Raw genomic sequence first — 243517 nt, 5'->3', positions numbered from 1 at the left:
TTGGTTCGGATATCAGCTGATCTAGCTCAATTTTTGCACTCTGTCGAGGGTACCTCACCACTAAAAATGTCTGGCGGTGCCTGTTTATAAGTCCTGATGGTATAAGGTACATTGAAGCACCATTTTTAAGAAGTTCATTTTTGAGCTGACCTAGCTCAATAATTTGAATTCATTTCCACACCCCTCACAGCCACACCCACCACCACGGATCCGGCAGACATCCATTCTGATGGACTGTCATATGCCCCCAGCAAGATTACACTAAGGGAAACTGGTTCGCTTTTCAGCTAGCCTGACCCCTCTGGGCTCCCGGTCTATTTGAAAGACTAACCCCAAAGCACAGTGACGCAGACGGACTGGCAAGACAGGCGGTTTCTTTTCATAGGCAGTTATCCAATGTGACCAATAGATGGCGGTGTGTATTTATAACTGTGTCAGTCATGTTTACGGGTGAAACCTGTCTATGCTTGCTTCAGAGAAAACAACGCCATTACGACATACTTAACATACTTAATCTTTTTCTTTGTCAAAACAGACAAGGGAGAGTGCTGAATCACCCTCAGTACCCCTACTTCCAGCGCTTATCTGTACCGCAAGTATGGTCAGAGAGCGCAATGACAGGTCAAGCAGGGCAGGTAATGACCTGGGATCTCGAGCCGGGAGGGGGCTCCCGAGGGCGGCTGATTACTGAGCAAATTCTTTTTCTTGATATTATAAATTTACACTTCACAGCAAAAAGGGTAATAAATATTAGCATGCTGGGGTAGAGGGACTTGAAGACCCCCCACAGAGTTTTTTTTTTTTTGTCTAGAGCCCCCAGAGTCCCTTGCCTCTGAGTATGATTAATTTACCGAATGGGTCTTGAATAGATGCTATCTTGATTTTGGATCCTGCATTTTACAAACATTTTGCATTAGCTAATGACTTAATTTAGCTTTGCTGAATTCTATTCCATTATAGATGGATAGATGGAACTATCCTGTTCTATGCATTCAGTATGCAGTGAGAGTAATTCCAAACAAGCATCATCTGAAATAACACAGTATTTTTACATGCTAAGCATTAACAGTGTGTGGCTCTGTAGGTTAGAACTTGAGGTCTGTGGCCAGAAGGTTGTTGGTTCGAATCCTGTGATTTTGGTGCTCTACACTTTAGCGCAGCCTTTAACCCCAGTGTCTTCAGGGACTGGCCGACCCAGCTTTTTCTGACGTGCGTTGCTTTAAAAAAAAAAAGCATCTTCTAAGTACATAATGTAAATGTGTTACTACTGCTGCAGCCGGCATGTTAGCTTAGAGTTTACACTTAACCAGCTTGTGTGGGTTTCCTCCTACAGACCAAAGATATGTGGTGCTTCCTGGGATTCCCATGCTAAATAAGTCATTATTGAAAATGGACTATGTATTGTCGATGTTCCTTTTAAGGCACTTTCTTTTAATAATCGCAGAGCCATTCAGTGCCTTCTATCCAGCAAACTCATTTCCATCTTTCGGTCTTTTGCATCTAACCAAATAGGCGTCAGCCATGTTGCTCTATTGTTTGTCTTTGAGCTACGGCAGCCATTAACCTGTAGAAAGCATAATCCGCCGTGAGGTTTTGCTGATGGTTATCACGTAGTGCTGATGGGCTCGCACATGCTCTTTGAGGGAGGGTGCATCAGAGGGTCGAGATGCTGTGCCTGAGATTAGAAGGTTACCAATTCAGCTCCCTGAGCAGTTGCACAGTTGGGTCCTTGACCAAGACCTGTATCCTCCTAGATGCTTCCAGATGATTTCCCTGCCTTCTCAATTGTTTAAAACTGTCCACTAAAGAAATGAAGTATACAGCTCCCACAACACGCTAGGAGGCTTCACAGATTAGTATAAATACTTTAGAATTATCCGTCTGAGGCATTGTTAGTGTGTATTGCTCACAACTGAGGAACATTAATCTGTTACACATAATTAAAATTTTTGGAGCCAACATTCCAATCCATGATGAGCACTAATTAAACAGACAAATAATGTGGCCGTCTGTGGGAAAGAGGACCCATGGGGACACAGAGTCCTTGCCGTCCTGGTCCCTCCGCCCCCCCCAGCTGGGCTGCTGGGACAACAAGCTTATATAACTGTACTGTAGTGTTTTATTACACCCCCCGCCCCCCATGGGGACCCGTGAGCATACTAGGAATTATCACACTAAGCAATTAAACAATACAGTACACAGAGAAATTACACAAGTGGTATCTTGAAACATAAACTTAATTCGTTTCAGGGGCTGGTCAAGTTGCGATCTGGTCGAAATTCAAGTCGACTTTCCCCATAAGAAATAATATAAATGAATGAATCTGTTCCAGACCCCCCCCCCCCCCCCCCCAAATGATTGCCTATCTACCTAATAATAAAAAGCATTAACAATCAATATAAAAGTAATACACACATGAAAAACCACACATACAATAGCAATTAACGTGAAATTAATTACAATCCCATGTATTCTCCTTGGTGAGAGCAGACACATGTGTACCACTTTCAAGTTTTGCTATAATTTCCTTTTTTAATTCTAAGGCTGGTCTCCTGTATTCCTCTTAGTTTGCAGTGATAGCAGCAAACCAATCTTAGGGGCTATGATTACTGTATCACTAAATGTACAGCACAAAAAATTCACACCGAGCACAGGAACACAGCTATCGCACATCGAATTCGGTCGAGAGTGAGACTGAGAGCGATTCATAGGCATCAGTATCCAAGTAGGTCCGTCTGCCAACCCATTTCGAGATCCGAATTGGCAGAGTTGAACGCATCTGGACCAATATTAGTTTCAGCAGAAATGGTCGAGTTCCAAGATTTCGGTCCAGGTATAAGTCGAAAAAAAGTTCAATTGACTCATTCAGCGTCCAAGTTGGTCAACTTAAGAGGCATTCGAGTTCCAAAGTTCCACTGTATATATACAGTTCAATCACTACAGTTTTAACTATTACAACATTGATGTAGTACATTTAATTGTGGTAAATATATAAAATGCACTGTATAAAACATATACCCAGAAATGTGTTTGTTTTCTGTAAAAGAGGATGATTATTAAAGTTTAAGTTAAAATGACATTTTAAGGTGAAGCATTATTTCCTTTTGGTGCTTCTCAACTCACAAGAGGCATGACTGAGTGTATGAACTGAAAGATATGTCCCCAGAAGGTGCTTCACTCAGAGAAGTGAACAGATGGAGTTCCTGTACAGTATGCCTGAAGTTTGATTTGTATAAACCACATGCCAAGTAGATGCACATTAAATGTGCTGCTTGGATTAATATGCATTAATAAAACGCTTGTACGTGGGGCTCCATCTTCAATTTAAGTGCTGCAATAGTAAGACTGACCCCACGATACATTTTGAAGGTCCATAAGCCCATTGTCAGTCCAGCATATTTGGGGAACCGATAAGTACCTGGAATTAAATATGGGAAATTGTAGGTTAATTTTGAAGTCCGTATATTCACTTTTGGCGTCTCTAATTATCTATCACAAAACATCCTCTGGAATTAATTTGTTTACATAGTTTACATCATCTCTGCTCTGCCCTTGCTGCATGCCCCCCTTTAAAGCGCAATCGCGCGGGTCGTTGCTATGGTATGGTCCTCGCGTTCTCGTTCTCCGACGGTGCGCGCCCTAGTTGGAGAAAGCTTCAGCTGCGGTCCGTGCGCGAGCCAGAGCGCGACCCCGAGTTCAGTGGCCGCGCGAGCCAGAGCGCGACCCCGAGTCCGGCGGCCGCGCATGCCGTGTTGACATCGTAGGTAAAGAAACGGAGGAAAAAAAGAAAGAAAAAAATCAAATCGGAAGTAAAACCCCAGTTTAACCCCATCAGATAAATCGACGTATAAAGGACAGAAGCAGGAGTGAATGCACTGCAAAATATTCAACAAAGGGCACAAAATAAAACCGGTCACTCGAGGTAAGAGGCTGGACCAGGGTTTGTTCCGCGTCGATTTTCGATCATGGGAAAGGAGCAGCCGTTCGGCTTTGTGTTCGCAGGCTAGCATGCTAACACGCTAACAACGGACGCGTCCGTGTAACTAACCCACTTGTTATTTAGTTGGACAGTCAATGTAACAACCTCGGCAGACTCGTTAAAGAGGAATAAAACAGCCGTTGGAGGTTTCGTGATAATCCACGTCCCAGAGACGCTCCGAGCAGGTGGGATGCGGCGTTAGGTGCACGGGGACCGTGACGTGTGGGTCCCTCTGCGACTAGCGAGCCGTTGATTATGGTTGTCAAACACCGCTGTATGGCCTGTTTTTTTGGGATTGGCAGCTTGAAAATGGAGCCCCTGGCGCAGCTGCCGGGCTGCGGCCTAGCTACACCTCGTGCCTTGCGAAGCCACGGTGTTTGCCTGCTTTATGGGCCGGTTGGTGTTTCACCCAACCCGCCTGCCGAGGTAAGGAATGGGCTGCACGGCGTATGAGCCATCTGCAAACAGCCCCAGTACCGGCACTTATCTACCCACTTAAGCTGCTCAATTAACCAAAACTCTTAGCGGTCCTCAGAGGGAAGGGAAGCCGTTACGAGTGACGGCTGAGCGGTGGCTGTCAATGTTTACCTCATGTCTCTGTTGTTACCCCCGCACCCAAAGCGAGCGGGAGCTGATTCACTGTTTTATGTTGATATACTTGCTGCCAGCGTAGCGGATGAGGTGTCACACATTTCGCTTCTCCGTTTTCCGTTTTTTTCCCCTTTTCCCGTTAACGAAAACGGACCAGCTACAGCCTACACCCTGCAGCCACGACTTATGTCTCATAGACAATCAGTTCTATTGCCTCTGTGTACGAACCGTTAAGTGAACGCAGTCTAACAATTAATAACTGCCCATTGAATTAACAGGAAGTCTTCCTACGGTGTCAATTTTATTAAACCGTGAAAGCAGTCGAATATCTAAATTACTCTGGATTAATGCAATTTGATATAACTGCGGGCCTCAATTAAGGAGAGACGACGTGTCGTGGTCAAGAAGTCGATCTCAGTACCATGGACAGTGCTATAAAACGCTGTATCAAATCAGATGCTGAAATAAATATATAATTTCTGCAGGAAATAATACGACATAATTCCTGTAGAGTATGGGAAAATGCTGCCAAACTTCTGAAAGAGTTTTCACTATCTACACTGCCAGATTAAGAATGACGTAAAAGCAGTTTGCTGTATATGTTTATTGTTCCTGTATGCATGTCTTCCAAAAAAAAACTAGATTGAATATAACGTTGAAATGATGTTCATTTGTAATACTGTTAATAATGGCATGATCTCTGAGGACAAAGTTGCTGGTTTTCCAGAGAGGCTTGCAAAATAAATATAACATCCTAACGTCATTTAAGAACATCCATTTAAACCGTTTCATAAATTGAGGTTGGGAATTCCATTTACATCAGATTTACCTGATATTTGAGGCATTTGACTCCTTACATTATTTTTTTTCTAGCTTTTCATATATATTTTGAATTTTTGGTGTCACTGGTTGTAACATTTTGTGTGACGTTCACTGAGGCTTGAGCCAGGTTGGTTTTGACTTTCCACTATTTTGTGGTTTAATAACACTGAGAACAGAGAGAAGGAAAAGAAATGAGTAACTAATTTAGACAGGCACCATGGGAGCATTTCTACACACCTTTTGCTGGTGGGAAAGTGTTGTTGCATAATTATTTTGCTGTTTAGAAAACACATCTGTATATACTTCTGGTGAAGTTCTTATCAATACAACCTTAAGGTCCATTTTAACAATGATTTGCTGAGTCACTTGTGAATAAAAGCTGAATGTAACTGCTCTGCCTAGGCAAATGTGTTTAAACTGCTTGCCTAGTTCAATGGTATTCAAAATACCATGTTTATTCCTGTGCAGTACTCACATTTGTTTGGTTTGGGGTAAGGGTGAGTAATTGTGCCTTGATGACTGACAAATACGAGCATAATACAATGTATACCGGACTTGTCTCTCTTTGTTACGGTCTGTATTAACACAGAGTTTCTCATTTTATGTCATAACAGTATCTTGTTGTGTTTCAGAAGTGTAGATAAAATGTATGATGGTTCCATTAAAAGGTTTTCACCATTGATAAATATAAGCTGTAATATCACAACCTCATTTTCCACACACTCCAAAGCACAAGATACCTTTCTTTTATTGATGTAGGATAAGTAGGTTTTAGTGACTCACATCTGTGTTGTTTTTTTTACCTAGTAATGTGAAGGTCATTTCACTACAGTTGTTAAGAGCTAGTTGGTATAGTTACATAGTGCAAAATGATTAAAAGAAATTTCACTATAAATGTGTATTACTGTTTTTACAAGATTAATTAATGCAAATGATAAGCAGCTAAATTTAGTTACATGATGTAAGATTCATTTTAATTTCTGGGCTGTTCATATCCTAAAATGGCACTTTCATGCTTTCAATATATGAAAAAGAAATTAAAGCCAAATGACAATAATTAAAACAATGCAAGGTTTAGCAAGTAGCTGGGGTTCTGATTTACCCTATAGTAAGGGCAGGGCATGTTTTACTGTTATATCTAACAACGAGGAACACTCCTGTAGACAGTTGCTCTTAAAACTGGTCGATTTCTTGTAATTTCTATTTTCCATGTAATTATGGTGTGTGTCCGAATTGGTGGTTGCATTAGTGGATGAGTATGAGCAAATAAGTGTATGAGTGATTGATTGTATTTGTGTGAGTGCATGTGGGCGTGCTTCTCTACACACCAGCCTTAACTGTGTGTACTGCACTGTGCAGCCTTTATCTAAGAGCAGACTGACAGTGGGTCACAGTGAGACATGGGTTCTCATTGGAAAGTAGCAGAATTGAGCATAGACATCAGATTCAAATATGGATAGAGTGTTATGTTGGCCTGTAAAAGGTGGTGGCCAGGTTGGCAGTTTTCAGGCTCAGAAATCATCTTTCAAATTCTCTCTTTGTACTTTGTGTTTTAATTATTCTTCATATTTGTTGCACTTTTTATTGGAGACCCTTTCCCATTTTCTAACTACTCCTGGTCAGGGTTGCAGGATGTACAGTATGGGATATATTGTTACCTGGTACCTTGGGCGGAGCTTAATTCTCCGCTTCTTATGTCATAAGAGGAAGAGGCGTGTCCTTTATTCTGGTTGGACGAGGGTTTATGCCCATATATGGTATCAATACATGCTTATGCCACGTGCTGCCGATAGGGGGCGATATGGTTTTGGGAGATTGCCGTTATGTCCACATATGGTATCAATACATGCTTATGCCACGTGTTGCCGATGGGGTGGTTTGGGAGATTAAACTTTAATAGAATAAAAATACATTACATGTATTTTATTATGGGTTCAACATAAGCGATGGCCCAGGGTCAGTAAAAAAGTATGTTCGTCAAGTTGATTGGCCGCTAGTCACAGTGTAGCATATTGAAGATAAGTTATTAGTCAGCTGAGTAACTTATTTCCCATGAATGACGTTAGGCACAAAATGTGACCATGTCACATCATGTCAATCGGCCAGTCAGCTAGCGACCAAACCTCATTACGTAGCCACGCTGCGCTACAGTAACCATCTACCTTAAGCACAGCTACACTGGCTAGCTAATTTGTGAGACTGTAATGTTTAGTGTCCGTTGCGAATACAAAAATATAGAAGTACTTACAAGACCATACTCCCCATATCCATTAGTGCTTTATGGCCCTTGGCTGCTTTTGTTATTATCCATAATGACATATGTTACCCAATATCCAAGCCTCACATTCAAACTGCAGAAGCTGGGAGCAATTTGAGCTGTTGCGGACATGTTTGGTACTCGGAATTACTGCTGCATTGTGAATATATTGCATTGCCCTGACGATGATAGCCGTTTATTGCAAATCTCCTATGCCACTTGAAATTGCTGTTTGCCTGTGTGGTATATTCACATGCACAGAATAACCAGATGAAGGTAATCATTCATTTGAATTAGTTTACATGTGTTTGAATGAACTGGTTCCTTCATTAATCTGAATTTACATGACATGTTTTATAGTCAGATTAAGGAAATCATTTTCGTGAGTGTAACGGGTCCTTTTTCACTAGCATGTAACTGGTGTCGGTCCAATCGAAGAAAACATTTCATTAAAACTTTACTTGAGGGGGCACAAGTATCTTAGTAACTCGGTTACTCCTCAAGTACAAATTATGAACAAGTATACACTATATAGGTAAAAGTATTGGGACACACCTCAGTCATTGAATTCAGGCATTTCATTCAGACCCATTGCTGAAGGTTTGTAAAGTCAGGTTTACAAACAATATGTGAAAGAATGGCTCATTCGGTGAATTCAAGCGTGATACTGTCATAGGATGCCACCTTTGCAATAAGTCAGTCTGTGTATTTTCTTCCCTGCTGGGTACTTCATAGTCAACTGTATCATTGCAAAGTGGTAGCATTTAAGATCAACGGAAACTAAGGCATGAAGTGGCAGAGCATATAAAGCAGCAGAGTGTGGTTGCTGAATGCTGAGTGCCAGTGCACTGTTGATTTAGTAACTGCAGAGTTTCCAACTTCCTCTGGCATTAACCCCAGCACTAAAACTGCGTGCCAGGAGTTTCATGGAATGGGCTTCCATGGCTGAGCAGCTGCATGCAAACCTCACATCACCAAGTGTGATGCCAAGCATCGGATGGAGCGATGTAAAGCAGGCCACCACTGGACTCTGGGTGCAGTGGAAACAACATGTTTTGTGGAGTAACAGATTTTCTGTTTGGCAGTCTGATCGACGAGTCTGGGTTTGGTGGATGCCAAGAGAACATTACCTGCCTAACTGCATTGTGCCAGCTGTGAAGTTGGTGGAGGAGGGATAATAGTATGGGGTTGTTTTTCAGGGGTTGGCCTAGGTCCCTCACAGATGTGGTTCATTAGAGACCAGGTAGGATGGAAAACCTGCTCGACACCGGCAGTCCAGGATCTGAGTTGCCTACCCCGTTCTAAGAAGAAAATGGTTTGGTTCTTTGTTGTTTAGATGAATCATTATATACAAGATACGTGCATGATTATTAAATTAATAACAGTTTTATGGAAAAGTGTCTCTCTTTTCCTGGGTCAGTAAAAATATTCCAAGGGCCAGGGGGCTAGTGGTGGAAAACGTTATATTGGATACCAAGTAGGTCCTTCATAACTGTGAGGGTTACGTTCCGAAGATTCCCACGAATGTGAAAATTCTTGTACAACATTTGGGCACCTCTAAAATCAACCCATAATAGTCTGCTAGCCTGAACAAAATAAAAATAAAGTCTTTTACCAATTTCTAAACAAACAGTACTGCACTATACACTTTGCAAGTTAAATTGCCATGTCTTTTCTTATCTAGACCTTTTTGTATAATGAACAGACCATCTAAGCTATGCCCCTGTATGTACAAAGTCACTACTCTATGCATTGGGAGCAGTACGTTTTGGACTCATTATTAAAAATCTAAATTTCCAGCACTGAGAAGCTAAAAAGTTGCTGCGAGAAACTGAAGATACTATGCTCAGAAAGACAGTGAGTCACACAGAGTGAGACTGATTGCCGAGACAAAGACGCACGGCATACCCAAGCAAAGATGCAGTATGCAAGATACAGTATGCATTTACACTAACAAATATTATGTATCAGTATTTATATATTGTATGTGATTTTTTTTATGATCCAAGTTATTTTCTGTATTGTTTTTGGCTTACGTGCCTTGCTCGAGGTTCTGTGATTTTTCAGCTCCATCTCCAAAAACGTTCCCATGTAATTGTTCTTGGCCAACTTGTAATAACCAAAAATGGGAATGTCAAGTCTGCGGTTCCTCTGTTTCCTTGACTGCATTCACATTCACTCAACTCTACTTCTACTCTCATACATTGTTCTCTGTACACATATATATATAAGTTTTTATAAAATATATATTTTTGCCATCCATTGTAACATCCAAAAAGGGAACGGGGATTATAAGAGAGCAGCTAGCTTTATTTCACTTAAACCTGGCTTTTATTATATATGTATGTATTTTATTTATGTTTAAAGACTATTAAACGGTATTATGTGTATATTGTTATGATACTAATACACAATAGTTGCCACTTCCCAAACTGCCATTTCTGGCAGACTTCTGCATATATAGTATTGTACATACCCACATTTTGTAGGATCTACCCACCAACTTCCATGTAGGAGTATTATACTTTCATAACCCACATCTGAACAGTTTAAAAGTAAAGGTCAAGGGTCATCTAATGTTTCTACATGTCTGTCTGTATGTGTGTGTACCTACAGCTGTTTGTTAATATGCTCGTCTCCTCCCGTCTTTGTCTCCATACGTGCCTCGAGCAGCATGTCAGCTATGTCTGTTCTGCTTTGCATTTCAGAAACACCTCCCCGAATTTCCCGAAAGAGATCAACACAGCCATAACTGGAAATCATATGGACGAAGGCAAGCGACCTGTCTTTTTACCGTCATTTCAGTTAGGGTTTTGTTTGAGATGGGGGTGTGTTCATGCAGGTACAGACAAAGTTAGCACCAGGGAGACTGCGTTAAGTGGTTCAGGATGCCGCCTTCTGGAAAAGCCAAATTTAGTTTCGTGGGCTGTGGGGGAGGGACGTGACTGGGATGCAGCCCCTGTTTTCAGTGTGTCAGTCCATGGGAGGGGCCTTGTCAGGGAGGCCTGCTGATTCTTGTATTGAGGCTGATGTTTGTTAAACCATGGAAATGCATCGATGTACAGCACTGTGCAAAAGTCTTTAGCAATCAAAAGAAATGCTTAAAGCTAGTTATCTGGGTAGTAAGTGCACCTTTGTTTGAACAAAAAAAACACAATTTGGCATTAGAACACATACAAATAACAAGAACTAGAATAACACAATAAGAACTAGTAAGAAATTCTTCTGTTCTCCAAAAAATTGCCCATACCTAGTTGGATGGTGCCCATAGCTTCCAGGATAGGCTCTGGATCCCCCCTGACCCAAAAGGATAAGCGGTTTGGAAAATAGAGGATGGATAGTTGGGTGGCAAGATACACACTGCTTCAGTTCTTCAAGGCCACCTCAGCCTTTCCATGTATTTAAATTTCACCACCAGCTCAATTAACTAATTTAATTAGATAATAAGAGAGTGAGGTATTGATTAGCTGTACGAGGTGTGCTAGTGGCCAAGTCAAATAATGTGTATATTGGATGCAGTTGCTGCAAATGCTGGCGTGATTTTAGACGTTTTGAAATTGCCAAGCTGACACACTTTAACAGGCATAATAGCACAGTTTTAGCCCAACATGAAGATCATTTAAACATTTTCTTTAGTTCCCAAGGACTTTTGCATAGTACCGTACATCTCTCTGTCTTGCCTTTATAATCTCAGTTTTTCTAGTCCTAAATGTGTAGAGCTGGTAATGTACATGTTCCTGTGATTTACGCTCTTTTAAATATGCAGACATTTCCTCGTGTCTCGAATCCGTCATCCCCCTACCCCCCTCTGATCACTTGCTCCTCCCGTGATGCAGAAATGAGTCGCCAGACTGCCACAGCGCTGCCCGCCGGAACATCGAAGTGCACTCCCTCCCAGCGAGTGCCAGCACTGCCGGGCACCACTGCCTCCAACAGCGACCTGGCCAGCCTGTTCGAGTGCCCCGTCTGCTTCGACTACGTGTTGCCACCCATCCTGCAGTGCCAGAGCGGCCACCTGGTCTGCAGCAATTGCCGGCCCAAGCTTACGTGCTGCCCCACCTGCCGTGGACCTCTGGGGTCCATCCGCAACTTGGCCATGGAGAAGGTAGCCAACTCTGTGCTGTTCCCCTGCAAGTACGCCTCTTCCGGTTGTGAGGTCACACTGCCACACACGGAGAAGCCGGAGCATGAGGAGCTGTGTGAGTTCCGGCCGTATTCCTGCCCCTGCCCCGGGGCATCCTGTAAGTGGCAGGGCTCACTGGACGCCGTCATGCCCCACCTGATGCACCAGCACAAGTCCATCACCACGCTGCAGGGCGAGGACATCGTCTTCCTGGCCACGGACATCAACCTGCCGGGCGCCGTGGACTGGGTCATGATGCAGTCCTGCTTCGGCTTCCACTTCATGCTGGTGCTGGAGAAGCAGGAGAAGTACGATGGCCACCAGCAGTTCTTTGCCATCGTGCAGCTCATTGGAACGCGCAAACAGGCCGAGAACTTTGCTTACCGCCTGGAGCTCAACGGACACCGCCGCCGGCTCACCTGGGAGGCCACGCCCCGCTCCATCCACGAGGGCATCGCCACGGCTATCATGAACAGCGACTGCCTGGTGTTTGACACGTCTATTGCTCAGCTGTTTGCCGAGAACGGTAATTTGGGCATCAATGTGACCATCTCCATGTGTTGAATAGCATACACACAGAGCACCTCTTCAAGGACACCTAGGAGTTCTGTTCTTTGAGAGAACTTTCCTCTTGAACCTACCCATGGTAGTGCTTAGCAGCTATGTGTTGGGCCCACATGTGAGTTGCATGGGTAGTTGTGTCTCAGTGCAGGCCCTGCACTGAGACACAGATCTTTGTCACCTTGAAGGGACATTGGTGGGCCCAGGAAATAGGAGACACCCATGTGGAGAACCTGCAGATCAGCAGATCTTCATCGCAGAAACTCTAATTCCCTTGAATACGACCCAGATTGTGTGCTCTTTATATAAACTACACATTTGCACCAACTGTAATTCTCAATAATATTTGGACTTTTTCCAAGCTTCAATTAGTTGTGTGTTAGCTAGCATTGATAAGCTATGACGGGGAGGCTGGGCATTAATTCCTCTGCAAAACAGCCCGAGGTGCTTCTGTGCGAACGTAACGGGACACACGCACATCATTGGTGGGTCAGTGGGAAGGAGGGGGGTGTTTTTAAAGCTGTGGGATATTTGAAGCATCAGAGGGCTGGTCTTAATTTTCTAAGTTGGTCTAAATTCCATAATTTCAGTTCCATTCAAGGTGAAATAGCAGCTTGTATCAGTTTTGTTTAATTTGTGTCCCTGCTGTTTTCTTGATTTCCATCAAGGAAAACAGCTGCACAGATTTCGCTCTGTGGACAGATCCGCTGGCTTAGACAAAACGCATCCTGACACTGCAGGTGTGGTTTCCGCCTTTAAGGGCCCACCTGCCACTGGGACCTTTAATGCCATTCTGTTAATAATATTATTGTAATTATCATTTTTGTAAGGAATTTTAAGAAAAGATGTTGTAAAGTTGTGGATAATTCCGTGTTTGTAGGCTGATCGTTCTTTTAAATATACAGCTTTTTTTATTTTTTTTTTTATTGTCCTGTCCTTGCAGAGCAGAAGGCTGACGGATCCCTCCTCAACATATAGGTCTGTTCAAGCTATATTCAGTCTCTGTGCATCACTACAATTTACTTTCTTTGTGTCATTAAAATAAATCTATCTTTTTCATACCCCTGTGATGCTCATGTTTGATAAAGGCTGCCTTTGTTGGGCGGGGCAGGTTTGTTGTTTCTCTGTCCCCATTCAAAAAGTCCCCCCCCCCCCCCCCATATGATGATTCCATACCAAAGTGACAGGCATCCTTCCAGAAGTTCAGTTCTGCAAATACTAACTTATTAAAATAGTGCAGAAAAAGTTCCACCTCTTTACAGAGATGCTAAAGCACCCGATGCACTGCTGCTCTTTGAGCTCAGGTGCAGACACCCAAAACAGATGTGAACGGTACCTATGACATGGGAGCCCTTCCTCTCATTCAGGCCGATATGCCCTGGCTGCGAGGATAGCGATCACTATCCACAAAAACAATGCTACAGCAGTACTATATGTGACTAACAAAGCTGCAGATGAGGAAGTCGGAGGAGAGAGCCTGTGTGTGCCGGAGATACTGCCTATCTCACCTGTAAGCCTGATGTAAAGAGGTCTCATCTTTGACATGAATGACATCTTCAACTCATACTGCATGTGTTGGCTGAAGGATCTGTCTGTTCTCTAGGTGAGATGGACACACGCTCACTCTATGGGCAATTATTAGACACGTACTTAACCAAATGTTTTTGAGCTTTTGGAAGAGACCATTATGAACTTCAAGTAAACAAGGGCACTCCAAAGAGCAAAGCTTAGGGTAGGAGTCAAACCTCCAGTCTGAAGGTATGAGGCTACAGTAGTAATTCATATGTGACCTTGTAAGTTCAAGATTAAAGTAATGAAGTATTAAATGCATGAAAACTCAATGAGTATTCATCCCTTTTATTGTTAAGAATGGTCTCGGCATCAGGCCCAGTTCAATAGGGGCAGTCTGAAAGTCTGGCCCATCTCAATAACAGATTTGTTTCATCCAAAGATTGGGCGAATTACAACTTTTTTTTTGTGATTAATGTAAATAGGAAGGAACAACTGACACAGGAGGTCTGGGGTGACTTTCCAGAAAGCGATCAATCATAACGAATAACAAACAAGATAACAAGCGATGTTAAGTAAAGAGCGTGGTCTGTGCGTGTCTCCAGAAACCCTTCGTTATTCCGGAATTAACAATCAGTGTTAAGTTGTGCTCTTTTGGCTCCTCCCCAGCCTCAGCGTGGCAAACGCACAGACTGTCGATGACAGGAACATCGATTCCCTGTATTTCAATAGCGAAACATATTACAGTATTGTCCTACCAGACCAACGCAAATAAAAATATAAACTAGGAAATCAATAAAACACACCAAAGCAACCAAAATTAAGACCAAAAATAAATTAACCGATTGGTTGAAAATATAAAAATGTGCTCAAAATGTAATGTTGCGTCCTTTCAAAAAAAAAAAACAAAACAAAAGATAATGGTCAGCAGCAATAGGAAAAGGAAGCAACACTTCACAGAAGAAGCCTTCGAACAACTGGAGGAGGTGGTCAAAATATATATTTTAATAATATAATTATTGCGGTGTTGTACTACGCATAACAAGAACAGTACAGCGGCATTCTGGCGGGAATCTTAGAGCTCCCAAGGACTTGTGTAGGCACCAGAATCGCACCTTCCACATGTACACAGCATCCTCTATACAGCAGTGTGTCTTTGGTGTGTCTTGTTATATCTCTTTTCAGTCACAGCTTGGCGATTCAACACTGGAATCAGCAGGTATTTGCTAAGAGGATGCCTGATGTCTCCTAGTGACCAGCAAACACACCATCCTTTGCCATCTGACACACTCCAAAGCTGGACCAGATATAAGCACCGTGTCTAACCCCCAGGCCACTTGGCGACAATGTCTATAAAATGTCCTTGATGGTTGCATATCACCTGGACTTTTAGGCCTAATGCCAAGAGCCCTTTTTGACAGGTGCAGGTGGGATTCAAGGGTTGATGGGAGTTCCATCCACTACACCTACAATGCCAGGTATGCCTGCAATGGCATGAAAGCCAATTTTAGCATCACTAAACTTGCTGGACATTATATGTAGCTGTGCACACGGTGCGATGTGATCAATGCATGCACAGATGCAGGAGACCGCAGCCTTGCTGAGGCCATGTGCATCTGTAGGTCTGCAGGAATCAGACGCACCAGTGGCGTAGAAGCAGATGTCGCGAGCTGTACGGCGCACCGAGGGCAAAATTCCAATGTGTTCGTCTTTTCAATTTATCCTGCACCAGACCAAGGAAGCTCATTATATCACCCCAGACCGGCCTGTATTTCTCTATGAATTGTTCATTACTGAGATAGACCAAGGGGTTCATGGCCACCTGCGAAAGCAATTTGACTTCCAGTGGCTTGGATGGTGCTATCTCAAACACTGTCTTCTGTTGACTTGCACAATTCTCTGCCTTTGCTGGTCGTGAGGGGTGATTCATGAATTTATGAAGTGGATTTTGAATTGACTTTGCCACACCCTGTAAGATGCTGAATTGAAAACGATAATAAGAAGAATTTAATTCATTTCAATTCAACGCAGTCATACAATACAAGAATGTCATTTAACCTAGCAAAACATAAATAATTACATAACAGATTTACCTCCAACGTGGTAGATTTAGCCCAATCTACCAATAAGCATTTGGTTTATGTCGGCCCTGTAAGTGCCTCTCCATGTGCACATATTTATTGATTTTGCATATTTAACTGTCTATGTGTGTTTCCATTTGGGATGAGTCTGCATGCAGTAGCTTTTCCTGTTGCCTGTCAGATGGATATGGTTCTGATAGCGATACATTTTTGAGTGTATGAAGTGCTCTTTCACCGCGGTGCACAAAATCACAGTTAAACTATTTATTCAATAACTGAAACTTTACGTGTGGCATTCATTATGAACAACAGTGACATACACAGACATTTCAGGCAGCTGCTCAAATATGGGACATGGCCAACAGGTACTTTTTGCTGCCATAAATATTCACGATCATGTGGTGGGGGGTGGGGGCGGGATTCAGTGTATGCTGTGTATGTTAACATGGTGGGTAATTTATATTGAAATATTAAGCTGTGTTGTTAAAGCTGTTTACAATCCTTACACTATATATGAATTAATGTGAAATCAGTTCCATTGTAATTTTGTTTCCTTAAATTCAAAGCCAAATTGCGATTCTGCACCATGTTTTCAGCTGATTTATGAATTTAATTAGATTATGAAGGTCAATCTCAAGTCAATTCTAAATGGTGCACAACCCTGTTTTGTACGCAAATGGCATGCAGGTGGTACTACGACGAGTCCCATTTGAGCAAATTTATAGTCAGCACTGTAGATTTATATTTTGCTATGTCCAAAAAAGAGCATCAATGTGTTTTATCATCTATTTTGGCCGATCTCTGTGTCTCTGTGACAGGACAGCAGGAAAAAGTTCAAATACAGAATGACATAGAAAATAAGGGGCGGGCTGGAGCACTCATAAGTCTACGGACGAGAGTTTGTCCAGTTCTGCTGTCTTGAAGGCAGAAGAACTGCTCCTGGAACTTCCTTGCACTTGTGTAAATGGCGAAAGGAATGGCCAAAATTAAAAATCATGCCTAAAGCTCGCCAACAGACACGGAGGCCTTCCGGAACATTCTTTTATAGGGTAAAGAAAATAATGGTGAGCTTTTTTTGGTCTAACGCGTTCCATTACCCAAATAGAACTATCGCTACCATTTAACTATTGGGGGGTAGGATCATAATATCGGGGTGTTTTTAAGCTGGAGGGAATCAGAAGCTGTTCATCAAGGACAAGAAGAGTGAAGCCAAATACAGATATATCCCGGAGGAGAACCAATTTCGATAAAAACAAAGATATCCTACAGAACAAAACATAGCTAGCATTTCACAGGAATGACTTGAAGAGAAAATCTGGAATGGTTTGGCGTAACCTGGACATAAATCCCGCTGACGATCAAAAAAATCACTGACCACTGGAGCGATATGTACGAAGGAATGGGGAAAAACCCCTAAATCTATTGGCTGTGCATTTTTCCCACGTGAATGTGAAATTGCTGATCAAAATGCCAGGAGTGAATCAGCCTTATGCATATAAATATTTAATTACAATAATATTTTGGCTAAAGAGTTTTCTTGTTCGCTGCTACTGGAGAAAACTATGTCATGATTTTTGCATCCTTTTTTTGCAGAAGGTCATTTCATTTACATAACATTATCGGTAGGCATTCCAGCCTCGGCTTGGATCGGGAAAGGCTACATTCATGCTACATTGCTAAGGAACAGGTGCTGAGATGCTTACATATGGACACTAGTCCAGGGCTCGATTTCACCACACACAATGAGGACGAATTCATAAGCAGCAAGACAAAGCAAGAGAATTATCGTGGCATTGATATTTCAGTTCATCATCATAACAAATATTAATAAATACGGAGTACAAACATGGTTAATGTTTTGCAACAAATCTTATACCAAAACCAGATCCTCATCATAAAATATATGCATCTTTTAACTAGATCATTTTGCCTCTTAATAAACTTTTTCAAAACGTACCAGCAGGACTTTTTCCTGTAAGTTACAGCAAAGCCCTGAAGACCCACGCTGAAGAACGTAACCAGCTTGCCAGCAGCTGACTGAAGTCCTGTATGCAAGTCTGCACAAACAATATTGCCTTAAAAGATTACAGTTGCTAACTGCAACGCACAGTGCAGCTTTTTCAGCATGTCTGCAGGAGCTCAGGTGTGCACAGAGCCGCTGAAACACTCATGGGCGTCTTTAGTCGCAGCCAGATATGCCATCATGGTGCAGCCGTTCTGGCATAGCAGTAGTTTCAGCCGAAAATCCTTTTTAGAAAAATCCTTAGAAAAATCCAGAGAGCAGGCTGGATGCACATGGCAAGTCTCTGTCAGTGGATATGCACTGCCATCTCACACCCTGCAGGGGCCAGGGAGGTTTATGGCAATCGAACATGAAGTTTCCATGGAAGAAAGCGCGCTTCCTTCAGGCTTGCAAAGTCGGCTTTCGGTCTTTCCTCCAACTCGCGAAGTTACAATCTGGCAGAAAGAAACCAGCCTTCAGTGAATTAGGTTACACCATGATACAAACGAACAGTCATTGAACTGAAGTGAAGGAGGCTGCAAACAGACGAATTAACCATCCCAGTAATTTTTTAAATATCTCTTGGTTCAGAAAGGTTTCTGCTGGTGGTACCAAATGCATTAGCCTTTCTGAGATCATTCCATCTTAATGCGATCAGTACAAATTAACAGGAGACCTTTGCTAATAAATATACAAAGTAAATAAGAAATACATATATATTTGTAATTAGAAGTGGAAAGATGAAAATGAAATGAAAAATGATGAGTAACTATTTTATATTGTTATTGTATGAATGTACAGCAGGTGGAGCCAGAGAGCAGCGTGTAGCTATATTAAGGAACGAGCAGCGCGAGACAGGCGTATCAGATATCACTGGTCAGCTTCTTTCTGGTCTCATTAAATTAGTCATGATAAGCTCTTGGCTGACAGAATTTTTAAAATAAGCTAACCAAGCGTGTTGTGATTTTGTATTGTTCTTCAGTCATGCTGTAGCCAATTTGCATTAGAAATAACTGGAAAATAAACTGCCAGAGTTGCATTTGTTTTAAAATAAGTGTTTCCGTTTCAATTCAGCAAATGTTTTTCCATCACAGTTTTTTTAGTTAAGAGCTTCGTAACTCCTACACCCCTTCGAATGACAACATTCAACATTTTCTTCCCAATTTAGTGAAAAAATGTACCCCTCCCCCACATACCTATTTCGAGGCTGAAAAACAGCATTTTCTTTAGTTTTTTTTTTTTTTTTAAAGAAAACTTGTACCCTTTTTGGGGAGTTTTCTTATAAAGAGCACCAAATAACAGGTCAATGTGGCATATAGAAGTTGTACACAAACATAAGTATTTCATTATTTTAAAAAATTCAATTACTCAAAGCACTTCACATTGCTGAGGTTCTAAATTATCTTTTCCTTTTTTGCTACCTGGAGTGTGGAAAAGGCCCTACATCTCGAAAGGAAAACAATATTTATAAACAAGAATATTTCTGAGCTCAGGGAGATGTGTGTAATTCACATGCCAAACTTTATCATAATCAAATGGTGCAAATTTGCAAATGATGCAAAGGCCAGTTGTTCGATTAAAATGGAATGACGCAAAAATATTACTGTTATATGAGTTTAAATCTAAACAACCCAATACTGGAGGGTTAACACAGTGTACTCTCAGGACAGACCGCCTACAAAATGTGTCGAGGTTTTCTACAGAAAGGGAATTCACTCACAGTCCGCATTGCTGTTGAGGAAGCAGTCGTCAAATAGACAGTGCATGGTACGGAAACAGTTGTCCACCAAAGATTTGGGAGTCACCCACTTCCAGGTCCTGACATCAGAATCCCTTAGCTTGGCCATGATATCCTTTATTTCCTCTGGAGGCTCCTTTAAGTACAAACACACACAGGATCAGGCTTGGGAAGATGGTCTACAGCTACAAGTGTGTGGACATACAGAGACCGGAATGACGGAGCAGTGCAAGGATTGCCAAGGCGATGAAGTATATAGTATATCACTGGTGCTATGTGTGGAGGAATGCCGCCTTCTCCTGCTGCTCACCTCTTCCTCTGCCTCTTCCTCTACCTCATGTTGGACCTGCTGCACCATTTTCAGGAGCCGCTCGAGGTCCGAGATGTGTCGGCGGGATGGGTGTCTCTCAGGAAGTATACGAAGGGTTTTCTTTAACACCTCTTGGTTCACCATCACCCAAAGATGCTGCAAGTGTCTAAGCTTCAAGTCCGGTACCTTGGCCTTCTGTTTGAGGAAGAAGGGACTAGTGTTCTTATGAGTTATGCATGCTGTCTGTTGATGTGCTTTGGTATCTGTATGAGTCACGAGTCCCTGTATGAATCACAAGTCAGGTAGATAATCGTTTAAAATATATTAAGCACTTACCAGCTTATTGATGTTATGCAGCCTGAAAACCTCCTGGGGACGTACTCTGATGGTGTAATTCAAGGGGAAATTGTGCTTCTGTAAATTAACAACAGGTTAGAGTGCCAGTCTTAACTAGAACCTCGCAATTTGCACATGCCGATATTGCCACCTACCAATAATTGCCTCCGGTGGGGGGATTGAAGGCCGGACTTCAGAGTGGTGAGGGATGTGCAGAGTGTCGAAGGAGTGGAGGATGTCATCAGAGGAGGCAACACCCAAAGCAGGACTAAAACGAGATAATATATGTGTCATTATCGGTCAGCTGACCCCCAAAATGGCTCCTGCTCTCTGTTTTCTGATTGTCTTAACCTCGATCAGTATGCATCTCTAGTTCCATCAGGACTTTTTCTGCTTTACTCTTTCCGACTGATGGTCACGCATCATGTTGTCCCAGTCACCCAAATTTCCATATTTCTTAATGCATAGCAGATGACAAGCAGTTATGACCTTTAAAGCCTCCAAATAAAGCATCACTTGACAATGACTTTGACTTTCTAGGTTTCAAGGCCAGTCCTCAATAAAGTAAGGAATAAAGTAATTCTAGAGATGGCAAAAGCCAATGGTTTCGTACCTTCACTTCAATAAACTCGAGAACCACATATGGTTTCCATAGACCATAAAAACCAACTAGCTAAAGACAGAACAGAGCCCAAAGAACAGAGTGATGATTGTACTTATGCCGCTACGACCTCGAACCTAGAGCCCTGAAGCTTCTACAGTCAGAACAGCCCAGGCTCTGTCTCGCAGAGTCAGTACTCCCCCGTTTGATACACTCACACACCCCACAGCTCGGCATGAAAGCATGTGTGAAGGGGGAACAGGAACGACACAGAGGTCTGTCTTTCTGAGCTGTCACTCACTCCCTTGACCAAGAGTCCAACGCAACAGCTGGATCCTCTTTTGATAAAAACATATTATTCAACACATCCGGGGATCACATCTAAGCGCTTCCATCCTCAAGGACTGGGAGTACCATGATTGCCAGTCGGGATTTATAGCCTTAGCCATCTGTTAAGTACAGACTGTTTCATTGTGACAGAAAGTCTCAAACGCAGAAAAACACTAATTCACAGAAAGACGCAAACTAACACAGATGATAATAACTCCCATGTGCCATAAACGTTTGAACACAAACACTACCGGCGGCTCTTACCCAACAGCGTTCCGAGGCGTGAGACACACGGGCACGGCATACTGCAGAATGATGAAACCCAGGAATGTCCTTGGAAACAGCAGTCACTCTGGGCACAATTCCCTCCTTCAGTCTTCTCGGCCCCTCGCAGCGCTACACTGCAACAGGCTGAACATGCACAACATGATCTAGAGGAGCAGCTAACACATCAGGGCAGGCCTTACCACACTTTCAGTTTCATTGGTATTTATATGACGCTATTTCCAATGCTGCTGTCCCAAAGTGTTAAAGCACAACCCCCCACCTACCCTGCAGCTGTTTATCGATCATGATACCTTACAGACATTTCTGTCACATACCTCCACACTCCATATACAGTAAACTACCTCTAATTTGCAACTGCACTTTACTTACTGTCCACTGTTACACATACATTTCAACTTTCTATCACTGTGAACTTAGTGCTACAACTGTCCTGTGCATTATAATAATCATGTGCGATACCAGCCATTATGGTTTACATCCCTCCACTGTTACAAATTGAAATTGTGTGCTGTCTATTTATTGTCTTGTCTATCATTGTTTGTAATGTATTGTTTTTTGATTCTGTTACTGCACTTTGCAGTGTCTTATGTTGGAGTAAATCCTACCGACTGCCTTGAGCAACTGCACAGATCATGCGAAGTTTATATCTCTGCACTATTTATTCTCTCCGCACTTTTTGTTTACTGCTTGTTTGCACCTTGCACGCCCTGTCACTATGATGTTACTATATGTTGCACCGGAGCCATGGAGAAACCTTGTTTAATCACTCTTTGTACATGTATGAAACTGCTGATGACAATAAAGTAACCCTGAACCTTGAGTATTAAACCCAACCAGAATGTGGTTCAGATTTTTCACAAATAGCAGGAATGTGCCCTCTTAATGACACCTTAATGCACATAGTGTAGGAGGAGATTCACTGGACCACATCCTGGTTAGGATTAATACTGAGTGGGTCACTGCAATTATAGACCACATCTCCGGCTAATACACAGCAGGGTATTTAACGACAGTTACACCTCCACATCTCATATGACACGGAGGATGATTAGTCTTTGTGGGAATGAACTGAGCACGGTGACTTCATCACCAAAAGGCCTGTGTGTTCGTGATGACTCACCGCTGGTTGAGTGATCGGCGTCCGGTGTGGGACCTCTGCCAGAAGTCACGGGTTTATGAACAACAGGCTCTTGCTTCTACACCTCCTCAGCACACTTAGGTCAGCCTGTTCGGAGGTGGCGGTCAGATTGCTAAGAAGAGAAACACAAATGAATTAGAGTTTGGTGATACCACTGGACCAACCACAGAAGATTAAACAGTGGCAAAGTACGTAGTTAATTCTAACATTGTCTATAAGTGGAAGGTTGTACGAATGCACAGGGGGCAAATAAATGTACAAGCAGCGCCTGCCTGCCCTATAGGCGAGACAGGCGATCGCCTAGGGCGCTGTTTGGTACCAAAGAGCACGATCTGTGACATTAGTTATTTACACTAGTTTTAATATTTCACTCTGTCTTGTGAAACAGAGAAAAGCCAGCTCGTTAGCAGCCAGGACACCCAGTGCTATTTAATTTTACAATATAAATCAATTAAAAAAATAGTTTTCTGCTGCTATGGGGGACAGCGTCTCGCATATATTATAGGACCGGCCCCCGCAGAATACCAGGGCCGGTCTTATAATATAAGTATTTGCGCCTTAACGATTAAAGTCGGAAATACAGCAGTGATACCCAATTATTTTTCCCCGAGGACCAAATTCCATCGGCAACTCAAACCAAGGTCCAGCGGAAAAGAATGAAGAATGTGAAATGGGGGGGGGGGGGGGGGGGGGGGTTCCCGGATGATAAGCCTTGCTGACCGGGGGTTCCCGAAAACTAAATTTGCCGACCGGAGTGGGAAGTAGGTGGGCGTGCGGGGGTCGTTCACGATAAACTTACTAGAGAGAATCACAGGGTCCAGACATTACTCAGCTGGTGAAAACTGACATACTCCAGCAAAACGTTGTGTAACGTCTTCGTTTGTTATATAACTTAAGTATTAGTGAAACGTCCTGCAAATCAGAAAGCAGTATCTATTTTTAAAGACTATAATTTTCTTAGTTTTACTATTCGTCTCCACTTTCCAGGAATACTATACGTAGTCTATGACTCCCCTAAACCAAGAATATTTCATCCGACAAAACATTACCTGCCTCATTCTTCTGACTAGTCCCATCTACGATACTGTCCAGCTGCAGCACGAACAGCTGTAGAAACTTTTATCCGGCTTTTATTACCAATATTTCGCTGCAAACTGGAGTCATAGGCGTCGTTAAAAACGAGCCGCTAAGTTACTGTAAACTGAAAGTCTAGTTTAAGTCAGATATAGAAAGTAAAAGACGGCGAACCCCGTCAATGTAACCCATGCAGTATACGGGTCGCTTTCCCCTTCACTTTCCTGCTGCCAGACCCTTCTAATAGGAAATAGTTCAAATCCTGCTACGCACCTTTTAAATCCAGGCGTTGTGCAGCAGGAGTCGTCCTCAGACCGAAAGATGGCCAAAGCTGTTCGAACTGCAGATTGATACAGGACCGAGCAAAACCGCGACATCCCCGAAGCACCGTGCGCAGCTGAGAATCTGTGCGCCCCTCCGCTTTATATGAAATCGAATCTGGAAATTCCCAAGCTTGCACCTCCTTCTTCTCAGGCCCCTCGCCCCTAATCCAAAAGCACTTAAACCCAGTGGTGTACTTTCGCTTTCTGCTGTGACGACAGTATTTGGCTCCAATCTGACCTATCCTTTGAGCAGGGTGGGCAGTGGCACGAGAAAGGGGCGATGTGTGACCTAGTGAGTCCTGCTGTATTGGGGATTTTGCCACAATTTTATTGCTATTAATTTTTGAGGTTCTAGATTTGTTATGTGACGCATTTAATATTAAACTCTATCCCCTTTGCTATATGCATGAGATACCTGGAACTTTATTCAGCTACCTGCTATTCTCTGGTTGTGGTGTCTCATAACCCCTTAATAAATGCATCGAAGAAACAGCTTGAATCTTGCGGGGGTAACTCTGTGGGTGTGTTTTATCCGTTCTTCTAACTCTCTTATGCTAAAAGTCTTCAGAATTCTGATGCACCACGAATGCAAGTCACACTGATGCATCACAATTAACAAGTAACAGAAGAATCCCAAAAGCCCTGTGATGCAATCCGCCTTTCCTGGGCCCAGCTGCCGCAGCGGCTGCCACTCTTGCATTCTCATGCTGCAAGGTTGCACCCATTAAGCCGCAGACAGCCCTGGTTCATAGACCACTCCTCAGTTTGCCTTCCCGCTGATTCTGGGATGAAGATTTTTTTTTGTGGTGGTGGTGGCTGTGGGGGGGGGGGGGGGTATGTTGAATGGATCAGATGTCTAAGCTTTTGGGAGCAGATTGTTGCAGCAGTAACTGAAGCTACAAACATGTGGTTAAGATAGTGCCATGACGCATGAGTCCCTTTCACACAACATCCTCTCTATGGTACAAGTGTAACATAACAGCAGCTTTTATCTTCCTGCACTTTTCTTTGCTACCTAGCGCTCTGTGAATTTTTAAATATCTATTATTTGTTAGTCCGGTTTTAATCTATATGTATTTCCCAAGGTGCTAAACAAACAAACTATAGTCCCGAACTTCCTGCATTTGGGGGTTACTGTGACTCTCCCCATTTACTGTGACTCTCCCCCATTTACTGTGACTCTCCCCCATTTACTGTGACTCTCCCCATTTACTGTAACTCTCCTCATTTACGGTGACTTTTTCCTTCTTTAATCCCACAGTGGTGCATGGAGTCAGATGCTGCCTCCAAATGACTTCAGACTGGCAGAATCCTTGCCACTGCAAACAGCAGAAAATTATTTATTCATTCATCATTAACCTGTCAGAGCCACACAAATAATTACACATCTGAAAGTTATTATGATGTCCAACGAAATGGGGCATTTTGGTTTGGAAATTCTTGAAAGGGGGTTTCCTTCCACTGCCAAAAAAGAAATGAGCGGTCAAAACAACATATGTCACCAGCCCAAAGAGGGCGACATCACTGTGGAAATCCCAGGGTGGGGTGGGCTAGTGCGGATAAGGTGATGATGGAGAAATTCTTTCCTTTGTCTGGACATTGTGTCCATGTTTGGGGTCCCGGTCATCTCATTTAATTTCCTACTTCCCATTATTTTCATTGCTCTCCATCAAACCACTTAGCCCCTAATTCGTGTAGCTCTGAAAAGAAGCTGAACGTTCTGCAGTAGAACCTTCAAATCCCGTGTTTGATTGTCTCGCTATCAGCGATGTCATTTAAAAATAATTCCCATCCTGCTTATCACCCCAGAAAACGCTTTCTTCATCAGAACATAGCCGAGCATATCACTGTTCATATAATTTCCCCTTGCAATACAATAAAGAAGATCTAATTGAACCAAATAAGGCACTCAAAGAGGAGAGCTACCTCTGATTGGAGGAGCAGGCTGTCACCAATAACCTACAGGTGTTTGACTAGCATGTTCATTTTTTGCATCCCCTGACAAGAAAGTGCATCCAGATTTACATACACTCAGACCATTAGAATGCTTCACTCATCTGCTTACCTCCCACCTGTACCTCTGTCTCTTCTACCTCATTTCCCAAATATCTAACCACTGCTATTCGTTGTCTACCCAGACTAGACTGTGTTCTACCGCACACACACAGGGAGTCATGTACCACAGCCTTTAGTGACCAATATGTGGGTATGTGGTTTATTGCACCATAGTCCTGAAAACACGGAGCAGGAATTCCAGGAGGAAACACAAGGACTAGGAACGTTTAGCAGGCATTAAGGTCCTGAGGCTATGAATAATAGGAAGTCACTTGAGTTCACAGTTGTGCGTTTCATGAAAAAAAATCAACTATTTGCATGGTTTTGTGTATAGCAGGTCCTTGTATAGGTTCATTTGCTTGACAGCTTTGTGTTATATCGGGCTGTTCTGGTAGTTTGACTGTTAGCTTCCATATTCCAGGTAGTGTCAGTGATATTTTTTTCTGGGTTCTTGCATACGATCTGCTTACCTTTCCCAGAGTTCACGTTTTGCTTAAAACCCTGTCTTTTGTTCCTGATCCAGCCCTGACCCATCCCGTTATTAGATGTGCATTGTTCATTATGGCGTTGAGCAGAGGGAGTAAACCTGACACATTCATAAGTATTTGGTTGTGACTCTAGTTAAACAACCACACGTTTTTAAAAGGTTTTGTTGATTCAGTGGCACACATATGCAGTCAGTGAGAGAGGCCGATGTGGCTCAGAGGACGAGGCGCCTTAAGGACCTTTTTGATCGGCTGCTACGTCACTAATGCGCCACACGGCAAAGCACCTTATCACCCTGGCAACATCTGTTTGAAAAATAAATGAACGTCCCCCGGGGTCAGCCAGCCACTCATCTGGCTGCACACAGTGCTTGTTAATAGTGTTAAAGACCACAGATGTTTGACTCGGAATTTTCTTAGAGTCACAAATCATAACAGAGCCAGCTCTGCTGCCTTTTCATTTTTTATTGTATAAGTTTAACCGCTCTGTGCCTCGCCGTCAGAGGCATCTCTTACCAGGTTCCAGCCCCAAAACCAGAAGTCAGCAAAAAAATTCTAAATGCTTTCCAGATTGCAAACAACACATGCAATTCATAAAAAAATAACAAGAATAAGAGTTTTTTTTTTTTGTGCCACCCATTCCTTTAGCACTGGTGGTAACAGAAGTATCCCACATTGTCCAGGCAGAAACAAACTTTGTGTGTTTGATGCTCCATGCCCGTCTCCCTGGAGACCTCTGAAAGTTATACGCACTCTATAATGCAGTCTTTTCAGCATTCCAGTGTACGTTGCAGCTCTGCTCTTCCCCCTTCAGAGGGGTGAAAACCACAGCAGCTGGGTTTGTGTAGTTTCCGTGAGTGAGGAATGTGTATGCATGTTTATGTGCATAAACACAGCCACGAAGATTATGTTTGTTTGTTTTAACGAACATAGCCTCAAGGCATTTTAATGAAAACAGACTTGTGTTTATATTAATGCCACCGAAAGTAACTTTGTATGGTAACAATGTTTCAGTCTAGGGCTGGTGTGTGGTTCAGCAGGTTAGAACACCATCCTTGTAATTGGAAGGATATCAGTTCAAATCACCGTAAAGTGATTTCACTCATGAGCTCTTGAGTAGGGTGCATAACCGCAACTGATCCTGGAACTGATCTTTCTTACAAAAATGTATAATTATGCACCACTTAATGAGAAAAATACATTCCGAGAAAGCAATTTCATCGCTGTGCAAACATCACAGAATGTACTTATACACTATGCATAACACAGTAAACTTTTTTTTATAAATAGAAAGAGTACATTCTAAAACAATGATAAAAAGTACAGTGTAGTAAATTCATAAACTAATATACTTGACTGAAAGCTTGTTATGTGACATGTAACTCTGGGTAAAAGCATCTGCTAAATTAATGTAATGTAACATTGCAATATACACAATGTATCATTTTCTCAGTTTTATAGTGCTGGACCAGTTTGTGTGCTTCATTGATCCATGTAGTTATAAGAAGCTAGGGATGTAGTGCAATTTGTAGCAACATCGTATTATGTATCAACTCAACAAAATGTAACAAATTTATAGATTACATTATCATTTTATATTGCAACATTACCCTATTATTATTATTATCACCGGTATTATTATCATCATTCAATTTGTTACATTCTGTCGAGTTACTACATGATACATTGGTACAAAGCCACCAGTGTAACTTGGCCAGGCTCAAAATGGCTAAATGGAGCCAGCTTGGGGGAGCACCATCCTCTGGATTTGGGAATGTGGAGCATTGTGTGTATGTTAGGGAAGGAGCCGGTGTAATGTGGGAGGTCCTGGATAGATATGATCAGCCATACTTACAAGAATGATGTGGGCTCTGGAAATATTTGTTGAAATTATTATGACTGGAAGCTCCTTATCAATTGCCCCCATCGAAAGTTGGTAATCACAAGCTCACATACTCAAAGTATGTGCAGCTCTGTGGGTCATGGTATCAAAACTCCTCTGACAGTAACAGCTAGTTTACAGTTCATTCAGAACAGCAGCAAAATGAGGAACTGAACCTCTGCCAATGCGTATGTGATTCATGTGACTAACAGACATGAATTGTTACTATGACATACAAGCATGAATTCCTAATTATTTTAATGTTGTGCGACCGTGGTTAACGTATGTATTTGTCTGTTTTTGTCTTTGCACTTTGCGCCAGAGTATTTCCTGTAGCCCTGTGGTTTTTTTTTGTACCCTATTTCCTCTGACGGTTATGCAGTTCAACATAATCACAGTCACTTTTCCTGGAGCTGAGGAAATAACGTAGATTAAGGGCGTCATGCGCCGCTAGTCCGCTCCTCCCATGTGCCACGCCCCCTCATCTACCTCGTGTGGAATCCCTGTGTTTACCGGCTGTTTCTCGTTTTTGTTGATTAGTTCAATGTATTTAAGTCTACGTTAGGTATGTTTTCCCCAGTCCGGTCATTAACGTTGTGACGTTGCTGCCAGTCTTTCCTTGTGTTCAGTGTTGGTCTCCTAATAAATCCCTCATTCCCTGATTCTCCGTCTCCCTGCTCCTGCTTTCCCGGGCCGCGTCGTGACGAGCGGCATATGAAAAATAGTTTTTTTTTTTTTGCACAAGTACATTGGAATGCTATTTTTTACATACTTCATCTTGCTGTCATTTGACACAGACAGTAAAGAGCAGAGCTTGGGGTCTGCGTGCAGAGTCAGACCATTTATTGGGCACCTCTGAAGCATTTTGGGTCAAGGGTCAAGTGGAGATTATACTGCCAAGGCCAGGGCTCAAGCCAGCAAACCTCTCAGGCTTAACCTGCTGAACAACATGCAACCAGCTCCACAGTGGGGGCGGAGTTGAAGATTCAGTGCTCCCAGTGCACAGTAGTAGTTCTCTGGGCAATATGCTTCACTCAGGTTGCTTCACACATAGTTGTCTTAAATACCGATATTCATGCTGGTCAGTTCTGTAATAACTTGTTCAGAACGTGTATACATTCCTATGTGCAGCACCATCCGAAATGCAATTAGGGCAAAGGAGCTGATTCCCGCCTGTTATGTCCAAAGACTTGCGTTTGTTTTCTTTCCTCCTCTCCTCCTTTTCTCTTTCCCTGTATTTGGAGGGCATGTTGATGGGTACCTGACATGATTCTACATGCACCAAGTGGGCAGGCCGCCCGCAGGACACGTGCGCATTTCAAAAACTCATGGGATGATGGCTTCGCAGGAAAACACACCACCACTTTCACCGTCCGAAAACATCGACGAGGCTGCAGTGCTTATCGTGTAATTTGTATGTATTGCTGGACGTGATATTGTCACAGATACATACCCGCTCACACTTTATCTCCACTAAGATATTTCTATTGTGGAGATCTTAGGAAACATAAGGGTGAGCGCAATTTATTTTAATTGTTTTCTTTTCCTTCTATGTTTGGTTTATAAAGGGAGACAGTTTGGGTTTTGTGTTTTTCTTTGGTTTTTGTTTTCCGTTTATTTAATGCCTTTATTCCTTGGTTAGTTAGTGGTACAGTGGTAGACTTTTCACTAACAATATGGTCGGCCTGTGTACAAATTCAAGTCAGTATGCTCCGTGATACCGTTTGCAGAGAGATATATTTTTAGTGACTGGGGAGGGAGTTCCCCAATGCATTTTTTTTTTCTTTCAGCACACATACCTATCTGCCCTCCAGGAAAATTCCCAGTGAGCCAGATGGTTTTCCAGTCCTGAGGTCATATGTTACACATGTAATATTCAGAAATCATACAAACAAGCCAAGGAACTGAGAGACATAATGTCATAAATGAATGAAAATGCGGCCAAATTCCACAGCAGGGTCCCCCAGTAGGACTCAAACGTGTGGTCCTCGAAAAACGTACCATGTGCACCAATGCATTTTAGCTGAGGTAGCACAACCATCGGGCATGATCAGAGAAGAAAATAATTGATCCCAGCCCCCGCTCAGTAAATTTTATTGTCCGCACCCCCACACCACCACTTGGAAAATTTTATTTGTATGTCGAGCAAATTAGAATAGCAGAACAATGTCAGAGGCAGTGGCCCTTGATTTTGTGTTATTCATAAAATTTGGCCCTCAGGGAAAAATCGAGGAACACTGAAGGATTCATGCTTATTTATTTATTTATTTCTTTAATCCCATATCTGTATTATTCCACAAAGAGTGAGGTACCCATAGTTTCGTTGTGTTTTGAAACTAGTGGAATTTAAATAAATGCATAAAATAAGGAGTAACACTAACATTAATGAAACATTTAATAAATGCATGCTGTGTTGTTAAAAAATGAACGTCAAATGCAGGAAGCATGTGTTAAATGTACTTAAGAGTTCATATCTGCATGCAAACATAACGAATATAGAGATAAAGACTATGGCTGTATAGCTTTATATGAAAAACATGTGGGCTTTGAATGCAGCAAAAATAGCTTTGAGAAATGCTCAAGGCCAACAAAGAGCATTAGCAGACAGCAGGGGTGGGAAAAGGTAAGACGGGGGCGTCTGGAACCAGGTAGAGGTCATTCATGCGAAATCCAACAAACTGTGCAGTAGCAGGAAAAATCACCAGAGGGAGCGAATCCATCAATGACAGGCGCGGCTCAAACACAGATCAGGCAATAAAAGGCTATGGAATCCTAAACATCACAATACAGGCAGAGGTGATAACAGAGAACAAGGAAATGGCAGAGAAAAAGGAGGGAAGGAGTGGGAACAATCGAAATACAGTCAGGTGGGGTCGCATAGCGAACTGAGGTCCTAGATACACAGAAGGATAACGAGCAAACAGGCAGGTGAATACAATGAATTAAACAAGGAGGCTGAAAGGTGAATGCAGTCAGGTGATCTCCAAAGCGGGAAGGTCAGGTGTCTGGAGGACACATACCCACAGAACTCCGTACTGCGGGAAAAGCAGCAAGAAAACAAATGGAACTCTTGAAAAATCTTTCTAACAGATATTTGTGTATTAGACAATTCCATCAAAATAAAGCAGAAAATAAATTTATTTTCATACACTTTAAGGCAACGTGTGCAATAGGCTGGAGTTAGCTCCTCTAAATCATTGTTCCCTTGATCATCTGATGCCACTTGCATCTAATTAGCCAACTGCTCTAGCTGCTTTGGAGGGATTCAGAGTGTCAGTTCTCAGATCAGTTGCTTGATTATGCACATAATATTGTAGCACCAATGGGGTGCATATCCCAGCATGCTCTGCGTGCAATTGAAATTAGCCTTTGTCATGTTGTTGATGTTAATGGTTATATTTCCTCATTGTTGCATGTGTGTTTACCTGTGCCTTGTGTGTACCTGGTCGAATTCTAGTGTATTATTAGCTTACGTAAATCTCCCACCATGTAAGCATCTTACAGTTCGGCGTCTGACAACCTTGTCTTTTCTGCGTGCGATTGGTTTGGTGCTCGTTGGGTGGCTGATGTAGTCCTTTTCAGGACTGCTAATAAAGAATGTGTTTTCCTTGGCAAGCATGTCTCTCTCTGCTCTTGCGATGCCTCTGTTTGTCCGATGCAACATTACACATGACAAAAACAAATGTAGATGTAGGCATTGGACTCAGGGAAATGTACAGTAGGCTGTTTAAGCAGAGACGGGGGAGGGCAGGACAGGAGGGGCTATGGCACAGGATCGGATGTGGCGAGAATTCACGTCCTGTGGTCTTCACTTCCAGGTGAAGCTAATGCTTGTAAAGAAACAAGCTAAGGTTCCTTAAAGCATAAAGGCTTTTATGTTTGCAGTCTATATATTCTATATATATATACATATTTACTCTGTATAATTGAAGTTGTTAAACCAAAAAGCCAGCAGTGAGGTATGCCCTCCGACCAGGATAACTTCAGTTAATTATGCCAGAATCTCCACCTGATGATGTTGCGATAATATATACTATCATGTATTTCAGCTAACAGCTACAATTAACAATTGCAATTGTCTTTTGATTATTTTGCAAGTTTAGATGTTAGCATTTATAAATAAGCATTCCTCATATTGCACATTTTCTATTTTTAAACTGCATTTTATTTTTCTTCATGATCCCTCACCTGGGTACAGCAGTATTAACCTTTTTTTAAAAAAATCTGTGCATCATAAACTTTATATAGGAAAATCTGCGGATTTATTAAATGTAATCATTTATCCACTGTTTGTACTTTCCAAAAATGATTCAGTATTTATACGTCATGTTTATCTGATCTTTGATATTTATAAATATAGAAAAAGCTCATCCATCCATCTATCCATTTTCCAAACTGCTTATCCTACTGGGTCACGGGGGGTACGGAGCCTATCCCGGAAGCAATGGGTATGAGGCAGGGAACAACCCAGGATGGGGGGCCAGCCCATCACAGGGCACACACACACACACACACACACACACACACACACACACCATTCACACACATTCACACCTACGGGTAATTTAGCAAGTCCAATTAGCCTCAGCATGTTTTTGAACTGTTGGGGGAAACCGGAGTACCCGGAGGAAACCCCACGACGACATGGGGAGAACATGCAAACTCCGCACACATGTGACCCAGGCGGAGACTCGAACCCGGGTCCCAGAGGTGTGAGGCAGCAGTGCTAACCACTACGCCACCATGCCACCCCTAGAAAAAGCCCAATTTATTTAATTAAATGTCATTTGGAAGAAATGCCGAAAACAATATACAACACATGGCCAAAGGTATTTGGGTACCACTTAATCATTGAATTCAGGTGTTTCATTCAGACCCATTGCCACAGGTATATAAAATGAAACACCTATAGCCACACAGTCTGGTTTACAAACATTTGTGAAAGAATGGGTCATTCTGAAGAGCTCAGTGAATTTAAGTGCTGTACTGTGACAGGATGCCGCCTTTGCAATAAGTCAGTTTGTGAAATGTCTTTCCTGCTAGATACACCATGGTCAACTGTAAGTAGTATTACTGCAAAGAGGAAGCGTTTAAGAATAAAGAAACTCAGCCACAAAGTGGTGGACTTCGTAAAGTAACAGTCCGGGTTCCCCGAGTGCTGAGGTGCAAAATGTAAAAAGAGTCCCGAACTTCCCCTGGCATTAACCCCCCTTCATGGCCTAGAAGTTGCATGCAAGCCTCACATCACCAAGCGCAATGCCAAGCGTTGGATGTAGAGGTGTAAGACACACCGCCACTGGACTCTGGGGCAGTGGAAATCTGTTCTATGGAGTGACAAATCGTGCTTCTTTACCTGGAAATGTGGTAGACGAGTTTGGGTTTGGCAGATGCTAGGAGAATGTTACCTGCCTGACTGCGTTGTGCCAGCTGTAAAGTTTGAGGGAAAAGGAATAATGGCTGACTTGGGTGTGGAAGAACTTGGCTGGCCTGCACAGAGCCCTGACCTCGACCTTCACATCCTACTATCACTACCTGACCTCACAAGTGCTCTTCTGGATGAATGGGCAAAATTTCCGAAATCTAAAATCTTGTGGAAAATCTTCACAGAAGAGTGGCAGCTGTCATAGCTGCAGAGTTGGAACTAACTCCATATTGCTCTCTCTGGATTTAGAATAGGATGTCATAAAAGGTTTCTGTAGGTGTAATGGCCAGGTCCATATAGTGTATTTCAGTTGCATCTGGCAGTTGTAATTTTGGGTTATGTGACAAACATTCAGCACCTTAATATATATATATATATATATATTGAAACATTGTAATGCAATTTTGTTGGTCTGATATCATGGGGTTGCACTGTTTAGAATTATGTTCAGTATATTAATTTTTATAGAGAAACTGTGATGGAAATCAGCATAGACTCAACTATTCAAAAAGATTATTTATTGGTCTAAAAATACAGTGGATTTAAAATGCACTGGTGATGTACCGGAGCCATCCGGACTGCGAAATTAGAAATTCCTTCTTTTATAGAAGCACGGGTAGTGAGACGTTCACCCAACTAAGATTAACATTTCAGCAGAACATTTTGGAGGACTCCAAAAATATGTCAATCCTATATGAATACATTGATGTTTGAGATGCCCCAGAAAAGATATTTAAATGCAAGATTAAAGTACTGAATCTAAATTATATTATTGACAGTCAGAGGAAACCTGATGCTCTCAGTCGAAAGTGCAGGCTAACTGCAAAGTTGCAGTTGATGAGGTAAGGAGAGTACGTGCGTCGTGTGTTACAGCTCGCATTAGGATAGACAAATTTATTCAAATCTACAAGCCTTCCATTGTCAAAGTATTTCACACGGTGATATAAAATACAGGAAATTAAAAATAGTTTTGGTATTACCAACGCACCACTTCCTAAGGCAGTAATAATAATAATGAAACAGACTCATATGAGACTCTTCTCTACCTGAAAATGGTTGCGCAATTTCATAATAACCTTTTTAGACTGACAACATTCTTACCTGGTGACTTTAAACAATAAGGTGATGGTTTGCGGAAAATCCCCAGATCAGTTCCACTGGGGCTGAAAACAGCAGGTTCTGATTGGGGAGAGAGAAGGACAACCTCAAACTGCCAGCTTTGCACAAAAATGGGAAAGCTAAAGTGGGAAGGGAAATTCTCCTTCAACCACACTTCCAGTGCACTACCACTGGTAGGTCAGAACTAGATGCAGAAGAGGGGCCCAGCTCTACGAGTGATGCAGGGAGCACTGGCTGAAATGCAGCTGCATGACTGTAACAATAACAGACAATAAAAATGATGGTCAGGAACACAATGATGAACACTGGATGGACACAGTGATGTACAAAGGATGGACACAATGATGAACACTGGATGGACACAGTGATGTACAAAGGATGGACACAATGATGTACACTGGATGGACACAGTGATATACAAAGGATGGACACAATGATGCACACTGGATGGACACAGTGATGTACAAAGGATGGACACAATGATGTACACTGGATGGACACAGTGATGTACAAAGGATGGACACAGTGATGTACAAAGGATGGACACGATGATGCACACTGGATGGACACAGTGATGTACACTGGATGAACACAGTGATGTATACAGGATGGACTCACTGATGTACACTGGATGGACACAGTGATGTATACAGGATGGACTCACTGATGTACACTGGATGGACACAGTGATGTACACGGGATGGACACAGTGATGTACACAGGATGGACACAATGATGTCTTGGACTAGTCTAGTCAAAGTCCAGACCCGGACGCTATTCACTTGTTGCAAAATCTGAAATACCCACAAATTTTCAGCACAGCCTAAGGGCACTAAAAGATTGCTGGACGGCATGCTTTGTCCCAGTAACATTCCTGCATTTACTATTTTAGAGAGGGAAACTGGGTGTTGCTTAACTGTCTTTGATAATCAAATGATAAAGATATGAAAAAGCATCAAATTGCACTCTTTTTCAGTTCCTCAGTATTTCGCTGTACTGTTGAAACACTCGCTACTAATACTTGACTCACCACTCCAGACACACCTACATAAAGTACCGCTGCTGAAAATTTGACCCTTCCAGACTTGTGGTTTGAATAATGCCGATATCCTGGGTTTTGGACAACCCTTCCCATGCTAAGAGGGCAGGTGAGAATGTGGTGGTTAAGGACACATGTAATCTAAATAAGTGAGTTTTATCACACAGTAAAGCATTTCCCTGTTAACTCTTGATTATTTATTCCACCCATTTTTTACACTGATAAAAAGGATAAACATGCAAAGAATCAAGTATGAAAAAGCAGATTAACACCAATAACCTTGTAATTGTAGTTAATTTTGGAATCATTCATTGGGAGGCTTATGTGGAGGTGGTCCGAAAACAGAAAAACAATGTAAATAAATAGTTATATGCAATTGCAATGTACATTGTAACTGTACAAACGAGTCAGGAGATGATGGGACAGAAAGTGAAAGGCGGTGATGCAAGTGAATAACATAGTTTTAATATAAGCATGACGGTGAATCTGGTGCAGCAATGTGTCAATCGTCAGTCCTTGTCTGACCATCTGACTGCCTGAGGGAAGCCTGCAAGCCGTCACATTGTTTCCCAGATGGCAGGGGGCGAGAACAGGCAGTGGGAGGGGTGAGAGAGGCCCCGGAGGATGCACCCGCTGTTGTCGGTATCCCGGCTTTATTTATAGCGTGCTTTACATACATTTCACTCGCAGTGCTTCCCACAAAATGGAAGAATCAATAAAAATGTGTGGGACAGTCGGCTCAGGACTCATGTAGCCTGGGAAATGGGAACTGGGCTTTTAATTTTTGGGCAATTCCCCTTTTCAGGGAGCAGGAAGATGCGAACCACACAACCAAAACAGAAAAACAAAGAAACCCTCTAAGGTAAACAAAAAGTTGCCATTTCAACAGGGACTGAAAGACCCACTAAAAATGGGTAGACTGGAGAAAAACAGCCGTATCACAGCAGGGCGAACACAGATCAGGCTGGAGAAAAGAAATACTAACCTGCGCAATCACCTGGGTCGGCCTCCTCGTACGGACAGAAGGGCTTTACTGCATTTACGTGCATTACTACAGGAAGCATTAACATACAGAAACTCCAGTAGAGATCATCTGTCACTCTGAGGGGGAGACGTGTTGTACAATCCTGCATGTTCTGGTGCAGGTTATTTGTTTTTATAAATGTAATAGCTGTCAGTATTCTGCCACTTCAGATAAATCAGCAGCTTCAAAACATTATTTCAAACAATGGGATCTGTCTGGCATCCTGTGGTGTATCTTTGCTGCTAGGACCCCCACTGAGACCCTGTACAGGGTAAATGTATCCCAGTCAGCATGGACACAAGGCTGGACCACACCCAAGGTGGGATGCCAGTCCATCACAGGGCACACAAACACACACGCACGCACGCACACACACACACACACACACACACACACGCACGCACACGCATGCACACACACACACACTACCATGTACAGACACTTCTACTCAGAGGTGATTCTAGGGACTCTGGGGGCCCTAGGCAAAAAACTCCCCCTACCCCAGCATGCTAACATTTATTACCTCTATTTTGCTGCGAAGTGTACATTTATAATACCAACAAAGAGAATTAAATAAACACAAGACCTTTATTTTCACTTTTGTGAAAAACAGAATACAAAAATAAAGCAGATTTGTCGTTGCTATGTAATAGAACTTTTTTTTTTTTAAAGTAGATATGTGCTATGTAATCGGCTGCCCTCGGGACCCCCCTCCCGGCTCGCGGCCCCAGGCCATTTCCTGCCCTGCCTCTGATTCTACTTTATGGACAAATAAGGACACCAGTTAGCCTAAATGCAGGAGGAATCTGAGTGGATAGAGGGCACCAATGCAACACAGGGAACAGATGCATACTAAACTCCATTTTGAATATGTTCAATATAATGAATGTTCAAAACAATGAAATCACTGTTTAATTAAAGTTACTGTGGGATTACACCATAAAAATAAATAAATACACAAATAAATAAATAAATAAATCGAATGACCTACATCCAGGATAAAATTAGAATATCAGGTCATTGTGGAGACTGGGGACACAGTGAATTCCGTCACCTCATCAGCCGGAGAAATGTAATTATCGTGTAAGTCTATACATACGTAGATGCATATTTATGTCACACACTGTGCACGTTTAGTTATTAACGTATAGTTTGTCCGCAATCTATATTGCGCTCAGAGTAAATCTGCCTCCCGCTGCAGTCCTGAGGTCTAGTAAATCTGTTATTTTCTTACTTAACTGTCGTGGATGTATTTTACTGAAAACTACAATTCCCCAAAGGCTGTATTTTGGCTCTGTGAGCGGGATGGCCGGTATCTCTTATGCGGCTGCAGTGACCTCGGGAGGGGGATGTGCGAAGAAAAGCGTCTTTTAACCGGGGGGGCTCCATGAAACCAGATGCTCTGCCTAAGATAAGGAAATAGCGAATAGGCAAATGTTAAACTGATATGAATACTAGGAGATGGTGAATGGCACAGCCCGGGTCTTACGCATCTCAATGCACGATCGCCAGCCGCCGGGTTTAATGGTAATAAAACGTCTACCGAAGCATGATAACCCCCCTGGAGTAGCTGCTACCATCGTGCCTCGTTGGAAGACACCCGGGGCGAAGTGGCGAGAGAAAGAGCCGCAAACGTGGGAAGCGGTCAGCCTAGTTTACAGCAGGTATGGGGATGCGCCGTTCGGGGAGCTGCTCGGATGGGCTCTGGGTGTAAAGTATGCGGGGGGTCGCTGGCTCCCGGTGTGTGCGTTTCTGCTAGGCTTAGCTCCTGTTAGGTGATCTGGAGCCCATGGCCGGTTAACGAGCCCGTCTCGATGCTCAAGCGCTGCGTCCTCCAGCATTTGGGTTTAATGCAGCGGTCTGTACCGAACCCGGCAAAGTGATTGAATAGTATTTCATATAATCCGCGCGCTACACAGCGACGTAATACAATCCAGCAGGAGACTAAACCATGCATTTTGTAGAATTGATATTATTTAATTGCAACAAAGCTCTGAATTAGAGTGTCGGATGAGGATACATGATGATGGTGATACGGCTGGATTGGCAAGCTGTCAAAGCGGCTTTTGCATTGCGCTGGCTCTGCGTGCCTTTCGGTTGTTTGCAGCCTATTCGTCTGCAAATAAACTACGGCAAAATGGCCAGAATTGAGCAATTGATTACAGAAACTGTACACGATTAGAGAATCGGCTAGTGTATAATGATGGCTCCCTAAAACTTACCAGTATGGATGGCGGTTTCAAAACCTCCTTTTGGCTATTATGGTCTCAGGCGGATGGGGGAATCGGTTTCTCATGCTGAAAAATATGTGTGTGTACAGATGTAGCTTATATGACAAATCCCAAAAGAAGCTCAACACATCAGCCTTAGCAGTTCCACACCGATCTCAATGACCAAGCTCTTAGTTCCCAGGTAATTAAAGAGGTGAAGTGCGATGGTCAGGCAGAAAACGTGTAACTTGCACACACATTATGACTTATATTTTTCATGCGGAGATCCCCAAAGTGGGGGTCGCGAGAAGGTTGGCAGAATACGTTTGGAACATTTTTAAAACGTGAAAAAATATTCACTTTCAACTGTTATCCAACCCGGCTGAGTTGGAAAGATGGAGCTCGTGAGTCTTCCGCTGTTTTGAGGGTGGAGGCTGAAAAGCCTGGGAACTCATGTTTACATGCATAGCTTTGTACACCCAGGTGAATCGGGGTCATATTGGTGTCTTTAAATTACCCGTAAGGTATGGTTGTGTGTGTAACATTGAGTGTGTGCATGTATGTGTTATGTGATGGACAGACATCCCATCCAGGGTGTATCCCAGCCGTGCTACCTGAAATAGGCTCCAGGCCCCCAGGCCACCCTGACCCGGATTAGAAGATGGATGGAGATGATAACAGAGGGCAGGAAATACAATCTCCAGTATTTCAATACCTTATCACCTTAAACCATCTACAGAGCAGCCTGTGAATGTTGTGTGACCAACATATAGTGCTGGGAAGGTTACCTTTTGAATTGTAATATGTTACCGATTAATAGTTACATTGATAAAAATGGAATAAAAAATGTAACCACTTTGATATCTTAAGCAAAATTAATGTAACTTATTATATTTGATTACGTTTCTAGCAAATGTTTAAATTGGGCAATAAAGCTGAAACGCCCCAACGGCTTTGCTGACCTGCTTTGTCTGGAAAAATGCCGAAGAAGCAACAAAATGCATGTTATATTTTAATATAAGATTTTTAATAAAAAGAATATATTCGAATGTAACCCCTTTCAAACCACCAACAATTTGATTTGTATATTTTTCTCAGCATCTGTAAATAAATAAATTATAATAGCATCTATTTTGTAATTTAAGTATAGAATGCTGTTACGTGAAACTAGTTACTCCCCACCACTGCCAACATAAAGAGCTGTGAGGGCAGTGGCGCCCCCACCTGGCTGACTGTGGGATAACATCAGGGGTCATTCCATTGTTCTGCTTGCTTCTTGACATTTTGATCATTTCTTGATTTCTGTTTTGCCATCAGTGGGAAATGCCCCCAGTCCTACATGGATAGAAGCTGCTGACCCCTACGGCTGAAGTCCCAGCACAGAAGGGGGGGGCAAGCGGGGGCAGCTTGACATCGCCTCCTCCTGGTGACAGCACTTCTGGGAGAGAAGTAATCTAGAAGGAGTTGAAAGGAATTCCACAAGTCAAGAGGTAGATCTATCAGCTTAGATCAGGTGGAACTGAGATACCAGTACATGGATAGACGGGATTTCAGGTAAATCCAGCCCGGACTGGACTTGTCTTGACTAGGGATACTGGGACAGACACGTGTCCCCAGAGTCCACATCTGATATCAGCCCCAAAGGACCTGGAGGGGGCGATATGGAGCAGGGGGCTCGGGCCAGGGCCGCCACAGGAACTGTGCACTGCATCTCCCGCTTCTGGGTTCTGCTGGGATCACTGGTTCTCATCTTCCTCACCTCACTGCTCTTCTCCCTGCGTGGGGGGGGCAGGCTGTACATGGACCCCGCCAGCTGGGAGGAGGTACGCCGAGTCAAACTAGTGCCAAGCTATTCTAGAGGTGTGCAGCCTCGGCATCTAGAGGGAGTCGCTCTGCGGACCTGCTCCTGCCACCTCTGTGTGGGGGACCGGGGGGCGTCCCGCTGGTTCGATGACAATTTTGATCCTGACATCTTGCCTGTATGGACCGAGGACAACATCGAATTGCCAGCTGATGTTTACTATTGGTGGGCGGTAAGTGGATTGGATCGATCTCCAGGCGCGCACATACATACACACACGCACACAGACACACACACACAGTAATTTCTACTAATAAAAACGAAAGACCTGGAAAAGTGTGTGTGTGTATAGTCTCTCTCCAGGTTTGGATGCGGTTACCTTCTGATTAACTTATATAAATACAGTGACCTAACCTAACAAACATCATAGCCTAGCCTATAGCCTACCTTGAACATGCTTAGAACACTTACATTAGCCTACAGTTGGGAAAAATCATTAACACAACGCCTATTTTATAATGAAGTGTTGAATACCTCATGTAATTTATTGAATAATGTGAACCGAAAGTGAAAAACATTTACCCATTGTTTGGGTTGAAATATCTTAAAATGGACTGTCGTATCTGGGGTAGTGTTTGTATATTTGTATATTCAGTATAGTTTTCAGCACAAAATATATCGTTTATGAAGGTGAGCTCTCTTCCGCCCCCTGCAGATGCTCCAGCCACAGTTCAAGCCTCACGGCCTTCGGCATGTGCTGTCGCGGCTCTTCAGGGTGATTCCAGGTCACTCCCCCTTTGGCCCCCGGAGCCCCTCCCGCTGCCTGCGTTGCGCCGTGGTGGGAAACTCAGGCAACCTACTGGGGGCAGGTTACGGCCACACGATCGACGGGCACGACTTCGTCATGAGGTGACTACATTTGGGAGGCTTTGGGGGCAGGGTGGGGTGAGCATATATGCAGGTCACCACACTGCCATGCCCAGAACACTGCCCTTTCCCCCCCAGGATGAATTTGGCTCCCACTGCGGGCTATGAAAATGAGGCAGGCAGTCGCACCACCCACCACTTCATGTACCCCGAGAGTGCCCGCAACCTGGATCCCAACGTCAGCTTCATACTGGTGCCCTTCAAGACCCTGGACCTCCTGTGGATCACCAGTGCCCTGTCGACTGGCCACATCAGCTTGTGTGTACTGGACACCCAGAGATTAATGGAAGAACATATTGACTTGTACATTTGTGCTGAACGCTACCACCCGTCCTACAAAGGCTTTTCTTTTGTTTTTCCTCTATGTTTCATGCAGCACTTATGCTCCAGTGAAGCAGTTCCTGCAGGTGGACAAGGACAAGGTACTCATCCAATAAAACAGATGCTTTCTGATCAGAAACAGTGAAACAAAAAAATTTTGTTAACTGCTTGATCCATCTTTTGACTGCCTGTAGGTGTTCCCTCTCTTGTTTTGTATAGTAAAGCTCTTAGTGTTAAACCCCTAAACTTTTGATCGGTTTGAGTCACATACCCCAACCCACTTCCTGTTCTCCCAGGTCCAGATCTACAACCCCGCCTTCTTTAAGTACATCCACGACCGCTGGACCCGACACCACGGCCGCTACCCCTCCACAGGCATGCTGGTGCTTTTCTACGCTCTACACGTGTGTGACGAGGTGAGAATCAGGATTTTAGCGTGCCGTCTGAGCAAGTGAATGTGCGTCTGTTAGTCACAGAAGGTTCCCATATCCATTTGTACAGGTGAACGTGTTTGGCTTTGGCGCAGATCAAAGAGGGAATTGGCACCACTACTGGGAGGAGAATCGCTACTCCGGAGAGTTCCGCAGAACAGGTGTCCATGATGCTGATTATGAGGCTCAAATAATCCAGTTACTGGCCAAGGCTGGAAAAATCACTGTGTTCCCTGGCAACAGGAAGCCCTAAATGATGGTGACGCTCCTCATTTATCCACAGATGGTCTTATTACAGAGTTTTTTTTAATGTTTAGGTACAAGGGTAATAATAGGTGGACAAACAGAGCAGAACTGCTGATCTTCTGAAAAACGCATCCTACCATTGTTGGGTGAACATGTGCAGAAGTTCCCCCACTGTCCAACTGCAGCCCTATGCTGGTTCATCACAAACATCTACACCATTAGAAGGGCAAAAAGATGTGGACATCAGGGGCAGTACAAGCTTACTGATACCCAGACAAACATGGGAGGACACTGTCTTTTATGCAACTGATAAACTTTGCCTCCTCGGCTAATACAATCACCAGCCATCATCTGTGACTGTGCATCTGAACCCTATTACACCCTTGCAGTGTAGCAAAAACTAACAGCAACAATAACCATGTTGAATTTTACATCTTTTTACATCCTTTTTTAGCATGTATCACATTTCCCGTTTAAAAGATTTCTTTAGGCAGTTAGATGTTATTTCTTCCTTCGCGTTTTGAGTAGCCCTTTGTTTACATGAAAACATTCTTCTTGGATACTGCTCTGATCAGCAGTGAGTACTGTAGTAGTGAGCACTGAGACGTGTCTGGATTTACACACAAGATTTATACCACTGGTTATACCAGGAAACAGCAATAATTACCAAGCATACCTTTGATATCAAACCATGGTTTAAACAATTTGGGTTGTTCCCAGTGAATAACAGGTGTGTGTCTTTTTGTCAGTTTAATGGGAAGTCAAGAAATGATTTTGCCATTAGTGCTGCAAGGCGAGCATAGCACTTGCAGGATGTCCACCACTACTGGCTGTATCAAAATGTGGTTCCATCATGCCCAGAAGTACAAAGAGAAAACCTTAGGAGCCTCAGCTTCTTTATGAGAACGACCATTATTCTGGAGTCTAAAGTCACATGCATGCTGTGGTGCTACTGGGGGCCCCATGAACCGAGAAACACATTTCAACTGCTGCTTTTTGATTGGTGGGTGCTGACACTTCGACGAGGAGGAGTTGATCCAATCAATATTATTGGTTTGCTGCGTCCATGACATGTGGGTTTGAGAGCGACCCTCTCTGAGTGATCATCATAGTACCTGCTAGCAGCACTGAATTCCTCTGGCGGGGATAGGGCGGGCAAGCAGAAGAAATGTTTTATTTAGGATTATTAATACATTTGGCAAATTTGGTGGGGTTTTTTTTTTTTGCTTGTGTTTACTTTTACAGGGAGTCATAAAATTCAGATGAAGCCACAAAAGTGAATGAGCAGCTGCGTTTGCACATTAACACACATGCCAGTGCCTTGATCTAGTTGGTATCATCTCATCCCACCCTGGGGCTCAACCCTGGAAATATACAGGCTTTGCTTTGTGCGTCAAGGACCCCCCTATGGCAGCTGTCATTTCCCAGCTGCAGCTGGTCACATGCTTATTACCACAGTGACCAGTGACTGTGACTCATAAATTCCTTTCTGGTTTCTGAGGGGGCAGGGTATCTGTACAAAATGAATCATCCATGACTCACCCATCATTAAAAAAATAATATATATCTTTCCTTTATTCACTAATATAGTCCCTACCAAAGATTAATATTTTTGCTGCATCACTGCATTGTGAGTGATGTACCCAGCCTGTTGACTAATCAAAAATTGATTCACACAGTAGTGATGCCCTTCCCAATTGCTGAAGGGAGCAGTCACCACCAATACCATCATTTTTATGTTCTATGTTGTGTTTTAAATACATGGTTTCTCTGTGTGACTCCTGTTGAAAATAATAAAAGTTATATCTACATTGACAGTTCTGAGGTTATTACTCTTACATTGCTTAAAGGAGAACGACGAACACATGGAGAGTAGTGACACCAATGACAAACAACAGTTAAATTTCCTATTGCTCCTTTCTGCTGGGAATGAGTCACTCCAGTGTGCCACACGTTTGTGAAAAGTAGGCTTTGTGTATGGGTCTCTTCAAGCTGTTGAGAGCATGTGACTTCTGCAGTCTGTTGTGGGCAGAGTTGCTGACCACTGCCATCTACAGGCAGTATGTGTTCTCACCTGTTTCGACTCGGGTTGTTACTGTCCAACAGTTGGAACCTGTACTCACTGGCCTTCAGACACGTACTTGCCAGGTTCTTGTACAACAGAGCAGAGAGAGAAAGAATAAAGAAGATAGACAGAGTTGGTTTATACATTGATAAATCCTTAGAGGTCTCACATCCACTTCCTAGAGTCAGCAAAATTTCTAGCATATTTTCAGTATTGTATCGTTGTCTGTTAACTAGCCTCAATTTTCTCAATTTTAACACAAAGCCTGAAGACTCACTTTTTAGAAGATTTGTGTAATATTAGAAACATTTATTGTGCCTATATATACAGCCGCAGAAAAAATTAAGAGACCACATCATAATTTTTTGTTTCACTCATTTCTCGATTTATGGGTGTGCGTCTGTGAATAATATATATTTCTTTTATTTTTTTGTAAACTCCAGCCTGGCTCTTCCCTGCTTCTCATTAATGAAGGGCTACTTCCTTGCTTTGTTGGACTTCAATCCAGCTTCTTGGACCCTGATACGAACTGTCCTAGCACTGCACTTCACACCTGCACTTAATGTTTCCCATTCTTTTTGAAGGTCACTTCATGTCATCTTCTGATTCATGAGACACTGTCAGATAAGTTAACAGTCATCTCTGGCATTAGAAACTCACTTCTGCCCTTTACCTGACTGGTTTCTGGTCATTCCCAGTGTCTCCTGCTTCATCTTATTCCTGTGTACTGCTGTCTTAGAAATTTTGAACCTGGAAGCAATCTCCTGCTCAGCGTAGCATTCTGCCAGGAGAACCACGATTAAATCAGAATTAAAAATACAGATCTTTAAAAAAATATAGTGGTCTCAATTTTTTTCCTCGGCTGTATTTATTGTTGCGTCCTACGCGGCAACAGGGGGCGACATACCAGCAGAAAGCTGATTTTGCAAGACCCATTCGACGTCTAAACACATCCGGTTTAAAGAGCAGCTTCCTGTTTCACCTCCCTTTTCCCAATCATGCCGGTAGATACAAAGCGAGTCCGCGGCCCGGAGGAGTCGCAGTCCCCGCTTCTGTTCCTGCCTAGCAGCGCCAAGAAAAGCGTAGATGCGGAGCGTGGCCGGCAGGATGGGCGGCGGCGGGGCCAGGCGGACGTGAGGCCGGTCTTTGCACGCTGCGGCTTGGTCAGCCAGGCAAAAGGCTCGGCCTACATCGAGGCGGGAAACACTAAGCTGATCTGCTCCGTGTTTGGGCCACGTGAGGCCGAGCGCAAGGACGAGGCTGGCGCGTCGTCCGGCCGACTTCTCTGCGACCTCCGCTTTGCCCCATTTTCCTGCCCGAACAGAGGCGCCTGGATCCCGAGCAGTGAAGATAAGGATACGGCGCAAGGCCTGTTGGAGGCACTGCGACCGGGCGTGCGCTTGCACCGGTACCCGCGGGCACAGATCGAAGTCAACGTCCTGGTTTTAGAGAATGACGGCTCAGCCCTGGCCCACGCCATCACATGCGCGTCCATGGCACTGGCTGACGCCGGCATCGAGATGTACGACGTGGTGCTGGGCTGCTCGCTGCGACGGGATGGGAATTCCTTCCTCCTCGATCCCACGCTGCAAGAGGAAACTGCGGGAGAACGCGGCGCCCAGGGCGGCGTGACGGTGGCACTGCTCCCCAGCCTGAACCAGGTGTCCGGTTTGCAGGCTGACGGGGACATGCGGGAGGACACGATGGCGGAGGCGGTGCGGGCCTGCATGGAGGGCTGCCACAAACTGTACCCGGTGATCCAGCAAGCCCTGCTGCGTGCGGTGCGCAAGAGAGCGTCGCCATCGGAGGGCTGAGCCGGGAGGCGCCCAGGCGCGCTGTTTTACAGACTGAAACGGAGCAGGACATTGTGAATATGCTGGTATTTTTTAAGAAAAATGGTCTTGGAATAAGAAAATAAAACTGCTGAATAGGAATGAAATGCGTGTTTTTCTTGTGTGTGACAGGCCTTTTGGAAATGATCACAGCGCGGTGGGAAGGTGAACGCAGGGTTAGCGCCAGACTCGTTGCACTAAATGAGTATTACGGAGCTAAGTACGTTATGCTTTGTGATGTGGTAATATTAAGTCAATATTCTTATGATGAAATGGACAGGTGCAGATTTTTTTATTTACCTTCTTGCTCCAACTATTTCCTTAAACTCCCTTTTCTATTGACGGTAACATTGGAGATATTTTTTTAAAGCTATAGTAGTCTGTATTTACAGATGCATTGTACAAGCAGGACCTGATTCATAAAAGCAGAGCATGACGTGTGTATTGTTTTAACTCTTGAGTTGTACTCTTTGGAATAACTTGTTCCTCATCAGGACAGGTTTCCACCTGTGCGAAGAGCTGAACAAACTTCTGTAAAATGTGAGTTTCCCTGTGCATGCTGGGATTGCTTTGGTGAGTCTCAGATGGCCTGTGAGCAGTTTCTGAAGGAAGTCAAATCAATAAATGTGAATCTTATGCAATCATACTAGCTATGTTTGTAGACTTCATACTGCCTGCCTGCTGACAGTTTAGATCTGGGGTGGGGATTCTGATCCATGAAGGGCCAGTGTGGGTTTTAGGGTTGATCTCGCAAAGCAGTGGTTCTCAGCTCCAGTGGCCTGTACTGCAAAGCGAGGTTACTGGCTTATTTGGGAGTAACTCATCGGATTTAAGGTAGTCTGGGCAAAATGTAAGGGAATGAATATGAAGTCCATTTAAACTGTGGTACCTTAAATCTGACAAATTACCCCAATAAGCCAGTAACCCCGCTTCGTAGTAGAGGCCATAGTTCTGGGGACCCACTGTTATTAGCTGATTGAGAGGTCATGCCAAAAACCCGCACCAGCCCTCCATGGATCAGGTTCCCCACCCGTGGTCCAGACTGACAGTGAAGTCCCTGAGTTGTACATACCACCGATCACCATTCAAAACTCCACAACAGGTAACATACTCGACCGATAAGAGTTTTGCTGCTACTGGAGAACTTTGTAATCCTGTGTGTCTCTCCTTTGTTAGTATGTTTCCATCCAGCATGGCTGCCTGTGACACGTTTTCCTCTGACGTCCCATTTGTGACCTGGGGAACCAAATCACTTGAACTGCATTCTCTGTAATCGGGTGCACACACTTCTGCATGTTTGTAGCCGTTTTCTAAGCGAGTTTGTATAAATCCCTGAGCAGGGTAAGTGGTTGGAAGGTGGGTTGGTTGAAGGATTATTATATCTAAAAATAAAAAGACAAAATTTAGGCAGTGTGTACAGAATGTGTGTGAAAAATCGGTCATGGACTCCATGATTGTATTTGGTAGCTATAACAAATATGTTTTATTTGGAAAAAAAAAAACTTACCTGACCACTGCAGTCCAGGCACCATAGATGATCTTGTATGTAGCTGCTGCTGAGAAATGAGGGAATTATGGTTCGATAGCAAAGCAACTGGCCAGTTGTATTTTAATTGATTGGAGGGGAGGTGAGTTATTCTCCTTTTCTAGTACTATACTGTAGTAAAGCTTTCTCATTACAGCTCCTTCAGCAATAAATGCGACGTCCAGCAGGTAAGAATGCACGCCTTCAGCAGGACCTTCACTCTGTCTGCCATTAGGCTTTATGACACCACGGTCAACTAAAGTTCACAACTTATCTTCACAATTTTTGTAAATACAGATGAAACTCTAAAAATCAGAATATCGTGTAAAAGTTAATTAATTTCAGTAATTCAACTTAAAAGGTGAAACTAATATATGATGTGGATTCATTACATGGAAACTGAGATATTTCAAGCCTTTATTTGTTATAATTTTGATGATTATGGCTGACAGATTATGAAAACCCCAAATTCGAAAGCTCAGAAAATTAGAATATTACGTGAAATCAATAACAAAAAAGAATTTTAAATAGAGAAATGTTGGACCCCTAAAAAGTATAATCGTACAAATGTAAATGAATTACTGCCTCAATGCAGGGTGGCATGGAGGCTATCAGCCCGTGGCACTGCTGAGGTGTTATGGACCCAAAAACCCACAGCAGCCCTTCGTGGATCAGGATTCCCACCCCAGATCTAGCCTGTTTCACCTGTATGTAACTGGTGTATGTAGGTCCACTTGGTGCGATATCTGTTAATGTATCATTCATCTGTGCAGTTGCCCATGTGCAATATGTGTAAAGGTGTGCACAAATGTTTCATAATCTTTCTTATATATTTGTGTTTTGTTTTAGTATCTTTTTTGTTTGTTTGTTTTCTATTGCTGTTTTGTTTTAGGCTTCTGTAACAAGTAAATTTCCCCAGTGGGATCAATAATGAGTCTCTCTCTCTATATATATCTGTCTGTCTCCCTTTTAGAGTGTTGTAAACACTCCTTTGTTATTTAAACCACAAACCAGGTTATTTTGTCATTGGTTATTTATTGCCTTCCTGTTGAGGTGTTTTGGGCAACTTATAAGGCCGCCACTAAATTGACTCCCAAGTGAGGTGTTCCAGGCACATGCCACTGGGTGGGGCCCCCTGGGGGAAAAGGTGCCTAAGGATGAGCCAGAATGTGCAGGATTGACCTGCTCAGCCTGCTGTCTAGCGCGGCTCTCGGCAGCAGGTGAGGTATGAAAATGACGATTTTATTTATTTTGATTCATTGTGGGCTGTGCTTATTGTCTGGTATTTCCTTGTCACTATTGTCTGCAGGAAGTGTGCAAGAAAGAAGTTATTAGTACTACTCATGAAAAAACCATGAGACTTAAATTCACCTGCCAGTTTCAAGCGGGTCAGTGACATGTTTTTTTAAAAGAGTATCATTTATGTTATGTCTTTACAGTTTTGAGTAGCGGCCTTTTCAGAATATACTAATATATAGACTGAATCTTCTAAAATTGTTCTGAAACATGACTGTGAAGTCCTGAATGTTTTTGCCCAAGTATTCATTCAAAGCCACATCACTGCTTTACAGGATTTAATCAAACATCACAAATGGCTCTTTTGCACCCTCTGTTGCCTGCAAGGCTGGTTTATTTGTCTCGCCCTTTTGCCTGCTTTACTTGGGTTTTGTTATTTGATCCACGTGGTAGGGGGCAGATTTCTGCTCGCCCTGACACTGCTTTGGCTTCTGATCGCTCTCCCCAAATACGAACCCAGACTGTGCGTTATGGTCTGAGTCTGTCACTGCCACTTCCTGGAGGACTCTGCGCTCCATTAATTATTCACTCAGGTGAGTGGCTGGTCCCGCCCACCCTTTAGGAGAACCTGCGGGGTGAGCGAGAGAGTGAAAGAGACTGGCGGAACGACAGCGAGAGCAAGAAAAGAAGTAAAAGGGGGAACCAGAGAAATAGCTGGACTCTGGACTAAGACTGGGCTCTTTCGCGATCGTTGCGGCGGAGTTTGCGCATTCCTCCATGTGAGCGGATTTAATCAGAAGGAGCAGCGTGTTTTTTGGTCTTTTTGCGTGAAGTAAAACAGGAACCGTCCCAGGTGAGCAGGAAACCATGGCAGATTTTCCTGGCAAGGTGAACACTGAAACGAGCACCCCCTCTTCCCACGGGGCTGGAGGGGGCAGTGTCCTGGGCTTTGCCTCTCGCTATGTTTCCATGGATATGCTGTTCATCAGGACAATCCCAGCCATCCTGATGCTGGTGGAGATTGTGAGTCAAACTGATGCTTCATATTTTCCCTCTCTTACAATGGGCGGTAGGTCTAGGTCTAACCCCAAACTTTAAGTACCCCCGCCTTAGTAGTGCAAGATCATTTTTCTTTTACTTCCAACACTAAATCCACTAAAAGATTCTACAGTAACACTTTACTTGATGGGGCACAAATAATATAGTATTATGCTGTTACTTATGTATTAATTAACCACAAACTAAGTGTTGGTTACATACTGATCTCATGTTAACTCATCATTAATGACTCATAACGCATATTTTATCTCAAGCAGTTAATGTTTTTTAACATGTTTATTCTGTAAACCTTTGTGAACTACTGAAGTAACAAGTCATGAATTACACAAGTATGGTTCTCATGTTTGTTCATCATTAATAAATCATGGTGCATCTTTCATCCCAAGCAGTTACTACATTCGTTACTATATCTGTTAATTCTCTAAACTTTGTGAACTATTGAAGAAACTACTAAGGAACTACTGAAGGAACAAGTCATGAATAAAACAAATGAAATACTGATCTCATGTTTGTTCATCATTAATTAATCATGACATCTTATTTCAAGTAATGAATTTGTTCATGATTTGTTCATAATTTGTACTTCAGTAGTAACTGAGTTATTACTAAGTATTTATGCTACGTCAAGTAAAGTGTTACCGATTATACTAGTATCTGATGTAGTGGTGGGTTTAACCTGCGTAGACTGTGCTTGTGTGCCATACCTGTAAGACTCATATCTGTAGCCTGTTTGTCATATGTAGCGGTTGGTTTAATTGCTGCACAGTATATATTTGAGCTTCTCATATATCATTTCCACCATGATCTGTTTTTGATGGGTCTTTCTGTTACACTTTCTAAACTCCATTTTATCTAATCCCAGTTAATAATCCCACTGACTCTGGGACTTTTCAAGACTGAGACCAGCCTGCATTTCAGCGATGGGAAGGTCACAGTGGACTTTAGCACTTGTGATGTTTGTCTCGTGGTATTTAGCAAATGACAGCTTCCTGAAACATAGACTAGGAGTGTCTGTCTATGGTCTTGATTTGAGACAGAAACTGACTGGAAAAACAAGGTTTTACATACAAGTGGCCAAAATTAAGTTTATAGAAAGAGTCGTTTGCCTCACCTCCTTGACAGGGTGAGGAGTTTGGTGATCCAGTGGGACCTCAGGATAGCGCTACTGCTCCTTAAGATTGAGAGGGGTCAGCTGAGGTGGATAACGTATCTCATAAGGAAGCCATCTGCTCTGCCTCCCCCATCCCACTGAGGTGAGGCCTCAGGTTGATCCTGGATCCTCCCAGCTGGCTTTGGCATGCCTGATATTAAGAGTGAGAATTTTGCATACTGTAGAGTCACATTAGGATCGGGATGGAAAAGCAAACAGGAAATCATTGAGTTAAATGTAGTTCAGCTTTGGGGAACCTACATTTGCCTCATTTCCACCAAACGGAGCCGGCACTGGAGCTGGTGTGAGCTGGTTCTTGCTTGATCCTTTTTGAGAACCTGCCTGTATTACCACTGGATTCAGTGTTTGTATTCAATTTGCGACATGTTTATAATTTATTGTTAAATCTTGCTTGTCATTTTTGTCACAGTATAAAGAAAAGACTTGTAGATCAAATTTTCCAGGTATGTGGAAAGTATGGACGCAATAGCCCGTCCTGCTGTCACTGAACGAGTTCCAAATTCTGACACCAGCTTTTCTGTTTGTACTGTGCCGGAACTGTTTTTTCTGGCCCAGGGCCAGTTTTTTTGCGGTGGAAATGCACGGAACTAGTTGCAGATAAAGAAAAAATCTGCCACCAGCTCCGGCACTGCATGGGTGGAAACGTGGCAACTGAGAAGGGCATGACAGAAAACAGTATATTGATATTTATGCCACAACAAGCTATAAGTGTCATAATAAGTATCTTACATAATCCTTTGTGAGCTATTTAGAGTACTATTTTTGTCAAATAAAGAATCCTTTGAGAACCCTGTTATAAACCCAAACAGACCCAGCCCAGTTTTCCCTGGGGTCAGAGAGGAGCTACAGGGGAAAACAAAACACCTGCTAGGCATGCGGGTCACACACAGGGCTCCCACCCGCTCGTTTCTGCTACCTGCAAACCGGGATAAAAGGTTGATGATAGCTGTGGTGTTTGGTGTCAGTTCTGTGGTCCGTAGGAGTATAGTGCATAGAAACCTGATCACCTATTAAAGATCATTGTAAAGCAATGTGCTGGAGTATCACTGGTGTGCTACAGTATCACAGGTGAACTGTTTATGTGACCAGCATCTCCAGTCTTAATGAAGACATTTGCTGCTAGCCTTGTGGTTCACTGTTAGACTAGGAATGGGAGGACAGGATAGTAATGAGCTTAACAAAGCCCATTACATTAAAGATGAACGAAAACAAAACACAGTGGATTCGGCGCAAGAAACACACAGGAAACTAAAACAGGGAAAACGGGTTCTGGCGAATGTATTCTGGAGCAGAGAGCTGACTGTCTGTGTTATATTATCGGTACAAAAAACATTGCCTGACTTAACCCCACTCAGCGATATCTCTGACCATTCGACTGCGTTCATTTCTGGGATTCTATAGTCTGTTGAAAACCTCTCTCTGTTTCTTTCTCCTCAGGTTCTGGGACTGCTGGTGTGGGCATTGATCTCCAGCACCCAGCTCACACTGATCTCCGCCTATGGCTGGGTCATGTTCGTCAGTGTGATTCTCTGGATTCTCACCATCGTCCTTTTCTGGATCCTTTTCCTTGGCCTCCAGTACAAATTGAACTTGGTGCCTTGGCAGTTAGTGGTGCGTGTCTCATATACTTAACCTGCACATGACTTACAGGCAGCCGCTACATAATCTACATAGATAGCCAACACATATCTTACACACCTGTGCAGAAAAATGGCGGACAGAAATGGAGACTGCTCAGAATTAACTGCATTCCGTCTTTATTTAAACCTAAAATATAATAATCAATCCATCCATCTTCCAAGCCGCTTATCCTACCGGGTCGCGGGGGGTCCGGAGCCTATCCCGGAAGCTATAGGCACGAGGCAGGGAACAACCCAGGATGGGGGGGCCAGCCCATCACAGGGCACACTCACACACCATTCACTCACACATGCACACCTATGGGCAATTTAGTAACTCCAATTAGCCTCAGCATGTTTTTGGACTGAGTACCCGGAGGAAACCCCACAACGACATAGTAGAGAACATGCAAATTCTACACACATGTGACCCAGGCAGAGACTCGAACCCACCACCATGCCACCCCAAAATATAATAATAATAATAAATAATAATAGAAAATAAAATAAAGCTTGTAAATAACAAAAATACATGAGCTACATATTATGTTACACATAACAGATACCAAAAGCCATACACACACCTAAAACACTGGTGCAACACAGTCATCTCTGTAAAAAAAAAAAGGTCTTAATCCATATTTATGAAAACTGTGGATGTGAAAGTAATATTCCTATTGTCTTAATTAAATGGTTGAATGGTTTTTGTAATGAATAACCTCGTATTGTGCTTCTGAAGGTGCTGGTGTTTAACGGTGTTGCCGCTGTGCTGTACCTCACTGCTTTCATTGCCAACGCCGCATCTGTAACACCCTATTCGGGAACCACGGATTACAGCCGCCTGGCTGCCGCAGCGGTGAGTGTATGCGGTACTCAGCCTGGTCATGTGACTGCCTGCCGGATCATGTGACAGATTTAGGAATGCCAGTCTGTCATATGTCATCTGACTGCACGGTCCTGTTAACTGCTATGAAATGCTAATTAGTTATCCTCAAAAGTTAAGAAATACTTGCCGTTCTTTTTAGTTTGAAGGAACTTCAATTTTTAATTTTCAAAGAGTTAGACTTTTTCAAGATGTTACAGGACGAATCTGCCTTTTAGTTCTGATCAGGTGTCCGTACCACAGAAAAGACTGGATAGTCCGGTACAGCTGGTCTGAAAGTATCCTGTGTGATATTTGCAGGCTAGTAATCAGAAATATATACAAGACACACCTATTGGTGAGTGCTGGAGGTTTTGCCTGAAGGTTCAATAAATTTAAAGCTTCCTGATCCACTATTTCCCAGTGTTTATCAGCTAAAGAAACCAATATCCAGGTGATGGAAATCAGTTAAAAACCTCCATTTGACTGTAATTGGTTTCACAGACCTCTAGGTGCACTCACTTGGGAAAGCTTCACATGCAGTGATGAAAAACTAAAGGAAAATGAGCTCACAGTTATCTAAACAAAGGCGTGTAGGTAGGATGCAGAACTGATCATTCATATAAAAGCAGGTCATTTCTCACAAAACATTACTTGGACACACCTGGAATGTAAACAGCCAGCAAGGTACTGCCTTATCTGAGTCGTCCAATAACAAAGAAGCTTTTTAGCTTCAGAGGGGCCCCACCTCAGGCCTCATTCCAGCCAGTGGAGAGAAAGGCATGCATTGAGAAAAGGCTAGGAATATTGTGGAACTATAAATGAAATCACTGAAAGGTGATCGTAATACTGGACATATTTACCATTTAGGTTCACTGCCTGGATTTTTGCGAACCCCTAAGAGATCTCTACAGGTCAACTGTTAACGGAGTTTTTAATTGTTGAAATGTACTGGAATGAAGTACGATTTAAGTTATTTTAAAATACTGTTCTTAATGTTTATGTTCATATAGAAAAGGGTCATAGTCAAAAACCATGTTCGACGCAAACGCACACAATGAGATATTCAGAGATGTAAATTTGTCTAGCCACATTCAAATGTGGGCATGAACACATGCAAACATCGGATTTTCATAAGTTCACACAATGCGTGAGATGTTAGAGTGAACCCCGCTTTTCCCCAAACAACAGTGCGGACTGAGGTTATTTGTACTGTGTCAGTACATTTTTATTGTTAAAGCTGAATATTTCTTTGTATTTTGAAGTTAGGGACTCTTTTCCTTTGAGGATTTGAGAGAAAAATAATTCATTTAACTTAAATATAATAAAGTTGAAGCTCATTATTGCCCAATTCTGGATATTAATTCCAGTTCTTGTAAGGGTGGATTGCGAAATGGCTACACGTTGATGACAGGTGTATTTTGTGTGTGTGTCTTCTCTCCCCAGTTCTTCGGAATCTTGGTGACACTAACCTATGCAGCCAGCACATTCTTTGCCTATATGGCCTGGAAAGAAGATGGAGGCAATGCAGCCAACAGCACAATCCCAGAGTAGATCCAACAGCAGCATCTCTGGGAAGATCCGACATCATATCTTAGGGCAGACTCACAGCACCATTCTGGTGCAAAACCAACCACCCTTTCCTAGGGTAAACCCAGTGTTACATTCTCAATGAAGACCCAACAGCTGCAGTAGTAGGTAAACCCAACAAAACCATTTCAGATACATGTAATGATCAAAGCCAGGAAATGAAGGTAACTACTGTGTTGTAAATATTGTACAGGTAACTATGATGTCACATGAAGCATACACCATAATTCACTGGTACGTCCCAGTTTAAGAGAGCCACAGTGTGTACATACATAAACATATTATTAAAAATAAAATTCCAGTGCTTTAGGTGGAACTAGAAATGGAAGAACTTAAAATGCACTTATATATATATAAATACTTATATATATATATATATATATATAAATAAAAAAAATCTTCAACACTGTGAGAAATCTGTGTTTCTTGTGTCCAAGAGCACCTTTGCTTGCACAGCACAATGGAAGCTGCAAAAATCTCACACTTATGCAGGTGTGTGTGTGTTTGTAAAAATGTACATTTTTCTGAATACTGGAGTGTATGGGTGACAGAATACACTATTGCACACCTTTTCACCAATGGTCATGAAGTAGCTCCCCGTGACTCCCTGCTCTTAATAGAGGCTGTAGTACCTTTGAACAACACACAACTATCATTGTTCCAATAAAACAACAAGCAGCACAAATGAATATTGGAAGCAATTGTAGTCCAAAAGCTGTCACAATTGTGAACATGTCTTCGATGCACCAGTCCCAAGGTAACATGCTCATGCTATCTCAGACAAAGAAGGCCTGGCGACCAGATAAACCACCATTACAGACACTTCCCCCATACTCACATTTTTTCGGTTTTACGTTTGTTGCACTACCATTGCTACAGGTGTATAAAATCAAGCACCTAGCCATGCAGTCAGGTTTACAAACATTTGTGAAAGAATGGGTTGTTCTTAAGAATTCAGTGAATTCAAGCACGATACTGTCACAGAATGCCACCTTTGCGATAAGTCAGTTTGTGAAATTTATAATGAGATGTCATAAAAGTTCCTGTATGTGAAACAGCCAGGTGTTCCAATACTTTAGTCCATATAGTATGCATCCAGCTCATAATATTAGCCACTTTCTACGCTTCAATGGTGAAACATAAATACAAATAACAGTACTGCCCTACAAAGGCGAAATGCCGTAACTACACTGACACTGACAGTGAGAAAAGGGACTTAGAATCGACAGGACCTTAATAGTGGCCTGTTTCAACATCATAAATCAAATTAGTTAAAAAGACAAAAAAATGGGCAAGGTATTAGCGTAACTGCTTCAGTGATTAGAGTACTCATTTGTTAGTTTGCGCCCGTGATTTTGGTTTGCAAAAAAGAACAACACTGCGTTGGATAAGTATTAGAAAACAGGTGGACCCTATTAAACATGCTAGTAAAAAAAGTCTTTGGTACAAACTATGCGGAACCATGTTGATTTGGGCCATCGGATGGAGGAGGGGAGGGGAAGAAAAGCTGGGAGCACCGTCATGTGGGCCGCTTAGGAGAAGGTGAATATCCTTTTAAACATTTTCTGGAGGCTTCTTTTAATCGCGTTTTCAACGAGGAGTCGTTTTATTAAACCGATTAATTGCTTTGACAATTTAAGTAATAATTTGCGTGCTATTCCTGATTTGTGTAACAACCGAACTAGTGTGTAGCTAACGTTAAGCCTAGCCTGCTGCTGTTATCTTAGGTAACGTTAGCATGCTAGTGATATTATGTTACTTAACATTAGCATGCTTTCGCTATTCTGCTAGGTAACGTTAATATTCTGTTGTTATTTTATCTTACGTCTAATCAGATTCGGATTACCGCTGCAGAAACACGCCTTACTCAGAAGGAGTGTTTCATGTTGTTTATATTGTATTGGTCCTGTACATTTGGGGCTTCCGGACTGTAGCTAAATAACCAGTGCGGCCTGTTTTACTGTTGCCATTTATTTATGCCACCCACCACCCGCTGTGTTCTTAAGCACCTTAAAAACACTTCTGTTGTGCATGACACGAGAACGCCATGTTTATATGAACACATTTAACTCGATTTGGAGAGAGTTGAACATAAGTGTGGGTGGTTCTCCTTGTATATGTGGGTTTCCAGTTACCAGTCCACCTGATACGGAATTGTGGAAAATGTCTTAGAGACATAACAGATAGAGACACCTGGAACTTGTATCACGAAGCTGGATTTCTTGCTTAGCCGGATAATTTGTCGGCTACGGTACCTCAGTCTTTAAATGGACTTTATCTTCATTTACTTACATTTAGCCTAATTACCTTAAATCCGATATGGTGTTCGGCTATGCAAGGGATCCGGCTTCGTGATACAAGCCCCAGATTATCTAGGCATTTTGACAGAAGGAGATCATGCAGAAAACCTGAGAAAAAACACCGAGAGATCCGGCACATATGGAGCCGAGGGCAGATCGCAGTGCCACCCAATTAGCTTATGGGTCACCTTTTGTGTATAAAAAAAAAATCGGTTTCGCATACATTAGTACCTGCCTCTAATTGCATATATACAGTCAGTCAGAAGAGGGAGCCACGGCAATATTTATTTAGCAAGAGAAGACATTTTAGCACGGATATCGCTGTTACAGTTTAACAGTATAGTGGTTGACGTGGCAGACGGTTAAGTGACAAGGTGACCCACCAGCCCACCAGTAGGTAAACGCTGAAAGAACAGATAGCTGACAGATTAAAAATTAATTGACAGTGGTGTGTTTTTGTAAAGTTACCCTCAGCTGTTCGTTTCATGGCCTTTTGCGCAATGTGACACAACAGCTTTGTCAGACATCCCACCTTAAGGATACTGATTTGAGGGAGGGCGGGGGTACTGATCAGTGACTGGATTTTTTTTTTTTTTTTACTGTAATACCATATATATGGTTGGTCGGCAAAATTTGCTGACTGGGGCTAGAGAGTGGTGGTGAATTCGGGGTAAGGTTGCTGCAGTAAAGCTTTTTGCAGGCTGATTTTACTCCTGCTGAATAGCGGAATGACAGATTCCTGGGACATTGCGCATCATTTGGGGGAGTCAGGGAGCTGCTGTCAATTTGTGGGAGACTCCCGGAACGTCCGGGTGTGGTGGAATGTCTGGCTTTGTGCACGTGTGTGACATGTGGAGCTGATTCAGACATTAAGTTCTCTGAATTGTGGGACTGCACTGATTGTTATATTGCAGGATTGTGGATCAGTATAGAGGTGTTTGAGATATGTGGAGCTCCAGATAAACTGCTCCCATGCAGAGAGACCCTTTCTCTTGCATATGAAGCATATTGACCAGGAGATGAAATGGACCTAGCATTATTAATGAGAATAATATGATTTGTGTATGCGCACGTGTACTAGGTACTGACATGGCTGAAGCGGGTGTGGACCTGAGCCGTAAGTTTGTGTCCGAGTCAGAGATCGAAGAGAAGAAGCGGAAAAGGCAGGAGGAATGGGAGAAGGTGCGGAAACCTGACGACCCCCAGGGTGAGTTCCTCTCTTCCCCTTGAGCCGTCCCGGTGGCTTGGCAGCGTGCAGTCTTCCATCAGTTGTTTGAAAGGCTTGATCTCCCCCTGTTCAGAGGTACCGGAGGAAGAGTACGACCCTCGTTCTCTCTTTGAGCGGCTCCAGGAGCAGAAGGAGAAGAAGCAGGAGGAATATGAGGAGCAGTTCAAATTCAGTGAGAAGTTCCTGATGTTCTCTCAAGGCCTTTTTTTTTTAGTAAAACGGAATAAAACGCCGTTTGATGTTCACTCTCCGACAGAAACAAGGCCTCCTCTTGATTTTTCTTCACAGAAAACATGGTTAAAGGTCTGGATGAAGATGAGTCAAACTTCCTGGATGAGGTTTCTAGGCAACAGTCACTGATAGAGAAACAGCGACGAGATGAAGAACTACAGGAGCTAAAGGAGTACAGGATATCCTTTCTTTAATTGGTTAATAAATCCACCCCTTTTGCATCTTTGTCTTCACCACATATAAGTGAGTTTGGGTTTTGCTGTTACCACAGGACCGAAGTCATCAGTGTGTGCTGAATGTGGCTGATTTTTATTTATTTGCCGCACTGAACTAAACGGAAAAAGAATGAATTTCAAAGTGAGGCTACATCATGTAATTTTAAGGTTTTTGATTGCAATTTCCATCCTTTCCATCCTTTCCATCCATGCTTGTTCTATGCTGACAAAATTTCATGTTAAAGAACTGCAAAAATGGTTTATTTTTAAAAACCTCATTGAATTGGTAGTATGTGAACTCTCTGCCTGGGTATTTCTTGGCTAAGGCAAGAGAGATCATGTCACTGGGTTGTCTCAGCAACTCACTTCGGGAGGGAAACTGCTTCTTGCTTTTGGATTTGGCTTCAGTTTTGGTGGTAGAGGTAGAGGTAGGGCCCTTCCTTTGGCCATCTAAGCTGTGTGAAATGGTCAACACCCTGGCACCGCCTTGACTCTGGCCTGCACAGCGCTCGCACAAAGCTGACAGCCAGCAGCGAGGGTAGGAAGGACCCTGAGCGCCGACCTGGACCCAAGGCAGCAGAGCACCGAAGCATGCTTTCCCAGGCACACCTGCTGGCCGGGGCGGTCAAGCGCCGTAGGTGAGACTCATACCGTCGCAGTGCTGCTGTCCAGCTACATTTGAATGGGTATCTGTGAGTGGTGCAGTGGGAAGCTCTGTGAGTTAGCGGGCTAGGTCAGTGAGGTCCCTGGTTGATTGGTTTATTGGTCGGCAGACTGATTATGTGACCTACGAATTGTAACATCGTGGCTGCAGTCTGCCTACACAGATCGGCATGGAGAACAGACTCATTACTGGACTTTCGCTTTGCCCTTGATCACAGCTTATCTTTTGGGGGTGGTAACTCGACAGGCTTTATGACCAAGACACTTTACAAAAAATGAAAATACAAGAAGGCATCCTGTTTATATCAAGAGAGGGTAATCTTTGTCACAGCCAAAGAAAATGCTAAATGCCTCTGTTCTCGCTTACTCTTTCCCTCTGACCGATTCATAGATTCATTTGTATAGTCAAATTTTTGCATACGTAACTGTATGGGTTTGTAATTGAGTAAATTTCTCTGAAAGCACCTGGAAGACACCCTGATGCTCCTTGGCTTTCTTGTGCATGTTGTTGAGTCTGTTGCATCATCACCCACCTTTAGAGGTAGGCAGGTTAGTGGGTTAATGGTGAACTGCGTACTTCCCAGTCCTGCTGCCAGATTCTGCCCTATTCCCCATTCATGCTGCTTTTAATGACATTGATGGAGTCTCATTAATTAAGAACAAACAGAGCAACGGAGCCCCATTAATTAATGATGTACACAGCAGTGGAGTTCCCTTGATAGTTAGATGTACTTTATCTGTCTTATCTATCTCCCTTCTCTCTCACCCACTCAGTTCCTCTCAGTCATCAGACAGCAGTAAGAAGCAGAGGTTTGAGAGCCCAGAAGTGGACAGTACCCAGTCAGGTGAGCAGGGGGTTCTTCTGCGGCTGTGTGGTTGGAAGCTAGCAGTGTGTGTGATGTTCCTCAGCGCCTCAAATCAAAGTGAGTGGCGATTTGGTGTGAACTTCCCTCGCCCGATTCACCCTGCCCGTCCGACAGCAGCCACAGACCACAGCCACCTGCTGAAGCAGAATAAAACACTGGTACTCAGTGTGAGACTGTGCCACCAGGCCTTACACAACACAGCCCCTCCGACCGCTGGCTAGACCCCCGACAAACACCGTGTCTGTTCCCAGAGTCCAAGGGCCATGTGGCGCTGGCGGGAGCAGGCCGCTCCACTGTGGTTCACCTGCCGTCGGCGGCCGTCTGCGTGGGCATCCTGCCCGGGCTTGGGGCGTACTCCAGCAGCAGTGACTCCGAGTCAAGCAGCGACAGTGAAGGTATAGCTTGAGATTCAAGCACACAAACTCCATGCATGGAGCCTAAATGTGTATCATGCAAACACATAACGCAACACGGAGGCATATATGTGTCTGACAGCTACACAAAGGACCTTAACAGCAGTGAGTTTGGCCTACTGATATCCTCTCACTGTGGTTTAGGAGTTTCCCAGTGGGGCTGTGGGTCTGCCCCCGTGGACCTGGCACATAGCTGCTCCTTCAGCACCTCTAATCAAGCTTTTTCACTACCACCAAGAACCGGGTCATACCTTTGCCGTACTGGGAACCGAAGGTTTTCCATTGTAAATGATCTGAGCCGTACTCACGCTGACATGGCCCTGCTTACCAGCAAACCAAGCTAGTTGCGTCACTACTTTCTGATTGGTTGTAATACAAGAATGTGCATGAATTATCTGAAGGAAAATAGCGCATATTCTATACATTATTCGTAATTAGTAGTATTGCACATCGCAATGTATTGATGCATTCCCGATAACTTGGAACCTGAAAATTTCCAACTCCTTAAAAAAAAAAGTACTATAGAACAGCTGAACAGAATGATGCGTAATGCAAATTTACGCAAGCGAATACTAATTCCACTAGTGTTTGATGCTAACATAAGACAGCGAGTCTCACAGACATACTAGCAGGAACTAGCACGTAATTAATCATGTGATCAGTAAATAAGTGTGTCGTCGGTTTTACGTCACTGTCGCTCTCCAAACCTGGCAACACCTTTACCAAGGAAACCCGTCTGGAACTGCGCTGTGACTAGTATCTTTTTGCAGTACGGCTCGGTTCCTGTATCTAGTGGAAAAGCCTCTGATGCAGGTCATGTGATCTAACTCTTGTCATATTTCATTCTGCCCAGTTTAAGCTTTGTTCTCCTGCTGTTTGGGTTTGCTGGGGTCCTCCTGAAGGGAAAGGAAAGCTGAGGTCAACTTGAAGACCAGAGAATGGATCGTGTGGCCACACGGAATCAGACCTGAGACAGTCTGTCGGCATGTGAAAAGCTCATTTTATTTGTGTGTGTGTGTGTGTTTTTACTTGTTAATGGCTGCAGAGAGCTGGGACAGTGTGTTCTGACCGCCCTGCATCAACCCAAATGCGTGGGCTGTGTGAGGCTTTAATGTCCTCACAGCTTGTGGAAAATAAATCTTCTGCTCACTTTGTCTCCGTTGGGTGATCTGCGTATGATGCGGTCTTTAAAAAGCCAGCCCCGTGTGTTTGATCTGGAGCAGTGCTCCGGCCCTGGTCCCAGGAACCTGCAGGCTCTCCCACTTTTTGTATTTAGCTCCCATGGACTAAAATACTGGTGTTAAATTTAGCAAGTTGAAGCTGCTGTGTTTCTAAGATCTGTTACAGCTGCTTGTACTGGAAAAGGGTTGTATCATTTCAGTTTCCCAAACAAATAATTAAAAATGTCAACTGTAAAGAATCTAAAGGGGATTCCTCGTAAAATTAACTATCAATATATAGTGCATTTGCTTTATGGCCACGTAACTTCTCGTTTTGAAACGAGAAGTAAAATTTGCTTCTTTCTGTTTCGTGTCCTTTTTTATGAATGAAGTTGGCGAAGCTCTGCTTGAGAAGATGAAATGAATAAATGTATAATTTAAGGTTTATTTTTATTTAAAATGTGCTCAAGGTTTATGTTTAGCACAAATGTTGAATCATACAGTATCATCAAAAGCCCAGTAGTGATAAATGGTGAATATCTAGACTAAGGGTTGGTGTTGCTTAAAACAGGAGCGTCGGACTCTCTCCTTTGTAGGCTCTGCAATTACAGGCCTTTGGTCCCAACCATCTTAACCTGATTAGTTAAGGATCTTGTTCTACTTGCATGTCCACCTGTTTGTCTACCCCAAATATACAGCAGTACTGAATGACAAATGATTAAAATTAAACACTGCATATAAGTTGCCTGTCAAGAGCTCAGTCTGTCTGCCCCAAGTTAAAGATGATTTTCAAACACGTGTTCCTGTTAAGCGATACAAACTGTTTCTGTCTAGTGGTCCTAGCTGTCCCAGATGAGTGGGGCCTTTTAGGTGCGCTTGGGCTCTTCTGTTCTAGAGTTCTCACTCATGTTCAACCATACGTGGAATGAAAGTCAACGGGCATCCTGCAGTAACAGTGGCAATGTACAAAACAACACAGGATATCTTTGAAGAGATGCCTGGTTTATGTCAGAAGTTAGATGGTTCTCCTCCAACAATGGCCATTAGGACAGCTTCATAAATTTCTCTCGCCAACTTAAATTGCCAGTCTCAGATGTAAACGACAAATTCCATTTCTCTCTAAAACATCCAAGAGGCTCTCTAACCTTGCTCTCCACACATAATACTTATATAAAATATGGCATCCAGTTTATTCACCTGAGAGTAAAAAGAAAAGCCACACTGTATAAAACGATTAACGTAAAACCTCGACAAGGCACACTAATAGATTTCATTACAGTTCACCACGTAAAATACATCGCAATAATACAATAGCAATAAACAGCTTTTATAAACTAAAACAACCTAAACCATATATAGTAGCAGGAGTAATAATAATAATAATAATAATAAAAAAGAAATATTACATATTACAAAGTTACATTCAATACTATTTTGTCATTTGTTTCTGCTGCTCAAGCCAGTGAAAATCAAGTAGGGATTGTGTCCACATCTTCTAAAAATCCTGTTTTTCAGAATGTGAAAGCGGGAAAATCTTCCATATGGTTATCCGATACCTGGAAGGGGTTCTGTAGCCTACCTCAGGAAAATCAGGGCACAAGGCAGGGGTACACCCCGGGCCCTAGTCCAGGAGGGCAAGGAAAAATAAGAAAACCAATTTAAATACAAACATGTTTTGTAAAAGTCTATTGCTGCGTTCATTTTGTTTGTAAACAGTGAAGGAATGTTGGCAGCCAGCAGGCGGCTCAATGCAGCCGCTTCACTCAGCAGCCCAGTTGCTAGGCGACAGATTCCTCTGTTTGAAGTACTCTGTGACCTGCTGGGGCAGCTCTGCCAGCACAGATTTGGCTAACGTTTCCTTCGGAGCCTGTAACAGAAACAGAAGTTTTCCTAGCCATTTTTCCATCTACAACGCTAAGCATCCCTGACATGATAGTGCTGGACAAATATATCGTTATAGTGGAGGGGTTGAGGATCTACGCATTATAGCCATAAGGTGAATCTCATTATGTATATTTGACCGTTCCTGTGTACCCGTTTTACATCATCTTCTATTGCTGAAGACCAGTTCCAACACTAAGGACACAAGTACATGAGGATGGTGGGCAGCGGTGGCTTAATGGTTAGGGAAGTGTGTTTGTAATTGAAAGATTGCAGGTTCCAATCCCTGACCAGCAAGGTGCCACCCCCAAGCACTGCTCCCCAGGTGCTGAATTAGCTGCCCCCTGCTATGTCACAATGTCACGTGTGGGTTAAATGCAGAGGACACATTTTTTTTTTGTGTGCTGTGCTGTGTTAACACTGATCACTAAATTCTAAACATCCCAAGATACTGGTCTTACTCTGCCCCAAATATCAAGGATCGGTTCATCCTTGCCAAACAAGAGCAATCCCATAATTCACTGCACTCCAAGTTCGTTCTTGAAAGGCAAGTTAGCAAGATTGGTCTTGCCAAAATCATAAATATGGTCTTTGTGGTGTTGATATTGAGATTGACCCATAGTCTTCAGGCAAGACCACAGTATCTGCACCATCAGATTATGGGGTATGAATTCAGGAATGTAACAAACCATGACCCGATAGAGAAAGTGCTATCCATTAATTTGTAATAGTATGGAATATAAGATAAGCTGTGCTAGTGAGGAAATAAAAGAAAACTTCTAGTTGGTCTGAGGGAGACACTCACGTTACGGAAGTCCCGAAAGGGCACAAATTGCACAATATCCCTGACAGCAGCCTCGCCTGTGTAGGAGCGTAAGATGCTATTGTCTCCATCCAGGAATTCCATGGCAGTGAAGTCGGCGTTCCCCACGCCCACGATGATGATGGACATGGGAAGCTTGGCTGCCTGCACTATAGCATGGCGTGTCTCATCCATGTCACTGATCACACCATCTGTGATGATGAGGAGGGTGAAGTACTGCTACAGAGGGGAGACACACTCTTTAGAGGGCACTGTACAGATAACCAGGATTTATCATTAGAGCAGACAGACAACAGAACATATCACACGAATTTTTGTATTCTATCCCAAAAGCTGATCTTGAAGCATTTAGCATAAGTAATTAGAATTTCTTGCTTGGGATCAAGAAACAATACCAATCAATCTATACATCTAATTAGATATCCACTTTAGCGGTACGTAGGCTGCCCAATTTTGATCCATGGCTCTTCATCCAATAGTGCTGTACTCAAAACTGTAAAGACAACTTGGCAGCGTGGGTATCTGGCTTGCCAACTCACCCAAGCCAGCAGAGAACAACCTGTTTATTACTGGTGGCTCTCCACTCACAACACAGAAAATGCACTGTGTTCCTGATTAACTAGGATTATACTGCTTCCTATAGTATAGCTTCTAATAGTCTAGTACAGCAACTACCATGCTGTAAAATGGTGACATCAGCCATAACCTTCTCCAAAAACATTCTACAGTCTTAGCTCTAACTACAATAATATGCTTTATTACTTATATCCTTTATAATGATAGTATTTTCCACACCCTCCACACTCACCGCAGCAGTCTTCTGGTTCTGGGCCTGGGCAGCAAATCGAGCCACGTGATTAATGATGGGAGAAAAGTTGGTGGGTCCATAAAACCGGATGTGGGGCAAGCAGGCGGAGTAGGCTTGTGCGATTCCTTCTACTCCTGATACCACAGGAAGTAGGGAAAAATGGCAACTGTTTGTTCAGATATCAGGTGAGTCTAGACTGCTTGGTCATGCTACTTCATTTCACCCTTGCATCTTACCTGTGCAGAAAGGGTTGGAGGGGTTGAAGTTGATGGCAAACTCATGTGACAGCTGTAGGGGGAAAAGGAAAGGCTTTTGATTTCATTAGAAAACTGGTTGCCAATATAAATCTATTCAAGGCGTCCAATTCTACCAGAGAGCTAAATGTTACTTTTTTTTTCTCTTTTGCAAAGTACAGTGCAGGTTACTTTGTTGTTTGCAAATACTGGTGTTATAAAATATGTCATGCTTGTTTTCTTCTGCTGGCAAAACTCTGGCATTCACTTCAGACACGTTCACCTACAGCAATATCTCTATTGGTTGTGTATTTGAGTAACAGCCCAGAAATCTGACTGACCTTCCAGTCGGGTGGCAGTAGGGCTCCAAATCCCAGTGCAGGGAACATCTTGTCCCTGAGGAGAAGAAGGAACATGGGGCGGGGTATGCACTTAGGGGCAATATCAACTTCATCTAACAATGTTTACATATTCTCCTAATTATGCTATTAACAAAACAACAATGCTGTCTAATTAGTGGAAAAGGAGACTCGATATATAAATGTTGTGCATGTAGAGTAGTGTTAGCACAGCTGTTGTGTTTGTGTTGATCATCCAGTCTCTGATGCATGTTTGAGATTTGATGGTGTCTTTTGACTTATTCTGCTGTGTTTGTAACATGTACCCCGTGTGGTCTGTCCATATATAATGATGTTTTAGGCATTTTTTTTGTAAAATCCATGAAGTGTTTAATTGGCATACTTACGAATCATAGTCCTGTATGATCTGGCCCACAGCCCAGATGGCATCCAGGTACTCATTGTTACCCAGGGGGTTGATGTAGTGCAGGGAGTAGGGCTCTCTGGGGTTACCATTAGAGGCTGTGAAGTCTATGCCCACCTGCCAGAGAGGGGGACAGCTACATGAACACATCAAACGCACCATTGAGGTATTCATGACCCTGTATTATAGGGACGATATTATATAAAATAATACAGATATTAGAAGGAGATTTGTGACCAGTGGTGTGGTAGAGGGTTATCAGTATGCTTATCCTACGCCAAAGGTCAATGATTGACTTAGTTGTGTCATCTAAATTAAGAACAAGCATTCTGCATGATCAAGAACAAGCAGTCATGATCTCAGTATGTTCAGTTGGTTTAATTAGACATGAGAAAATTCATGTTATGTTCCCAGAACACAAAGTGAACGCAGCAACTTAAAAAGGATGTTTCCTTTTCAAATACTCATTCATCAGTGTCCATGATTCAATAGAGTTCATTCAAAGGATTTTAATAAAAACTATTACTGACAAAGCATTCATTTAATATGCATTGTACATCAATGTAGAACTTGTTTGTTTGACAAAATATTAATTTAATATGTATTTTATATGAAGACAGGACATATATGACTAATGACATATACATTTAATATGGATTGTACATGAATGTAGGATTGATATGTCTTACAGTACATGTATTTTACATGAATAAAGCACATATATGTCTAATCACATTAAGAGCTTATATGCAATTTAATGGTCTGTGTGTGCCCTGCGATGGGTTGGAGCCCCATCCTAGGTTGTTTCCTTCATTGCACCTATAGGCTCTGGACCCTCCATGACCCTCAACAGGACAAGCGGTTACAGAACATGGATGGATGGATAAAGAACATATGATTTGGGTAAAATCCATACAAGTCATATAAAAAAAACTTTTCCATACAGGTAGGTCGTTCATCTAGACTCACGGTTTACTGGTCAATCTATGTTCCTATAGTCATGAGCTGTGGGTGATGACTTAGGGCCGCAATATATTTCACGTGAGGCGACATGTATGCAACGCAAGCAGTGTACTGACTGTACTTGCAAGCCTAGTTTATGTCTATCTGGAGGATTAAAGGTCATGTCCACCAGGGGGCAGTGCAAGGAAACAATCACTTATTTTGTATGATGTTGTGACCAGAACTGTACACTCACTGCCTCCACAGCGATTGAGTTGGTAATTTTTTAATACTACTGCAGTATTTTCTGTATTCTAACCACTGCTCCACATCACGCAGGTGCACCAATATGGAATGTCACAGTGGTCAAAATGTGTACATTTTTTTCGCCTTAACATTCTCAAAATTGACATGTGAATGTGCACATCTGGTAATGTGTAAACATGTTCAGATTGTGCGTGTTAACACGTAATGACATATTAACACCACGTACAAAATTCAGCCATGTTAACCTGCCGTGGTTGGTAGTGTTATGGCGTCCAGAAATTGCGCTTTAACACGTTTGTATGTTACGTTGTGATTGTGCTCTCCAATATCGGGCTCTGCCGACTTCAAATTCACATGGGGTACTGCAAACTCAGTTCGGTCCTCTTTCATTTGTATTTGCAACTGTATTTTTGCAAAGCATTTCCATAGAACATACGTTCAGAGATATGCGCTAAAATGTAGTCGAATTGCAGTGCCTTTCTCAGGTTTAATCATATTTATCCATTCATATAAGACAAGGAAAACAATAAGTTAAGGCACATTTATTTATACAGCACATTTAAAAACAACAGTTGTACCAAACTGCTTTCCAGTCGATGTGAATCAATTTACAATAAAAATCAATAAGTATAAATAGAGTAAGAAATTAAATGAAAGAATAAAACCACCAAAACAACAGATTAAAATTATAAAATAATCAATCAAATACAGCGTAACCTTGGGCTGAGTGAAAGCGCAAATAAATGCCTAATTTCAGACTGAAATTAGTTCAACTAATGGAATGTTAAAACCCAAGAAAAGCCACTGTATAAAAATCAGTTTTCAATCTAGTGTCCAAGCAGTCAGCATATCTAGCATGTTCACAAGGAGCCTGTAATAGCTAGGTCCCGACGATGTGGGCAGAGCGAAATAGGATGCTCCTGCCTACCTCTCCAAAATAATGTGAAAGCTGTCACTCCTTTATTTTATTATTTCACAGGGTGGATATGATTACAATATCCCAAACTAACCAATTCAAAATAAGTCTAAACAAATCAAAATTAACTGATTAGTGAAGAAGTGTCACACAGGGGCTGGCGCTGCCGCAAGGAAACCCTCTATCTTTTCTTAAGTGTCCTTTTGCATACTCTTATACAGTACGCTTATTCTCACACAATATTAAATAGGGCAACTATTTGTAATAAGTAATTTTTTTTTGCATTTTACATGGGCTATATGTTTAAACCGTTCCTGGATTTGTATGTTTCTATATTTGGAAATATGAGTATTATAAAGTAACAATATGTTGTTGTAAATATGATTAGAAAATACAACTGATAAGAATAAAATAGGAATGAAAAGAAAAAGCCCTGTCACATATACAGAGGTTGAAGTTCACTCTGATAATATAAGCTGGTAGAGTCCAGTGTCCCCAAAATCCAATGAGAACTGCGCACACTAGTAACATCACACAAACATGTTAAGGCAACACTTTTGGACATCTAAAGACGACCACATATGGTGTATTAACGCACTCACAACTGACATATTAATGCGTATATTCTGAACATGTTTACATGTTATTACGCATTACCACATTCAGAATATACACATTTACATGTCAATTTTGAATGTGTTAAGGCGCAATCACCTAACACGTTTTGACCCTTTTAGCCAATCATACACCTACGAGGCGTGGAATGAATGCATAAAACGCATGGCCAAGATTTGTAGGCGTATGCATTGTGAGTGTCAAGAATCAGCCCCAAGAGGACAAATGGCTGAAATGAGGTTGTCAGGCTCGCTTTCTATAATAGGGCCTTGGTTGGCTCCTAAGGAGGTCATTCTAGGCATGTCCCACTTGCTTGATGTGCTACAGACTATGATGATGATCATCAGGAAGTGGTCTGAAGATGGATGGATGGAGGCATGGATGGAAGCATGAATGGATGGATGTGCATGCACCTGAATACTGTCATGTTTTATCCCATCAGATTTATAGACCTTTACTGAAAAAAAGATGGTTACTATAGCAACCCCATCTTTCTGACCATCATTTTGGAAGAAATAGGGGCTATATATAGAACTTGCTCACTGATCTAGGACAATGTCAGAGCTTTAGAGCCATATATATCAAAAAAAAGTAACTATGTGAATGCAAGTAAACAATAAATTACTGTCATGCAAAAATACAGAAATAGGCTTGCATTTTAGGAGCAGCTAGTAAGCAGCTGTCCCTCTTGGTAAGCTGCCATGTCAAGGTATGGTGTACCAAGTACATCAAGGAAGCTAAAGATATGCTGTCTGGGGCCTTTAACTCCTATCAGGGTCACCCATGGAAAACAGGTCATCGCTAAGGACCCAGACCAGGCCTACTGAGGCCAACCGTGCCACAAGACAGTGTGGTGACGATCACAAACATCTCAAACTCTTACATCAGCATTTAGAAAACCAGCGAAGATGACAGACATTGTAAAATAATGAAAAAAGAATATCATTGTCAAAGCGGCTGCAAATGAAGCTTGCCCACTCTTCTGAGGGCGAGTACAAGAACCTGAACACTAGCTCACTGGTAGTGTAAATAAATAAATAGGACAAGGGGGGAAAAAAAATCATTTTGGCACAGGTACGTAGATGCTGCTCGTCTAAAAATTCTCTGGGGTAATGACGTTTCAGACTCGTCCCAGTTAGCCAATCAACTCGAACAGCCTGTTATGTTGGTTTTAGATTCTCCACAGGGATATCAAAGTAAATGCGTTAGCATTCATTTTAAAGTCATAACGTGTTACTTTTTATTTGATTGTCTTACTGCATACATTTATATTAACAGCATAATTGGAGAATAGTACTAGCAAGGATTTTTAATAGAGACCTACAGTATTCCTGCCTGGTTGTAAACAGAATCCCAGAATTCATACCTAAAATCAAAACTTTCAGCCAGCATCTCAAGTGGAAGGGAGGAGATGGAGAGGAAGGGTAAAGGAACATTGTTATTTGGTTCATTTCATTTTTAAAAATTGCCAGATATCTCAGAGGATAAAAATACCATGATTTACAATATTTTATTATATTTTGTTGAAGGCTAATATTTTAATGAGTATATTTCCAGTTACTTTCAGTGATTGTCAGAGTTTTGTTTTTAGAGCAATTTGCCAAATAGGTTTTAGATTTAGATATCTGCAGTTTTTTAGAGCAAGTCATAAAAAGGAGTCTGTCGGTGGATATAATGGAGTGAAACACTTTTATGCCATAATTGCTTTATTTGATCCATGCAATACTGATATAGGTAACATTTATTTTTGTCTTTATTTTGATATTTCTGTTTGGAATAAATAAAATTCTATGCTGAATATACAAATTAGAATTGCAAGAAGATTGTATATGTGATTAATCAGTTAAAAAAATATCATTTGACAGTCATTATTCTCCATAGTGAAGAATTAATAGAGATATTAGCAAGCTAGATCGGAAAGAAAAACTGAAAAAAGTGAAAGATGCACTGTGTTGACCATGAAACACTATGCAGTTTGGTCACAGAACTGGGTTTACCAGAGCATCTCTTTATTCTTACGAAGACCACCATGCAAACTATCACTAAACCCATTCGACTTGTACACAGGTGCTGGGATGGATTGTGGACTCAAAACTAAGGAAGAAACATCAATAACCTTTGATTTGCTGAGTATATTTATATGGAAAATTACATTTATTTGAAAGTATTTATAAGAAAATTTCTAAAACTGATTGAAAAAATGGGAGCACAGCTTTTGTAGAAAACAAAAAATTATGACCCAAGAAACAGCAGCTAAGATTAGTCCTGATCTTTATAACATGTACTTACAGTGAACATGAGCTGGCAGCCACCGAGAATGTAGTCCAGGAAGGAGTAGTTTCTGGAGATCTGCGGATGCACACAGAAACAGGGTCAGAAGATTGCCCAACAGGGAGCGCGTTCTGAAGCAACGCCCTCTCCCAGCACATTAAAAACAAGGGCTGGCATTGCGTATCATCACAAACATGGCTTGTTATCTTGGGATGATGAACTCCGTGACCCATCCATTACTAATGGAGAGAGTCAGTTAAATTCTGACCACCTGAGTGGTTCAGTAAGCAAATGCAGTTAAAGAAACAAAGTAGCACGCCTCATGTCACTAAACTGTAATTCATATATATTTTACAAGGTAGTTATGATTTAAAACTGAATGCCTATAATGAAATTAGCATATCCATGTGCAATAGCTGTGTATGATTACCTTACATGACTTCAAAATGATGACACCTGAGTTTTTATAGTTCTTCTTTCTCTTCTGCTTCTTGGGATTGATGCAATCAAACTCAACCTAAAGGAACCCAGCAATGTTCAGAATGCAGTTAGCAAGGAGTCTGCTAATTCAGTGTTTTTAACCCCTTATAGGAAGGCCCCGTCTTTTCGAGAGACAGCGAGTGTGCATCAGTCTTGGAAATATTATACAACTAAAATAATATGAACCAAATGGTTTTACAAGACCAATGTGTGACAAATAAACATTAAAATATATAAATTAAGAGCAATTCACAAAATAGCTACGTTGTCATTTTAAAATATCACCAATGTTCATAATGAAAAATAAGATCAAATGAAAATTCGCATTCATTGTTGTGTAGACAAGAAGCTTGAAAAAAAAAAAAACTAGAAAAATATTTCTAAAATCTTTTAGTCACAATGAAAGGGCACGTGTTTGGCAAACGTGCCACACTTCCCACCATCAAATTAGTCATCCCAATTATCAGGTATAGTGCTGGTGTCATGATCTGGTGCTTGATTTATTTCTCTAGATCTAGATGACTCAACATCACTAAGGTAGCTATGAATTCTTGAAAGAGAATCGTTGCACAGAATATGATGTTATAAGTCTGTCAACCAAAGCTGGGGCTGAATTGGACTGTTTCCAAAAAATTACAAAAGAATGGCTCTAGAGAATCTAATAAAGCCAAGATCTGACCCACACGATTTCCAGTCAAGATGCTCACTCTGGAACAGGGGGAGATTAACAGCATTAAGTGCTCCAGGGCAGCGGCACATATGATGTCACGTCAGAAACTGAGCTGATGTATGCCATCTAATAAAAATGCATCTAACATAGAGAAAACATTACACTGGCTTTTAGTTAGTGAAATATTAAAAGAATGGTCAACCATATTCAATATGTTAAATTACATTAACTTAAGACATTGGTTGGGGACCATGGGGTAGAGGCTTGGGATGGGCATTCTGCTTGGTGCCACCTGAGGATGTGGTGCCCCTGGGCACATACCCAAATGCTCATATGGTTAATCTGGGCAGCTCAGGTGGTAGTGTGTGGCTAAGTGAATTATGATCAGAAGGACAGCAGTTCAAATGCAGTGGCTGGCAAAGTGATTTTGCCACTGAGATCCTGAACAAGGCCCTCAGTTGCCACATGGATTGGCTGATCCTGCTTTCTCAATTGTACGTCACATCAGATAAAAGCATCTGTTAAAAAACGCAATGTGAAGAGGCTGTGGCTGGATCTGACGCAGGCTGCTCTTGCCAGACAGCCCGAATCTTTTGAGTGGGTGGAGCGTCCCTCAAAGACAATGGCAGCGTGCCAACGGAAGTGCCACATGCGCTGGCACACAAAGATCTTTTTGTACACTTCCTTCACTTGAGATGTTTAAACAATTAAGGTTTTGGAAAATGTAAGACTATGTTTCCATCATGTATGAAAATACTTCTAATTACAAGACAATTTAACGCCAAAGATCTGTAAAGCCTGCAGGTTGAGCCATTCTCAAGCATTGACTCATACCTCACAAGATTCTCCATATTCACTTGTATTCTGCCCACATACAGAGCTTCTGATTCACAACTACTGCTGAAGAAGATAAGGAGTGATAGTGGCTAGCACTCATACAGGTTTACTGCCATCTAACTGGAGGAGACCAGCCTCACTGCAAGTTCCTAGACTGGTCCCAGAGCATAACCATCTCCTTTGAACCTTCACCTCGACAGAGTTCTGGGCTTCAGCCATCCTGGTGACAGTGGTGTAGAACTCCCCGATGAAGTCATGGCCACCATCATTGTCAAAGTCAGAGCAGATAACCTGCAATAAAGGAGAAAATAGTAGCAGGAATAAGTATATAGTACAGTGATGTTGCCATTCTCTCCATCACCTCCCTAAAAAGTGACATATTTGACCCAAAGTGCTCAACAAAAATCTAATAACAGTATTACATTCTAGTGGCACGTGCAATCGCCAAGGTGACATGGTACCCTGTCAATCACATCTACCTTAATACTCTTCTCCATGTCACCATTGCAGAGTGAGATGAAGGGTATCGTGAAGGGCGCCCACACGGGATCCAGGGTGTTCTTGATCACCTGCTCACAGCATATAACACAGCCCTCATCATGTCTGTGCAGAGTGTTGGGAAGGTTACTTTTAAAATGTAATACGTTATACATTACTAGTTAACCTGTTACAAATGTAATAAATAATGTAACTATTTTTATTACTTCAAAGTAATGTAACATTATATTTGTTTACTTTTCTAGAAAAAAAGCCTGAAAGTTCCAATGGTTTTGCTGTCCCCCATTGTCTGCAAATATGCCAGAGGCGGCATTTTGACACAGCGAAAAGATGCAGAGCAACAAAAAGAACATTATATTCTACCAAAGGTTTTTTTTTTTTACCTGAAAGAATATATTCAGATGCAACCTCTTTTTAATCACCAACAATTGATTAGCAATTGAAATTCAGTTAAGCATTTTCCCCTTTGGTAACTGTAATGGATTAGTTACATTTATTTTATAATTTCATTACATAACCCTGTTACATGTAGGTAGTTACTCCTCAGCGTGGTCTATGCATGCATGTGCGTCTGTGCCTGTCTATACATGCATGTGCGTCTGTGCCTGTCTATGCATACATGTGTGTGTCTGTCCATGTATGTGTATGTGTGCCTGTCTGCCTGCTTTGCTGCAAGTTAAATGTCCTACCAGAATGTGCATGAAAGAGTATGTGCGTATGCAAAAAAGAACGGCTCGCACCTCTGTCCGGTGGACCAGCATCCACTTCCCATCCTCCCCCTCCTTGTGGAATTCCAGATAAGGGTCCGACTTCCCAAAGAAATCCTGGAGACACATCCGGACATAAAGCTAAGTTCACAGAGGCAGCAGAGTCACACAGACAGAGTGCTGTCAGCGATCTCACCTTCTTGTCCAGTTTCCTCCCACACAGGCTGAGTGTGATTACTCTGTTGTCTGACAGTTCCTGTGCTGTTATCTGGAGGTACAATTAAAAATAATGCTTCATGTAACCATTCACACTGTGCAAAGATGAAGGCAGTGTAAATAATGCCATGTGTGTAGTTCACCTCAAGTAGGTGAGCAAGTGCAAGCTTCTCACCACTCTTGTGAAACATCAAGATTCCTCTCTCAGTATAATTCATTGTTTTATGCATTTTGGCACTGTTTTCTTCCCAACTGTTAACTTGTACCCATCTCTCTCAATTTTGATTGGCCTACACTGGCAACCGTTAAACCAGTGCCATGGTCTTCACCAATACTTCTGCCTGCAGATCTGAAACTTGGACTATGTACAAAAATCTTTTGACTCGGAAGCCTTTCTCATTCACTGAGCCAGAGTCCCACAATGTCACTCAATAACTATTCACCACTACCTCCCTTAGCACTGACGGCTTCCTTTGCCAAATGTCTTCTCTGCTGGTTTGGACATGTAGCCAGAAAGCCGGACCACCACTTACGGCAAAAGGCTCAATCAAGTATTGTAAAGCCATCTGGAGGACGTTAAAAATGTTTAAGAAATCACAGCAGGGATTAAATGAAAAAATGTTGAGTCAAGCCCTTGAGATGAGCGCCAACTGCCCTAACCGGGGAGGTCTTTATCACTCATGCCAGCTGACAGGAAACCATCCTGGAAAGGAGATTTAGTGACAGTGTGCTGCTGAGAGAAAGCCATGCACCACCCCAGTCACCCGTCCAACTTACGGCACAGCAGGTAGCTTCCACAAGAGCATCCAGTGTCACACCAAGAGGCATTCGGTCAATAGCTCTTACCCCCAAACCAAGTTATGAGAGAATGGCATCATCCGCTTCAATGAACAAGAAAATGATCTCTGTGTGTGCGTATGTGTGCATGTTTATAAACACTTATCTGCTGTGGACTTTTACCATCATGTGAAGACAGATGACTCCTGAAATAGCAACATTTTATGCTTTTAAAATCTACTAGAAAGAACATCTTGTCATCAATTTATTCTGCTAAGACTAAGGACTACGGCTAAATGAAAAATTGCAGTATGCTGAGGTACATGCATATGTGTGCGAGTGTGCTTGTGCATATTTGCAAGCTTGCAGCTTCTTACAGTGATGGCACCCTTTCCTGCTGGTTTTCCATTAGCCAGAGTCAGAGGCCGATGCAATTTCTTACTAGAGACAATCTGTTGGTGAGAGACACCTGATCAGTTGTGAAGAACTCCGTAAGAAAAGGTCAAGAAAAAGTAAAAGATGAGACAGGACAGTGAGGACAGCTGGGGAAATGGGATCGCTTACCACCCCGAGCGTGCAGGTGAAGTCTCCCAGGAAGTCATGCTCATACAATTGGTTGCTGCATTTGTCCTCATCGAACATGGCAAACTTAAGCTTCTGGATCTCCTCAAAGTGATAATCCACCTGGAACTTTACCCCAAACACGGGGTTCAGGTTGTTTAAAACTGTTTCTGTCCGCCCGATCTGCAAAACACACAAATTATTTTACACTGCTGATTTCACCTGTGCCTTACAATGTGCTGTCCTGTTTTTGTAATCCTCAGTTTGTTCAGATAGTTTCCTTTATTGCCCTCAAAGCATCAGTTCCAAGTTTGATTCAACCCCACAGAATTTTGTATGATGTTGACGCCCAACTCTCATCCATCTAGTCTTTATAACAGTTCCTCTAATCCATGCAAAATCCCTCGTCTTGTTTGCTGCTCACATACACAGATGCATACAAACACACATAGAAATACTCACAGGCAAAGGCACATACTGACATTGACATGGCACAGATAAATGTATATAAACAATTAAGAGCTGAATGAGAACACCATAGTAACCCCCAGGCTGAACATGCTACAAGACATAGCAACAGGCCCCTTGGTCTTCACGTCCCACTGTCCACCAGTGCTCCCCCTACAGGCCATCACCATACCCATTTTATACCTATACCCACATTAACCCCCCCTTGCCATTCTCACCTCCACCCATTTGCCATCCACCTCCAAGAAGAGCACACAGAAAGGGTCTGACTTGGAGGTGACATCTCGATCTAAGAGGCTACTGCCGCAGACGGACAGCTCCACTTTGGTAACACAGCACTGAGGGCCCAGTGCAGATCCAAGTGTGTAAGCCATGTGACACTGAGGAAAACACAGGGAACAATCAGACCCTTGGTTACTACCTTTATCACATGTGCGTTTATATGCACAACTACGGTTGTTTCATAACATCATAACAGCTAGTAATTATTGTCGCTGATTACAGGTGATAAGTCTAAACACAATCCGAGGTAGACAAGAATCAGCCAAGCTGATTTTATGAAGTTACTAAATTCAAAATTACTTTTGACAGCAGGAGTATTATACTGTGGCAATGAATCATGCAAGGCAGGAGCATATATTGACGATTTCCTGAACCCACTCTCCATAAAGCAAACAAGTTACATAAAAGACACTCATACCTTAAAGATTAGGAACACTACAGTAGCACGATCAGCCACTCTTCACAAAGGCTTTAATAGCTTACACGAAAACATAGAAACAACTGTGGAAGTATGGGTAGTCATTTGAATACATAGCGTAGAGTATTTTTTTTAAACTGTACACATGGTAACATAGATCAGGGGGTGTTTTTCGTACGTGGATTACTCGTTTAGCCGAATGTAATTATTGACGATTTGGCATGATCCTGGATCTGTCGGTTTTCCCGAACTCTTGCTGGATGTGTTGTCATAGCAGCACATTTGTTCTACGTAAACAAAGATTGGCTCGCACAATAGATCAGTGTCCGTGCTTGGAACTCCGTTCAGTCATGGCCTCGCCATTCATGAATCAGCGACCAATTGATATCGGTGCGCAAATTATAAGAGATGGTCATGTATGACTGAATGTAAGTGCAGAAAACATCATGTTGAAGCTCATTGCTCTTAGTTAATTAGACTTTCGGGATATTACGTACATATACATCTCTCAGAAATCCTGTCAGGTCAGTGCGTGTAATGTTAAAAAATTGTACATGAAATCTTCTCAGAAATCATTTCATATAACACGACAAACATGGTTAGACATTTTATACAACATTTATACATTTTTATACATCACCCGTTGCTTTCCCCGACGACGAGTAACGTCGGCGAGCGCGCGTCGTCTTTTTCAAATATGGCACCCTAGGCGCGCGCGTTCTTTTTCAGGGACCATTCGATTAAGTTCATGTGTCAAGTACTGGTGGAACACCCGGATGGGCTCTCCTTTATTGGATTTAAGAGTACACACTGTAGACGATTTTAATGGGCATTCAAATTTAGAGATCAGTGTTGATAGATAGACCACAGCACACAGTGCACAACGAAATGTTTATGGTTCTATAAAAAATAACCTCAAGGGAACGTTCACAGAACATTCGTAAAAGGATACAAAAACGTAACCTTAGTAGAACCTTAAGGAAACGTTCCATAAAGGTTCTCCCAAGGTTCCACAAAATGTGACCTTTAGAGAACGTTCTAGGAACGTTCGTAAAAGGTCACATTTCGTGGAACCTTCTCTAAAGGTCGGAACCTTCGGAGAACCGTTCTGTATTTGCTGGGAATTTCATATATAGAGGGTTTTGCGCGATCGGCAAGATCCTTTATTGCTCCCAGAGGAAATTCTTTTCGAAAGATACCGTTTTTGTCGAGTGGAAATATTGCACCTCAAAGATGTATTAGCACCTTATATTCCAAGTCAAATTAGGCGAAGTGTGTGTGTGTGTGTGTGTGTGTGTGTGTGTGTGTGTGTGTATGTATGTATGTATGTATATATATATATATATATATATATATATATATATATATATATATATATATATATATATATATATATATATATGTAAGCACAATGAACACTACTTCCGATTTTAATTTGTCGGCCACTTTTTGCCTGCTGTCTATTCTGGTTTGGGCTGTATTTGCCGTGTAACCCCTTGTACATATTAGTTCTTCAAATTCTTCATATCCTTCTAATACGAGGTCCTGCTCCGCTTGCGTGAAAAGCTGAAAAGTGCGCCCTTCCTTTCGTCATTTTGTTGCAGCCTATCAAAGACTTGCTGATCATGTTTTTTAGACTCGATATATACAATGGTACCTCAGAACTCGAACTTAATCCGTTCAGAACTTGCGTTCGAATCCTAAAACGTTCTGATCGAATTTCCCCCATAAAAATAATGAAAACCAATTAATTGGTTCCCGATCCCCAAAAAATTACACCTAAATATGTTTTTTTTAGCACTGAAACATTAAAGCATTAAAAGCATTTAAGCATTAAAATTTTTTCACGAAAATTGGCCCACATTCCAGTGGAAGATTAAACACACACTCAAAGGTAAAAAAAAATCCATCCCAAACACACATTTAAATTTTAATCACAGCTTCCCAAAATTCCAAATTCCACAGATACTGCATGGAAAAGCTGTATTTTGATGAAGGCAATGTGATTCTATTTAAGGCAGTGGCCACAAGGGGGTACTCCAGATAATGCCTAAGGAATAAGTGGTAGGGAGGCTCTCTGGGCTAGGACTCTGTGCCTGTGATTGGAAGGCTGCCAGTTCAAATCCTGTGGTTGGCAAAGAGATTTCACCATTGGGCCCTTGAGTAAGGCCCTTAACCCAAATCGCTCCAGGTATTGGCTGACCCTGAATTCTCAACTGTAAATGAATAAATGTCAAATGCAAATAAGGGAAACTTTAAACTGAATGCAAAAGGACAATCATAAAATATTCCATATAATGATTACATAAAAATAAAATCATAAATTATGCCTACCCCAAAACAAAGGCCTGAACAGAACAGAATAGAATACAATTAAAAAAATGACCAAGAACTTTATAATTTGTCTATATGCAAATATCTACATGAAAAGTGTCCACATTTATGCTGGAGAAGAAATCATATATAGGATTTTAAATAAAAACCTACCCGCACATTTAATACATGAAATGGCAGTGAAAACAAACATATGGTGGCACATGTCATTCTGCATGAACTGCATTCCCTCAAGAAACAAACCAAGAGGACAGAAAAAAAAAATGAGAAAACTGGAAGCTCAAGATGCAGATGCTGTTGGCGGTACTTGGATTTGGTCCAGCGCAGTGCAAAGAACGAAGACATTCACAGAGAATAAAACATTCACGACGGCTGCATGTGTGGATACAGCGAATAGAATTTAGGATGTAGTATAGTATTGTATAGAATACAATAAATACTGTAAAATTCAAAGCAGTGTGCAGCATTTACAATGCAGAAATGCAAAGAGTGCAATATAGAAAGTATACATATGCAGTAATGTTACAATGGTTAGACTTAGTCTCTATCCACAAAAATGTAGACACAGCTGCTGAGTGTGATTTTTGGAGGTCAGTGACATGTTGTGTCTGCTGAAGGGGACAGTGTGAAAAAGGTGGTTAAACTAGATGAAAGACGTCAATGACGAATCCACCGCAAGTAGTGCAATTGTCTCAGTCCAGTGGGAGCACCCTGATGAAACCTTAAATGCTATGATATTTAATGCCTTGGATACAATATGCTCTAGTTTCTTCATTGTTTCTGTGTCTCTGGTCCTTAGCAGACAGATGATTGTATTGAAAGCTGAAACTGAAGTCTATAAATAGGACACAGGCATAGGTGACTCCAGGTGATGTGGTGTGTGATGGAGTGCCAGGTGAACAGCATCTTCAGCAGATGAGTCTGTGGCATAGGTACATATAGATCAGTGTTTCCCAATCCAGTACCTGGGACCCACAGACAGTCAACATTTTTGCTCCATGGACTGTCAGCCGACATCCAGCAACCCTGGAGCAGTTGAGATTAAGGGCCTCACTCAAGGGCCCAACAGGAATGTGATTTCTCTGCTGGGACTCAAACACACAACACAGGCACAGATCCTAACCCAAACCCTCTGGGTTTACTATAAATATTTGAGTGATTTTTTTAGAGATGCACGACATCGGTATTCATTAAAAATAACAATATTGGCATCAGTCCAATATTGCCGGGAAATGTAAAAATTTTATCAACATTCAACAGTTATCCACACCAGCGCTAAAGGCATAAATACTAAGATATTGGAGAAGACTGCATCGGGTGATCAGCCATTTCCTATAGCAGAGGGCGAGGAAATTCGTCTCCATTTGCCACTTAGAAGAGGCCTCAAAGTACAGTATGAAACACTTATATACAGTCTGCAATTTTTAAAAATATTATTAAATCTAGCCCACAGATCGCTCTTTCATTTTCCACAAAATAAAAAGCGGTGTAACCTCATTCCGCTAATCCAGTGTTACTCAACCCAGTCTTTGGAGAACCCCAGACAGTCCACGTTTTTGTTTCAGCTCCCAGCGCACCTGTACCAGGTATTCGGTGTTCCTGATTGGCTGGGAGCTGGGAGGGAGCAAAAATGTGGACTGTCCGGGGTTCCCCAAGGACTGGGTTGGGAAACACCGTGCTAATCTATGCCAGCAAGCTCCTCCCTGCCCGCTCAGGCATGTGGCTCAAAGGTTAGTCAGTTATCTGTGCAGGTGATATTAGACAAAAATATATATCTGTTATCTGTATTGGTCAACACATCGGTGCACCACTACAATCTGTAAAGTATACAGCTAAAAAAATTCAAGCTGTCTCAAACCTTGATAAGTTTTACATGTTCGTAACAGAATAAATTATTCCTCTATTTCTTTCAGACTGGGCTCTGTATCATTGCACTCTAAGAGGAGATTATAGCGAAATGCGCAATGTGTGGGGAGGGTCATTGGCTGTCAGCACCCTCCTCTTGAAGACCTGTAGAAATCAAAGATAAAGGACCAAGACTAAGAAAATGATGTCTGACTGCTTGCACCGTGGTCAATTCCTCTTCCAACATCTCCCTTCTCGGCAAAAGTTAAGAGTAAGAGCATTGAAGACAAGGCCTATCCACCACCTGAAGAGCTTCTTCCCCTGGGCCATTGTCCTCCTAAATAACAACCCAGGAGAACCACTGCTCCATATCCAATCACCCACCCTCAGTATCATACTGCTATTGACCTCATAAGGTTATGTGCTCATACCCCGAGCTCTTTGTATCCTATATTTGGTTGTCCACAAGTTCCTCATTTGCACATCTTTTATTTGGCATTTTTCTACTTCTATTATACTTCTACTGTTAATTGTTTTGTTTTAACTTGTCTTGATTCTACGTTTAATTGTATATTTCATGCCAACACCAGCCCCAGAACAGATCCCTTGTACTTTTTGTACTTTGTGAATAAAAATCTGATTTTAATATGATCTCATTGATGCTAAGAGGAAATTCAAATGCAGACATAAAGTGCAGATAGAATCTTGGATCACTCTGGGATGATAATAGACTATTTTAGCACTTTTATAATAAGGTGTCAAAGATCTCACTAAGCAGAGTGGAGCTGATCCAGACCTGCAACTTTCCTTTTGATATAATTGTTCTTCATATTGTTCTTCTGAATGGTGAATGGTGGAGGAGGTGGCTGTAGAGAGCGGCGGGATAATCCATCACTGTCAAAGCGTGCACAGAACTGACTGAGCTTGTCTGAGAGGGAGGACCAGAATGCATTGATAATTTCCAACAAGCTCTTTGCCTTGTAAACATTCTTCTCTCTGCTAATGCGCCACTCCTTCCTACACAAGTGCTACTATTTCCTTGGAAATCAATGTTCACTGCTGATGTCTGATGACAGTTTTTTGTGGAGACCAAATGTATGACATCACTGTGCCTGTATAGATATCCAGGGAGCCGCAATCAATTTCAAATGCTTCCCAGACAGTACATTTGAAGCAACTGTCATTGGCTTGCATTAGATAATTCCCCTAATAAGAAAATATTCATTCATTCATGTTGTGTCAATCAAATTATCCATGTAATTTATATCTGTTCAGTAGCTACTGACAGTTGTTTTTATGCAAGTAGTTTGATTTTGAAACATAAATTAACCAAAACTCAAACACGAAGCACGTACCACGTTATGCCTCCAGGGCACCATCTTGAAACAGATGGATTGACGGAATAGATTATAAATATCCAAATGGGTTATAGCAAAAAAAAAAAACACAATGTAGGGAAAGGAGATTTACAGAGAACTCATACACTACAGACCACAATCTGCACCCTTTCTCTCACAGGAGACCACGATGTGCAAGAGAATGATGAAGAAACTGTCCACAACCCAACCCTAAGTTTAGTGGTTTATCACTAATCCCAGTACTGCAGGACTGAAGACTGACGGAAGGCAGACACTGTACCAGACCTGCTGGGGGAATGAGAAAGACAGAAAGACCAAGACCGAACCAAATGACGAAGTAAGATGGACCCACCCTTCTCCTGCCAACACCAATACTGAATCTAGTAGATTAACACTAACGGCACATTTCATTTCAAAATGCCTCCTTGAACAGTTATTTGAACCAACTATCAGGTGGAAAAGGAATTTCTCTGAAAGGCATGCATCTTGTTATTTTATGACAGTGATTTTGACAAATAAATACATTTAAAACAGCTGGTTTAAAATAAAAAACTAACAGTCAAATGACAGTCCTTCTATTCCATATCTTCTGGACAGTACATGGGTGGAACCTTTACCAGATCAGAACCCAGCACCTGCACCCTAACAGCCGGAAACTCTGAATGAAGCTGTGTCTGGACTCAGACCTCACGTCTCCCAGAGCCACTCAGCTTGTCAAAGACACAAACAGAAGCACACCTCATACACACACCCCTACAAAGACATACTTATGTCGTTCCTCCTCGAGCCCAACTTTCCCTTTGCTGCCAGACGGCAAGCCACACTGCCCACGTGCCGCTAAACCCTCGCTTCCTCTTTGAGAAAATCCACCCCTAACGCAAAACAGAACCTGCAAGATGGAAACACCCTTACTGAACATCCTTTCCCCACAAAACTGAGCTGAGAGCTCCTGATGGAAGCAGAGTGACTGGTATAGAGAAAGGACATGTGCTGTGTTGGAGATCTCACACCTTCCACTGTATGCCAGATTTATGACATTGACCTGATATGATACATTCCGAGACAGGCCCCATTTATTTGTAGTGTCTAATTAGAAAATCATCCAAAAGACTTCTAAGAGCTTGAATATGCATTTATTCTGCTGAACGTCTGGGATTAAGTACAGTTCTTTAATCACACCAGCCTCTGTCCATTATTCTAACACTCTGTTCTAGTCCCCGAACAGACATTAAAAACAGAAAGAGTCCATCAACTAACCGACCTAAAACACAATGTCCTTAAATACAGTGCAATCACATTACCACAATGTTGTAGCTGTGTTGTGAGAAGGTTAAGCGGTAGCTGGGTTGAGGACTTCGCTTTAAATAGCCACAGAGTGAAACTCCAGTGAGAAATCGGCGTTGGAGTCAGGTACAGAGGAAGGAGAATGCAAATGTGTATGTGTGTGTGCACAAGAATGTACATGCAGGAGTGTGTGTGTGTGTGTGTGTGTCACATACACATGGGAAAACTCTGATATCCATTCTGTATACCTGGGCACCAACTCTCTCATTTGCTGCTATAGTTTGTCAGCCTTCTTAAAAGATGACTGAGAGAACATAACCACTAGGGACGTCCTGCAGAAGCAAACTGTGACCCTACGGGAAGCAGAAGACAGCTTTCGTGCTGAAGGGAAGACTCGCTTCACATCTCCACCCCAGAAAGGCCTCGATTCCAACAAATACACCCTGAAACCCTGAGTGAGAAATCAGACACTTTGAGAGATGTGAGAAAGGAGCTGCCATTAGCCTGAAATAGTCGGGCAAGGAGCATGAAAAACAGGCAACAGAGGTTTTGAAAATTTGGGTTGTCAGACACAAATTCTTTTATTGTTCCCTAATACGGCATTTTTCACTATATTTTTACCAGCCGCATCTGGGTCAGACACAGACTACTCTCCAGAAGGAACAGGTACAGATGGCAAAATACTCACTGGGAATTGTAGGACTGTACAGAACCAGTAGCTCAGCCAATGAGCCACAGAAGCTCTAATGCTGCTGCATTAGGGAGCTGTTTGGACACTCGTTGGGGGCGGCGTGTAGCTCAGTGAATTAGCACGCTGTGCCTGTGATCATAAGATGTCCAGTTCAAACCCTGCGTTTGGCAAAGTAATTTTACTGGTGGGCCCTTGAGCAGAGCCCTTAACCCCCAATGGTCCCAGTGACTGGTTAACCGTGATTTCTCAATTGTTCATTGCTTTGGAGAAATGTATCCTAAATTAAATTTTTAATCACATGGAACACCTAAGAGATTTTTGTGGACACGTCACTTTGCCCTTCAGGTGATACCAAAATTTTTGCCTCAAGAAGCAGGAAGAGCCATAAATTCTTAACAAGTTAAAATAAACACCTACGCTGTGGTGCTAGATAGAGGACAACATTTAACATCAACTGGTCACTGGAACCGCCGAAACTGACGGTATTTGGGTCAGTCACGCGCTAAGCTCCAGTGCAGACACAAGGTACATGCATGCTAGCTGGGAGTACGTCTGCTCACAACCACGCTGACTGCTAACAAACGCCCCAGTCATGTAGCATGAATACCTGCTTTGGCTAAAAGGGTGGTACTGCTGGCAAACAGGATGGAAATTAGTTACACCAGAAAAGCCAGCGGAAAACATCTGTGTATAGTTTCCTAAAGTGTCCTTTGCACACTGCAGTCTCTGAAAAGGAGGAAAAGGGGGAGGACTCAACTGCCTTAAAACTAACTGTATTACTCAGTAAATCGATATTAACTGCATTGCATAACAGTAGCCTAGTTACATTCCCGCTACCCCGTAGAAACAGCAGCAGCATCCGCCTGCGAGTTTAACATGCCGTCAGTAGGTCTTAAGTCCACAAAGTCTTCTGAAGCCACTTCATTTGCTTCATCTTCTCCATTTACTACGGAGACCCATATCTTGATGATTATTGGGTCAACTCCTCTATTATACGTGTGAATAGAGGCTTACCCCGAACTCGTCAAGTATTTTACCATTATTATTATTATTATTATTATTATTACTATTATTGCAATTGCAGCTCTTGTTAATATTGTTATTATAGCTATTATTATCATTATTATTATTATTATTATTATTATTATTATTATTATTATCACGAACAGTACATTTCTGCCAGCCGCATTTAAAAGGAATCACACTTACAAAGCGTTTATGAGATCTGAGCGGCTATACATTAAGACTCCACTGTCAGTTTCACGGATTCTCTTAGAAACGCAGACATTCTTTAAACTCTTAAAAAATGTTCATCATCCATGCGAAAGTCGAACTTGCGACTCTCTTCCCCGCTGGGAATCTACACATATGTACTATTTCAGCTTCTCTGTAAATTGTTGTCTTCTTCTTTTATAAAAAATAACGGCATTTCTTATTGCACAACTAACAGCAAGTAGCCACTTAATACGGAGAATCATGCCGAGAATGTAAATTGGCAGCAAACGCCTCGGTGCCGCGGCTCACCGTCTGCAGCGAGATGAGCGATGCGGAGACTTCTTGCGCTTCTTCCAGTCCTGAAGTCAGGCAGCTTCACATTACCTCCGCTTTCAGACTCACAGCCGACCTGCGAGAGCCTACAGTCCAGCATGTAAATACGCCATATTTGCTGACACGTCTCCAGTTTTTGGCTTTTCCAACACCTCTTGGAAGTTAGAGGGACCAGCCTCCGACTAGGAAATCTCCGCCCATTGAGGGTCCGTCTGACGACGCAGTACCGTTTACCCCGCTTTCCTGCAGTGCGCAAAGACTGCCGTGTCGCACTTAATATAATTTACAAATTGTTTGACAGCTGTAATTGTAATATTAGCGCAACACGTTTTTCTGCAGACGTGGAAAACAGCAAGTTATATGAAAGTAGGTTGTGCGTAAAATTGAACGGTCAGGGTAAATTAAATTAACGTTCCCCGCAGTTGTGTAGTAACGGAGTGGCCCCTAAGCAAAGCTTGGCATATAATAGCTTTCCCCAGCAGAACAGTAGAAGCTGAACTGTAATTTGTACTATCCTTTTAAAGTGCACATGTAACAAAAGCAGTATTACAGGAATGTTAATTCTTACTCATTGCCTGGATGCTTGACACTTTTGGCATCAAGTATGTTTTTGGTTGTGATCTCACTTTGTACTTTGGGGCTGAACAGAGGCCTGTTGTATGATGTGTGATCTCAGGACCTTGGGGCTGAACAGGGGCTTGGTGTGCAGTGTGTGATCTCACCTAGGATTTTAGGGCTGAACAGGGGCTTGGTGTGCAGTGTGTGATCTCACCTAGGATTTTAGGGCTGAACAGGGGCTTGGTGTGCAGTGTGTGATCTCACGTAGGATTTTACGGCTGAACAGGGACTTGGTGTGCAGTGTGTGATCTCACGTAGGATTTTACGGCTGAACAGGGACTTGGTGCGCGGTGTGTGAAATCACTTAGTATTTTAGGGCTGAACAGGGGCTTGGTGTGCAGTGTGTGATCTCACGTAGGATTTTAGAGCTGAACAGGGACTTGGTGTGCAGTGTGTGATCTCACGTAGGATTTTACGGCTGAACAGGGACTTGGTGCGCGGTGTGTGAAATCACTTAGTATTTTAGGGCTGAACAGGGGCTTGGTGCGCGGTGTGTGATCTCACTTAGTATTTTAGGGCTGAACAGGGGCTTGGCGTGTGGTGTGTGACCTCATGTAGGATTTTAGGGCTGAACAAGGACTTGGTGTGCAGTGTGTGATCTCATGTAGGATTTTAGGGCTGAACAGGGGCTTGGCGTGTGGTGTGTGACCTCATGTAGGATTTTAGGGCTGAACAGGGGCTTGGCGTGTGGTGTGTGACCTCATGTAGGATTTTAGGGCTGAACAAGGACTTGGTGTGCGGTGTGTGATCTCATGTAGGATTTTAGGGCTGAACAGGGGCTTGGTGTGCAGTGTGTGATCTCATGTAGGATTTTAGGGCTGAACAGGGACTTGGTGTGCAGTGTGTGATCTCATGTAGGATTTTAGGGCTGAACAGGGACTTGGTGTGCAGTGTGTGATCTCACGTAGGATTTTAGGGCTGAACAAGGACTTGGTATGTGGAGTCTGATCTTGGAAGTGTGGAATTTGCTGAGGTCTGGTGTGTGATGTCGGCAATGTGAAAGTGGACAGAGGCATGACCTTTTATCTTACTTAGGAGAGCGCAGCTGGACAAAATTATACTTCGGGCTACACAGATGGGCAGATATTCAAAACCTACCCGAACCTGGCACCTATAAAATGGGCTCGAGGCGATTCAGTTAGAACACACCAAAATAAAACAGGCTGACACAGTGACAACATTTGTCCTGGCAAAGCTTTCCGGAAACAACGAACTGAAAATATTTTCCAGTATTTATTCAGTAAAGATCTTAAAATAGTCCCCAAAAGCTGTAAAAGCTAATATGAACACCATGGTTTCCATGATGTAAGTGACTGTTAAATTCATTCAAGTTTGCTGTGATAGATGGAGAGACTATTCTGCCTCAAACTGCAGACTCAATTCTGGGAAACTAGCCTCAATTTTATTTTTGAGCATGTCTCCGAATCATGTACCTGAAGATCTCCTGTAGAGTCAGAGATTTTATAAGCCGTTATTTATGTGCATGTAAGTAAATGTACGAAGTTATCTTATCCACAACCACTGGAAGTCATTATCTACTTTTTTAAGGACAGTTACAGAAGTGGACAAATGTTTTTGGCAGCCTTCCACAGAAAACAAACACAACTATAACTCTGAAATAACTCGAAACTGACACAGGTCCCTTATTTATTCCATATTTAACACAAATCAGACTTTGCTTTTGGTTATTGATTCAGTCGAATATTTTATATAATTAAACACATGCAAATGGCACAGACAAAAAAGTCGGTACCCTTAATTTGATATTTCGTGGCACCACCTTTTGCAGCAACCACTGCCAACAAGCGATCTCTGTACTTCACAAGTAAACATAGAGCTGATGCGACTGAAAAGAAGCCCCAGTTTTGTCTCATCAGTCCAAAGCACATTCTCCCAGAAACTTTGGGGCTCGTCAACATGCATTTTGGTGAATTCCACTCTGGCTTTCTGCCAATAGTGGAGCCCTCCTGGGTCTTCTTCCATGGAGCCCATTATTGCTCAAAATGCGACAAATGGTGAGATCAGAAGGTGACGCACCTTGACCGTGGAGCTCAGTTTGAATCGTCTTGGATGGTTTCTTTGGCTCTTTTTCTAGCATCCACACTATCCTTCTGATCAACCCGGGGTTGCATTTCCTCGTCCTGGGAGGTTGACTACAGTCCCATGAACCTTTGAATAATATTGGCAATTGTGGTAACAGGAACATGAAGCTGCTTGCAGATGGTCTTATAATCCAAATATATACTAAAGGCATGCAGGTGTACACTGCAGAATTGCTTTTAATTGCATCACTTTTGAGGAGAAATTGTTTAAATGAGCTGTTAAGGGTACCAACAACTTCTGTCTGCCCCTTTCACATATCTATTAAATACATGAGGGTCATGGTGAATAACAGTTCATTCAATGAAATGCTAGCTGTAATTCCAGCCTATTGCAGGGCATCTTAGCGTCACCAAGGGGGTGTTCCACAAAACAGGATTTTACAGGTGGCTTGCTTAACTTAGAAGTCATGATTCTCCAGTAAGAGTTTAGGTAAGGAGCATTACTATTGGACAATCATGACTTCTATCTTAAATTAACCTGGCTAACTTAGAAATCCTGCTTTGTGGGACACCTCCAAGTCAGCTGAAGCACAAGTCTTTACACTTTGCGAATAAGCAGAGTGAGATGTCAGGTGACAACATGGTCCAATACAACATGGAAATAAAGCCTCCTCAGATTTGCATTGCCATTATGTGACCGTACTGCCATCTCCTGGCACATTGTAGCTGCATATGTCACATGGGTGTGGTGTCCATCCCTGTCAGGGTTATGAATATTTAGAGGGACAATGAAACACTGAAAAATGAGCTTCACAAAAGGTGACACAATTTAATATAACAAGGTACACTTTATGAAAAGTTCACAGATCACCTGTAATAAATACGGAAAATGATGGAGAACACAATGTGCAGATCTAGGAAGTGAGGGAGGAGCTTCAATCGCGTGTAACTCAAAGCTGCAGACACTAAAAGTATTTATCTAAGACATCATCCACCTATTACCCGGAAATAGTTAGTTGATGCAAACTTCTTCAAAAATATATGAGGCGTTTCAACTTGTTTATGAACCCAAACCAAAGACATTATATTCAGCATAAGTTTCAAAACCATCATTTATATATGACATTGATTCGTGTCTAAAAGCCAATCTGCAAACTCCTCCCTTCCCCAGCTTAATAAGACTGTTCTGTTTGCATTGTGGTGTATATTTTCAAGTATACGTGTTCCCCATTGAAAATGCAAGATATCAAATCCCAGGATCCCCTCTGACTTTCAGAGGTCTTCACTACTCAGTGCAATATGAAATTTAGTCAAGTAATGCTCAAAAGTTGTGTTCTTTGTACTTTCACGCTATACCAGACATACACGGTTCAAATGTTCAAAGTAATGTTAGCGAAAAGTTGAGCCGTGGTTCCTTTGCACTCAGCCTCAGTGCTTCTTCCCTGGAGATGTTGTTTTTCCACAGCCTAAGACATACAAACACAGATACGTTTGAATTTCTTTATCTCCGAAGGCTTTGCTTTGACTTTAGGCTTAATGATAATCAGGATTTCCAACCCCTCCCTTGATGATTACTGATAAGCCAAAATGTTGGTTCTATTGGCAGATTAATATTTTAAAATGTGATTATTTAGGTATTTAAACCTTTTATACTCACACTCCTTCTCTCACACATAGAGTACGTAACATCCACACACTCACTCTCACAGTCTACATCAGTGTTTCCCAACCTGGTCTTTGGGGACTATCTGGGAGTCCCTGAAAACCAGGTTGGAAAACACTGGTGTACATAATACACTAACACTCATCGACACAAGCAAATACTGATACCGGATCACTTGGATGGACGAGGAGGATTGCAAGCTGGCAGCCAGTGCCTCTGCTCCAGCCACACTGATCTTATTAGACTCCAAACTGTAAAACATGACATTTGAAACCTTATCAACAGCTAACTGTCTGTCACAGCTCCTCCCGCGGACAGCTGTGTTCTCAGTCTCATCCTGTGAAACACAACGCGGGTTGTGTAAAGATCAGCACTCACTCTACTCTCTTCAGCTTCTGGCAGACGGGTAGGACCTCAGCTAGCTTCAGGGCCACATCATCTCCAAAGCCGTTCCATGCCAAGCTGACCAGAATTTTTTTTTAAGAATATAGATATAAGCAGACGACTGATGACTTATCTGATAGGTTTTTATGTTACCTAGGTGATATGCTCTGATCTGTATGATTATAACATACATGCTGCAGTAGGCAAGCAGCTGATTCTGCACCCAAAGCAGCCTTTTCTTCTATATCAAACTGTTTTGTTGCCTCTCCTCTGTCACATTCTCGCTTTTTAAACATTTTGCTATTGTTACCTTAAACTGTTAATGACACTTCCTGTTAATCTCCACAGGGTAACTATATTAAAGAGGTGCCAAGTTACTTGTTATCATTTTGTCTCACATGCACGTTTAATACCTTTATGTAATCTCATAAATCACACACATTCGTAGGTACACGCACACAGGTTTGTAATTGCATCTTTGTGGGGACTCTCCATTTATTTCTACGGGGAAAACTCTAATCCCAACATGATGACCTTAAGGTTGTCATGGTTAGCATCAGCATTTTTCACATAGAAATGAATGAGCACAAAGATATGGTTCCCATAAGGTAAAAAAAATTGGTATTCATCACATTGTGGGGACATTTGGTCCCCACGAGGTAAGGTATATCTGGACCCCACACACCCACACCCACCTACACACACACCTCACCTGATATCCTCTGCACAGGCACAGTTTTCCAGGCAAGCAGCTATGCTGCTGAGCTCAGTAGTGTGAACAGAGACCAGACTGCAATGCAAAGACAAACAGATAAAGAGTTATCCTGGGTCAGACAGCCTTGTACTGAGCACTAAATCAGCTGCAGGTAACCGCTATAATCCTGGATACCCTGGATGTTTTTTGCAGTTGAACCGGTGATTTTTTTCAAACCACCTTAAAAACATGTGCTCATTTATTCACAGGCTATGATGTTCCCTTAAACTGGACATTGTGCATAGATCTGCGTGCCATCAGACGTGGTCGAAATATCTTACTGTAATTTCCTTAATGATGGCATGTGGGGCAGGACGGAGGACAAGGCTGCAGCGCCTTCTGTCCCAAGCGGATTTCCAGACAAGCTGTTAAACAGACGCCACACATGGGAACAACTCAGAAAATCTGACTGACATAAAGGATGGGATGATGCGGGCGGCAGGAGAATGCAGAGACGTGCAAGTTCAGTAGCGCAAACACTTACTTAATGTCTGTCAGACTTCCACAAGCTTGAAAGTAAGTTGCCAGAGCAGTGCCTCCTGCTGCCTGGATTTGGTTATGCTGAAGACTGAACATAACAATACATAGATTTAGTCAGGCCTGGGATATGAATCACTTCTACATGCAATAATATTTGATGCGCATGAGTATGTTCAGGTTACAGAAAGATGATACAGGCGGTGCTGATAAGTGAGTCACAGTCAGTACTCACACCTGCTCTAAACACAAATACATGGTAAGGATTGACCTGGCATTAAGCTCCACTAAGAAGAGGTTTGTATTCAAGTATGGGACAAGCCAAAACAAAATGCCCAATAAGAAAAGGCTATATAAGGGCCCCTCCACCCCAGAACAAACCACACCTACTTCAGGACTCTGAGGCAGGTCATCGAAGGCAGAACTTCACTAAGACGAGTGGCACTTCCACCTGCCAGGATGTTTCCAGACAGACTAAGAGAAAAGGCTGCAGTTAGTCCTTGGATGGTACGGTGAGACTAGAGCCATGCATGGACATCGAATCACATACATCACGCACGGCTGGACCTCATCCTTAACTTTCCTAGCCCAATGAGAAGAGCATTTTCACAGCCCCACCCACGCAGAGTCTGTTCTTACATGATCTCCTCCAGGGCTGTGCAGTGTGTCAGTGCCGCCAGCAGCTTCTCCCCTCCTCCATCCGCAATGTTGTTCTCGCACAAGCTGTGAGGGCGACAGGAACAGAGGAGCGGGGTCAAAATGCAGCACCTTGTCCTGGTGGTCATGGATCGCGGGTCTGGGGTCATTCTGTTTCATTTAAAGCAGAATCAGGTTTATCGGCTAAATATGCTCACGCAAACAGGGTCTATGGTTGTCAACGGCTGTCATACATACAGTCCAGTTGTTATATACAACATGCACGTGTTAAATGTACAGAAAGTGCACATCAGTGGAAAGAATCTTGGAAATAAATACATACATTATGCACATGAGGCTAATTTCTAGACTACATCGCGGAAGACAAGTCATCTCAAAGTAGAAGTGTCCGGCACCCTGGCTAACACCATCTTGCTGGCAGCCATACCTGATCCGCCGTAGCCCTGTCCAATTAGGCAGATGTTTGGCAAGCTCCTGTATTCCTCTGTCTCCCATCCACATCTCATCCAACCTGCAAAAGAAGAGATTGTTTCGCCTGGGCCAGGTGCTCAAAGAGTGGACACTAAAGAGTTAAACGTAGCAATATGGATCACATGACATTTTACCCCTCACATGCTTTTCATTAGGTTCAACAGCAATGATACCTATCAGCAAATACATAGCCAATGAAAATTGGTAATGCTTGACGCTCAGCACATGAAGAATACAGAGTCTGTACAAAAAGGTCCTCACTCAATCTCCTCAATCCTCCTAAAATGCTCCAAAGACCTCAGCAACAGTAAAACAGCTCCGCTTGCTGAATCAGTGCTGCTTGTTGCCACGGCGATCTTACTCAGGCTGCGAACAAAGCACATAAGGCAGAATTTGAGCTGAGGATGAGGCTCCTTCTGCTCGTCAAGGGATTTTTTGTCTGGTTCGTTTGGTGCAGGAGGCAAAGAACGTACTGCAGTGTATAGTCAGTAACAGCACATGAAATGACATGAACCATGCACTGCACACATAAAAACCTGGACAGATACAGAAGAAGGACGAGGGGTGAAGCAGTGAGATGTTTCACTATATCACTAATAAGGAATTAATACTAATTTAATTTGCTGTGGTAGAGGATTACGGTTAGGTTAGAAGTAGGTTATGAGGGGTGACGCAGTGACGCGGTGGATCAAGTCTCTGCCACATGTGAGGAGTTTGAATGTTTTCCTTGGGGCAGCATGGGGTTTCCGCCAGGTACTCCGGTTTCCCCCAAACTCCAAAAACATGCTGAAGATAACTGCAGGTACCAAATTGCCCGCAGGCACGCATGTGTGAGTGAATGGTGCGTGAGCGTGCCCAGCGATGGCCTGACACCCCATCCTAGGTTGTTCACTTGGCTCACAACTGCATTGTTGGTTGTTGGTGGGAGGGAGGCATGAACAAATAGCGCTAAGCTATAGATAGTCCTTTTAGCTAATTCAGGGAATTCGCCCCTTCTAGTAAATGGTCTCACCCATGTTCATGCTAACACAATGGCACAAATAATGAGGAAGTCAGAAAAGTGAAGAACCAGCCACATCCTGTTTTGTTATTGTTCAGCAGACTGGTGATCAACTGAAATTATGGAATCAATATTTAACTGTGACAATACCTATTTATTAATCTTTCTACTGCAATATTTACCATGTTAATCGTCATATTCACCCAACAATTTGTTACCATGTCTATATGTTATGTTTCTTTATTTATACACAGAATTCTTCTTATTATTTTTTTTTCCAAAGCTGTATGCAAAGGCGAAAGCAAAACTGGGAAATTTCAAAGTTTCTGTCACTAAGGTCACCCATTATTATAAGTGTAGAGCTTGGATGATTCTTTGCTTCATTTGCTGTTTCTGGTTGGCCAAAGTTTTTTAACACTGAATTCACATCAGCCGGATGAGAGATATTTGTGATTCTCAGGGTAACAGGATGCAAATTCTCATGGACAAACTTTCCAACACTGGAGAACAGTGTCTGGAAAGAACTGTGATCTTGTCATACCAAGCAGTCTTCTGCTTACTTTGATCTGCACCACAGTCAGCTCAAAAAAGAAGATACCATGGGGGATGTCCAGATGAATTACACATTTGTAGCTATGTATCCATGATGCAGAAAGCCGATCTGAGAAAATAATCTTAGTGTGATATAACTGGATTCTGTATCTTCTGACCTCCTTGTCCATTCTATTTCTGAGTAACTATACAATGCAGAGATTTAAGCCCACATGAAAGTCACATCTTCCATACTGTACTCCAAAGTACAGTATTCCTGTCCCACTTATGAGGTTGAGTGTCCCAAAGTAACTTTTTTAGTAATACTTTGGTTGGAAACTCAATATTATGATGAACATCCGACTGAAGCGAGTCTTCAATTAAAATAAGAACTTTGGTAGAAGACAAAGAATTTGTCAAAAAAAACATAATTTCACAAAAAAAAAAAAAAATAATCAATCAAACAAACAAACAGCGATAAAACACAACAATAGCTTCTCTTGGTGCCCATCTTTCATCATATTGGCGCCAGGAGCTGAAGGCGGATAACCGGTACTCACATGAGTCGTCTAACAGAGGATATATTTGGGAGCTCAGACGCCAGCTGTACCAGAGCCTCTTCCTCTAGCTGCAGACCCTTCAGGCTGATAGTACGAGGACAGAGGAGGATACCATGTTCACGGCAGGTCAATGGAATGGCGAGATTCTGCTTGACGTGATTAAGGGCATGCTTAACTAATTAAGACATTTTTTTTCCTGTTGGAATTTGCCACAGTTAAACCATTTTAAAATGGTTTGGTGAGAAAATTAAGTGCATTAGCAGCTAATCCATCGCCCAGAAACTGAGAAGTCCGACGGACGCACCTGACATCCTCTAGAGAGCGGCAGTTGGTCAGTCCAGTTATAAGGTGGCGTGCCCCAACAGTGGTCAGATTTGAGCAGTGTGATAGACTGAAGAGAAGGGAAAGAATTAAAACACAATATAAAGGCAAAAAAAGTCAATAAAGACCCTGTTCTTTTTTTGCGATTGGCTGAGTAGTAACGTTCCTTCTGTGACCTGACCAATCGATTCACGGCAGGGGAGGAGCTATTACTTGATGGCCCGGAGTCGTGGCAGTCCTGGTAGTGTTGTTGCCAAGGCAGCAGCTGAGTAGTCGTCAATCACATGGTGAACCAAGCTGGTGGGAGACAGCAGTATTAAACCAGGACCAGTTTTTACTGGACACAAATGAACCAGTCCATACGATTACTATTCTAATAGTGATGTAGAAATCAGTATAACTATTCACCTCAGATCCTCCAGACTAGCAGACCGAGACAAGCCAACGGTTAGGACCCGAATTTGATCTGGAACCGCCTCTTTGTACTCAAGCCTGAGGGCAGATACACAGAGGTCAATACGTCACCTTATCCCGCACCGCAAAAACATCCTGACCCCATTCCCCCCATCTAAGCAGAGTAGATTACTCACTCCACCCCGCCGCCGTACCACCCTTTACACCTTTTCATTTGTTCTTATCTGAATTGGTGACAACGTCATTTCTATTTGCAGCCCCGTGTTCATGAATCACTACAGTACTGTACTGTACACAGTACTGTAACCACCGGGGCTGCTGATTAGTGCAAGCTGGTTAATCACCATTGTCTGATCCTTCAGTAGTACCAGTTGTAGCACGGCTCACTTTCTTTGCACTTTGCCGACTTCACTCTTAAGCAAAGTTATACGCAGTGTTCTAGATGAGGTCTTCCTATCACATAATACTACGTACTATAGTACTACATCCTTATACATTTAAATGTTTATTGTGTGCCTGGTGTGATGTAGACATGGGACGCAAACCTAAATATTTATTAGATTGGACTGCAGTTGCCGCCTGCAGTACACGGAGTGTACATTCATAATTCCCAAATAAAGCTTCTTTTTTTTTGCTGAATGTAATTTGTCTGCCTGAGTCAGATATGTGAGCCAGATCCTGTTAATACCCTCATGTTGCATGTACCATCTGCCACAATATCACATCTAAATAAGGATTCTACATGTTCACTGTATATTCCCAGAACAGAGGAGTGTGTCGACACTGTTTGGTAACTCCCTTCCTGGCATCACTCACCTGAGCTTTCTGAGATTCTGCAAATCGGGAAGAAGGGATGACAGAGTCTCTGCCCCTTCTATACCAATATCATTCTGGGACAAACTTGACAAAAGACGAAAAAAAAATATGTTCAAATTTTTTTCTTTTGTTTACAAACTTAGACTGATTGCATAACATTACATAAGAGCATGGAACAACACTGACATTTACACCTGCGGCCAAATATAATGCATTTTTGTCTATCTAGGGGCTGCTTTTTGAATTTCTAGGTCAGGAAGGGCCAGGAGCCTACTGTATACTGGCAACACCAGATAGAGGTGGAAAGTTCAGGTCCAGAAAGTACAGATCCAGATCAGGATTTTGTTTCAACCAACCAGTGGAGTCTCTGTGACTGTGACTCTTTATACTCAACTGGATGGTTGAAACAAAGTCTTGGTTTGGATTTTAATTTTCTGGACCTGAAATGTCCACCTTTGACACAGGACACGAGGCATGGAACCTAAAAGGAGGCGGCACACAGAAGAACAGCAGGCAACGCTGTACCTCCACCAAACTCCATCTTAACCCGCACTTACTCTAGCTCCACTAGCTGGGCACATCGCTGCCTCATGCGCTGCAGGAATGTGAGGTGCTGACCTTGAAGAAAGCAGTTCACCAGCCTGTGTGAGGACACAGATTTAATGAGTGAGACACCAGAGAGCAGAACAAACATCGGTCTCTTTGGTGCTTTACTTGCATTTTAAAATATCTGCTCTCATTATCTTGTTTTATACAATGTAACTTTATTTCTAATTGTCGTCTGAAGCTCAATAAATTGCCGTCTAATCTCACCTTTAATATATAATATGTAAATAATGTAATCATGTATAAAACACAAAAATATGCAAAATACGTCCATTTTCTAACCCAGTGTTTCTTAACCCAGTCCTCCGGGAACCCCAGACAGTCCATGTTTTTGCTTCCTCTCAGCTCCCAGCGCACCTGTATCAGGTATTCGGTTTTCCTGATTGGCTGGGAGCTGAGAGGAAGCAAAAACGTGGAGTGTCCGGGGCTCCCCGGGGACTGGGTTGGGAAAAACTGTTCTAACCATTTATTTTGTTCAGGGCCTATTCCAGGAAGCACATGGCACACTGCTGGATCACACCCTTGATGGATATCAGTCCGTCCCAGGGCACACATATCATACTCTATGGGCATCTTATAGACGCCAATTAGCCTAACCGCATGTCTTTGGACTGCAGGAGGAAACCAGATTAGCTGGATGAAATTTTCCCCACACAAGGTGACATGCAAAATTCATACACTTAATGCAGAAACAGGGTTTGAAACTCCAGCTCTGAAAATCTGAGTCAACAGTGCTATCCATTGAGCCCCCGTGGCACCCCAATGCAAAGAAAGTGAAAGCTGGTGGGTTATATCAATAGTTTTATAAATCTTTATGCTGAACTGCCTGAAGAATGTAAAAGATACACATCTGCCAGCAGAGGTCAGTAGTGAGCAACATGGTAATGAGAACGTTACACCCTGTGTAATCACAATCATGAAACGAAAGTAAAACCAAATGTCACTGTGAGAACCGAGGTCTTCAGAGCTAAAAATATACACATTATAATCTTACCCAATGCATTTCACAGCAGAGGCCAGTTTTCCAATGTTCACCCTAAGGGACAAGAGAAAATAAGTATACCGCATTTTAACAATACAGTTCACAAAGTAACACAGCTCAGTACAAAGGACATGTAACACATTTATGAGCAGATATAATTCCATCATGGTTTAGTACAGATGTCTGTAAGCTTCACCGACAGTCTTCAAACTAACACTCAGTACAAATGTGACACAATCATGGACACGTGTGTCACGTTCCCCTTTTACCTTGGCACTGGAGTGTCTGAACAAAGCTTTCCTTGTGCATATGCTGTCCCCAGTGTGATGTTTACAGTAGTTCCATTCACCCTGCACAAGTAGAAACTTTTAATTAGGGGGAACAATACCTACTTGCACGGCAAGGATGCACCCAGTGCGACCAGTTGTATGGAAGCACTGGAGCTTCTGCTGTCTTTGATGCAATATAGAGTGCAATGCATGCAATAGGTTCTTAATTAAACCTCACCTGATTTGCTGCATGTTGCATGCGAGGTCAAGACAACAAGAAACGAGGTTAACAGCAGCTTGCCCCATGACCCACGGCTCCTCCACCCTGCCCAGGGGGAATGAGGAAATAACAGTAAAGAATGACAGTTTGCTTTTGTCCTGACAGCAATCAGCAACACGGCTGACTAGCCCTCTTACATCCAGAAAAAAAGTGAAATGTACAAAATGTATATGAAAACAGAAGAAAATTCACAAAAAGGCATTATAAAACATATTTTTCTGCGGGGCTGAGACAAAAATTAGGAAGGCTGAAGTTGCCCTAAAGACTCTAGAACTGAAAGTGAATCTGAACACAAACCACAGTAAAAAATTAGTGACTGAACTAGCAGTACATGCATGGTGTCTGTTCACACACACAGACACACAGACACACACGCACAGGTTTGTAATTATATCTTGGGGACTTTCCATTCAATTCTATGGGAAAAACCCTAAATCCCAGCAATGACAAACACAACCCCTACTCAGCCCTAACCTTGATCATAAGTTACCCAAATAAAATACTATTTGAAGTTTTTTTTTTTGAGTCACAGATTTTTATTAAGGACCAAGAAACAGGTCCCTATAAGGGAAAAAAACAGGTATTTATTGCATTGTGGGGACATTGTGTCCCCATAAAGTAAGGTATACCTGCTCACACACACACACCTACCTGATTTCCAGTGGCCTTTTACTACAATCCAACTCCTTCAGCAGGGCCTCAATATTCTGCTGATTCAACCCACAGTTTCGGATCCTAGAAGCAAAGTATGAATCTGACTTTTTGTCTCTATGTTTATGTCCATCCATCCATCCATCCATCCATTTTCCAAACCGCTTAGTCTACTGGGTCGCGGGGGGTCCAGAGCCTATCCCGGCACGAGGGAATGGGCACGAGGCAGGGAACAACCCAGGATGGGGGGCCAGCCCATTGCAGGGCACACTCACACACCATTCATGCACACATTCACACCTACGGGTAATTTAGCAAGTAGCCTCAGCATGTCTTTGGACTGTGGGGGGAAACCGGAGTACCCGGAGGAAACCCCACGACGACATGGGAGAACATGCAAACTCCACACACATGTGACCCAGGCAGAGACTCGAACCCGGGTCCCAGAGGTGTGAGGCAACAGTACTAACCACTGCACCACCATGCCACCCCATGCAGTGCTAACCACTGCACCACCATGCCACCCCGCATGCTTATGTCTGCATGTTTGTGTCTGCATGTGTGTGTCTGCATGTGTGTGTCTGCATGTGTGTGTATACACATTTAAATGCTCACTCCAGTCTTCTTAGTGCATTCAGTGAACTCAGTGTCTTCTGCAGGGTTTCCAGGGCTCCAGCTGGCAGGTCGTTACAGGACAAGCTGGATGGAGACACCATCATCATTACCATCACCTTCATCATCACTATCACCATCACCTTGTTAAACCCTTCATTTCTGACCAAAATTGTCACCATGGTTACTGGCATCATACTTTCCATTACCATCATCATCAAGTATCGCTCGCCTGCCTTTACACAACCAAAGAGGCATTTACAGTGACGTCACGGCAATGTGTTCATTTCTCCTACATACTCACTCCAGCTCCACCAGCTGGTGGCAGTAGCATAGACTTCTAGCCAGCGTCTGGAGGTGGGTAACCTCAAATGTGCAATTTCTGAGGCTGGGAGAGAACAGAGACATTAAAAATCACAAAGTAATCAACCAGATCAATGCTTTTAAACCTCCAGTGATCTACCCTCCATCACATGCATGATTATAAAAGAACAAAACAGGGGTTATTTGCCTACAGACATACCTCAGGGATTTGTCACAACTGTTATCTGGAGCAAGATGAACAACAGCTCTGTCTTCCTCGCCCAGACTGTTGATTAAGGGCCACGATCACAGCATGCAACAAATAAGCAATTCAATTACATTCTAGAACCACAGATCTTGCAGCCAGATCACACCCACTACATAAACAGACTATACTTCAACACCATACAAAAACACAGTAGAGTTTAAGACCAAAAGTGAAACACATGGCTGAATTAATTTCAGTGTGTCTGCACTGTGGATGGGTGCCTCACCTTACTTCAACTCTGTGCAAGTGTGCAGATGTGGTCATACCGGCCACCAGGTACAAAGCCCCGTCAAGGGTCATTTTATTATGGTTGAGACTGCAGAGGGAACAAAAACATCCATGAAATGATATTAAAACTCAAAACTCAAGGGACACACAACAAATAAGGGCAGCCAGCACCATTAATACCTTGAAAAAGAATCATCTCACCTCACCAAGGTAGAAGCCCAATGTTCTCTGTCCAACTGTGCAAAGGGCTTCATACCATCGTCTCTCAGCAGATTCTCAGACAAACTGAAACAGGTGAGACCACATGCATCCAGAAAGCCCACTGAAGACGTACTTTGTGAAGTTGTGCAAAGAAAACATCCCCCAGAGCTGATATATTTGTCCTAAATGAACTTTAATTATTAAATGAAATATTATCACTTTTACTTGCTATTATGATATATGTACAGACATATAATGTCTTCACATTATTTTTAATACTTCTAAAGGTTGGCCCTCACCTCAATCCCCCCCCCCAAATAGTTCTCGGTTTCTTCCCAACCCCCCCCCCGCCCAAAATTCCTTTGCATCCCACTAGGGGGGTGTGATCCACAGTTTAAATACCTCTGGCCTACAGTCCATGCCAATTCTTCATGAGGCATAAACTTACATGTTATGAGGCTATTTAGAGATTTAGAGAATAGCCAAACTCCTCACTTATGTACTAGGGGCAGGGTTTGAACCCCTAACTCTGGAAGTCTGAGGTAACTCTGCACCACCATGCCATCCCATGATTAGTCACTTCAGCTTAAAAAACGATCAATCTTGTTGATCGGAAATTAAATTGCAAGAACAATATATTTCAGGCATAAGGAACCATTGTATCAGTGACTGACCACCGACACTAAAAGGACTGCAAACAGAAGTTAGAAGTCTCACTTCAGCAGCTTCAGTGCAGTCATCTGAGGCAGGTGTGTCAGAACATTCAGTATGGACCTTTGCTCCAGGGAACCACCACTGAAGCTGTTATGGAAGCAAAAAAAACCTTTATTTATTTGTATTTACTTATTTGCTTGTTTATTTATTTATGATGTAAACAGATATACACATATGTGCGTGTGTGTAAAGTAAGCGTCCTTTAGACTACTCAGTAGCTAGTAGCTTGAGGTTGATGTGTTGCAGACCACTGTACTGGTGCCACCTCCGTGTGCTAATAATACAGATATTCAGTTACATGCAGAGTGAAGCATGTTATTCATTCTACTTTAACAAAATACAATTTTACTAAGTTCTTTGCGGTGTAACAAATTAACCCTAAACTATTGAATGAAACAGAGACCATTATACCACCGAAACCTTCACAGAGACCATTATACCACCGAAACCTTCACAAACTCATTTTTTGCAAATCAGAAAAAAAATATTTTAGAATCCCATCAGCAAAAAGCTGATTAAACAATATCAAACCCTCGTCTTCCCACGTTTGAGTAACAGTGTTTTTGAGGGTGGAAGGGATGAAGGACTTCGGCTGCTGACGGGTTCACAGTAGTTGTCATACTCACTCTAGCTGCACTAAGCTTGAGCATGCTGACAGTCTCCTGCAGAGCTCATCCATGTTGTTAGGAAGGATACAAGTGCACTGAAGACTGTAGCAGAGAGGAACATTCTTTGAGTTAAAGAAATGCTACAGCGTGAAGGACAGGTGTGATCAAGATTGACCGCAATGACTGCTTTACCTGAATTTCTTGTAAAGGAAGAACCCATTTTCAAGTTTTTGGGTGGAATGCATTACGTTCCTTAGTGGTTTGCTGGAAAGATATTGACATATAATAAGACCAGTGGTAATAATAGTAATTGATACTGATCCCTGTGGGGAAATTGTCTTTATGTCTCCCTCAACTTGCTCTTTGTAGAGTAAGCCGTCAGTGAAGGGCAGCTACCTGGGAGTTGGGGGTTAGAGACCTTGCTGAAGGACCTGCAGATGTGCTAAGGCTGGGTTTGAACTGCCGACCTTTGGATTACAGGCCCGCTGGCCCCACACGGCGGTACACTATTCCTCTAGAAATTCACATGCAATTGAACTGGCAAAGGCCTATACCTTTTATTGACACCAAACTTCATGATGAGTCTCTGCTTCCCTTCGTGGCTAATGGGAAGAAATGCATTCAAATATGCATTAAAACACACTGTGAAAGAGGGAGTGAGAAGTATACATGTAGCTCTAGCCAATGGGAAAGCCTAATACTAAACTGTTGCTGTCCAATGAAAAACATGCATTTCCAAAAATCCATTATTTCAGGAGTTTAAAAAAAATGCACATTAAAAAAATTCTCAGAAACTAAATAAACACAATAGAACGGAATGAGAGACCCTTGGCACCACAAATAGAAACTTATATTTACACAACCATCAGTGAACAGTTTGTTGTTCACAAAGAAAGATGTTTTAAATGGACTTACGTGGATTGTTATCAGCTAGGCAAACATGTCAGTCAACCAGTTACTAACTAATCTTGCTTTATATTAAAAACACAATTAACAATGATGTTAACTAGCTATCTAGATATCAGTGTTGGTAACATTTGCTATTTATTGCAATGCATACAAATGACTATTATGAATAAAAATGTGTAGACGAGTACAAACATAAACACTAGTTAAATAGATGACTTCATGAAACATAAATGCCTTGGTAAATTAGTAGACAAAAGACAATTGGCGTATTGCATCTTTAGTAAAAAGTCAAAGTTGTCAAAAAGTGTCAAAGTTGTCAAAAAGTGGACGGCATGGTTTTCATTGGACAGCAACAAAACAGAGGAGCTACTTTACCCTTTACTGTGGTACCGCGCTTATCTGCAAAAAGGCAAATGAGTTAAACTGCCCTCACCATCTAGGAGTCTTGTGTTGATGAATGTTTCTAGGTGCAAAAAAAGTTTAGTTTTTTTTTTTTTATCAAGTTTGCGGGGGTTTGTGGAAAAACTCAAAAATGAGATTAAATAGGAAGTTCCCAACAAACACAGGAATAGAAAGGTTTTCTATGTGTGTGTCCCATCCTTGCTATGAACTTACGTGATGTCCACAGCTCTCATGCTCCTGTGGCTACAGAAGGCTTCGGCCACTGCAAGGACCCCCGGCATGGTGACACCATTCTCACTGACACTAAAAACAGAGGTTAGCGAAAAGAGGTGAGATTCCCTTAGCAGATATCCAGTGTCCATGCAATACTAAGATCATGAGATTAAGCATATTTTCCTTGCCATTTGCCCTCTACCAACTCCATTTACACCAGCGGTTGTCAAACTCGGTCGTGGGGACCCACTGCCCTGCTTGTTTTCCTGCCATCCCTGCCCCACACACAAGTCCCAGCTGACTTTCAGCTTCTGATTGACTGAACACACCTGATCCAGGTAATCAGCAGTGTGTAGGGGAGGGATAGCTGGAAAACAAGCAGGGCAGTGGGTCCCGGGGACCGAGTTTGAGAACCGCTGATCTACACTAAGAATGCCGACACTCTTACTTGATTTCCTGGACAGCTGTGAGATGTGGTAAGAGATCCATGAGCTTCTTTAAGCCCTGATTGCCCAGAGCATTACTAGACAGACTGTGAAACAGAAGTTAAAACACACACATACATAAATGCAGCTCAAGAAACAAGTAGTATCACCTATTAAAGGGGCAGATCACCCCAATACTGAAAAAATTATATGTTTTGGGGGGCTTTAGTGCAGTATATCCATTAAGGTTGTTCTGCTGGGAGTTGCCTAGTTTTGGAGATACCTACCATAGAAAATTTGGACTTCTCTCGAATTTAATGTCTCTTACCAGAGATTATGATCCGGTTACTCAAGATAATCCATAGACTTTGTAATGAGCAGTTTAATGTAGGATTTATCTCCTTCCAACCACCCAATGCCATACACCAAATGTATCACTGCGCACCACGGAAGAATGGCATTCAATCCCATGATATATGAGAGAAGACAGATATCTTTACCCTCGATATCTTCCAACAGAACCACCTAGAGGGACAGATAGCACTAAAGCCCCTCTAACACAGATCTTTTCTGGGATTCCTCATCACCAAGGACTAATAGGTCACAGCTGGAGCTGAACCCGAGTCCCCACTGCATGTATATATATATATATATATATATACTCACTCCAGAAGGGTCAGGCCCTGACAGCCTCTCAGGGTCTCATACAATTTATCTACATGGGAAGAACGTAGATCACACTCTGACAGCCTGGAGAGAGTCAAGATCAAAACTCATTATCACCACCATCGTCATCATCCTCATCACCGCCCCCAACAATATCATCCTCACCGCCACCATCATTACCATTAAACTACCACCATTTTTTTTTTTATTATCCCCAGCACTTTCATCTTTACCACCCTCTTTAGTAAATCAAAATCCAGAGTATAAATACCTAAGTTTCTTGGACTGTACTAAATCTTGCTTTGCTGTCTTCTCACTGCGACAGAGACAGAGAATACAAAAGCACTGCTCAAGCTGTCCACCTTCGTAGTGAAAGTCAGTCAGTGTTGACACATATAGAGAAACAAAGAACTATTCATGCCAAGAGCAGCATTTTCTTACCCCAAAGTCTGGTTTTGTGTTTCTGTGCTAAACATAATTGACACCTTGATGGGATCTTGACGCCTGCAAGAGAAGTAGACCAGGCTGTAGCAACTCATGTACAATTAGTCTGGTAGCTTTAAATACCCCTGGATGTCACAGATAGTAGTATATAAATACCCCAAGATGTTCCAAGTAACAGTATTAAGGACACCAAGGGTTCCCCCTAGTTTAGCTACTGTGTTGTCACAATGTCACAATGTTTATAAACAAATGTGGCATTCTATACCACATATATCTATCATTTACCTGTATTGCATCGTGAATTGTAATGAATAAAATAAACATTTGTACCCCATGGTACTGTAACTTACCTGATGTTCACCTCGGCCACAGCAGGACAGTCAGTCACTGAACGGCTCAAAGCTGACAGCCCGTTCATTGTCAGAGAGGTGGAATTCATACTGTCGAGAGAGGAATGACATCAGAACATGTGAAGTGATGTCAAACGGCCAGTGGAGCATAAATTAAGCCGTACTTGAGGAGATACATCTTTTGTAACACAGCGGGACCGATCATGGGCTTGGTTTGATGATTTTTCTGTTCTGCTCTGAGTCTGTTTCTGCTGCATTTATACCATTTTGTGTGTTACGTTCAAGGGCATGTTGGGTTATCATGAGATAACCGTGGGACAAATGTAGATGAGTAGATGTGAGAAAGTTAACCCTTACACGACTTCTCTGGAGACGCTGAGCTGCGGCAGCCAGTCAACCAAAACCTGCAGGGCATCATCCTTCATCACCCCGCCAGACAAACTGCCGTCACCATGGTAACAGGAACAGAAAACAGTGAGTGGCTTTTAAGAGAAAAACCACACGATTTAGTGCACCACCGAACAAAAGCAACAAAGGTGACACTTTCAAATTAGCATTTAACCAACAGTTAAAGAGTGCTCTCATTTCATTTCAGAAAAGCAGAATCACAAACTAACTGAACACTGCATGATTCAGTCCAAGCTAGTTATCAAAAGTTTAACTAAACTGGACATTTTTTATATTTTTTTTTTGCACAGACTTGGAATATGAGCGATATCACTAAAGTGAAAAGTTGTTTTCCTCTGACTGGAAGACTTACTCAATGACAGAGAGTCCAAAACATCTTGCCAAGAACAGGCACAGCTTTTGCATCTCATCTGGTGTAAATGTGCAGTTCAGAAGGCTGTGGAAAGAGAAGCACATAATAGAGATTCACATGACAATGTGGACGTACTGAGCAGAAAGATCTCTCTGGTTCACAGAGATAACCAATCAGATTATAGACAAGGTGGGTCCAAGCAACTAGAGGAGGCAGGACCAAGACATCTGATTGGTTGGTCCCGCCTCTTCTAGTTCCTTGGACCCATCTTCTCTACAATCTGATTGGTCGCCTCTCTGAACCAATCATTTCTTGTTCTGCCCTCAGAACATTTTTGTATAAGTTAAACTTATAATAAATATAAACTTCTTTATGCTTATGTTTATCTTTATTATAGCATGCTTATGTTTGGACATTCTGACAACTACTAAACACTAGCTACTCTGTACGACTGACACTAAATTAAGACGACGACTAAAAACAAACTGCTCTGATTGGATACAAATCATCCTATACAATGAAGTTTCAACATGACAACAGCATAGTGACCGATCATTGACAGGTGGTGTTTGTTCATTGTTTGACAGTTGCGCAGAAAGACGCACCGTGACATGTATGCTGTTATATAAATTAGGCTTTTCATGGTCAATCGGTGACTCACCACACCCGCGACTGCGACCCATTTTGGGTTGCAACCCACAGTGTGGGAACTTCTGATTTAGAAGACACAGGCACAGGCAATAGCAGCTGTTTCTTTATGTATGATGCGTTCCTCAGAGTCTGGCAAATGCTGGTTATGTTTGCTTTGCATTGTCCTTTCAATGCCCGTTTTGGCATCAGAGTACGCAATCATCGATCTAATTGTAATGGAACCCTGAAACATGTGCCGGTTTAGCCAATTTAACAGCATTATGAGAGTCTGAGTTTGGCTAATGTGTACTGCGGCATGGAGTCACCTGACAATGCGGCCCGGGGCATCCTCAACACTAAGGAGAGATAAAAGGAAATACAAAATTATTTTCAAATCTATTCAACCATATACATAAAGATCTTCTAGAACTTTCTGTCTCCCTTTCATATCAAGCAAATATAATACCATATAAACAGGTATACAGCTGTTTAAGCAGATATAAGACCCACCTCTGTGCATCTGGGTCTTGAGACAAGGATAATTTAAGTTCTTTAATTTCTTTGTTTCCACTGCAGACAAAGAGGAGTTGACAGATCAAATGTGAATGAATACAGGATTTCATAACAGGTATCACACATGGCTCTGTGGAAGCAGGCACCAGCACGTGGCTCTCGGCGGGAACTCACACGACATGGACCCTCTGTATATTAGGACATGAGGTCATCTTTTCTACCACATAAAGAACACCATCCAGGGAGAGCCCATTTTTCCCAAGGCTTAACACACAGACAAAAAAAAAAAAACAAGGTATCAATACATATTTTATCATTTAAAAAGTAAAATGGTAATTACTGAACTAAATGACTACTAATAGCTAATTCATTAAGGTTAGCTCATATACTCACTGAACTGTGGTGAGGGATGTCATCTTAGGTAAGACGTCGGCAATCTTAGAGACCCCGCGGTTCATCAGCATGTTATCGCTGAGGCTGCAAAGACACAGCAATTATCCCATGATCCTCGCATCACAGAAGGCAGTGCAAAGCAGATCGGCAGCTTCGCACAGCCCTGCGTCACTCAGGCACAAGACAGCAGTGTGCAGGCATCCCTGCACGCCTATGCAAATTGACAAAATGTCTCAAAACCCCAGCCGATTCAGCTACCTGCTACCTTCCAAGCCAACATCTGACACGAATGGCTCGCGATGACCTCATCCACACATCCCATGAGAGCAACGAAAGCTACAGTAATGACGGTCATATTACTTACTTGAGCTCAGCGATTCCAGGGCAGTTCCCTAGAGCAATGGCCAGCTTTTCAGCTCCTGCATCAGTCAGGTTCCCACTGATGAACCTTTGGGGTGAATCACACCAGAATATTTATTACACCAGAGAGAGTTACTTTGTTGTAATCACACACTGAAACCTGAACGGCTGGAACACAAAAACAGAGCCCAGTCGCGTCACCTCGGCAGAGCATTAATACACAAAAATCATTACAATGAAAACAAACAAATAGCATTCATCGATGCCATTCTTAATGGGGTAGATGGCATAATAAAAATGATACAGTTGAAAATTAAATGCATTTCTCTTATTCCCTGTCTTAGTCATATAGAGTGTTAGGGTTAGGGTTACATGACAGACACAGGAAATAACTCACTCAAGTCTCCTCAGGCTTGTCAGTCTCGGAAGGATTCCAGACAGCACCTCAGCAAACCTGTCTTCATATTTTCGGCTCCGAAAACTGATGAACAACAAGTTAAAACACAAATTAAAACATTTAACCGCCCCATTAACTCATTTACACACATCTAAACCCCTTATGACCTGAATTAAGCTCATATTTGCATTATCACACAGCTGTTCATTGAGCAAATGCGATGCATCAAAAGTTAAAATCAGACATCAAAATGTAAAACTACACATCTAAAGCTAAAACAGGCTGTGCGCTTGTGAGCAGCTCTTTTTCAGAGAAGCCTACTTTGTTGTCAACCACAGATGCTGGAAGATTAGATTCATTTGAATATACAAACATTCATCTACTTGCGAACTTTTAACTTACGAACTTTCAACTTACGAACTTTCAGACATATGAACGAAGAGGACTGTACGTCCAAATTGTGTTCATTGGGCTCCCGCTTCCTGTGCGTACTCCCAGCATCCTAGTTCTTTGTACTTGCATATACCCTTAAAATGATGCTGAATAACGACTTACGAACATTTCAAGTTACGAACGGCCGTAGCTGAATAGCTGAAATCTGCAGCTAGCAATAGGAACCCATGAAAGCTGAGAGAACTGGAGTTTGCTCAAGACGATTGGGCCAAACGACCCATCAAGAAGCGGCGAGATATCATTGAGAGCTACAGAAAGATCTTGATAGCACTTATTGCTTCCAAAGGCTGTGCTACGAAATATTAAATTATGGGAACCAATATTTGTGTCCAAGTCATTTTCATTTGTTTTGTTTTTTGATTTGTTTGTGTGATTTGTTGATTTGTTTTGCTGTAAATCAAATATTAGCACTCTGTTTTACTAAATGTGAAAATGACTAATGGCCTAATAAGCAACATACTTCAGTTTCAACTTTGTTCACACGTACCGATTTTGTCAGAAAGGAAGTGGTACACCAATATAAGTGGCCGCATCTGTAATGTTTTCTAAGCATGTACACTATATGGCCAAAAGTATGTGGAGTCCCCAATTAATTAGAAGAATGGTCTAATTAAGCCACACCCATTTACACATTTTCTTAATGCATGCTTGTTACTATGGTACATGTATTCGTTGGGTGCCATTCAAGTACACAGTTTTCGGTTCGGAACGCACAGTGAAACGATGGAATACATTTCTTGGCACGGGCGGAACCTAGATTCACAAACAAATATTCAACACGGAAAGCATTATGCTAAATGTGGATGTAAATTCTGGAGGGCTTGTGCTGGTTACAGTCAATCATAAATGGAAATTGGGCAAAATTCCCAATAAATTGCACACTGGTGAGAGAGTAGCTGATAAAAGTAAGATCGTATGTCAGCTCTGTTATACTGAAGTCGGGTGTGTTGCTCGAAGTACATCCACCATGCTAACCCATTTGAGATAACATCATCAGCGTGTGTCTACGATCGCAGCAAGGTAAAAACACAGGGGGACACATTGAGCAAGGAAAACCGGGAAAAAGAGAGAGATAGTGTCACAGAGATATAGTTTATCTTTGGGGAATAAGGTTCATCATTTTGAGAAATGCCTCTGAAGGTACCGAACTAAATAGTTCCAGAGTTCTCAAGTTCACTGAGCTACATCGAACGCCAATAAATTAACACCAATAAAGCATTATGGCTAATCCATCTTCCCAATTAGTCCCAATAAATAATTGATGTTGGCTGGCATCTTTATTATAGCATTTTGTAAAATATCATTTTATATTGTATTTATAATTTATGTCAGTCGTTTCTTCAGTACTGTTTGCGGAAGGTTGTTTTTGTTTGTTTCTAAAAAAAGATCTCAGACATAAAGCTATGCTGTTTTTGTCTGTCAGTCGACCAATACAATGCTTAGTGGCGGAACTGGTTGCAATGCAAGAGGCAACAGTCAGCTCTGCCTAGAAGCAAACTGGCAGCTCCAGTTAACTTCAGCGTATTTACCGGACTGTGGGGAGGAAACGCCACGAGAAGAACAAGCAAACTCCACACACGTAGCAATGGTGGAGACTTGAAGAGTGGTCCCAGAGGTGCGAGGCAACAATGCCAACCACCGAACCACCGCACCATGCTGAGTGACTCTTAGGTTTTGATATTCAAATAGGTTAACAGATGCCTTGCTTTTGACCTACAGCTTCTTCATTATGTTTGCGTTTGCGGTTTTAAGAATAAGTAATTTCAAAACAAATTCCAGAACTGCGAAACCAAAACCAAGCTTTGTACCAAACCCTGAACGTCGTGGGCTGTTAAACAACAGTCTAGATTTCCCTGCCCCCTGGCAAATGTCATCATAGAGGACCGCCCTGGCAAAATTTCCCTGTCTTTCACAACCTGATGTTGGCAGGTGTTATAATGCAATCAAAGATTATTAATGTTTAGTCGTTTACAACAGGTCTAGAATGGCTTCCCGTAGTTGTGAAAAAGTTTTAGTTTTATCTTTCAGGTTGTATGTTAATTGTTGCAATGGAATGATCTCTTTTAACAGGTGCTTAGATATGTTGAATGTGGAATGATACTATATTCCATCACCCTTCTCCTTTCTACATTTCTTCTTCATAAGAAATATCTCCTAGCCTTTTCACAGAAGTAGAGTCCAGTTTACCATCTATAAGTTTTGTAGCCTTGCACATTCCTAGAAAAACAGATCCCAAGTATGTTCTATACAGAGGATTCATTGGAAATACAGTAGAATATACCATATGGCCTGAAGTATTTGGACACCTCTATTAGAGCAATTGCCAAATTAAGTCAAACCCGCTGTTGAAACTTGTATAGTTAAACATACAGTCACGCAATGTCCTGAAACAAAAATGACGCGGTTGTACAGAAGAGGTTTTGACTTTCCCTAGAATGCCGTCTTTCCAACAAGTGACTGTGAAGGTCAAAATAATTGGGACCGAGTTCAATTGGTACTTCACAAGCTCACAGGAAGGGACCAGATAAACCAACATCAATACCCTACCTGAACAGCCATTATAATGAAGTTCCACCAGCCAATAGACAGCCATTATAATGACGTTCCACCAGCCAATAGACAGCCATTATAATGCCGTTCCACCAGCCAATAGACAGCCATTATAATGACGTTCCACCAGCCAATAGACAGCCATTATAATGTCCTTGGTTCTGAATGAGATGTTGATCAAACTGGTGTCCATTTACTTTTGGCCATATAATCTGCACACATGTATAATTAAATTTTGAGCCTGAAAGCAACCTGCCGCTCAGCATAGCCTTCTTCCAGTAGAACCAGGATTAAACTGGGATTTAAAATGCAGATTTTATAGTCTCTTAATTTATTTCAGTGCTGTATTTTTGCTACTCTCACTGAGTGACTGACAACACAGTAGATTATTTACTAGCGGCTGAGTGACTCACATGAGATAAGAGATGTTCCAAGAGCTGGCCAGGACCTCCAGACACTCCAGCTCCATAGAGCAGCCGCCAAAGTCGAGGCCAACGCCCTGCCCACCAGCTGAAATTACGAAAGTCAGGGCCTCCATGTCCATGAGTGTCAGTGTGATATTGCGCAGCTCAAAGCGGGATCTCGATGCCAGAATCTCTGCAAGATGGAGATTCTGAGTCTCATAGGCGCAGCGGCAAAGCTCCAGCGCTTTGGGACCTGTCAGGCTGGCGCTGTTTCCCAAACTCTGGAGAACCTTCAACACCACGCCTTGCCGGTGTTGGACGCAACCCTGGGCTCTGGGGCCCCGAGCCAGCTGGAGCAGATATGGGCAGCAGGCTGAAGAGGTCAATCCACACAAAAACAGTTGGAGGGAATCAGTAAATACTGTTTTGGGCTGGGTTCGGGCAGTCCAGCGGGTCTTCAGGTTGAGCCTTTTCCTTAAGTCTGTCTCAATTGTGTCTTCACTGGTCATCAGGTGCAGTGCACCCAGAAACTCTTGCATCGTCAGGTGCACAAAAGCGCATCCCTCATGCCATGATCCATCGCCCTGCCTTAGCTTCAGTGGAGACAGGAGCCCAGCCGCCATAGCGAAGTCCAGGATGTTCTGTGGGATGTCACTTTTCCAGAACACGACGCGGTGCTCGTCCAGCCCCTGCAGTGCCAAGCGACTCAGCTCTTGCACCTCCATCTTATGGCCCTGTAGCGGGGGCACGGAGCTCCCTCTCACCACGCTGCCTGGACAGCGACTAATGAAAGCATTCAGGATCTGGATATACACCTGAGTGACAGTCTCAGGTAAGCTGAGCTTGTGGGGCTCCTCAGTTAACAGGTGGTCCAAACAGACGCAACACATGAAGCAAAGAGCTGGAATACTGCTCATGGATAGTAGGTGACGACTTTTCAACAGGACGTTTACTGCGTGTTCACAGTGAGTTTTCCCCTGGAAGTAATGCTCAGCGTACTCCCTAACACGCTGCTGGTCAAAGCCTAGCAACTCACCCACCTGGCTCAGGTCATTATCGGGCAGGTCGAACATATCCCGAGCCCTACAAGTGACCATTATTGAAGAGCCTGGGAGTATCCTGCCACTGCATAGACCAGAAAAAAGCTCAGACACTGTGAGATGTTCCTGGGGGTCGAAGGGGCCACTGGGCCTCACTGGGGGGGTGAATCTGGAGCGGAATTCATCGTAACCATCAAAGATTAACCACACCTGCTTGGGGTTTTCAAGTACAAATGCCAGGATATTCTCACTATCCTCTTGTTCAGGTGAGAGGAAGAAGTGGAATAGCAGGTCGCTAAGCGACAAAGTGTCCGGGAGCATGTTGAGCTGGCGGAACTCAAAGAAGAAGAGCAAACGGACAGATTTCGGCAGGTTGCGGTTCGCCCATCGCCAGGCTGCGTAGTGCGTCACCAGCGTCTTCCCTGAGCCAGCAGGGCCAAGCAGCACAGTGACCCCTGGCTGTGCAGTGAAGAAAGACTCGACTGGGACTACGCTTTCCGTGGCTCCCTCTTCAGCATCTCTGGAGCGGCCCAGACTTCTGCGTAGACTGACTCGTACCTGCTCCAGCTGAACGTTCCGGACTACACCCTGCATCACCTGCTCATATTGCTGCAGCAGGACCTTCTTAACGGATGTGTGGTACGTCTCTAGCGAGTCTGGAGTAAAACAGACCCGGAAGGTGTCAGAGGCAAAACAGACAGACACACACAGAGGGCACTGAGACAATACTGATATTTTTCTTTTCGTGAGCAAAATGTGCTAAGTTATGTGCACAATTTAATTTAACATGCACATGAAATACTAAATCGCACTAACGGAATCTTAACTTGCTATTCCAGGTTCTTAAATTAATTAAGTTGTGCTGACATTTAGGTTATTTGTGTTCTTGCCTAAAGAAAACATGCCCGCAACACTAGAAGCTGGAGTCTCAGAACTGCGGCTAACTCATCCACACATAGTTTTAAGTGCGCGAATACTGTGGGTTTTATGGTAGCGAATTCATTTGCTCCAATGTTTGTCATAAGGGATAATATGTCTCCCACTCCAAACTGAGAATATTGTTCTATATCTGACAAGTACCTAAATAAAGTTTCACTCAATTCTATACTGGAAACTATGGGTTATGGACATTCAAGCCTACACACTGTAACAAATAATACCTCAGAACACCTCTGAGACCATAACTTTATATTAATTCATAAAATGTCCTCCATTCCAACTTTTTCGTATTGTTAGTCCTTCCACATGTGCGCACAAAGTTTCACGCAATTCTCTTGTGAAAATCAGGGGCTATAGTCAGGGGCAAGGAACCGGGGGGAGATGTAGGGGATATATACCCCTACAAAAATGATTTTGTCTCCACCCCTCTCTTCAGAAAAGTACACTTTTATGTTTAAATTATAAACTTCCCCCTAATATCAAACTACTTCCAGCTCCCCCTGGTTATAGACATTCAGACCTATATACTGTACACAATAAAATACACTATATGTATGCAACACTTGGATAGTTTTTGCACATTTCAAAACTAAACGGCGATTGCTTGAGTACAGTTTTAAGACACTAGTTTGAAACATAACACAGTTTGACTCATCACTTCATCCGAGAGTTCAAAATTGCAAATTGAGAGTTTGGAAAAAGTAAATCGAGCTCAGTTTTTTTGGATTTTGTGAGCTTGATTTAGGATTAAATTCAACCGCAGAAAATGATCCATCACATGAAAAAACTGCCTATGGTCCCTCCAGGATTCTGTATAATCAGGGTAAAGGAAAGGCGCCCACAGGGTAAGGCAGCAAAAAGTCTAATACATCAAATACGTGACCCATCACCAGAAATACGCCCATAAGACTCATTTCGTGGTGATGGGTCGCATGTTATCTTTCTTGTTTAGAGAGTTACCTCAGAATGAAACTCAGCAGCCCAGTAGTGTTTTGGACAGTTGGGCGGTGCTTACCTTTCCTGTCACGTTTCTGTTTCAAAGGCGTAGGACAATCATCAGCAGGTTGCTGATTTCTGTATTCTGCAGCAGATTTAAAACACACTTAGTTGGCATCATGGTGCCATTATCGACATGCATAAGACGCACGTCAATGACTAACATCACGTGTGCTGTTTCGAAGCTTCACTTAGTTTTGTTTTCTAGATAGAAGCTTAACTGATCCACAGCACAGCAGCATCATGACTGGAACCACAGCTTCTCCATTTTTTTCCCCACAACTTTAAAAACGGAAATATTCTGGGTGTCTAATGGCTTGCGTGCAAAAATGTCGTCAATGTTAGTTGAGGAAAGGTTTTTTTTGACTGGTACATTTACCTGGCATTTCGGGTTTCTGGGGAGGAGGAGGGTGAGGGTCATCTGAAACAGAGCAGTGTCAGAACTGGATCTCGAAGCGCGCTATAGTACAGCCCCAAAAGCCAGTTATGCTTGCTACCTAATTAACAGTCTTGTTCATCCATTTGTTCTACAGCTCCATGTAACACAGGCCTGCTCAGGAATCTGCAGCATATTACACCGATACTGTGCATCCTCCCGCACAGCAGCTCCGGGTGACGAAGTACACATATCGCCTTACCACATCCAGCTGCTGACAAGAGATGGGACTCCAGTGCCATGGGTAAGTTGTCACACACCATAGTGATGGTGTGGATGAATCGGCGGCATTCATCAGGCTGTGCATGTGTGAAGTGATCCACCAGCTGCAGGATGCGATCTCTTTGGTTCCCGGTCCGAGCGGGTCTGGGGACATGCTGCATGTGTCTGAGGAGGCACGTCTGAACATCGTCCGGCTGGCCGACTAGCACCTCAACCAGCTCCGATGCTACTTGGCTCAGCACTGAGAGGACGTCCGCCTCATTGTTAACCTCCATAATGAGGCATCATCTGGAAGCCAAGACACAGGCAACCGTCAGTAGTACTGTTAGACGCGTAGGTGCATCTGAATTGTACAAGCAACAGACGGAAATCCAAGAGGGGTAGAATATGGTGGATTTTGACCAATTTTTATAGTTGACAGCAGTTTGTGAGAGTAAAATAGATACAGAAAATGTCAAAATGTCTCTTCAAAACATTTCAGGATGAATATTTTGTTCATTGGTTCGGCATAATCATGGTGTATAAATGAAATACATAATGCATGCATTTTATTAAGTGGTGTTTTCTTATTGTTCTTTAATGTTTTCATTTCTTATTGATTTTAATTTCAGTTGGATTTTACATTTCATGTAGGCAAGCTACGAATACAGGGTGCCTTTGGAACCTTAGGCATTATTTTTCAGTCCTTTAAGACCTTCAACTGCTCAGAAACTGCGTGTGAAACTTAAACACCTTTTTTTTTTTTTTTTTTTTTTTTTTTTACAATTCAGCAACAAAGTGTGTCCACCTCGTCATACAGCAAAACAGAAAAAGATTCATAGTGTTTCCATGCATTTTGTTAACAGAAATGCCGGTAAAAATAAAGGTAGAAATAATAATATAATATAATAATAAGCTTTTATTCAAGGTTAAAGAAAATTTGTAGCTTATTTTTGTTATTTAATGTTATTTAATCTCTTAAAATACAAAATGAAGATACACAAGCATCACGTGGGACATGTGAAAATCCCCTGTATCTCATCAAATAAAAAGCTATGGAGCGTAGACTATAAAATGTATTTTAAAACAAATCTCATTAAACGGATATACTTATTTAAAGAGTAAAACTTGAAAAAATGTGTGAAATATCTATATGAAATCTGAATCACTATAGTGAGGACACTAAAGAGACACTAATTGAGAATAACCCATATATACATAGCGACGGGTGACACCTAAATGTCATCACGTGCTGGTAAGAAACGTTTAGAAACAAGCAGTGCGACATGTTAGCAAAACAAACGGTGACAAGTTTCTTTGTTGCGCATATTGCACATATTCTAAGCTACATGAAAATGTTACAAGAAACTTTATTGGAAGATTGTTTCAATTGCATGTGCAAAAACAATCTTCTTTCGTTCAGAGTAAACCGTATCTTTAGTTTACGGTCCCAACTTCTGGCCGGGACTGAAATTGAACCTCTTCAAGGTAGACTATAGAATGGTCAGGCTCTTTGTAAAAATTAGGTGGGTAGTTTATTTTATATTAATATATAGCGAAATCTGCCTCGTGCCCATTGCTTCCGGGATAGGCTCCGGACCCCCCGCGACCCAGTTGGATAAGCGGTTTGGAAAATGGATGGATGGCTGGATATTGCAAATTTGCAACCAGGCTGAGACTCGAACGCGGGTCCCAGAGGTGTGAGACAAAAGTACTAACCACTGCACCACCATGCAGTCGTTAGCACCACCATGCAATGGTTAGCGCCCCCGCTCTGAAATATATTTTTTAATTTGTTACTTAACATTAAATTTGAAAAGTCGGTTAATAGTTTTTAACGAACTTATATAGGCATAATGTTTGACAAAATCACGTTTCAGTTCATTTTGATGGTGATAACCTTTGTGAAAACTTGAAAGACACCGCTAGGTTATTTCAGATTCTTATTGAATCTTAATTCTTATAGAGCGGAATATAAAGAGAAACCAAGAAACTGGCGTGAAATTGGCACACGGCAATTGGGACGTTTTAACAATGCGCATTATAATGTATAGGCCTGTGGAAAATATATAATATAATGTCTTTGGCCGTGTATCAAGAAAAACTCTATCGGTGGTACGTTTACTGGGGAAATCGACTCCGCAGTGTTATACATGTTTCACGCCTCCGTATACCACTCCATTGAAGTTTTATTTCAATGTTACACCCACAGCCGCCATAAACAGGTACAATTATACGCGATTCATTCAATACAGAAATTTCATGTACGACTTCTAATGAACATTCGCAAATTACACATTTAAGAGTAATTTAAATCGGCAAGTATGACAAATGCAGTTTACACTTATATTGCAATTTCTCAATTCGAACCAAGTCAGTTTATTATTAAGCTTGCTTTCGGGATATTTTGAAATGCGTAGTGCATCTTTGCAGTTTAACAAGAGATCAGGCCCTAACGTTTCAATTGACTTGGCAGCGTACGTCATTGACCATAAACGAATATATAAATATAATAGGTTTAAAATGAAGTATAACAACTTAAACAACAAAATACGCAAACATACCGGGGCGTCCGGCGCCTTTCATCCCTGTGCGTATTCGAAAGTGAAAGTATGCTTTTTGTAATGTTCATGTATCTTTAAAGCTGCGTAATTGTCAGACATAAAAACCAAGCACGCCTATCTCCCGCTCTGCCGCTGTACCTTTACACTAGATGGACAGTTTCAGCCCAGAGAATCAGATATAGGGTTTGTCTGCCGATAGGTGAAAGGACTGGATTAGTAGGTATTCCCCTAGTAAATCAACCATCACATGGTTAATAATTTGGTAGATTAACCACCAAGTTATTTGGAGTTGAGTGTTGTGTAAAAATATATTGGTAACAGTTTGTGGCCGAAGACAGAAGTGTATTATAGACCATGGGGAAAAGCAAACCTTATGGACCGAATCGGAACCAGCTGCCACATTTTTCTATAGGGAGGGCAGATGGTAGAACAAAGTTTTGAAGATCTGCAAGTCACAGAAAGTGAAACTGGCACAGTGAATGGTGGCTGTACTTATTGCTGTCGGTTGTCTCCCTCTGATGGTCAGAGGAACGCATTAATACAGGGATGGCGAACCTATTCCGGGTTTTTGGGATGGCTTCTCACGCAGCCAATAACAGCGCCTCCCCAGGACTGTAGTTGAGAGCCACTGTTTTATGACTGGCTGATTGAGAGGCCATCCCAAATACCCACACACACTGGCCCCTCATGGATCAGCTTCTCCACTCCTGATCTGAAAGCTCCATTTGTAACAGCCTAGCCCGCTATGCTGTGGCTTCCGACCTAACCCCACATCTGATATTCATGCACACCACTATCTTAAGGTCACTATCCGGTGAAGGTGCTGTTGTAGTACCACACATCGCACCACTGATGCACAGCAGAGGACCGATTTAACCAGTAATCCAAACAAAACACATTTAATGGTTTCCTCACAGCACCAGCAGAACCAAGAGAGATTAACGCCAACTTACCACAGGATGTCCGCAAAATCAGACCAGGTCAACGAAAATCACAGTTGCTTCTGGGATCTTAGCAAATATCCATCTCTTTATCCATCTTCTAATTGCTTATCTTAGTCCATGACACCAGGTATTAAGAGCACATGCACAGACATGCACTCTATGGGCGATTTAGAGACACCAGTTAGTCTAGCCACACATCTCTGGAGTATAGCAGGAAACCCTTGTGACAGGGGGAACATGCAAACTCCAAAAACAGAGGCAGGATACAAACCCCCCAGCCCTGGACGTCTCAGGCAAAAGTGCCCCCACCAAAGACAGCAAGCAAAAAAAATGCCCTTTTTCGTTATATGAAAAGTCAACGCACAAAATCAAATCGGCCATCGACAGGGTCAGAAAATAATTTGGGTTTTCCCTATATACCCAACACTCTCTGACAAACTGCTCTAGAGTACGTGGATAGGTTTCTGATAAAATGAAGGCACCACAACAGGTATAAATACCTGGCATGCTGATGGTGGATAGCCATTTTGGCGAGACAAAGGCTACAATCAACCAAAAAACCGGTAAAACATGATGCCAAGGAAACCCAAAACAATGTGATCATTTTATTACCAAATACATGGGAGGGGAAAAAAACAGAAGCAGAAAAACAGGTATGATTTGGGGGGGGGGGGGGGGTCACAGATCAGTTCATCAGGACTTCCATCTGCACCAGCCGGGCATTGGTGTCACCTGCCATGCGGTACGGAATCATCCCTGCGAAGGTGATCAGCACACGGGCCTGGCTGCGCAGCTGCTGCAAGCACAGGAGCGGAGAAGATGCCTCTAGAGTCAAAGCTGAACTTTGCATCTGTGCTCACATACAGTGTGAGCTGTGCGACAAGTTCACCGATGCAGGGGGAAATAAAACATTATGGATAAAACACAAATAAGCCCAGTAAGACAGTACAAGTGCAGTGCTTGTGCAGAGGGCACTTGTACTTCCTCCTTTGGTCATGCAGCACTGGAAAAATTAAGAGACCACTGGAAAATTCTCAGTTTCACTCATTTCTCAACTTATGGCTATGTGCCTGCGTGAAATATACATTTTGTTTTCGCAAACTGCAACCTGGTTCTGCTTCTCATTAATAACGGGCTTCCACCTCGTTATAAGGAACTTCAGTCCCGTGTCTAGGAGCCTGTTATGTACTGTCCTAGCAGTGCATTTCACACCACTTAATGCCTCCCATTCTTTTCACCTGATGTTAACCTCCGAATCATGAGGCACTGACATTAGAAAGTGGCCCCCATCCTCTCCCTAGCTGGTTCTTGGTAACTCCCAGTGTGCCCCACATAACCTTGTTCCTGTGTACTGCAGTCCTAGGGATTTTGAGCCTGTAAGCAACCTAAACCAGGATTTAAAATGCAGTTTATTTAAAAAGGAGATAGCGTGTTCTCAGTTTTTGGGCTGTATATGCGATGGTCTTTTAATGCATAAAAGTCCTGCCTCCCAGACCACAAAGGCATGACATCCTTCCCCATAAACTCACAGAATCCCTGTCCTCCACGGAGCGCTGGGGTCGACCTGGAGTACCCGCCGCGGCTCCCTTAAGCCGCTTGTACTGTGTGAACAGGATGTTCATGGTGGCCAGCAGCACCTCTGACAGGTTATGCCGCACCTGCAGTGTCAGACACACACACACACGGGTCAAATGAGTCAACAACACCCGACAGCATACAGTTATGCATTTAAACCTGTGAGCCAACCAGCAATGTTTTAAAACTAAATAAAACAAGTACCAACTGTTCTTCGCCTTCATCAGCCACCCTGGAGATCCTTACTAAATGGTCTGATTTTAGCAGTGAATTTTGGGATTCTGCGCAATGTCACAACCGAAGCTCTCACGTTCTTTACAACCAGGAAGACATAATATTGGTTGAAGTGCACAATAAAAGGTATATCGAGGTAAACGGCATCGTATCATCCTACATCTCATTTGAAAAATGCATCGATATATCGTGATAATTCGATATACTGTCCGGTCCTAGGGGACTGTGAAAGTTGTTGATACGTGGGGGGGCAAAGTATGACTTAAGCACATGATCCAGTCCAGCACTTTAAACAACCTTATAGACCAAAGTGCTGCAGAGAGGAACAGTACAAGACCCGTATCTGCACCCCTAGGAGAGACTGACTTATTTGTTTGAGGATGAACGCCTTTGTTATGAAAAAAAAAACTTGCCACTGCCAGGTATGGTAACAGCGTTATGTAGTAGGACATAGTTACAGTTACACGTTACATAAAGTTATGTATGTAAGTAATGTGAACCACGGCGTCGTATGAGTGTAAAACAAAATTATGGCTTAATGCAGTGTCTTCGGGGTGCACTGGACAGACTTACATTCTTGTTCTATCCCGGTTCCCAGAACACCTGACCCCAGCAACCAGAAACTCTAAAGACCTTAAAAGTGTGCTGGGAACTGGGATACAACAAAAACGTGTATCTGTCCAGTGCGCCGTGACGATTGGTTTCGGAAACATTGGCTTAAAATCTTGGGGTTCAAATTTTGCGCCTCGATCATAGTTTTTGGGGGCATTGAGATTTCTTGGGGCATTTTAACCGTTAACTTCCGATGCTGGGTACATGCATTATTAATAATACAGAACTGCATGCCTTAAATCAATGGCGGTGGAGCCCCACCTCATCGCTGAAGTTGCGGAAAGCAGCGACCCTCTCCTCAACGCTGTCCTGACTCAGGGGAAGCAGCTTCAGCCTCTCCATCACCTGGAAGAGGGCAGAAGCATTTTCTCACAGGGGTTTTGCCTCTCAGTTCCTCACCATCGGGGTACGGTCCACCCCCCTCCACTCACATCATAAGCTCGGTCAATGTGGCCGGCGTGGTACTCATCAAAAAACGTCATTAGGTCCAAAAGCAGGTAGAAGGTGCTATCCATGGACTTCTCTGCCGCCACGCCCTGGGAACGGTACCTGCAGGACAGAGGTCAGCTTAGAACTACAAAAACACCCTCAGATGATATTTTACTTTTCATTTCCTCAATATTCTTTTGCAAGATATTGTGTTTGCACTTTGCACTATTTAAATCGGTCTGCAGTTTACTTGTCCACACGACACAAACGGTCTTGGCAGGTTTTCTGGTTCTGCACTGTGGTTGCTTATGTGCACTTTATGTTCTTTATTACATGCACAAGAAATTCCCCCTGAGATCAATAAAATCTTATAACGAATCCATACATGCGGAACCATGAAATGAGTCTCCACTTCATTTACTGTTCCGTGCTCTTTTAAAAATCATAAAGTGGGGTTTGATTCTGGTTCCTGTCCTGGTTCTGTCAGTCCACAGACCATGTCAAACAACAGCGCATGGCGACCCGGTGAACTCGATCTCACCGGTCTGCGATAGCCAAGGCCATGTTTTTCAGCCTCTCTTTGTTGGACTGCGGTGCGCTGACCTGGGCGATTACAGGACTGAGCAATTTGTTCATCAGCTCCAGAACCTTATCTGGATTCTGCAGAGACGGGAGACACCAACAGACAGGCGGTGGTCAGAAGACTGATGTGGTGCCGGATCTTTCGGGACAGTCGAGTCCCCTGGCTGAGCTCACCTTGGCCAGCTCGTATAGCTTAACCGCTTCCTCAAACAGACCCTTGTTCTCCGCCTCCGAAGCCACCTTACTGATGATCACGCGGGTGTCTCCTGCAAACTTGTCAATCACACCTGGCTGGAGGAACAGTGAAGAATGATCGAGATGAGAAGAAGCATCGTCAGCCGCAGAAGCCACAGAATACGAGTCCCCGGTTCACACTACCTTCCGGGTTCCATCTTTCTCCAGTCTGCCAAGCAGCATGTCAAACTGCAGAGAGAGAGAGAAAGAGATTAGGGTTCCAAGCACATTAATATTTGCATGCGCTTTAAATTTCCATTCCAGGGACACACCTCCCGACTTTCAATCACCAGCTCGCTGACACACCGCATGAACATGTTCTCCCCTTGGCTGTCCTTCTCATTCCTGTGGGCCAAACGGAACAGAGACGTATTTTCCACAAATGGTGGAACGTAGAATCAGATTTCACAGACGCCCCCCAGCAGCGAAGGCAGCATATAAAGTCCCGGCACTCGTACCGCAGGAAGTAGAAGTACTGCAGCGCCTCCCGCGGGTCAGTGGACTCAAACTTGCGCGTGTACAGCATCAGCAGGCGGATGAAGTTCAGCCGACGCACCATGGGTGGGTCACTGGGCTCCTGGCTCACTGAGTCGGAAGAATTGAACCGGAGTGGAATTGGGTCCAGGGCAACATGAATACGCATCACCTGTGAGGGCACGTGGGGAGCGGGGGGGGGCACTCACAGAGCTGGGCACTTTGGCCAGACGCTTTGAGTAGCAGGCGCTGCTCGTGCAAGACCAGGGCCACGTGGACAGCGTGGCTGCGCAGGCGCTCGATGCGGAACAGGAAGGCCACGGCTGCCTCGAACTGCGCAGTCAGGAAGAGCACCTGGAAGTAGAGGAACGGCTGCTGGCTGGCAGAGAAGTGGGATTCACCTACGAGAGAGGGGGAGAGAGCGGGAATCTCTGAGAGGGCGGCACGCCACATGCATTCAGGCAGCAGAACAGCCAGAAGCAGCCAGTTCCAAGTGGAAACGTAACTGCACCATGCTGGCATCCAAGCCAAGTTCCATATCCAGGAAGTGATGAGACTCACCATAATCTTCCAGTAGCTGTTTCTGCAGCTGGGCCAAGGTCAGCCTGTCCTGAGGGGAGGAGCCTCCGTCATCCTCAAAACACACCTGGTTAAGCTGCGCACGGGGATGCAAGACTCAGTCGGCACAGTGCAGCACTTTCATCTCAAGGACTTCAAGTACACCGAAAAGAGAGGCCTTTCATCACTCACCGACCCACGGAGGCACACTCACCTTCAGCCACAGGTAGTCCTCGGTTTTGTCAGCGACCTCGCTGTGATTGTCTGTGATGTCACACTTCCCTAACAGACAGTACACAGCCCGCTTGTAAGGGTCAGCACAGTTCCTCAGCACGCGGCGGTAGTGGAGGCGGAGCTTATTCTCTGTGGGTGGGGCTAATCTGGAGCATCATAGAAGTACATGAGAGAGCACTAGTTATCATTCAGTTGGAAAAAAAAAAGGGGAAAAAATGTATTCTAACTCACTCAACTGTTTTAACGGTTATCTTCAACCTAGACATTCCTTTCCAGGAAACAAACTCAATCTGAAGCGTGTGTGTGATATATTCCCCTGACGACCACGGCCCTCTACCCAGTTACACAGCATTCCAAACAATGACATGTAACCCATGCTGTGTGTGTGTGTGTCTGTATGCATGCGCACATGCCAGGCCAAGAGGAACCCTCAGCTCACCGGCGGTCCGGGCTGTTCATGTATTCCTGAAACCAATGCTTGAACTCTCCCAGCTGGTGCTGGGCGCGATTCACCACCTTCATGGCTGCCGCCAGGTCCCCACAGCGCAGGCAGTAGTAGATGAGAGCCCACACAGGGTGACCCTCCACCTCACCATCCTACTCGAGAACACAGTCTCTTTAGTGACTAATGCCACCTAATGCCTTTCTACTCCCACTTAAAAATGCACTGAATGATGGCACTTCAGCAATGAAAATAACAGCACTTGCCATTTATACAAGAATAAAGGAATAGAGGACCTTATGTCTATGGGACACACAAAAGTGAGAGCAAAGCTTGGTACCAGAGTACATGGCTGGTCATCTCTCCATCGCCACTGCAGCAGTTTTAGGGATTAAGGGCCTTGCTCAAGGGGCGCAATGGTAATAGGATCACTGTCGGTCATGGGATTCGAACTGACAACTGACCGATCACGGGCACAGGTTCATAACCCACCAGGCACTGCTCCCGTGAGCTTCATTAATCACTGGCCCCACAGCGTCTGTGCTTCAGGCATCGCACTGCGCTGACGGGGGCCCTGCCTCACCTGCAGGCCAGGCGGTGGCGTGGGCAGCTTGATGTTTAGGTAGCTGTGTACCAGCTGGAATGTTCCAGGCACTCCACCCAGATGGGCTTGCTGTAGGTTCCCACACACAGTAACCAATGTGTAGTTTTTGTAGCTGTGCACAAGACACGGGGAGGGGGAGTTTCAGGCAGCGTCACTGTACAACATTCCCTCCATGCAAAATGAGCTGCTGCAGCAGCTGCACAGACGTTTGAATGATTACTGTGCATTGATGACTTAAGGCTAATTCATAAATTCGTGAATTTCGTCAGCAGGAGCGTCCGTGTGGACTGTGCATATGCAGCCCAGATTTTGAGCCAAGCGGACTTTTTGCGCTTTTACTGCACATGTGCAAGGAACTGCAGGTGCATGACTAGGCAGGTTTCAGGCAGGTGGCAGCACTGAGCAGAGGTCATAGGTGAAACAGTAGTAGCAATTACGGCCGTTTTTGATAAGCAGCTGTGTGATACAGAGGTAAATGAAGCAAAAGGACCTATTCTGGTGCACAAATTCATGCATAGGCTCCATCCAGACCAAGAAGACATCTGCCCTCTGCTGGTCTGGTGGAGTATCACTGCTGGATACATGTGCTGACCGCAACCATTTGTGTATATGGACGAATGTAGCATGCATGTAGAAGTCTGCACTCAGACACTGAGAGTATGAGCTGGACTTTAACTATTATAAAGGGCAAACACCAGTAATGCACATTTTATTCCTATGCGGGCATATTCGCGGACAGCTTTCATGAAAGGAAAGCAGGCAAACCAGTCACTCCCATCTCCCCCTTACTCAGTCGACCTCCCCTCCCACCTGTTTTCCAGGAAGTTGAGAGCCTGCCGTGTGAACGCCACCTGCATGTCCACTGCTAGGCGGCTCTTCAGTGTGTCTCTGGCAGGTACCAGAAGAACATCTGTCATCTGCTTCACCATCAGCCACATGTCGGACACGTTCTGCACACACATGCACCGTATCAGGCAGAGAAAAGGGATATACCTTTTCCCATCCAAATATTTCATACACAAACTTACTTAGTACTTTGAATACATGGCTCTTGATGTGACTATTTAGATATAAATGCCTGGTATTCCTGATTAGCTGGTGTTTATTTACTACCAACATTCACATCAAGCAAGAGATATTTACTAAAGCAGACAAAAATCTACAGTTCTGGTTCCAGATCCGAAACAGGCACGAAGGATTACCTTGTCATCTAGACCTTGGGCCACAGAAGCACAGAGGTCTCCAAGGTTGGGCTGCAACTGTCCGCTTACCAGCTTCTCGTTGAACACATAGATCTATGGAGAGAACAGGGCTGAGGGCGAGGAAGGTACCGACTGACCCACACTGCCCTGGAGGAAGAGGGGCTACAGGAATGACAGTAGGTGACGGAAGATGAAAAACAGCACAAGGAGAACAAAGGCATTCAAGAAGTCTTCTGAGAAAAGCAGAAAGATCAGGACGAGGACACCGCACGCGATGTCACGGCACATGATCGTTCCTGTATTTGACATCGGCGATGTGGTGCGGACACAGTTCAGAGCTGGCTGTGCAGAGCCAATCCCATCCCTTTAGATCGATCAATGCCCTGTGCTATGTAACACCGCTCAATCCCAACCATGTGACAGGAACCAAACAAGGTCATGGTCACAGAATGTAAGTGCATGAGTGTATGAGGCAAAACTGTACTTTGGTGGGGGTGTCAAAAAACGGTAGTCTTGCGTAGAAAAATCACAAATAAATCAATGTATTTGCTATGGTAAATCAGTGAACTGTCATGCAAATGAACTAAAAAAAATAATAAAAACAAAATCCTTCGCGTGGATGTGGTATCGATCTTTCAGTATTAGAGTATGACCAGTTTTTCCCTGGGTGTACAATGCAACATCAGCTGCGGACATCAGCTGATGAACAAACACAGTTGGGAGGATGAAACGGGTCACATGAAGAGAAAGCCTTCAAACGGGCCACTGACCTGCCGTCCATATGCCACCTCCACGCTGTCCAGTGCACTGCGGCCAGGGGCTCCGACGTCACTCACAAAGCTGGGCTGTGACACACAACAGAGAACGTGAGGCTGGAGATCCAACAGCAGAGATCCGAACCGAGAACTGGCACATAGAACACAGGGAAGCAGTAACGGGGGAAATACAGGATTTACACAACAGATTATAGTAATTGATACTAATTAGGGAGTTGCAGTGAAAACCCGCATACACAACGGCCCTTCTGAACAACACTGACCACTCCTGTTCTAGGTGTAAACCCAGAGGTCGCAGGGATGGCCCCACAAAACAAATGCTTATTCTGCCTGCTCACGCATGCACACACCTCCAGATCCTGGCTGAAGTCCAGTCCATCCTCTCCAGCCCCCAGCAGTGTGAGGAGAACCCTCTGCTTCACCTGCTCCCACTGCACCAGCATAGACTCCCTGTGGTACTCCTCAGCCAGCAAGAACGTCTACAGGAGACACACCCAGAGGCCTGTGCTTTGGTCATTTTCATTTTATTCAGTTGTGTGGTTGTATCGAGGCCGGGGCAGCAGGCAGTCAGAAACGGGGGGGGGATCCAGGCCACCAACCCACCCTGCGGCGTGACTCCTCAATGGCTGAAAGCAAGGCGTTGTCCCGCTCATTTTTCAGGAACCCCTACACAGCCAAAAGGATTGGACATGAGTTATTCACAATACAACAAAGACAAGCATCTGGTTGCAGTTACAGCTGCAAATGGTGGCTTGACCATTAACTATGACTGTGATTATTTTTTTAACACAGCTTCAGCAGAAATGACTAAATAAATGACAGTACTACTATTTCATGCAAACTTTTTTGGTTGAAACGTGAATACGATTAGATGCCCACCAGCCCAGCATTTCCCAAGCTGGCCCTCAGACGGTTCCCATTTTTACTCTCTACTAGGTCCCAGTAGCATAGATTCATATGAGTGGAGATGACAGCAACTGAGGAAAAACTGAGGTAGCCGTCTCAGTGGGCCCACCAAAATCATATGTTCACCATACCATTCCACCACAAACCATTACTTTTTTTAACTAGGTTAACATAAAATAATTTCTGCAGAGCCACAGTGGAAGCCTGTCAAATCAGTCCTCTCCTGCCTCAGATACCGAATACATTACATTGACAAAATTACTTTCCGGCGACTACTACACAGAGACACTTTCAACTATGCTGTTTCACACAACACCCTCAAATTAGGAGTTTTAGCTGCTATTACAGGCAACAGCATAAAGCTACACGTTGCAGTAAGCACACCTGGATATCTGTGTCCTTGACAGGCTCCAAAGGCTCAAATGTGGTGGCTGCACTCAGACTCTCCAATCTCTGGGAGATGTGGAAGATGTCCAGGCCTCGGGAACCTAAAAGGATTGAGCTAAGGAAAGAGGGAGGAAGGGATCAGATCTGACCCTACCGGGCCATTCTACCACAGGGATCATCCACTCTCTCTCTCTCTCTCTCTCTCTCTCTCTCACACACACACACACACACACACACACACACACACACAATGGGCAGTTTAGACCAGGCTTATCATCATTAATGATAGCAATTTTATTTCAGTGTACGAAAAGTTAACTACATAAATAAAATAAATATTGCTCCCGAAAGAATCAAACAAAACCAAACATCAAATACATTCCATTACACCTATTTTAAAGTTGTAAAGCTAAAGTAATTATATGCTTATCGTTAATGACCATTGATAAATACTGGAATGTGTTTTGCCCATTTTGAGGGCATCACTGCATAATGTGCAATGAATTCGAGTCTCTAAAGATCAGACACATAAAATAGCTCTATGGCAAGGGTGGCCAATCTTATCTGCAAAGGGCCTGTGTGTATGCAGGTTTTTCGGATAACCTTTAGGTCAGCTGTTCAAACCCAGGAGTGAGGACTCCAGCATACAGAAGGACACTATCTGGATAAGACTGGCCACCCCTGCTCTATAACTATCAGCCTATCCCTAGAAACAAAATTATTGCATCTCAAACCGAAACTAAAATATATAAAAACTCAAGGGAAATCTTTAAAATAGAAAACTAATAAAACCATACTGAAAACTAAACTGTTAAAAACAAAACTATACTTAAGGTTTAGACACAACATTTAAAACTACATGTTTTTGACTGGAGGAACGGGACTGGAAACTTAAGAAAACAAGAGAGAGAAAAACAAAAGTTTCCTTAACTATTTTGGAATGAATAAAAACAAGCAAGCGCAGCGAACTAGGCGATACAGTGGAAAACACAGCCTGTGTAACACATTTCCGGTCATGGGACTTACGCCTTGACGTCCGCCGCGTCCTGCGACGTGCGGGTGAGTGTGCGCGAGCGCAGCCTCTCGCCCGCCTGCTGGATCTCCTGTAGGTTCCGCTCAACGTGTGGCAGTTCGGACGCCGCTTCAGTCTCGGCGGCGAGCTGCTGTGCCTGCTGAAGCAGCTCCCCGAAGCCCTCCGCGTCCATCGCGTGCGTCTGGTGGGAACCAAATATCTGCTTACCGACCAGAGCTCGGAAGCTGAGGAGGGCGCCCAGCTCAGCCACCTATGCTTACTCGATTCTTGGGTTTTGCTCGTCCGATTATCCGTGTTATGCGTAGCGTTCATTAAATTTTGAAACTGGTTGATCTTGCAGTGAACAAAGTCACTATCTGAAAGACAACCAACCTTTCAGCAGAACACCAACATTTCTGTTCTACTTGTACAACGTGTATCCCAGGCAACTGCTAAACTGGCGAGTAGTCTTGCCACGACAAAAAAAACATCACAAGGCTTTTCACTGACCGGTGGGAACAATAAAGCACTTATCCAGCCATGGAGAGGAATGACAAAATGCAAGTGGGCTGGGGATTTCGTAAAACAACCGGCAGTGCTACACTGAACGGCATCAACACGTGAAATATACCCTCTATCAAACACAGCGTACTTTTTTGTGTGTATGTATACACTGGTCTATTACAAATGCAAATTATTTAACACATTCGTTTGACTGCCCAAAATCATTTCAATAAACACATTACCAAAGACTGAGACATCTTGCCGGCTCCGCGCCTGTCCGATCGCCCAGTTCCCGTCAATCCTTGCACTTCCGGTACAACTTTATTTATAACCGCTAGTACGGACAATATCTCATGATCACTCTAAACTACAGTATGAACAGCATGTATGTTACAATTCGGTTTATATTTAATCACTGTTTTAAGGCAATTTGCCACTCGATATTGCATCATTTATTGAATTTTGACCTATATTAAGTAGACCAGGGGTGAGGAATCTTTTCCTTGGAGGACCAGTGCGGGAATTTTGGTATGATCTGTCAATAGTGATTCTCAGCTCTAGCCCTAGAGATCCACTTATTGGCTGAGGCCATCCCAGCTCCCCATGGAACAGATTCCCCACTTCTGAGAGACTGTCTTCTGCATCATGGATATACACTAGTATTCAATGAGGCACAGGTAGACATGAAGTTGTTTTGTTTTTAATCAAACCAGAACATGGAAATTTACGCAGATGTAGACACCAAAATAAATGCAGTAGACAGATCTTCATACATAAAGTCCCACCCTAAAGTACCCCAATTGGTTTGGCACTTGTTCTGGTCAATGGACAAAAGTAATCTACCAAAAATCTGGTGCTCGGTGTGGTGGGAAAGTCACCCTCTTCAAAGGTATGCATATGAACTAGGCTAGAGGTTGGCTGATGGCACTGTCATGCCCAGAGGTCACCAGTACCATGCAGCTCTTCTGCTCCAACCCTACACCAAGTTAGGAAATACATTGTAACGGCTACGGCAATTGTGCTCTGGTTAATGTCAAATAGAAAAAGCATGCAGTTTTACCCACACAAATAAAGTTGCCAAATTATCTATAAGAGAACATTACACTTTAGAGTTTCAGGCTTCCTTAACTATTAAAAAAAAAAAAAAAAAAAAAAAAAAAAAGGCATTTGAGCTAATAAATAGCTACGAGATCAGGATCTGAAGAGCAGAAGGAAGATACAAAAAGTACCATCAATAAACTGGTTCGTCTGCCACCATTTAATGCCGAGCCCAAGATGTCACATCTCAGTTCAAAATTAACATTGTTCTCAAAGAAGCTTTATAAACTCAGAAATTGATCAAAAGCCCCAGTCAGATAACATCTAGTTTATTAAAGAATCACGTACAAATGTTGAGGGAAACATGTTATAGTAGCTGTATACGGTCCTCGCAGTGGACGGCCGTCACTGACAGCAGGCGGTATCGCAAGTCTTGCCCTTGCAGACGCAGCCGGAAGCGCACTTGCTGCAGCCGGCCGGACAACAGGCACAACAACCTGCAATAAGATTTCCATCAAGCAGTGTTCAATAAGCCGACATCGAGCCAAAAGTCGAAGTGCTTTGCCATCATTGATGCAGATTCAAAATCACGTAAATCAGGATTGCGAAGGTCAACGTTACAACATCGCAATAAGATACCAGTGATGCTAACAAGAGCATAGGAGACAGTTTCACGAACGCGGAGGGGAAACGAATACCCCTTTTCATACACCCCTGAATGTGGGTGACATACGAAGAACACCAACTCTACAGAAACAAAAAAAAAAGGCACTTACTTTTCTTACATGTCGTACATTTGCAGTCCTTACACTTGCATGAGTCCCCACAACTGCAAGATCCAGCTAAAAAAAAAAAAAAAAAAAGTTCGTCAGACAGCGCGTTATAACACAAAACTCATCTTTGTGCAACATACTCCAATAGATATATACACACTTACTCTGAGCGCAAGCACAAGGATCCATAATTTCAAAACTTCTGGCTTTCTTCTTAGCAATTCCTCAGTAGGGAGTTATCAGCGTACTGACGAAGAGTCCGCTGAAACGTTTTTATACCTTCCAGCCAAGCCGGGTGCAAAAGTGGTCCGCGCTCAAAAGCAGCGCACGTAAGCGCCTGCACACGGTTTCCGAGTTGATTAAATGAGTCATTGGTTTCTTCTGGAGTCTTCTTAATGATGTACGTAATCTATCAAAACCATTAACACACTGGAAAAGCATCCTGCTAAAATGCCCTTTTCCTCACGCCAACGCATTTGTTTTTGAGCACTCGTCGAGGAAAAATGTTCATAATTTTCAGTGCACTCATGCCTGAGGTGTATAAAAAATATATATTTTTGCATCGGTTATCAGCTAACATGTTGACATTTAACTGATAGGACCAGCTCTGCATGGTTGTGGATTTGTATTGATTAGCTGTACTTAATTTAACTGTAAGATACGAGAACTTCTGGCGAGGTTCGTTTGCTTTTCCATTTATTTACATCGTAAACAAGCTGGTCCCCAGAATTCTGATGCACACGGTACTGCTTTCCAAACGTGAACAGTTAAACTTGTCAAACAGATACTTGTCGCCCATGCTGACAGGCATAAGGGGTTTGTAAGGCGAAACCCTCACTTCTGCACACGCTACCGTTCTAACAACATCAGAATCGGTAATTCTCATTCATAACGCGCAGCACTCCCGCCCACGTGCTTCTGCACACGGCCCAGATCTGGTAGCGCACGAGCTGCCGACTGTCTGCGGGCGGAACTGGGAGTCGCTGGTCTTTCTCGGTTTTTCTTTTATTTTTGATATATATTTTTTAAATGTTGAACAGGATGCTTAAAGCAAATGGCTCGACATTAAAGCACACAACATCATTAAAAGTAACAGGGATTTCAGAGTGAAAAGAAACAGCAACAAATAAGAGTCTACGGGATGAGTCTTTCATCAAGTTTTTCGTGTGAAAACTCAAACGTAGTTTACATTTTTTTATATTCCTGTTGTTTTTGTGCGTGAAATGTTACAATTACGAAAATTAAAATAAATTAAACAGTAAAAACACGTTTTACTTGTATGAACAGATCAGATTTTGATGAAATTTATATGTGTGTGTGTGTGTGTGTTCGTGTATCAATCAATGAATCAATCATACTTTATTCATACAGCACTTTTCCTGCAAACTCAATGCAACAGAAAGTGCTTCACACAATAACGCAACGTCAACCCACCCCTACTGCCACCCTCACCCAAGCTGTGTAAAATAAAGGGACAGAAGACATGAAAGACAATTATAAATAAACAAGTAAATAATAAAGAGTAGACATGACAATAAAAACAGGAAGTGGTAATAAAAACAAGGACTTCAGGAAACAGGAACTTAGGAAACGCTGTCAGATATCTGCATAAGGAAACGCCAGAGGCAGATTAAAATATAGAGCAAAATTAGGAACGATGAGATAATAAAAAAGGAAATGATGAAGCGATGATAGATCAATATAATAAAGTAGAGAAAAAGTACAAGCAACTACAAAATAGACGTATAAATGTAAAAGGTAGATAAAATAGAGATAAAACATAAGGGATAGAATAATGCATAATAATAAGTTTTAAATTAAGTATTAAAAGAAAGACGATTGAAAGTATAAAATAAACGTAACTAAAATAAAATAAGATAAATTCTAGATATTGAGTAAAGATATTAAGATAATAAAATGCACATGTTCCAGTCAAAAGCTAGAAATTCTATAACTATGATTATATGAGTAAATTAAGAAAATTCGCAGATTTTATTAGAAATAAAAGGCAGGGGTGTGGCTAAACAAAAAGCTGTACTGGGACACGTGCACATCATCTATGACCAAAACGTCTGATAATGGTGATTATGTTTCAAACACAAACGGACAATAGTTCCCAGCACTGGATGGAGCGACTGTCTGACAGGGAGCTGGGAAGGAACAAAAACATGGATCGTCTGAAGTTTCTAGAGAATTAAGTTGGGAAAAGCTTCCCTGAAGTAGTGGGAAGCAAGTTGACCTTAGTCCTACAGTTTTTTTTCCGTCTCATGTATTATAAGGGGTTTTTGTTTTGTCCTCTGCACTCGTTTGGCTTTCTGTTTGTTCAGTGTACTGTGCTTTATAGGACTGTTATTATGTGCCTGTATTTTACATAACAAGACCATTATGTACAATATTGATAACGGGTAACATACATATAGTTAGTTGGTACTGTATCGCCGTTATATCAACATGAACTAGTTATACAGTGCAAGACAACACGTCCGTTTTCCACTTAAGCTCTTTATTAGTTCCCTGCCTGAAGACGGTCCGATCTATCCCAAATACCTTATAGTTGCACAGATTCCAGTTGTCTGATAAACCACACGAACCTTAATAGAAGTTGTATTCAGCTTGGACCACAACCAGCTTTTTGACATAAAAGATCCTTGAGCTCAGTTGTGTTGCTGTCATTTATCCATATCTCACTAAAAACCATGACAGTAACAATATTAATCTTTTTAAAGATTTTATTACGTTTTTGTGTTACGGAGCTGTGGTCAAAGAGAACACAGGAAAACGTCATGGGGCTTAATCGGCAGGTACGAGCCACAAGAGGAGGCTTAAAGCTGGAAGCCCAGGTCGATCTCCGGCAGTGACGTCTTAGCTGATTTTGTAAGCACTGTACTTTCTTAGGGGCTGCGGATATAAACGAGACATGAGTGTATAGAATATAGGATGCTGAGTCACAACATGGATGTCACGGTTATGTAAACGTCTCCTAATCACTGCCACCATCAGCTTTTAAAAGGCAGACTGACACGTCAAAGCAATACATTTCTTAAAATAATGAGCTACAATACTTCACTGTGCGATTTAAGGGAGTGTAGCAATGGTAATGATTTAAGCCCTACAGCTGTGTTATCGTACATCATTCAAATTCATAGGTCTCGTGTGTTGTGTACACTGTGTCTTCCAAACAAGAGTGTCAGGTATAAAAAGAAAAAAAAAAAACCTTGACACCCCTTGTTTCAGGCCGGCAGCTGAGTACAAGTGGACAGAGATTTACCATTCGTGCTACAATGCACTTGTTCCCACGGCCGGACCCTCCATTTCCCTTTCCCAGAATTCCCTGCTGTAACACTGATCATCACACCACTGACCCGTCCTTTATTTGCAAGCAAAAAAACACAATTCATTCCCAAAGGGAAAATGGTGTACTTTTCAACAAGGTACACATATACAAAATTTATAAACGTATATATACACACACTTATAGTATGTACTTAAGGTACTTTAACTTATGCTGTACCCTTATTCAATACATAGCTGCAAATCAGAATGTAACTAAACCAGATAAGACTGTTAATAGCAAATCAAAGTGAAGCCTCAATGCTGCCATCTACTGGTTAAAAAAAATTCTCCAGCTGCCCAGAGAACCAGACGGATCAATAACATGACATAACCACAACCAGATGAGGGTGAACAGGATCTGCACAGCTTGTCCTTAATTTGAGGTACAAAATGCACTTCTTCTTCCAACTGGTCACCAGTGTAATACAAGTCTCACTCTGAATATCTTTACAAAAAAATACAAAAGTAAACATCCAGGATTTTCAAGTCAAGTATGAATAAAAGAACAGGAATGCCTTTTTTCATAAATTGAAACAAAGCTTTCATTGAGACACAAACACGCGCAGGAAGAACTGAAAAGCCGTCTGCTGACGCGAGGCTGCATACATGTCCCACTGTACAAAGAACCTTAATGTGTACTTTCTGTTCGGCCCCTTCTTCTCCTTCCACACAATGCCTTGGGTTAGACGACAGTTTAAATAGCTCCTCCTCCAGCTTTCGAACTTTGGTTTGTCCTTCGATCCACATGAGTGAAGGACAGCTTCAAGACAGGGCCTTCGCCTAACCCCGCCACCTGAATCCACGCTGATAAATTAGCGTATCTTGTGGTTGTCCGAATTTCCCATGGTGGATCCCGGACTGGAGTCCTGCTGTCTCTGCGTAACAAACACAGAATGATACATGAGCCAGGACCATGAAAAATTCCTGTTAACAGATAGCTACCCTCCAGCGTCTATCCTCTAAATTCCTAAGCGGATACCGAGACACAGAACAACAAACAGTCAACAAAACACCCACTGAAGACCAAAGTGACCAGAAAACAAACAAGCACAAAACGTAAACACTCTCAGCAGCAGTTTAATTCGAGAACATGGAAAGTCCTGTCTACCCAGAGGCATGAAATGTAAACGTGCTTATGCTTCTCCTCAGTAAAGCTGGACAAGCAGTGCATTATTGTCCACTGCGGGGGAACAAATTCCATTTCCACACCTTCTGTAGACAGAAGGTCTAGCTAAAACTATAAAGAATTCAAGTTTCTCCCACGTCCAACATAGACAGGAGGACAGAGACAGGGAGACAGAGACTGGCAAACATAAACACTACACTGTTACAAGACACTGTTTACCGAAGCTGCAGGGGAGGGTGTATGTGAAATACAACTTCATCGCATAAAGTGGGTATTGCACCCTTAGGTAAATGAGTAAATGACCAAAATCTCAGTCGTTAATATTCGTTTGGATATGGCAGTTGCTAAAGTATGTGTTTGGAGAAATAGGTCAACGAAGGAAGTGGTGCAAAACATTCACAATGAAAAACACCCAGTCAAACACCATTAACACAGATACCACACAGGACCTAAGTTAGTTGTCACTAGTGTACAAGTGATCAAGCTTCTGTGAATTATAGTGCTGAACAGGTGCACTAACTCCTATTCCCACAGGCTAAAGATCCTAGTCCACTTAGGAGATATTTTTAATAATAAGTGGACTAGGATCTTTAGCCTGTGGGAATAGGAGTTATTCCTCTGGGTACTCCGGTTTCCCCTCACAGTCCAAAGACATGCTGAGGCTACTTGGAGTTACTAAATTGCCCGTAGGAGTGGATGTGTGAGTGAATGGTGTGTGAGTGTGCCCTGCGATGGGCTGGCCCCCCATCCTGGGCTGTTCCCTGCCTCGTGTCCATTGCTTCCGGGATAGGCTCCAGACCCCCCTCCTCCCGGGAGGATAAGCAGTTGGGAAAATGGTTGGATGGATGGATGACACGTTATTGATCCCTCGTGGGGAAATTCTTTTTTTGCCTACCCTGTCTTGCTCTCCATGACACATATGTAGGTGAGAGCAAGCTTGGTAGCGAAGGGCAGCCACCTGCAGTGGTACCCATGGAGCTCGGGGCTAAGGTCCTTGCTGAAGTCGGCGACCTTCCGATCCCAGGCAGAGGCTTAGCCCGCTGAGTCACACACCGTTCCCATTGATTGGGCAAAAAAGGGTTCCCTGAAAGCTTGGCAGCTTAATGGGCAAGAGTTCAGGATGTCCGGTCAGCATCGCAAGCAGAGAGGGGATATTTGTTACTTTTGTGCATCTCCCTAAAAGTCTGGTGCTGCACGGATACTGTTTCCAACACGGATCATCTACTGTGAAACAAGTCAGTGGAGCATACAGCCATCGCTTAGGGGAGCTGGCAAAATTCACATCGTATTGGTACTGACATGGCAGTGTACCCCCTACACTTTGGGTACCACCAGGTAATGTGTCCATACATTCATCATCAGTTTCTGACCAGGTCATTATGTAACAGCCTCTTCACAGCCCTAGCTGACCTTCTCACCTCCATGTCCTCACAGTGAGAGCGATTCCTGTCCTCAAAGTCCCGGGCTCTCCTCCGCGCCTCTTCGAAAGCCTGCCGGGCAATCAGGTCCTCCTGCTGGGTGGGGGCATGTTTACCGAAAGTGAGTGGACCTTTAGCATGTCTGTTTCCCGCGACCATGCATTTCACCGCAATGATGTCAAAGCAACAGGTCCAACCGTGTGTTCCTCCGTGTGGGGGTGTACCTGCGCCTTCTCGTCGTCATACTCAAGGCAGCCCATTCCATCCAGACGCTGCAGGTCGATCCAGCCTCTCCAGATCACGCAAACTCCGTTCAGGATCATAGGAGCTTTGAGGTACACCTGCGGCGACAATGCATCTGACAATCAGAGGCACAGAGAACTGCTGGAGTTTCTCACTAAATAGCACGGTTGACTCGATGCTCTTTATACACACACATCAGCAGAAAACCGCAAACAGCTCGGAAATGTTACGACCGTTATGAGAATTAGGAGTTCGTTTTTCCAGGGAAGCTTGACGCCGTCATCGGAAAAGGGCAGAGTCACAGTCAGCTAGTATTATTTTGCTAATAAAAATGATCTAGGGAGCAGTAGCAGTAATTTGGCAATATGAGCCATTAGCAGCTGTGTTCCTGCCCTGCAACGGAGACCACACACAAGCTAAGACTGCAGCACTCTCACCAAGCCGACAGGTACGTGTCACTGGCACAAGGCGTTGTGAAGACGCAGTTCCTGGGTCAATAGTCAGACACAATTGGCTCCATAAGCCCTGGTCCGCATAGTCTGCTTCTTCAGAATTGATTTTGATTCAATTACTCCACCTGTGTGGTCAGTTCTGGCCTTTATGGCTCGGGGTAGTTTACTTGTGAAATTTGTTTATGTGGCACAGATGCTGAAAGATGCAATGGGGGAAATTTCATTGGCACCCTCAGGAAACAAGCAGGTAGCCGTATCAAACACACGAAAATAACCAGCTAGCGCTCTTTCTGAAAACGACGAGCCAGAAAGCCCCCAGTCGCAGGAGCATTGCTCCTACTCTTACTGCTCTCTTTCACACTCCCATACTGCTTACACTTCTAACTGGGCATTCACTGGAAGCTCAGCACGGCTGTACTTATGCACAGTTGATGGCTCGTAATAGGGTGTAACGTGATACTTGCCCACCTCTTATATCGGCCTGAACGAAAAGCATAAAAGCATCTGCTAAATAAATGAATGTTTCTAGTCTGTGTTTTATCTATTTAAGTTAGTGTAGGTCAGTGGATGGGCTGGTGACCCAAACATTCCCCCACAATCAGGCCAAGTAACACCATCACGGTGGTCGTTAACATCACTTTCATTGATGAACTTTTTTCTAAGAAGCAGATGCCCATTCTGGCCCTTCATCCAACCTACAGCAGGCCGGAAGGGCAGCCCTGGTGATATCACAGAACAAAACCAACTTTGCCAGCTACAGACTGCACTAAAAATAACAGAGCCAGGCAAAGTGACATATTGGATTTCACTGAGTATGCGTCAAAGGTTGTTGACCAAATAAATACCTTTTTTTTAATTTAATTTTCTGATCCTAAAATTTCACGAGGAGACAGCATTCATAGACTGGCTGTCAAAAGCCTCCAGTTTGACTCTTAACAAGTATAACTTAGATTTAGTGTTAATGAGAAGTTAGGGTCTTCAGAAAAAAAATTCTGTAACACTTTACTTAAAGCAGTCATGTATAATGCATTATAGATACCTCCATAATACATTATAAAGCATTCATAAAATATTATAAACACAGCTGTAACTTTATAAAAAGGGATGACATATTATAACCATGTGTATTATTTATAATGCACTATAGATGCCTTCATAATGCATTATAACAGTCAGTATATAAGAATTAAGGATGTTTTTTTACTGCATTATGAATAATGTGTCATGCCTTTATAAATAGTTTTAGCAGTGTTTATAATACTTTATGAATGCATTATAATGCATTATAATACATGACTGCTTTAAGTAAAGTATTGCCGTATATATATTTTTTTAAGATCTGGACATGGAGTGGCTCAAAAATTGGGAACATACAGTGCAGGCAGCTTGGAGAACACGGGCATAACGACCAGGGGTTTACAGCTGCCTTGATGAAGCAGTCAGCAAAGTGAACAAGATGAAGGAGTAAATCATGGATTAATACAGACGAAAGATGAAGAAAAATATTTGGGCACCATTTCAGATCACAGCAGAATTTAAAAATCCTTTAGGGTGGTGAATATTCAGAAGAAACTTCCTGGAAGTACTGTGGAGCAACAGCATTACAGGATATTTCTCTCTTTGGAATATAAACAATGGGGTCTCATAATGGATTAGTGGGTAGCTTCACACCTCCAGTGTTGGGGGTTCAAATCCCATCTTTGCTCTGTGTGTGGAGATTGCTCGTCTTTCCCATGTCATGCTGGTGAAGGGACATTTCTAATTTGACCACAGTGTGTGTAGGTGAGTAGGAGTGTGTATGTCCTGTGATGAACTGGCTTCCAGTTCAGGAATCACCCCAGACTTGTTCCCTTCGCTTTACGGGGTTCAACACCCTACCCTGCCCCCCCTCCCCTCCATGTGACCCTGGGGAGTGAATGGAAGATAGATGGAAAATAACTCGAAGAACAAAACAGGATTAATGGTCGTCTCTGGTTTACAAAATTTGTATTCTTGTACACAAGGGTGTGGTCTTCTGCTGAGCTCAGATTGCAGAAGGGTGTGGGCCATTTATAGTGAACTGGGTTCACTGGGTGGGTAAATTATGTGTCTGGCTGCGTAGGCAATTCCCGACTGACTTGGTATAATCGCACTCTCCACCTGCCAATCCTGACAAGAAATTCTCTTTCACCCTCCAAAAAACGAATGGCAAACCGAGGGGGTGCCCTCACCTTATTCATTATGTGATGAAACCAGCTCTCTAACTCACATGCACACATATGGTTTGGGTACAAGTTAAGGCAAAATCCCAACGTCTGGGAAGAAGCTGAAATCTGAAACGAGTGGTTTACTCTCGAGTGGCCCCCCTCCCTCCATCTGCCCCTGTGCAGCGGCTACAACCTGATAAAAAGGTGTGATCAGAGGCTGCAGAAATAAACAGGCAACACACGTAGACAAACAGATGCTCAAGAGAATGCTGTCTTGCATAGTCTGTATTCCTCCCAAGGTTTCTTCCTTCTAGGGAGTTTTCTCTTGCCACTGCCACCTCTGGTTTGCTCTCTGGGGGGTTGGGCAGGGATAATGTAAAGTGCTTTGAGACAATGTAATGTTAAGCTGAATTGAATTTAAATTATGTCAGAGCCCAAGGCACTGGATTGCTAGAGAAAGACCATGACGCCCATCCACACTGCTACCGAGATACCAGCCTGTGTCACTCAGCAACACGCTACGTTCAAGAAGATCCAGTTAGAATCAAAAGGATTTAGCCAAGGCTTGATGCCAGGGCAAACCCAGTAAAATCTCTATGCCATGAACATCCAGGCAATTTTTTAGCAGGGGGGGTTTTCTTGTCTGTCCCCAGTGAGACTCCGAGGGACAACTCTAAGCAATGCAGGTGTACCTGCCATCACTGGACACCTTGCAGTGAGGATGCCACTTCCCCCAGAACAGCTCCTGCAGCCCATGTACAAAAGTTTCCTGAAGCTGACTCACAATGAGAGGAAAACTGTCTGGGGAGAAGAGGAAAAAAAAGCCTGTATTGAGAAAGCATTACCTTATTTACTCTGCTTAATTAAGCACAGGGCTGGGTAGAGGATGCAGCAGGCCATGAACATGCCTGACACTTGGGGTCTATTGGGAGCACACCACAGCTGGGGGGGGGGGGGTCAGAGAGAAAGTACAGACAGTTTCCAGCACAACAACAGACACAGACAACCAGTAGATAATTAGGGGCTCAGAGTCACTGACTGCGTTGAGGGCAGCTCATTAATAAAGTATAACTGTGTGGCACAGAGGAGTGGTGGGAATGGATTAGATTGTTATTCTCACACATATTCACAAACACATGCACTCCCTCCACCCATCCTATCCTCCTACACACACCTTCTGGACCAACCCAGCAGCTTTAATGTGCTCAAATCACATTCTGTGGGGCACAAGGACGTGAACATGTGCAGCCACTAGAGGGAGCTACAGAAGCAAAACCGGATCTGAAACACAGGCGCCTCTAACTCGAGCTTTCCGACCTCCACATGCTGGCTACAGCACCAAAGGCAGCCAAGAAAGAGTGTACTGTAGGTGGGCTCCAATATGAACCGTCTCTAGACAAGCCGATTTACCTTCCTCATTAATCATTATCATAATAATCAACTACTGATCAGTAGCTCGTGTAAAACATATTCAATCTTTTTACACACTTACTGAATAAGAAGTTAACTACTTTTAGACAAGTTAAAAAATAAATGCAAGTTTCAGCAACATTTGCTAAAAGCATTCTGTAGCAGGACAACAAGTATCAATATACAGTAGAGCTACATTACACGTCACAGACATCCTGTTCGAATCAATCGAACCCAATCAAGATGAGTTCCTGTCAGTCTACAGCAAGGGCTAAACGTTTACATTTCATTCAAAGGACGTTCTTTTAGAAAGCAGCCAGGGCGGTTGCCCATATCTCATCAATCATCCTGTGTCAATCATTTTGGTAAAATGTTGCACATTATTCTCAGCCTCCTCAAGTAGCCAGCTGAACTCCCACTGCAAGGCTATCAGGCTTTGCACCATTATGCCATTCCTGCTTTCCGTTTTGAAATGTAGCCTAAATCACTGTCAAAAACAGGATATATTTTCTACCACATCTTAGATCTGGAGTTGAAGTAGACTGGCTAAATGGAGCCATTTATGATGCTTTCCTGATTTAGCAGAGGAACGGTATTAAAATATAGCTTGGTTACTGCCAGATTTTCTTAAAATCAACTAAATTTACCTTAAACAAGTATTAATCTTAACTATGCATTTGAATAACAATCGCCCTGCTCTGACGTTTCAGTTGTCTGTAGATCTTAGATAAATATAGCAGTAACTTGTGGACAGACAGACTTGTGGTAACATCCCATGTGGGAAACATCCTTTCATCACCTCTTGCACTTCTAAAGATAACCTGCCCTCCAAGTATGTACTTGTTTACAACGCTGATAATTTTTAACCAAATGAATGTTGTTAAATTTTTAAATCATATTCTGTTACATGTTTACAACGCTGCTAATTCTAATCGGATGATTGCAGTTCTACACTAACTTTTTTTCCTTCTTCATCTATATTTTATTTTTATTCAAATTTTTCAGCTTTGTTAGTGAATGTACACAGTGTTTCCTTGTACATATTCAATGACAATAAAGATATTGTTCTTTAAAGAGGTAAAGATGAGAGAGAACATGTTTGACCCTGTTGGGGAAGATTTTACTGATGCATTTTAAAAATGGTTTGGGAGAAACAACCTATACCTAGAATTCTTAAACAGAAGAGGTCCTACAAGAAACAGGAATGTAGGGGGAGGGGACAAATTCTTATGAATTTAAATGCAAACATGAAGCCAGCTACTCTACCTGATCACCTTTGCACAGGAAACAATGAAAAGTCGTGATAATACAGTCTCAGTCACTGGGGTTGTATCCTCAAGGGTCTGTCATTTGTACCCCTATCTGTAGGTAATTGTACCTTTTAAGGTACATAAATGGACTCAGAGACATTTCTGTACCATCGATGGTACATTAATGCTCTTTGTACCTTTGTGATGTTCCTCAGAGTCCATTTCCGTACCTAAAAAGGTACAATTGCAAGGGTACAGCCCCAATGACAAGCAAAGGTACAATTTTTTTGCCCTTTTTCCTGAGAGCGCAGGCTGAAAGATTGTTAGGCTACCTTTCCCGTCTCTCGGTCGAAGTCGACGTACTCCCTCGTCGGTGCCTGTCTCTGGTCGCCGTGCACGTTAGCTGGGAAGAGCTGCAGTGAGAGGTTGGTTCCAGTTGCCACAAAAGCCTTTTAGAGACAGATCGATATGAGCAGTATCAGAGAGATGGGTCCTTTCATAAATTATGCATCCGGTCATTTATTTTTCACATCAGAGAACGAGAGCCCCAAGCAAAAGGCATGACTCAAAAAAAACGCAGGGAGGGGAGTAACAAATTGTAACTATTTTCTCAAGGATGAGGTTACATACATCGGCTGTCTTTTACTGACCATGACTGCGAGGATAATCAGAGGAACGGTGCAGCCATAAGAGGGGTGGTAATGGGGGGAATGCCCCCTTCCTCCTTTCACGGACATTAAGTTGGATTTTTCATGTACCCACGCAAAAACCAAAATGTCTGCTTGAAAAACGTACTGTTGTTGTTTAATGGGAAAAACCAATAATTACTGCTTAATTCCTTGCTTCCCTTTGTATGGCCACTTGTGCTAAAATCACAACTGTAAAAATGGGTTGGATGCCTATGCCAAATATAAACAAATGATGACTTGAAATGGCTTTACCCTTAACTGTCCATCATCATAAACAACACCCTAGTATTCATACTGTGGTTCAACGCAAATTTGGTTACATTCGCAAAACATTGCTCCTTTGTCCCACAACTTAACACATCATTTATATCCATTCCCCTACAACCAGACATCATAACGACAACAATAAGCAGCCAATCACTATACAGCTCTTTGTTGCTGAAGAACTCAGGTAGTTTTCAGCTGTAATAGATAGACCCCATTTAAAGCTTAGGGCACATTCTATGAGGAACCATTATTTTAAGATATTTTAAAACATTGACCCAATTAGAGCCATAATTTAAAATTCTATATATTCTGGTGAAGCAAGTCATGTATTCCTATCGTAAATAATGACGTACTTATTCTCAACTACCAGGTTACAAGCTGCCTTTCTGTAGATGGACATGAAGGTCAAATAAGAGCAGGATGTAAACACTCTCGAAGAAAAATTGCGAAAAATTAACCCAAGTTCCTTGTGATGTTACGCGTCTAATTGCATGGTGTCCGGTAAATAGACGATGTTTAGTAACAGACTGAATATGATTAATATTATGTTCTTTTGTCCACTTTGGGCACAAATTAATGGACGGCAGGAATGGAATTAAAGTAGAAGAGGTTAAACACTCACGATCTCTGAGCGACCATCCCTGCAGGCGTGCTGGAACCGCGCTTGTCTCTCCTCATGCGGTCTGTCTCGAAAACCCGTGTATCTGATCTAAAAAAAAGTATCATTATTTAATAAACACCCATCAACACCACTGGACCATCCGAAAGGCAAATGGTCCAGATCCGGACAGTCATAATTACGCAATCCAACACAACAACCCACACGTTAATATGCCACCGGGGTAACAATTATTTAAAAAAACTCACATATAATGTTTGTTATCCAAAAATTATTACATTAATTTTGTAATTTCGTAGAAATATCACCTTGATTAATCAGCAACAACCTCAGGATTCACAGAGACGACGTTGTAGGAAAAGTACCATCAAAAACACTGTTTTACAAGTAAAACGTCGACACCGTGCACATCCCCAGCTTTTAGACTGAAAGGCTATATAAAGCTAATAGAGAAGCACCTGAAAAAAACTGACAAGTGAACAGTGCCGTGCTCACGATGGTTTACACTTATCTAACATCACGGACTTCCCAGGATGTCATCTTTAAACCAAACCGGCACATCGCTCCCGGACACGCTTCGACTTGCGTCCGTGTGCAGAACAGGCGCACCTCGCACTCCCGGCTCAGTCTCCGGAAAAACTCCTCGTTTTCAAATTTGCTCCTCTGATCCGGCACCACCCGGGGCATTTTCCACCTCGTTAAATGCCGTCAAACCGTGAACAAGTGCTCAGCTTTCCTACGATCAGTCTAAATATGCCTTAATGTTTCCTTCCCTCAATCTGAAATCATCGGCAAAGTTTCCTTCAAACCCGCAGCGGCTGCCGGCGCTTCTGTTCCATCAGGCTTCACTGGTACTTCGCTACAAAGTATGAAGTTACTTCCTGGCTTTTGGGAGTCCGATCAAGACTGCGACTGAGAGTATCCCGCCCCCACATCCAGGTCCCTTCATCACAGACGCGCATTGCGCAGGCGTCCGCTAAACCAGCCATCAAAGCGCAAAGCGTCAAAACTGCGGTTACCTATACTTGGAATTTCATTGTTTTTAAATACCTTCCGAATATGACTCCGTGTAAGATAAGATAAGATGAGATAATAAAATATACCTCTCTATTCCATTTGTGCAAGTATTATTTTCATCATCAGCCATTTGGCCATTGGACCTGGAACAGCTTTTTGGGTTGTTATTCAAGAAGAGAATTTAGACATGGACATATATTGTAAGAGACTATGTCTCCTGGCCTGGGAACGCCTCAGGATCCCCCCAGAGGAGCTGGATGAAGTGGCTGGGGAGAGGGAAGTCTGGGCTTCCCTGCTGAGACTGCTGCCCCCGCGACCCGACCCCAGATTAAGGCGGAAGATGATGGATGGATGGATGGATGGATGGATATATTGTAAGAGAAGTTCTGTAACAGCTGCCTCATTACCTCAGGGTCAGGGCCACCCATAAAGGGGGAGAAAGGGGAAGACATTTAGGGGCCCAGACACTAGGGGGTGGGGCACAGTTCACATTTACTAAGGTGTGGGTTGGCCTTAGGGGGGCAGACATGTGTTGCCCTGCTTTGGGGCTTTATCCTACTCCCGCTCTGTGTGAAGTTTGCAGGTTCTCCCTGTGTCATGCAGGTTTTCTACTAGAAGTCCTCAGTCCATAAAAGGAGGTGGTTACCAGATCTGGTGTCTCTAAAACTGCCCGAAGTTTGTGCGCACTGTGCAATGACCTGGCATCCCATCCGAGCTGTTCTTCTGTGATGTGCCATGTGTTTCCTGCATAGGTTGCAAACTTAAGTCACCCTATATTGAAAAAGTGGATGGAAGATGAATCGATTGGTTAGCTAATTAGCTAAAATGCATGTGTACTGGTCATTTCATAATGCTGGATATGGTGGGTTGCCATCCCACTGCTTGCTTTCTTTCCATCATTACCAGTCACATACATTTAATATTTATTTGACTCCTGGTTACCATATAGATAGCATTCTTCCAGAATCTTCTCTTTTATTACTGCGTCGTCAGGCTTTGTAAGGCATGTTCCTCTTTGTCATAACTAAGTACATGGATGTAGGAAGGGAGTAGGTTTGTACCCCTGCCTCCCCCCCCCCCCCCCCCCCCCCCCAATGTTTAATTTGGCTTCATTCATCCCCCCCGTAAGTACGCCTCTGGATTTAAACTAGGCCTGTGTGATTTGATGATATTAGATTGTGAACAATAGAAGATCGGAGAGTGTGGTCAGTGACCCCATGTCACAGACATACAGTGGCTGGTATTATCTGGTAGTCTGGTGTCATTCCCTGAATATTACAGCACCAGCTCAGATTCAGATGGTGCCCTCAAGTAAACCCTGCAGCACCATAAACCTGCCCGATTAAGCGTTAAATTGATGTGGTGGCGGTTCGGATACCAGTTCTGACAGGTTCTAGAAATCTTCTTCTTTTAGCCTCATGGTCCGTCAGAGATCCATATAAATCTTCAGCATATTCTGTGCCTCAGCTTTTGCCTCTGAAACATGACAAGATCATATGTTGGTTGTTACATTGCAATAATATTGCTGTAATGTTGCATTAATGCTTTACATAGCCCCAATTCAAGCTGTTTCCCTGTTTTATGTATTCGTCATCTTTGTCATGCAAAAATAGAACTTGCTCGCGTGTAATATTAAATATTAATGATCCCACAGCAGGTGGTCATGTGACACTGCTGACTAGACAGCCTCATTTGCGTAAAAGAACTCTACATTGTCTCTGGTACGTTTGCATAATACTCTTGTGAAATCCAGATAAAAACATTTGTTTATGCCATCCACTCCAGCTCCTAATTATTAGCGTCTCCTTTCGTAATTCTACAAGTCAGATCATGTATCCTGCAGTGGCAGAATGCAACAGTGCAACACAAGCAGAACGGCCTAATTAAAACAAAATGATACAGCCAGTAAAGGGAAGGAGACCTTTGAACTGTGAACAAACAGCAAATCGGCACCAGCCGCATATTGACAAAGAATCAGGCTAGGAAAAGGGGGTATTCTGGAGATATGCTTCCAATCATCTTCGGATAGACAATGCCTTAATGCTGCCAGTCAATAATTTATAGCATTTTATATAGGCGACCTTTGAACTCTGCACCCCATCTACCATCTGCCAATCCCCCACCTAGAACGCTGATCAGCTTCACTCTAAAGTATTTTGGGGGGCCGGGGGGGGGTTTTCTTGCTCTGTGTCAGGTTACATAAATTACCTTCTAACTGAAGCCTGGCTTTACAAGCACCAGCTTTCGTCTCATTTGAGCAGAACTGTTGTGCTCTTCTGCGGTTTGATATGACTGAAATGGGTGATCTAACGGTATGTCATTTAAAACAGAATTTAAACCGGAACATATTGTTGGAAACCAAATAGCTTGATAACTTTCAGCAATCAAAATCTGAATCCCGGTGTCAGCAAAAACGCATGATTATTACTATTTTGAATATTATTTTCAGAATCTCACATTCGAAACCACATCGGTAACAGTGTTACAGTTACTCACATTAAAATACCATAGCAGCCCTTTAACTGTTAATTGTCAATCACCGTGTCCCTGCTTTGCTCCTTTTTTCCTTTGCTGGGGGGTTGGATGTATTCATTACAGGGTGACTCTTTGACTAATACAGGGAATATGCCCCAAAATAAATATTCAGTGAATCCACACAATGGCTCTTCATACATTACAATCAAAATCAAATGCTATTGGCCAATAAACACTGTGGTCCTTCACCCAGAGAGCCATCAGACACTCTGGGCATTCACTGTAATGTTGACTGATGCATTTGGGCCAGTGAGTAAACTAACCAGTCCAGTGATTCCCAACTCGGTCCTAGGGGATGCACGGGCAGTCTGCATTTTTGCTCCCTCCCGGCTCCCTGCCAGACAGTCCACATTTTTGCTCCCTCCCAGCTCTGAGCTTTCACAAGTAGCCGGAGGTGGATCATCAGGTCCAGAAAGAAAAAAAATACAAGACTTGGTTTCAGCCAACCAGTTGAGTATAAAGGGAACAAAAGTGTCGACTGTCTGCCGGGTCCCCGAGGAACAGATTGGGAAACACTGAAATAGGTAATGAATGAATTAATTGGTGGAATAGATACGAACTCAAAACGCAGTTGTTATCTGTGCCGGTAAGAACCCTTTTCAGTGGGAGCAAAGGGATGCGATGCGTTTATCTGCTTTCACACGTGCATACACCCACACAAACGCAGGTCTTGGGCGGAATCAAAGACACACAAACACCGGCATAATTGGCTCATTCCGGAATTGTTCTCTTTTTGATTCTGACAGGTAACAGTTTACTGCTGCACTTGTTTCCATGGTTTCTCTGCAACAGAGATAATGAGGAACTCCCTGTGGAATGCAGAGTATAACAAAGCAGATAAGAAAAAGCTGTTTACCAAACACCTTGCAACTCTGTACTGCATAAGCGGCTGGGAGCTGGATGGATGAGCGTTTACTGAAGTGAAACAATATAGGTTAAGTTCAGTTTTTAAAAATGACAAAGAAAGTCCCGCTTCTCCTGGGCTGATACCATGCCTGCTATAGACCTTAATCAGACCCCTTTTAGTCATACGGACCGTGAAAGCAGGGTGGTGTCTGTGATTGTGTGAATGTAAGGATGATGTGTGATGGCCAAATTTTACAAAGGTCTATAATGGTAGATGAGACACAATAGCTTGCAGTGAAAGACGTCGCTTCCTTGACATGCCATGTGTATAGAGGTAGTTGACGATGAATTTGTGAATCCAGCCTGCACTGGTGTCCTTCGTATCATTGACTGAGGAATCAGGATTTCTGCTTATATGGATCAGCTCTGGTGAACGCCCAATTTAGACATGAGTCAGACATCCCAATCTGATTGTTTTCAAGATTTAATTTTAAGGCAGGGAAATCAGAGGGAGACGCTTTCTTTAAAGCCTCAGTTACTCTGGATGAGAGCCTGAAGCACCAAACTGCCCCAAAGCTAGCAAAGAGCACTGTCCTGAAGAGTGCTAAAAAATATACCTGCGTTTTGGTCTCCTTAGGTTACCAGCTATAGGGCAGTCAGCCATGTAATGTCACGTAAGACCTGTAATCCTGCCAGCGCCGGCAGCCATACTCCCTACAATTCAGACTAGATAATCCTTCTAAACTATGCAGGTTTAGGCCTGGCTGATCCTTGGATGGGAGACCAACTAGGAAAGCTGGGTTGCTGCTGGAAGAGGTGCTTTGTTGATGTGGCCAACAGGGAAGCCTATCCTGTGGTTGTTGTGGATCCCAGTGCCCCAGTATAGTGACAGAGACCATGCTGTAAAAATTGTGCAGTTTTTGGATGATAAATAAATCAAAGGCCATAAAAGATCCTTTGAAAGAGTAGATGTCTTGGCTAAAATTGTCTACTGTGGCCCTATCAAATCTGGCCTCCTAATCATCCCCTATATGTACTAGGTGAATTCTCTCCTGCCTCCACGCCAGCTTAGCTACTGTATAGTGAGCGTACTAGTGTCTCAGCAGCCTACTAGCTATGAAGGTCTGCACTTTGTTCTCCTATAACTATCACAGATTTGTTTCCTCCTGTTATTTTTCCATCCAGATGACTAATGTAGAGCATTAATAGTCATTGTGTCCATCAGCAATATTGTTGTCGTTAAATCTTTATCAAGTTAATCAACTGTTTTTGGGAAGGGCGTTGTGTAGAAAATGACTTAAAAAAAATTTTGAAAGTGAGCAGTCTAAGTAGCATGTAAGGTAGTTTCCATGGCAACTACAGCTCTGCACATCTCTTGTCTGCCAGTCTGGTAAAGTGAATTTGTTCTCTCATTATCTATTCATGTTTTGCACAGCATTTTGGGAAAAGAAGAACTAGCGGATAGCAGCAGAGATCCCATAGGCGAGCCGTGACATCCTTTCCTACTGCACTGATGATGTAGGTGCCATGGTACCTGTAAAATCACATTGGTACGTTGGCTCACTTTCATAAGCTGGTGTCTTTTTACATGCAGTGTCTACTGCCCTGATCTGTGTCAAAGCTGTGCTGCAGAAACATCTCTGACCTGAGCTAATGCAAGTACCTGAAAACTATTCCTTTTCTTTCCCTCTGGCTATTATTTTGAGAAACATACATCTTAAGAAGAAAAATGCAGTGATCGCTTCCACAGAGCGACTCAAACACCATATCTGACAGCCTTGTCTATGGTCACACTTATAAATTGATGCTTCATAAATTGATGGATTATCTAAATAGTTTGTCAAGGATCCTTTCTGTTTGGGTGTTAGTGTTGATTTGTGGCACCTGGAAACACACCGGTTGAGTGACAGCAAGTCACGTGACCCCAGTAAAGTTGTGCTGATACAACCCTAATCCCAGATCTCAGTCACACCTGTGTTACCCGGCAGGACAGTCACCAAACACCGCAAGATGTATGTACTTAGTCTATATGTGCATTCTTTTTATACCTAATATTTCCATCCATCCATCCATCCAACCATCCAACCAACCATTTTCTGTTACTGCTTGTCTTGTTCAGGGTCGTAGGTGATCTGGAGCCTATCCAGGAAGCTATGGGTACAAGACAGAGAAACTGGAGGAAACCCCGCGACGACATGGGGAAAGATGCCATCTCCACACACCTGCGTATTCATCGATATCTCCTGTTTTGCTGTATTTCCGGCATTTTTTAGTGAGCGAAGCATAGATCATGAAGACGGCACAGCACAGAACGCTGCTCTCCTGTCCTTACATTTTCAAAAAGGAATAGAATGAAGGAAAGAAAAACAGGGGTCATCCTGATATCCCATTTTAATCTCCTGGTAGATTTTAAAGCATTATACTGGAACGCAATAGAAAATGCACAAAGACAATAGTTTCGTCAATACAGTTATCATAAAAGGAGATATTAATGTGTTCTTGTTCAGCTTAGTGTCTCAACAGTCATTCGCCACAAAAATGTCTGAAGAATTATGTGTGTAGCTGAATTTGTGCATATATGTGTGAATAGGTGTGTTCAGGGTACGCACAAGCAAAGCTACAGTTATAAATTTCATTACAGCATTGATTATTATTGGCTTTTGTAAGCATGAGCTCTATCACTATTTTCTTCAGTTACTTAGTAATGCCTCGAACCCTGGATGTGCATGGTTAGCTATATATGTATGTAAGGATTAAAGTACACTGTAGGGGCCCTTTCATATACTTATGAGAAGGCCCTGTCTCTCAAAGAGAGCTTCATCACTAAGGGATACTTCTGTTATCCACATCAGAAGTTTAATCACTCACAGAAGCTCATCTTTCACATAACTTAATCATTCACAGGAAGCGTCATCACTCACAGAGATATTAGTCATTCACAAAACCTTCATTAAAAAAGTCTGGTTCACAGATCACTGACTGAACAAAACACTCCCAGGATCGTAACCAGACACAAATCATTTTGATATTATTTGCTATAATCCTTATATTTTGTAGCTTTGTCATTTCCTTTGCAGTACCCTTACATCACGTCTGTATGCAGATCAAATTTCAACATGGAAAACCTGAAGCGATACCAATCATGAGTCAAATTGCCTCAAGTTGTAATGAAAACTGGATTTTTAATTTAAACACTATGTTTGCCCTGTTTTTCAAGACAAACATCCCACACAGAAAAACAGCCTTTCATATAAAAGTGAAGGGAAGGAGCACAAAAATATTCACTGGGAAGAATGAATAGAGAACGAAAAAGTGGAAACAGCTGTACAGGAATGCGAAGGTCTCAGGGAAGAAGGGCTCGTCTCCCTTTATCCAGTGAGTGCAAATGTCTTCTGTTGTGCAGTCTGGAAGGTCCCAGAGCAGAACAAATGCACAGGATCACCACATCACCACATCACCACATGCTTTTTTCATTTCCCAAAGATAGTGTAGGGTAAACAGGCAAAAGATTCAGCACGGTTAACATCAACATTGGCAAGTCAGTGAGATGTGCAGAGTGACTTCGAGAAACCTCAAACACTCACAGGCAAGGGGGAGAAAAAAAATCTTTAGTTACAAATCACAGTACATGTAATAATCATCATTCATTTTTAAACTAGTAAGACTGTATCTATGGTGTTCTACCAAAGCTTCGAAAAGCACATTCCCCAATCTGTCACTTTCTGGCCAGAATAGCTGGCGGTCAGTGGTTTCCCACCAACATCATGCTTTTGGTTCATGCACTTTCCTTGCGTATTTTGTCTAATTTCCCACGTATTTTCATTCGAGCATATATGTCGTAGGCAAAAGATTGTGTCGTCTGTGAGGAATAATGGTGGGATCTGCCTTAGGGCAGACAGAAGACAGCAGATGAATGGGAACGGCAGTATGGCTGTAAGGGTGGGGGCCTCAAAATATTTTAATTCATGCATTTCCTACAATGAAAAAAATAAACAAGTGTTTCCTTAGTGACAAGATTAACAGGTTCCTGAGACGGTATCCTGGTGCTTCAGGTTCCTTTCCCAGGCCTGTTTTTTTTTTCTTGGCACTAATATGACACGTTACAGAAATGTACTTTGCGGATGAGCATTGTGTGGGAAACCAACTGACAGCACTCCGGAACCGAGAGCGAAGACTGAGCTCTTTGTCAGGACTGCGCTTATTGATCCACACATTACAAACAGATCAAAGATGACATGGTGACCGTCTTTGTCATAAAAAGAGACATAAAAAAATAATAAGTTAACATTCTAATATAGCTAATCAGGCTTCTCTAAAATCATGCCCGCGATGCGTCTTACATCACTCTGAAAGCCACTGGGTATTTTTCAAATGTTACTCTGTGTACTTCTATTGTACTAATGTGTTACTTATCCAATACAAAGCATCTTGAGACAAAATGTTGCCAGGTTACACTTCTGATTTATATTCATGTCATTATTATACACAATATTACATAAACAGTAATAAAAAGATGTGTAACAAAGTAGAAGACAAAAAACAGACAGTCAGCAAGACAGACAGACAAATAAAACATACATTTGTCCTAAATTTGTCCTAAAACTGTAATGTCTGGATTTACATATTGACTCAGTTCTTTTGGCATCTCTTTGTGGAAAACTGAAACATTCTTATATATATAAGATATGTGCCTTTTTAAAAAGTATGATTATAGTTGTTTACCAACTTGCATTTCAATAATAATTTTTACTAAAAGAATCAGGTGACAGAGACTGCTAACTCAATAGAGGCCGCAGCCTCGCAAATTGTTGGCGATGATGATGTCAGTGACGGCATCGAACACCACCTGGATATTCCCTGTATCTGTCGCGCATGTCATGTGACAGTAGATCTCCTTATTGGGTGAACGGTTCTTGCTCTCAAACTGCGTCTGAATATAGGCAGCTGCATCGTCATACGTGTTGGGGCCTAGACAGGGCATGGGGTTAAAGGTACGAGAAAAATAAGTTAGAGAGACATGAAAAACAAAAAAATCACGCTGATGTGAATTTGAACGCTTTTTTTCTGGCTTCAGTCTCATGTTACTGTTTACTTTAAGATGATGTTTGAACTAAGCAGACCAGACCTATGACTGAACCAAAACCTTCAAGCTCCAACACCGTGAAGAAGACCAAGAATTGTCAGAGGTCAATGAATTTGCAGAATTTCATGAACAATGTTTTATGCACGTGCATGTAACCTAGTAGCCTTTAACATATTAGGCTATGAGAAGGAGCTTTAGTCATATAGAAAGTGTAGCATGAAGGACCAAGAGAGGGCTTTAGAAATGCAGAGAGATGAGGTCAGTAATGCATATTGTGGGTCTTGTTTAGAATTCAATCAAAGTTAAAAGGCTCAATCAGTTTCTTACCTGTGTATTCTGGGAAACAGATGCTGAGGGCCGACTTTTTAATCTTTTCTGCAAACAGGTCTTTCTTGTTGAGGAAGAGAATGATGGACGTGTCAATGAAGAATTTGTTGTTACAGATGGAATCGAAGAGCATGAGGGACTCGTGCATGCGGTTCTGTAAAATGAAAGGAGAGAGAAAGAAGCAGCAAGAGAAGGAGAAAGAGGATGGGAGAAATGAAAAAGGGGAAAAAGAGAGGAAGCATAGGGAAATAAGAAATGAGAGAAAGAGGAAGAGGTTAGCTTTGGTCCAATGAGGCATGAAATCATTGATTCGATGGGGAGCTGTTAGTCAGACCATGCCTAATGCTTCTGATAACTACACCGTTCTCAGAGCCAGTGGTTTCTGAAGTTCATGAGGTCAAAAGTCAGGAGGCACTGGGGTCAAAGCTACACCAGCAGAACCATGTAACCGGACATTGAAGATGTGCTGATGGTGACTGCAGGGTATATGAAGAAATGTCCTTCCTATTCATTTGAAACAGCAGTTACACCCCCCCCCCCCCACACACACACACACATATACCTATCATTATGGGGACCACTCATTCATGTCTATGGGAAAACTGCTAACGCTAACTATGACAACCTTAACCCCCACCCTGCCCTAACCATAACCATAAGAAACCAAGCAAAATACAAGAGTTTTTGCAGTTTTAGTTTATTCATAGCAGTCACCGATTTTAATAAAATAGAGTTTTCCCTTATGGGTACCAGGAAACCGGTCCCCATAAGGGGAAAAAAACAGATATTTATCAGGTTATGGGGATATTGTGTCCCCATAAGGATAGGTATACCCGCTGACACACACACAGACGCACACAGCATGGAGAGGTATGTGTGTGCTCTTGTGCTCTTATCTCCAGCAGATACAGGAAGGTCCTTGTCTGCATCAGAAGCTCACGCCTGCAAAGCAATAAAATGATCCACACTATCGACAGCAGAACTACTGCCTGACTATGCGAAACGTGGGTGTGTGACAGGGACTAGAACACACACCCAATCCCCTAATCCCCAAAACCAGACACACCCTCAAGGTGCGGGTCAGTGAAAGAGCCCTCAGAGGAACAAGAGTGAGAGACACAACCAGTCAGAAACAGGCATTTTTTCCCCCACTGGTCAGTAGAGGATCACCTCAAGTTAGAACCAGTCCTCATTCTGGTAGAAAAAAAAACACTTATTTAGATAATTTATTATTAATAAAACACACAATAGGTCTTAAAATCATAACAATAGAAGATTTCATCAAATCAGGAAATGCACAGAAACAGGCACTTTATTTATTTAATCCTAATAAACACATTAGTACCCATGAATAATTACAGAGGCGAGACACAACAGGGAAGTCTGACCCTGAAACTTACGATGGGAGCAGGTTTAGGGCAAAAGCTACACCAACGGAGCAGAGTGGAACACAAATGGCACTCAATCCATAATGCATCTCTTCAGCCACAGCTTTGTCATAGTACATTTGTTAAATATCAAATATCATAAATACATCAGCATAGTGACCCTGTGGGTAACACTCCCATCGCTAGGGATGTTGGTTTGATTCTCCCCATGTTTACATGGGTGTTCTCTCAGTTCCCCAGCTTGGGCTGTCCAGATACTTGTGGTCAGGTGAAAGGCTTCCTCTTGCCCAAATTCTGCGGGTGAGTTTGCCCTGCAGTGGACGGGCATCTATCCAGGGTGTCTCCTACATTGTCTCCTTTGCATCGTAGGATAAACAACAGGCTCCCTGTCTCCCTGCATTGGAGAAGCAGTTATAGAAGATGGATGACCAGCCCAAACTGGAAGACTGCTTTTCCTGGGTTGTACATACTGTACATAACTAATAATACTGCATTAAATCTGTTTTTTTGTTTATTTCAGTGAATTTTTGTCAGTCGTTCTGAATTACCTGTCATAATCTGAGCTGCGCCACCCTGCTATTTACTGATGTAATTTTTCCTTTCGCTATCATGCTGTGGAAGAACGAAGTAGAACAAAAACTGATATCTGATTGAACAAGCCTTATTTGGTCCTGTTAATTGTTCTACAGTCGTGAGACACATAGCCAAAGAATCCTGACACTGGCAGCAAGGGCAGACGGGGAGAGACAGGACAGACTGTGGTAGTGTAATGACAGTGTTTGTTGTCATCTGTTACCCTGTTACAGCCCTCAAGCAGACAACATGATGAGCGCTATCTGCCAATTAGCCAGAATCCAGCACCTTAGACCTTCAGCGGTGATTCTGGCGATTCTGGGGGCCCGAGGCCAAAACAGTGCAGGCCACTCCAACTGCTCCCCAGACATGGTAAAATATTATTATCATTATTTTGGCTAGAATTCTAAATTAATAATAAACAAACAGGATTTTAAAAACGTCATAAACAAACACTTCTGCAAAAAACACAATACAGGAATAAAGGAGATTTGTCGCTGCAATGTACTATGAAATTGGCTGCCCTTGGGGGGCCCCCTCTCAGTTCAGGGCCCCAGGCAACTGCGTGCCTTGCCTGTCCTATCGCTGCACCTTTGGGGATCATCATACAGCCATAATTTACAGTTTGTTGCTGTGGCGTCCACTTTCTGATGTGTTCCTGACATGCTTTAGAACAAAGGTGACAAAACACGTTTTGGAATGAGAGAAAAAAAAGGCATTATGAAAACTTTCTAGTAAACAAAATACTTTTTAATTATCAGTCAACATATCAAAAGTTTGTGTAGAGCCTGTTTACGAATCATGACAAATGTACTATCTTAAATAATTAAGATATAAATATATTATGGGTGTAGGCATTAGCTGAAAAGTTTCTTCTTCTATTAATTTTGATTGAGGAAAGACAAAACAAAACTGTGATTTAGACTAGAGAGGGAGCACGGTTAGGTCTGACAGCAGAAGTCCCCGTGTGTTTTAGAGGCAAAGCTCTGTAGCCAGACTCAAACTTCAGATGTTAAAGGACACTTATTACTTTAAAGTTTATCTATCAAAACTTTTAGTATCAACAATAATTGTTTTTTTTTTTAGATAATTTGATCATTCTTGAATTTTTAGTGCAATCAGACACAGGTGGCTTTGCCAGTCCCAAGGGGGCTCTGTCTCAATGCGGATATATTGTAACAGGGCAAAGACGACAAACCAGCAGCATTATAAGGACATGGCCAATACACCCAGAGTCTCATTGTGATCCTGACTGGGAGTCTCTGTATCTCTAAACACAGAAAAGACAGGATCTTTGGCATCATATTCATGGTTTTTTGGCATATAAAGCACCTGGCTATGTATAAACATGTCAGTGAGTATCTTCGTACTGCTGGCAGGGGAATCAGGAGGGGCCTCCAGGTATAACGTGAAGGAATAGGAGGAATTACAGTAGCAATGACACTGTTACAAAAGATGGCGCCCTCTGGAGGTGGCTTTGCTCCTTACAGGCCACAGTGCATCAGATTGGAGGCAAAGACAATGTTCGTTGCTGTTTCAGTGAGAATCTGGGCACACGTTCTGTGAGAGTGCACTTTGGTTCTGGTAGATTTGTCCTTGTGCTTAAGCTGCAACATAGTGTGCCCTACAGCTTCCAAAAAGCCATGAATTATGACTTGTGTTCTAGCTCATTATTGTCTGAGTGCCAGGGATGGTCTAACGGATTACCTGCATACATGCATACACACAGGCTGTAAATAATCTCCTCAGGGAAATAAATGCAAAGTGGTATTTTCTTTGTCTCCTCTTCCAAGACTTCCTTGTTCAGGAAGAGGTTGTTGGAAACCTCCCTGAACCATCTGTCGTTACAGATACTGTCAAACAGCTTCACAGATGCAGTATGTTCAGGTCTGAAGGCAGAGAGGGTAGTGAGACGGACGCACATGTATGATAGCATGTGACGGCAAAAAGCAAGGCTGAGTTTCAGCTGTTTTAGCTGTTTTCATTCCACTGATCAATTTCATACCTGCGTGTGTCGGTGTGGTGGGAGGGGCCTCTGGAGAAGGGGTGGAGTTTGAGTATTTGGCAATCAGTGATCAAAGCTTAACCAATGATGAGTGAGACAGGAAAACAACTGATTGACTGGAGGGGGCATGCAGAAAGAGCGTAGAACAGTTAAGCAGAACCTGCACAATCAGGCACCGTATCACGCAGCTCGTTTCATCAAAAGAGAAAATCATATCATTCGACGGCACTAACTCACAGGAAAACACGCACATACATTTTTTAGGTCTCGGAATGGAAGAACAGTAGATAAGGTGAAGATTAAATGATGCTGCAAAAGCATTTTACTGGATACCTGCTTACAGTGACGAAGGCCCACAATAAAAGAGAGTAGGGTTAGTTTAGCATTTTAAATTAATTTTCTGAAAGTGCTCGCTTTCGGCTTTCAGTTAAATGTTGCTGGTTACGTTGAACATAAAGAAAAAAATAACCTGCTGTAATGTTTTAATGTTAGCAAATGGAACAAAAGTTTTATCTAACATGAGAAGAAGCTTTTAAAATTTCAATGATTTTGGATGGTTGGATGGATGGATGGATGGATGGACTTTCTATATTCATCATATTCTGTGGGTTATGTACCATATTTAAGTTATGGACCAGTCATGTGTGTGTATTTATAATCAAATATGTGTTTGCATTACATGCTGTTTGTGTGCATTGTGTAGCTGGCAGTGTTTTTGTGTGTGGGTGCGTAATGGCAAACGAAGCATAACTCACTGTCGTCTCATCCTCATGTAACACCTGGTCGTACCCACTGAGAGCCACACAGAATATAATGGCGGTCACGTCTTCAAAGCAATGGATCCACTTCTTCCTCTCTGACCTCTGACCTCCAACATCAAACAACCTGGGAACAGGCACCACAGCAGAAAATTGACAAAGGTATAGAGTGCATATGTAATGATGCTATACATAATGATATACGGTGACAGAAGAAACATAATGACATTGGGTACATTGGGACAGAGGACGTGTAATGACACTGGATACATAATGACGGAGGATGGATAATGACACTGGGTACACAGTGACGGAGGATGGATAATGACACTGACTCCACAGTGACAGAGGACACGTAATGACACTGGGTATATAATGACACTGGAGATACAGCAACAGAGGATACATAATGACACTGGGTATATAATGACACTGGAGATATAGAAACAGAGGATACATAATGACACTGGGTATATAATGACACTGGAGATACAGAAACAGAGGATACATAATGACACTGGGTATATAATGACACTGATTCCACAGAGACATTGGAAGCTTTATAATGACTTTGACTTCACAGTGACAGAGGTTACATAATGAGATTGAATGACATTTAATACAATTATAGCAAACCTCAACTACCTGCTTATGGAAAGAAATGTTTTATTTGTTCAGACCTAAAGTGCTCCACGATCTCAATCCATTTGTATCCTTGTATTCTTGAATCAGTAATAAACAGAAAATATTGATCTTATGTTGCACAAGGGGGAAGTACATATGTGCTACACTTCGTCTACATATAGTCTTCTATATCTAGGACTATACGTTAACGTATCTATGCGGTTCCATTTGCAAGACAAAAACACACATCCTCAATGAGACAACACTGCTCTCTGCTGGTAAGAATGTGATCTGTTTAAGGAAGGAAGGTGTGATTTACAGAGAACTACTATGATATCTGTAGCAATGTCAGTGCAACTAACGCAATTTAAAGGATTTATGTCACTACCAGTCAAGAAGAGAAGTAATTGTATCACCAGTCATAAACATAATGGGTCACATGACATCTTTACGTTCAGGCATGCCCATGGCTGGAAATGAAGCTTGTCTACTTGCCTGAGGTGTGTAATTTAGATGAAGGGCAAGCACACTGAACACTGGTCTTCTGGTTAGTACAGACGCTCCTCTACTTACGAACAAGATACGTTCTGAACAGTCATTCGCAACATGAAATGTTCGTAAATCGTTCTTCAACATCATTTTAAGAGTATATTCAAGTACAAAGAACTAGGATGCTGGGAGTTTGCACGCTATGCTGCTGCGTGGCGGGAGTAGCAGCCAGAAGACGTACTAGGCAGAAAAAAAATAGATGTTGCGGACAGGAAATGGGAGCCCAAGGAACACAATTTGAACTTACAGTCCTCTTCGTTCATATGTCTGAAAGTTCGTAAGTTGAAAGTTCGTAAGTAGAGGAGCATCTGTATATAAATTACATGCTATTGAACCCAGCTGGCTAGTAGCAAAAGTTCTTATTTTCCACCCATAAGAATAATACATGTGACTGAATAGGATATAATGGTATAACAACAGTCTTAGTTGGATTGAGAATTTCAGGTTGGGGAAGTCAAGTGGGATTGGGAATCTAAGGTAGGGGAGGCCGAGTGGGATTGGGAATCTCAGGTAGGGGAGGCCAAGTGGGATTGGGAATCTCAGGTTGCGTGTGCAAGAAAGAGGAGTTTGGTTTAATGAAAGTGTAAGTACCATCCTACCCATAATAAGTCTATTATAACTCACCTGAAGTGCAGGTTCTTAAAAGTAAAATGTGTTTCTACGATTCCAGTGGTCTTGACTCGGGTTCTGAGGATGTCCTGCTCTGTGGGCTGATAATCTGCAGCTCCTATTCGGTCCAGGCTGTCAAGGTAGCTACAGAAAGAACAACACAGAAGGAGAACTTACCTAAAGTTTGTTTGAATTGGGTTGCGAGACGATTTCATTTTATAAAATCACTCATCTGGGTATAGTTGTAAAATATCCTATTTTAGGCCACAAGAATACTACAGATACTAACCCTCATGACACAATAATATATTTATATGCTATATTTCCAAATAATATTAAAGAGTCACTGCAGGTTAACTATAGGCCACCTGTTGTCTCAACCTCACCCCATTCCATCGTTTTAGCACCTTTTATAAATCTTTAGACCATTGGATTAATTATTTAGAATTTCCTACCTCTTATGACAAGAACATTGTACTATCATCTGTTTTTCACTCAGGACACATCTACTGCAGTGCACTACACTTTTCAAGAAATGCTAATGTCTCATAGATACTTATCCTGCAACTCAGGTGCCTTATTGGACACCAGTTCCTTTTTGTCCATCGTGCCCAGGACCCCATCAGGATTTACCAGGATTACTTTACCCTGGTGAGTGATGCTCTACTCCTCTGACTGCAATGGCAGTTGACCCTGACTTTGTAGCATCTTTCAAATCCAGAAGTAGAAATCGTACTCACTACTGGGCAGAGTCATTGAGCTGGTATTCACGAGCACGGTTGAAGCACTCCTGTATTCCCGAATCAGCCCAAAGGCGTATCATTGCAGCCAACAGTTCTGGGGAGTAGGGCTCGGTATCCTCCATGCGACTGACCACATCACACACCATCTTAGCATCTGCCTGCAGAGAAGGAAGGGTTGTGTCAAGTGCATTCTGGGGGCGAGTATATCCACGCTCGATTCCTAATACCGATTTGACATAGTGAGCCACCTGATTACGTAATTGAAGTTGTCTTTTTTGCTAAATCCCTGCAAGGAATACAGCTGTCAGCGCAGACACAAGTGTGTGATAATTTACTTGCATTTTTGATTACATCAGCTTTACCATTTGTCACAATTTTGTATTTCTACATTCAAATTTCTACTCCTAACAGTCCATATATAAGATGCACTGACTCAACCTTAACTAGTCCATAAAATATACACACTAATCTACTCACTCTAAGTTACTCCGGTGGCGATCACTCTACATCTCTATGGCTCCATATCCCATCACACTCTCCCCGTAGCTCTCACTCTGTTACTCTCTCCAAACCTCCGCTAAAATAACCCTGTTATTTCCAGTAACCATACAACACACCCGTGTGTTTTGTGACCTGACCACTAGCCCACCTCATATATCTATTCAAAATCTCGTTCCCTTTTTTAACTAATTAAGTTAATTAATTAAGCGAGCTGGTGGTTAAATTTAATAAATACGTAGAATGGTTCGGGTGCCACTGAGGAGAAGTTTGGGAACTGAAGTGGTGTTGATCTAGTTATCTAAGTAGATATCAGTAACTTTTTGGAGAACAGAAGACATTTTTACTAGTTTTTATTGTGTTACTCGTAATTTTCATATGTTCTGATGTTAAATAATATTTTTTGTTCTAAAAATATGTGCACTTACTACCCAGATAAATAACGTTAAACATTTCTTTTGAGTGCCTAAGACTTTTGCACAGTGCTGCCATTTATCTATACATGTAAAAATAATTGCATATATATGGAAATGTATCTATATGGATGGAACTGATGAGTGTTCTCCGTAGAAAGCAGTACCATCATTTTTGCTTTTATATCTCTTTTTATTGATCTGTATGGTTGATTCTATAAGGACTTGGAGCAGATGCACCCATCGTCATCTATATTATAGACCAAGCAATGACAAATGACAAAAAGTCCAATAGAGCCAACAGAGAAGGCGCGGGACATATAACAGCACATATGCAGAGGACAGCAGGACTGTTATGCAGGCACACCTGTTACAAGCTCTCAGCTGATCACCAAATCGCTGCAGTGTTGTCTTCAATCCGTCAGGACAAAAAAAACCTTCATTTCAAACCTTTACCGTGATGCTTTAAGGAGCCACTCTACATAAAATAGTGAATGCAAGAGCATGTTGGTGGAATAACCACGTAAGTAAAACACTGACAGAACATCCATGATCATCGTCAGGTATCTCAGGCCTACAGAGGGAACCAAGCAAAGGCCTGGGACTTGAGATGATGGTGGTTCCTACAGGAAAAGGGAACCAATAGGGAACCTGCACAGACATTCACTTCATCTTGTAAATGTACTGTAACACCATATGGGCTGCGATTTATTTACCACCTATAAGGACTAGATGGGCAGGTGACCCCCAGGACCACCTAAAATCGCCACTTTGCTCGCTAACTTAAAGTACAGCATATATCTATGACAGATAGCCTTAAATGCACTTCTTCTTAAATACTTAACAATGAGGCTATAGCAGAGGTCTCAAACTCCAGTCCTGGGGGGCCGGAGCCCTGTACAGTTTTTGGTTCACCCTCATTTAACACACCTGATTCAACTACTTGTGCTAATTACCACACAGCTCTTGTGCTGAATCATTTGCAGTGGAGCAGGGAAAAAACTAAGTTACACACGGCTCCGGCCCCCCAGGACTGGAGTTTGAGACCCCTGGGTTATAGCATTAGTCACAAATGTGCAGAGTGGGGTGACCCCTAACTTTGGCTCTCCACCCAAACACCAACAGCATATGCTTTATATAAGGCAAATAACTACAACTATGTTTGTAGCTCAGTTTAATGTGCAGTTACCTTAACAATGGCTATCTCAGTTTAGTGCGCAGTTTTTCAAATAAAACACAAAAGAGACGTGAGACAAACCCATAATTTAAAGGAAAGCAAAAGCAGAAATCAACCCTGAACCAAACATAATTTTTCTATGTCAGTATAACTTTACGGGATAGTCTAGATTAATGTTTCCCAATCTGGTCCTCGGGGACCCACAGTTGGTAGAAGTTTTTGCTCCCTCTGAGCTCCCTGCCAGACAATCCATGTTTTTGGTCCCTCTGAGCTCCCTGCCAGACAGTACACGATTTTGCTCCCTCGGAGCTCCCTGCCAGACAGTCCACGTTTTTGCTCCCTCTGAGCTCCCTGCCAGACAGTCCACGTTTTTGCTCCCTCTGAGCTCCCTGTCAGACAGTACACATTATTGTTCCCTACCAGACTGGGAAACACTGATCCACAGTTACCCCTTAGAGCTGTGAAAAAAAATTGTACGTTTAGTTCAGGGTTAAAAATCACCCAAAATCCACTCATTAATAACTACATTGCTACACTGTGTGAGAATGGGTGGGTCCTGAATGTGTGGCTGTGTGTCCTAATCAGACTGGAACTAAAGCTTTTTATAAAAACCAGTAATAAGAAGGCTCTGGACCTCACATAAAGATCGCTACCCTTCCAGCTCATACACTCGGTTGGGCCCCTGACTTCATTACACTGGGATCCCTCCACTGAAAAAAAGAAATAGGTGAATTCCTGACACTGTTAGCTTATAATAGAAAAAAAAATATCTCCAAAGGACAAGATTTTTTTCTAGGAGAAAAAAATTTGATTCTAGTTGAAGTTTTCTTGTCACTGGTGACAGAAATATCTACACCATTAACTACTGTCCTACAAAGAACATAATTGTCAAGAAGTTGTCAGAGAAAAGTGTGTCTCTGAGCATAGCTGCTCCCTGTGCAGACGCAGAACGTGGTTCTGGTTCGTCTTTCGGCTCAGAACATGCACCTAGACCCTGATAACTGATCCTGAATCTGGGTATAGTCCTTCCCTTCACCCAACACTCATATCATCTTCCTTTATGTACCCCTTGTTTTGAAGTTGAAGTTTGAAGTTCAGTCTTTGTTCCTCCTGTACTATTAAACCCATCTCTGCTCTCATGTGAAGTTTTTATCCCTCCATTGATTTTGTTCCTTATTCGTCCTGTTGTTCTGTGTCTGGGACAGGGGCTAATGTTCCATTATAGCCACAGTGGATTCTGTTATGTGGGAGGAAGGCAAACTAAGGCAAAAAATTCACTAAACATGGCTGTAATCTTCCAGAACAAATTCAGACCCAACATGCTGTCAGCATGACTGTAGAACATTATCCGAATGTGTGAACACTGCATAAATTTTGAATCATGTGCATGGAGTACTATGTGTGAGATGGCCCCCTTCATAATCTGTCCGATGTCAATATGTTCGCCTGCATCCCTGTAAAATGGACTTCACTTTAGTAGACTGCTGTGGTGACCTGTGTGTTCCCATGTCAATGTGCATGTTAGTGTGTCAGTCCATGCATTTGTATGTGTCTCTGTATCCATTTGCAGCCTGTGTGAGGGTCAAAACAACATCACCTTGACAACCCAGCATAATCCTTCCAACACATCAGTGACCTCTGATAATCCAAGGCTCAGATATATACACCAGGTTACCACGGCGACTTCATATGACCAGCTGGTATGCATACAAACAAAATCTAGTAAGCCGCACACTCACAAATGTGTGTCGACACAAACACAGGTATGCTCTTAAACACACACGTGCAGTAACAGATTCTTTGCTTCCGTGTGAAGCCTGTTCTGTTTTTTCACTGATAATGCTCAGTTTTTGTACATATTTTTGTACACCAAAGTGTCCTTGCGTTGACTGCTGTCTGTTAAGCAAACCTGTGTGTGCATGTATATATGTGTATATATACAGTATGCAGCCGTGGAGAAAATTAAAAGACCACTCTATAGTTTTAAACAAATCTACATTTTAAATCCTGGTTTAATCCTGGTTCTGTTGGCAGAAGGCTACACCAAGCAGCAGGTTGCTTCCAGGTTCAAAATTTCTAAGACAGCAGTAGACAGGAACAAGGTGAAACAGGAGATACTGGGAACGACCAGAAACCAGCCAGGTAAAAGGCAGAAGTGACTTTCTAATGCCAGAGAGGACTGTCTACTTATCTGACAGTTTCTCATGAATTCTAGGTTGACATCAAGTGACCTTCTAAAGGAAGGGGAAACCTTAAATGCAGGACAGTTCATATTAGACTCATAGAAGCAGGACTGAAGACCCATAAAACAAGGAAGAAGCCCTTCATTAATGAGAAACAGAGAAGAACCAGGCTACAGCTTGCAAATATATATATATACATACATTGTTCACAGATGCACACCCATAAATTGAGAGATGAGAGAAACAGCTGCATATACCCTATATGTACACCTGCTATACCCTGTATGTACACCTTCTATACCCTGTTCGAGTGACAACACATCTGCATATAGAAAATCCTTTAATTTATGGCTCATACAGTTACATTAGGCCCAAGTATTATATGATATTATGCATGAACCCACCCTTCTCTCTTTGTCTCCATACTCCAGGCCCAGTGTGTCCATGGCACGGACGATGGCTGCTAGTGACTGAATGGTGTTGCTGAAGACCACAGGTTTGTACTGCTTCACATCGTCGCCGGAGAAGCCATCTTCATGAATAATCCTGCCCAGATACACACACACACACGTTAATGCAAATATACACGGCACATGCTAAATAACCTTGAATACTAGGAGTCACATGATATATTCACTATTGCTTCCATATTGCAGAGCTGCAAGAAAGCACAAACTGTGAGTACCCGTGAGAATAAGTGAGTACCAGTGAGAATATAAGTGAGTACCAGTGAGAATATAAATGAGTACCAGTGAGAATATAAGTAAGTACCAGGGAGAATATAAGTGAGTACCAGTGAGAATATAAATGAGTACCAGTGAGAATATAAGTGAGTACCAGTGAGAATATAAGTGAGTACCAGTGAGAACATCAACAACACCAAATTTTCAACTGTTCTTTTTTAGTTATACGCCCCGAATGACAGGCCTCATATTAAGATTACAATGTGCATTCCAAGAGACATTTATGGTGTGACATCGCACGAGGTCTGTAACCTTTTGCAGATAAGGATGAACGCAGATTACAAATGTGTGAAGGACAGTATTGTCTGTGGTTGGATGCCAATAGCACATAGACACCTAAAAAGGGAAGATTATCTGGATTTCAGGCTGGACATGCGTGAATGGATAATCTAATCGGCAACCTTGTAAATGTTTGCTGGTTCACATGAAGCTTGTGATGATGAAGCGGACAGGTGGGATGTGCAGGGGAGTGTACACTATGACTGAGTCGTGCCCCTCTATAAAACAAGGGTCGATAGCCAGGTATCCAAAAGGGCCGTTCGGTGAGTGGCACGGCAGGGGTTTGGATCCCATCCCTGCTGTGTCTGTGGAGTTCAAATGTTCCCCCTTTATTGTATGGATTTCCTCCTATAGTGTAAAAGCATACAAACTGGCGATTCAGATTTACTCACAGCCCGTAAGTGAGGGCATGTGTGTATGCCCTCAGCTGGAAAGCCTTGTGTCCAGTGCAGTTTGGATAAGCTTCTGAAATCCTTTACTATATAAGTGATTGGAAGATAGATGGATATTGCCCAGTGAATGTGTGTGCGTGGGTGACCTACAGCGGACTGATATTCCATCCATTGCGTACTAAGCTGTGACCTCATACCGAATAAAATAGATGGATGAAGTTATATCCTAAAACAACTGACAGATTATTGCAGACACCAAGTAAATAAAACGGAGTAAAGAGTATCATCAACACAAGCACAAAATCAGTGAGTACAGAAATTCTACTAAAGCGTAGCATTATTTTAAAAAAATTGCGTAAAATAAAACAATGAGGTAAGTTACAAATTCTCTCTGAAAATATTTGATAACGCTTTACATTAAGTGCACCTTCATAACGCATTCATAATGCATTTGGAGAAATTTCATAAGCAACATGTAAGCTGATATCTTAACATCCCTTAGCAACTTTAATATACATTAATAACAAACATTATACGATAATAACAAATACTATAATCATATAATTGTATAATATTTGTTATTAATGTATTTCAGGACCAGTCCCCATCTTGTCTGGTTCCTGTCTGTTGTTTCCCTGTTTGGCCAGCAGGGGTCGCTTGCCATCCCGTCCTTTTCCCTGTTTTTCATTACAGTAGATTTAGCTTTTTTGTTCTGATCTTAGTGTGTTCCCCTGCTCTCCGGGCCAACATGTGACTGAATGGGCTAAGCATGCAACTGAGAACCATGCTCCCCTACCGATGTAAAAATCGTACATTTTGAGTTTTTTTTCCCTCCTTGTTATTATGTCCTTGTATTTTAGGATAGGTCCATGTTTTGCAACTTTGTTCTTAGTTATCCCTGCTTGTTCTAGTGTTGTGCTTATTTCTGCATTTCCTGTGTAGCTCCTAGACCCAAGTGTATTGGTTCATTGTCACCACCTTCACCTTTCCCAGTGTTTGGTTAATTGGTTATAGCCCACACCTGTTTCTAGTCTTGTCTCCCGTGTATTTAAGTGCCTGCCTGTGTTTTATTCTACTGATTCTGTTTAATTGCTGTAGATATTTGCTTGTGCTCTCTCTACTATTCTTCTGAATAGTTTCATCTTTGTCGTGCTTTAACCATCCTGCCTTCCCATCGTGTTCCCTTTTGTTTCTGGTTTCTGTGTCTTTGGTTAAAATAAAGTTCCTCGTTAGTAAGCTGCACCGTGGATTGTCCATCCCACCATGCAAACGCATAAATGCATACATACTCCTTCACATGTTAGACATGTTAAATGCTGAACTAAAATGAATGTCAAGCAGTTTAATTAAGGGATGGGGGTGTATATGTGTCCCATACCACAAGATTCTTCTGTGTGGTCCTATTACCTCTGAATGCATGCCGTTGGACTAATTGAAGTTCTAAAACTGGCAGTACTGTGTGTGTATGTGTAGCCTGTGATGAAGTAGCATCCCAGACTTGTACCTGACCAGAATATGCACTGAGAAGATGGATGGATGGATGACTGTTACATCATTGTGTCAGTCTGCACTGTGTTAGTATTCCAGGGATGTAGCGTAGGAATTAAAGTTTTGCTGTAGTAAGTGATTTTGATGTCATTTATCTCAGACACACACATTAAGTGTGGCTATATTAAGGTTTTTCTGTCATTAATTACAAGGGCTGTCAGAAGTTAATGCATTAACGTGTTAGCATTATTTTTGATGTCATAATGTGTCATTATAACTTCATGCATTAATTTCGATACTTCAATGGGAAACCAAGAATGAGCAAAGAGTTTTTAATAAGGATTATCCTTCCTGGTTGTAGAGAACGCAATGGCTGCAGGCGTGCCATTGCACAGAATCCCGGAATGCGCAGCTAAAATCAGAACACTTAGTTATCATCTCATGGGGAAGCTGATGGCGTGGAAAGGCAGGGAATCATTGCTGTTTGGTTTTTAAAAATTGCCAGATAGCTCCGAGGATAAAACATATGTGATATACTGAAAATACAGACTATAAACTCTTTTTTTATATGGCATAGCAACACTTTCATATATGTGATTAATGTCGTTGGCAGCCTTATTAATCAACCTAAACACCACCAATCCTTCCTGTTGAGGGGATTTATATAATAATTAACCCCTGTGTGCCTGCTTTGCCCTTTGACCCTAGATGGTCAGGCAGGACTTGTTTTGAGTGTCTACTGTAACCTTTTCATCTGCACTAGATCAAGGGGTGAGAAGCCGAGATGGGTGAATGGATCAATGCCCCCCCCCCCCCCCCCCCCTTTAAAAGCAGCATGACTCAGGGGTCACGGCACAAGTCATCACCAAGCCAGAGCCCATGAAGTCCCAATGGACCTTCAGAATATTCTGTTTTATACTGCTAAACCCATATCAGACAAAAAAAACTCAAATAACCATATCAAGCTATTTTGTTTTTTTGAATGTATCAGCGGCTGAGTCAGGGAACTAGTCAACGTGACCTAAATCAAACTGACTACAGGCCAACATGCTTAAGCCTTGTGCCGCATTGGCCTGTGGTTTGATTAAAGACAAAACAATGTTACTGTGCTCAGGCATAGCTCTTAAGGTCACAGCTCCCATACACAGCTCAGGCCAAACCTGCTACCCCTGGGTTCCTTAGAAATATTAAGCCTGGTAGAAGGAGGCCAGTCCAAGAGTGGAGCATCTTAGCAACTCCTGTACAGTTTTAACCGTTTTTTTTTTTAGATCTGACTGACTGACACACCCTGTGGCCTGACAGTTTCAGTGAAACACTGAAGAGATTGATATTAAGTGGATTTTTTACTTGATGGTTACAGGGTTTACTTTACTTTGCCACTTTGCCACGAGAGCTCATTACCGTTAACCTTGGGGATAACTGGGAAGAGTAACATGTAGGTGTACCAGCCAACTGATACTGATCTTTGTGGTTCTTTTGCATCTGCACTGATGAAGCACAAAGACGGCCTGCGGGGAAAGGATGAGGCTGTGGTTTCGTAACTTGAGTCAATAACTGAGGAATCATATGTATAAGTAAACGAACCCTTCGATGTCGTTTGCAATGCATGCAGAAATGCAGCTATACAGGGGCTCAGAGACATGCAGTGACGGCAGATGGCTTACACATGCTTATACACAGAGGGGAATTATAAAGGGAAAGAGCATGTGTGTGTATAACCAAGAATGAGATGTTCATAGACAGTGTTTACATGCGTATGCACATGTTAACCAGTGCGTCCATAATCATAAGTGAAATCTAGGCTTGTGTGGATTTTAAAGAATCTGTGCCAGTAAGAGTAACTGATATTCAACCAAAACTGTGATCCCCTTCAGGTAGATTGACTGATCTTTTTGCCTTTTCCCCATATGCATGGCCGCTTACGTCGAAAACATGTTAGTTACAGTATTGACAGGGAGAAGCCAGACACAGTTCCCTCGATGCGAAACTTACAGTTGTCATAGAGATGAGTTATCCACACATTAGCAGTTAACATCACCGAGGAATCTCAGCACAGATTCTGCCCCCTCATTTCTCCCTGATTCCTCTCTTTATGTCTGTGATTCTGGCAGCTGTATGCTTCATGAAAGAACGGACCACATGTCCTTCTGGTAAGGAGTCCAAGTAAAGAAAAACTCAATCATACAATACTATACTGAGATTCAATATACTGAGCCTAGCGATAGCTCAGCTTTTGCAAGTCCCCATATATACCTGCTTCACATGCATGTACATACTGAGACCCCAAAATCCTGAAAAGATGGACATTGGACAGCAGAGGAACAGCCTATCCACCACGTAACTGGAGAGAACTGAGATAGGTCCTAACACTGACTACACAGTTAACCTCAGCTGCATTTTTAATTTTTTTTTTTTTAGCTGTTTTACTATTTTATATAGGCCAGTAGTAAGCTATGCAATTCTGCTTAGGTGTGATGTGTAGCTCAGTAGTTTAGGGATCTTAGCCTGTGTCCAGAAGATTGTGGGTTCAGATGAATAATAATATCACTAATGGGAGCTTGAGCAAGGCCCTTAACACCAGGCCCAATGCTAGCTAATTCTGCATTCTGACCCCATACATTCCTAACATGTTTCTCAGGACAGAGTGTCTTCTAAATAAATAAAAATCTCTTATTGTGGCCCCAATTCTGGGAGATTAAATCATAAGCCTCTGTTTATTACCACCATAATAGGTGGAATTAACATTCTTACTACCTGCTTGACATCCTAGCAGCCTTAAATGTGATGACTGTGTATCAGCCTACAAAAATTATTCTATTTGGAGAAATGACAGAAGGCTTATTTACAATCTAATTGTCTGATGCCCATATTTTACAGTATATATAGTGCTGAGCTTTTATTGCTGCTGGAAAACATTTTAATTTTATTTTAAAATCCATTTATAGATCCTAACAGCTGAAGGAAGAGTATTTAGAAATTACTTTATAAAAACTTCAATGCACATGTGAAAAAGAAATACTCTTTTTTACATTTATACAGATTGCATTAACCATCCATCCATCTATCCATTGTCCAAACCGCTTATCCTACTGGGTTGCAGGGGGTCTGGAGCCTATCCGGGAAGCAATGGGCACAAAACAGCCCAGGATGGTGGGCCAGCCCATCACAGGGCACACTCACACACCATTCACACACACATATATATGCACTCCATCCATCTATCCATTGTCCAAACCGCTTATCCTACTGGGTTGCAGGGGGTCTGGAGCCTATCCGGGAAGCAATGGGCACAAAACAGCCCAGGATGGTGGGCCAGCCCATCACAGGGCACACTCACACACCATTCACACACACATATATATGCACTCCTCTGGGCAATTTAGCCAGTCCGCAGCATGTCTTTGGACTGTGGGGGGAAACTGGAGCACCTGGAGGAAACCCCACAACGACATGGGGAGAATGTGCAAACTCCACACACATGTGGAGACTTGAACCTGGGTCCGAGAGGTGTGAGGCAACAGTGCTAACCACTGCACCACTATACCGCCCCCTTGTATTAAGCACTACAGGTTAAATGATATAGGTTACAACAGGCCTTTCTTTAACTTTAACCGTAAACTTTCAGAATATGAGTGGATGTCATTGTCCAGAACAGTATTTCCTGCCTCCAAGTTAATGCATTTCGACATAAAAGATTTAAGGTTGCGCGCTCCAGAGTTCTGAAAATACAGCACTTAACCAGACACCGAAGAGACGCGAATATTTCCGAAACGGTACGATTCTGCTGACAAGCGCTGTCCACCACAGCAACCTCCTGAAACGACCGCTGATATCAACGGGACAGTCGAATTAGTCGCTTGATTGAACCTCACAGTTTAGATTATTTGATCAAAAAATACAATAATTGGCGCCAAGAAGCAGGGCAGTTGTTAAGCATTAAAACAAACAAAAAAAAAAGTCACCACTGTTACGATGGAAATTTATGTAAAAATTCAGACCTTTGACCCTTCACTGCCGTGTTAAGATCGTCACTTTCCCAGAAACAAACGCAGATTGGTAAGAACTGTCTGCAGCTCTTTTGAAAAGTGGGTTTCTGGCAATGGTAGTCCGTCTTATGCAAAATCGAACTCGTATTTTATCCTGCATCAAATCAGGGTGATTGGCGACAATCTGGGCGCGGCAAGCTAAGTACAGATTCAAGGCGTAGGAGATGTATGAGGGTGCACTGAACTTGCATCATAAAAATAAAAATGGCCGAATTATAAAAAGATATTTGACCAATGCCTATGTCAAATCTTGGCTAAAGTAGTCTACGTTTATATACATTTCGACAACATTTAATCACTACTTGGCCGTAAGATGCTTTCAACCGAACTGCTGACATAAAATAATGGCTTCTGCTACGTTTTTGTACGGGAGAAAATTCTAATTACTTTTTGTGTTAAATGTATATTACAAACGAATCCTTTTAAAAATGAAACTCTATGGAGATCGCGGGATCAAACATTAAGGGGGAAGCGTAGCAGATGAAAGGGATAAAGCGTGAAATTGGGATTAATTGAGTGGTGAATTATAATGGCTCTCACTGCAATCCCGCATGCACACACCGGCTCTCCAGAAACACAGAATTGCACCAGGAGTCCTGCACCTTGCATTCATCGCAGTCGGGGATCGCATCGCAGTCTGCAATAATTATCCCTACTACCTGAAATATTTGCCGACATTCTGCTTTTCGGCCGGCTTGACAACCCGCGGCAACGTGGACGCATCACCGGCAGGGGGGGGGATCTTTCCCGTAGAATATGGCTGACCTGAGCGTCCACCAAGCAAACTAGGACTGGTGACTGAAAATGATAGAATGCAGCCTCATCCCACAAGCGCAAAAAAAAAACGCTTCAGCCTTATCAGTCATCACTTACTTCATCTGCTTTACGATGGTGCTTTTTCCAGACTCCCCTGCGCCTGTTGAAATAAAAACACATTAAGAATAAGGAATGTCCCTCATGCCGTACTATGGGAAAGTGAGCATCATTATACGAGTATGCATGAGTCCAGAGTGGAGAGGCCAATCTGTACTGTTCATCCACCACCATGGAAGAGAAACCGAGGCGAAATGGAAGTCCTCTCTATCGGGAAAGCTGTCTTACCAAGCAGGAGTAATTTCACGTCTTTTGCAGCAGTGATTCCATCCTCCTTCAGGTTCTTCTCGATCGCTTTGCTCCTATCCAAAGCCGCCCTTTCTTCAGCGCTCAGCGTACATCCCATGGTTAGACGATTTCACTGCTTCCGTTTCGCAAAATCCGAATACACCCTTCACTATCCTTTCTCCCTGTCGGTCGCTTCCCAGGTTTGCTGCCCCCCCCTCCAGACTCTGCCTGATACTTCTAGATTAACTAAAGCATTAAAACCCACGTCGCCGAGACAAGCAGGACCTGTCTTCGTGTCTATCTTTCCGTATTGTGCCTGGGGTGGTGTTCTGGTGGGTGCACACGGACTAGGGGGTCTACTGGGCGGCCAGCAGTCGCATCGCTCGGCTCGCTGACAATAATGGGAAGGAGCGGAGCTCCAAGCTCGGCGACGTCAGAAGCGCAGCAGAGCAGCGTCCAGATTGTGCAAAGTTAAACGCAGAAAAGAAAGAATTATTCCCAACACCTTCGTCATCTATAACGCTGCAGTTAGTTAACGGCGCTATAAAATAACGTTTTGCAATAGCACGGAGATTTGTGAAAATATATAGAGCCGATAGGGAGTTTGGTCAACAGGACGAAATGCAACCCAAAGAAATGATCTCAGTGGACTGGGTGTGGACTATTGCTCGTCTAATGGTCAGTGGGCTGTAACATTTGAGATTCATGGATGTTGTCACTAAAACAATGTATGAAATATTTCTTAGGAACAAAAAGCAAAATGTATAATTTTCCGTTAAAACATAACTGTAAATATAAAATGAGATTGAAGTGAAATTACCTAAATTAAAATATCAGTTCAGTAAATATCAGTAAATGTAGATATCAGTTACCATGAATTCCCCGAATATACGATTGCACCATCTTCCTAACTGGGACATTACTGTACGGTGTATCCTCTGAAGGGACAGATTTGATTCTAACCATATTTCACTGTTATTATCGTGATAATTCACTGTTCTTCCTGAAATAGGCTCACTGCGAACATGCACTGAATAAACAGTTATGGATAAAGGATGGAACTTTGTGGGTTAGATTATGTAGCGGACACACATAAAATCAGTTGGGCCTAACGCAGGTGGACTTTTGTTAATTTATAAAGCTGTGGCTTTATTTTTATGCAAAATTATAAACATTTACCAATGTCCAGAATGGCAATGTTAAAGATTAACAGGAACAGGGAGGACAAAGTATTTCAGTCTAAATCTCCGTTATTTCTTCATGTAGGGTGTTATGCAGAAATTTTGAGGGTACTAGTTGCTGTGTGCGTTAGCCCATTAATTAAGTCAGTTGTGACAGACCTACCAAACCTGAGCGGAAATAAGACCTCGTGGCGCAACGGTAGCGCGTCTGACTCCACGTCAGAAGGTTGCGTGTTCAAATCACGTCGGGGTCAGCGATAGCTTTCAGAAACCCCTTAGGTCATCATATGGTTTATCCTATCTTAAAATAAATAGAAGTAACTTTTATATATGAAGAACGACAACAAAGACGCCCGTGATACACCTACAGTAAAAGGCGTATTTAAAAAGCATTGAATAAACAGTGACTTAGACCAATCAGAGAGTATCATCTAAACCAGTGGTTCTGAACCTTTTTTTGCACCGCGACCCAGTCTTTACCATGCCAACTCAGTCGCGACCCTATATCAAGTATAGGTTTTAATTAATGCGTGCAGTGCAATCGGCAATTTATGCCAATCAATGCCTGTTGCGTAAATTTGATTGGATGTGCCACTGAATTAAGCGTCTGTAGTTTGGCTACTTGTATTGGTTGAGTGATTAATGGTTTTGTGCTAAACAGTTGCAGACCGAAGACCCGTTTATATAGGTTAATACTAGGATTGGGGCTGTGAAATCTGATCGTGGATCAGCATAGAAGCTTCCTGGTTTTAAAATGCTTACATTTCAGAACTTGCAGAGACCCAAATCTGATCTAAACTCATCTATAGTGGGGATATTTCTTATTTTCCATCCTAAATGTGTTATTTTTCCCATGGCAGACAGTTTAACTCAGGGTGACTTCATTTGGAGGAACACTAAGGCATATTTTAACACCGCAGATTGCTGTTCTGTGGGGGTTTCACCTGAAGCATTCGGTGTATTGGATTCCTGATCCTCCCAGGCTGAACCCAATCCATATAATATAATGACGTTTCTAGTGTGCTGTACCTAATCTTTTCTTGTTCAATGAAGGTTGTAATTAATCATTTTACTACAGTCAATTGTTGCAGCCTGCAGTGGACTGGCATCCAATCCAGGGGAAACCCTTATGTTGTACCCTGTGCCTCCCAGTCAATCTGAGCAGGATAGATAGTCAGAAGATGGATGAATGAAGGGGATGGGGTTTAATATCATACTTTTAATTTCGTCACTGACCTCTTTAAGAAAAGAGCTGCACAGCTGCCCCCTGCTCAGATGTAGGCAATATCAGAATATTTGCTTGTCAAGAAATAAATTATGGGGTAAATTATGATCACAAGTAGATCATTTACTTTACCTATTTAAGTCAAGGCTGAACTAAGGGTTCATTCGGTGTTTTACCGAGTTATTCATCCATTTATATGCTTAAATTATAAATTGTTTTAGCCTGAAATGTTCTATCCAGATTTTGACCCCATTCTCACAGACTTTGGGTAGCTGAGGATAGGTTTCAATATCCTGCTGTTCACCTGCAAGGCAGCACCTCTGGGTAGTGGCTGCCTCCATATTTCTCCAATGCAACAAGGCCAACAGAGATTCGGAGAGACTACCTCACGTCGTTTGTGTTTCACGCCCTGAAAGAACTTCCCAAACTGTCAAACGTGCAGTTTGTTTCAAGCTCAAACAGGCTGTTCAGTCAAATGCATTTATAATTGATGATCTACAGATCTTTTTGTGGTGTCACTTCACAAAATGCTTGTTTTATCAATTTGTTAAAGCGCTAAACATTATAGACTGCGTTGGTGGTCTCGGTTCTCTGCCATGACTGTCTATACACCCAGACCATTATAATTACTGCCATTTGCCACTTTAAAAGTTTTTTTTTTTACAAACACACAGAACGATTCCAAGCCCAGCTAGTCATTTAAAATGTATTGAGCAAAAACGGACACAATAGTTTTACCTTCAATTTATTGTAAAAAAAAATATAATAAATGATAGGTTTAAAAAAAAAAAACCTTATATGTTACTGGTGAAACTCAAAAACCGCTTCCTCAGTCACTTGGAAAACTGGTGCATGTAAGAATCACAGAAAAAAAAACAATTACATCTGTATGATTTTAAAAGTCGTATCTAAAGGATTTTCTTCGACTGAGACGCGTGTCTGTGCTCCAGGACGGTCTGCAGCGATGCTGCACACATACAGACCACTGAATGCTGCACCCCCCTCCAAGGCCTCTTGCCTCAGTTGTAAATAAAGTTGAATCTGTAAATGTGAGGGAAAAAAAAACATCTTATGACAGCACACATGCTGTATGTCCTCCATGCACAAGGAACCTTAAAAATTAATAGCACGCAATATTATGAGTGCCATTCTGAGTAGTAATTGATGCCTTGTGTTGCTCTGTGGGTTAGAACTCTGGCCCTGTGATCAGAAGGCCATCGGTCCAAATCCCTTTTAGCATAGGCCTTGACCTCAACGGCTCCAGGGACCACCTGGCCCTGCCTTCTCAATCGTATGTTACTGGGATGGTTAATGGCATCTAAGTAAATGTAATGCGTGTGGCTTCTGCTCCCTGATTGAGAGAAAGCTGGCGCAGCTCCAAGTGGAGTCAAACTTCCCTTAGTGAGGCCTACAGGGGATCTACATTAAAACAATGGGATGGATGACATTGGAGAACAATGCATTTAATTCTGTTGAAGTGTTAATTTTTCAAATCGGGAATTAGCCTTGCCTCAAAGTGCCTCTTGACAGACATGCGATTTGTCGGTATTTACATTTATTCATTTAGAAATAGTGAAATCACTTTGCAAAGCACCGGATTTGAACCAGGGATTGGGCACACTCATGCCCCTCACATATCTTTAAAACTTCTAAAAATCTTTTTGACCCCACAGTAAGAAAATCTGGCTTAACATGCAGAACACAAAAGCAAACACCATAGACAGACAGTGGCACGGAGAAGAAAAATCTCCCCTCACCTGCTCAGGAGCTGCGGGAGGCTGGATATGATCGGTCCGTAACCAGGGGCATTATCATACAATTCAAACAGGGGGGCAGCCACCAACTTATAGTTTTTGGGCACTGCAAATAAAGCTGTTAAACACCAGCAGATCAATTACCCGACATCAATGCTACATTTCCGAATTGTATGATAGCTGCAGGCAGACCTACAGTGCTGCCTGAATGGTGAAGACAAAGACAAACACTGAAGACTTAAATCACATGCCATACTTGTACATTATAGAAGCCACTTTTCTAACAGAAATAAATGCCTCTCTGAAGTAGGAGAACAGTGACAACAGCTAGCAGAAATAAAATCAGTAGTACTGTTTTGTTTAACGGACAAAACTACTAAATACACACTATGACCGCTGCATGGCCAATTACAAATGCATACTCATTGACTGACAGTAGGACTTAAGGTCTGAGACATTCATAAGACCACTAGTTTGTAGTAACCTGCTCTTGTTAATACCAATTATCCATAAACTGCAGGTCCTCACCTTTCTCTTGAAGCTGAACCAAGAAGAGCTTTTTGTGTTCCTTGGGTTTGGTAATGTGAGCGGGAACATAAGGATACTGCAGACAGAAATAAGACATCTAGAAAGTTCTTTCACAAGAGCACATTAAATATTCCATTAAATATTCACTTCATAGAGGCAATTATGAATTATGAGGATTTGGATTCAAAAAACAGTAAATGGGTCACTGATTCTGCAGCGAATTGTAAGTTAAATTGGGTGCTTGGTCTAACATAGCAGCCGGCACGTCTCGGAGGAAGGCTTTTTATATTTGCAGTTAGTCCTACGTGACAGATTCAGTTATTCACCCCCACTTTGTTTGAATTCTCTCAGCTTACATTTAATAACGTATACTTTAATGCATTCAGGTAACTGAATTTTCCTGGTCCTTGACTGTAGTAAAGATCCCATGCATGACTCTGCCGCCCGACCCCACTCCCATTGCAGGGCTGCTTCTCATCTTCTCACCTGTGGAGGTTCAAAGTTGGGTCTCCACCAGTTTCCAATGCAGTCATCAATCACCCAGTCCTGTTTCACCCCATCTTGACGTCCCAGAATCTGCGATGGAAGCGACACCGAAGGCAGGAAGGCTCATTAAGTAGGTTCTGGCTGGTGTTCTCGATAACATTTCATAGTATTAAATAAGCAAATGGACTACAGACCAGCTAGGTTTCCTTCCTGACATGTACAAATCACCCAGCTCCCTACATTGTTCTGTGCCTGCTAGGGATAGTAAGATTTGCCAGTTAGCATCGGTGCACCAGCATAATCGCTCTAGATGCGATAGCTAAAAAAAAAACTACAAAAGTGTGCACTGCATACAATTTGGCAGGAACTCTGGATGTATCTTTTCTAACACCTCTGCACTAGCAAAATCTGATTCATTCATATATGATAATTATTAGTAGACGCCCTATGCCTGTAGTATTTAGAAATGTGGAAATAATTTTTGACCAATAATTTAATATTTAAACTGATTCCCCCTCCTTAAACCATTTCTGTACCATACTGAGTTGAATAGCATCATGTTCTTTTGCAATGCATCGTATTGCGTCAAATCACACTGCATCATAAAAGGGGTGAATCATATCGTAACGCACCAGTAGTTGCTTTATTTTATATATATATATATATATATATATATATATATATATATATATATATATATATATAATGCATCAGATTGTTGACACTGCATCAAGATGCAGATTTGAATGGGACTCACTGCACCCCATGATCCCTTCACTAGTACGGCTCACTGCATTAGCACCTCTGTCATTAATCGCTTGAGTCCTTCCACTTCATCCTCTCCTGGGTTCAGCTCACCACCAGGGCTGTGGGTCATGAAATGGAGTTACAGTTTAAAGCTTAAGTGCATTCTCTCAACAGGCACTGTTGTATAACACATTTCAGGATTTGGGCAACATAATGTTACATGGTATAAATCTCAGGAGATGGACCCAGCATGGTAAATAAAGCTTATTTTGCTTTTTCGGTGCTGTGACCCATGCTTCCTAATGGACTGGGTTGCATACTCACAGCTTGAAGAAGGTGGTCCCAAGCTGAAGCAGCAGCACGTGTGGGAGTCTGTGTTCATGCACAATGAGCACACCCTCCACTGTCCTCCTCATGCCGATCTTCTCGAATTCCTCACGCATCCGTTGAAACCGGGCAGCAACAGAGCTATCTTTCTCATACAGTGGTTCTTTGGTGCCAAACGTATAGTTTGTCAGCGGGTAGCTGCAAATAAAAACCACTAACCATCAGTATTTGCAGCGGTGGTGGTATTATTACGATAAATACTGCATTATTTCATCAATTTCTCCTAATGATGCAATTCACTGATTTACCCATGCAGTAAATCACAAGTCCGATCTCATTTCCTGGGCAATCCGAGACAGTGACCCAGAATCGCACAGATGTACAAAAAGACTCAGTATCGTACAAGTGCATCAGAGTACCATCAGCTGTACTCAGCCATCGAATGAACAGAAACGCCTACAGGCGACGTGATAAACGCCAGAGATGACAATAGGGACCAGAAACCATAACTGACTACAAACTCGACGCGGGAGCTACTCAAACCGAAGAAGGCGTACAGGTTGATGGTCCTCTCCAGAGTCAGGGGCTTGGCTGGGGCGCTGATGTATTTATTACCAAACTGATTGACTCCACGAGGCCAACCGGTCGAGGATCGGTTGGGAGGCACAACCGCCATGACCAAAATAACGCAATTAAAAAAAATCAAAAGATGATCAATTCGACTTCACATAAAATTTAGCTATACAGCAATCTATACCCGTTGTCAGAAACAAAATCTTCCACATCCGGGACACTTTTCACGACAGTTCAATACGTTTGACGGCAAACATACAACTTTACGGCCATAGACGTTCAACATTTCATTGCACCACAGCCATCCCTGTGATGGTCTGTTCTTAAAGCGTTTTCACATCTTGCAATATAAATTTCACATTCATCGATTATTTTAAGCATCCTAATACTTTAGTTTTGTTCGGGTGACAGGTATGTTACGGAATTATTAAATATGGATTTATCATTTTGAAAATTGAATAAACCTCCGCTTGGAGCTTCGAAATACTCTCAAGTGTCACACGAAGCAAAATACAACACTGGACGCTTGAAAGAGTTTGAAAAAAATGTTTGTTTAAATAGCTTTATTGATATGGTTATTCGTATTACAGTTTATCCATCTTCCGACCGCACAAGGCGGGTGTATGTCTTACTGCACTGCAGCCCATCACAGGACGCACATGCTTTAAGTCATTAAACTCTCTTACATCTAAGTGAAATCGGTTTTGGTTTCCCAAATATTACTACAATTAAGTCCCCAAAAACTTTGCAGCTTTAAATTTACAAGAACTCGTCAACTGTTCCATATTGTGAGTGCTTTGGCTAAAAATCTCTGCCGAACACATCTTAACGTTTGACCAACACAGAAATTCCGTTCAGTGTAACTATTACTTGACGATGAGCATTTAGGCTGTGAATGAGCATGGCTGCGGGGGACTCCCAGCTGCTGATCGGTCTCTGCGACGTGCCGATCGGTAAAAACTGCACGTCAACTTTTTCCACTAATAAAATCGGAGATCTACCGGTAAGACAAACATCTATACATTATACGCATATATATATATTCATTAATTAAATAAAATGTTACATCTACGGAACTGGCCCAGTTTTTTACACAGTATGTACAGCTGGCGAACACCTTCCCTAGTTATAAAAACACACAACACCTTTTTAATGTTTTGATCTTTAGGTATTTAACATTATTACGCGTGAGCTTAATAGATAACATTTATTTGAACTGAATGAATGTTACTTGTAGGAGTACAACCGTAAAGTGTGATATAATACAAAATGCCAGTCTGATAGTTAGCCGCATGAACATCTCACGTGGCGTAATGGATGAGATAACTTAGCTCAGCCCGGGGATTTGAATCCTGGGCCGGCACTAGCAAGTTCTTGAAAATTAGCTTAATCTTCATCTTATTTCGTTTAAATGACACCATTTAATAATGTCCGTACTGAATTTTCAATTATTTGTCTTCTAGGACCCTCTCCCTGCAGTTTCACTCCGACACCCTTATTGCGCGATCTGCGGCTCTGCGCTTGCGCACGTTGTGCAGGTGTACTGCCCCCTGGAGGCGTCTCGGTATCATCGCACCATCAACGTGTTTGCTTGTCCTGAACAGCAATGCAGTGGAAAAACCGAGAGGTAGAGACAATCGTTAATGTTGTGTGCAAATTAAACACGTGGATTACGAGATGATTTTTGGAAATAAATTGTTTTTGATAATACTTGTCAATTTATATTATGCAGGAGCAAATTTGTACAGTTTACACCCAAAGGGCTCCATGAACTAGGATCAGGAACTTAAGTCCATTGGTATTTTAAATTTACAAATCTACACATCCACCTCAAAAGAATCAAGGCTATGGCAAAAGGTGGCCTTATGAATAATAAGATACTGGTTCTGTAAATTTTTATGCAGTTTTAGCACTTCTTTATGATATCTGCAGCCAATAAATTTTGTTTCATATGTTTTATGTAACTGGATAAAGATATTTGTATTATTTGTAATCCAACAAAATTTGAAAATGTCTGCAAGGTGTGAACAATTTTGCAAGGCAATGTTTGCCTTTGCTTTGAATTCATCCAATTCTTGTGCTTGTAACAGATCAGTGTCCACTATTTCAATTAATGTTTGTCTTTTAGTGTATTCGTTTTATGTTTCTTGTTAGTGTGCTGCTTGTTATATCTGTCAGCTGTGTGACATTTATTAAATGAATGCATCAGTTTTATGTTGCATCCTACTATACATGGTTGCCATAAAACCTTTAGTATTGGAATTGGATTTGTGCATTTAGATTATGTCTTTGTCCTAACATTTTAGCTTTGATATCATGACAAGCAGCTTTAAATAAATCAGTACTGTTTTTGCATGCAAAGCCAGGTGCCAAGATATAACAGCCCACATGCCGATGAACACCATAGCATAAGATGACATGCAGTTAGCGGCTCCCATGAAATGTGTTTTGTGATAGTTATGCTACTTTTTGATTGTGTTTTTTGCATAACATTCATAGCTGGAAAGTGCTACGGTCCCAGTGCCTAGAATCAGAGATCAAGGCAAAGAGTGACAGTCAGAGGATGGAGTTGGCCCAGGTGAAGGAGCCTCCCATGGCAACCAGTGACTGGTGTGAGGGTGCAGATGACTGGGGCATCGAAGAGGAGGAAGGGACAACCGCCAGCCCTGCACACAACCATTTGAGCACTCAGAGCAGCTTTCTGCCTAAGCTGGACGTTAGCTATGGGCTACAGGCCCTTACTTTGACAGAGGAACATCAGTCTGCTTCTGCTAGGCCTGAGTTTGTGTTCCCAGAAGCTTGTGTGCCCATCTTCAAGCCATACTATATCTGTGTGGTGGAAGAGGGGGATATCGATGAACAAACTGACATGGAGGATGCCCAGAGGCTGCTGCGCGAGTATGAAATGAGAGAGGGTGTAGCTGTAACGCAGCTAGAAAGGTATGAAGCATGTAGCCATCATGAGCCAGTTAGAGGTGAATAGTTCAGTCCAGAAAGTAAAAATCCAGACCAGGATTTTGTTGAGTACTCTGTGACTGTGACGGTTTATACTGAACTGTTAGATGGGGGGGGGGGGGGGGGGGGGGAAAATCTTAGTCTGAAGTTTTACTTTCTGGATCTGAAATATCCACCTCCAGAGGAAATATCCACCTCTGGTACCAGTTGTCTGTGTGGAGCCATTTTTAATCACTGCTGGCTTATGTTAGAAGTTGCAAAATAATGTGCCTGTTGGCCCCGTCTGGCTGTTCTTTTTATTTCACTTGTGTTGTGTCCAGTTTTGAAGGTCAAGGTGAGGTAGAGAGATATGAAAAGACTGACGCTAAACATGGAGACAAGGTGTTCTCCAAGTTCATGAAATGCATTTCCCTCTGTCCGAAGCAAATCTTACGGTAAGAAGGTATTTGTAAAATTTATCATGCATAAAACCATCACTGAGTTTGCACTTTTGAGAGAGTTCATAATGCTTTGGTGAAAAAAAATGGCATTAATGAAAGTAGTTCTGCACGCATGATAGTAATGAACTATTTTTTGTATGTGCTGGTATGATTTTGTGTCATATGCAGGGGTTACTACTAGATTTAAGTAATGGATATGCTAGTCAGCAGTTAGTACTGCTGCATCCATTTCTGTTAGAGTGTCTGAGAATAGTTCCTTTTTTCCAGTACTGGTATTTTGGATTTTCAGTTTAGATTCCTACCGGAAAATTACTGTTAGCCACTTTAAAGTGATTTCTGTTACATTGAGTTTAACGTGACACATTTAACTGATCAAAATGCTTTGCTTTTCTACAGATATTCTTGGAACGGGGCACCATTGTTCATCACAGATCCCAGCTCCAGTTTAACACAAACTGTACCACCCTGCAGTTATTGTGGCAATCCTCGAGTCTTTGAGTTCCAGCTTATGCCTGCGCTGGTCAGTTTACTGGAGAGCATTAATTCAACATCAGGTGGGTAGGAAGGTTAGTGTGGCAACTCGACAGAGAAGGCAGATTGAGTGAATTTAACCACAATGTGAACCCTGAATAGTACATAAAGTATTTTAATGACCGATTCATATATACATCTTTATTTAATGCCTTCCTTAAAAATAGTGTGATGTGGCAAACTGCAGCTCTGTGCATTAATATTGTCTGAGTTGGATAAAACCAGTAAATGATGTTTGTAGTTTTAAACGCTTTAGTCCTCCTTTGCATTTCACAATGCTGGCAGACAGCAACCGAATGTCAGATGTTTCCTTTGTCTCTCAGAGCTGCTGCTAGAATTCGGGACAGTCCTGGTCTACACCTGCAGAGGTAGCTGCTGGCAGTCTGGCAGAGACTCACCCGCTGAAGAGTTTGTGTTGGTCCAGAAAGACCCTGATCACCAGCTTTTCTCAGGACCTTGCTAAAACAATGTGAAATAAATTGCTTTATATTCTTCCAAATCCCTCTACTTCTGTCACATACATCCAGTGTCCCAATATTTCCCTGATAACAGCTTGTGCTTGACATAATTGGCAGAAGATCAAGAGTAAAGCAGTAAATCAGAGTCCAGTAAAGTCATCACAAAAAATCCTCTGAAAGTTTCACACAGGGTGCTGCAGAAATATTGTCTCGACTGCAGTCTAGGAGGATGTGAGCCCTCTAGCGGTGATGTCTTGTAAGTTACCACAAATAGAATCACTCTGCAGTTACTGTAGCAATCTTCGAGTTCCTACTGATGCCCGCATTGGGTGGCCTGCTTAGGAGCGATAGCTTGAGATCGGGTGGGGGTGGAAGGTCAGTGTCATGGCTCCGCAGAATGTGAATGTCAGTAAATTTATCCGATATAGCTGTGCTGCCACCTGAAGAATGAGGCAGAACTTGGACAGATTTGTCTGGCGTATGGTATATGAATGTGCTTTGAACGAAAGAGATGACAACTAGTTAGAAATGGCAATAAATGTTCTCAACAAATCATACAACAGAAGACATAGTATTTGTAAATTTCTGGAATAATTCTTATTTACACAGTAATACATTGTCTAGTCACATTGAAATAAGGAGCTCAGAGGGAAACGTGTATGCAGTGTAACTAGTAGAATTTGCCCGGCACGTTGCAAGTATCCAACGGGAAAAGGGCGCTGTAATGTAGACAAGCTCCTCTTGTGATAATCACTACACAGCTTTAACTCTTTGTGGCGGCACTTCTTCGCCATATGAGTTTTAATATATGTGCTCATTTGTGCGAGAACTAAAATACAGTGGACCTTTAACTTCCGAACTCTATTCATTCGCGAGGGCTGGTCGTAACTCAAGTAGGTCGTAAGTCAAGACTATTTTTGCCATAAGAAATAATGGAAATACTGAAAATGCATTCTGAACCTCCCAAAACACCCCTTGCCTAACCTTTTCATAACAAAAAGGATTGTATAATGGGCGTAATTTATCAGAAACTACCAGATCTGCATTTATAGCCCTAGCTTTTTCACAAATTATAGACCATCACCTGCCTTCTGCCGTTCGTTTATCCACACTAATAACAACCTACCTCGTCTAACTGTTGAATGTGACTTAATCATTTGAGTAACACCTTTACCATCACTAGTTTCCTTATACAAATCTTTTATATCTAAGATTGTCCAGATGGTGGGTTTCCACATGCTGTATAGCGAAACCGCTCACACAAACTCCGTTATATTTCTGCACAATTTCCTTCTTCTTTTCGATTGCGATTGCATTCTTCACCTTCTCTTCCTTCTTTAGCTTCTTTTCTAGCTTATTTGGGGCTATTTTAATAGGAATACGCGAAATTGAATATAGAGAAAGCACTGCACTGACCGAAATTACGTCCACAATCAAGAGTATTTGGGTTCAGACTGACGCTTACAAACGCCTCTCGGGCGTCTCAGCTCTTTGTTTACAACCGCACAAGCAAATATACGCTTTGGTCTCGACCGGCATTCGGGTCGTATCTCAATATTTTGGTCGTAAGTAAAAACTAAAAATTTGGTCGTAACGGAAGTTGTTCATATGTCAGGCCGGTTGTAACTCGAATGTCTACTGCACCGAGATACAGGTGTACATCAAGGGGCGTCAAACGACTTTTATTTTGAAAACGAAAGACCGGAAGCTTATTATTTACGGCACTAGCTGCTGTCGTAAAGCAAGCTTGTTTTTAACAGTTAGATACTGTCACTGAGCTGGACTTTAGTATTTTATTTCCAATTTCCAGTAGTTTTAAATTTTGTTACATCATGTAGCAAAATGGCTTTGAATTCTAAAAGTGAAGATATGTTTGATGTTATTCTGTTGGCTGACGACAGGTAGGTAATATTGATGTTTCAGTGAGTATGCGTTCACGATGCTTAACGAATGATGCTATATGATGTATATCAGTATTGCAGCCATTTGGCATTTTTATGTCGGTTAATTAAACCAATTTATTCATTGATTGACGACAGAGAGGCAGATTATTGTACATGACTTGAAGTATGATCTTCTGAAAGGAAAATGCCTTTTAGTGGCAATTAATTTTGTGTATCGCTTGTGACTGCTGTTCTTTTATTCAGGTTCCACATCGAAGGTTACCGGGAAGGTTACGAGGAAGGGACCCGGCAAGGGCTAACCGAGGGAAGAAACCACGGGGGGAGCCATGGAGCCAAGCTCTCACTAGAAGTATGTGTCTGACCTGTCATCGGCGGTGGTAGAACTGGGTCACAAAACCCGCTTGTTCTAGTGCAGACTTACAGCAGCAATACATTTGTTAATCAGAATATTTGTTAAAGCTTTACAGAAAAAAAATCAATTGTGTTTATCGATATTAAGAGGATATAGAGAGACGTTAGTTTTTAATGTGAAGTAATTTTTTGAGCTTTATTAAATATTATGAAAGATTAAATCTGCTTAAGATAATTCAGTAAATGTCTAGTATATTTAGTTTCCCACATGTGCACGTCCTGATAGCTTTTAGACAATACGCATCTCCATCAGTTCTATTGTGATATTGTATATTATATTATTTAACGTGTAATTTATTACATTAAAAAAGTAACGTTATTTTTAGAGGTTTTATGAAATCATTCTTATTGACACTTTAACCGCTGTATTATAAATTGCACGATTTATTAGGTGTCATTCTACTACGGATTTGCTTTGACTTGGAAATGCCTTCTTCAGAACAGCACAGAGGTCAAAACACAGTAAGAGATGGTCTTTCCTCAAAACTTTGTAAAAACACAGATACGCCTCACGGAATCTGCTGGCGTACTTGATGTTTTTGAATATTTCGTGTATTTGTTTTTATAATAGGAAGAAACTCAAAACTCTGGAGACCCTGCTTGCATTACTCCAGAGCTTTCCGTACGATGATGCCCAGTATGAAAACCTACAGGAAGACATAACAAAGACTCGTGCAAAATTCAGACAGGTATGGAAACCAATTCAGGATGTTTAGGCTGTTCTGCAGAGTAAAATGTGTGAGTTGTACTCGTGGATGCAGGACTGTGCTAAAATGATATCCGTATAATTATCAGCAATAAAGCTGATGTCAGGAGGTGAAAAGCAGTTGTCTGTGACATATAATTAACTTGTGCAACTAATTTTGAGCACCATTACTTTGTTTCCTTTAACATCTATTTTTAAGTTATAGTTTTAAACTTAGTATTTTTGTGATCATATCTCTGATGGAATTTTTACTTTGAGATCTGTTACTCTTTCAGGTCTGTTCCCTCCTAAATGTGCTGACTGATTTCCGTGAATTTGTCGGTACAGCTGGAGGGTTGTCCTTTTGAAGGATCGCTGTTTGCTGGAGCAGGTTATTAACTCTCACAGTGCACTAAATAATATCTGAGAAAGCCCAGCATCTCTTTCCAATTTGGAGTGCGTGGAACGTGCTGGGACCTAAGGTACTGTGGGTCAGAGGAGGTCTGTGGGACAGTCGTCAGCTCTAAGGATACCCATTGTTCTCCTGTCATCGTTCCTTGCATTTGGACGGGATTTATACACCAATAAATATATGCTGCTTTCATGGCATCGAACATCACCACTCCTTACATAAATACTGTGTTCTTCCTGATGTGAACCTTTGGAAATTAGTGTATGTCTTGGTGATTTATTTCATTCTTTGTATATCTGTAAAAATGAGAAACGGCTTCAGTGTGCAAAACATCAGTTGTGCAAGAATTTAACATTGTGGGATCTTTAGGATCGGATACACAGTATTATTATGGCAGAACTTATTCCCTAATCCTGCAAAGAAAAAAAAATGTATATTACCATTGATCACCAAAAAGTGCATTAGCCAAGGATTCACGGATTTTTAGAACCTTAAGTTCTATTGTGCAGAACCAAAGTAACCATGTACCATGTGATTATTTTTCAAATCAGGATTGTAATTAAAGGATTGTAATAAACAACCCACCTAAAAATTTTGTTACTGTACATTTTCATCACTCACTGATAGTGTTACACTGAAGTAAAATACTTAACCAAACTGTTTTTCAGCCAGCAGTAAAAGTAAAAAGTGCAACACCAACAAAATGTATATACAGAGTGACAAGCATGGCTTTTAAAGTTTAAAATAATATTACACAAATCATAATATAATAGAGTGATAATACAGTGACAACAGTATAATAACAGTGATATTTCAAGATATCAAGTATTAAAACTACCTATATACATGTATGGGAGAGGCAATAGCAAGATGGAAGGACTGAAATTTTTACATCCGAATTATGACATCTATTTGATGGACATTATTATAAACTCCTAAGTGTATGGTTATAAAATCCACTCAGTCTGGTTTTGTTAAATTGTCCCTGAATGAGCAGGAAAAGGCTAAATGCCCTGGGAGCATCAATAATTGATACATGATGGTTCACTGGATGAGAAGCATGTGGGGATGCTGGTGGAGTTGTGTCACTAGCTCTTCCTCCGTTGGTTCCTGTATGTGGTCTCTTAATGACGACACAAAAACACAACAGAAAAAGGTCAGTAGGTAATATCAGTAAGTATGCCAAGAATCACAGGACCGAAGATAAAGTAATTTGGAAGAAAAAAAAATAATAAACCAATGGGGCAAGACTATCCATAGGGCAAAGAAAAACATCTACATCCGTAATTCTGGGTTAAGGAAGCCATCAAAAATGGGTAGGAAGCCTTGTGGAATTATGGAAAAAAATAAAGCAGAGCCGAGCTTAGCATTAAAGTAAAAATGGCCCTGACCATCATTATGATTTCTGTATTTGTTTTTTCCCTGGGACAGAAAAATGACAGATTTAATAATATCCTGATGGATAAAAACTAGTTTTCATGAGATAACACCGCTATGAACAATGTTACATGAATGTGATTAGTTAGCCAACTGCAAATGGTAAGCATTGTCCGGTTAGAAGGTAAGTGTAATGTCAAACACTAACGATGGAATGCAGTATTTTGTAAGCTGTAGGTCTTTAAGTTTATCCTGCAAAACATTCAAAAAAGAAAAGAGAAAAAACAACAGTAAAGATTATTTAAAGCCTCTGCTCTACCTGAACATTAGTTGTACCGTCATCTGGCATCCAATTCTCTCATGGTCTGAATCACTGCAACCATAGCTACGATCCCATTTGTGGATGAAGTTCTGGAAAAGAGGGAATTTCAATTTTTATTCTCACTACTACTATACTCACTACCAATTTCTCCCTTATACAATGATGGGAAAAACAAACTCGGGATTCACCTCTAAGATCAAGGCCACAAACAGGTTCACCCACATGACAGAAGATGTCAGCCACCAGCACACAAAGTAGAGTTTTGACCACCTTCAGAGAGAGCAGAAGGTTAAATTTATTGATTCTATCATAATCTGCCATGGGTTATTATTAGATACCAAGAACAACAACAACAATGATTGGTGGTGCTTTACATTAACAGCACCTTCATAATGCATTCGTTATGCATTCATAGAAAATTCAGTCCACCTTAATAATGCATTCATAGAGCATTCATAAGCCGCATGTAAGTATACCACAACATCCTAACATACTTTAAAATACACTAATAACAAACATGATTTGATTATAATGTTTGTTATTGTCATATAATGTTTGCTACTAATGTTTATTACAGCTGTTAAAGCATGTTAGGATGTTAAAGTGTACTTACATGCTGCTTATGAATGTTCTATGAATGCATTACGAAGGTGCAGTTAATGTAAATCGTTCTACATTACTTTTAAAAAATCTGGTATTAACCTAAAAGTGCCATTTATAAAGATGAATAGTTACTATTGGAAAAAAATCTACATAAGTAGGCCGTCTGATAAATGAATATTTATAATAATGAATGAGTAAAGATACAAACAGGGCCGCCTACCACAGTCATTCATTTGAATACGGCATCGCCACGGTGCCCTATGAACTTACTCATTAGTCTGTCTGGCATAGATTTCCATGAAGACTTGCCAGTTGTTCACTACCATGATGTTGTACAGAAGCACTATCGTGGACTGGGCACAACCAATGGGAGGAGAGCGAAAAGACCAAGAACATGAGGATTGGTACGGCAGCCAACCAATAAGAAAACAGAGTAACACACTTGGCAGAACTGTTACTGTTAATAATGAACATGCCTTAAATACGGCTAGCACTGTAGACTGACAGTTACTGTACGTACTATTCAAACAGAAAATATTTTCCTTCATTCCATACACACTGCTTTCTCTAAATATTTAACCATAATAAAAATGTCCAGGATTATATTTGTTGCTTGTAATTTTACAATACTCACAGCAAAATCATCAAAATTGTTTGGCCAGTAGCCTAGCTGTTCGTATGTCCCACATTGTGCCGTGTAGTTAATGGTGGTATTTGCCAGACTGGCGTTGGTGGTTGTACTGAAAAAGACACGTCTCATATATGTAAAATATGTTAATATACCTGGTCATTAATGCACCAAATTTTTGTTCCCATTGGCAGATTCTAAGAAAAATAGAACTGAAAACTTGGCTAAATGTCACCCAATACAAAAATCACCCGAAAAAATGTAAATGTAAACGAATAATAAGCTTTTGAACAACATTTTGGCCTTCTTACTTGTTTGATGTTGCTGTGATTGATCCCTGAAACAGCCAAATGCCAAGCACAGCGAAAACGTAGTACACCACCTTAGAGAAATGTTAGAGAAGAGGGAGACACATTTATTATCTGTTAGCTTGGAGGCCATTTTGAAGGCTATAAATGACGTACTTTTCAGTGAATATATCATGGCAAGCTACTTACCACCAAGATCCCAGCAAATGCCCTGAGGTTTTTGACCAGGTCCACCAGAGTACTGGCTACCAGGGCCATCAGCTACAAAAGTACAAACACAACAGCTAAAAATAAAATGTGTGGTTCATACTTATATATATATATATATTCATTTCTATAGATTTTTTTTTTAATGATATTACATAACAGGCTGTTCAAAATTAATACGGCGTTTGGGGAGATGGTTCCTTTAGTAAAGTAACTGCCACAAGGTGACATTATACAAAAATATTAAATGCAAATACATAACTTTAAAAGTTCAGCATCATTCTCTATACTGGATGTAGAAATAAAATAAAAATGTCTGTTTGGTTACCTTGATGTTTGGAATGATTCTGAGGAAGCGGAAGACGACTAGCATGTTCACCAGACGGACCATCTCCCACAAGGAGAGAATTCCTGGCTGTGTGGGAAACCTGGAACATTTTTTTTCCCTTTCATTCTTTTTTATTTTTAAATATTTCGAGATATGATCTTTTTACATCATCTCAATTAAATCAATTAAAATCCTTTCTTTTATTTAAATTATACTATAGAATATGATGGCATCAATAACAAAAATCTATGAATATCTAAAAATCTTTGATGACATAAGGAGTACAGGTAACGGAATGTGATCCAGCAGATATACAGACACGGTGATCCTAGTGCATCAGATGAGGATCTAGGTCTGGTGACCATGGAGTCTAATATTGTAAGAAGACCCCAGTAATAATTAACAGCTTGTAAATATGGAGAATGAATAATATCAGTAAAAATACATACCGTTGTGAAAATCTGTAAGTAGCAAATATGGAGATCTGGAGACACTTTTGTTGCAAGAGAAAGGAAAGGGGTGGTACGTTACAATATGAAGAAAATGACTTTTAAGGCACAATGGATTCTTTCAGGTGCAGAGCAAAAGCTTCAAAAATAAAGATGCTCGTTGAATGTCGATTTTTCATCTAAAATAATGTGAACATAAACTTTTAACATTTCGAGAATTTGTAAATTGAGTCAAATTGTAAAATGCAGTCTGCACATACCAGGAGAAGGACTGTCATTAACCCATCAAAAATATTGCTTCTGTAAGACAGGTATCCTCTCAAACCCAAGGAAAATATTTTCAGTCCCGTCTCAGTTAGGTAATACAAAATGAAGAAGCAGTTTATGGCCTAGAAAAAAAAGTAACAAACAAATACTGTAAGTACTGTACTGCAAAAGTGGCCTTTGTGATGAGACATGGATACTACCATCCTCTTTCAGCATTAAGTGACTTTTTTTCAGAGTTCAAAGTAAAAATCCATAAATCCACATAATAATATACAATGTTTCCTTTCAAAACCTGCTTGGGCTCCAAACACCACTTACCCCTAGATAGTAGTTATCTTGATCTGAAATGGATTTCTCAGAATCGACTACCAGTACAATCTGAAAAATTAAGAAAGGAGAAAAGCAGAATATACTTCAAAGATTCCTCTACGAGACGTCTATTAACAGTAATACTCACCTACGGAAAGTTAATAATCAGTTTATTTGTATAAAAGGTTTCTTAAATGTTTCATTATTAAGGGTGCTTGGCTTACGCATATGCAGATGACATTGGTGAGCGCCACCACATTCCCCAGCACAGTGAAGTAATGGTGGCTGAAGACAAACTGAAGTTTCTGAAGGATCCTGTAGTTATACTCAGGTAATGAAGGATGCTGCGGGGAAGAAACGTTGTACCACTTTACGATGAGGCTCCCTTTTGCCACTTATAACGGTAGTAACTCGACACAAAAAACAATGTGTTACAACTTGTTTATAACAGTCTATTAATCAGTCCCACTCCCACCCCCACCCCAATACCCTAAATACACACAGTACTGTCACACTATTTATACGGACACCATACCATCCATATCCATATCTCCAGCTTTACAATTAATGATTGACAAATTGTTACAACCAAATTAATAACCTGATTATAAACCATTCATAAACCCTTTGTAAGGGTCGTCTTATTGTAAAGTCGCACTTTAAAAACACACATGGTACATATATATGGTTTCACATACTGAAATCTACAGCTAAATGCTATATATTCCTATATAAGGAATGGTCGACTCTCTTTTTTCCATGGCATTTATTGTAGAAGATGAGCATTCCTACTGACAGAATATGTATGTCCTAGAGGATGTGGTAGATGGATACCTCCTGGATGTGGTCCTTGTCCAGCTCGTCAAAAAGCCTCTGAAAATCTTTGCCTTGAATATCGCCACTGGAAAATTGCTGGACTTTCTGATTAAAATAAGGTCAACGGAGAAGGGTTACACTAAAAGGTTAGCAGGAAAACAACTCAGGGACAGTTACACTGACACATTAATGGCTGAACGCACCACTGAACAAACACCAGCTCATCACAATACTATCTACATCAGTGTTTCTCAATCCGAATCCTTGGGGACCCACAACAGTCCACGTTTTTTTGCTTCCTCTCAGCTCTGCAAAAATGTGGACTGTGTCAGACATCCACTACCTGTGGGTGCCCGGGGTTGGGAAACACGGATTTACAGTCCTAATCGCCCAGCTTAACCCATCTATCCTTAACCACCCTGCTCACAATCCCTTTTACACCAATACCCATGACTGCAATTCCTACCGCCAGGATGGCTAGTCTGTGGTAAGATTTCATGTGCACCTTCTTCATCACCTTCAGCATGGTGTCCACCTGCACACACTGACTTGGGGAAAACGACAAGGAATACACACACATTACAATAGTATGGCAGAAGTCTGACGGTAAACTCTAAAAGCCCTCTTTCATAATCAGATCTGTAGTGATACACCTTAAATATCCATAGAGAAATAAAGCATTATTTGATTTTTACTTTTTATTGTTTTACTGCGAATACTGGGGTGAATTCAGGGGAGGTTTTGAAATAGTTAAGCTGACACACTTTGACAGATAAATATCATAGTTTTACACTAATATGAAAATCATTTAAACAATTTATTTAATTGCCTCAGTCTTTTTCACAGTGCTGTATATGCACACCAGAAATAAAAATATTATTTAAGCTTAAAAAGAGAGAGGTAAGGAGCATGTGCTGATGACACGACAAACCACCTCAGGGAGGAGAACCACGTCATGCTAAATTAAATTCCTAGTATTGTTAATAATATGACCGGAATAACAAGTACACTACCTTTAGGTATTAGGTAAGTTACAAGTACTTACATGTGCTCTTCAGTCTGTGTTTTGGCTTGCCCTCGGCACATGACCTCGAACGCTGCCCTGATCCCCAGCCGCCTCCTCAGTATGGATGCCTGGATAGACATCTGTGAAGTAAACAGATGGTAAGTGCCTGGACTTGAATGGCTCATTAAAGACTACAGTATCAGCATATGAATATATGAAGGGCCTCATTGCAATTTGCTGGTCATTTTGTGTTTATGTTCTTACACTGTTTCCTACATCCGGTGTCATATGATCCTCAATACTGGCAAACTCTTAATTTACTCTAATTACTGTAATACTCTAAATAAAGGTATTGAATGTGTTATTTGAGAACTGGCTATTTTTTCATTAAAAGAAACTTACACTTTGGTTAATGTTTAATATTGGTTTATCATAACCATGCGCTGGTAAGAAAATGGAACATAGAAGAAATATTGCTTCAGCTTTGATTGTTGCAGGTTGACAATGTTAAGCCAATTTAAAAATAACAATAAAAACAGGTTTCTTAAATGGGGGAAAGTTTTATAAACTGTGGTTATATAAAGCTAACACCAGGCTCACCAGTAAGTATCCTCTGAACTGGTTGTATATCACAGCAGTAAGAAGATTCATTAAGAAGTAGGTTCCTAAAAGAGTTCAAATAAGTAATAATTAGAAAGAAATGAATTGTGGCTTCTACACAACTTTCAAATAAATAAAATCTCTTTGAGTCAAATGACGGAAAAGTTGGCACAGACTAAGAATCTCTTACCATCACATTAGACAGCAAGGGTGAGATTTTCATAGTGATATGAAATGTGTTTGGTTGTAGGAATGAAAATATGTTTCACTAATCTAACTGGAGAACTTCCTTCCAAAACCCTACAGAAGTTTCGCAAAATTAAGACAAGTAGCAATGAGCAATGGTTCCTTTTGGATCCCTCTGCCCGAGGCCCTCAACATTCTGTTTAGTATGGAATATGATGTCTTCTTTCCTGGACACTTAAGGAAAAATCTGCATGCATGATTAAATGATAAGGATTTAACTAAATAATTATGTACACAAAACCTTTGAGTAAGGTGATGTTCTCTGAACTATATTCAGAGGCACTCAGAAGTTCGTTGCAGTCTTTTCTGTACCTAAAATACTCTGGTTAACTCTAATACCAATATACATATATACTGCATATATACTCTCAGTACTTACCAAAGCCACTGAAGAGGATGAAGAAGATGGAGTATCCTCGGCTTAAAGAATATGCTGGAATCATCACTGGTTCATAAAAAAGAAAGTTAAGCAAGTGAGTAAGTTTGATTATTTGCCGAGGAAAGGGAGTGAGCCAATGGCAGGCACTCCATCGTCACACATCCGGAGCTGCAGCCCTCACTCCCGACCTTGGTTTCATGTCTGCTTAGCTTTTGGAGTTGATGATCTTTCCCTTATTTGTACAGGCTTGCTCCTCCAGTCCAAAAAATGCGATTGGGGAAACTGGTGTCCCTAAATTGCCCATAATGTGTTTGTGTGAGTGTGAACATTGTGATAGACACTTGTACCGTACGGTTCTTGTGATAAGCTATGGCCTTAATGCATGCAGATTCTGGAAAAGTGGTGTTGGGTTAGTTAATTATGCAGTAAATTAATTTTTTCAAGTCACTCATAAATTCAATATCACAAATGAAGAATGTCCACTTTAAAAAAAATGTTGTATACGTACACTAATTCATACAAATGCTTTGTATTTAATTTGAAATGGCATATGTATGCAGTTTATTTTCTAATTAATCGCATACTTATATACAAAATTATGCAGCCCTGAGAAAATGAACCTACCGTCAGGGTTGTTTGCAGTGGTAAGAAGCACCAGTAATGATGTTATGGATTGTGGTAAGTTTTGGAAATATCCTTCCCATTCTCTATTGTCATCTGGGTCCTAGGCGAAAACAGATCCAATGCCTATAACGTTTATCAGTTAAACTGGGGGCATTTTATTGATGACCTTTCTGAATGTGCTACGTAGAGAATGACTTAAAGAAGTAAAAATCATACCTCTCCCCTGGCAAAGATCAGCATTCCAAACATGGTGAACAAGCAGAGATGCAGAGCGATCAACAGGATCACACTGGGAAAGCACACAAACACTTATTGGGTCACTTTGTATCTTTGCATGTATTGCCTGCTGTTAAATAATGAGGGAAAAAGCACTGGGTACTAGTGATGTTCAGCCAATGAAGACACTCATATAAAGTAGTGTTTCCCAATCCGGTCCTTGAGGACCCGCAGACAGTGCATGTTTTTACTCCCTCCCTGCTCCCTGCCAAACACCACATTTTTGCTCCCTAAAGTAGTGTTTCCCAGTCTGGTCTTCGGGGACCCCCAGATAGTCCACATTTTTGCTGGGAGCTGAGAGGGAGCAAAAACATGGACCATCTGTGTCTCCAGGGTCTGGATTGTGAAACACTGCAGCTATGGCTGTAATCCGGGGTATATTTGCCAATGACGAGAACATTTGTTTGGCAAAGCTATTGCACATATGCTTGATTACAAGCAGCATGAAATACCTTGTGATTTCTGGAAGTGTCCTTTTGATGCATTTTAAGGTTTTTTTCATGAGGGATGAGTTTTGAAGGAGAAAGAACGGCCGGAAAATTCGTCTGATCTTCAAAGTCTGCAATTTGAAATTCGTTATTTGACATTTCATCAAACAATGACAACATAGTTTTGAACCTCATAATATATATTCATTATACCTTATAAACCTATGAGAGTGCAGGTATTACATATCATCTTAATGTGCAAAAGTATACATTATGTTACATTATGTAATTTGGAAAATCTTAAATTTTTAAAGGACTTGGGAATTTACTGCCACGACATGCTATAGCATGATATGAAAGATGCAAAAATGATATGAAAGATGCAAAAATTTCACAAGCTAAACTAAGTGACACATCCTCACCTCACTGCAGTTCATGCTCACTGATAATGTCCAATCAATGACAGACATTCCAATGACTACGGCATACCCAATCAGCCACTTGTTCTTCTGAAACTCCTCCCATCCAAAAAGGTAACTCTACCAATACAACGAAGATATCACTATTAACCCCATAAACATACACACAGTGCCAGCATTAGTGGGTAAACTTGCTCGTCACTCAAACAGCCTGTTCCTACAAACAGCAGATTATGTTTGCAGATTTAATCATCCAGTTGAGCTGTACAGCAGTTCCTGTATTCCAGCGAGCGTATAATTTGACATGCATAGATCATTCACAACGAATTAAAATTTTGAAATTGTGGTCTTAAGAGTTGTGTTACTTTTACTTTAATCACGTGATAGGTGTTATCCTAAATTGCACCAGCCAATGCAATGGCTGATTTCACCGGCAAACTATATATATATAATTTTTACAAAATGTGGCCATTATGTTAGCTTTAACATTTAACATTTCCATTTAAGCATTATGTGGCAACACAGGGCTGCACGGTGACACGGTGATTAGCCTCATACCTCTGCAACTGCAGTTTGAGGCACTGTCCTTGCTCTACGTGTGTGGAGTTCTTATGTTTGCCCTGTGTTGTTGTGGGGTTTCCTCTAGGTACTGCTGTTACCTCGAAAGTCCAAAAACATGCAATGATAAACTGGAGTTACCAAATTGCCCATAAGTGTGAATGTGTGTCTGAATGTCCTGCAAAGAGCTGGCGCCCCATTCTCGGTTATTCCCTGCCTTGTGCCTCTGGGATAGGCTCCCGACCCCCGCAACCCTGAATAGGACAAGTGGGTATAGAACGTGGATGGACGGATGTGGAAACACCGCTCTACATAACTGCTAAAGATAAAATTATGTAATCCCTGTGTAGCTGGCCATGAAATTTCAAAAGCATGAAGATAACATTGCAAAATACTATGGAATTAATTTAGTATTTTCTTGAACAGTTACCTTCATAGACAGGTCAAGGAGAAAGATGATGAGACACACAATCTCAATGCTCTCAGTCAACCCACATGGGGGCTCCCAGGGAGGTTTCTTATATCGCAGATCAGAGGTGAGGGACAGAGAAGAGGGTTTCTCTATGAATGCCAAACAGAGGATGACTGCAATGGCCAAACCAAGACCCCTACACACACAGGGAACAGAACCAAAAAGCACCATCATGTCAACTATTCAGTAAGCTGATGTATTACTTGGTTATAGTGCAAAAAAACACATACACTTTTACGCCTATTATACTTGCCATAAAATTTTGGTCCCACCAGGGGAAAATCATCGCTAAATAATGGCCATAGCTCAAGCTTACCACTGGCAGATTCTGGAATAGTACCATCGGTAGAAACGCAGTGATCTTGAATCGACACGATGGTTGATGGACCGATACTATTAAAAAATATTTATTTCAGAAATAATGCAGAAAGATAAAAAACACTGAAGGCAAAAAATGAGACCGCCTTACCTGTATGGCATCTTCAATAAATACGACTGCTTGTTGAATGTACAGGTCTTCCTCATCTTGAAGACACAACAGAAAATTGATGGCAAAAGATAAGAGTTTGGACGGGCTACAGAAACACTTCCAGTCCATGGAGCTACATAACTGATAAGAAACTGGACTTTTCCTACTACAGTCCTGTATGTGAAACACCAGGCAGTTCAGAACTCACACCAGGACCAAGCTAACGTATTTATGGAGCACTACAGTTCTTATATAATAAGCATTCATAATTCAAAAGAATATTTGTCTATCCTTTTTTTCATCTTATCAGTCAATTAATAATTCAAATTGCAGTTTGGCATGCATATTTTAAGTTCTATTGCCACAGTAGCCATTTATGAATCTCAGACTCCTATTTAATAATATAAATGAAGCTAGTTGTTCTCTTACAGTGCTACTTCTAGGAGTGTATATATTTCATAGGGTTTAAAATTCATTAATAATTTAAAAACGACTCTCCAGTTTATTATTATTACTATTTTGACCTCTTATTCCCTCCCATAAATCAGCTGAATGGATCTGGCTGCTTCCACTGTAACTTAATCTTCTTTCCACATACTACAGCAAACCAGGCAACACAGGTGACAAAGATGTGCAAACCACACCAGGACTACATCAAAAAGCAGAACACATGGTTTTGCTTTTGTTGAGAACAAATTCATCAATTTTTTCCCATGAAGCCTAGCACTAAGCGAAGGGAGAGATGGTTGTTTATTAACCTATACACACGATAGCCAACACTGATACGGGATAATTTTAGACCTAATTGTGAAAACAAGCATTTAAATATATTGCACTCAAGGAGGAATGTGAGGAACGAGGAGGGGGATTAGATACTGTCCACATCGAGGGGGAGGGTCAGGTGATTTTACTGTGTTTTCTATATATTAGTGTGTTGTACTTTGGTTTTGCCAGTAGCTCAGCCTAGAACGTCCAATATTTTGGACATAGTTGCCAGGGCAGTGAAATACCTTCCTGTGCAGTGTCCTTATTTTGCCTTACCCAACCATGCTAAATATTTACCAAATATCCGTCTCTAAATAGGTAAAATGAAATCTTTGTGTTAAATGGTTCTCTTTATCAGGCCTTCCCATAATATCTCCAAAAGATTACTATAACTGTGTAGTTCATATCAGAGGTATAATTGGCACGGATTGCTGTCACTAGCTTACTGGTTTTGTTGGAATGTGCTATAACAATGACCATGGACAGTGTTGGCGGATCTGCTTTCAAAAATACCAGTTACTTTACAGTGGAAAAAGTTAAGCTATAGCAAAGCTACCCTTGGGAGAAAATCTAGTGAAGCTACTTTTAAAAAGTAGTTCAAGCTATAGCATATAGTGACCAAACCGGTTTGTGCTTTCCGTTGTAACACCACAGTAATGCCGCGGAAACTCTACACTTTGACAACTCTCTGATAACTGTAAAGCGTAAGTTATAAAAAGAAATAATAATAAACTTTGGATGACTCCGTTTTGTAATGGTTGGTAAGGCTGGGTTTCTTCTTTCCCTGGGTCGCTGTGTGTACTTTTTAATTTGCTTTAAGAAAGGAAATCTAGACTTCTTTAGCTGAATACATTAGAAATATTATCTTTGTCTCTTCGTGTTTTGGACGAAGGGTTTAACAAATGATCAGCATATTATGTAAACCTTTAGGTTACCATAACATCCAAAAGCTGTTTTCCTTCGTTGTATACTTCGCTGACTCTTTCGGAAACGTTCGTTTACAAGCGTAACGACAACACAGGAAACACTGATTAATTTACAGCCCAAGACGGGGGACACCTCTGTACCGGCGGGGACTCGAACCCGGTTCCGACAAACTTACCAAACAACAGAGTTAACATACCACTGTGCCAACATACCGGCTGCAACTCACACCTTGACTTCGGAATGTGTTCTTTATTATTACGTTTCTTAACTATGGTGCAGGTTACCTAACGGCATTTCTTTACTATTCATACTGTCTCACATTGTATATAATGGAACATTTTGTTCACAGGTGTCCTGCCGATGTATGGACTTACCACCCTCAATGCAGCAGGAGTCTCTATGCACGGAGTACGACAAACGCCGGGCTTTAGGCGTCTCTCCGCCGCCGTGGTTACTGCTGGAGTGACATCCGCGATCGACCGAACTGCGACTCAGACGCGTGCTTAACAGAGGCTGCTTTTCCATGATCGAAGCGCCTAAAGACGAGATAATGACCACTCGCCAGTGCCAGAAGAACGGAAAAAGCAACCGAAAGTGTTCGTTTTCTTTACAGAATAAGGCGGTGACCCGGTTAGGTGTTTGCGGCAGTCAGGCACTGTATAAATGTGGCTACACGTCTGTTACCTCGAAAGCCATTTTAAGGAATATCAGGAAACGCAGGACACTATATGCTTATTGAAACTTCCTCCAGTCGTGTCTCCGCCTCATACTCCACTTCTCCTTCAGTTGTACTCAATAAATTGCGCCACTCTGCGTCTCTTTGTATTGAGAGATACCAAGACAGACGAAGCGTTATAATGGGGTAAATTGGTCCAAATTACTTAAGATAACACTCAAAGGAAATAAAATCTACATGGTCGTGTGACCATGCTGAGGAGAAGTGAAAGGGCGTGATCAAACTATATACTGTATCCCGGAGATTGTATGCAAATCGCCACTCCGCCCTGAAATTAATACAGTAGATTTTGAAAGAACTTGCAATATGCATTTAAGTAGTTCTGTTGACTTAAGTTTCGCGCATGTTTGCGGATACATTAATATGGCGAATGCTCCCACAGGAATCTCTTCATTTCGCAACCACGACTGCCATTCTGTACAATTATAGGAATTTCACATGACGTTACACAAGAGACAGATTTAGTCTCACTGCTCTATCCCCTGCTCTAGGTATTTCACAGAAGACGACCATGACGTTAACAATACACAGCGCATATACTGCTTTGGGTTGTATACATACATGAATAAAGACCAAAAACGAGACATATTTCAGCTATCGTATTTATTTTATTACTGTTCAAGTCAAGCCAACTTACGTCATTCGTACAAATTTGGTTTACTAATGTGTCCGACTTAAAATCAATTTGGCCTCATATGTGATGCAGAGTATTTGCATTCCAATTATTAATTTGCAGGTGTTCAGTATCAGTACCACTAACACAATAAACGATTCGTGGTGATACAGTAAATGGTCTGGGATTAGTGTGTCTTTACTGCCCATTGTTCTAACACAGGACACAATGGGGCAGGAAAGTGCACAGGATGTAAATATCAATACTCCAATCAGGGGGGTAACAGAGAAATGTATGATAATATACCTTTTCCTATTTGTACTTTATTCTCCAGCATTCCTTCTATCCACAATATTGATAAAGGACTAGATAAAAGGTGACAATGCAGGATGAACTCAATTTGTATGGGCAATACAGCACCAAAAAATATCATTTAAAAAAGTTCTCGGGAAGTTACAGATTACCGCTGTTTGTCAAGACCTTGTCATTGCTCCTTATTTGTAGCCTCTATCTGAGATACCTGTTGAAAAAGAATTTTTTTTTAGATTACATAACATTTTGTTGCGTTAAACCTAAAACCTGTTTAGAACCTGAAACTCTCAAAAACAAATATAGTATTACTGGGAGAGCAAGAACATTTTCTAAATGTTTCCATTATCTAGAACCAGGGATACTGTATGTCAAACGGTGCTCTGGATCTTTAAATTTTATTATGCTTATAAAAGCTTTTACAGCCGTGACATTTGACAAAATCCGTCACACTGTTTGAGCTGTTCCTGACCAGTTGTCGTATAGCTACCTTATCATCAATGCATCTAAATTGTCTAGGCCAAAGTGTATTGTAGAGGAAAGGTCTGAGGTCGAAGCGGTTGTCATCGGGACTGTAGTTCTCAGCGTGGTATCCTGGGGTCAGTGTTGTCATCTTGTGTCTATTAGCGGAGTACATCCTGAAGAAGTTCTTCACTTTTGTTGCAATCTGCAGCAAATCACATAGTCTAATTTGAGTTAGTCTCTCAAACAAATACAGGCGACAATAATTTACACAACCACTTAACTCTTCAGTGGGAGGAAACCGACATTTCACAGATTTACATAATTGTTGGATGGTCTGTGTATATTTATACACACACACACACACACACACATTTGTATAACTGCAGTTATATTGGTTCTACTGAGAAATCTATAGTTACTCCTTTGTTATCTAAACAGTCATATGTAGTTTAAAGGGAGACATTCAAAAACTAAACACCATCTGACAAATTGTGGAAATGAAGTGTCATTCTGTCAACTTATAATTCATGATTGGCTTCATTGCTAAATCCACCTCAGTGGTGTAAACAGAAGCAAAGCCAACCCGATATTAATAAAAAAGAAATAAAAACCATGAAAGCTAATAGTTAAAGATAGTCACGATTAAGTTGGACTATCACACAATGCTGTGCTGGGCTGGACGGCTTGAGCAGACCGACCTGTGACAGGGAGTAGTTTTCCTTCCACATGTCAATCAGCTTGCAGAACATGCTATATGGACCACACTTAGAAATCTTCCTCAGCCGGCCGATCACAGACAGCTCTGCATAGGTCATGCCCATATCAGACTGGAAAGGAGGGTGAATTTCACTACAGCTTAGATCACCGCACAACATAACACAGCATTTGCCCTAAAATCTACTCTCAAGCTAATGCGTTAACACAAATAGGAGCCTTTGGGGAAGGCAGTTAACACACATACCATCATTTATTTAATTTTATTATCAAATACATTTCAAGTGTATAATTTCTACGGCTCCATCATGAACACAATGTTAGAGCTGGAGTTCAGGTATGTGTATTTTGATGTACTATATCATCCAAGGTTATTTGATCCGTATCTGAAGGCATATGAAGACAATATCCCTCCAATGGGAGAGTCATTACTTCATCGGTCTGGGAGATGTGGCCATCACGCAATGGTTCTAGTTCTGCGGTGGGAGGGGCAGCCATGATGCTGTGAAGCCCAACACAGAAGTCAGTAACGCAAGTGCCTGACAAGCATAAAAAGTCCGCCCTAGAGGCGAGTATGTGGTGCACAAACACAAAGGGGATACAGCCTGAGACACACTTAGGTTGTGGGTATCGTACTTAAAGGAATGAGCGAGGTGCAGATTAAGATGTAGTGGTGTACTATGAGAAGAAAAACAATCCTCACCTGCATAGCGCTGTGATTTTGAAACTGTCAACACAATACTGCAAGAAGCGCTTGAGATCCGTTTTACTGATGCCACCGATAGGATTGATATCGGCACTGGAGCAGTCATACTTTGTGTAGTATCCTGTCAGGCTGGGGATCGCAATGGAGAAAAAAAAAAAGATTTAATTTAAATTAATATGTAAGGAACCACATTAATAACTAAATGGTGAAAATTCATATTAGGAGGCTAAATATTTGAATGAGACATTTTGATACAATATAAAATACGCAAAGAATGCAAATGTTACACTAAGCAAACAGAGAAAAAGGTGAGATTTTTCTCCATTGTTTTTTGCAGATCAAGAGTACCAGCAAATATTGGGCTTTACCAAAAAAAAAAAAAAAAAAAAAAACATTTCAAAAGTATCTAACTGAATACTTCAATTGTATGTTTATTACACTGACTATGTAAAAGTGTGTAAAGCAACAGTGTAACGCTTAGAACAGAAGCTCTAAGCTTTATTTATCTGTTCCCAATAGTGGCACTTCTCACCTCTCATCTACATTTGCTGAGCCTAGAACCAACAATCCACCCGGTTTTCCCTTGGCCCACAAACTCAGCTGAGCAAAGAGGTAGGCCAGAATCATCCTGGTGCGGGCCTGAGGAAGAGAACAACCTGCCGTTACTTAGAATGATCGCCATTAGTCCTAACAATTGGTATTAATCATAAGTATAGCAAAAAGAGAATAGAGACTAAAGGAAAGTAACATAACGTTAAAAGACTGCTAATGAGGCAAAACATTGCAGATGCTTCTCTAGTAGTCTTGGTGTTTCCCCAACCCGGTCCTTGGGGACTTCCAGACAGTCCACGTTTTTGCTCCTTTCCAGCTCCCTGCCAGACAGTCCACAACCTAGGGAGCAAAAGTCATGGACTGTCTGGGGGTGCCCGAAGACCAGGTTGGGAAACGCTGTCTTAGTGGACACTCGTCCCAACAGGGAAGACGCGCATCAGTGGATATCATCTTTTGGATTCTGAAATTAAGTAAAGTCATAATGCAATTATGTTCCATAAAACTTATAATGCAATTTGTTCCTAAAAGCCTCTTCTAGCTGGTCTTAATCTTTAATCCTTGTGTACATTACACATTCCCCAACACATCAGTGAATTGTCTGCCATACGGGGCATTTGAGGTCTCGGTTGGACACAACAGCACTTCATACATTCTTAAAGCCTACTTTTGATCCATGTATGTTTTTCCAGCTATTCCGTAACAGGGTACAGGGTGTTTGCAAAATAAGAGACTGCGGCAGGCTGTGACAGAAAGATGCGTGTGCATCACCTGTAGATTTTGTAGGGCCAAATTCTCCCTGATACTCCCCCCGTTTACTCGGAATTGTGGAAACTTCCCCGTCACTACAGTGAAGATGCCCAGAATGGCCTTCACTGCCAAGTCGATGTTCAAGTTGATGTGGGAGCTAAATCAGAAAATGAAGGGAAAGTGATTACCTGTCATTGTTGACACACCATAGCACAACAACAAAATGTGGCCTCCACATTTAACCCCTATGTCACATCCTGATATAGCTGGGGGGAGCGAAGTCAGCACCCAGGGAGCAGTGCTTGGGGGTGGTACCTTGCTCAGGGGACCTCAGTGATACTTTGCTGGTCGGGGATTCCAACCGGAAATCTTTCAATTACAATTCTGCATCCCTAACCGTCAGGCCAACACTGCCACATTCACTAAAAAAATATATTTATATGAACAATCATACTTTGAAAATGGAAAAACGAACAAGACCCCACATGCAGCCTCACTGTACCAATTTTATATAACATCGATAAAAAGCCAAAAAACTTGCAGAAGAGGTGAACATATAAACAGAACGCTAAAGAAAACTACTGCAATGTTTCTACACCAAGGGACAGATATACTGCAGAAATGATGCAAGGTTTTGAGTAAAGTCAGATATAATTGTAGCCCTGCATAAGTGACAGTTACAAATGATTGAACGCCAGTGTTGTGATTCAAAAGAAGGACGTTTTAAAAACCCATTTACTCCGGCATATAATCAGCAACTGACTATAATGAACAGCCTCTAAGTTTCCTCCTGTTTTTGGCCCAAAACGCTTAGTCACAGGTCAAACTGCGGGAGGCTCACCTGCCAGTCTGGGCCGCCAGCTCCTTGGCACGCTTGTAAGTGTCTTCACTGGAGTTCTCACTGGACATGTAGCAAGTAGTCAGCATGCGGCCACACAGCTCTCGGGGATCTTCAGGAGTGTAGGCGAGGTCACCCAGGACCTGTCGCACATCCTGCAGCACCTGGATGCCTGAATGAAGCATTTGTGAGAAAAATAATAAGATGTGTTTTTTGCAGCATTCAAGAATCTGCCACTTAGCGGGTGTGAGCGCAGTGACATCCGCCTGCTGTGACGTCATGCGCATATCCTTTGCAGTACGAGGAGTGCAAGAACATCAGATAAGGTGATGATCTGGAAGTATTTTACGCTTTTAACAACTAGTAGCAAAGCGATTTGCAATCTTTGTAAAAAAAAAATAAAATAAGTTCTGAGAGGTAGGAGTAGCGTTTACTGGAAAATCCCACTAAAAGTGCACAAAATTGTGTGAGACAATGCAAGTAATGTGGAAAAAAAGCAGTGGATGATTTGGGAGTCACCAAGCAACAATGGGTGTGCAAAACAGCCCAAGCTAGAGATACACTTTGTTGCGACAGCAGCCCCTTGTGTAAGTGACACTGTTGCCAGTGAGAGAAAAGCTGCAGGGCATTTTAAGCAATCGCCAGTTGTGTATACTCTCCTGGAATTGAACTGCAATTGCCTGAAAAATGCTTAAAAAAGATGGAAGTTTGGATGAAGTGGAACGGTGTGTTTTCTAAGTTTCTAGTAGCCTATTGAAATATTTTTGGCATACATTTTTCATCTCTTTGTTTTATGGAGCCAACATATAGCAGTGATTCCGTTATGGTGAAAGTCATCCTACAAAATAACCCTCTTCTCCTCCCGCTCACCATCCATTATTCTAGGTAAAGTGCAGGTTAATTTGTTTTATGTATTTTTACTTTATACTTTGTATTAATCATTTTATATGATTTTTTTTGGGTTGTGGAACGAATCACCCGATTTTCCATTATTTCTAATGGGAAAATTCGCTTTGATATACGAGTCCTTTGGATTACGAGCATGTTTCCTGAAGTAATTATGCTCGCAATCAGAAGTTTTACTGTATATATTTTATACTAAAATAAGTAAAAAGAGCTCTTGTATCAGCAAGCAGGTCATTTTACTTATAAGGAAGAGCATGATAGTCATCATTTAGAGATAATCCATCATTATTTATCACCATCAGCTATAAATTTTCTGTGCTTTTTATACATTTTATTGGAAACAGTTTTCATTCAAGAGAAAAAAGGAGTATTTTCCATCATGGCAGTCCATTAAAATTTCCAGTTACCATTTGCACTGTTTATCCATTAACAGCTTCTTCAGATACTCACTTCCATTACTCACAGCCTGGCAGATCTGATGACACATAGAGTAGACGATACAGGCAACAGAAGAACTGTCCACACCCCCGCTAAGGGGCAGCAGGAAACCAGCCTGTAACAGAGTCATTAAGCTCAAGCTAATCCAGAAAGCTATTAAAATGTTCCCATTCAAAATCAGGCCAGACTAAAACAGCATCATCTGACATATCATCTGACATTCAAAGGCACAAGATAAAACACAGGGGCGGTATGGTGGTGCAGTGGTTAGCACTGTTGCCTCACACCTCTGGGACCCGGGTTCGAGTCTCTGCCTGGGTCACATGTGTGTGGAGTTTGCATGTTCTTCCCATGTCGTCGTGAGGTTTCCTCCGGGTACTCCGGTGTCCCCCCCACAGTCCAAAAACATGCTGAGGCTAATTGGACTTGCTAAATTGCCTGTAGGTGTGCCTGTGTGAGTGAATGGTGTGTGAGTATGCCCTGCAATGGGCTGACCCCCGATCCGGGGTTGTTCCCTGCCTCGTGCCCATTGCTTCCGGGATAGGCTCCGGACCCCTCGCGACCCAGTAGGATAAGCGGTTTGGAAGATGGATGGAAGATAAAACACCTACCTGACCACTTCTTCTAAGGTAGTCCCACAACCAGCAAGCAGGACCAAGGCTAGACAAGTAAAACATTTATTCAGATTAATGCTTAAATAATTTGTCACCCTTACAAGTTAATAAATCGTCAAATTACCAGTGTGACAATCTTGATGACATTTGTAAAGGGAAACTTCATATTTTTTTTTCCCATAATCTCCACAAATGATTCTTGAGGGGTAACAAACTGAGATTGATCATTTTCTTCTAAAACACCATCCAAACAGACTCCTGCATTTCAATACAGTAACCGTGGGACTATACGTTTCAGCATACAGCACCTTACCTGATCTCCTCTTCAACAGAGTGAAACTGCCACTCAAGCGGCTCATAGGAAGGGAAGTAGGCATCTTGGAAGTCAGACAAGGAGAAGTCCACCTTAACTCTGTGACAGGGCTGATACTGAAATTCCTGCAAGAGAGATGTAAATCACCTTAATGACATAACACATTTTATTTTAGCCTGATACCTGGCTATACAGGTTATTTATGGGAAATAAATGACCTATTAAATGCTGAGAGAAATAACATTTTATGACTTTTTACATCAGACAAAATATTTATCCAAGTGTTAATGCATAAGAATGCAATACGCCCTGGGCAGTTACCACGTGTGGTTGGCACCGTTCCCCCCGGTAGCTGCGGACGTCTTCAAGGTCAAGAGTTGCTGTGATGACTTCCTATGAGACAGCGATCATCAGCTCACCTACTGCTCAGTTTCACTCATTCATTTAAACACTGCACATATAACATTCATGGTGACACCTGAACACCCTCATATATCTGAACCAAGCGTCAGAGGCTGAACCCCTTGACCAAATGCAAGTCGACATAAGCGTATACTTTTGAATACTACTTACCACATCCTCCAGAGAGAACTGCAAACCACGTGCAACGATGTCCCCGTTGACTGCAATCATGGCACAACCATCGTAATACAAACGGTCCCCATCGCAACCTCTTTGATTGGCGAACAGGTAGATACCACCACACTGCAGAGATTAGATGTCACATATTACAATGCAGCTCAACAAAAGCATTTGGTTGATATTTCATATCGTTAAATTTACATATATACTTCAGAGAGATCTTATAGGTGCTTATGCTTTGGTACAGATAGTAGTGACTCACCTTGCTGGTAGCTGATTTGATCAGGTTGACTCTCTGGTTGGCCTTGCGCAGTTCATGGTAACTAGCAGAGGAATTGGTGAATATCTCCACGCCGTCCAAACCCATGTCAACGTGAGGACTGATTTCAAAACAGAATTGTATTATCATCAGATATTTATTTTAGCTTAGCATTACATTTCATTTCTCTTCTGTCAAAAGTAATTTTTAACCGTAGATAATAAATATAAAACTTTTGGAAAAATAAATACAAAAACTGCCAGTTTCCATCTTCTTTCTGTTGTTGAAGCTGACAGTAGAATCTGTAATACTTTCCTTGTTTTACCTCTGGCAATGTTTCAACAATGGTATTCATGCACTATTCCTACACAAGCAAAAGGCTTTCCTTATATCATCTGTCTAGTTATTTCATGGAATTCCACATTGTGACTTTTCACAATTGCCACAGACCATGAACGGATCAGACAATTATTCTCAATGCAGGAAGTTCTTGGCCTAATTGTCTCTGAAGTCTAATGTCACAATGTACTTAACACAATAAAAGTGGGTGAAAAAAAATCTCATCACATAAACTTTACCTTCTAGGGTTCCACAACTCTGCACAAATCTCACTGCCAATGCATGTGTCTTTAGTAGACAGGACTCCATCACCAAATGGCACAGTTTCCTTTAAAGACAAAAATGAAATTCTCAGAAGTAAAGAGTAGAGGCAACTAAAAAGACAAAGGATTCTGGCACAGAAATTCTATAATTCTGATGTCACCGGTTGCAGTAGCATTTACTTACCTGTCCAGTCACGTCTTGTATCATTCTCGGCAGAAAATATTCCTCCACACACCTACAGAGTAAACTGGCATTAAAAGATTTTATCCATTTTTTTTTTGTTAAAGTATTTAGCCAGACACACATTTAGTGGTGGAGCACTAAACCCGCAGAACAGAGAAAGACTGTGACAATTCCATACAGAGAGAAGAGAGAGGGTTTGAATCCCCAACCTCGGATGTGTGCGACATGGCGCTACCCTGTTTGTACTGTTAAATCAGGGCTGAAAAATAAATACGCGTTTCAGCATCATCATCGCAATGTGCATGACAGACTCCATTGGTAGTTCTATTTGGCTTACTTTGGGTAATTTCATCTCTTTGTTTCATAGATATCGCAGTATTACGTGTGGATAGGTCATATATATCATGATGTGGAATAGTGAAACCATATCTTTAATTTATTTTGAATTTTTCCCCCAGGAATCAGGCTTTGCTCACCGGGATTTATTCCATGGTGAGAACCACCGAAATTCCCTGTTGTTTCCGTAATTGGCTAGTGACAATTTGGGACGAATCAGCAAAATTTTCCTGAAAGAAATGTTACAGTATAATTACTCAAACAGTAAAAAGAAAAAGAGAGTACTAACAATCAATGCATTACAGATATAGCCATAGTTAATATTAGCAATTTCTAGTGACACATTCAGTAGACAGTGGCTGAACGTACATTTCAGATAATCAACGTGGTGATTTCTTATTAATACACCATTTTAAGAAGGTTATTGTGATATTAATGACTCAGAAGCTTACTTGTTCAGGAAAATGACCCGGCAGTTGTAGCGAACATTGCGATGCATGACAGGCCTGAATTAAGAGAACGACACAAAGCTTAGTCAAGATATCTGCCGTCACAAGTTTGTGGAAATTAAAAGATAAAAAATTTCACAAGATCACTTACATTCCCACGTCACAGATGATGTTCTGAGTGACAGGTGACTCCAGTAACTCCTTTAACACCTGGAAGGAGTGCAGCAGTATGTCCGACTCATAAAAATGATCTGCACAGCCATAGCCACTGAGGAAGAAGATGTGAAATCAATCATGGTGACAGTCACACAAATGCAGATTATGCATTGTGTAATGAAAATCATTACAATCTATACATTCTCCAAAACAACTTGGGCTCATCTCGTATGTGCTGCTCTCCAGTTTTTGCAAAAAGGCATATTTAGAGCTTTTCAGTCACCTGGCAATCACATCTTATGGACAGAATATAAAAACTGCAAAAAAAAAAAAAATCTCTTAAATCCATTTTTAAAGAAAGCATGAGGAATAAATTCCTGTTGGATTACTTGGGATTTTTTAAACTGTGACCTTTTAAGCTGGTTATCAGTGTGACTGTACTGTGTTAAACAGAAACTACAACACAAACAGCTTTATTTATAGATACATGCACCTTCTAACCACCTATCCTGGGCATAGTCACAGAAAGGCACGGAGTCTTTGCACTGCAGGGGCTAAGCAGAGTACCTACAGGAAGCCCACACGACACGGAGAGAGCATGCAAACTCCACACATACAACGCCAGATGGGATTCAAACCCCCAACCTTGGAGATGTGAGGTCACATTGCTAGCCACAACAGTGTTGACGGCTATTTCACATGCATTTCGTAATAACATGCAGGAAGTGAACTAGTCATAAACTCCACCTGCGACAACAATCCATACACTATTTCTTCTTGCCATATCCACCCAAAATAATAGTATACTGCTAATACTTACCACACTTCCAGTTCGGGTCCCAATCTATACTTAGCTCCTTTGGACTTTGCTATCGCAATACCTGAAGAGAAAAGAAATCAACCAATCACTCAATCAATTAATTAATCAATCAAATAAAACAGGCAATGTCCAGGACAAAATTTACTTCTCGCACAGAAATTAGCTAAAACGGTAGCTCACTCTTCTTCCATTACGAACTTTTCCGCTGCTGCTGAGCTTAAATTATGAAAAATAATGTAAATGGAAATAACTTTAAATTCAATTTAACTAACTCCAACGTGAACAATTTATGACTTACTTTCCAATATCCGCTTGAAATTTCCGTCGAAATCTAAAGCCCACTGGTTCAGCGTGCATGTGGCTAATGTAACTTTACGTCCCATGACGCTAATTTAACAACAGAATTAACTGCTACGCGCGGAGTCTGCAACCTCAAGCAGGACGACTTGAGCGGCTGTGGCGTCGGTGCCCGATCCACCCCCGGAAGCATGCGCAGAATCACACCTCTTACGACACTGCCCGATCCCTTCCACGCATGCGTTCATTTTTACAAATGACCACGCAAGGTGGTTTCAAGTCGTCAATATGAAACATTAATAGGTCTTTTAACAGACTCATTTTCTTTTTCAAGCTTTATTTAATAAACAGTACAATATATTTATAGCAAACAACACACATGCTATGGGGTATAAAATGCAGTTCTAAAGAAACATTTAAAATAAACGTCTAACGTTTTCTATTTAGAGAGGGCCCAAGTGAAAATATATAATGTTCCATTTCTTTCTTAAAAGGAAGAAAACATGGTGTCCTATGGAGAAATTTGCACTTGTAGATATAAAATCATGACAATGATGAGATTTATCAGACATAGATGATATTAGAATTTTTGTTAATTTTCAATAAGCCGAAATAATACACATTTCCACTAAAATCATCCTCAATATTCAGAGATAAAATTGCATACATTTTGCAAAAAGTTTTTTTTTTTTTTTTTTTTAAACACAGCGACCTGACAGGTATTTTCGGCTATTTAAAATCGTTCTCGACCTTTAACTGCTGAAGCTTGCTTGTGGTGACATGCATCCAACGGCGGAAGATTCTTGATACCGTCGACTGATGAATCCCGAAGAGGTGCCCCAAGAATCCCTCCGACAGACTGAAGCGCAGTTTCATCAGTGTGAGAAGCAGCTCCTGAGTCGGCTTAAGGGACTGTTTCGCAGGTGCAGGAAGGACTGATGAGACATTACTGAACAATAACATGAAAGTCTGTAAATTGGGTAGCCCTGTGAAGAAATGTATTTTGCTGTCATCAAATTCCGACGTATCAAGAGTACAACACTTTATCTCATTTTCTAATTTGTAAACTGTATCTCTCAGTGACTGACATTCACTGTTTAAAGATTTAATCTGCTCGTGCAGTGAAGTAATGTCACTGTGCGTCTCCTCTGTCTGGACCCCAGTGCCTTGAACTTTAACAGCCTGTACCCCCATATCTGACGCAGGATCTTGATGCAGGCTTAGACCGCCTGCAGCTGTTTGCTCTCTACTTGTGTTGAGAGATCTTTTGCCAGAAACGTCTTGAGATCCTTGATATTTTTTCTGGTTGCTGACAGGCCTAGTTTGATTAGTGGGAGACGTGGGGCTGAATATACTTGGTACATAGTCAGGGTGTAGGGGATCATCGCTCTTTTTCCCTGAAACAAATACAATGTTTTAATTAACAACGTAATATTATTTACATCATTACACAAGAAATATACATGGCTTCATCATTACAATATCTGACTCGTGTACGTGGGGTATTTCACAAAGTAGGATTACAAATGTAGCCTATGAGTGTGACTCAGCCATCCATAAGGATACTAATAATACACCAAATTTCAACAAATTTTGTAGAAGCCTTCAAAGTGATCTGGCTATCTGTCTAACCTTGTTTTGTAGAGTTGCCCCTTATAAGGAAAACTGGGTTTGTCTTGGCTAATCACCCCGCCCACTTTGTTTGTAGAACACAAGGCTTACCGTGGATGTTTTTAAATAAATGCTGACAAAACCTCAAACGGAACCTAAATGAATGATGCTACATATATATATATGATGACTAGTCAATGCAATATACAACTTAAAGTACGATTTTACGCATAATACCTGACGCAAAATGAAAACCGCAAATCCACGTTTCGGAGCCTGGATTCCAGTTGCTTCTGCCAATTGCAGCGATCCATTTGCTTCTTCTTTCTTTATTTTTCGGCAGTCTATAAAAGGATAGCTCCGATTTCTTACTAAATCGATTAGTACAACCAGTCGCACAACAGCTCTTTCCCATTATAAATGTATTTTCACGACACCCTGACTCCAACACAGCCACACACTCTTCTTGCCACTCAGCGGATGCAAGTGCAGCGACTTCCGCCTGCTGTGACGTCATCTACAACATTATTCGTGTTCCCTCAAGTAAAGTGCACCGTGCTGCCATTTTAGTAATACTTTACTGGAGGGGCACAAATAATGTAGCAGTACACTGTTATTTAATGTATTAATTAAAGTGTTGGTTACGTACTGGTCCCATCATTAATAAACCATAACGGTTCATGTATTTCATGCAGTTGCTGTATGTGTTCATGATTTGTACAAGAGTTACCGAGTTACTTTTGCTCCCTCACGTAAGAGTGATACCGAAATTTTTAACGAATCAAACCTGCACGTTTCAGAGTTTTATAGATCTCGTCAAACGGCTCAGGCGTACACTAGGTCACCAATCTGTCCGATAACATTGAAAAGTCGTTATAAATAGGTGAAATCTAATATCCGAAGACATGTCTAAGTGCACCGCTAACAATTTCAATATTATATCAGTTTAAGTTAAAGATGTAATTATGTATATGTTCCTCAGTCTTTGTTTTGAAAGCACTGTAATGCCGCCTAGTTTGTACCTCGGCGGTACCCTTACAGTTTACTGTCGGTCAGAAAAAAAAATGAAAGAGCTGCTGCCAATAGTCTCTCCGTAAACCCTGCTTATGTCTGATGTTCGTGGTTTCAGGCTGTAGCTGTCCAATCCAAATGCGAAGTGAAGGATACGCGCCTGTGATTGGATAAACGGCACACGCTTATTAACATATTCATAAGAGCGCGGGGCGTGTGCTCTGTTTTCCATAAGACTAGGCAGTATAGGGTAATATATCTGTTTAGATGTACAGGGTCCTCAATGGAAAGGAAAGTAAGTATTAATCATTTTTTAAAAATATGTCTAGTATTCTCGTTACATCTGTCTGCTACCACAATAAATGTTATTGTCGATTTTTTTCGACATTCTTAACATTCAGAGCAGATCAATAAGCAATGTGAGGTGAATTCAGGTATTACGGCAGAAGTCTCATGTATTGGTTAATAAGTATTATTGTGTGCAAGATTTTTTATGATGGAATATATGAATAATGCAGTTAAACTTTTATTTCTCCTCAACTCCTCTCCTGAGTTCGGGTTGAATTCCTTACTTCACTGTTGCATGTTTGTGTTCCTAATGCGTTTGCATGTCAACGGAGTATAAATAAGAAAAACGTTGAATCGATGCCTGCACTTTATACACATGCATTTATCACATAAAAACGCACGCGCGATGGGTGGAGACCATCATTAATTTTTTCAAAAATATTTTTAGTCTGCATAGTAAACAAAACTTAACTTTGCAATTTTTATGATGGTTTATTTTCAAGATTATCTAGTATATGTGCATAAATCAATGTCGCCACTGCTTTTGCCCTTACTGTCTGACTCTTAGTGTGGCGCGTTTGTTAGCAATTTCACAAAAGTGAAGGAGGAAGAGGAAAGCGAACAAGAGCAGGTTACCAGAAGGCAATGGTCTCCCCCGTATGGAAATATTTCGGATTCCATTCAGCAGTAGCGAGTGATTTGTCGACACTTCCTTATCGCGGCAACTCGTTTCACAGACTTTATTGGTAGACGTTGTATTTGGCTATGGCTTAATTTTGGTGCGTTTTCAGTTCCTTTTTTCCTTTATAAATGTCGCAATATTTATAGAGAAATTTAAAATACGATGTGCTTTTTTTCCAAATATTGTGCAGGCCTAGAAACGGATGCAAGGAATCTTCCAGGCTTTGCCTTGGTTATTGGTTGGTTACTTTTAAAGGAAGCCTGTAAAACTGCGGGACAGAACCTTGCTTAGATTACCTTTCACCCCTTTACTTGACCATCTGCTGGCTTATAATTCATGTTAGTTGTGTAAGACAGCTGTACAAAGTTCAGTCTTCACAGTTATGCTCCACAGTTATATGACTGCTAAAACTGATGCTCTTGGTAATTAACTGATTTAGCTGATAATCGATAAAATGCAGGCTGCGTGTCATGATGGCTGTGAGGGTGTGGGCTTTGCATGTTCTGTCTGTTCTTCCTGTGTTGATTGTTTTGTGCAGAGTCTGATTCCTTTCTCCTGCAGTCCAAAAAGGACCCAATTTGGTGAAATACCCCTCAGATGTGCCCTGTAGTAGCTGGGATAGGGGTTCATTCCACCCTGTGTAGAAAATGGAGGAATGCTTGGCAAATGTCTAAATTTAAAACCACTGCAGCATTTGATTCTTAACATTCCATTATGGCCAATAATTTATAGTGACACGAGTAAGAATAGGTTGCGTCTGAAATATGAGAAGCAGTTAACTACACTTTCTCCTTGAACCATGCATTATCTGAAGATTGTGCCTGCTTTCTGGAGATTTCCCATAATGCTCTTTGCTCTTCTGTGTAGGGAATGATGACTGCAACTGGAACAGCAGCGTCTAACAGGAGGCAAACTAAAGTCGGCTCCAAAACAGAGGGAGCAGGAAAACAAAACCAGGGGCGATGGGGCAGGGCCTGGTGAGCTATACCGACTCATTATGTATTAATACCTGCTCTTTTTGTGAATCGCCTATTTTTTGTTTGTTGAGATATAGACATATAGGAGACACAGAGCCGTACGCATCACTGTATAGTGGGTGTTGCTTTGTCGTTTTACCTATCCACCTTTGATTAGAATGGCTGAGAAACCGCGATAATCACATACGACGCACCCTGCCCCTTATACTGCACTGTTCACAGAATGTTGTTTCTCGAGGTAACACTATACACCAGAAAATTCACTACATGAAGCTAAAATTTCATAGTGCAATTAATGAAACAGAATTTTGCATCCAACTAAAACCATTAACTAACTCAATAATCAAATACAAATGGGGGGGGGGGGTAACTTTAGCAGTAAAATACAGATCTAGTGGCCCTCATTTTATTTTCCTGGTCTTGTCCTCCATCGCAGCCTCGTTTTAATTATCCTTTATTAAGTGGCACAAACAGCAAGAAAATCTCCTATATTTGTAGCATAGTTCAGGTGTATTATATATTTTTACCTTCAACTGCTTATTTATTTATTGTCATTTATTGAGTAGGAAGGAAGGCTGGAACTGTAGACCTGTCGGTGGCACTGCTGCTTCATACCGTTAGGGTTTGGGTTTGAATCCTACGTTTCTGTGTGTGTTCCTCACCTACTACGTGGGTTTTTGTGTGTAATTTGGTGTCCACTCCCGGTTGCAAAGACATGCAGTTGAGCTTAAAGCTGTGAATGGCCCATAGTGTGTATGATTGCAAGCAGGTGTATGCCCTATGATGGACCGGCACCTCGGTTTTGCACCCTGTGCCTCCTGTACTCGTCCCCAGACCTTCCCAGCAGCCCTGCACTGGATAAATGGCCTGCAAATATATGGAAGGAGATGGATTATTTTTGAGCACTCATTTCACAGTGTAAAAGTACTAGGAGATTGCAGTACACTGACTGTGACGGTGGCAGTTTGCACATCAGAAAACATGGGAATTTCCTGAACAGCCTCTGTATTAGGAGCACCTAGCTGGGACCCACTTTTGCCTGCAGAATTGCTTGAAAAGTAATCAAGTTGGTGCATTGCGAGAAGCCTTTCTGTACAACACAGCCGTCTTGACCTGTTTTCTTTAACGAGTCTGGCCATTCTAATCTGGCCACAAAAATGCCTTTCAGTAGGTGTTTTTGTTTGTTCTCTGTAAACTCTAGACACTGTACTGCGCTAAAATCCCAGGAGGGTGATGCTCAACCACCACGTGTGAAAATCCCAAAGCTCATTCGCAGCCACATGACCCGTTGTTTGCAGGAGATGGTTGTTTACACAGCAGCACATGTTTAAGATGCTATTATAAATCAATTCCGGTGTAAACCAGTATTCCTTGATGATGGAAACATGTGTGCAAGATAGGGTCTATTAGGACATACCTTTAATGAGATACATTTTCAGTTAATGTTGCTTATCCTGGCTGGCTTGCACGCCTTTTCACGTCTCTCTGCGGGTTAAGTGTCCCTGCTTGTTCAAATCCAGTGGTTGGCAGAATCCTCATTAACCTCCAGCACTTCCCTGTACAGCTTTCTGCTACAAAAGCTCCCGTGTCTTTCGTTTGTTTGTTTCTGTGTATATTAGGTCAGTGGTTTTGCTTATTCATAAATCATGGATAGCAGGACATCCGAGGAGGGACTGCAGCTCACCTGCACCAACACATGAGGGAAGCTGCTGGATCTTTGTCCTTCCAGGTGTCCTGCCTTCCCAGGCTGAGCTGCTGTCAGGGCACCACTGTGGGAGGCGGTAGCAACTGAGATGAGGCAGAGTGCAGGGGACTAGTGGAGAAGTTTGTCTTGAAGTGCAGGGAGAACAACCTGCAGCTCAGCATTAGCAAGACAAAAGAGTTGGTGTTGGATTTCCAGGGTGTCAAGGAGCCCCCCGAGACCAGTCAGTATCCAGGGCAAGGCAGTGGGAGGTGGTGCAATGTTGCAACTACCAGAGGGTGCTCTTGAAAAGTGTGCATTTTATGTACTTGCTACTATATGCAGAACAATTTCCCTCAGGATCAATAAAGTATTATCTTATCTTTATTACCTGTTGTGACCTTGAGCAAGGCTCTCAGTCCCAAATGCTGAATGTCTAACCCCGTGCTCTGACCCCAAGCTTTGCTCTCACCTGTACTTCTTTTTTGTGCATCTCTCATAGGAGAGCATGTTGGTATAGGCAAACATTGAAGTTTCATTGTACTTTCTACCTGTGCAATGACAATAAAGGTTCTGTTTTATGTTTGATAAGTGTACCAGAAGATGTTAAACACTGAAAAGCTGAATGGGAGAGGATACACACACGAGTAAGGGAATGCAGCTTAGTAATTTGAGCAAAAATGTCAGAAGGTAAAGCAGCACTCTCAGTGACATCAGATTGTAGCTGTTGCATAACCAGGGAGTAGCGTGCCAAGGAGGAGGGAGGTGCAGAGGAGCCCTCTGTGAAAAGAATGAGATCTGCATTGTGCAGGGTGATATCTGGGCTGTGAATAGCTGTCAACAGCAAGGGTAATATTGGCAGGACAACAGGAGTAGATCATATTTGTGACCCGTGCTGGCAAAATGAGTCGGAATGCGCACAGGCTAATTATGAGCTAGAGTCAAAATAATTTTCGTCGAAATTGAGATTTTCCCAAAAATTAGTCCATTAAGTCATCATCTATCGATCCCAATAATCAAAATACCAAATAAATACCTTGAACCATCATAATTTTAATGTTTTGTATGGGCGTTGTCTTCAGAGATTAGTCCTTTATCTTAAATTGTCTTAGAACATTCGTGTTTTTCTCCACTCACTCGCAGCATGACTGGGAATCCCCCCACCGATTGTTTGGTATTACCGTGAAGCGAGGCTCGCCTACTTTCTAAAAGTTTGCATAGAATTTCGAATGACATCACTCTGAACCAATAGAACTCGATTTTATAAAGCCCTGTTGATGTAAACAACTTCTAACGGATGTAACTCGGTCATTTTTCGATTCCAACAAACCATACATAATTTTAAAGGTTTTAAAAAGAAGAATCTAAAAATAATAATAACTCCATTTTGAAAATTTCCTCATTCCGACTCATTTTGCCAGCACGGGTCACATTTAGTGAGACAACTAGAGGAGAAATGATGTGTATGAGGCTTGGTAAGCAGACCGTGCAGTCTGAGGGACGACAATAGTTAGAGGAGATTCAGCTGGTGCAGTCATGTGACACTAATGTAGGTGAGAGGTTGGTGCCTGTAACCGGGATTTGGACTTAAAGAAAGACAGAAAAGCAGGAAAGGATTCTGGAGTCTGATAGTCCTCGGGACAGTAGACAGAACCTGGTTTAGATCAGTAAAAGAATGTTTCATATGACCACTTGGTAGATTCAGCAGTGTCGTTTTTTGGTGAAATGAAAAAGAGGTTTGGGCAGGACGTCTGTTATCAGCTGAACTGGTCATGCCACGAAAAGAAGGCAGTTGGAAAAAGGTTGTGCGCTTAGGGATTTTAAAAATAACAGAAATATGGCTAGGAGAAACTCCGGTTTCCCCCCACAGTCCAAAAACATGCTGAGGCTAATTGGAGTTGCTAAATTGCCCGTAGGTGTGCATGTGTGAGTGACTGGTGTGTGAATGTGCCCTACGATGGGCTGGCCCCCCATCCTGGGTTGTTCCCTGCCTCGTTCCCGTTGCTTCCGGGATAGGCTGCGGACCCCCCGCGACCCAGTAGGATAAGCGTATTTGGAAAATGGATGGATGGATGGATAGCTAGGAGAAATGCAGCCTAAATATATAACAATTGTTTGACAAAATTACAATTTTCACTTAAACTTCTTGTTCCCATGTGACTTAAGCAAGATATATGTAGAATCTGCCTGATCAGGGGAGTTGCTAAAGATTTTGGGCCCCATGAAAGCACAGCATAACACCCATCTTTCCTAGTTGTCTAATTATAAGGTATATACAAATAATCTCACCATTATTTTATCCACCCCTGGTATGTAACATCCAGAAATATTTCATAATGAATTTCAATTACCCTGTAGGTATATATGATTAAAAATGTGGTCTCTCTCAGGGAAGTGGACTGGTTCTCACTCATCAGCGTCATTCTGCTCCTCTCTCTGGCTCCCTTCATCGTCTTCTTCTTCATCATGGCCTGTGACCAATACCAGTGTTCTGTCACCCAGCCCCTGCTGGACCTCTACAGTGGAGAGGCTACGCTCCGGTCAATTTGGAAACTCACCCCCGCTTTCAGTTGGACTGCTGCCAAGATATATGCTGCTTGGGTCTCCTTTCAGGTACAGGCAGACTGAAGTGGGGCATACAGGGCTGGTTTCCCAAAGAAACGTGTTGTATAGCACTTTTCCATAATGTTCATACCATGGAAACCTGTCAGGACTTCATGATCGTACAGGTGGTCTTTACATTTGCTCTTCAAACAGCAAGAGAAATTAACAGCTGAACAGCTAAGAGACTGTGCAAACAACTGCTTTCCTGCTAAAATGAGATGCTTACACGCAGATGAAATCATGAAAAGTTTTATAATTCATCCCTTCTCAGCAATACTTAAATGAGCGAGCTTTTAATTGTATTTGATTTTCAGCTCCTTATATCAGGTTCAGAAATGCTGTGTATATTCTCTAGGTCGTCCTGTTCATGTGTGTTCCTGACATTATTCACAAGTTACTGCCTGTCTACGTTGGTGGCATTCAGGGTGGGGCGCGCACTCCAGCAGGTAGGTGGATGGTAAATGTTAAGACGTGATTAATGCTACCAGATTTTTATTGTACCAGTTAAAAGTTTAGACATGCCTACTAAGGAGTGTGATAGTGTCGCATCACATGACCCGGTCACCTGACCTAAACACAATAGAGATGGTTTTGGAGGAGTTTGACCAGAGAGTGAAGGAGAAGCGACCAATGAGAGCTCAGCATGTGCGGTACCGCCTTCAGGGCAGCTGGAAAAGCAGAGCAGGAGGCCACATCATGGAACTGGTGTAGAGGGGACAGTAGGGTCAGCCAGTCTCAAGAGCCCAATGGTGAAACAGTCTGCAGACCCAGGCATTTGAACCAGCAACCTTCTAAGTCCCAGCTCACAGACTTCCTTCTGTCTTTATCATTATTCTAGAATGTAGAGAACAGCAGAACAAATAAGCCTTACTATGGGTAGGTGTGTCCATACTTTTCACTGGTACAGTACGTATATATATTATATTAAAATAAGTTTATACTGTATATGTATGTGAATATGTACTATTTGGGAAGGATGCTTTATGAATTACGTTGAACACATACTATTACCCGGTACTGAATAAGCAGTTGGAGGATGGATGGATCACTGAGCTGAATTTATGTATATATTTACCTCACAGGTTACATAAACAAGTATGAAATCAATGGCCTGCAGTCATGGATCATTACCCACATCCTGTGGTTTGCTAATGTCTATCATTTCCATTGGTTTTCCCCTACCATCATTATTGACAACTGGATCCCCTTGCTTTGGTGTGCCAATATTCTGGGGTATACTGTTGCTACTCTGGCCTTTGTCAAGGCCTATCTCTTTCCAACCGATGCGGAAGATTGGTAAGTTTTCTTAGGAATTTGATTTCTCAATAAAGGAAAAAAAATAATGTAATGACGTGTAAGTTGAAATGTTGACCAGCTTGTAATTTTGCAGCAAATTCACAGGAAATTTCTTTTATGACTACATGATGGGAATTGAATTTAACCCCCGTATCGGAAAATGGTTTGACTTCAAGCTATTTTTCAATGGGCGACCTGGGATCGTGGCCTGGACGCTCATTAACTTATCTTACGCTGCCAAACAGCAGGAACTCTACGGCCAAGTCACAAACTCCATGGTATTAGTCAACGTGCTCCAGGTAAGCAGTTCCCTGTAAATACTGCTTTGTTACACATGCATTGTACATAAATTCTACCTGGAAAGCCCCCCCACCAATATTTTTCAAATATTGCAACAAAGTTTATTGTGGAGTTTCTTAATGTGAATTAGTTTGATTTCCTCTATTGTTTTGATGATAACTTTTGCAGGCAGTTTATGTCTTGGACTTTTTCTGGAATGAGGCCTGGTATTTAAAGACCATTGACATCTGTCACGACCACTTCGGCTGGTATCTGGGTTGGGGAGACTGTGTGTGGCTGCCCTTCTTGTATACCTTGCAGGTACATCTCCCCATATATGCTACGTTAGTTGAAATTGTGTCATTACACCATAATTTTCATGCAGCAGTATGCAGACAGCTAAGATCTACAAAAAGAAAAACAATTTATCTAAATATACTGTCATCAATCTGTTTTGTGTTTCTGCAGCAGTAATGCAAAATTTTGTGCGACTTGTCATTTGATAAAAAAAAATCAAAGAAAGCATAACTTCATTGATAGTGGTTAGCAGCTCTTTCCAACACACGATCACTCTCATCCCTAGGGCCTGTATTTGGTATACCACCCAGTGCAGTTGTCCACCATCCATGCCAGCGGGGTCCTCCTTCTGGGGCTGCTTGGCTACTACTTGTTCCGCACCGCCAACCACCAGAAGGATCTCTTTCGGCGTACTGAAGGCAAATGCACCATCTGGGGGCGCAAGCCGGCGTACATAGAGTGCGCCTACAGCTCAGCAGATGGTCAGAAGCACCACAGCAAGCTGCTGATCTCTGGCTTCTGGGGGGTGACACGCCACCTCAACTATACGGGCGACCTCCTGGGCTCGTTGGCTTACTGCCTGGCCTGTGGGGCCGGCTACCTACTGCCCTACTTTTACATCGTTTACATGACCATCCTTTTAGTGCACCGGTGTATTCGTGATGAACACCGTTGCCACAACAAGTATGGCAAGGACTGGATACGATACACCAATGCCGTGCCTTACAGACTACTGCCTGGAATCTTCTAAGTTGATTCAAGAGAAGAAATTTAAAATGTACGTCTCTCTCTAGGTTTCTGCGAAGGTCCGTTTGTATGAATGGGTGTGTGTGTCACGTTATCAATGTGTACTTCTATGTAATGTTGCAGAAGGATGATTTTTTTTAAAGAATTGAAATAAAGTGATTGGCTAAAATCTGAATATCTTTTTAGAAACAATGTTTGTTTTATTTTTTATGTTATGTTACTTGTACACAATTTTTAGCAATAAAAGCAATGGTTCTTTACATTTATACTAATGCCAGCTTTGGGAAATTCAGTGCAAGTCATTCAGTGGTTATAATATAAATACTTAATTAAATGTATATTTTACTCACGGCTTGCTCTATTCTATGCTACATAATCCTAAAATATCTACGAATGAGGTGACACAGTGTTGGAGATTTGAATTCTACTCTGTACATGTGGGGTTTGCATGATCGCCATGTGTCACGTGGAATTCCTCCATCCTCCACATGGTCCAGTTTCCCCTCACAGTCAAGAAACATCCAGTCCAGTTTGTACCCAGCCTGCGCCCAGTGATGGGCCGCCATCCCCTCCTGACAGGATGGAAAGTAAGGTGACAAATGAAACTAGCTTAGTCAGCCATCGCTTAGGGCCCTGATACATGTTGGGCCGCTCCTGCCTGTAGTACCTTATAAGAAGTATCTTATATGTGCAGCAAAGTAGTTTCTACAGCACAGTCTGTATTGACAGACCAAATTGGATTCACTTTTCAGCTGCAACCTGGTGACTTTATTGTGGTGCATTTGTCTTCCTGATTTCATTTATCGGAAAGAGTTTGAAGAAAGCTTTCCAAATAGCTGAGATCCAAACATGATGTGCATTAGTTTATATTAACTTTAACACCCTTAGAACTATATATTACGGTGATAATTATAAAAGTGAGAGAGCTTTTGCTCATTGTAAGAAATACAGCCTTATCAGTGCCTCGGCTATCAACAAATTAGGAATAATTACAGGGATTCCTGGGAAATATGTCCAAGATTCATAATGCTCCATGTTATATGACACTAACCGTGATAAAAACTGCCTCCTCTTTATCACCTACTTGTGTAGTCCAGCTGTTCTTTTAACCTAGTCCCAGATAATCACCTCTATGACCAACAAACCAAACCTGAAATCTTGCTAGACCATAGCACCTCACCAACCACTTGCATTAAAAAAAACTTATTTTTATATAAAATAATGAAAATATTGCCCTGGAGTGGATGTATTTATTTATATACTGGGGCACCCTGACTTCATCTCCTTTACGTTAATTATCCTGTTCCTTTGTGTGTACGAGCCTCAAAGACCAAAGACTTTTTGAAGTAGGATATCACTGACTAATTTATATAGATTCTGCCATGCATTACATTCACAATTTTTTTTTTGTAATAGCTGGGTTTCTTACTGGAGCTGGAATGGTTTACAAAAGAAAAAAAATGTAATTACATTAATGGAAATCATGAAAGAAAAAAATGGCAACTCATTTTGTTGTGATAATTGAGCAGGCACACCTGCATCCGGTTTTTAGGACGTGATGTGTGGTTTTCTTCTAGATTTTAACACGCCCAGAGAGAGTGTAACCAATGAAACATTCTGCCTGAATTTAAATGAGTATAACAGCCTTCAGCTAGTGAGAGATTAGTCCCTGTTCTTAGCTTCTGGCTCTTTCCCAATTTCCCTGTTCACAGGCACACTATAAAAGGCCATGCTAGCTGCTGTTTTCAGAAACGTGCACTGGCATGTCTCTCTATAGCAGGCAATAAAGCCATTTGTGAAGGCAAACGGAAGACCTTGAGTCTATTTGAAAATTCACGATGAACTTTAACAGCGTTCCATGTCTCTTTGTAACACTGAATACAGAACAATTAGGCATTCTGCTCAGCTAAGACAAGACATAAACTGGACCATATACATCCCACATTTCCACTCCTCTTCATAAAAGCCATTTTGCTTAGATTTCACCCCCACCGAACGACACTATGAAGACAGCAGATATCGGCATATGCACATGAAGCCGAGTCATACATGGTCTCCCCAACCCAGATACCAGCGGAACTGGTCATGACAGATGTCAACGGTCTGAGTATTTAAGTATGAATGTGAATGCCTAGATTTAGTAAAATATTCAACATTATTAACAAAATCACATACGAAAGGAGGATTAAGAACTACCCATATTAGCTAATGAACATTTAATACACAGACTAAGAGTCAAGAAAAACAGCATAATCTAACACACTTGGTAGGACTGTTTTTATTCATTGACATTTATTTACTCATTTTATATAAAATCATTTACATACATTCTCATGAAAAATTTCCAAACAAGTCTGAATTCTCATTGGGAAAACATTTTAAAAGTTTAATATTTATTTTTTTCTTGGGAACAGACAAAAGTACTTTTCACATGGTGAAAAAACTTTAGATAACCGCCCATCTCATTCTAGTTAGTCCTATGGCCCTAAGATTATGTTACCCTGGTGGTGTATAAATGCCCATTAGAAAACTTCATCAGCAAAGTGCTTTCATTCAGCCTACAGTAATGTACATACACATCCAAGCACTTGGTGACATTCCAGCAAGCATAATGAAGACCTTTGTTACAGCAACTCATTGTATTTAATCGGTCCCATATAAACCAGTGGATTACTGAGCATTCGCTTAAATCGGTGCACCGAGTCATGTGAGGAAAATATGGAATCGTTTCCAAAAAAATAAGAATCCAAAATGAAGCCCGTATCACTTTTCCTGCAATGATGAAAAAATTAAGAAATCACATCCGAAATATATAAAAAGAGGGAAAAAAAAAACTGAGCTGCCCACTTATAGCACAAGGTTTGAACCACTGATTCAAACTCTCGTGAGCATTTTTTTGCAGACACTATCGCAGGGTTGGAGCAATTCCTCTCCAAACAAAAGTTTGCTCTGGTCCTTTTGGTGACATCACTTTCAGGCCATTTTTAGACTGAGAGTCTCAGCCCCAGTTGTAAAAATAAATTTTCTGCCAAATTGGTAAGTACTCCATCAAAGGACCTAAATAAGGCAGAAAGGAGAGAATGCTTAGGGAATGTGGAACTGCCATGTTGTCACTAAAAACCTGATCTACTATAAATGGTGTATTTCTGATGGAATGACATGTTACGGGATGTGTGTTCTAATCGATAAAGACAAACTTCATACATACGTGCAACTAATCCAACTCCTGGGATGTTGTCCGCCAACAACTGCAGGAGAAACAGAATCTTCGTCCTGCAATATTTTAAAAGTTAGTTACAAAGTCCAAAAGGTTGTATTTGTTCTCCCCTACGCACACACACAGACACAGAAGACGGTAGTGGGGACTGAGGCAGCCAGACCATCTGCCCATACTGGTGGATAAATCACCTCTTTTCTATTAAGCTGTATATAGTTTGAAAGTAGGGCTTCCCAATTTTTTGATGACCACAGACTGCATATGTTCTGCAAAACTGCCGAATTATTAGGAAAATATTGCCAACATTACGGCTTGTTTGCTAACTGCTTACTAGGTTTGGGAAGGAGGGGGGGAGTTGCCGAGTGTCGTGGGAAGGGGGCACTGAATTAGTTCACATTGTGATGCCATCAGGGGTTGTAAAGTTAGACGAAAAAAACTGGTGCTGGTGGCAGGGGGTGGGGGGGTATAGCTCAAAAATACATGATTTGTGTGTGTTCTGTTACCCCATGGGATACTGGCTACATAGGCAGTTGGGATCCCCTGCACTGAAATAAGAAGCCCTACACAAAACAGTTTCAATTTAATTTATAATGTAAAATGAGTATTAAATGTGTAAAGAGCATATTAAACATTGATTAATTAATCCAATGAAACATTCATTAATTTAAACATCAAATGGGGAACTTACTCAGAGTATCTGTCGTAGAAAGGGGACCTGAGCAGGTAGTAACACAGGAGGAATGCCCTGCGCCTCATCTCTGCCTGCTCCCGTCGATTCAGCAACTTTGTGTCATTCATCAGACCAAAACTAAAGACAAACATTGCCTTACGTTTCACAATCTGTGATTGTTTTTGAGGCACTTTGCAAAACAGCTATTACAGGTTATTAAGCTGAGAACGCTGGAACTTTTCACTTTTTTTATGGGAAGCAGGAAATCATTACCTTGTTATTTCCAGAACCCCAGATACCAGCCATGGCTTCCATGACCGTCTTCCGCACAGTCCAAGGAAGAGCACTGAGACAGAGCTTAGGAGAACACACAGAATGAAGACCACACAGCCCCAAAAAAGCTAATGCTGGCTAACAGTATGTCTATCCAATAGACATGCCTACAACTTTCAGTCCTTTTAATTACTCCCCCCTTGGACCGACCCCAGGGAATCCTACAAACAACCTGCGCTGACTAGTACCACTGAGCTAAGGTCTCACTTTGCAGTGCACCCCTATATGTCAAGCAGGACGCATAACTGCAAACTAGCGCAGTGATGTCATTCTCAATACCAGCAAATGGGAAGCATCGGGTGTCCAATCAGATGATTAAGCTGATTTTGCGGCAGCTGCCCATTCCAAATCTGAATTTGGTCAATTGGTATGGGACCCATGATCATAGTGAATGGAAAAAACACCTCAGACCTGAACCTTCATTTGAGTTGCGGAGCTCGAAATCTGATCAGGAAGCATTTACACCTCTAATTTGCTTGATAATTAGAACTACAAAGAAGAATAAAATAACTCTAATTACAAAAAAAGACACAACTACTATTAGTGACTAAAGTAGTAGGATACAGTGCACTAGGGGCCGCGCGATGTACAGGGATTCCGCAATCGTCTCCTGTAGGCCCAGGGGCGTGGGAGGGTGGGAAGCATCATCTTCCTGATGGCCGTGTCTCCTGACCCGCTTTGGGGCCCCCCAGAGACGGATGTGCTGTGAAGGACCTGGGCCACAGACAGACGGGAGTCAGTATTATAACGACCTGGGGGTGCCTGTATAAAGAAGGGGTGGGCTTACCACTGCCCAAGGGCCGCATTACTCTGCCAGATCGCTGGCCCACAAAGGAGACGTCTTCCTCATCCTCTGCTTCTGGAAGGAGACAAAAAAAGTCAACAAGACTTGGAAAAAGTGATTGAGGATCCTCCATCACTCCATGTAGCTTCTAGTTATACGATTAATGCCTCTTAGTCTGATACTTTATCATATGTAGAACAGAGATGAAGCTTCATGAACCATTTGCTGTATTTTTTTACCCCACTAGATGGCGCTCTTGGTTTGCTTTGGGGCATGATGTGAGCCCTTTTTTGAACAGAGAGCACAATCTAGTGAGGTCAAAAAAACCAGCAAGTGGTTCATGAAGCTTCATTTGGCCATCACTAGTTATAACCCCACAATGCTGTGTGAGATATTGCAGTGGGATATCGTCACATGCCACCTAAAGCAGACGACATGAACAATAACAGCAGTGTTACAGTATTGTAACTGTTCCTATATTTCAAAGGACCTGGGCTCTGACCTTTTTCTTGCAGCTGGGTATCCCTGTCCAAGGGAATGATGGGAGGAGACGTCTGGATGCCGGACTTGTACCAGAACAGAAGCAGGATGCGGAGAACAGCTCTACAACGCGAGACGGTAGTTTCAAACATTTTTCTTCTAATAACCTGCCCAAGCACCACACTTCCATCATAGTGTGTAACTCATGGGCACTCATATGTAAATCCATGTTAGTATCTCTCCTATCCAGCGCTGCAGAAACTTCACCGAGGAAAATGTAAGGACCTAGAATGATGATGACTTGTGAGAGCCTGGGGGGGGGGGGGGCAATGATTTGAAGGCTGTTGGGGGGCCAACCTGGCATCCCACTGCTGCATGGGAGGGACCAGAGCTTGCAGGCCTGACAGGACCATGCCTTTTTGCTTGGGAAATCTGCCCAGCAATTTATGGTTCCAACCAAATCAGATCCATAAGTGTAGGAAAGGCTCAACTATGACCAGCAATTTTTATAAAATGTTCTTTTCATATATTTTTGCTTCATCTTGAATATTTTCTTGTTTTTCGATTTTATGATCCTATCTTCAAACAGGGCAATTTTGTTGCACATTCCAACGCCCCATAAAATGTATACAAAACATTAGCTATATTTATATTGAAGATACCAGAATCCTTATTTTGAGTTCACAACATCCACTATACTATGGGTCACTAGTTTTAATAATCTTTCATTTTGCCTTATGGAAAAAAAGCAGTTGTCCCAGAAGTTGTATGCTGAGGGTATTTTTTGTGTGTGAAGAAAATAGACATTTCTGGAATGGCGATGAGATGTTTTTACACAGGGGTAAAGATAGAGCCAAAATGAGTCAATGAGTTATTTCAATAATCCAGTCACAAAGAGGCAGAAAAAAACAATTGCAAACAAAGATGTTGATGCAAGAGCCTTACTTTGCTATCTGGATGAGAACAACGACTAGCCAACGGCCCCCTTCACCCCACAGTTTGGTTGCTCCCATCTCGGTGAAGACCTCCACATACTCAAGGACGGTCAGCCAGGTGAGCAGCTTCTGCTGTGAAACGGGCTGAAGCATGTTCTGTCAGTCCATGCAGGCGGAGAATATGCTGGCAGACACTCGACAGAAGCTTAAGCATAATGACACGGCAACGTCAAGCGAAAACGTCAGTTCCATCATCTCACCATTTATGTAAACTATTCTGAGCAAATAAATGCACATTGATTTTGTATTCAGTTTATTATTGTTAACTGCTCTTCAGGAAAATGCACATCAATAGTGCCTACAAAGAAGATGCTAACCGCACACAAGTACTTTCACTGGTAGGTAATGGAACACCAGCATTCATTCAATAACCTACTCTTAATGACACAAGAGACAAAAGGTGTCAGAAAATACTTCCCGTCGTATGGAGAACAAATCAAGACTTTAAATTGAGCAGTACAGCTTGAGTATGCATGAGGCATTCGGACAACTTTTTGTGTCTGCGTTCCAGTTACATTTGGCACTGGTATGCAATTATACTCTATTTTATGGTGTCAATAGTGCTTATAATTATTTTTGGTTATAAATGCTCATCACTCTGCCATCTGGACACATTGCACATACTGACAACTGTACGCCAGAGCTAAGCCATTAGGGGAGTATGACATATGCAAACACTAAAGCCTTTACCACCGACATTCACACTTATTCCAAAGTGCTTCCTTTTACTCAAATAGTTCTCACTACACTGCACTGTAGCTCTATAGGAAATGCATCCAAACTACACTATGCAACATCAGCCTGGACGTTCACCTCCACTGTAAATCAGGGAACAATGCTGCAGCAGGCTGCCAAGTGACTAGAAATCATACAAGCTGTAACTCACACAGACCTGATGCACCAAATTCTCTGCAGGCAGCTATGAAACACAATCAATTTTGCCCTGCTTTCCCTGCAGGAATGTTCGTATGTAAAAGCATTCCTGATACATATGCCTGCGAATAAACAATGAAATGCAAGAAAATTAGAGCCTTGATTCTGTAATAATCCAGCCCTAACAAATGCACTGTTCCACTTATAACAACACGCAACACTAGGGAACAGGCTTCACTGCCAAACTTCATACAACTCTCAAAGTACTGGACTGCCGTTGTAAATCATTAAATTAAACTGAGAAAGGTCACACATCGCATAATCAAGTAGTGTTTATTATGTGAGACGTCTCAGCACAGATGCATTTCAGCTTGATGCCTTCTTCTGAGTGATGATAATTTGTGCTTCTAAATTTTAAATAGACACATTCATGACCACATCCTCCTGGACAGCCGACAGTAATTCAACAAGTGTCATATAGGGCATCACCTGTGCGCACTGCCAATCATAACAAATCCCAGATACACAATATTAAAACATACTGACATAACACAAATAAATTTGTATGAATTCGTCCTCACGCACGTTATACATATATAACCAAAGAGGAAATTAAAATCACAGGAAGCAGATTAAAGTGTTTCACTAGATTAATAAGGACTTCCTCCCTAACCTGCTTCCTCTGATTTTAATTCCTGCTTGTTTATATGACCTGTATATTGTGTGTGAGGATGAAGTAAAGAGAGATGCACTTACCAGAGGACGGGTGTAGGACAGTCGACTGCGCAGTATGCCATCATTCAACAGCACAAGCAAATTGGAGGCAGAGTACACTGAAGAGCAGAGAAACAGTTCATACTGACAAAGATTACTCTGCTGGTTACATGATTTGAACCCACTGTCCCTAACCTGCAGAGCAACGCAACACACGTGCGCACACAGTAATAGTGAGAAGTTTGGACACACCTACCCATCGAAAGGTATATTTGTACTATTCTCTATATTTTACAATAAATACATCAACACTATAAAATACCATATATGGAATTATGCACTAACCAAAACACTTAAAGTACTTAAAAAAACACTGTAGGGGGATTGCAATGTGGCTTGGGACTCAGAAGGTTGCTGGTTCAAATCATGTGGTTGATAGTGTGACCCCACCATCGGGCCCCTTGTGCAAGGCTATTAATCCCCAAGTGCCCCAGGGACTGGCTGACCCTGCTGTTTCCTCTATGCCAGTTTCATGAGGTGGTCTCCCAGAATGCTATTCCAGCTGTCCTGAATGAGGTCCCACATATATGCTGAGCTCTCATTGGCCACATCGTTTCGGTCAAACTCCTCCAAGACCATTTCTACTGTGTTTTGGTCAGGTGCCCAGGTTATGTTGATGCAACACTATCACTCTCGGTTGTAGGCAGCTTGACGTGTCAAAACTTTTGACTGGTACTGTATGTATGACAGTATATAGCAAGGACATGAACCTTACCCAACTCTGACAGTTCATGAGAATCTGCAAATCGACCTGTGAAAGGAAAAATACTTATTTTCAAAATTTAAAACATAACCCATCTTCCAACATCTTATCATGGTCAGTTTTGCTGGAGAGAGTCGGGGGAGAGAGAGAGAGAGCAAGGCACAAAACTATGCTGCGACGTTAGTCCACCAAAGAGCGCACACACTCATAGTTATACGCTACGGGCAATTTACAGATGCCAAACAGCCTAACTGTATTTCTTTGGACTGCAGTAGGGAACCAGAACAAAGTATGTTTTTAGCATTAATTTACTTGCAGGAATTTGTAGCTGGTTTAATTAACCTAGTGAGAGCTAATGAAATAGGCAATAAACGAACGGTTTTTTTCTTATATATATTTAAAAAAAATGTTCATGTGTGAATGCATCCCACAACGCGTAAAGAGCTTGTTTTTAAAATGTTACTTTTTATTATTTTCATGCCATTTCCAACTTGAGTTCTGCAAGTAACAGGATGTTTTTCGAAACGTTACACGCAATGGATACTCTTAAAATAAACCGTTTAAAAAACGCGGAATACACAGTGAAGGTGCTGGATGCATTTCTATGGAGATCCTTGATTGTTTTGTTACATATTATGCAGATTCCCGGTTAAATTATAAGTTGCATCATGCAGAAGTCACCGCTGATACTACCTATACCACGCAGAGAGTATGTGGTCCCTTGTTTGGGTCCGAAAGCTTTCTAGACTTTAGCAGTTTTGGTTTCACTTCGTCAGACAGCGCTTCTCACCGGCAATGAGATAGGACAGCGTCCGGACCGTGCTCTCCAGCTGGGCAGTGGCTGCCGGATTTTTTGTGACATATTCCTCGTAGCGCTGATAGAGAGAGGCCAGCTTCTCCGCGCATTGCGCCGCCATGGCGTTACGCTGCCGAAATAAACAAAACGCTCCTCGGCAGGGTGCTTCCACGTCCTACGTTCACTTCCTGGGACCAGGCTTCGGCTTCCTGTTAGCCGAAAGGAGGGCGTTTTATTTTAAAGAGAAAGAAAAGCCCAATATTAGCGCCTCTCTGTACAGTACGTCAATCACATGTATTTATATTGTTAACCGGTGGTTAGTAGCCCATCTAATTTTTATAAAAAATTACACATATATGAAAACCATAAAACATGACTCATACTCCAACACAAGAAAAAGAACTTCAAGTAATACACTGTCATTTGTGTTGCATACAAAAAAAAGATTGCTGTCTAGTGGTCAGATGTCTGCATAAATTCCAAATTGTGAGACCTTGGGGGTATTTTTCGTATGTGGATTACTCGTTTAGCCGAATGTAATTATTGAGGATTTGGCATGATCCTGGATCTGTCGGGTTTCCCAAACGTCATAGCAGCACATCCAAATCCTCAAACCTGCTCGGAGCAGGTTTGTTCTACGTAAACAAAGATTAGCTCGCATACTCAATCAGTGTCCGTGCGTGGAACTCCGTTCAGTCATGGCCTCGCCATTCATGAATGAGCGACCAATTGATATCGGTGCGCAAATTATAAGAGATGGTCATGTATGACTGAATGTAAGTGCAAAAAACATCATGTGGAAGCTCATTGCTCTTAGTTAATTAGAGTTTCGGGGCATTACATATAGTCAAACTTCGGATTGCGAGTAACTTGGTTTGCGAGTGTTTTGCAAGACGAGCAAAGTTTAAAAATAATTTTAACTTCATAAACCAGCGAGTACGAGTAGTACATGCTTTGTCTGCCGAGCTTCACGTAATCAAAACTTAGCCGATGGTTCTTCTCTCTCTCTTGCTGCTGGATTGTGGATAATCGTGTCCCATGCTTGGTCTCAGTCGGCGTGTCTCACTTGTATTGTCAAAATTTAGTAGAAAAGCACCACCCGAATAAGGGTGTAGCAGTGCGAGGGGTGAATCGGTTTAACGACATTGCAATGTCACATTTCCGCGAAATCGAAAAGGAGGCACAGGTTCCTTGTTAGATTCGCACAAATAGAAAAAGATTCCAGTGAGCCAACAGATAGTGATTACGTTATAGTGAGTCGTCCTACAAAATAACCCTCTTCTCCTCTCTCTCGTTTCTCTCACACCATCCACGATTCTTTTCAAAGTTAAAGTGTAGGTTAATTTGTTTGATGTATTTTTACTTTATATTTTGTAGTAATCGTTTTTATGAATATTTTTGGGTTGTCTTTTATTTGTCCCAGTCCCCTTGCCTGCTTCCCCGCCCCGCTCCGCTCCGCGTTAGTCTTGACACAAACAGTTAAATGAAAGACATAAAATGAACGTTTATTTACACGTAAGATAACACCTCATGGAAACGGTTTTTAGACGTTTGTCCCAGACACCATTCATGGAGTACTATAATTTAGCCACTAGATGTCATTGTGAAGCAATGTTTTAAACGTTTCCAAAGATCAAGCGTGCTTTTTCAGAAACTTTCTTAACGCTACTTCGTTCGTAAATTCTCTGAACGCTCCGGCCTGGTTTCTCATAGCATTAAGTGTAGCTACTTCACATTTGTTACCACAGGAAGTCCTCAAAGTCAACTAATTAAATGGAGGAACGTGTAACTTAGCTAGTAATTTAACTGTGAACAAGTGTAAATGAGGAACCGGGCAGCAGAGTTCTGGACTATCTGGAGTTTAGGGAAAGATTTAGCAGTGATACCAGTAAGTAGTAAGTTGCAGTAGTCAAGACGACTAGAGATAAAGGCATGAATGAGGGACTCAACAGAGTTAGAACGGCAGGGCCTAAGTCAGGCGGTGTTGCAAAGATGGAAGTAAGTTGTTTTTACTATGGAACGTATGTGTGCGTCAATTGAGAGGGTTAGGTCAAAGGTAACACTAAGGTTGTGGACCAGAGGTGAGGGGGAGATGGTGGTGTGGATTTTGTCCCAAAGACAATTAATTCTGTATTTTCACTGTTAAGTTTAAGAAATTTTTGGCTCATCCATAGTTTAATTTCAGAAACATTAGATTTGATACTCGCAAGTGGCAGGTTGTTTATGGAGTTGGTACTAACGTAGATCTGGATGTTGTCAGCACAGGTGGAAATATAGGTTAAAGTGGTGAATGATTTGGCCTGGTGGGTGAATGAAAATAATGAAGAGCAGTGGCCCCAGGACAGAGCCCTGCGGGATGCCACATGTAATAACTGATGTCTTTATGACCCGATACAGTAATGAAATGTTTTCTGTCAGTGGGTTAGGGATTAAACCAGTCGAACGCTGCCCCACAAACTCTTAGGTTGTGGAATCTCTGAATCCAAATAGGGTGTGAGACTGTGTTGAAGGCCGTTTATGTACTAATCCACACCTCACACTGTAACAGGACTTTCCCTCACAGAATGTTTCCTAAAGTATGAGACATGCACTCCTTCCAGTTTTCTAAAATCAGATATAGTGAAGGCTATTGAAAACAGTTAAGGGAACCAAAAAATATATTTTGACCATGTAAGCTTGATTTTGAGGGAATTTTTTTTTGAGGGTATCTTCCTCAGTTACCTGCTGAGGATCCAGAGCTTTCACTGACCTAGAACACCCCCTGGAGGAATAACCCACTGGTCCAGGGAAGGCTGGATCAAGTCCTGAATCACCAGAGTTAGCAGTTTCAGAGAGTAAAAATCCAGACCATGATTTACTTTCAACCAACCAGAGGAGTACTCTATGACTGTGACTCTTTATACTCAACTGGTTGGGTGAAAGTAGATCTGGATTTTTACTTTCTGGACCTGAAATTGCCACCTCTGTGAATCACCCATTCTAAAAGACACACGGAAGAGTTCAGGAACTCACAATCAACCATCTGCTCCGATACCAGTTTGAAGATACTGTACCCAGAGAGGGTTCAAGTAGATTTATGTATATATGCTCAGATTACAATGGAAATGGAAGTCTAGTGGATTAGTTAGCATGGTCTGAAATCCTGCAACAATATAGGAAAGGCCTATATACATCCATCCATTTTCCAAACCGCTTATCCTGCTGGGTCATGGGGGGTCCGGAGCCTATCCCGGAAGCAATGGGCATGAGGCAGGGAACAACCCAGGATGGGGGGCCAGCCCATCGCAGGGCACACTCACACACCAGTCACTCACACATGCACACCTACGGGCAATTTAGCAAGTCCAATTAGCCTCAGCATGTTTTTGGACTGTGGGGGGAAACCGGAGTACCCGGAGGAAACCCCACTATGACATGGGGAGAACATGCAAACTCCGCACACATGTGACCCAGGAGTAGACTGGCCTATATACATTGTTGACATAACTGGAATGCAAGTACGCATTCATTGTGTAAAGTGATATGCATGGCAATATTGGTTAAAGTGATATGTGCCGCAATTTCTTGTTGTAACAATGCAAATGCATATACCTTTTTTATGTGCATTTCCATCAAGACAAGAAATCACCATGCACTTCAACCTTTATATGGCGAGTTCACGTTTCATTTTGAGTATAAAGTTAAAATGCATAATAATTTCTTGTCATAACGCGAATTTCTACTGCCAACCAAATTAAGGAACATTTCATATCAAAATGATCAGCATCAAATACACTCAAACGGTCCACAAATGAGCCGTGCGCGCCTGTCATGTCCTTAGTGGCAAGAAGGAGTAAAACGCCCTAGAGGCAGCCTTTGCACAGGAAAACCTCTGTAGGGTACTTTATTGAGGAAACTTTATTGAGCGGAACTTGGATTTATGACAAGCAACAGTGCCAAGACTGGGGAACACAGGACGGGGGGGGGGGGTACATGTAAACACTGCTACCGAGGAGAACGGCAGGGGTAGGCCATAACAAAAAACTCATAACAGGAGATAGCTCAAGAGCTCATGGACATGATGAGTCCTCTTAAGCTGGGCTTGAATTGGTGGGTCTGCTGAACCATACACCCCCCCTTATTATTATATTATTATAATAATATAATAATAATTGTAAAATCATGTTATGGATTAGGCCCTGCCTATATTAACACGAGCATTAACTCTATTAACCTGTTTATTTGTGAATAAATCAATAAATATAAATGACCCTATTAACCTCTCTAACCTATTTTATCTTGATGCTTACAATGCAAAAACGATAAACACTACTGATTGAGGGTTTGTAAATATTGCATTTTTTTGTATTACATTTCAGTTTCACTTCATAGATTTTTAAGGTGTGTATGTATTTAGTTATGGTAACATACAGTAAATACACACTGTAAAATTTTGAAGATTAATTTTATCTGTGCTTGAATGCTAAATTACCCGTAACATTTGAAGTAATGTGATGTTTTGATGGAAGTTTGATTAGCAGAAGCTCAGGGAGCAGAAAACACCAAACAAAGGGAAACAAATCAAAACTGTAATCCAAAATCCATCGTCCAAGCACAGGCAGAATATCACTGGGCCAGTATGAGCAATATGGAGAAAATAACCAAATCCAGACCACGATACGAGGAGCAAGAAAACCAATAAATTCAGCAGAAGTCATACAAGGGCAGAAGTCATACAAGGGTAGCTACAAACGAAATGCTCAGTTTGATGCAAATGGAAATTGACAGCAAGGTCCTAATATGCACAACCAGTATAACAAGTTCACGAGCCGGATGTGCTATAATAATCCAGGCTGGGTGTTGCAAAATGGAAGCTTGGCTAGATACAGGTTTGGCAAGCATTGTAGACATTTTTTAGAGTTTGTGCTTTGAAACTTTTGCGACTTACGTCAACTCGCACATACATTCAAAGCTTTTTTATTTTATTTTAAGTACATGCCACGCTAAACTACTTCGTGTCGTGAAAAAATTGCCGTGGGCACAGATTGTATTGTTTGGCACCATGACCACCCCCCTCATACGCATATCCCAGGCTGATTCTCATACCTAACAGTCAGTGTGATTATCCTATTCTGACTTACGTTCATTTCAGTCTGTCGGAATGAAACCCAGTAATAAGTCATAGACCATATGCATAGTATCGAAGTTTCTAGGTACAAGAGTTATATATATATACCTCTGGGACCCGGGTTCGAGTCTCCGCCTGGATCACATAAGAACATAAGAACTATACAAACGAGAGGAGGCCATTCGGCCCATCAAGCTCGCTTGGGGAGAACTTAACTAATAGCTCAGAGTTGTTAAGATCTTATCTAGCTCTGATTTAAAGGAACCCAAGGATTCAGCTTGCACTACATTATCAGGAAGACTATTCCATACTCTGACTACACGCTGTGTAAAGAAGTGCTTCCTTAAATCCAGTTTGAAATGTTCTCCCGCTAATTTCCACCTATGGCCATGAGTTCGTGTATTTGAACTATTGCTGAAGTAACTATTTGGTTGAACAGCATCCAAACCTGTTAGAATCTTATATACCTGGATCATGTCCCCCCTCAGTCTCCTTTGCTTGAGACTGAACAGATTTAGCTCAAGTAACCGTTCCTCGTATGACATTCCTCTAAGACCAGGAATCATTTTTGTGGCCCTACGCTGCACCTTTTCTAAGGCCACAATGTCCTTTTTAAGATATGGTGACCAAACCTGCACACAATATTCTAGGTGAGGTCTCACCAAGGAATTGTATAATCTTAGCATTACCACCCTTGACTTATACTCCACACACCTGGAGATATACCCCAACATCCTATTGGCCTTTTTTATTGCTTCCCCACACTGGCGAGAATGGGACATGGAAGCATCAACATACACACCAAGGTCTTTTTCATGATCAGCTACCTTTATTTCAGTGGGACCCATAAAATACCTGTACTTTATATTTCTGCTCCCTACATGGAGTACCTTACATTTGTCTACGTTAAATTTCATCTGCCAGGTATCGGCCCAGTCACTAATTAAATCAAGATCCCGCTGTAGCTGCTGAGCCGCTAATTCAGTATCTGCTACACCACCCACCTTGGTGTCATCTGCAAATTTCACCAGTTTACTGTATATATTGGTATCTATATCATTTATGTAAATTAGAAACAATAGTGGTCCTAAAATCTAACCCTGCGGTACCCCACTATGGACGCAGGCCCACTGTGACATTGTGCCTCTTATAACTACTCACTGTTTCCTATCTGTTAACCAGTTATCAATCCAGGTCGCTACAGTACCTAAAATACCAGTCGCTTTGAGTTTAAGTAGGAGCCTCTTGTGGGGGACAACATCAAAAGCCTTTTGGAAATCTAAGTAGATGACATCATAGGCCTTCTTATCATCAACTTCCTGAGTAGCTTCCTCAAAAAACTCCAACAGATTCGTTAAACAGGATCTACCTCTCCTAAATCCATGCTGGCTATCCCGCAAAATGTTATTGGAGTCCAGGTAATCTACCATTTTCTCTTTGATTATAGCCTCCATAACTTTACCAGTTATACAAGTTAGACTGATTGGCCTATAATTGGACAAATTACTTCTATCCCCTTTTTTGAAAATGGGCGTTATGTTGGCATGCTTCCAATCAGAAGGTACCACACCTTCAGATAAGGATTTTTAAAACAGTAAAGTTAACGGTCGGCAAATAATATCCCTCATCTCTTTTAACACTATAGGTAAGATGCCATCAGGGCCCTGTGATTTATTTATTTTGAGCTTAGCTAGGCTTTGCAAAACATCAGCTTCAGTTATATATATATTAGTTATAGACGATGCTGGATCAGTAATAAGAACTGGTAAGTTACTAATGTCCTCAACAGTGAATACCCGTGCAAAACTATCATTGAACTCATTTACTTTCTTCTGTTTCATGACATATTTCTTAAGAGATGTAATCCCAGATACAACTGAGCTGTCTCTTTATGTTTATGTCGGCTGTGCAAATTATCTTCTCTTTTTGTACATTGTATTGTTGAAAGATCATTACGTCAAAAGATGTATGGAACCTTTCTATTTGTAGTATCTGCCTTGCACACTCGGCTGCAATGTGATTTCATTACTTGCACGCACTTGGAAAGGTCCCTAATCTTGTGCATTTAGATCTCACTGCAGTGTTTGATACTGCTGATCATAAATTTTTATTATATAGACTGCAAAATTGGGTTGGATTATCTAAGAACTCTACTTAGCTGCTTTAAGTCCTACTTACAAGCCAGGCCCTAATTTGTTGCATTGGATAATTAGATAATACTTTACGGCTCCTTAATAACTTAGTAGTAAATCATTTACTACTCAAGAACAAATCATGAACAAATATAGTTACCTGAAATAAATGTGAATAATGAATAACTGAAATAATGAAATAAATTCATTAATGATGAAAAAACATG

The 243517-nt window shown here is 42.0% G+C and overlaps 19 protein-coding genes and 1 non-coding gene across 39 annotated transcripts; 9 read left to right on the top strand and 11 right to left on the bottom strand.

Annotated features, from left to right (window-relative positions):
- Positions 1-610: 610 nt before the first annotated feature.
- On the top strand, positions 611-13394 carry LOC125751943 (E3 ubiquitin-protein ligase SIAH1A-like). 7 transcript variants are annotated; one of them, XM_049031390.1, is made up of 5 exons: positions 3939-4405; positions 10358-10422; positions 11486-12298; positions 13002-13073; positions 13282-13394. In XM_049031390.1, exons 1-5 carry the CDS (start codon positions 4368-4370, stop codon positions 13287-13289), a joined length of 996 nt encoding a protein of 331 aa, XP_048887347.1. In that variant the 5' UTR covers positions 3939-4367; the 3' UTR covers positions 13290-13394. The 7 variants fall into 7 exon arrangements, 6 of the variants coding, with proteins under 6 accessions (XP_048887349.1, XP_048887348.1, XP_048887347.1 ...); XM_049031389.1 differs by having other exon boundaries at positions 13277-13394; XM_049031392.1 differs by lacking the exon at positions 3939-4405 and adding an exon at positions 611-635 and having other exon boundaries at positions 13002-13394.
- Positions 13395-15831: 2437 nt separating this feature from the next.
- Positions 15832-24264, bottom strand: LOC125704030 (interleukin-34-like). Its single transcript, XM_048969310.1, has 8 exons — positions 24014-24264; positions 22649-22778; positions 21505-21651; positions 20465-20577; positions 20310-20387; positions 19974-20168; positions 19646-19799; positions 15832-18380 (listed from the first exon to the last, which is right to left on the bottom strand). Exons 3-8 carry the CDS (start codon positions 21542-21544, stop codon positions 18328-18330), a joined length of 633 nt encoding a protein of 210 aa, XP_048825267.1. The 5' UTR covers positions 21545-21651; positions 22649-22778; positions 24014-24264; the 3' UTR covers positions 15832-18327.
- A 13875-nt stretch (positions 24265-38139) lies between these two features.
- On the top strand, positions 38140-44840 carry LOC125704220 (CMP-N-acetylneuraminate-beta-galactosamide-alpha-2,3-sialyltransferase 2-like). Its single transcript, XM_048969601.1, has 7 exons — positions 38140-38753; positions 40617-41332; positions 41816-42009; positions 42106-42285; positions 42404-42449; positions 42645-42764; positions 42850-44840. Exons 2-7 carry the CDS (start codon positions 40961-40963, stop codon positions 43030-43032), a joined length of 1095 nt encoding a protein of 364 aa, XP_048825558.1. The 5' UTR covers positions 38140-38753; positions 40617-40960; the 3' UTR covers positions 43033-44840.
- Positions 44841-46044: 1204 nt separating this feature from the next.
- On the top strand, positions 46045-47029 carry exosc6 (exosome component 6). The gene has a single exon (XM_049030579.1). The coding sequence runs from the start codon at positions 46089-46091 to the stop codon at positions 46902-46904; it is 816 nt and encodes a 271-aa protein (XP_048886536.1). The 5' UTR covers positions 46045-46088; the 3' UTR covers positions 46905-47029.
- A 1817-nt stretch (positions 47030-48846) lies between these two features.
- Positions 48847-56344, top strand: LOC125751580 (plasmolipin-like). Its single transcript, XM_049030582.1, has 4 exons — positions 48847-50706; positions 53351-53524; positions 54272-54388; positions 55841-56344. Exons 1-4 carry the CDS (start codon positions 50551-50553, stop codon positions 55946-55948), a joined length of 555 nt encoding a protein of 184 aa, XP_048886539.1. The 5' UTR covers positions 48847-50550; the 3' UTR covers positions 55949-56344.
- Positions 56345-57375: 1031 nt separating this feature from the next.
- psme3ip1 (proteasome activator subunit 3 interacting protein 1) lies at positions 57376-63801 on the top strand. 2 transcript variants are annotated; one of them, XM_049030580.1, is made up of 8 exons: positions 57376-57526; positions 59366-59491; positions 59586-59684; positions 59801-59923; positions 60464-60596; positions 61396-61466; positions 61739-61882; positions 62803-63801. In XM_049030580.1, the coding sequence occupies exons 2-8, from the start codon at positions 59374-59376 to the stop codon at positions 62826-62828; spliced, it is 714 nt and encodes a 237-aa protein (XP_048886537.1). In that variant the 5' UTR covers positions 57376-57526; positions 59366-59373; the 3' UTR covers positions 62829-63801. The 2 variants fall into 2 exon arrangements, with proteins under 2 accessions (XP_048886537.1, XP_048886538.1); XM_049030581.1 differs by having other exon boundaries at positions 62754-63801.
- On the bottom strand, positions 63492-87733 carry LOC125751577 (copine-2-like). 5 transcript variants are annotated; one of them, XM_049030575.1, is made up of 16 exons: positions 87529-87733; positions 78011-78172; positions 77328-77507; positions 77141-77215; positions 75967-76038; positions 75804-75887; positions 75045-75134; positions 74758-74856; positions 73009-73095; positions 72597-72656; positions 67551-67684; positions 67147-67201; positions 66809-66860; positions 66573-66706; positions 65747-65983; positions 63492-64927 (listed from the first exon to the last, which is right to left on the bottom strand). In XM_049030575.1, the coding sequence occupies exons 2-16, from the start codon at positions 78164-78166 to the stop codon at positions 64820-64822; spliced, it is 1623 nt and encodes a 540-aa protein (XP_048886532.1). In that variant the 5' UTR covers positions 78167-78172; positions 87529-87733; the 3' UTR covers positions 63492-64819. The 5 variants fall into 5 exon arrangements, with proteins under 5 accessions (XP_048886532.1, XP_048886534.1, XP_048886533.1 ...); XM_049030577.1 differs by lacking the exon at positions 87529-87733 and adding an exon at positions 79118-79354 and having other exon boundaries at positions 65803-65983; XM_049030576.1 differs by lacking the exon at positions 87529-87733 and adding an exon at positions 79133-79301.
- Positions 87734-91021: 3288 nt separating this feature from the next.
- On the bottom strand, positions 91022-120234 carry nlrc5 (NLR family, CARD domain containing 5). 3 transcript variants are annotated; one of them, XM_049030084.1, is made up of 49 exons: positions 120028-120230; positions 117465-117772; positions 117206-117247; positions 116846-116911; positions 113861-115547; positions 110445-110528; positions 110052-110135; positions 109688-109771; positions 109469-109558; positions 109292-109351; positions 109108-109137; positions 108152-108235; positions 107749-107832; positions 107392-107481; positions 107039-107101; positions 106869-106913; positions 106598-106681; positions 105955-106038; positions 105507-105596; positions 105325-105354; positions 104537-104584; positions 104175-104246; positions 104001-104084; positions 103378-103461; positions 102661-102744; positions 102458-102547; positions 102184-102249; positions 101965-102048; positions 101664-101747; positions 101049-101132; positions 100356-100442; positions 100118-100198; positions 99861-99902; positions 98818-98901; positions 98261-98344; positions 97439-97522; positions 97244-97327; positions 97014-97100; positions 96710-96793; positions 94880-94984; positions 94575-94658; positions 94130-94213; positions 93881-93964; positions 93498-93581; positions 93295-93378; positions 92972-93049; positions 92254-92337; positions 92043-92126; positions 91022-91678 (listed from the first exon to the last, which is right to left on the bottom strand). In XM_049030084.1, the coding sequence occupies exons 2-49, from the start codon at positions 117757-117759 to the stop codon at positions 91591-91593; spliced, it is 5532 nt and encodes a 1843-aa protein (XP_048886041.1). In that variant the 5' UTR covers positions 117760-117772; positions 120028-120230; the 3' UTR covers positions 91022-91590. The 3 variants fall into 3 exon arrangements, with proteins under 3 accessions (XP_048886041.1, XP_048886040.1, XP_048886042.1); XM_049030083.1 differs by having other exon boundaries at positions 91022-92126; positions 120028-120233; XM_049030085.1 differs by lacking the exon at positions 105325-105354 and having other exon boundaries at positions 91022-92126; positions 120028-120234.
- Positions 120235-121554: 1320 nt separating this feature from the next.
- Positions 121555-132119, bottom strand: nup93 (nucleoporin 93). 3 transcript variants are annotated; one of them, XM_049030088.1, is made up of 23 exons: positions 131979-132118; positions 131514-131609; positions 131247-131434; positions 130218-130335; positions 129531-129593; positions 129278-129406; positions 128922-128996; positions 128152-128244; positions 127760-127899; positions 126929-127061; positions 126343-126500; positions 125884-126049; positions 125673-125766; positions 125321-125512; positions 125096-125222; positions 124910-124982; positions 124782-124826; positions 124578-124694; positions 124363-124481; positions 123824-123941; positions 123654-123737; positions 122501-122629; positions 121555-121767 (listed from the first exon to the last, which is right to left on the bottom strand). In XM_049030088.1, exons 3-23 carry the CDS (start codon positions 131423-131425, stop codon positions 121657-121659), a joined length of 2463 nt encoding a protein of 820 aa, XP_048886045.1. In that variant the 5' UTR covers positions 131426-131434; positions 131514-131609; positions 131979-132118; the 3' UTR covers positions 121555-121656. The 3 variants fall into 3 exon arrangements, with proteins under 3 accessions (XP_048886045.1, XP_048886044.1, XP_048886043.1); XM_049030087.1 differs by lacking the exon at positions 131514-131609 and having other exon boundaries at positions 121555-121764; positions 131979-132119; XM_049030086.1 differs by lacking the exon at positions 131514-131609 and having other exon boundaries at positions 131979-132117.
- Positions 132120-132433: 314 nt separating this feature from the next.
- LOC125751378 (metallothionein A) lies at positions 132434-133869 on the bottom strand. The gene is made up of 3 exons (XM_049030089.1): positions 133712-133869; positions 133551-133616; positions 132434-133271 (listed from the first exon to the last, which is right to left on the bottom strand). The coding sequence occupies exons 1-3, from the start codon at positions 133734-133736 to the stop codon at positions 133180-133182; spliced, it is 183 nt and encodes a 60-aa protein (XP_048886046.1). The 5' UTR covers positions 133737-133869; the 3' UTR covers positions 132434-133179.
- Positions 133870-136896: 3027 nt separating this feature from the next.
- On the bottom strand, positions 136897-147459 carry LOC125704024 (core-binding factor subunit beta-like). 2 transcript variants are annotated; one of them, XM_048969300.1, is made up of 6 exons: positions 147150-147459; positions 146544-146630; positions 145298-145414; positions 139649-139765; positions 139425-139520; positions 136897-137755 (listed from the first exon to the last, which is right to left on the bottom strand). In XM_048969300.1, exons 1-6 carry the CDS (start codon positions 147225-147227, stop codon positions 137693-137695), a joined length of 558 nt encoding a protein of 185 aa, XP_048825257.1. In that variant the 5' UTR covers positions 147228-147459; the 3' UTR covers positions 136897-137692. The 2 variants fall into 2 exon arrangements, with proteins under 2 accessions (XP_048825257.1, XP_048825258.1); XM_048969301.1 differs by having other exon boundaries at positions 139425-139517.
- A 6641-nt stretch (positions 147460-154100) lies between these two features.
- LOC125704084 (guanine nucleotide-binding protein G(o) subunit alpha-like) lies at positions 154101-176569 on the bottom strand. Its single transcript, XM_048969401.1, has 8 exons — positions 175918-176569; positions 175690-175732; positions 168273-168414; positions 163595-163755; positions 162870-162998; positions 161070-161199; positions 156349-156502; positions 154101-155906 (listed from the first exon to the last, which is right to left on the bottom strand). Exons 1-8 carry the CDS (start codon positions 176033-176035, stop codon positions 155719-155721), a joined length of 1065 nt encoding a protein of 354 aa, XP_048825358.1. The 5' UTR covers positions 176036-176569; the 3' UTR covers positions 154101-155718.
- Positions 176570-177280: 711 nt separating this feature from the next.
- On the top strand, positions 177281-177352 carry trnaw-cca (transfer RNA tryptophan (anticodon CCA)). Its single transcript has one exon. It is a non-coding gene; the product is annotated as a tRNA-Trp (tRNA).
- A 1700-nt stretch (positions 177353-179052) lies between these two features.
- Positions 179053-182981, bottom strand: LOC125751392 (cleavage and polyadenylation specificity factor subunit 5-like). Its single transcript, XM_049030116.1, has 7 exons — positions 182723-182981; positions 182163-182363; positions 181894-181957; positions 181092-181181; positions 180606-180681; positions 180081-180195; positions 179053-179364 (listed from the first exon to the last, which is right to left on the bottom strand). Exons 1-7 carry the CDS (start codon positions 182839-182841, stop codon positions 179343-179345), a joined length of 687 nt encoding a protein of 228 aa, XP_048886073.1. The 5' UTR covers positions 182842-182981; the 3' UTR covers positions 179053-179342.
- Positions 182982-183025: 44 nt separating this feature from the next.
- pdcd2l (programmed cell death 2-like) lies at positions 183026-187163 on the top strand. Its single transcript, XM_049030115.1, has 6 exons — positions 183026-183741; positions 184202-184365; positions 185238-185678; positions 186014-186127; positions 186530-186687; positions 186988-187163. The coding sequence occupies exons 1-6, from the start codon at positions 183634-183636 to the stop codon at positions 187125-187127; spliced, it is 1125 nt and encodes a 374-aa protein (XP_048886072.1). The 5' UTR covers positions 183026-183633; the 3' UTR covers positions 187128-187163.
- A 1655-nt stretch (positions 187164-188818) lies between these two features.
- lto1 (LTO1 maturation factor of ABCE1) lies at positions 188819-191129 on the top strand. Its single transcript, XM_049030118.1, has 5 exons — positions 188819-189023; positions 189270-189375; positions 189829-189899; positions 190009-190126; positions 190419-191129. Exons 1-5 carry the CDS (start codon positions 188965-188967, stop codon positions 190488-190490), a joined length of 426 nt encoding a protein of 141 aa, XP_048886075.1. The 5' UTR covers positions 188819-188964; the 3' UTR covers positions 190491-191129.
- LOC125751389 (two pore channel protein 2-like) lies at positions 191070-204303 on the bottom strand. Its single transcript, XM_049030111.1, has 25 exons — positions 203692-204303; positions 201626-201681; positions 201473-201549; positions 201115-201292; positions 200130-200246; positions 199732-199838; positions 199220-199292; positions 199004-199103; positions 198380-198445; positions 197755-197819; positions 197194-197294; positions 196615-196696; positions 196167-196253; positions 195557-195676; positions 195342-195401; positions 195017-195145; positions 194757-194800; positions 194308-194407; positions 193962-194033; positions 193776-193846; positions 193471-193576; positions 193107-193189; positions 192422-192503; positions 192231-192322; positions 191070-191657 (listed from the first exon to the last, which is right to left on the bottom strand). The coding sequence occupies exons 1-25, from the start codon at positions 203840-203842 to the stop codon at positions 191579-191581; spliced, it is 2298 nt and encodes a 765-aa protein (XP_048886068.1). The 5' UTR covers positions 203843-204303; the 3' UTR covers positions 191070-191578.
- A 338-nt stretch (positions 204304-204641) lies between these two features.
- nadsyn1 (NAD synthetase 1) lies at positions 204642-217071 on the bottom strand. Of its 4 annotated transcripts, XM_049030114.1 has the most exons (22): positions 216802-217071; positions 215704-216350; positions 214657-214717; positions 213832-213948; positions 213684-213737; positions 213372-213461; positions 212896-212959; positions 212688-212776; positions 212113-212230; positions 211842-211973; positions 211590-211661; positions 211269-211393; positions 210953-211001; positions 210354-210456; positions 209001-209169; positions 208181-208316; positions 207393-207499; positions 206858-206989; positions 206587-206656; positions 206139-206267; positions 205466-205642; positions 204642-205186 (listed from the first exon to the last, which is right to left on the bottom strand). In XM_049030114.1, coding segments are annotated over exons 4-22 (1854 nt in total). In that variant the 5' UTR covers positions 213834-213948; positions 214657-214717; positions 215704-216350; positions 216802-217071; the 3' UTR covers positions 204642-205150. The 4 variants fall into 4 exon arrangements, 3 of the variants coding, with proteins under 3 accessions (XP_048886071.1, XP_048886069.1, XP_048886070.1); XM_049030112.1 differs by lacking the exons at positions 215704-216350; positions 216802-217071 and adding an exon at positions 214955-215143; XM_049030113.1 differs by lacking the exons at positions 215704-216350; positions 216802-217071 and adding an exon at positions 214955-215142 and having other exon boundaries at positions 212896-212947.
- Positions 217072-217752: 681 nt separating this feature from the next.
- Positions 217753-226775, top strand: dhcr7 (7-dehydrocholesterol reductase). The gene is made up of 8 exons (XM_049031518.1): positions 217753-217870; positions 219413-219522; positions 223594-223816; positions 224163-224253; positions 224890-225103; positions 225198-225402; positions 225572-225703; positions 225966-226775. Exons 1-8 carry the CDS (start codon positions 217859-217861, stop codon positions 226428-226430), a joined length of 1452 nt encoding a protein of 483 aa, XP_048887475.1. The 5' UTR covers positions 217753-217858; the 3' UTR covers positions 226431-226775.
- A 1914-nt stretch (positions 226776-228689) lies between these two features.
- Positions 228690-236287, bottom strand: pex16 (peroxisomal biogenesis factor 16). Its single transcript, XM_049031344.1, has 11 exons — positions 236046-236287; positions 235268-235303; positions 234535-234611; positions 232856-232989; positions 231933-232033; positions 231434-231505; positions 231211-231360; positions 230587-230659; positions 230332-230451; positions 229635-229699; positions 228690-229483 (listed from the first exon to the last, which is right to left on the bottom strand). Exons 1-11 carry the CDS (start codon positions 236170-236172, stop codon positions 229425-229427), a joined length of 1014 nt encoding a protein of 337 aa, XP_048887301.1. The 5' UTR covers positions 236173-236287; the 3' UTR covers positions 228690-229424.
- Between the last annotated feature and the right edge of the window lie 7230 nt (positions 236288-243517).

Source organism: Brienomyrus brachyistius, chromosome 11, assembly GCF_023856365.1.
Source record: "Brienomyrus brachyistius isolate T26 chromosome 11, BBRACH_0.4, whole genome shotgun sequence".
Lineage (NCBI taxonomy): Eukaryota > Metazoa > Chordata > Actinopteri > Osteoglossiformes > Mormyridae > Brienomyrus > Brienomyrus brachyistius.
Note: the sequence above shows the minus strand (reverse complement) of the source record. Positions and strands in the feature narration are given on the sequence as shown.

Coding starts and splice junctions, on each gene's coding strand:
- LOC125751580 (XM_049030582.1), top strand. CDS start 50,551: ATGGCAGATTTTCCTGGCAAGGTGAACACTGAAACGAGCACCCCCTCT. Junction 53,525..54,271: donor TGGTGCCTTGGCAGTTAGTG/GTGCGTGTCTCA, acceptor GTGCTTCTGAAG/GTGCTGGTGTTTAACGGTGT. Junction 54,389..55,840: donor GCCGCCTGGCTGCCGCAGCG/GTGAGTGTATGC, acceptor TTCTCTCCCCAG/TTCTTCGGAATCTTGGTGAC.
- psme3ip1 (XM_049030580.1), top strand. CDS start 59,374: ATGGCTGAAGCGGGTGTGGACCTGAGCCGTAAGTTTGTGTCCGAGTCA. Junction 59,924..60,463: donor GGAGCTAAAGGAGTACAGGA/TATCCTTTCTTT, acceptor CTGGCCTGCACA/GCGCTCGCACAAAGCTGACA. Junction 60,597..61,395: donor GGGGCGGTCAAGCGCCGTAG/GTGAGACTCATA, acceptor TCACCCACTCAG/TTCCTCTCAGTCATCAGACA.
- LOC125751943 (XM_049031388.1), top strand. CDS start 4,368: ATGGGCCGGTTGGTGTTTCACCCAACCCGCCTGCCGAG. Junction 10,423..11,485: donor TGGAAATCATATGGACGAAG/GCAAGCGACCTG, acceptor CCCGTGATGCAG/AAATGAGTCGCCAGACTGCC. Junction 12,299..13,001: donor TCAGCTGTTTGCCGAGAACG/GTAATTTGGGCA, acceptor ATTTCCATCAAG/GAAAACAGCTGCACAGATTT.
- LOC125751389 (XM_049030111.1), bottom strand. CDS start 203,842: ATGGAAAAGCAGCCTCTGTTAAGCACGCGTCTGAGTCGCAGTTCGGTC. Junction 197,820..198,379: donor CATCCTCTTCAGTGGCTTTG/GTAAGTACTGAG, acceptor GAACTCTTTTAG/GAACCTACTTCTTAATGAAT. Junction 196,697..197,193: donor ACACAGACTGAAGAGCACAT/GTAAGTACTTGT, acceptor GTTTTCCCCAAG/TCAGTGTGTGCAGGTGGACA.
- pdcd2l (XM_049030115.1), top strand. CDS start 183,634: ATGAGCATGGCTGCGGGGGACTCCCAGCTGCTGATCGGTCTCTGCGAC. Junction 185,679..186,013: donor GCTGTAACGCAGCTAGAAAG/GTATGAAGCATG, acceptor TGTTGTGTCCAG/TTTTGAAGGTCAAGGTGAGG. Junction 186,688..186,987: donor GAGCATTAATTCAACATCAG/GTGGGTAGGAAG, acceptor TTTGTCTCTCAG/AGCTGCTGCTAGAATTCGGG.
- LOC125751577 (XM_049030574.1), bottom strand. Junction 74,857..75,044: donor ACATGGAGAAGAGTATTAAG/GTAGATGTGATT, acceptor CCTTTATTGCAG/GTTATCTGCTCTGACTTTGA. Junction 64,928..65,746: donor CCTTTCGGGACTTCCGTAAC/GTGAGTGTCTCC, acceptor TTTCTGTTACAG/GCTCCGAAGGAAACGTTAGC.
- LOC125751378 (XM_049030089.1), bottom strand. CDS start 133,736: ATGGATCCTTGTGCTTGCGCTCAGA. Junction 133,617..133,711: donor TCCTTGTGCTTGCGCTCAGA/GTAAGTGTGTAT, acceptor TTTTTTTTTTAG/CTGGATCTTGCAGTTGTGGG. Junction 133,272..133,550: donor ATGTACGACATGTAAGAAAA/GTAAGTGCCTTT, acceptor ATCTTATTGCAG/GTTGTTGTGCCTGTTGTCCG.
- nadsyn1 (XM_049030112.1), bottom strand. CDS start 215,039: ATGGGACGTAAAGTTACATTAGCCACATGCACGCTGAACCAGTGGGCT. Junction 213,462..213,683: donor CGGGTCATTTTCCTGAACAA/GTAAGCTTCTGA, acceptor CATTTCTTTCAG/GAAAATTTTGCTGATTCGTC. Junction 209,170..210,353: donor CCAGGCTGTGAGTAATGGAA/GTGAGTATCTGA, acceptor TGCTTCATTCAG/GCATCCAGGTGCTGCAGGAT.
- lto1 (XM_049030118.1), top strand. CDS start 188,965: ATGGCTTTGAATTCTAAAAGTGAAGATATGTTTGATGTTATTCTGTTG. Junction 189,376..189,828: donor GAGCCAAGCTCTCACTAGAA/GTATGTGTCTGA, acceptor ACGATTTATTAG/GTGTCATTCTACTACGGATT. Junction 189,900..190,008: donor AGCACAGAGGTCAAAACACA/GTAAGAGATGGT, acceptor TTTTTATAATAG/GAAGAAACTCAAAACTCTGG.
- pex16 (XM_049031344.1), bottom strand. CDS start 236,172: ATGGCGGCGCAATGCGCGGAGAAGCTGGCCTCTCTCTATCAGCGCTAC. Junction 235,304..236,045: donor GCTGTCCTATCTCATTGCCG/GTGAGAAGCGCT, acceptor TTCCTTTCACAG/GTCGATTTGCAGATTCTCAT. Junction 230,452..230,586: donor GGGGTTCTGGAAATAACAAG/GTAATGATTTCC, acceptor GTTTGTCTTTAG/TTTTGGTCTGATGAATGACA.
- dhcr7 (XM_049031518.1), top strand. Junction 223,817..224,162: donor CTGCTTGGGTCTCCTTTCAG/GTACAGGCAGAC, acceptor TATATTCTCTAG/GTCGTCCTGTTCATGTGTGT. Junction 225,104..225,197: donor CCAACCGATGCGGAAGATTG/GTAAGTTTTCTT, acceptor GTAATTTTGCAG/CAAATTCACAGGAAATTTCT.
- nup93 (XM_049030086.1), bottom strand. Junction 124,695..124,781: donor AGAAAGATGGAACCCGGAAG/GTAGTGTGAACC, acceptor CTGTTCCTCCAG/CCAGGTGTGATTGACAAGTT. Junction 123,942..124,362: donor GCCTTGGCTATCGCAGACCG/GTGAGATCGAGT, acceptor TCTGTCCTGCAG/GTACCGTTCCCAGGGCGTGG.
- exosc6 (XM_049030579.1), top strand. CDS start 46,089: ATGCCGGTAGATACAAAGCGAGTCCGCGGCCCGGAGGAGTCGCAGTCC.
- LOC125751392 (XM_049030116.1), bottom strand. CDS start 182,841: ATGGCGGTTGTGCCTCCCAACCGATCCTCGACCGGTTGGCCTCGTGGA. Junction 180,196..180,605: donor GGTTCAGCTTCAAGAGAAAG/GTGAGGACCTGC, acceptor GGTGTTTAACAG/CTTTATTTGCAGTGCCCAAA. Junction 179,365..180,080: donor CTCCCGCAGCTCCTGAGCAG/GTGAGGGGAGAT, acceptor TCACATTTACAG/ATTCAACTTTATTTACAACT.
- LOC125704220 (XM_048969601.1), top strand. CDS start 40,961: ATGGAGCAGGGGGCTCGGGCCAGGGCCGCCACAGGAACTGTGCACTGC. Junction 41,333..41,815: donor ATGTTTACTATTGGTGGGCG/GTAAGTGGATTG, acceptor CGCCCCCTGCAG/ATGCTCCAGCCACAGTTCAA. Junction 42,286..42,403: donor TCGACTGGCCACATCAGCTT/GTGTGTACTGGA, acceptor TGTTTCATGCAG/CACTTATGCTCCAGTGAAGC.
- nlrc5 (XM_049030083.1), bottom strand. CDS start 117,759: ATGGAGGTTAACAATGAGGCGGACGTCCTCTCAGTGCTGAGCCAAGTA. Junction 108,236..109,107: donor GCCCCGGGCCGCATTGTCAG/GTGACTCCATGC, acceptor CTCTTTCCACAG/CCTTCTGAACTGCACATTTA. Junction 104,585..105,324: donor CAACACAAGACTCCTAGATG/GTGAGGGCAGTT, acceptor TCTTCCCATTAG/CCACGAAGGGAAGCAGAGAC.
- LOC125704030 (XM_048969310.1), bottom strand. CDS start 21,544: ATGCCGTGCCCGTGTGTCTCACGCCTCGGAACGCTGTTGG. Junction 20,169..20,309: donor TGCATAACATCAATAAGCTG/GTAAGTGCTTAA, acceptor TTCCTCAAACAG/AAGGCCAAGGTACCGGACTT. Junction 18,381..19,645: donor CCTCAACAGCAATGCGGACT/GTGAGTGAATTC, acceptor TCTTTCTGCCAG/ATTGTAACTTCGCGAGTTGG.
- LOC125704024 (XM_048969300.1), bottom strand. CDS start 147,227: ATGCCCCGGGTGGTGCCGGATCAGAGGAGCAAATTTGAAAACGAGGAG. Junction 146,631..147,149: donor GACTGAGCCGGGAGTGCGAG/GTGCGCCTGTTC, acceptor ACTTTTTTTTAG/ATCAGATACACGGGTTTTCG. Junction 139,766..145,297: donor TCGACCGAGAGACGGGAAAG/GTAGCCTAACAA, acceptor TTGTCGCCGCAG/GTGTACCTCAAAGCTCCTAT.
- LOC125704084 (XM_048969401.1), bottom strand. CDS start 176,035: ATGGGATGTACGCTGAGCGCTGAAGAAAGGGCGGCTTTGGATAGGAGC. Junction 175,733..175,917: donor CGTGAAATTACTCCTGCTTG/GTAAGACAGCTT, acceptor TTATTTCAACAG/GCGCAGGGGAGTCTGGAAAA. Junction 162,999..163,594: donor CTCAATGACTCTGCCCAGTA/GTGAGTACGATT, acceptor TTCTTTCTGTAG/CTACCTTGACAGCCTGGACC.